Source organism: Mytilus californianus, unplaced genomic scaffold (assembly GCF_021869535.1).
Source record: "Mytilus californianus isolate M0D057914Y unplaced genomic scaffold, xbMytCali1.0.p SCAF_9, whole genome shotgun sequence".
NCBI classification, from domain to species: domain Eukaryota; kingdom Metazoa; phylum Mollusca; class Bivalvia; order Mytilida; family Mytilidae; genus Mytilus; species Mytilus californianus.
In genome coordinates, this window is record NW_026262745.1 from 4197198 (window position 1) to 4422636 (window position 225439).

Consider the following 225439-nt stretch of genomic DNA (forward strand, 5'->3'; position numbering starts at 1 on the left):
TTTACGATAAATCCTCATCAGATTTTGTTACGTGCAACGAGAAACAACAAACTTCATTTGAGAGTACTTGCAGCTACTGCAAGCTAGTTCAAGAGCCAATAAAAGTGTGCTGCTAGTAACGTGAAGTCAAACGGATGGAATATGTTTCATATGTTTCGTTTCATATGAATAAATACTAATTTTAAGCAGCAGAATTGGAATGAAATCCACATATGAAGTAAACATAGAACTGGCAGTTGTACACATATATATATACACGTTCAATATCGCAGAAATTATGAATTTTAATTATTATAAGGAAATAATAACGATTTATAAATTGATAGGCTATGATTGAATGAATTTTGACTTCCTGTAAAATAAGTGTACATGGCAAATATATTGGCATTATTTCCTTATTATCTGCTTGGGGATGGCTTTACAGTGTATGTTTTTTCTCTTGGTATTATTTCTACACGTACATAAAAATTATTCAATGACTTGTAGCAGACTAAAAAGGTATGTTTTAATTGTTTGTTGTAAACACACCATGCCATGTAAGTGTGGATGAACAAGAAGAGGACAAGAAGGAAATGTGTCAACTGTTAGTGATTTTGACATTTAAAAAAAAACATGAAATTGGATGCTACTTTGAATTACTAATTCCTTTATTAAAAGAATTTTAGAAATAATACCAATTTATTTTCTTGATTTAAGTATTTCTAGGTGTTACATGCAGTTGAGAAATGAATTGTAATGAATTTATTTTAGATTTTATTGATAATATTTTTGTTAAATCCCGAAAAAAGAAATATGGACAAATTACTGATGGAGAATTACTTATCTTTAAACGCTTCTTTGATCTGTGAAAGAACAAAATGACAATATCAAATAGAAATGTTAGATAAATGTTTATAATTGATAATTGAGAGTCAACAGTCTAGTGTTGAGACATCCAAATTTGGGATCAAAATTGAAAAACAAAAAAATGAAATCCAATTATTGATCTACTCGGCACACCGCTAGACTCAAGCTAGCAGCCACTCGCTAGCAGCTACTCCGCTAGCAGCCAGTTGTCAGATGTCTATAAACCCAAAACTTACTAAAACGTTTTTATTTTATATAACCACTACAATATCTGTTTTATCTTGAATTTAGAAGTCGAAAACACTATTCAAAAATTTTGAAATTTCATTTCCTGTTCAATATTTTAAAAACAATAGTATGTGCTTTTAACATCATGCATATGCTGCATGCTTTAAGACTTCAACTGTCAACACTAAAAAAAATAAAATTATTTAAATGTTGGCAAATTTTTCTTGTTACATGGAATCGATTTTTCCATCAGAATATTAGTGCGATATTGTGTGAAATAGCTTTCTATATTCTCGGCATCCTGTAAAATAGTTCCTTAAAAGTAACAATATTTCTACGCTACAAGAATACAAATTTGCGTTCGTACTTAAATAATTTCATGTCAGAAAAATCAGTTTTCGCTAATTATTCTCTTTCTGTAACAGTGGGTTTCGATTAGTTTTTTATGACACGCAGGGTTTATTTTCAGTAATCAAAGTATGGTGTGCAAGGACATTACTAATTAGCTATTTTACCAATTTGAAATAAACACCGTGCTATACCCCACCTGGATTTTTTAGTCAAGCATGCCTATGGGTCCCAACTTTCATTTGCACCTAGTATGGAAAAAGTATTGCCGTAGGAAAATTTTTATTAACTTTGAAAGTTAGGGTGGGGTAGGGTGTCGGACCCCAACTTTGGACCAATTTAAAAAAAAATCCGTGTTTTACCCCACCTGGATTTTTTAGTCAAGCATGCCTAAGGGTCCCAATTTTCATTTGCACCTAGTGTGGAAAAAATTATTGCCGTAGAAATTTTCTTATTAACTTTGAAAGATAGGGTGGGGTAGGGTGTCGGACCCCAATTTCGGACCAAATTTAAAAAAAATCCGTGCAATACCCCACTTGGATTTTTTAGTCAAGCATGCCTATTGGTCCCAACTTTCATTTGCATCTAGTGTGGAACAAACTATTGCAGTAGACATTTTTTTTATTAACTTTGAAAGATAGGGTGGGGTAGGGTGTCGGACCCCAACTTCGGACCAATTTTTTTAAAAAATCCGTGCTATACCCCACCTGGATTTTTTAGTCAAGCATGCCTAAGGGTCCCAACTTTCTTTTGCACCTAGTGTAGAAAAAGTATTGCCGTCGGAGAATTTTTATTAACTTTGAAAATTAGGGTGGGGTAGGGTGTCGGACCCCAACTTTGGACCAATTTAAAAAAAAAATCCGTGCTATACCCCACCTGGATTTTTTAGTCAAGCATGCCTAAGGGTCCCAACTTTCATTTGCACATAGTATGGAAAAAAGTATTGCCGTAGGAAAATTTTTATTAACTTTGAAAGTTAGGGTGGGGTAGGGTGTCAGACCCCAACTTTGGACCAATTTTTTAAATAAATTCTTGCTATACCCCACCTGGATTTTTTAGTCAAGCATGCCTATGGGTCCCAACTTTCATTCGCACTTAGTGTGGAAAAAATTATTGCCGTAGAAATTTGTTTATTAACTTTGAAAGATAGGGTGGGGTGGGGTGTCGGACCCCAACTTCGGACCAATTTTTAAAAAAATCCGTGCTATACCCCACCTGGTTTTTTTTAGTCAAGCATGCCTATGGGTCCCAACTTTCATTTGCACCTAGTATGGAAAAAAGTATTGCCGTAGGAAAATTTTTATTAACTTTGAAAGTTAGGGTGGGGTAGGGTGTCGGACCCCAACTTCGGACCAATTTTTAAAAAATCCGTGCTATACCCACCTGGATTTTTAAGTCAAGCATGCCTATGGATCCCAACTATCATTTGCACCTAGTAAGGAAAAAATTATTGCCGTAAAATTTTTTTTATTAACTTTGAAAGTTAGGGTGGGGTAGGGTGTCGGACCCCAACTTCGGACCAATTTTTTAAAAAATCCGTGCTATACCCCACCTGTTTTTTTTTAGTCAAGCATGCCTATGGGTCCCAACTGTCATTTGCACCTAGTATGGAAAAAAGTATTGCCGTAGGAAAATTTTTATTAACTTTGAAAGTTAGGGTGGGGTAGGGTGTCGGACCCCAACTTCGGACCAATTTTTAAAAAATCCGTGCTATACCCACCTGGATTTTTTAGTCAAGCATGCCTATGGATCCCAACTATCATTTGCACCTAGTAAGGAAAAAATTATTGCCGTAGAATTTTTTTATTAACTTTGAAAGTTAGGGTGGGGTAGGGTGTTGGACCCCAACTTCGGACCAATTTTAAAAAAAAATCCGTGCTATACCCCACCTGGATTTTTTAGTCAAGCATGCCTAAGGGTCCCAACTTTCTTTTGCACCTAGTGTGGAAAAAAGTATTGCCGTAAGAGAATTTATATTAACTTTGAAAGTTAGGGTGGGGTAGGGTGTCGGACCCCAACTTTGGACCAATTTTTAAAAACAATCCGTGCTATACCCCACCTGGATGTTTTAGTCAAGCATGCCTTTGGGTCCCAACTTTCATTTGCACTTAGTGTGGAAAAAATTATTGCCGTAGAACTTTTTTTATTAACTTTGAAAATTAGGGTGGGGTAGGGTGTCGGACCCAAACTTTTGACCTATTTAAAAAAAAAAAATCCGTGCTATACCCCACCTGGATATTTTAGTCAAGCATGCCTATGGGTCCTCACTTTCATTTACACTAAGTGTGGAAAAAATTATTGCCGTAGACATTTTTTTATTAACTTTGAAAGTTAGGGTGGGGTAGGGTGTCGGACCCCAACTTCGGACCAATTTTAAAAAAAATCCGTGCTATACCCCACCTGGATTTTTTAGTCAAGCATGCCTATGGGTCCCAACTTTCATTTGCACCTAGTGTGGAAAAAATTATTGCCGTAGAAATTTTTTTAATAACTTTGAAAGTTAGGGTGGGGTAGGGTGTCGGACCCCAACTTTTGACCAATTTAAAAAAAAATCCGTGCTATACCCCACCTGGATTTTTTAGTAAACCATGCTTAAGGGTCCCAACTTTCATTTCCACCTAGTATGGAAAAAAGTATTGCCGTAGGAAAATTTTTATTGACTTTGAAAGTTAGGGTGGGGTAGGGTGCCGGGTCCCAACTTTTGACCAATTTAAAAAAAAAAATCCGTGCTATACCCCACCTGGATTTTTTAGTCAAGCATGCCTATGGGTCCCAACTTTCATTTGCATCTAGTGTGGAACAAATTATTGCAGTAGACATTTTTTTTATTAACTTTGAAAGATAGGGTGGGGTAGGGTGTCGGACCCCAACTTCGGACCAATTTTTTTTAAAAAACCGTGCTATACCCCACCAGGATTTTTAAGTAAACCATGCTTACGGGTCCCAACTTTCATTTGCACCTAGTATGGAAAAAAGTATTGCCGTAGGAAAATTTTTATTAATTTTGAAAGTTAGGGCAGGGTAGGGTGTCGGACCCCAACTCCGGACCAATTTTTTAAAAACTCCGTTCTATACCCCACCTGAATTTTTTAGTCAAGCATGCCTATGGGTCCCAACTTTCATTTGCACCTAGTATGGAAAAAAGTATTGCCGTAGGAGAATTTTTATTAACTTTGAAAGTTAGGGTGGGGTAGGGTGTCTGACCCCAACTTCGGACCAATTTTTAAAAAAATCCGTGCTATACCCCACCTGAATTTTTTAGTCAAGCATGCCTATTGGTCCCAACTTTCATTTGCACTTAGTGTGGAAAAAATTATTGCCGTAAACATCTTTTTATTAACTTTGAAAGTTAGGGTGGGGTAGGGTGTTGGACCCCAACTTCGGACCAATTTTTAAAAAAAAATCCGTGCTATACCCCACCTGGAATTTTTAGTAAAGCTTGCCTAAGGGTCCCAACTTTCTTTTGCACCTAGTGTGGAAAAAAGTATTGTCGTAAGAGAATTTATATTAACTTTGAAAGTTAGGGTGGGGTAGGGTGTCGGACCCCAACTTTGGACCAATTTTTAAAAACAATCCGTGCTATACCCCACCTGGATGTTTTAGTCAAGCATGTCTATGGGTCCCAACTTTCATTTGCACTTAGTGTGGAAAAAATTATTGAGGTAGAACTTTTTTTATTAACTTTGAAAATTAGGGTGGGGTAGGGTGTCGGACCCCAAATTTTGACCTATTTTTAAAAAAAAAATCCGTGCTAAACCCCACCTGGATATTTTAGTCAAGCATGCCTACGGGTCCTCACTTTCATTTACACTAAGTGTGGAAAAAATTATTGCCGTAGTGATGTTTATATTAACTTTGAAAGTTAGGGTGGGGTAGGGTGTCGGACCCCAACTTCGGACCAATTTTTAAAAAAATCCGTGCTATACCCCACCTGGATTTTTTAATCAAGCATGCCTATTGGTCCTAACTTTCATTTGCACCTAGTGTGGAAAAAAATTATTGCCGTAGACATTTTTTTATTAACTTTGAAAGTTAGGGTGGGGTAGGATGTCGGACCCCAACTTCGGACCAATTTTTAAAAAAAATCCGTGCTACACCCCACCTGGATTTTTTAGTCAAGCATGCCTATAGCTAAGGGTCCCAACTTTCTTTTGCACCTAGTGAGGAAAAAGTATTGCCGTCGGAGAATTTTTATTAACTTTGAAAATTAGGGTGGGGTAGGGTGTCGGACCCCAACTTTTGACCTATTTTAAAAAAAAAATCCGTGCTATACCCCACCTGGATTTTTTAATCAAGCATGCCTATGGGTCCTAACTTTCATTTGCACCTAGTGTGGAAAAAATAATTGCCGTAGACATTTTTTTATTAACTTTGAAAGTTAGGGTGGGGTAGGGTGTCGGACTCCAACTTTTGACCAAATTAAAAAACAAATCTGTGCTATACCCCACCTGGATTTTTTAGTCAAGCATGCTTAAGGGTCCTAACTTTCATTTGCACCTAGTATGGAAAAAAGTATTGCCGTAGGAAAATTTTTATTAATTTTGAAAGTTAGGGTGGGGTAGGGTGTCGGACCCCAACTCCGGACCAATCTTTTAAAAAATCCGTGCTACACCCCACTTGGATTTTTTAGTCAAGCATGCCTATGGGTCCCAACTTTCATTTGTACCTAGTATGGAAAAAATTATTGCTGTAGGAAAATTTTTATTAACTTTGAAAGTTAGGGTGAGGTAGGGTGTCGGACCCCAACTTCGGAGAAATTTTTTAAAAAAATCCGTGCTATACCCCACCTGGATTTTTTAGTCAAGCATGCCTATGGGTCCCAACTTTCATTTGCACCTAGTAAGGAAAAAAGTATTCCCTTAGGAAAATTTTTATTAACTTTGAAAGTTAGGGTGGGGTAGGGTGTCGGACCCCAACTTCGGACCAATTTTTAAAAAATCCGTGCTATACCCACCTGGATTTTTAAGTCAAGCATGCCTATGGGTCCCAACTATCATTTGCACCTAGTAAGGAAAAAATTATTGCCGTAGAAATTTTTTATTAACTTTGAAAGTTAGCGTGGGGTAGGGTGTTGGACCCCAAATTCGGACCAATTTTAAAAAAAAATCCGTGCTATACCCTACCTGGATTTTGTAGTCAAGCATGCCTAAGGGTCCCAACTTTCTTTTGCACCTAATGTGGAAAAAAGTATTTCCGTAGGAGAATTTATATAAACTTTGAAAGTTAGGGTGGGGTAGGGTGTCGGACCCCAAATTTGGACCAATTTTTAAAAACAATCCGTGCTATACCCCACCTGGATGTTTTTATCAAGCATGCCTATGGGTCCTCACTTTCATTTACACTAAGTGTGGAAAAAATTACTGCCGTAGACATTTTTTTATTAACTTTGAAAATTAGGGTGGGGTAGGGTGTCGGACCCCAACTTCGGACCAATTTTTTAAAAACTCCGTTCTATACCCCACCTGAATTTTTTAGTCAAGCATGCCTATGGGTCCCAACTTTCATTTGCACCTAGTATGGAAAAAAGTATTGCCGTAGGAGAATTTTTATTAACTTTGAAAGTTAGGGTGGGGTAGGGTGTCTGACCCCAACTTCGGACCAATTTTTTAAAAAATCCGTGCTATACCCCACCTGAATTTTTTAGTCAAGCATGCCTATTGGTCCCAACTTTCATTTGCACTTAGTGTGGAAAAAATTATTGCCGTAAACATCTTTTTATTAACTTTGAAAGTTAGGGTGGGGTAGGGTGTTGGACCCCAACTTCGGACCAATTTTTAAAAAAAATCCGTGCTATACCCCACCTGGAATTTTTAGTAAAGCTTGCCTAAGGGTCCCAACTTTCTTTTGCACCTAGTGTGGAAAAAAGTATTGTCGTAAGAGAATTTATATTAACTTTGAAAGTTAGGGTGGGGTAGGGTGTCGGACCCCAACTTTGGACCAATTTTTAAAAACAATCCGTGCTATACCCCACCTGGATGTTTTAGTCAAGCATGTCTATGGGTCCCAACTTTCATTTGCACTTAGTGTGGAAAAAATTATTGAGGTAGAACTTTTTTTATTAACTTTGAAAATTAGGGTGGGGTAGGGTGTCGGACCCCAAATTTTGACCTATTTTAAAAAAAAAAATCCGTGCTAAACCCCACCTGGATATTTTAGTCAAGCATGCCTACGGGTCCTCACTTTCATTTACACTAAGTGTGGAAAAAATTATTGCCGTAGTGATGTTTATATTAACTTTGAAAGTTAGGGTGGGGTAGGGTGTCGGACCCCAACTTCGGACCAATTTTTAAAAAAATCCGTGCTATACCCCACCTGGATTTTTTAATCAAGCATGCCTATTGGTCCTAACTTTCATTTGCACCTAGTGTGGAAAAAAATTATTGCCGTAGACATTTTTTTATTAACTTTGAAAGTTAGGGTGGGGTAGGATGTCGGACCCAAACTTCGGACCAATTTTTTGAAAAAAATCCGTGCTACACCCCACCTGGATTTTTTAGTCAAGCATGCCTATAGCTAAGGGTCCCAACTTTCTTTTGCACCTAGTGAGGAAAAAGTATTGCCGTCGGAGAATTTTTATTAACTTTGAAAATTAGGGTGGGGTAGGGTGTCGGACCCCAACTTTTGACCTATTTTAAAAAAAAAATCCGTGCTATACCCCACCTGGATTTTTTAATCAAGCATGCCTATGGGTCCTAACTTTCATTTGCACCTAGTGTGGAAAAAATAATTGCCGTAGACATTTTTTTATTAACTTTGAAAGTTAGGGTGGGGTAGGGTGTCGGACTCCAACTTTTGACCAAATTAAAAAACAAATCTGTGCTATACCCCACCTGGATTTTTTAGTCAAGCATGCTTAAGGGTCCTAACTTTCATTTGCACCTAGTATGGAAAAAAGTATTGCCGTAGGAAAATTTTTATTAATTTTGAAAGTTAGGGTGGGGTAGGGTGTCGGACCCCAACTTCGGACCAATTTTTAAAAAAAATCCGTGCTATACCCCACCTGGATTTTTTAGTCAAGCATGCCTATGGGTCCCAACTTTCATTTGCACCTAGTGTGGAAAAAATTATTGCCGTAGAAATTTTTTTAATAACTTTGAAAGTTAGGGTGGGGTAGGGTGTCGGACCCCAACTTTTGACCAATTTAAAAAAAAATCCGTGCTATACCCCACCTGGATTTTTTAGTAAACCATGCTTAAGGGTCCCAACTTTCATTTCCACCTAGTATGGAAAAAAGTATTGCCGTAGGAAAATTTTTATTGACTTTGAAAGTTAGGGTGGGGTAGGGTGCCGGGTCCCAACTTTTGACCAATTTAAAAAAAAAAATCCGTGCTATACCCCACCTGGATTTTTTAGTCAAGCATGCCTATGGGTCCCAACTTTCATTTGCATCTAGTGTGGAACAAATTATTGCAGTAGACATTTTTGTTATTAACTTTGAAAGATAGGGTGGGGTAGGGTGTCGGACCCCAACTTCGGACCAATTTTTAAAAAAAATCCGTGCTATACCCCACCTGGATTTTTTAGTCAAGCATGCCTAAGGGTCGCAACTTTCTTTTCCATCTAGTATGGAAAAAAGTATTGCCATAGGACAATTTTTTTTAACTTTGAAAGTTAGGGTGGGGTAAGGTGTCGGATCCCAACTTTGGACCAATTTTTAAAAAATTCGTGCTATATCCCACCTGGTTTTTTTAATCAAGCATGCCTATGGGTCCTAACTTTCATTTGCAACTAGTGTTGAAAAAATTATTGCCGTAGACATTTTTTTAAGTTTGAAAGTTAAGGTGGGGTAGGGTGTCGGACCCCAACTTTTGACCAAATTAAAAAAAAAAATCCGTGCTATACCCCACCTGGATTTTTTAGTCAAGCATGCCTAAGTGTCCTAACTTTCATTTGCACCTAGTGTGGAAAAAAGTATTGCCGTAGGAAATGTTTTATTAACTTTGAAAGTTAGGGTGGGGAAGGGTGTCGGACCCCAACTTCGGACCAATTTTTAAAAAAATCCGTGCTATACCCCACCTGGATATTTTAGTCAAGCATGCCTATGGTTCCCAACTGTCATTGCACCTAGTGTGGTAAAAATTATTGCCGTTGATATTTTTTGATTAACTTTGAAAGTAAGGGTGGGGTAGGATGTCGGACACCAACTTCGGACCAATTTTTAAAAAAAATCCGTGCTACACCCCACCAGGATTTTTTAGTCAAGCATGCCTATAGCTAAGGGTCCCAACTTTCTTTTGCACCTAGTGAGGAAAAAGTATTGCCGTCGGAGAATTTTTATTAACTTTGAAAATTAGGGTGGGGTAGGGTGTCGGACCCCAACTTTTGACCTATTTTAAAAAAAAAATACGTGCTATACCCCACCTGGATTTTTTAATCAAGCATGCCTATGGGTCCTAACTTTCATTTGCACCTAGTGTGGAAAAAATAATTGCCGTAGACATTTTTTTATTAACTTTGAAAGTTAGGGTGGGGTAGGGTGTTGGACCCCAAATTCGGACCAATTTTAAAAAAAAATCCGTGCTATACCCTACCTGGATTTTGTAGTCATGCATGCCTAAGGGTCCCAACTTTCTTTTGCACCTAGTGTGGAAAAAAGTATTTCCGTAAGAGAATTTATATAAACTTTGAAAGATAGGGTGGGGTAGGGTGTCGGACCCCAAATTTGGACCAATTTTTAAAAACAATCCGTGCTATACCCCACCTGGGTGTTTTTATCAAGCATGCCTATGGGTCCTCACTTTCATTTACACTAAGTGTGGAAAAAATTACTGCCGTAGACATTTTTTTATTAACTTTGAAAATTAGGGTGGGGTAGGGTGTCGGACCCCAACTTCGGACCAATTTTTAAAAAAAATCCGTGCTATACCCCACCTGGATTTTTTAGTCAAGCATGCCTAAGGGTCCCAACTTTCTTTTCCATCTAGTATGGAAAAAAGTATTGCCATAGGACAATTTTTTTTAACTTTGAAAGTTAGGGTGGGGTAAGGTGTCGGATCCCAACTTTGGACCAATTTTGAAAAAAAATCCGTGCTATACCCCACCTGGATTTTTTAGTCAAGCATGCCTATGGGTCCCAACTTTCATTTGCACTTAGTGTGGAAAAAATTATTGCCGTAAACATTTTTTTATTAACTTTGAAAGTTAGGTTGGGTAGGGTGCCGGACTCCAACTTTTGACCAATTTTTAAAAAATCCGTGCTATACCCACCAGGATTGTTTAGGTCAAGCATGCCTATGGGTCCCAACTATCATTTGCACCTAGTAAGGAAAAAATTATTGCCGTAGAAATTTTTTTATTAACTTTGAAAGTTAGGGTGGGGTAGGGTGTTGGACCCCAACTTCGGACCAATTTCTAAAAAAAATGAGTGCTATACCCCACCTGGATTTTTTAGTCAAGCATGCCTATGGGTCCCAACTTTCATTTGCACTTAGTGTGGAAAAAATTATTGCCGTAGAACTTTTTTTATTAACTTTGAAAATTAGGGTGGGGTAGGGTGTCGGACCCCAACTTTTGACCAATTTTTAAAAAATCCGTGCTATACCCACCAGGATTGTTTAGGTCAAGCATGCCTATGGGTCCCAACTATCATTTGCACCTAGTAAGGAAAAAATTATTGCCGTAGAAATTTTTTTATTAACTTTGAAAGTTAGGGTGGGGTAGGGTGTTGGACCCCAACTTCGGACCAATTTTTAAAAAAAATGAGTGCTATACCCCACCTGGATATTTTGGTCAAGCAGGCCTATGGGTCCTCACTTTCATTTACACTTAGTGTGGAAAAATTTATTGCCGTAGACATTTTTTTATTAACTTTGAAAGTTAGTGTGGTGTAGGGTGTCGGACCCCAACTTCGGACCAATTTTTAAAAAAAATCCGTGCTATACCCCACCTGGATTTTTTAGTCAAGCATGCCTAAGGGTCCCAACTTTCTTTTCCATCTAGTATGGAAAAAAGTATTGCCATAGGACAATTTTTTTTAACTTTGAAAGTTAGGGTGGGGTAAGGTGTCGGATCCCAACTTTGGACCAATTTTGAAAAAAAAATCCGTGCTATACCCCACCTGGATTTTTTAGTCAAGCATGCCTATGGGTCCCAACTTTCATTTGCACTTAGTGTGGAAAAAATTATTGCCGTAGAACTTTTTTTATTAACTTTGAAAATTAGGGTGGGGTAGGGTGTCGGACCCCAACTTTTGACCAATTTTTAAAAAATCCGTGCTATACCCACCAGGATTGTTTAGGTCAAGCATGCCTATGGGTCCCAACTATCATTTGCACCTAGTAAGGAAAAAATTATTGCCGTAGAAATTTTTTTATTAACTTTGAAAGTTAGGGTGGGGTAGGGTGTTGGACCCCAACTTCGGACCAATTTTTAAAAAAAATGAGTGCTATACCCCACCTGGATATTTTGGTCAAGCAGGCCTATGGGTCCTCACTTTCATTTACACTTAGTGTGGAAAAATTTATTGCCGTAGACATTTTTTTATTAACTTTGAAAGTTAGTGTGGTGTAGGGTGTCGGACCCCAACTTCGGACCAATTTTTAAAAAAAATCCGTGCTATACCCCACCTGGATTTTTTAGTCAAGCATGCCTAAGGGTCCCAACTTTCTTTTCCATCTAGTATGGAAAAAAGTATTGCCATAGGACAATTTTTTTTAACTTTGAAAGTTAGGGTGGGGTAAGGTGTCGGATCCCAACTTTGGACCAATTTTGAAAAAAAATCCGTGCTATACCCCACCTGGATCTTTTAGTCAAGCATGCCTATGGGTCCCAACTTTCATTTGCACTTAGTGTGGAAAAAATTATTGCCGTAGAACTTTTTTTATTAACTTTGAAAATTAGGGTGGGGTAGGGTGTCGGACCCCAACTTTTGACCAATTTTTAAAAAATCCGTGCTATACCCACCAGGATTGTTTAGGTCAAGCATGCCTATGGGTCCCAACTATCATTTGCACCTAGTAAGGAAAAAATTATTGCCGTAGAAATTTTTTTATTAACTTTGAAAGTTAGGGTGGGGTAGGGTGTTGGACCCCAACTTCGGACCAATTTTTAAAAAAAATGAGTGCTATACCCCACCTGGATATTTTGGTCAAGCAGGCCTATGGGTCCTCACTTTCATTTACACTTAGTGTGGAAAAATTTATTGCCGTAGACATTTTTTTATTAACTTTGAAAGTTAGTGTGGTGTAGGGTGTCGGACCCCAACTTCGGACCAATTTTTAAAAAAAATCCGTGCTATACCCCACCTGGATTTTTTAGTCAAGCATGCCTAAGGGTCCCAACTTTCTTTTCCATCTAGTATGGAAAAAAGTATTGCCATAGGACAATTTTTTTTAACTTTGAAAGTTAGGGTGGGGTAAGGTGTCGGATCCCAACTTTGGACCAATTTTGAAAAAAAATCCGTGCTATACCCCACCTGGATTTTTTAGTCAAGCATGCCTATGGGTCCCAACTTTCATTTGCACTTAGTGTGGAAAAAATTATTGCCGTAAACATTTTTTTATTAACTTTGAAAGTTAGGTTGGGTAGGGTGCCGGAATCCAACTTTTGACCAATTTTTAAAAAATCCGTGCTATACCCACCAGGATTGTTTAGGTCAAGCATGCCTATGGGTCCCAACTATCATTTGCACCTAGTAAGGAAAAAATTATTGCCGTAGAAATTTTTTTATTAACTTTGAAAGTTAGGGTGGGGTAGGGTGTTGGACCCCAACTTCGGACCAATTTCTAAAAAAAATGAGTGCTATACCCCACCTGGATTTTTTAGTCAAGCATGCCTATGGGTCCCAACTTTCATTTGCACTTAGTGTGGACAAAATTATTGCCGTAGAACTTTTTTTATTAACTTTGAAAATTAGGGTGGGGTAGGGTGTTTGACCCCAACTTTTGACCAATTTTTAAAAAATCCGTGCTATACCCACCAGGATTGTTTAGGTCAAGCATGCCTATGGGTCCCAACTATCATTTGCACCTAGTAAGGAAAAAATTATTGCCGTAGAAATTTTTTTATTAACTTTGAAAGTTAGGGTGGGGTAGGGTGTTGGACCCCAACTTCGGACCAATTTTTAAAAAAAATGAGTGCTATACCCCACCTGGATATTTTGGTCAAGCAGGCCTATGGGTCCTCACTTTCATTTACACTTAGTGTGGAAAAATTTATTGCCGTAGACATTTTTTTATTAACTTTGAAAGTTAGTGTGGTGTAGGGTGTCGGACCCCAACTTTGGACCAATTTTTAAAATAATCCGTGCTATACCCCAAATGGATTTTTTAGTCAAGCATGCCTAAGGGTCCCAACTTTCTTTTGCACCTAGTGTAGAAAAAAGAATTGCCGTAGGAGAATTTTTATTAACTTTGAAAGTTAGGGTGGGGTAGGGTGTCGGACCCCAACTTTGGACCATTTTAAAAAAAAAATCCGTACTATACCCCACCTGGATGTTATAGTCAAGCATGCCTAAGGGTCCCAACTTTCATTTGCTACTAGTATGGAAAAAAATATTGCCGTAGGAAACTTTTTATTAACTTTGAAAGCTACGGTGGGGTAGGGTGTCGGACCCAAACTTTGGTCCAATTTAAAAAAAAAAATCCGTGTTATACCCAACCTGGAATTTTTACTCAAGCATCCCTATGGGTCCCTCCTTTCATTTGCACCTAGTGTGGAAAAATATTGCCGTAGAAATTCTTTTATTAACTTTGAAAGTTAGGATGGGGTAGGGTGTCGGACCCCAACTTTTGACCAATTTAAGAAAAAAAATCCGAGCTAAACCCCCACCTGGATTTTTTAGTCAAGCATGCCAAAGGGTCCCAACTTTCATTTGCACCTAGTGTGGAAAACATTATTGCCGTAGGGGATTTTTTATTAACTTTGAAAGTTAGGGTGGGGTAGGGTGTCGGACCCCAACTTTGGACCAATCTTTTTTAAAATCCGTGCTATACCCCACCTGGATTTTTTAGTCAAGCATCTCTAAGGGTCCCAACTTTTATTTGCATCTAGTATGGAAAAAAGTGTTGCCGTAGGAAAATGTTTATTAACTTTGAAAGTTAGGGTGGGGTAGGGTGTCGGACCCCAACTTCAGAACAATTTTAAAAACAATCCGTGCTAAACCCCACCTGGATTTTTTAGTCAAGCATGCCTAAGGGTCCCAAATTTCAATAGCACCTAGTATGAAAAAAAGTATTGCCGTAGGAAAATTTTTATTAGCTTTGAAAGTTAGGGTGGGGCAAGATATCTGACCCCAACTTCGGACCAATTTAAAAAAAAATCCGTGCTATACCCCACCTGGATTTTATAGTCAAGCATGCCTATGGGTCCCAACTATCATTTGCACCTAGTGTGGAAAAAAGTAGTGCCGTAGGAGAATTTTTATTAACTTTGAAAGTTAGGGTTGGGTAGGGTGTCGGATCCCAACTTTGGACCATTTTTTTTTAAAAATCCGTGCTATATCCCACCAGGATTTTTTAATCAAGCATGCCTATGGGTCCCTCCTTTCATTTGCACTTAGTGTGGAAAAAAGCATTGCCATAGAATTTTTTTTATTAACTTTGAAAGTTAGGGTGGGGTAGGGTGTCGGACCCCAACGTTTGACCAATTTAAAAAAAAATCCGTGCTATACCCCACCTGGATTTTATAGTCAAGCATGCCTATGGGTCCCAACTATCATTTGCACCTAGTGTGGAAAAAAGTAGTGCCGTAGGAGAATTTTTATTAACTTTGAAATTTAGGGTTGGGTAGGGTGTCGGATCCCAACTTTGGACCATTTTTTTTTAAAAATCCGTGCTATATCCCACCAGGATTTTTTAATCAAGCATGCCTATGGGTCCCTCCTTTCATTTGCACTTAGTGTGGAAAAAAGCATTGCCATAGAAATTTTTTTATTAACTTTGAAAGTTAGGGTGGGGTAGGGTGTCGGACCCCAACGTTTGACCAATTTAAAAAAAAATCCGTGCTATACCCCACCTGGATTTTATAGTCAAGCATGCCTATGGGTCCCAACTTTCATTTACACCTAGTGTGGAAAAAAGTAGTGCCGTAGGAGAATTTTTATTAACTTTGAAAGTTAGGGTTGGGTAGGGTGTCGGATCCCAACTTTGGACCATTTTTTTTTTAAATCTCTGCTATATCCCACCAGGATTTTTTAATCAAGCATGCCTATGGATCCCTCCTTTCATTTCCACTTAGTGTGGAAAAAATTATTGCCATAGAAATTTTTTTATTAACTTTGAAAGTTAGGGTGGGGTAGGGTGTCGGACCCCAACTTTTGACCAATTTTTAAAAAAAATTCGTGCTATACCCCACCTGGATTTTTTTAGTCAAGCATGCCTAAGGGTCCCTAATTTCAATAGCACCTAGTATGAAAAAAAGTATTGCCGTTGGAAAATTTTTATTAACTTTGAAAGTTAGGGTGGGGCAAGATATCGGACCCCAACTTCGGACCAATTTAAAAAAAAACCGTGCTATACACCACCTGGATTTTATAGTCAAGCATGCCTATGGGTCCAAACTATCATTTGCACCTAGTGTGGAAAAAAATATTGCCGTACGAGAATTTATATTAACTTTGAAAGTCAGGGTTGGGTAGGGTGTCGGATCCCAACTTTGGACCATTTTTTTTTTAAAATCCGTGCTATATCCCACCAGGATTTTTTAATCAAGCATGCCTATGGGTCCCTCCTTTCATTTGCACTTAGTGTGGAAAAAAGTATTGCCGTAGGAGAATTTTTATTAACTTTGAAAGTTAGGGTTGGGTAGGGTGTCGGATCCCAACTTTGGACCATTTTTTTTTTAAATCCGTGCTATATTCCACCAGGATTTTTTAATCAAGCATGCCTATGGGTCCCTCCTTTCATTTGCACTTAGTGTGGAAAAAATTATTGCCATAGATTTTTTTTTATTAACATTGAAAGTTAGGGTGGGGTAGGGTGTCGGACCCCAACTTTTGACCAATTTTAAAACAAAATTCGTGCTATACCCAACCTGGATTTTTTCAGTCAAGCATGCCTAAGGGTTCCAAATTTCAATAGCACCTAGTATGAAAAAAAGTATTGCCGTAGGAAAATTTTTATTAACTTTGAAAGTTAGGGTGGGGCAAGATATCGGACCCCAACTTCGGACCAATTTAAAAAAAAAAATCCGTGCTATACCCCACATGGATTTTATAGTCAAGCATGCCTATGGGTCCCAACTATCATTTGCACCTAGTGTTGAAAAAAGTCTTGCCGTAGGAGATTTTTTATTAAATTTGAAAGTTAGGGTTGGGTAGGGTGTCGGATCCCAACTTTGGACCATTTTTTTTTTAAAAATCTGTGCTATATCCCACCAGGATTTTTTAATCAAGCATGCCTATGGGACCCTCCTTTCATTTACACTTAGTGTGGAAAAAATTATTGCCATAGAAATTTTTTTATTAACTTTGAAAGTTAGGGTGGGGTAGGGTGTCGGACCCCAACTTTTGACCAATTTTAAAAACAAATTCGTGCTATACCCCACCTGGATTTTTTTAGTCAAGCATGCCTAAGGGTCCCTAATTTCAATAGCACCTAGTATGAAAAAAAGTATTGCCGTTGGAAAATTTTATTAACTTTGAAAGTTAGGGTGGGGCAAGATATCGGACCCCAACTTCGGACCAATTTAAAAAAAAACCGTGCTATACCCCACCTGGATTTTATAGTCAAGCATGCCTATGGGTCCCAACTATCATTTGCACCTAGTGTGGAAAAAAGTCTTGCCGTAGGAGATTTTTTAATAAATTTGAAAGTTAGGGTTGGGTAGGGTGTCGGATCCCAACTTTGGACCATTTTTTTTTTAAATCCGTGCTATATCCCACCAGGATTTTCTAATCAAGCATGCCTATGGGTCCCTCCTTTCATTTGCACTTAGTGTGGAAAAAATTTTTGCCATAGAATTTTTTTTATTAACTTTGAAAGTTAGGGTGGGGTAGTGTGTCGGACCCCAACTTTTGACCAATTTAAAAAAAAAATCGTGCTATACCCCACCTGGATTTTTTAGTCAAGCATGCCTAAGGGTCCCAAATTTCAATAGCACCTAGTATGAAAAAAGTATTGCCGTAGGAACATTTTTATTAGCTTTGTAAGTTAGGGTGGGGCAAGATATCGGACCCCAACTTCGGACCAATTTAAAAAAAAATCCGTGCTATACCCCACCTGGATTTTATAGTCAAGCATGCTTATGGGTCCCAACTATCATTTGCACCTAGTGTGGAAAACAGTTTTGCCGTAGGAGAATTTTTATTAACTTTGAAAGTTAGGGTTGGGTAGGGTGTCGGATCCCAACTTTGGACCATTTTTTTTTTAAAATCCGTGCAATATCCCACCAGGATTTTTTAATCAAGCATGCCTATGGGTCCCTCCTTTCATTTGCACTTAGTGTGGAAAAAAGCATTGCCATAGAAATTTTTTTATTAACTTTGAAAGTTAGGGTGGGGTAGGGTGTCGGACCCCAACTTCGGACCAATTTTTAAAAAAATCCGTGCTCTACCCCACCTGGATTTTTCAGTCAAGCATGCCGAAGGGTCCCAACTTTTATTTGCACCTAGTATGAAAAACAAATTGCCGTAGGAAAATTTATATTAACTTTGAAAGTTAGGGTGGGGTAGGGTGTCGGACCCCAACTTTGGACAAATTTTTAAAATCAAATCCGTGCTATACCCCAAATGGATTTTTTACTCAAGCATGCCTAAGGGTCCCTCCTTTCATTTGCACCTAGTGTTGAAAAAAGTATTGCCGTAGGAGAATTTTTATTAACTTTGAAAGTTAGGGTGGGGTAGGGTGTCGAACCGCAACTTTGGACCAATTTTTTTAAAAAAATCTGTGCTATACCCCACCTGGATTTTTTAGTCAAGCATGCCTAAGGGTCCCAACTTTCATTTGCACCTAGTGTGGAAAAAAGTATTGCCGTAGGAGAATTTTTATTAACTTTGAAAGTTAGGGTGGGGTAGGGTGTCGGACCCCAACTATGGACCAATTTTTTTAAAAAAATCCGTGCTATACCCCACCTGGATTTTTTAGTCATACATGCCTATAGGTCCCAACTTTCATTTGCACTCAGTGTGGAAAAAATTATTGCCGTAGAAATTTTTTTTATTAACTTTGAAAGTTAGGGTGGGGTAGAGTGTCGGACCCCAAATTCGGACCAATTTTAAAAAAAATCCGTGCTATTCCCCACCTGGATTTTTTAGTCAAGCATGCCTAAGGGTCCCAACTTTCATTTGCAACTAGTGTGGAAAAAAGTATTGCCGTAGGAGAATTTTTATTAACTTTGAAAGTTAGGGTGGGGTAGGGTGTCTGACCCCAACTTTGGACCAATTTTTAAAAAAAATCTGTGCTATACCTCACCTGGATTTTTTAATCAAGCATGCCTATGGGTATCTCCTTTCATTTGCACTTAGTGTGGAAACAATTATTCCCGTAGAAATTTTTTCATTAACTTTGAAAGTTAGGGTGGGGTAGGGTGTCGGAACCCAACTTTTGACCAATTTTTTAAAAAAATCCGTGCTATACCCCACCTGGTTTTTTAGTCAAGCATGCCTAAGGGTCCCAACTTTCATTTGCACCTAGTGTGGAAAAAAGTTTTGCCGTAGGAAAATTTTTTTAACTTTAAAAGTTAGGGTGGGGTAGGGTGTCGGACCCCAACTTTGGACCAATTTAAAAAAAATCCGTGCTATACCCCACCTGGATTTTTTAGTCAAGCATGCCTATGGGTCCCAACTTTCATTTGCACTTAGTGTGGAAAAAACTATTGCCATAGAAATCTTTTTATTAACTTTGAAAGTTAGGGTGGGGTAGGGTGTCGGATCCCAACTTTTGACCAATTTTTTTTTAAAAATCCTTGTTATACCCAACCTGGATTTTTAATTCAAGCATGCTTAGGGTCCCAAATTTCATTTGCACCTAGTATGAAAAAAAGTATTGCCGTAGGAAATTTTTTATTAACTTTGAAAGTTAGGGTGGGGTAGGGTGTCGGACCCCAGCTTCGGACCAATTTTTAAAAAAATCCGTGCTATACCCAACCTGGATTTATAGTCAAGCATGCGTATCGGTCCCAACTATCATTTGCACCTAGTGTGGAAAAAATTATTGCCATAGAAATTTTTTTATTAACTTTGAAAGTAAGGGTGGGGTAGGGTGTCGGATCCCAACTTTTGACCAATTTTAAAAAAAGATTCGTGCTATACCCCACCTGGATTTTTAAGTCAAGCATGGTTTAGGGTCCCAAATTTCAATAGCACCTAGTATGAAAAAAAGTATTGCCGTAGGAAAATTTTTATAAACTGAAAGTTAGGATGCGGTAGGGTGTCGGACCCCAACTTCGGACCAATTTTTAAAAACAATCCGTGCTATTCTCCACCTTGATTTTTTAGTCAAGCATACCTATGGGTCCTAACTTTCATTTGCACCTAGTATGAAAAAATGTATTGCTCTAGGAACATTTTTATAAACTTTGAAAGTTAGGGTGGGGTAGTGTGTCGGACCCCAACTTCGGACCAATTTTTAAAAAAAATCCGTGCTATACCCCACCTGGATTTATAGTCAAGCATGCCTATTGGTCCCAACTATTATTTGCACCTAGTGTGGAAAAAATTATTTCCGTAGAATTTTTTTTACTAACTTTGAAAGTTAGGGTGGGGTAGGGTGTCGGATCCCAACTTTGGACCAATTTTAAAAAAAAAATCCGTCCTATACCCCACCTGTATTTTTTAGTCAAGCATGCCTATGGGTCCCAACTTTCATTTGCATCTAGTGTGAAAAAAAGTTTTGCCGTAGGAAAATTTTTATTAACTTTGAAAGTTAGGTTGGGGTAAGGTATCGGACCCCAACTTCGGACCAATTTTTTAAAAAATCCGTGCTATACCCCACCTGGATTTTATAGTCAAGCATGCCTATGGATCCCAACTATCATTTGTACCTTGTGTGGAAAAAAATTTTGTCGTAGAAATGTTTTTATTAACTTTGAAAGTTAGGGTGGGGTAGGGTGTCGGACCCCAACTTTGGACCAATTTTCAAAAAAAAATCCGTGCTATTCTCCACCTGGATTTTTTAGTCAAGCATACCTATGGGTCCTAACTTTCATTTGCACCTAGTATGAAAAAAATTATTGCCCTAGGAAAATTTTTATTAACTTTGAAAGTTAGGGTGGGGTAGGGTGTCGGACCCCAACTTTTGACCAATTTTTAAAATAAAATCGTGCTATACCCCACCTGGATTTTTTAGTCAAGCATGCCTATGGGTCGCAACTTCCATTTGCACCTAGTGTGGAAAAAAGTATTGCCGTAGGAGAATTTTTTATTAACTTTCAAAGTTAGGTTGGGGTAGGGTGTCGGACCCCAACTTCGGACCAATTTTTTTAAAAAATCCGTGCTATACCCCACCTGGAGTTTTTACTCAAGAATTCCTATGGGTCCCAACTTTCATTTGCACTTAGTATGGAAAAATTATTGCCGTAAATTTTTTTTTATTAACTTTGAAAGTTAGGGTGGGGTAGGGTGTCGGACCCCAAATTTTGACCAATTTTTTAAAAAATCCGTGCTATACCCCACCTGGATTTTATAGTCAAGCATGCCTATGGGTCCTAACTATCATTTGCACTTAGTGTTGAAAAATTATTGCCGTAGAAATTTTTTTATTAACTTTGAAAGTTAGGGTGGGGTAGGGTGTCGAACCCCAACTTCGGACCAATTTTTAGAAAAAAAAACCGGGCTATACCCCACCTGGATTTTTTAGTCAAGCATGCCGAAGGGTCTTAACTTTTATTTGCACCTAGTATGAAAAAAAATTGCAGTAGGAAAATTTATATTAGCTTTGTAAGTTAGGGTGGGGCAAGATATCGGAACCCAACTTCGGACCAATTTAAAAAAAAATCCGTGCTATACCCCACCTGGATTTTATAGTCAAGCATGCCTATGGGTCCCAACTATCATTTGCACCTAGTGTGGAAAAAAGTATTGCCGTAGGAGAATTTTTATTAACTTTGAAAATTAGGGTGGGGTAGGGTGTCGAACCCCAACTTTGGACCAATTTTTTTTTTTAAATCTGTGATAAACCCCACCTGGATTTTTTAGTCAAGCATGCCTAAGGGTCCCAACTTTCATTTGCACCTAGTGTGGAAAAAAGTATTGCCGTAGGAGAATTTTTATTAACTTTGAAAGTTAGGGTGGGGTAGGGTGTCGGACCGCAACTATGGACCAATTTTTTAAAAAAAATCCGTGCTATACCCCACCTGGATTTTTTAGTCAAGCATGGTTTAGGGTCCCAAATTTCAATAGCACCTAATATGAAAAAAAGTATTGCCGTAGGAAAATTTTTATAAACTTTGAAAGTTAGGATGCGGTAGGGTGTCGGACCCCAACTTCGGACCAATTTTTAAATACAATCCGTGCTATTCTGCACTTGGATTTTTTAGTCAAGCATACCTATGGGTCCTAACTTTCATTTGCACTTAGTATGAAAAAAAGTATTGCCCTAGGAAAATTTTTATAAACTTTGAAAATTAGGGTGGGGTAGTGTGTCGGACCCCAACTTTTTACCAATTTTTAAAAAAAATTCGTGCTATACCCCACCTGGATTTTTTAGTCAAGCATGCCTAAGAGTCCCAAATTTCATTTGCATCTAGTATGAAAAAAAGTATTGCCGTAGGAAAATTTTAATAACTTTGAAAGTTAGGGTTGGGTAGGGTGTCGGACCCCAACTTTGGACCAATTTTTAAAAAAAAATCCGTGCTATACCCCACCTGGATTTTTTAGTCAAGCATACCTATGGGTCCTAACTTTCATTTGCACCTAGTATGAAAAAAAGTATTGCCCTAGGAAAATTTTTACGAACTTTGAAAGTTAGGGTGGGGTAGTGTGTCGGACCCCAACTTCGGACCAATTTTTAAAAAAAATCCGTGCTATACCCCACCTGGATTTATAGTCAAGCATGCCTATTGGTCCCAACTATCATTTGCACCTAGTGTGGAAAAAATTATTTCCGTTGAAATTTTTTTATTAACTTTGAAAGTTAGGGTGGGGTAGGGTGTCGGACCCCAACTTTTGACCAATTTTTAAAAAAAAATCGTGCTATACCCCACCTGGATTTTTTAGTCAAGCATGCCTAAGGGTCCCAAATTTCAATAGCACCTAGTATGAAAAAAAGTATCGCCGTAGGAAATTTTTTATTAACTTTGAAAGTTAAAGTGGGGTAAGGTATCGGACCCCAACTTCGGACCAATTTTTAAAAAAAATCCGTGGTATACCCCACCTGGATTTTATAGTCAAGCATGCCTATGGGTCCCAACTATCATTTGCACCTAGTGTGGAAAAAATTGTTGTCGTAGAAATGTTTTTATTAACTTTGAAAGTTAGGGTGGGGTAGGGTGTCGGACCCCAACTTTGGACCAATTTTTAAAAAATATCCGTGATATTCTCCATCTGGATTTTTTAGTCAAGCATACCTATGGGTCCTAACTTTCATTTGCACCTAGTATAAAAAAAAGTATTGCCCTAGGAAAATTTTTATAAACTTTGAAAGTTAGGGTGGGGTAGGGTGTCGGACCCCAACTTTTGACCAATTTTTAAAAAAAATTCGTGCTATACCCCACCTGGATTTTTTAGTCAAGCATGCCTAAGGGTCCCAAATTTCAATAGCACCTAGTATGAAAAAAAGTATTGCCGTAGGAAATTTTTTATTAACTTTGAAAGTTAGGGTGGGGTAAGGTATCGGACCCCAACTTCGGACCAATTTTTAAAAAAATCCGTGGTATACCCCACCTGGATTTTTTAGTCAAGCACGCCTAAGGGTCCCAACTTTTTTTAGCACCTAGTGTGGAAAAAATTGTTGTCGTAGAAATGTTTTTATTAACTTTGAAAGTTAGGGTGGGGTAGGGTGTCGGACCCCAACTTTGGACCAATTTTTAAAAAATATCCGTGCTATTCTTCAGCTGGATTTTTTAGTCAAGCATACCTATGGGTCCTAACTTTCATTTGCACCTAGTATGAAAAAAAGTATTGCCCTACGAAAATTTTTATAAACTTTGAAAGTTAGGGTGGGGTAGGGTGTCGGAACCCAACTTTTGACCAATTTTTAAAAAAAATTCGTGCTGTACCCCACCTGGATTTTTTTATCAAGCATGCCTAAGAGTCCCAAATTTCATTTGCATCTAGTATGAAAAAAAGTATTGCCGTAGGACAATTTTAATAACTTTGAAAGTTAGGGTGGGGTAGGGTGTCGGACCCCAACTTTTGACCAATTTAAAAAAAAAATCCGTGCTATACCCCACCTGGATTTTTTAGTCAAGCACGCCTAAGGGTACCAACTTTTATTTGCACCTAGTGTGGAAAAAAGTATTGCCGTAGGAGAATTTTTATTAACTTTGAAAGTTAGGGTGGGGCAGGGTGTCGGACCCCAACTTCGGACCAATTTTTAAAAAAAATCCGTGCTATACCCCACCTGGAGTTTTTACTCAAGAATGCCTATGGGTCCCAACTTTCATTTGCACTTAGTATGGAAAAAATTATTGCCGTCAATTTTTTTTTATTAACTTTGAAAGTTAGAGTGGGGTAGGGTGCCGGACCCCAACTTTTGACCAATTTTTAAGAAAATCCGTGCTATACCCCACCTGGATTTTATAGTCAAGCATGCCTATGGGTCCTAACTATCATTTGCACCTAGTGTGGAAAAATTATTGCCGTAGACATTTTTTTATTAACTTTGAAAGTTAGGGTGGGGTAGGGTGTCGGACCCCAACTTCGGACCAATTTTTAGAAAAAAAAACCGGGCTATACCCCACTTGGATTTTTTAGTCAAGCATGCCTAAGGGTCCCAAATTTCATTTGCACCTAGTGTGGAAAAAAGTATTGCCGTAGGAGAATTTTTATTAACTTTGAAAGTTAGGGTGGGGTAGGGTGTCGGACCCCAACTTCGGACCAATTTTTAAAAAAAATCCGTGCTATACCCCACCTGGAGTTTTTACTCAAGAATGCCTATGGGTCCCAACTTTCATTTGCACTTAGTATGGAAAAAATTATTGCCGTAAATTTTTTTTTATTAACTTTGAAAGTTAGGGTGGGGTAGGGTGTCGGACCCCAACTTTTGACCAATTTTTAAGAAAATCCGTGCTATACCCCACCTGGATTTTATAGTCAAGCATGCCTATGGGTCCTAACTATCATTTGCACCTAGTGTGGAAAAATTATTGCCGTAGACATTTTTTTATTAACTTTGAAAGTTAGGGTGGGGTAGGGTGTCGGACCCCAACTTCGGACCAATTTTTAGAAAAAAAACCGGGCTATACCCCACCTGGATTTTTTAGTCAAGCATGCTTAAGGGTCCCAAATTTCATTTGCACCTAGTATGAAAAAAAGTATTGCCATAGGAGAATTTTTATTAACTTTGAAAGTTAGGGTGGGGTAGGGTGTCAAACCCCAACTTCGGACCAATTTTTAAAAAAAATCCGTGCTATACCCCACCTGGATTTTTTAGTCAAGCATGCCTATGGGTCCAACTTTCATTTGCACTTAGTGTGGAAAAAATTATTGCCTTAAACATTTTTTTATTTAACTTTGAAAGTTAGGGTGGGGTAGGGTGTCGGATCCCAACTTTGAACCATTTTTCTTTAAAAATCCGTGCTATATCCCATCAGGATTTTTTTTATCAAGCATGCCTATGGGTCCAAACTTTCATTTGCACTTAGTGTGGAAAAAATTATTGCCATAGAAATTTGTTTATTAACTTTGAAAGTTAGGGTGGAGTAGGGTGTCGGACCCCAACTTTTGACCAATTTTTAAAAAAAAAATCGTGCTATACCCCACCTGGATATTTTAGTCAATCATGCCTAAGGGTCCCAACTTTCAATAGCACCTAGTATGAAAAAAAGTATTGCCGTAGGAAAATTTTTATTAACTTTGAAAGTTAGGGTGGGGTAGGGTGTCGGACCCCAACTTCGGACCAATTTTTAAAAAAATCCGTGCTATACCCCACCTGGATTTTATAGTCAAGCATGCCTATGGGTCCCAACTATCATTTGCATCTAGTGTGGAAAAAATTGTTGTCGTAGAAATGTTATTATTAACTTTGAAAGTTAGGGTGGGGTAGGGTGTCGGACCCCAACTTTGGACCAATTTTTAAATAAAATCCGTGCTATTCTCCACCTGGATTTTTTAGTCAAGCATACCTATGGGTCATAACTTTCATTTGCACCTAGTATGAAAAAAAGTATTGCCATAGGAGAATTTTTATTTATTTTGAAAGTTAGGGTGGGGTAGGGTGTCAAACCCCAACTTCGGACCAATTTTTAAAAAAAAATGCGTGCTATACCCCACCTGGATTTTTTAGTCAAGCATGCCTATGGGTCCCAACTTTCATTTGCACTTAGTGTGGAAAAAAATATTGCCGTAAACATTTTTTTTATTAACTTTGAAAGTTAGGGTGGGGTAGGATGTCGGACCCCAACTTTTGACCAATTTTTTTTTAAAAATCCGTGCTATACCCCACCTGTATTTTTTAGTCAAGCATGCCTAAGGGTCCCAACTTTGATTTGCACCTAGTGTGAAAGAAAGTATTGCCGTAGGAAAATTTTTATTAACTTTAATATTTAGGGTGGGGTAGGGTGTCTCTCCCCAACTTTGGACCAACTCATATTTAACCAATACAAATTTGTCTACAAGCTTTTTTGTTAATAATGTTAATCAAAAAGTCACTTCATCAAAAGGTTGACCATCTGATAGCATTTTTAAAACATACAAAAAAACATGTTCATACAGAAAGTGTTTAGAGAAATTTCTCTTGACCCGGAATTGTGTAAAGTAAAACACAATTCGGAGAAATGGGAGTAACATAACTATAAAAGAGATAGTGACAGACGAAAGGAAGAGCACATTTTGAATCCTCCCGATGATTTCCAATTTAGGGCTTTCTACATCAAAGGAGTTAAAGTAGACATGACTATCAAGCTAACGTGAATACGCGACTATCTAACCAGCACCAAATGCTAAAGGCGAAAATCTAATGCGCTACTTCCAGTAGAAGGCTTTTCATGATATTGGACTGGATTGGATATTATTCAATACTCCTGATCATCATTCTACTCTTTACACTCTTTTTCATCTGACACTTCCTAGTCCTCTCCATTCGACTTCATTCGACTCATACCTGTCATTTGTAGTGTCAAGCACGGCGGCAATATACACCAGAAACTCATTTTCAGTATATTCAATTCTCCAGTCTAGTATAAAAACACCTTCCTGAAGACGCGAGGTATATATCCGGTAGTAGTTCTATGTTACTGTGGTTGCGTAAATCTTCTGCTGTCAAATCACGACTCCACTCAAGAGCTTGTTAAAGGGTCAAAAGGAGCTCGAAGATTTCATATTGATATCCATCTGCATATCCATGTGCATATCTATATAGTTTATAAAAACTTTGCACAGCCATAAGATCTAGGTGTTTCAAACTTATATACCAGGTAGTAGTTCGATGTTACTGTGGTTGCATAAATATACTGCTGTCAAATCACGATTCCACTCAAGAGCTTGTTAAAGGGTCAACAGAAATTATTAATTTGGTGCTGTCTTAGGGTTAGATAACAGTCGATCACCAATCCGCTATTGCGTGATGCCGAATCAATTGATATAGCTTATAACATATTATATAGGAGTAACACGACGGGTGTCACATGTGGAACAGGATCTGTTTTTCCCTTCCGAAGCACCTGAGATCGCCCCGGTTTTGATGGGTTCCTTTTGCTCAGTCTTAGGTTTTCTATGTTGTGTTTTGTGTACTCGTCATGTCTTTTTGTCATGTTTTGTTTTTCGACTTGTGAGTTTAAATATCCCTTTGGTATCTTTCGCTTATCGCTTAATCACTTCCAAAGTGAGCAGACCCTAACCTTGCAAAGAGAATACTGTAATAAAAAGATGACTGAGAATGTAACGGTGCCGGATTAAGGAACCTACCAAGATCTTCAAAACCATTTGAGATCAAGGAAAGTTCCATTTTTAGTGTACAGAAAATTTTCCCTTGAACCGAAATTTTACAATGTAAAACACAATTCGAAGAAATGGTAGGAACACAACCATAAGGGAAATAGTGAACAGGCGAAAGTAAGAGTGTATTGTGATTCATCTGAATGATTTCCAACTTAGGGCTCGCTATATCAAAGGAGTTACATTAGAAACGACTACCCAGCTAACATGAATACGCGACTACCTACCCAGTCTCAATGCTAAAATTGTAATGCGTTACTTGCAGTAGAAATTTTTTTTATGATACTGGACTGCGATAAAACTCTGATTGCAAAATATAAGCTGGAAAATTTAGACACACACTTCAATTTGCGAAGACTACATGTATGATATTGGAGAATGGTCATCCAATCTTACTGGCCTTTACTGTGTCGAAATTAAAATACCTTGGCTGAAGAAAAGATAAATGTACCATCTTTGGTGTTCGATGAATTAATGATTCGCAAAGAATATAGAACACGCGACAGATTGCCTGGATTGATCAATGGTGGACCCAGAAAGTAAAAAGTAGAAAGACTACCTCAAACCCCAATACGGAACTCGAGCCACAATCTGCCTCAAACACAATACTAACAGTCTCGTTTGCAATGTTCAGGCCTCAGACATTTACAAATACATATAAAAAATGTGCATCAGTGGCACGATATCTTCAATTAAGGTCAACAAGAAAGTTCTTGGAATCTTTAATGGGCCGGATGGCCAAACTAAGACATTCTCCACGTTGCACCAGGTACCAGAGACAAAAGTAGACATTGCCTCTTTAATGGCCATTAGCACTTATGCCCTAGATCCGTACGAATTTGTGACCATTGTGTGAGGGGTGCTTGGTGTGTCACATAGTCTAACTGGCTAAACTTAGACTTCTCCACGTTGGACATGGTACCAGAGGTAGAGGGAGACATTGTATTTGAATGGTCTTTAGCACTTATATATACTCTAGACCCGTTGCTTATTCTCCTCCGATATCTCTTTGGACATTCGATATGCATCTTTCTGGTTCATCCACAAAGATCTTGTCCACATCTTCCCTCTCATTCTGCATTGTACAATTTGTATAACAAAGGGGTTTTTCTAGTTAACACCCTGTCGACAAAGCACTTAATGATATAGCAGATTCTGGACGGTGTGTGCTTTCCTGGTAGGGTTTGGGGTGTCTGGTTTGCAGTTATTCATTCGGCACCAGCGACTCATTATTTTTTCGGCCGAGATCTCTTTCTCTTCCTTGATTTTGTTTACAAGTCTTGAATTTTTTTCATTACGATCCGTCACAATTTCTGCGTACACTACGAAATAATGGAACCTTCATTGATCTCATATGGTTTTTAAAATCTTGGCAGGACCTTTGATCCGGCATCTTTACATTCGCAGTTATCTTCTTATTACCATACTCTTTTTGCTGGGATTGGGTCACTTTGGAAGTGATTAAAAGAGAGGCGAAAGATACCAAAGGGATATTTAAACTCACAAGTCGAAAACAAACTGACCATGCCGTGGGAAAAAACAAAGCATGACGAAAAAATCAACAAATACACAAAACAATGTGTCAATCCGTCTTTCTCTATCTTCAAAAAGTCCACATTCAGTTTTCTTTTCTCGGTGTCCGAAATCGTCAGTGGGTCTTTTTCTTTTCCTAGCCATTCACGTTGACGAATATATTTGGATTGTTTTTCTCAAACTTAATAATGTTCTTCAAATTCACTGAGAAATCAATCCTTCAAACGTTAACTCGTATCCCACCGCTGGTACTTGGTCACCCGGTCAGCACTTTTAAGGTCTACACATTCGTGGTGTATTGACGCCAAAACCGCTGACTTAAAATATTGCTCGTCCTGGTTCTTCAAATCCATGATGGCTTTATTGTCTGCCAGCCACTTATTTAAGACCTAGTATTGAGATCCTGCAATCGATCTATATTTGCCGATATCAGATTTTATACTTATCACCCCTTTCAGTGCCTTACCACTTTTATCCTATGTCCAACTTGCAAATTTCTCCCCAAAGCTATTACTAGTATACATCTTTTTCAACATATCTTCAAAACGTTGGTCGCCTTTGTGAATACTTTGTCCCGCAATGAATGTTTACTAAGCTTTTTCTTTTTCCTTCTTAACACCAACCATCTTTTCAATCATACAATGTAAAATCACATTTATTTTTGCGCGTTATCGTTTAAACCAATTTATAATTTCCATTCTTTTTAAACGGATGGTACTTTGAAATGTTTATGGATCCATCTAGACTGTGAGTTTAATTGTCCTTGGGGCAAATAACCCATCCAAGGCTTTTTCCTAGGGTTGACTACTTTGATTTTCTCTTTCGATCGTTCCTTGTTTATACTGGTTTTTGTCCACAACACTTTTTAACAAAGCAGTCTTTTTCATTCCACTAACACCTTTCATTCTCTGTTTCCGTGTCCATCTTTAAAGTTCCTTGTATGTCTTTTCCTTACCGTCAGCTTTATGTCCTTTTTGTTTTGAATCGGTTCAATTATATGAGTTTTTCTTATCTTTGAATTTTTTCAAGCAGTTGATTCCTTCCAATAACTGTTTTACTGTTTCATCAGCCAACATCCTTCTATTTGTTAATGTCATGTCGTTATTGTATATCTTTTTATCATCCTTCTAAACAATAGTATTATCATTTAAAGTTTTTATACCAGCTCCGGTTCTAGTTACTTATCAACATACAGGGAAAATATTTTTTTTTTATTTAGGGTGTATTTGTAAACCCTTACTTTTAACATAAGTTCCCACCAATTTATTTTCTTTTTTTTAGTCTCGTGAAAGCCCAGACTTTATTAATTTCCAGTTCTTCTATTCGTAAGAATTAAAAATTTTACTCTGTCAAAATTTTACATCCACTTCTGTAATTTCTGTGTGATTTCAAATTTTCACATTTTCTGGTATTTTTTTTTCCATTTTACAGCTTCATTCAGATCATCTGTGTGAATACAATCTCCCTCACTTCCATTTTATTTGTTGATGCCATGTCTTGATTGTGTTTCTCATTTTTATCATTCTCATCCAAGTCCGATTGTTCTCTCGAACTGGACAAATATTTGTAAGGATTAAGGGTTAAAGTTTATGGTCTATATTTTTAAAAACCAGGTCTATGTTTTTGTGCAGCCAAACTGTCAATTCTATACTACTGGCCTGTTTCTGGAACAAAAGACCCTGGGGAAAAACCCACCATAGATCTCACCACAGATTCAATATTAAGGTCTGATAATACTCACCTCCTTTTACACGGTCTAAATCTAATTCGAAAAAAATCCCAACTGAAGTACTTTGATCAGGACTACATGCATATGACAGAGAGACTGAGGATTTATCTTCATAGAAACCAGGTATATCCTGAATTGTACATGCATCACTTTTCTACAAGCCAATTTTCAACCCACGTTTAAATAAAATACCAATATTCCGAAGGTAACTAGTACTAAAAATAACACCTGGTTTTCTGGAAATCTGAAATAAGTATACTATGGAGCGAATCAATCCACATTTTTTTATGCAAACTCATGGACAAGTAAATATTGGCTCAACATTGTCTAAATATATTTATCTTTCATCTTCAGTTTCATTTCTGCAATGTTGGTTAGTTTAAGTAAACAATGGTATCAAAAGCACTATTTAAAGTCATGGAAGGGCTAGTTTTACATATGTTCTAAACTGGAGTGAGTGAATTGGTGATCTGACACCTAAAGGCAATGACTTCAGGTTTCCTGGACCAAAAGGTCAAGGTATGAGGACTCACGGAAGGTCTATATTATATGTTGAATATGGGGGCTGATAAAACTGATCCCTTAGCTACTCTAAATTTAACTCCATACGTCAATGCTTTTATCCGCACTAGTAAACAAATTAAACGATTGACCTGCGGTTTCCTGAGTCAAATTGCCATGTTTGAGACAACTCTTGCAAGGTTTACACCACATATCATGTATCGAGGTCTGACATTACTAACCTTTGTGGGTTGACATGAACTATCATTGATAATTATGATCATAATTATAAATTAACTGTTTATAAAACTTAAAATTCTTCTATATTCTAAGGATTTTCTACCCAAAAAATAGACTACCTTAACTGTATTTGCAAAACCTTTCGGAATTTTTTGGTCCTCAATACTCTTCAACTTTGTGCTTTATTTTGCATTTTTTAACTATTTGATTTTGAGTCTTTTGTAGACGAAACGCGCGTCTGGCGTACAAAATTTTAATCATGGTATATGTGATAAGTTTCTTTACACGACCTGAATTCAATATGTAAAAAAATTCCTACGTCAATAATTTTATTTGCACAAGGTGCATATGAAAGGCAGAGATCAAATGTTTAGTGAACTAAAAGGCCCAGTCGGGACAACTCAAGGAAGGTCTACAGCATTGGTTCTAAATCGTGAACTAATTGACCCCATACTTACCCTAATCTTTAAATCGATACTACAAGACTTTTTATCCACAAAAGGTACAAATAAAAGCTATTGGCCTATAGTTTTCTAGATCAAATGGTCTAGTGGGATATTGGTTTACCGCCCTAGATGCAAGTGAAAGGCAGTGGTCTATGGGTTATTTATTCAAGAAGCCCAGATAAGATACCTCACAAAATGTTTAATCCATATATATAATATATTGAACATAGAACATCGGAATTACATAACCGACCCTATCAATCCTATTTCTATTCGTTAAAAAATCTATATGACAATGCTTTGATCTGCACTCTGTACAAATGCAAGCCAGAAGCCCAATATTTCCTGGATCAATAGCCTTAAGTGTTACAATTCACAGTAGGTCTTTACCATGGGTCCAATATCGGGGTAAGACTTATCCAACCTAAATCTAACCCTTAAACAAACCTTATGGCCATACTTGTATCTGATCTGCACAAAGTATAAATGCAAACGAGCGGCATAAGGTTTCCTGGACAAAAGGCCCAGGTAAGAAAACTCACCGAAGGTCTTCACCGCAGGCCCAATATCGGGGTCTTACATTACTGCTCGCCCTAAATTTAATAAAGATCGCACTAGATTCTAATCAAAGGTGGTAAACTGACGGAAGGTCTACATCATACATAAGCCCAGTTGGTACAACTCAAAGATGTCCAACATCGGGGTCTGGCATTACTGAAAACCTGCACTCGGCCTAAATTTAAATCGTAAACTGTGTTCCCTATAGCAATTTTTTTCCACTATGTACAAATAAAAGACAGTGACCTAATGAGGTCCTTTATCGGGGTTTGACCATGTGCCATCTTCCCGCGTCCTGCATTTAATTCGTATAAAATTCTCTACGGCAATTCTTTATCTGCACAAGGCCAAACTCTTCCATGACGAAAAAACCGAGGTATTACAACAAACGTAAAGTTTCCTTTATAGTTTAATGTCTGACATAAAAAAACCTATACATCCTAAATTTACCTCGTAAAAATAGGTTACAGTCCTTAATAGTCGGGTAGTACAACCGACGTAAGGTCTTCTACATAGTTAAATGTCTGACATAAATTACCCCCCTAGCCACCCTAAAATTACCTCTTAAAATAGGTCACAGTCCTTAATGGTCGGGTTGCAACTGTTTTGACTAAATTTTGCTGAAAAATGAGTTAGTTCCCAATATCTTGAAAATTGAAAGAAAAATCTCCAAACAATTCAGTAATAGCTTCAACATATGTGCAATTGTTCTGCGAGTATTCAAGGAACTAGCTCGAAAACTGTAGGAGTTAATCTCACAAAACTTATACCCTCTTTCATAAATTTTGCTGAAAAATGAATAAGTTCCCAAGTTTGGAAAAATGGGGAAAAATCCCCAAATTATTCCATGAAAGCAGGTGCACAACTTTAACATATGTACAATTTCCAGTGAAGGTTCTGTGATCTGGGTTGAAAACTGTAGCAGGAGTTGATTACACAAAACTTGTACCTTCTTTCAAACATTTTACTGAAAAGTGACTAAGTTTAAAAGTCTAGAATGAAAGTTGAATAGCTCTTCAACTGTTTCGATTTTTATACATCCTTGGCTTTCAAATAATCGGCTTTGAGCGTTCCTGATGAAGGTTAATCCAGAAAAGCGCTTCGGACGCATGAAATTTATAATGTGTTGTTTTCATTTTTGGAAAAAAAATCACTCAAAAAATTAAATCACAGGACAATGTTGAACGTGAACAACTTAAATATATGTTCAATCTTTCTGTAAACGGTCTGCCAGGATCAGGGTTAAAAACTGTATTAGGTTTTGATTACACAAAATTTGTACCATCTTTCATTAATTTTGCTCAAAAATTACTTAATGAAAAAGTTCCTAAGTCTGGAAAAATGAACCGGCTGGCCAAACTAAGACATTCTCCACGTAATCCATAATACCAGAGATAGGGTTAGCTATTGCTTCTAAAAATTAAAATGACCAATAGCACTTATGCACTAGACCCGTACGAATTTGTAACCATAGTGTGAGGAGTACCTGGTGTGTCACATAGTCCGAATAACTATTGCCGACTGACCAAACTAAGACATTCTTCACTCTGACCATGCTACCAAAGGTAGAGAGGTATAGGTAGACATGGCCTCTTAAATTGCCCTTTGCACTTATGCCCTAGACCCGTATGAGTTTGTCAGCATATTAGAGTGAGCCGGCTGGCAAAACTAAACGATTCTCCACGTTGGGCATGGTACCAGAAGTAGAAGCAGACATTGCCTCTTAAATGGCTAATAGCACTTATGCCCTAGACCCGAATGATTTTGTCAGCCTAGGGTTAAGAGGGGGATACCTGTTACAGGGGCGGATCGAAGATTTTGGAAAGGGGGGCGTAATAATAAAGTTGGCCGATCGGAGCGAGGCGAAAAGTTTTTTGGACCTTTTTTTGGCTAAAAAACATAAAATAAGTGTAAAATGCATTTTATAGTTAAAGAGTAGGGTTTGGACATTTTTGGTGCCGTATTCTCTCCATTAATTGTCTATTATAAAATGATTGGATGGATCCAAAGCTATGTACTAATTAATATATTTGATGTGGGATTTGTCAGTAAAAAATGGACATGGAAAATTCTCGTTTGTTGTATGCTTAGTTAGCGTAACCTCACAGATTTCTTGTTGTAAACAAGATGTACGGCTACTCAATGAAATTTTAAAATACGACCGACACGAAGAAAGACAAACCAGCAATTTTTATCCAAATGGTTGGTTGAAATGTTTCAACCAACAAGGAAAGTGAGGGGTTCCAAATCAACCAAAGGCTACGAATGAGTCGGAAATGACAATGAAGTTGTGAATGACGGTCGACACATGGAGACAATGATATAGGCCACACCCAGCAGGCAGGTTGCAGTCGGGCCTTGAAAAAAGTATTCAGTATATCAGTTCGGCAAAACAGACATTTCGGTCAGATATGTGATTCACATGCAACCCCCCCAAAAAAAAATTACGCCCGTTTTTTCTTCATCATGTTCATTTAATGCTAAATAATTTTGTTGAAAAATATTTTTTCTAATAGCAAAAAAGTGGACAAGATTATTGTTTTCAATACAGATACGGCCAGAAGTTTTGTTTAAGGCAAAAATCAGGCTCAGAATTTGTTCTCTAAAATATCTCAGACTGACCCTCAAATCAAATGGTCCGTACCTTAGACTTTAAATCTATATTTACTTCCTCACTCATTTCTAAGTTTTTTTGGGTGAAAATGAAAGAAGAGAGGTGAAATAAACTTTTGGATGTTGTATTTTAACTGACTTTGATATGGAAAGAGTGATTAGGCCAGGTGCAAATAGGTCATATTTACTGTTTTCGGAACATCTCTTGACTTATCCATAGGGGTATGGATGTGTTTTGGCTAAATTTGTAAGAGTGATTGGAACAATCTTTCTGAATGTTTAATATATTTTTGGACTAGTACTGTACTTTACACACACAAAATATTGGACAAAAATGATCGGTGAATTTTTTTTTAATGAGACAAAACGTTATAAAGAACTAATAGAGGAATTTAATTGTGGTCTGTGGCCTAAGAGGTGCATTTCAGGAAATATTGAATTTGTACTTGGTCAACTTCCCTTAATGATCTATTAGTATTAATTTGTCAAACTATATGAGAATAAAAATGATTTACACTTTTATTTGATAGAAATTTTGTTAAAAAGTGACATTTCAGCTTAAATGCCCAAAATTAACTTTTTTCAGTTGTTTCAATATTTTTACAAAAGAAGCATACTTACTTTCTCTCTGACAGGTTTTTCTGATTTTCTATTTGTGTTTGTGGTATTAAATTCAGATGTTGTACTAATATTTGAACTCTGAACACAAAAAAAAAGGAGATAAAATCAGAATAAGAGTGCAAAAGGTGCTCTTTTAATGGTCTTAGTCTAACGGTCAGTATAAAGCAAGTGAAAATGAGGTTCTATGCACATACAAGTTGAATTTCTGTCAGAAGATTTCACTGAGTCTGTATCAAAAGCACTTATTACTGGTTGTTTTACATGTCTGTTTCACAGACTACCTTTATTTTCATCTGTTTGATGGCTAGTGGTTAAAATATTGGCCTTTTGAGGCTGAAATTTCATGCCAGTTTTTAAAAGTAGAGTGAATAAACTTTGCATCAGACCATACTGTCTACATATATAGTTGAAAGCAATAGTCTTGTTACATCCAGGCTCCATGTTTTATCATATCTAAGAAAGGATTTGAGCAAAAAGAAGCACATCTCCATCTCCCATATCATTTATATGTTTTTTAATATGCAAATGTGGGGAACGGCCTAAATTGACAACCTGTTTTTTTTTTATGCTTGACATTGTTGAAGACCATTTTATCCACATGTGTTATGCTATTTGAAACTTATATTTCCATTAAAAGAACATTTATAAATTACCAACTTCAGAAAATTGTGGTTAGTGAAAAATATTACATTTCATATAAGGCTTCACTTCATTTGAAAACCTCTATTTTTTGGCACAGGCTCATATAAAATAAACTTCTAGCCATTTTATATAAGTCTGTACATGATGTATGCTATCTGTTGCTTTTAATAGGTGATAACTTATACATAGAGACATGAAAAAGTGCAAGTTTTTGTATCTTTGGGTTTTTAAAAGCTCAAATTTGATAGTTGAAATTGTTCTTATTCAACGCCACAATTCAGCACCCATAGTTCAGATATAAAAAATGCCACATTTTTTATAATTGGTATCATATGGCTTTGAAACTTTGTAAACTGTTTCATAATACACAAAGCTTAAATCTTGCCAAGTTTTATGAGAATTGGTCAAGTTTTAGACCCCTCACATGTGCATTTCAGGAAATATTGAATTTGCACTTGGGCAACTTCCCTTAATGATCTATTGGTATTAATTTGTCAAACTACATGAGAATAAATGATATACACTTTTATTTGATGGAAATTTTGTTAAAAAGTGACATTTCAGCTTAAATGCCCAAAATTAACTTTTTTCAGTTGTTTCAATATTTTTACAAAAGAAGTATGCTTACTTTCTCTCTGACAGGTTTTTCTGATTTTCTATTTGTGTTTGTGGTATTTAATTTAGATGTTGTACTAATTTTTGAACTCTGAACACAAAAACAGGAGATAAAATCAGAATAAGAGTGCAAAAGGTGCTGTTTTAATGGGCTTAGTCTAACGGTCAGTATAAAGCAAGTGAATATGAGGTTCTATGCACATACAAGTTGAATTTCTGTTAGAAGATTTCACTGAGTCTGTATCAAAAGCACTTATTACTGGTTGTTTTACATGTCTGTTTCACAAACTACCTTTATTTTCTTCTGTTTGATGGCTAGTAATTAAAATATTGGCCTTTTGAGGCTGAAATTTCATGCCAGTTTTTAAAAGTAGAGTGAAAAAACTTTGCATCAGACCATACTGTCTACATATATAGTTGAAAGCAATAGTCTTGTTACATCCAGGCTCCATGTTTTATCATATCTAAGAAAAGATTTGAGCAAAAAGAAGCATATCTCCATCTCCGATATCATTTATATGTTTTTTAATATGCAAATGTGTGGAACGGCCTATATTGACAACCTGTTTTTTTTAAGCTTGACATTGTTGAAGACCATTTTATCCACATGTGTTATGCTATTTGAAAATTATATTTCCATTTAAAGTACATTTATAACATGTAAAAGGTTTATTTATAACTAAACAACTTCAGAAAATTTTGGTTAGTGAAAAATATTACATTTCATATAAGGCTTCACTTCATTTGAAAACCTCTATTTTTTGGCACAGGCTCATAAAAAAATTAACTTCTAGCCATTTTTTATAAGTCTGATACATGATGTATGCTATCTGTTGCTTTTAATAGGTGATAACTTATACATAGAGACATTAAAAAGTGCAAGTTTTTGTATCTTTGGGTTTTTAATAGCTCAAATTTGATAGTTGAAATTGTTCTAATTCAACGCCACAATTCAGCACCCATAGTTCAGATATAAAAAATGCCACATTTTTTATAATTGGTATCATATGGCTTTGAAATTTTGTAAACTGTTTCATAATACACTAAGCTTAAATCATGCCAAGTTTTATGAGAATTGGTCAAGTTTTAGACCCCTCATAGGTGCATTTCAGGAAATATTGAATTTGCACTTGGGCAACTTCCCTTAATGATCTATTGGCATTAATTTGTCAAACTACATGAGAAGAAATGATATACACTTTTATTTGATAGAAATTTTGTTAAAAAGTGACATTTCAGCTTAAATGCCCAAAATTAACTTTTTTCAGTTGTTTCAATATATTTACAAAAGAAGCATACTTACTTTCTCTCTGACAGGTTTTTCTGATTTTCTAGTTGTGTTTGTGGTATTAAATTCAGATGTTGTACTAATTTTTGAACTCTGAACACAAAAAAAGGAGATAAATCAGAATAAGAGTGCAAAAGGTGCTGTTTTAATGGTCTTAGTCTAACGGTCAGTATAAAGCAAGTGAAAATGAGGTTCTATGCACATACAAAATGAATTTCTGTTAGAAGATTTCACTGAGTCTGTATCAAAAGCACTTATTACTGGTTGTTTTACATGTCTGTTTCACAGACTACCTTTATTTTCATCTGTTTGATGGCTAGTGGTTAAAATATTGGCCTTTTGAGGCTGAAATTTCATGCCAGTTTTTAAAAGTAGAGTGAATAAACTTTGCATCAGACCATACTGTCTACATATATAGTTGAAAGCAATAGTCTTGTTACATCCAGGCTCCATGTTTTATCATATCTAAGAAAAGATTTGAGCAAAAAGAAGCATATCTCCATCTCCCATATCATTTATATGTTTTTTAATATGCAAATGTGGGGAACGGCCTAAATTGACAACCTGTTTTTTTTAAGCTTGACATTGTTGAAGACCATTTTATCCAAATGTGTTATGTATGCTATTTGAAACTTATATTTCCATTTAAAGTACATTTATAACATATAAAAGGTTTATTTATAACTTAACAACTTCAGAAAATTGTGGTTAGTTAAAAATATTACATTTCATATAAGGCTTCACTTCATTTGAAAACCTCTATTTTTTGGCACAGGCTCATATAAAATTTACTTCTAGCCATTTTTTATAAGTCTGATACATGATGTATGTTATCTGTTGCTTTTCAGCACCCATAGTTCAGATATAAAAAATGCCACATTTTTTATAATTGGTATCATATGGCTTTGAAACTTTGTAAACTGTTTCATAATGCACTAAGCTTAAATCATGCCAAGTTTTATGAGAATTGGTCAAGTTTTAGACCCCTTATAGGCTCAAGACCACAATTAGTGACCCCTCTTTGTCCACGAATATAGTTCCTTTTAATGAGAGTGTATTTTTTCTTAATTTTTTTTCTTTCCCTTCCTCACTCATTTCTTAGTTTTTTTGGGTGGAAATGAAAGAAGAGAGGTGAAATAAACTTTTGGATGTTGAATTTTAACTGACTTTGATATAGAAAGAGTGATTAGGCCAGGTGCAAATAGGTCATATTTACAGTTGTCGGAACATCTCTTGACTTATCCATAGGGGTATGGATGTGTTTTGGCTAAATTTGTAAGAGTGATTGGAACAATCTTTCTGAATGTTTAATATATTCTTGGACTAGTACTGTACTTTACACACACAAAATATTGGACAAAAATGATCGGTGAATTTTTTTTTAATGAGACAAAACGTTATAAAGAACTAATAGAGGAATTTAATTGTGGTCTGTGGCCTAAGAGGTGCATTTCAGGAAATATTGAATTTGTACTTGGTCAACTTCCCTTAATGATCTATTAGTATTAATTTGTCAAACTATATGAGAATAAAAATGATTTACACTTTTATTTGATAGAAATTTTGTTAAAAAGTGACATTTCAGCTTAAATGCCCAAAATTAACTTTTTTCAGTTGTTTCAATATTTTTACAAAAGAAGCATACTTACTTTCTCTCTGACAGGTTTTTCTGATTTTCTATTTGTGTTTGTGGTATTAAATTCAGATGTTGTACTAATATTTGAACTCTGAACACAAAAAAAAAAGGAGATAAAATCAGAATAAGAGTGCAAAAGGTGCTCTTTTAATGGTCTTAGTCTAACGGTCAGTATAAAGCAAGTGAAAATGAGGTTCTATGCACATACAAGTTGAATTTCTGTCAGAAGATTTCACTGAGTCTGTATCAAAAGCACTTATTACTGGTTGTTTTACATGTCTGTTTCACAGACTACCTTTATTTTCATCTGTTTGATGGCTAGTGGTTAAAATATTGGCCTTTTGAGGCTGAAATTTCATGCCAGTTTTTAAAAGTAGAGTGAATAAACTTTGCATCAGACCATACTGTCTACATATATAGTTGAAAGCAATAGTCTTGTTACATCCAGGCTCCATGTTTTATCATATCTAAGAAAGGATTTGAGCAAAAAGAAGCACATCTCCATCTCCCATATCATTTATATGTTTTTTAATATGCAAATGTGGGGAACGGCCTAAATTGACAACCTGTTTTTTTTTTATGCTTGACATTGTTGAAGACCATTTTATCCACATGTGTTATGCTATTTGAAACTTATATTTCCATTAAAAGAACATTTATAAATTACCAACTTCAGAAAATTGTGGTTAGTGAAAAATATTACATTTCATATAAGGCTTCACTTCATTTGAAAACCTCTATTTTTTGGCACAGGCTCATATAAAATAAACTTCTAGCCATTTTATATAAGTCTGTACATGATGTATGCTATCTGTTGCTTTTAATAGGTGATAACTTATACATAGAGACATGAAAAAGTGCAAGTTTTTGTATCTTTGGGTTTTTAAAAGCTCAAATTTGATAGTTGAAATTGTTCTTATTCAACGCCACAATTCAGCACCCATAGTTCAGATATAAAAAATGCCACATTTTTTATAATTGGTATCATATGGCTTTGAAACTTTGTAAACTGTTTCATAATACACAAAGCTTAAATCTTGCCAAGTTTTATGAGAATTGGTCAAGTTTTAGACCCCTCACATGTGCATTTCAGGAAATATTGAATTTGCACTTGGGCAACTTCCCTTAATGATCTATTGGTATTAATTTGTCAAACTACATGAGAATAAATGATATACACTTTTATTTGATGGAAATTTTGTTAAAAAGTGACATTTCAGCTTAAATGCCCAAAATTAACTTTTTTCAGTTGTTTCAATATTTTTACAAAAGAAGTATGCTTACTTTCTCTCTGACAGGTTTTTCTGATTTTCTATTTGTGTTTGTGGTATTTAATTTAGATGTTGTACTAATTTTTGAACTCTGAACACAAAAACAGGAGATAAAATCAGAATAAGAGTGCAAAAGGTGCTGTTTTAATGGGCTTAGTCTAACGGTCAGTATAAAGCAAGTGAATATGAGGTTCTATGCACATACAAGTTGAATTTCTGTTAGAAGATTTCACTGAGTCTGTATCAAAAGCACTTATTACTGGTTGTTTTACATGTCTGTTTCACAAACTACCTTTATTTTCTTCTGTTTGATGGCTAGTAATTAAAATATTGGCCTTTTGAGGCTGAAATTTCATGCCAGTTTTTAAAAGTAGAGTGAAAAAACTTTGCATCAGACCATACTGTCTACATATATAGTTGAAAGCAATAGTCTTGTTACATCCAGGCTCCATGTTTTATCATATCTAAGAAAAGATTTGAGCAAAAAGAAGCATATCTCTATCTCCGATATCATTTATATGTTTTTTAATATGCAAATGTGTGGAACGGCCTATATTGACAACCTGTTTTTTTTAAGCTTGACATTGTTGAAGACCATTTTATCCACATGTGTTATGCTATTTGAAAATTATATTTCCATTTAAAGTACATTTATAACATGTAAAAGGTTTATTTATAACTAAACAACTTCAGAAAATTTTGGTTAGTGAAAAATATTACATTTCATATAAGGCTTCACTTCATTTGAAAACCTCTATTTTTTGGCACAGGCTCATAAAAAAATTAACTTCTAGCCATTTTTTATAAGTCTGATACATGATGTATGCTATCTGTTGCTTTTAATAGGTGATAACTTATACATAGAGACATTAAAAAGTGCAAGTTTTTGTATCTTTGGGTTTTTAATAGCTCAAATTTGATAGTTGAAATTGTTCTAATTCAACGCCACAATTCAGCACCCATAGTTCAGATATAAAAAATGCCACATTTTTTATAATTGGTATCATATGGCTTTGAAATTTTGTAAACTGTTTCATAATACACTAAGCTTAAATCATGCCAAGTTTTATGAGAATTGGTCAAGTTTTAGACCCCTCATAGGTGCATTTCAGGAAATATTGAATTTGCACTTGGGCAACTTCCCTTAATGATCTATTGGCATTAATTTGTCAAACTACATGAGAAGAAATGATATACACTTTTATTTGATAGAAATTTTGTTAAAAAGTGACATTTCAGCTTAAATGCCCAAAATTAACTTTTTTCAGTTGTTTCAATATATTTACAAAAGAAGCATACTTACTTTCTCTCTGACAGGTTTTTCTGATTTTCTAGTTGTGTTTGTGGTATTAAATTCAGATGTTGTACTAATTTTTGAACTCTGAACACAAAAAAAGGAGATAAATCAGAATAAGAGTGCAAAAGGTGCTGTTTTAATGGTCTTAGTCTAACGGTCAGTATAAAGCAAGTGAAAATGAGGTTCTATGCACATACAAAATGAATTTCTGTTAGAAGATTTCACTGAGTCTGTATCAAAAGCACTTATTACTGGTTGTTTTACATGTCTGTTTCACAGACTACCTTTATTTTCATCTGTTTGATGGCTAGTGGTTAAAATATTGGCCTTTTGAGGCTGAAATTTCATGCCAGTTTTTAAAAGTAGAGTGAATAAACTTTGCATCAGACCATACTGTCTACATATATAGTTGAAAGCAATAGTCTTGTTACATCCAGGCTCCATGTTTTATCATATCTAAGAAAAGATTTGAGCAAAAAGAAGCATATCTCCATCTCCCATATCATTTATATGTTTTTTAATATGCAAATGTGGGGAACGGCCTAAATTGACAACCTGTTTTTTTTAAGCTTGACATTGTTGAAGACCATTTTATCCAAATGTGTTATGTATGCTATTTGAAACTTATATTTCCATTTAAAGTACATTTATAACATATAAAAGGTTTATTTATAACTTAACAACTTCAGAAAATTGTGGTTAGTTAAAAATATTACATTTCATATAAGGCTTCACTTCATTTGAAAACCTCTATTTTTTGGCACAGGCTCATATAAAATTTACTTCTAGCCATTTTTTATAAGTCTGATACATGATGTATGTTATCTGTTGCTTTTCAGCACCCATAGTTCAGATATAAAAAATGCCACATTTTTTATAATTGGTATCATATGGCTTTGAAACTTTGTAAACTGTTTCATAATGCACTAAGCTTAAATCATGCCAAGTTTTATGAGAATTGGTCAAGTTTTAGACCCCTAATAGGCTCAAGACCACAATTAGTGACCCCTCTTTGTCCACGAATATAGTTCCTTTTAATGAGAGTGTATTTTTTCTTAATTTTTTTTCTTTCCCTTCCTCACTCATTTCTTAGTTTTTTTGGGTGGAAATGAAAGAAGAGAGGTGAAATAAACTTTTGGATGTTGAATTTTAACTGACTTTGATATAGAAAGAGTGATTAGGCCAGGTGCAAATAGGTCATATTTACAGTTGTCGGAACATCTCTTGACTTGTCCATAGGGGTATGGATGCGTTTTGGCTAAATTTGTAAGAGTGATTGGAACAATCTTTCTGAATGTTGGATATATTTTTGGACTAGTACTGTACTTTACACACACAAAATAATGGACAAAAATGATCGGTGCATTTTTTTTATGAGACAAAACGTTATAAAGAACTAATAGAGGAATTTAATTGCGGTCTGTAGCTAGTAAGCGGCCGACTGTTATCGCCGGCTAGCTTCACAATAGTCATTCATGTGTACCGGTTTCTATGCAGCATTTTTTCTGATTTTCGATTTTGTAAACAATAATTCTTTTTTTTTTTTTTGTAGAATATTCAATTAATCCTGTATTCGACCAGATCGGTTATGTTCAGTTCTCACTTCGTCTAGGCCAGCTTTTTTATTTCAATACTTATTTTCAGTTCTAACTCGCTAAAATTCCCCAACCGAATTAAAATTAATAGTAGTCCCTTCATTTTTTCTGATAATATTTAGATATAAAAAGATGTGGTATGAGTGCCAATGAGACAACTCTCCATCAAAGTCACAATTTGTAAAAGTAAACCATTATAGGTAAAAGTACGGCCTTCAACATGGAGCCTTGGCTCACACCGAACAGCAAGTTATAAAGGGCCCCAAAAATGACTAGTGTAAAACCATTCAAACAGGAAAACCAACGGTCTAATCTATATAAAAAACGAGAAACACTTAAGAACCACATCAACAAACGACAATCACTGAACATCAGGTTCCTGACTTAGGACAAGTGCAAACAAATGCAGCGGGTTTAAACGTTTTAATAGGCTCCACCCTTCACCCTACCTGGAACAATAGTGTAACATCACAACACAGAAAGACACACTATAAAATATCAATTGAAATGGCTTAAATCAATCAAAAGACATATTAACAAAACCAAGTGAACATACACTGAACGAATAAATTTGATCTATGATACAATGTAAATACAAAATTAATAAAACAAGGGGGTTAGATGTAAAACAATATCAAAAAGACAAAGATAACCTTGGACAAAATGCCGCCAAACAAAATAACGTACACAGGTAAATACAAATAATTGTGTTGTAAGGTATACATGGAGTACGGAAATAATTTTTACAAAATAGATAATTTTGTTGTTCCTAGTACGAGAACAAAAGTGAAAATTTATCGTCATACTAAACACTTATCAAAGGTGGTATATATTAAAAATAATGAGACTAGATATAACACTGAATAAGTAAACATTAAATAACATAAATACATTACAAGTTGTATCAACAGGTCAAATTAACACGAAAGTACGATTTGAGAGTACTCACAGTAACTGAAAGCTAGTTAAAAGCCAAAAACAATTAATAAAAAAAAATCATGGATTAGAGACTACAGTCAACTAATACACATCCATGGGATTAATGTTTTAACGTCATGGACAGTCAAAGAAGACATGACTTGTGCAATGCAGATAGTATCGACAGGCAAAAGGATAGTTAAGGAGTTAAACTGTTAATAAATATGTATAATTTAATATATAGATACAGACCTTCTAAAATTCAAACTGACCACACGCACGATACACGCACGGTGAATGCACGATACACGATACACGCACGATGAGCGATGAGCGTTACACGGAGGATTAACGAAAAATGAATGATGAATGATGAACGCACGATACACGCACGATGCACGATGAATGATGAACACACGATACACGCACGGTGAATGATTCATTGACGAATGAACGATAAGCGCTTAATACACGGTTCTCAAAGCCATTTTATTTGGAATTGCATTTAAAATTGATGTATGATAATGAAAATCTATAAGGGTATACAAATTTTAGATATCTCGCTTTCTGTGTTGATTGGTCGACAGTTTTACTAAACACTCCATGTATTAAATAAATTAATTGTCGTATAGTATTTCCAATATCAATGAGTGTTGTCAAATTATAAAACTCATCGATTTTATAATTCTACTTTATATAAATAATTTATAAATTGCTACGTTTTAAAGAGTGACGATTCCAGTCATTTTTAAAAAGAGGGTTCTCAACCCAGGATAAAAGGGGTGGTTTTAACCATATGTCCCCATTCAAATGCATTGCCGGTGACCCCCCCCCCCCCCCCCCCCTTCTTTTTATCTGCCTAAATTTGTAACCTTAACTAATTAATTATCATATGTTTACGTTCCGAAATTTAGGAAGTATTTGTATGTTTCGAAGTTTAGTATGATGTCCATTATCACTGAACTAAAATTCATTTTTGTTTAGGGACCAGCTGAAAAACGCCTTCGGTGCGGGATTTTCTACCCATTGGTGGCCTTCGACTGTTTTCTGCCTGTACGTCTAAACACTGCTAAGGACTTATAATATGCCACTAAGGACTAGAAAGGACGTGTTACTTGTACTCTGTTTTCATACTATGGTAGAGATAGATAGATTTTTATTACATAAATTCCAATTTTTAAAGAAAAAGAATCACCATTAAATGAGTAGTTGAACAATATTTGGAACGTGCCGGTTTTTCCTTGATATTGCCGAAAATCAGTGATCTGACTGACACGAGCGAACTTACATAACAACTGATTGAACAATCATAATCTCTTTTTTTTTTTACTTAAGTTACAATGTTCCTTATATTATCAGAATCGTATGAGTTATTTTAGAGTAAAATATATAATTTGTCAGAAAAACCTGATTCGTACAAATTAATTAGAAATAGCTAAGAAAATGAAATTTACCAAATAATGAGAAAATTTAAACATTTGTAATACCAAATACTTCATAATATACTTCTGAAACGACTTTTCGTCCTGAATATGCATGAAATTTTTGCCACTGGACGTTTAAACAACCACTGAATAATCAATCAATCAAATTTTGCTCTCAGTAAAAATGAATTAAACAATATAAGCCACAATTGTATCCATCACTTGGTGTCTGTTGTTTGTTTGTACAGTAAACATACTGAATCTTTTTATATTCCTTATAAAATTTCAAGTATGTAATAAAATTCATACATATTTTCAAACATCCCGGCACTTCAAATTTCTAGGAGCTGAGATTCCCGGGGTTTTACCTGAAACTCTTTGGAAAATGCAATTTTTAATTCCAATTCCAATTCCAAACTGTAAAAGATATCCCAAGGTTTTTTAAAATGCATTTCTAATTTGATAAAGAGATTTGAAAAAAAAACGATCTCAATGGTATTTGAAATTATTCAGTGCAATCATTTTGTGTCCGCCGTTGTCTTTCATACATATCAATTGGTGGATCCACTGTTTGCTGTTCGTTATCTGTTGTTTATGGCAGTCAGGCCTCGCGATCGGTCTCCAAATTTATGCCCCCACTTAGGTAAATTAATGATCATTTACAAGGGGGAGGGGGGCTTTTTTCTCGGGACAAACATTATTTTCCTTCCTTAAAAACAAATATTTTTATTCTAATATATCTAAATATCTGGGTTATTTTCTTATCCAAATAATTATTTTTTCATTTTTTAAGGAAAAAGTGTTATCAGTTATGGCCCCCTCATTTAAGACATGAATTTTTGCTTGATACTGTATGAAGATTATTCGTTGCAACTTTTATGAAGAAATTACCGACTTTTTTTTAACTAGATAAATATACAACAAAAATACCGTTTTTTCTTCTTGTTTCAATTTCTTTTCACAAAAATTAAATATTAACAAAGAATTGTTACACAAATGTAGAGCCCAATTTTATAACGAAGATATTCCTAATCTCTTTACCGAAATCCGCATATCTTTTGAAACAAAAAAGTTAAGAATGTATGTTCAAAGGACAAAAATGTCCAAGAAACCGAAATGTTATAAGTAAAAAAATTTAATGTCGAATAATTCAAACCCATTTGTCTTTTAAATTTAGCACATGAAGATATAATCTTTATTACATATACATGTACAAATTGATTTTGTAAAAATTAGCTAGTATATATGTGAACTTTTGTAAAAAAACAATCACTGTGGTTCTAAAACTGTATCACATGCCCATAATTGTCCTAAAGCTAAATGTCATCGTCAGATTATGAGGGTCTGAATAGGGATTCATTATTTCTGTATTCTATCATTTTAGGCAATTTTTTCTAATCGTTATACCTTTTGTCGATCATTCTTTATTCCATATATTCTAGTACCTCATCATTTTCTTTTCTATATATTTGTGTGGTTATTTTTTGTATTCTTTATTTTTTGGTCAATAATTTTCTATTCTATAAACCCCCATCCACACCCTCATGTATAATGGAAGACGATAAACATTTTAGTATACATACCACCCGTTGTCACTTTCACCTGACATACAAACCACAAATTGTTATTTTTACCTGGACACGGGACTTATATAATTACGTAATAATAACGGATATATTAAATTCAGTAGAATATAACCTGTATCAACGCACTGGCTTGTTAAATGAATATTGATCTGACAACTGTTTATCATATTTTTAGTTATTTTAAAATTGAGAATGGAAATGATGAATATGTCAAAGAGACAACAACCCGAAAAGAGCAGATGACAGCCGAAGGCCACCATATTTGATAAGGTTTTAGTTTCTAATGAGACAGTAACCATCGTATTTTCAGAAAATCTCTAAACGGATAATGAGAGTTTAGCGACCTTGACTGGCTATACAGCCCAAGCACGGTCGGTCTCTAAAAGTTGCCGAATTTAAAGCCTATATCAAGAGATAGGCTTTACCTAGCTTTAGGTGTTTAAAAAATATCCATTTAAGACAGCATTTTGTCGAAGAGAACAATTACACAAAGTGCAACATGCGAGAAGAGGTTTCATTTCCCTTATTTATTTTTTATTGAAGTGAGTAATCTTTTGAGATTACTTCACGGAAATATATTTTAAATGAAAAGGTGCAACTGGATGCATCCCTAAAAAACAAATTTAGATATATATATATTACCTGAAGATCTGTAAAAGCAGTGAAAGCGCTAGTAAAAGTGATGAATTGAAACCGTTATTATCTTTTATTAATTTTCTTATATGTCACCAGCATACGGATTCTACTTAACTTTTCTTTATATATATATATATATATAATTTAAATTTGTTTGTTATATATATATATATATAAAATGACGGATATTCGTCAATCAGACAGCAATCCAAAATAAACACGAGTAAGTTACCTGACATCTAGAATAAGAGGTTTAAGCATACCCCGCGCTGGTCAACTTTCTAAGTTGTGGGTAAAATTCAATATACATGTAGGACTGTGAAACGGGAAATGTACGAAAGATTTGTTTTTACGTACGATGAAGTGTCATTCCCTCAATACATACGGGTCCACCGTGAAACTATACTTATGATTATATAACGGTAAATGATGATCTCATTAGAGGAACAAATTAAGTAAAGATACATGTTGAAGCAAGAATAATTTCCACATGCAAAACATCAAATAGGACGATCTCTAAATTAGTACGCGGCAACTTTAACTATTACATTCATAGACAATAACACTAGTAAATGCTTTATATACTGACATTGAAACAAATATACTGCTCATAATAGTTGCACATCTGTAGACTTTAATCTAGGTATCCCGCGTTATATAAACCATCGCAAACCATCGAACAGCTCATCGCACTTCGGCGCAGACCAGCGCACTTCACGCGTGGCCATCAAACTTTATGATCTCCATTGCACCTCCGAGTCATACACACATATATATTCCGACCTTCTTTATTTCAAAGATACATGTATCTTGCCACAAAAAAAAAGCCCAAATACATGTATATAACAGAATTGATGTTACGAAAACCACTGAACTACGTGCTTTTGACTTTGGACAGACACATAAATACACAGAATGTTGTGAATGTGTATAGGCCCTTTATTGGTCATATAGCTCTACACTCCTATCTATTTTATACATTCTTTGGCTTTCAAATATTTAGCATTGAGCGTTCCTAGTGAAAGTAAATCCAGAAACGCGTTATAGATGCATGGAATGTGTTGTTTTGTGAGGGGATCAAAACGTAGGGATCGATGTAAATGTCTGTTTTATATGTGCAATAATATCGGCCTTCTAACTTTAGTGAAACTCTGCAGTTGTTCAGTGACGGATCCAGGGGGAGGGTTCAGGGGGTTGGAACCCCCCTTTTTTTGGACGATCAATGCATTTGAATGGGGACATATAGTTGGAACCCCCCCCCCCCCCCTTTGTTTGCCCTGGGTTGGGAACCCCCCTTTTTAAAATGTCTGGATCCGCCCCTGTTGTTTCATGTATTTGATATGCAAATTATCACAACACTAAAAGGATAAGATGGATGAATTAATAGTTGATCGTTTAACGTCCAGTGGCATATATTATAGATTCATTATTAGGGGGAGTACAATAATTATGATATAATGATGAACATTGGCAATCATACCACAACTTCTTTTTTATAAGAACGTACATGTGTAGATTTTCGTCTTTTACTGTAAACGACAGTGTCCCCGGGAGTCAAAGCCGAAATCAAACTTGTGTAAATTTCTGAAACATACATTTCATTATTTAACCCAATGTAAAGCAAAACAAATGATACCGTTTTGAGCTATAAAACCAAGGCAACCCTTTATACTAGTCAAAAGTTGCTGGATCGTGATAGATGCATACGAAACTTCAATTAATTGTTCGTTTTTTTCAATCTTTTATATCTGATAAAGATGAACACAAAATCTATCGGATAAAAACTACCGATTTTTCTATAAGATAAAATTTATCCTTATTGGATTCAAATTTGTCATATGGATTCATAAAGGACAAAAAAATGTCCTCAGTAACGGAATAAAAAATACACCCATGGTAAAATAATCCGTCATTCTTTAATACAAAGTACTATTGTGAATTATTTTTTCGGATATTAATCTTTTAGACATAAATTAAAAACGGTGTCCTTGATATGCAACCATGAACACAATGAAAAGTGAATCTGTGAAAGTGTTCCATGTTTATTCCATTTAGATAAAGACTTGTTATGATAATACAATATATTTAACTATTTTATCAAAAAATTTAAATAAAAAAGAATATCTTAAACTCGTAAACACAATTTCAAGTTTAAAAAGTTCCTCAATTTAAAATCCTTCTTAAGGAATACGGGATATATTTGCGTGATCTTATACTTGTTTAATTAAAAAAATGCCTTCAAATACATATGTTTATTTGTATTCAATTTTCCACAAAACATATTTAGCTTATTTTAAATGAACAGAGAATAAAAACACTGTTGAAGAGAAAATACATATTCGTGTTAAATTCGCCTCAGTTTAATTTGTTAATTCAAGTTTGACATCTAAAATCTTAATCCGCAATCCACATTTACCCGACAATCTTGTATATTGTATTTTCTCAATGGAATAACCTTACCTGCACGTGACCATCAGAAACGAAGACAAAAATTATATTTTTAATGGTATTTATCAAAACTTAAATGTTTGAATATTTAGTAGAATATGAATTTGCCAAATAAGCGAAGAATTATAATCTTGCATTGTTCAACATTGGAGAAATGACTCAAGTTGAACATTAATCATGTTAATACTGATTCAATATTTTATTATAGTCTCACCACATACAAACATAAAATGAGAATCACAGAAATAAACATAAAACATTAAAACATTTGCATTGTATGTACCAATCTTAAAAAGAATAATGAGAGACTTTTAAGACACAATATATTTACTCATTTCATTTAAAATTTACAGTGTCCACCTGCACTATATGAAAATAAAACATTTTTTCTTTGAGAACTAGGAAATAAAATGTCGTTTCTTTTCAATGAAATATTGTTGATGTTTTTAGCAACTATAGCAGCAACATTGCCGTTATTAAAAAAAAATATAAATTTTTCGCTATCTGATAATAAAAGGTTAAAATGTTCATTAAAATGTTTAGCTTAATGTATCATAATTTGTCTAAAATCTACATATAATGGGCATTTTAAAATGACATGAAGTTCATCTTCAATAGTAGAGCTACAACACATGTCATCTCGTGGACTTCTTTCCTTTCATACTTTCCAGTTTCTATTTTTAGTGGAGCTACCCCACATCTAATTTTTGCTAAAGCACTGGTGTTTTTAATTGGCGGAATATTTTCTAACAAATAACAGTTGGCCAACAGTATATTTTTAAGCCCATTTCGCTCAGTTGAATAGAAATTCCAATTTTAACTGTTCTGTCGTAGAAATGTCATCGTGTTATTGTTTATACGTAGAACATGTATCATTATATTAAAATGTGTCAGTCCCAGCCAAGATTCACTGAATAACCAGGAAATGTTTACAGATGATAAATAAATTTTACAAAAAAATTCATGAATCTGTATGAACGTTATGTACGATGAAGTTAATTAAGTGTTCACAAGAAAGTAAAATTGAGAATGGAAATGGGGAATGTGTCAAAGAGACAACAACCCGACCATAGAACAGACAACAGCAGAAGGTCACCAACAGGTCTTCAATGCAGCGAGAAATTCCCGCACCCGGAGGCGTCCTTCAGCTGGCCCCTAAACAAATATATATACTAGTTCAGTGATAATGAACGCCATACTAAACTCCAAATTGTACACAAGACACTAAAATAAAAATAATACAAGACTAACAAAGGCTAGAGGCTCCTGACTTGGGACAGGCGCAAAAATGCGGCGGGGTTAAAGTATGAATGTAAATTTTATTTAAAGTCGGAACATATATATACACTTTAACCGTGAGATAAAATAAAAGCTTTGATGAGCTCTATAACCGACTATCATATAAAAACCGCAATGAATGAACGTTACCCGATTAGAGATGAACGTTTGACAAATGCACGTTATCTGATGTACACAGTTATACACGATTGACGAACGCACGATACACGGTTAAGAATGAATGATTGATGAACGCACGATACACGCACGATACACGCACCATACACGATTAAGAATACACGATGCACGCACGTTACACGAAAAATACACGGAACGATGAATGATGAGCGCACGATTGGTACACGCACGATACACGCACGCAACACGCACGATACACGCACGCAACACGCACGATACACGATGAACGCACGGAATAATGGTCAGTTTGAATTTTAGAAGGTCTGTAAGAGTAATCTCTATATAGAAAATGAACGTGGATGTGCATTTATACATCCCAAAAACCGTTTGAAATGAATACAAGTTTAGTTATGTATTAATTTGCTGATGACGAAATCGATATTTGTCATGTTTGTAACTAACTATATTAATGAATTTTTTTTCTATGATTACAGCATTGAAAGCATTCTGAGTTCTATTTTTTTCGAAGTTCATAGATATTCATAATGAATCTCATGAAATAGGCATAAAATGAAACTGAAAATAGCTTAACTATATATAATTTCTGCAACTGTATGTTACATGATCATTAATAGTCAATAAATAAATGCTTCACACCTTATGATAAAAGTATTTGTTGTTTTACGCATCAAAGAAGACTTAATATTTTAATTATTCTAAAGTAGTAAGTTTTAAAGGGAGGTAAACTATATTGTTTCAAAGATTTTTAACAAAAGTTTTATTCCACATTTTCATGTTTTTTTGGAGGAAATTGTTAAAGAAAAATGCTTCTTAACATTGTGTTTTAAAAACGTATTTCCTTATTACTCCATTCTTGAAGTGTTTTATATATTTTTTTATTTATTTCTCACCCTTTCAACGTGCAGCGAAGTGTGATGATAACATATACAAATATCTTTTAATTCTTGGTCAAGAAATGAAAATGTAAAAGTCAGTGGCGGAATCAGATTAGGCGTGGAGGGCGTACGCCACTCTCCCCTTTCAACGGAAAATGTCTTCTTTTTTTGGCATTAAATCGTCCAACAATTTTTTGAATCCCTTCGATCGGCAGTATATACAGTCCGCCAAAAGTTAAGCACCACCTATTTTTATTGCATCGAATTTTTTTTTCATTTAAAAAAATCAGTTAATCCTCGAAAAAGAGAAAATATTCATGTAGCAATTTTGCTAACATATACCATAAACAAACCGTAGACTTAAGTTTGTTCGCGTATGCAGGTTCTATGCATTTGAAATTTGAGTGAAAATTACACAAATCAGAAACGGAATTTAAATTTCACTGTGATTTTATTTTTTTACAACAATTAATCACCCAATATCATTGAAAGTCTCTACAAATAATCTTTGGTATGTTCGGCAAATTTAAATGTCAATATTTGAGTCAATAGGATGTGTAACACCCTCTCTTCCGGTACAGTTCCATAACACGGAGTCTCATACTCTGTACAAGACTTCTGAACTTAAGTTGAACAAATTTATTCCATTCAGCAACAATTGCGCTTCTTAAATCGCTAAGATTTTGCAAAGGTGGATCTCTGCGATTGAGATTTCTGCCAATGGCATCCCAGACATGTTCGATGGGGTTCATGTCTGGAGACATGGAAGGCCAAAAGAAAGTGTCAATGGCTTCTTGCTCTTTGTACTCTTTGTACTCGGTTACAATCCTTGCCCTGTGTGGTCTAGCATTGTCGTACATGCACAAGGGTCTTGAAGCAAGTGAAGGATTATCAAAATGAGGGACTACAATGCTTCTAAGCACAAAATCCCTGTATGTCTGTCCGTTCATGTTACCCTGCAGAATATGCATACCCACCTTACAGCAGTATGAGAAGAAACCCCATAATGTAACACCACCAGCAACGTATGCAGTCGTTGGGCAAATGTTGTTTTGGTCATTAGCAGTTTTATTTCCATGACAAACTCGTATTCTGCCGTCTATTGGTCGTAACAGAAACTGACTCTCATTTGACCAATGAACATTTAGCCAGCTTCTCATGTTCCATTAGCCCTTTGAAACCTGATTATACGGTGCCTGGCTGTTAGGGCAGGTCTCTTGACAACTCGACGTGCTCTTAGGTAGCCTCTATGAAGTCAACGGACCAAAGTTCGAACACTAACATGACCACCTTGACGTCAGTGGTGTCTAAGTTGTGGGGCATGAGTAAACGGGTTGGCTTTAGCACAACCAATAAGGAGTCTGTCATCACGATCGGTAGTTAAACGGGGTCTTCCAGACCTTGGTCTATCATTTACAGTTCCTGTGTCAACATGACGTTGTAAAAATCTGACAATGACGGTGTGTTTAACATTGAAATGGTTACCTATGCAACTAGTACTCTTACTGGTATTTGACAAGTCAATTGCTTGTCAAAGTTCAGTCACATATAACTTACCCCTTGCCATATTGCACAGTGACTTGGTGAAGGTCAAATTTCACCTGTACGCGGGACAGTAGGAAGATGGTTTAAAGGCATCGAAACAGTGTATTCGAAAAAGTGCAGATGACCTTTAATAAAAACTTGCTTGGCATGTTTATCGGAGTTCATTTTTTTTTTTCGTAATGAATTTTCTTAGTGTATGTTATAGGCAATTCATAACACCAAACATAAATATTTTTTTCGCAATAGTTAAAAGAATATTGCCAGTTATATTTAGGTGGTGCTTAACTTTTGGCGGACTGTATATATCGTTTTGGCAATTACTCCCCCCCCCCCCCCTCCCCCCCTTTTTTTTTGTACCTTGAACATTTCTGGATCCACCACTTAAATTCTTGTATAGCGTCTTCGATTGTTAGATTAAAATCGTTATATATAGTACAAAAACATTTGAGTCTTATGCAACTTTTGGGTTTAAAGACATATCTGAAAACTGGCTGCTAGCGGAGTGGCTGCTAGCTTAAGCCTAGCCGGCACACCATAGATGATGGGTGTGTTTGACTACCTTGTCTGGCTATAAAGCGCACCAATGGTGTTTCTAGCATTGCTTTTAATTAAAATAAAAACATTTTGAATGTCTTTTTACTTTTTTTAACATGCTTATTGGTTGGGTGTTTGGTTGCATAACGTCAAGTGACAAATTCTAAATATAGATTGGTTGGTAGGTAGGTTTATTGATAGATTGAAATTTTTCATACTGACAAATATGACGAATTTCAATGTATTGCCTTGTTCTGTTTGCTTGATTGAACGATATATGAGGCCCCTCATAGGGGTGTCCAAGTAATCACATAATCACAAATTTTTTGCCAATATAATCACATAATCATTAATTATTTTTTTAAACAAGATAATCAAATAATCAAAAATACAGTCCTAGATTATCAAATAATCAAATAATCATGAAATATTTGGTCTGGTAATCAAATAATCACTATAAAAACGGCCAAGTTATCACATAATCAGAATCCCCATGAGGAGGCTCATATATTGATTGAAAGTTTCTTAAGGTAAAGACACACATATTTCATATTAAAATTAACTCATTGATTGAATGTTACTGTGACATCTAGTGACTAATATTTAAAGCAAATTATTTACTCATAAAATGATCAATGCATTCTCTTCTAAATTAAGAGGGAGACCGGGAACATATTCCTAGATGAAAAAATACACGGGTTCTGTTCCTAGGAACAAGCGGAACAAAAAGGTAGGCCCCAGATCTCATTAAATACACGTTTTCGGGTCAATGCAACATGTTTATTTGTATCCAAATCATTATGTTTCTAGGAACATGCAGGATTTAACACCCCTCTCCTTTTCCCCTTCCAAAAAATATCCTTTCATTTTCCTATATAAATTTCAATGAAAATATGCAAGGATTCACATCCCCTAAATATATCACTGAATCTTCCTTTTCTGGGTCTCCCCAGAGTTTATGTTTCATTTATTTGTTGTGTGTTCAATTTATTTCATTATAAATTAAGTCCGACCTGTGTCAAATTTTTTGTTTTTTAGTTGTTTAACTTTTCTATGTGAATCTGAAAATTCTATCGTATTTTCTTTTTCGTTTTTGCCGAGAGACCCGAAATGGTGTATTAAATCTAGGAAATGGTCTCCATCCTGTCTTTTTTCGTAGTAGGGTTTGGGCATTTGGCCCGGTTTTTTAGTACAGAATGTTCTTTAAATATTCGTCCCTGGACGTAAAAAAACAATCAATGAATGAATTAGTCAATATGAAATATTTGTCTCTTTATGTTATGCAAATTTTTAATCAATCAATCAATCAATCAAATAAACAATCAAACAATCAAGCAATACACCAACATGTACCGACCTCCTAACAATCCTTCGAAGAACTTGTCACTTGATATTATGAAAATAGTTTTCCCACCAATCAATCAAGCAATTCAATCAAAAAGCATGTTTAATTTACAAAATACGGAATCATTTTAATAAAAATGTGTTTGCTTAAAAAGTTATTTGCTAAAACTGTTATTTGCTAAAATAGTTATTTCATATATCGTGTTATGTTAATAAAACTATTCATGTACCCAGTTAATCAATCAGTAAGTTCATACTTTTGAGATGATCCTTTATACAAAGATCTGAACTCTAAACTCTCCACTCTCAAATGTCAATTGTAAACATTTATTTAACATATCGAACACTATGCTATAGAGAGGCGAACGATACTAACGGGTCAGGGACATTCAAAAGTCGTAAACAAACTGACAACGCCATGGCAAAAAAAAAGACCAAAAGACAAGCAACAATATACAAACCAGAACATAGAAAACTAATTAAAAGACTTAGCAACACAAACCCCATCAAAAACCGTTGGTGATCTCAGGTGCTACGGAAGGGTAAGAATATCTTACTGCACATGTAGCACCCGTCATGTTGCTCATGTTATTCGTATGGCAAAATTCTAGGTATTTTATTAATATGATTTGCACCCCGTGACGGACCTTTTGATTAAATTACTTCCCTTAGTTGTAGATTGAAAATATGATTTATATCACATTTCCTAATTGTAATCCAGTCTGTTGTCGTTTTTCATCTGAAACTAACGTGTCTTTAAAAACTTTCTTTGGCGGATATTTACAAACTATGTTGTTTAATTCTAAGGAAAAATGCTCAAAATTTGACTATTTACGTGCTGGGAAGGATGAAATCATCATGTTTTACTTTACCTGAAAATTCAACCTGTATGATGTTTCCCTATATGCTGAAAAATCATGACCAATCTCTTCTTGTATCTTGATTTCTATTTTGAATCTTGCTTTTTTACGATTTTCCGTTAATTTATATAGCAATTATACTACTGTTACGGTTCTGATTTTTAAACTGAAAAGGCCGAAAGTTTTCAAAGTAGACAATGTTCATTTGTACGCGAACAGAAGACAAAAAACATGTACAATTCACCTACATGCGGACAAATTGTTGATGCGACTTCGGAATTGACATATTTGCATTTTTATTTTATGGCATATATTATTCTATTGAAATGGCTGTCCTCATGATAGGCACATGACCGCTATGCAAATTCGCAGTGTACCCCTAATTTTGCCATATGTACAAACCTGGAGATAAGTCTAATTCGGTAGGTCAACCATTAGGGGGAAAGGAGGGCGGGATTAATGTGGTAAGACGATTGAAACATATCCGTCGTCATCTGTGAAACAGATATTCCGTAACGGTCAACCAACTCGTGATGGCGTTCATGAAATTTTCGAAAATACATATAAAGAATACAAAAAATAGGAAAGAATTTTTAAAGAAAACTTGAACATAAAATTTAAAAACACTCTTAGTTTTATATATATTTAAATTTAAATACCTAGATAGCAAAAAATTTAAAATGTTTAAATGTAAATTGCTCCATTTTATCCTTCCATGTAAAGAATTATTAGTTAAGTGGAAAGTATTAGAAACCAGTTAATGCAAATTCTGCAAAGAAATTGAAAATTATAAAAAAAAAATCATAACATGTCCTTATAATACTAAATACTGGCAAGAAATATACAAACTCATACTTTATCTTCAAATAGACAGACACATTCTAAGACTTGAAAATTTTAGTAACTGGCTAAAAAATATCAGATATAAAATATTTTGATATAAACAACCTTATAACAGTTATATCTTCTCTATATATTAGGCATATTTTATTTTAAACAAAAATGAAAAACAAAGATATATTCAAAATTTTCAAAACGGAAAAAACGAAATCATAAAATTAAATGTGACCAGAAATATTGAAACCGAAAAAATTGTTATTAAAAACATCAACATATTGTAACTTGTAAGTGATATTTGTAGTGTTTGTTTGACAAACCAACACATGCTACTTTCCTTCCTTGTATAAATAAAAGACCACGAGGTGCCAAAAATGCATTGCTGAAAACATAACCTATTGATTCGCAATTAACATAATTATACACACTTACCTTTATATTTATTTCCACTAGCATGGTCAAACAATCAAGTTTGAAACAAATTACCAGAAAAGAATAATTAAATTCCAGTTACACAGGTATCCTGTGAGAAAAGTAAACACACATAATAACCATAAAACGTTACGGTGTAGATCCGTTATTTTTTCCGATTTGTAAGTAGACATAAATTCGTATGAATCAAACGTTAATCATCGTTTTTACCTGTATAAGAATGATTGTTTGTGGATTGAATCAGTTAATCAAATGATTTACCTTTGTTTCACTTTCAATGTTGACATTCTTTTCCTTTAAATAACCAAACACGCACAATGCATGCGTTATCCTTATATAGCTAAGGGGTTAAATTAAAGTTCACATGAATACGGATTCAATGAGGTCGAAAAATTCACTTGCAAGTGAATAATTCATCATCAACATTTCTTAGCTTCATTTGAACAATACTGGCTGCAAAAATGAATTGGTATTTCACCATTTAACTTTCATTAATGATTGAACAAAATAAATCAGACTTAAGATTTTTGTATATGTCTCGTAGCTAGTGCCCCTTTAAAGTAAAATATTTAGGAAGCTGTAAAAATTATAAACTTTTGTTGAACAGATAGGGGCTTTTAATTGGTGATCTTATCATAATGAATCAGAATTTAAAAATCGTGGAACTGATCACTTAAACTCTTACCGTGAACACTGATCATTTATTGACAAAAAAAATATTATTGCGTTCAGCTCGCAATAATGTCCAAAATATACACTGACGCTAGTTTTTATGAACGAATAGGCAAAATATGGGTAAGTTTCTGGATTTAAAGTGACTTTACGGTCATATTATGTACACAATCCCAAACATTCTTCAGCAGGTCTGAAATATTTTGTGAATGTTCTCTATGAAACCAACAGTTGAATATAACTTTATGGGCATAACAATATTCGGAAGGAAAAGATGCATATGATGAGGGGGGTCCTATGTATGAACACGATGATATGTAAATACTTACGTTTAAAGTTTGCCTCGAGGCGAACAATAATAATTTGACGGGCGCCGTTTGCCGCGAAACTGATCACGATGAAGTCACGTGTTTCGCGACCGTGAATCAATTTATATTAATTTTATGTTTATATATATTATGTATTATGTTCAAGAGTAATGATACTGAACTAGTATATATATTTGTTTAGGGGCCAGCTGAAGGACGCCTCCGGGTGCGGGAATTTCTCGCTGCATTGAAGACCTGTTGGTGACCTTCTGCTGTTGTCTGTTCTATGGTCGGGTTGTTGTCTCTTTGACACATTCCCCATTTCCATTCTCAATTTTATATAATACTAACATTTATATTTTTATTATTAGATATTCTCCCTGGATTTCTAATAATCTGATACACAGCGAAACTTAGCCCAATGCTGTAAGCTAAGTAAATTGTTAAACAGCATATAGTACAATAAAGATTATTTAATTGTGTTAAAAAAAAAATTAAAAAAAAAACATTTTCAGTAAATCAGAAGACGAGTTACATCCAAAATTAAATTATTTTCTGATAAAGCCTACTTTGTTGTATTTAAGGCCTACTTCGATTCGTCCAACTCGGGTTAGTAGAGTCTGTCGAGTTTACTCGACTGACAATCGAACCCCCCGAGTTTGACCTTTTGAACCAACCCGAGTTAACTCGACATTAACCCTGGGTTTGGGCAGGTTTAGTAGAGTTTCAAAATGGCGTCAAGCAGCTCCAGCAAAGAAAAGTATGATACAAAATAACTGACATTTGACAAAATACAGCCGAAGAAAGGGGCTGACAAGGGGAATTTATTTTTTTCTGTATTTTGGCATCAACAAATATTGTTCATGTGTATATGAACTGTCGGTGATGTTTATAAATAGAACAGAAATTAATTTCGACATGCTCAGAGTTGCACGTTTTTTATTACAAAAATACATTCACTTTACCATATCAATGTCAATTATGCATGTTATGTAGGATTTCTGGGCGTACATGAACACGGGAGTGTTTGATACATCAGCGCATCACACTGAAGGGGGTATAGTAATTTTCTCCATCTGACTGTCTGTCGTCCGTCGCTCGGTAACCCATTAATACACCTAGTCCGTTTATCAGAAAGCTTTAAGGGAACTAACCATTCATCTTTTTTTGGAAGGGGGGGCATGTTTTTTTTTTCTCAGAACGATTTTTATTTCACAAATTTTTTCAGAAACAAACTATTTTTTCCAATAGCATACAGGATGAGGACTTTTTCTTTCTGAAACATAATGTATTTTATTCTTATGTTCAATAGAAACAATTTTTTTTCACTTCCCTTATGAAACAAATATCTTCCATTTTGATAGTCACCTCGATGGAAGAGTTTTGACCGTCGATTTGGAAAGGTTGCACACATGCGCATTAGCACTGATCTTTTAACTCGAGTCAACCCGAGTTAGACGAATCGAAGTAGCCTAAATCTTCTAAATTTCTTTCCAGTTGCCGTTTTCAATGTGTTAATCTATTAACTAAATTTCTTGTCTGTGTTCCCAAATTTATAGATCAATCAAGTTGTCTCATATAGTCTCGCTCTGATTTGTCATGTGCGTTAACTTGTTTATTATATTTATATCTTCTGTTTGCAATACTGAAAACTATTAACGTTTCCCAGCATTTTTTATCCAACCATGGCTTGTTTACCTTTTTATCGCTTTATTTGTTGAGCCCAATGAGCCCATATTATATGTCCAAAATGTAACCTCAACTTTTTCGACTGATTCTAGAATAATAGAGTATATTCTTTCAACAATTCTGATTATAACTTCTCTAGATAATCTAGGTAACATTATTGTTTCTAATATGCTCAATTCAATTGTGTTAATCCATCTTTTTTATGAGACAAAATAACGAACATAAGTACATCAACTTAATTGTAATTATAAAATAAATTAAATAAAAGTCATTCATATGTAAATATTGAAAGGGAATTTGTACCAGTTTAAATATTAACGAACTTAAGAAATAATGTGTCCATTTAATTCTTTTACGATTATGATTACGTATTATGATTTTATTTAAAGCTGTATTAAACATCACTATGTGAACGCTTTTAACAAGTCATTCGATGAAATTTATATTTTGTGCAAATCAAGTTTCGCTTTTGTATCGAACGGTTTTCATTTTTTTTTTCAAATAGAGATGTTGTTTGCGTTAGACAACTATCTTTCATGAGTATCAGAAAAAAAAATTAAATACATGCAGCAACATGTTGTCAATTGTGTATGTTTACCTCTACTGAAGTAAAGTGATTTACTAGGATATCAAGGAAAAACAAGACTTTGTGGTTCTGTCTGATGGACTATCTATAAACTAAAACAATAAAAAAAAGAAAACGCAATTTCCTCGGGACAATCACACAATAAAGAAAATCAATTTATTGTCATATTTTGTTTCTTTCAGTTTTGAGAGCATTGGAGGAACACAATATGTGATACAATATTATTGCTGTAATAATGCCATTAACAGCAATGGAAAGTGTAAACGTAAGTAAGGCAGCTAAATGTATAGTTTGAAATCTTAATAATCTTTAAATCAAAATAATTTCTTTGAATTTAACAAATCATTTTCATAAATCAACAAAACTCTTAAAAATCAAAACAAAGATAAAATGCACTGTAAACCTCAGTTCCTTGGAGAATATAATGGTTGCCATCACGACTTGGTTGACTGTAATGGAATATCTTTTTCACAGATGACGACGAATATGTCCAAATGTCATTACCGGAATACCGTCCTCTTTTCCTCGAATGTGAACTTCCAAATAAGACTTATTACCGTGTTTGAATTTACATCAGAACACAACGGGCTACACATGTGCAGCAGGATCTGCTTACTCTTCCTATTCACCTAAGATCACCATTGATTTTTTGAAGGGGTTCATGTTGTTCATTCGTTTGTTTCCTATATCGTGTTTTGTAGACCGTTGTTTTTTTTTTTTCAAATTGTCGTTTTTCGATTTTAGCCATGGCATCTGTTAAGCAGATCCTGCTCCTTTCGTGTTGCCCTTGTAGGAACAAACCAGTGATAAGTCTATTTCGGCTGGACATATTCGAGGAAAAGAGGATGGAATTGTGGTTACGAGCATATTCGTCGTCATTTGTGAAACAGATATTTCATAACTGTCAACCAACTTGTCAATAAAATTTTCAAAGAGATGACTTCATCTTCACCCTTTGGACCTCTTATTTCGATATCATCCTTGTAGGCAGCAACCCACGATATAGGAAATCATGATAGGATGGCATGGGTCTGGATATCGTATAAACTGTGAGATATATACTCATATGCTGGCGATGCTGAAATGTTGCTACATAAAAATGGAAGGTTCACGATTGGCAAGCTGAAATCATCTTTTTGACGTAAATTTATGTTCTCAATCGACCTTGGTTATCAATTTCTAGATATAAGTCAAGGTACATGTACATGATGTATGAGGCAAGAATTTAATTACAAGTTTTAAAATTTCTTCGGAGAAATCGATGTTTTTAAATTGATTATGAGTTATTATTATTTTATCATAACACTATAATTATTACTATATTTAATCAAATTATTTGCTAAATTATAACGTAATTGTGTCAATATCATAATTATCATAATATGAATCATGCTCAAACAAAACCTTATCAACTGAGCAGCTGCTAGTCAGCAACAAACAGTTCAAATAACACCGTAGATCTTCCACTAACCTTTAGACAGCTACCGTAATTTAACAACAAGCAATTGACGACGTCACGTTGAGAAGCCGCTTTTAAAATTCCTCCACTATACTGAATGCATCTGGAGAAAGACACCGACACTAGGACTTGCGACCGCTAACAAAGATAACGAAGGACAACACACACAACATCTATATACAGATCCATGATACAGTAGACCCAAGAAGCACGTCAACCATGCACACCAACACATCTGCGTCCTGGTAGGACCCTTTTTGTGCCAGAAACTTAATATAAACCCGGCCAACATTAAAGCCAACCAGACATAGCAGCTGGAGATACCAAACAACTCTGTTGAAGAAATACGAAAACATTAACAACAGACTGTAAACATTACAAGACCGATTTCTATCAGGAGAATCTACCGTCCAAGGTTACTAAAAAAAAAGCACCCTGGCCTGTTTGTATAATTACAGACTTTAAATAAAGCTTAAGATTAATACCTCCGCCACTTGGAAATTCGACAGACGTTGACCAATCGTATGTTTTAACTTTGGTAAATAGACGATAAAATGTGTCGTTTATACTGTCAGAATTCTTGTATTTATTTGTTACGCGTATGTGTATTTAGATATTCTTTTTGTTAATAATGTGTATATCAGTTTCGTTTACCTTATGACTGATTTATATTTCTGCTTCATGGTATTCATGTATAACAATACTTGACGTTAAATAAATGACGTATATACATAGCTTGATAATACTATTACAGTCAGTTTATAATCAGTAATAGAATTAGTCGTGTACATATATATTTTTTCCTGTATATAACTTATGTTTGTAAATTTAAAGATTTTAAAATGCATTTTCTGAATTAGTTTTTATTAATGATAGTATGTATATATAAACATAAGAAGATGTGGTATGATTGCCAATAAGACAACTCTCCACAAGAGAACGAATGACGTAGAAGTTAGTTAACAATGTAGGTCATCGTGCAACTTTCAACAATGAACAAAACCCTTACCACATAGTAAGTTATAAAAGACCCCCAAAAAGACAAACGTACAACAATTCAAACGAGAAAACTAACAGCCTGATTTATGTACAGAACAACAAACGAAAAAAAAAAAGATATACAGCAACAAACGACAACCACAAATTTACAGGATGCTGACTTGGGACATGCACTTACAGAATGTTGCGGGGTTACACATGTTCCCTGGCGCCAAACGCTCCTCCTTACCTACACCGCCCCTAGTCTGTCTTAACCCTTCGTTATAAATCACTGTTGACGTCAGTATATTCGTGCTCTATGATAATACAACATTTTGTTTCAAATTTTGACTTTTTTTCTTACTTCAGGTCATTTGTTATTGTGCTTATCACAAATAGAAAGCACACATAATTGCCTATGTTACAGAATATTTAAGATTAACTTGCAATTTGAGAATTATATCAACGTCTTACCAAATAATTTGATTATATGTGTAAACTGCAAATTTAAATGTGGTAGTCACAGATTACCAGTTGAGACGGGAAGATAGCGAGGCATGTCTCGAAACGACAGAATTTGTCATTTTGCAATCGATGACGTTTATTGTGATATTATGACTTGTAAATCTTTGGATCTAGATAGAAATATATTTTGTCAGAATATTGCCTCACTTACAAATGTAGCTGTTTATTGTTTACTCAAACAATACTATCATTTTACTAAAAAAGTTCATCAATCAAATACATTTGAAAGTCAATCCTACAAATTAAAATTTGTTATGTTGTGTATATGAAAACATTAATTTATACTGAATGCAATGTAAATACATATTATTCACGTTTCTCGAAAAAGAAACATTTACCTGTATACAATAATATAAAATTTCAGAGAAACGTGAAAATGTTAGTAATAGTAAAAGTTCAATGATAAGTTGATATTGATATTAAAAGACCTTCGAACAAAAAGCGATGTTGAGATCCCCGAGCCCGAAGGACGAGGTGATTTGAACAGCCCTTTTTGTGAGAAGGTCTTTTAATGTCAATATTAACTTAATCATTGAACATTTACTAACTTACAAACCGTACAAAAACATAAGAAAAGTACGCCAAAAACACTTCCAGAAACCTAATTGGACGAGTCTAAATTTATTCAACTTAAAAGATAGTTAAACAGTACTCAGACTGATGTATACAAATAACAGTAACCTAATTGCATTGAAAACGGACTGATTAAATGCCAGTGCATCATTTAATTATTTAATTATTATAAATTTTGTAGCCTTAAAATAACAACATAGGATTGTTTTTTATCAAATTAAGTAGTAAATCTATATTTTTGAATTCCAACTTTTCGAAATAACGATTTTTATTTTATAAATGAGTAAATCAAAACCCTATACAGACCTCATTTACAACTGACCAATAAATGTTCTGCACAAGAACTTCTTCCTATATATATTTGATGTTTTTAATCTGTCAGCAATCATGAAATAGATTCGTCAAGACAAGACCTTATGAAAACAGTAAGTAAACTCTTCAAACAATTAGTTATTTAAACAGCTTGTTTCTCAACTTCTAATCGAACAGACCTAGATGCATAAGGTCCTTCACAATATTCAGGTAAATGTTCATTTTGGTTTTGATTCTGTAATTTTCCTTCACTACGTAACATACAAATGCAAAATAATTAGTGTTGTCTGTTCAGTCCAATTTTATTAATAAATCTTGTTTTGTTAAGATTGTTTTAAATTAAAAAAACTATGCCTGTAAACTTCAATCAATAAAATCATATCTAAATAGCCTAAATGTAACATCTTTAGAATCAAGTTATGTAGGTTTGAGTGGCTCGATCAAAACGTGTATAGATGAAATATTTTCGCAAGGTTGATAGTCATTCTTAAATTGAAATGTACTATATGAAAACAAACTTTTATTTTAGTCGTCCGCCATTCCCTCTACACGTCTAAATGAAGCATAAACCCCTTGAAAAAAAAAAACCAAAAAAACACGTTAACCTTCTTAGTTTTATAATTGCCTGACATAATTGTATATTATAAATCGTAATAAAACAGAAGCAGAAGATAAGAACCATAGTAAAAAAAAATATTAAAAACAAAAATATTAGTGTTCAGTCATGAAGTAAATGGCAATGAAATATTAAAAAAAAAGCATAAAGCATTTTGCACTATAATATTGAGTAATTTAAATGAAAATGTTACATTATGGCATTGTACAAGATCTTATCTTGGTGTACTATGTACATGGAACAATTTATGAAGTTATTTGATTGTTGTTTGATTAACGTCCTGTGGCAAATATTTCATGCATATTAATGACGAGAACACTTAAATTTTAAATACAATAGATAGGTCTTGCAATAGGAGGTGGACAGTGAGGTTTGACGTAAAACTTTGAATACCACTTGAAAATGAGGGTATAATTGATAAGGACAGAAATTTAGCATTGGAACAGCTGGCCACATCCGGACCTTTCAAATAATTGGTGCAAGAGTTTTTAATTTGCAGAGAGCGTTGATCCATGGAATCTACTCCGAAGTCGGCCATCGATATTTACGTGTAGTTTCAAATATCATTTAACGTATCTAATTTAGGTTGGATACTTTTAGCTCGCTTTAGTAACTGAGAATTCTGTGAAACTGTATTGTTTATTGTACTTGAGTTTTTGGTATGATATTCTATACTAATGACCTTCTGTTTGGTCTCATGGGAGCGTGTTCGCCTCGAGAGCGGAAAGTCGTTGGTTCGAACCCCGACCGGTTCAAACAAAGACGTTAAAATTTGTTTTTGCTCTTTCAACCCTTAATACGCGGCATTTAAGAGTACGAGCAAAGACTGGTCGGCTCAGAGTCAGAAATGTGTCCGTGTAGAGTGACTTTTCTTCCTGCGAACTGTTACCTTGTGAACTTATACGTTAAAATCCGGCTTAGCGTGTCGGTCTAGTACAAAGCAGGGTGAATATTCATATTATATTTACATTTTGTCGTCCTGAATATGCATTTAATTTGCCGCTTGACGTTAAACAGCCATCCACTATCATCATTTATCTTACCGTTACTATATAGTGAAGTGTTTTTCGTCTACTTGTTATGTCACCCGATCGACATTGTCGGGTGACATATTGCTTTTCCTCTGTTTCTTTTTCCCTATTATTATGTCACCCGATCGACAATGTCGAGTGACATATTGCTTTTCCTCCGTTTCTTTTTATTATGTCACCCGTACGACAATGTCGGGTGACATATTGCTTTTCCTCCGTTTCTTTATTATGGCACCTTAACGGAGTTGGGGTGACATATTGTTATTCTACGTTTCTTTTTTTTTTTCTTCTTATTATTATTATGGCACCTGCAACGGAGTTGGGGTGACATATTGTTATTGTTCCGTTCTTTTTTTCTTATTATAGCACCCTCAACGGAGTTGGGGTGACATATTGTTGTTCTACGTTTCTTTTTTTCTTTTTATGGCACCCTCAACGGAGTTGGGGTGACATATTGTTATTCTACATTTCTTTTTTTCTTCCACTTTTTTTGTCCAGCTTATATCACGGAATTTTATGAACCAATGTTAATGGAACTATACCATAATGTTAACCAGCATGTGCAGATTTGCAATCGGGGTATAGCGTTTTCAAGATGGCCGCCGTTACCATGGAAACAGCAAAAATGTCCAAAATTTCAAAATGCTCCAAACTTAATGAAACTTTACAACAATGTTAATTGGCATGTGTAGATGTGCTCTTTGACTTTGGAATTTTCAAAATGGCTGCCGTTACCCTGACAAGAGGATGAGGGTGCCATCCGGTATTGGTCACAATTACAAGTCTAGTTTTTATGGCACCCTCAACGGAGTTGGGGTGACATATTGTTATTGTTCCGTTCTTTTTTTCTTCTTTTTATTTTTCTTCTTCCACACTTTTTGTCCACGCTATTTCTCGGAATTGGATGGAACAATCTTGATGGAACTATGCTATAATGTTGACCACCATGTGAAGTTGTGCAGTGGACTTTGGAATGTGCATGATGGCCACCGTTATCATGGAAACTAAAAAAATGTAAAACAAAATCAAAATTCTAAATCTTTCATTATAAGACCTAACTGGATGAAACTTTATGATAATGTTACCTGGTATGCCTAGATGTGCAGACATTATTTAGAAATTCCAAAATGGCTGCCATTGTCATGGAAACAGGGCGAAAGTTTAACATTGATCCTATGGGAAAACACATTAAAGCTGCATTTTCTTAAATTATAATATTAAATCAAACCCAATAAAAATGTATGTATATGTAACATGGCATGTGCCAATGTGGCATCTGTCTTTGGAATTCTGGAAATGGTCACCGTTACCATGGAAACAGCAAAAATTTTCAAAAATTGCAAAATGCTCCAAACTTTCTGAAACTTTACAATTATGTTGATAGGCATGTGCTGTATTGATATTTGATTTGAAATTTCAAAATTACAAAATGGCTGCAGTTTAGTGGCAATGTGGGAAGGGTGCCATCCGCTATTGCTTGCAATGGCAAATCTAGTTTTTATTATGTCACCCGATCGACAATGTCGGGTGACACATTGGTTTTCCTCTGTTTCTTTTTTTTTCTATGGCACCCTCAACGGAGTTGGGGTGACGTATTGTTATTCTACGTTTCTTTTTTTCCTTTTTATTATTCTTCCACACATTTTTGTCCGCACTAGTTCTCGGAATTTAATGGACCAATGTTGATGGAACTCTACTATAATGGGGACCCCCTTGTGAAGTTGTGCACCTGATTTTGGAATGGTTCAAAATGGCCACCGTTTCCATGGAAACCATTTAAATGTAAAAAAATTCAAAAATCCAAATCTTTTATTATAAGACCTTACTGGATGAAACTTTATGAAAATGTTAGTTCGTATGCCTAGATGATTTTTCAGTATTTAGAAATTCCAAAATGGCCGCAATTGTCATGGAAACTGGGCAAAAGTTTAACATTGGCCCTATGGGAAAACACATTAAAGCTGCTTTTTCTTAAAGAATGTGTAGTAGAGAATTGATAAGAAGTTGTGGATTCGTAAACGATAATCAACGAGCGACTTTAGTCGCAAGTTGATTATCGTTTCCGAATTCACAACTTCTTATCAATTCTCTAGCTTAACCCATTTCTATTAAAACGACTGTCGGTGCTACGTTTTGACAATGAATCAACGATATTTCATAAAAATAATTTCGTATTTTGTCTTTTTTATTCTATAATAGCTGGAAATGATTATATCCACACGGTTCGCATGTATATTTAGACATTTGAGAAGTTAACATAAGTTTAAAATAACTTAAATGGGGTGTTAGCTCCCCTTTTTAACACCAGATTTTATTTTTGTATATACATATTTCATTTAATGTTTAATCATTACAAATTATTGAAATTGAATAGATTTTGGTATATTTAATTTATTCAAAAAGACATATATTAATATACAGAATTTATTTAGCTTGTTTTGAAAAGTTAAAAAATTTTAATTACCAAAAATTAGAACCTTCAAAATTTATATATACAATATGTAGCAACATGTATTGGTTTATTGAAGACTAATAACAGTCTCCGGGACAAGTTTGCACTTCCGCTGAGTGCAAAAGTTGGCACCTTAATTTTTGGAGTTAAGTCAAAATGAAGTTGATAACTTGGTTGGTATTGGTTCCCTGATATTTGTCCTAAAATTTTTTGTCTCTAGCACCACTGTTGAAAAAGTTATGCCCCTTTTTTCAACAATTTCCTCAGAGGAAAAGTAGTTTTCCTCAAGGGAAATCAAATTTCCCTAAAGGAAAAAGATTTTTCCTTAAGGGAAATTGTATTTTCCTCAAGGGAAAAAGATTTCCCTTAGGGAATTTGCTGCATTAATATTTCCTTTGAGGAAATTCTATTTCCTCTGAGGAAATTTGCAGCTTCAGATTTTCCTTTGAGGAAATTCTATTTCCTCTGAGGAAATTTGCGGCTTCAAATTTTCCTCTCAGGAAATACTTTTTCCTCTGAGGAAATTTGCAGCTTTAAATTTTCCTTTGAGGAAATACTTTTTCCTGTGAGGAACTTTTGTCAACTGCAATTTCCTTTGAGGAAATTTTTAACAAACACTTTTCCTTGAGGGAAAATTCAATACCACAAATTTCCTCTAAGGAAAACACTGTTCTCCAAATTTCCTCTATGGAAATGTCTGTACATCAACTTTCCCTGTAGGAAATGTTTTCCCCTTTTTTTACTCATTATAAATTTCTTCACTATACAAACAGTATGAACATAATGTTTACAAGACTTAATAAATGATACAAATGATATTTAAAACTTTAATAAATTTTTGACTCAAAATTATCATGACATACAAAAACAATACAGTGAGTCTGACTGTTTAGGTCAAGGTATTGTACATACTTTATATGACTTTAACTTTGATTTATAAAATATTTTTTAAGCAAAGTATTCTGTTTTCTTTGTTATTGTTTCAATGGTATACATTAATAAGCAACCAATTTGAATGTCATACCATTTGTGGTGTTCTTAAGAATGCGCTCATATTTGCAAATTAAATAATAAAATAAACACTTTTCTTGTACATTTTAATTTTCCTCTGTTTCAGCTGCTGTGTACAGTTATTCAATCCACTACGTAAAAGTTCAATGCATAATTTATTCCATTCACTAAACAATTTCCTTCAATTCTTAGAGAAAACATTTTTGCAATTTGTTCTTCGAAGATCTTCTTCAGTATATTTGATATGAGGGAGCGAAGTAAATGAGTGGATAAAGCTGGTGTTCCTTTCAACAACGAAATACTATTTTGTTCTTCATTTCTCCCTTCTTTCGAGGAATATATATAATATGTTGTTGCATTTATACAATTGTGTTTTTCTGCATCTATGATAGAACTCCATTTTGTTTATAGCCATTATCATGTGATTATGATGAAATTTCCTATTTCTTTTTTGCAGGAAAGCACACATTCCATTTCACATTAATCCAATTAGCGCACCATGTAGATAGATATCAACTTTTAGTTTCCTCTTCAGTATTGACCTATTGATCATGAAAACCAAGATGTCTGATCACCTATAAATGCACAAAATAAACAAATAAAATGTTATAAATGGAGAGAGAAACAGCAATAAAAAAGCTTATTTTGTCATGTTTATGAACATTTTAAGAATATTTCCTTTCTTACATGTCTTACTTGTGAGTTCTCTTAATTCCGTGCTTTTTGTCTATGGGTTTTTATATTAGTTGATTTTGTGCATTTTATCAATCTTTCGAGTTGAGACAATTGCAACAGTTAATTTACAGTTTGTTCTTTATATGTTGAGCTGTTAAACCACTGTCCAAAGTTAAGGTAGGGTTGAGTGCTCACAAACCTGATTTTGTTATTACATGTATTAGTTTTTATTGATTTTTAACTAGCTGTCAGTAACTGTGAGTACTAACAGATCTTTGTGTCTTTTCGAATAAGGGAAACATATAAATTTCCTGCTTAGTTGGGACTGTTTATTTTTTTGCAGGAAATCTACCGGTATGTCATTTGCTGTCTGGTGAAGATTTGTCTTATTGGCAATAATGCCACATCTTCTTATTTTTATATAACCTTGCCATATTCTGATTGTGTCTGTCCCAAGTTCGGAGCCTGTAGTTTATTCTTACACTAAAATTTAGTGGTTGTTGTTGTTTCATATCTGTCATGTTTATTTTTTTTAATTTGTTTTGTTATAACTAGGCAATTAGTTCTACAGTTGGGATTATTTCAATTTTTCATCTGAGGGCCTTTTATAGCTGACTACTTTGACAATAGGGTAGGGATTTTCTCATTATTGAAGGCCGTCACTGGCCTATAATTGCTTTCTTAGAGCCATGATCAATAGTTTTCATATTTAATATACCACATCTTTTTATTTTTATAATAATCATGATACATGTAATCATCTTTCAAGGGCAATAACTTTTATAAAAGCAGCCTTATGAGTCTTATCCAGCATCACTGATGAGTGTTTTGTAGACGAAACGCGCGTCTGGCGTTTATACAAAATTTAATCCTGGTATCATTGATGAGTTTACTTACCATTTAGGTTTTGTTGACTTCTGCAAATTTTAAATTGCCTATCATTTCTGCTGTTTATAATTTCTCTGTATCTTCTATAGTTCTTGTCCTACACATAAAAAGAGTAAAAATTATTATTTAATGACATCTTGCATCAATAATTATTTTGCTGTTTAATGTATATATCAATGCATGTTTAATAAAAAGCTGTACCATGAGTGCTTGATAAGCTTGTTGCCCTTTTAGCTTGGGTTTATGCTTTAAATGAATTTTAATGATCAACTACATTATAGAAAAACTGTGAGCACTGCGCAACTAAGACCCCCCTGAAAAAACAAAACTACCGGCTCTAAAGAGCCTGTGTCGCTCACCTGACTATTTGGGTTTTTGAAATCATATAAAAAAGATAAAAATCACAAGAAATGATTGTAACAGGATGCTGTTACGAAGTCTCCCAAAGGAAGCTCCCATAATTTGTAATTCCCAGGGTCGCCTGACATTGGACAAAGTCCAGTGAAAATTGGTTTGGTTCAGTAAAGTTATATGCATTAGTGATGCCTGGGGACTAATCCTGTGTATCATTCAAATCATCTTGGCATGACAAACCAGAATATTTATGGTTTAGGGGTGGGGATCTCGACCATTTACAAGATACTAGAACATTGGGGGTGGGGGGAACCCCTGGGGACTGACCCTATACATCATTCAAATGTTCGAGACATGACAAACAGGAATATATATGGTTTATGGGTGGGGATCTCGACCATTTACAAGATATTAGAACATTGGGGGTGGGGGAACCCCTGGGGACTGACCGTATACGTCATTCAAATGTTCGAGACATGATTAACAGGAATATGTATGGTTTAGGGGTGGGGATGACCCCTGGGGACTAACCCTGTATATCATTTAAACCATCTTAGCATGACAAACCAGAATATATATGGTTTAGGGGTGGGGATCTTGACAACTTAGAAGATATTAGAACATTCTTAAATAGCAGGGGGTAGGGGTGACCACTGGGGACTAACCCTGTATATCATTTGATGTGCTTTATCATGACAAACCAGAATATATATGGTTTAGGGGTGGGGATCTCGACCATTTACAAGATATTAGAACTTTCTCAAATGGCAGGGGGTCGGGATGACCCCTTGGGACTAACCCTGTATATCATTCAAACCATCTTAGCATGACAAACCAGAATATATATGGTTTAGGGGTGGGGATCTCGACCATTTACAAGATACTAGAACTTTCTTAAATGGCAGGGGGTGGGGGTGACCCCTGGGGACTAACCCTGTATTTCATTTAATATGCTTTATCATTTAGAACATTTTCAATTAAAATGATTGTATCTATCACAAACGGTTTTCAATTTGAAAATTTAAAAAAATAAAATCCCATAGGGTTCTATAGTAAAACCCTCCTTTTTGCCCCTCAAAGTACCCCTTTATAAACCCCATTGCACAAACAAAACCCTGATTGCACCACTAGACATGTTAGTCTAACATATTGTGAAACCCTAAGTTAATCTGACAAGCGGTTTTGGAGAACGGGTGCGGACAAGTTCAAATTTAAAAGCGACGGAAGAAGAAGAAGAAGAATAATAATAATAAGAACTGAGCAAAACCAATAAGTCTCCCCAAACTTCGTTTGGGAGACTTAATAACAGATACTTTAATAATGATTGAGGCCATATTTGGTTTAATATTGTCCTACTCTGCTGGCGGCCATCTTAGATGATGGATCGGCTACAGAGTAACAGCACTTGGTCAACACCCCATAAGGAACATTCATGCTATGTTTGGTTTCATTCCATTCAGTGGTTCTCTAAAAGAAGACATTTGTATGTATTTCCTATAGGGTCCTATCTTAAACTAAGTCCCCCACTGCCGGCCATCTTGGATGATAGATCGGCAACAAAGTAACAGCACCTCATAAGGAACATTCATGCCATGTTTGATTCCATTCCATTCAGTGGTTCTCTAGAAGAAGTTCAAAATGTAAAGAGTTAACAACGGCGACGGACAACAACGGATGCCAAGTAATGAGAAAAGCTCAGTTGGCCTTTCGAGCCAGGTGAGCTAAAAAAGGACATGCACACAGAGTGGTATTCATTGAAACAAAACATGTAAATAATTTGGCTTCATTTAGGGATATCGCAAGTGTATATAAGTTTAAGGCCGTGATTTTTGAACAAATACAATTCTAAAACCCTGAAAACCTTCCAAAGTGTGAAAATGGACAATTTTAAACAATTTTCCAACAACTAAACTTCCATAACTCTGCATCTTATATAAAAATAAATAGGGGATGATACTCCGGTTTGCATATCATATAAAGTTATAAAGGAAGATAACTGAAGGACGGTAAAATTTATACTACTAAAATTTGAACTTGATCTGATTTTGTGGTAAAAATTATTGCGTTAAAGTTTAATAAAATTTGGTTGAGGCAAACTTAATTTAGAGGACGGAAACGAAAAATTGTTAATTTTTTCCATTTGTAAAGGACATAACTCTAGAACAGTAAAAGTGACACCACCAAAATTCAAACTGTTTTTTGTGGTAATAAGCATTGTGTGCAAATTTCATAACATTTGGTTGAGGCAAACTAAAGTTAAAGTTAGAGAGCGGGAAACAAAAAAATCAGCAATTTTTCCATTTGTAAAGGGGCATAACTCTAGAACGGTAACACTGACACCACCAAAATTCACACTTGATCTGAGTATTGTGGTAATAAGCTTTTGTAAAAGTTTTATAACATTTGGTTGAGGCAAACTAAATTAGAGAACAAAAACCAATGACTTTGGGACAGACTGACAGACGGTCAAGGGTTGTTGACCCACTATGGGTCATAAAAATGAAAAGGGAGTTTATGTCAATATATAAAATCAATTCACCAAAGTTTCATAAAAATTGGTGAAAGCATTCTTGAGACTATCCAAAGTCCCAATATACAACAAAAACTTAAATCAGAATTTTTTAAAAATTGAAAGGGAAATTATCATGATTAGGTTAATTGGCAATATTAATAAATGCATGCAATAATTTCTGAAATTTACAGTATATAGGCTTTTAACCCCACCATATATATTGCACCTGTCCCAAGTCAGGAGCCTATGGCATTTGTCAGTTTTGTATGATTTTTAATTTTAGTTTCTTTTATCATGTTTATATATTTTGGAGTTTAGTATGACGTCCATTTTCACTGAACTAGTATATATTTTTGTTTAGGAGCCAGCTGAAGCACGCCTCAGGTTGTGGGATTTTCTCGCTGCATTGAAGTCACATTGGTGACCTTCGACTGTTATCTACTCTTTGGGCAAGTTGTTGTCTCTCTGACACATTCCCCATTTCTATTTTCAATTTTATTTTAAATTCTATTATAAATGTTAGGCTTCTTGTTGATTTGTTTTACATTTGTCATTTCGAGGCCTTTTATTATATTTACAGCTTTCTATATGCATAGGTGCTTGAGGACATGATCCTGTTTTGAGCCCCTCATAGTCCCTCCCCCTTATTATCATAAATCTTAGATTTTTCAATATATATCACTTATTTGTACCATATATATACTAATATACCATATTTTTACTCTTAATATGCATGTTTACTATCAACGTGATCTTGACTCATGTCCTCAAGCACCTATGTCTATAAGGTGTGAATTTTGCTCATTGTTGATGGTCGTACGGTTATCTATAGCTCAGCGAAGCAACACCACAACTGTTCCCAAGTTTGTGAAGTCAGAGGACTATATTCATCTTTCCGACTTTCAGATATCATTTGTTGATTTTTCATGAATATGTGCCATTCCAATATGAAATAGCTATATCATGTATATATTAAAAAAAACCTTTAAACTAGGATACTCATTTGGGGAACTAATGATTTGTTGGGTTTTCCCTAGTCCAAATAATTATGACGTCTGGCAAGGCTTTTTTAATTTTTTTTCTGGGACGCCTAAATAGCTTTGCAAGACGTCATAATTATTTGGACTAGGTTTTCCCCACCATCGACATCGTCCTGTGGAAGAAACGAGTTTGGCGCATTAACAAAAAGATCATGTCTGTAGTGACAAGTTAGTGTGTGTGCTTACCAATATTTGAATTTTATGAGCCTTCTTTTCGAATATTTTTTTTCATTTTTTGGTTCAATACTGACGTCGAGTGCTGTTGTAGTTGCATGCTGTTTATTTTTTACAAAAGCGATCAAGTAATGCAGGGGAAGGAAACTTACTTAAAAGACCAAAATGAGCCGCAACTAATAGGTACATACATATTTTACTATGCAGTCAGTATCCCGATATACATGTATATACTCTTAGACTCATTTCACAGAAAAATCGTACAAGTGAAATAACGCGTTAGTCATGAACATTTTAGATCACTTAAAATTTAGATTTTATAACTTAAATTACGAAAGATGATAATTTGTCAAATGAGCACCTGTAACCAGGTGCTGCATTTTTTAGCACGCGTCAAAAAACAGTTAAAAGTGCCGGGATCTGACAGCTTTCAAGAACTATTTCTGTTACTGTGAGTTTATTATATATTTATCACAAAAAGCTAATGCTGATTTCTTTTCTTTTAATATGAAGCCCCCACCCCTCCTCCACTGAGCTTATCTGATTAATTTACGATCACTCTGAGTAAAGAAAGTTAGTCACAATTGCTTATATCAAGTATTTTAAATTCTGGTTTATAGTTGTCTCATCACCAATCATACTACATCTCCTTATTTTTTTTTTACAATAAAGCTATATTTAGATGCGGTATAGTGATGAATGTGTAAACATGCAGCATGCTTGTAAATAATTGTTAAAATACAGCACAAAAGATGCATAATATATAAAACTCGAGTCAACGCCATGTCAAAAACTAAAATAAAACAAAATAACCCGACCAAACGACAAATAGTCTATAAAAACAACTATAGCATACCAAAATATATAATTTGTAAAGACTTGCATGCAACTAGGCCTATACAGTAGCTCTATGTTCTTATAGATCTCATAACATTACGATTAACAGTCAGATTATGTGTATGTAAGTTTATTAGAAAATTCAACGAGACACGTCCTAATCAGGTAAAATCCAAAATAACAATTTACAAATTGAGATCTACTGCCTGTTGTATATTGCCAAACGAATAGATATGTTTGGTACGGGATGGCGGCTTCGAAGCGGAGACAAAAAGACCAAGAAAAATGAAAGTGTAGAATTTTGTTGTTGAGAATTTTTTTTTAAAGAACTAGATTCATATCTCAGAATTTGAATATAGCATCTCGTTTTCTTTAGATAAATTGTTAGCTATTACTGGCTATAATAAGTACCCCCTTATAAGTATTCGCAAAACATGAAGTTAATGATCAATGAATATGAAAACACTTTATAAAGTATTAATATTGGTAAACGGACAGCAAGTCATAGGACTATTATAGTTCGAATAAATTAGTTTACAATAACTGTTGAAAGGTTATGAGAGAAAAATCTGGATGAATTTATTTTTATTAGAATGATTTATTTTACAGTAAAGGCTTCATATTTTTAATCAGTTATTTGTAAAAGAAAGGTGACATGTTTAACACCATGGAGGCAGTAAATTAACAAACTACTATGATGGATTTTTTTCTTTGCAATCATTGATCATTATTAATATTTAAGAATAACTTTTGTTTACAAATTCGTTTTAATAAATAATGGTTCAGGAATTAAAACTTTTTGAAAATTAGTCTGTTAGTTTCCAAAGAAAAAAATATCTTAAAAACTGAACTGTGAGTTTTCAATCGTTACGTTTTATTACACTTTTTTAGTGTTAATCTCAGCAAAGATAAATTTGGTGATAAAAATCGATTTGTTGTTCTTTCGTAAAATTCAATATTGATCCTTCAAGGGACAAGTGAACGTGGGAGATATTCATTCCCGACTGTAAAATATTGAGTTTTTGGTTGATTAATGTCGGGTGTGTCTGACGTACCGAATAATATATGATAGGTACATGTAGGTCTTGTAATGAGACCGCCCGTGATACGGTTGGAAAATTTCGACTGCCAATGAAAAAGGAGGGACAGAAAATTGGCCTAATACCAGGCTACTTACAGTCCACTCGAAGAGTTGTTGCAAGGATTTAACGTCCCCATTCGGACGTGGTTTGGCGCAGCCCAATGGACGTTCCACTATCATTACTGCTAAGGATTTATTGCCGGTCAGAAGAAGACCTGTAACGACGCTATTTCTATAGTTACTCTAGTTCGCTAACGAATTCGCTTCTTGTTCCATTGAATATAAAGGAAAGAGTATATATTTTTTTCTTGAACTACTATAAATAAAGTAGTTCATTTTAAAATGTATTCTTTAAAGGTTAAGAAAACAATAAGTTAAAATGGCTGGTACATACATAGCTGCATGGCTAATACCAAAAAGGTATAGCCAATTTCCCGTTTATTTTTTTCGTTGTTTGGTTCACATGTTCAAATTTTATAAATTGATAAATTTAATAATTTATTGATAATCTAAATCCTTGTTAATATATTTACTTCGGTAGAAAAGAAAGTTCTCATCTGGACTTTAATCTGCATATCTATCATCTATTTTGGGATTGAAAAAAAATATCTTTTAAAAAATGCGGTTTCGAGCCTATTTCTTCATTTTAATTTGGTTACACGTTCAGCAATAACTGATACAAATATGATATATTACCAATGATAAGGCCATATATTTGAAGCTGTTCAAAATTTTGTACATTATAGGTACGTGTATCAGATCGGACATTTTTTTTAATTGTTCTATATAAACTGAGACTACTATAACACAGTGTTATAGTAGTCTCAGATATAAATAATCTTACTATAAGTTATCTCAGGTCTAAACAAAATGTTACTATGAGTGTTCTAATGAGTTTTGTTTGATATTTTTTTGTTTAATTCAGTTAAAAGTTGTTGTTTTTTTACACGAGAAGGTCTACTAAAAAGTTTATGATGATCCCTTTTTTTCGGCATAACAAACGGATACTCTTTAATGTACACTAGGTGGACTTTGACACATTCCCCATTTCCATTCTCAATTTTATTTCCTCTGTTCAGATTAAGGCAGTGCACGCGGTACGTCTAAAAACCGCTCAGGACCTCCTGAGTGCACGCAGAACATAAAAAGTGCACTCAGGACATGTAATAGATGTTTTAGTGTGCGTTAAGGGTATGCATTCGATAGATAATTTAATTTTTGATCTTATAATTTTTGTTTTCATAAAATCAATTCAATATTTGAGAATTTATTTGAATTTTTATCGGCACGCGCCGTATTTTGGGATATGCATGACCGATGGTCATATTCAATACCAATTATCATGTTGATTAGGCCGTTTGATCTTTAATAATTAGGAGTGTCACTGTGATTAGTGATGGTAATAAACACATACAAGTAAACTTGGCAAACAAAAAAGTTTTCTTTTGAAAAATGATAAACATACTGAATTGCAAAAATGTTAGATAAACTTTTCGTTTTGTTTGTAATTATTGAAGCCAATTGAGAAATCTTCACAAAGTCGGGAAATTTTCAATTCAATTTATTTCATTTGAAAATGTTAAAAAAATATCGATAAAATGTATTGCCAAATGTGGCGTCCTTGGGGATCAAAACCCCGTTTTAACAGCGTTTGTCTACTTTGTCTATTGCCGAACATTCTAAAACATAATGAAACTTGTCGCCAATACCACCGGAATTACATAAAGTACAAATAAAATTGTCTCTCTGATTATTTTGCCATCTACCAATTTCAATAGAAATTTTTGTGTTCAAAGATCTAAATCTTAGTTAGACTGTTTTTGCATAGTCTTTAATCGTTCCCCCCCCTAAATTTCTTGTAACCCCTGATAGTTTTGAACATTATTAATAGACAGCTTACATATGCAAAAAAAAACCAAAACTCATTCTTGTCCAGTAATACATTTCTTGAACTTGCTGTACTTATCAAAATACTATTTTCATATGATCAAATCTCATATAGTAAGAGCCCCCAAGGGTGACTGGCGAATAGAAGTATGGTCACCATTGGTCTTCCTCCGACCGGCAGTAAAACCCTTGCTAAAGTGGGGCGTCCGTTTGGCTGTGAGGGATGTACAAATTTGCAGCCACGTCCGGTCAGAATGGGGACGTTAAATCCAATGCCTCGTGTAAAGAGAGTGCCACGCTCTTTGCACGTTAAGAACCCATGTAACAACTCTTTGAGGGGTCCGTAGGTGACCTGTTGCAAGGCTAAATTTCTGTCCCCCTCCAATATAACCTCATTTCTTGTGGCAGTCTAAATTTCTCCGACCTTAATCCCGGACGCCCCTATTACAGAACCTACCTATTGTTAATTTGTTCTCGTCCTGAATATGCATGAAATATTTGCCACTGGACGTTAAGCAACCAACAATCAATCAATCATATAGTAAGATTTTATTTCTTATTAAAATTGTACTTGTCCAGTATTGCAAGCCTTGGATGAATTTAAATTAATTCTGAAATATTAATTTATCTCCGTTTTCCTCTCAGTTACTGTCAATTATCATATTTAGGTATTTTTCTAATAATCAAAATTGAGTTTTTGAATCACACTCCGAGCAGTGTGATACGAGACATATGTCTTCATGCAAGAATATATAACAGGTCACGGTCATAAGAGAAATTGTATTAAAATGCATTGAAAGGGAGCTTTTATTGTTTTCTTCATAATCGTAAAAATGCACTACGCATAAAGTAAATTTAATACATGTAACATGAAACAATTCCGAAACAAGTTAAATGTTTAATTCAATTTTATTCAAAACACTGTTCTAATAACACGATAATTATAAGCAATCAGGATAATCCAATCAATTTTGTTGATTGGATAATCAAGGCTGAGTAGTTGTGTAATCAATGACACGTGCCATTATCTTATAAAAATAAACGTTAAAAATAATAAATATCTCTCGAAGTTTGTTTTCAAAATTTACCAAAATTTACCACTAAAATAAACAGATTGCAACGAATACATATATCCGTCATGTGTGCACATACGATAACTATAAAGAGTCCTGGGTGCACGTTTAAGTCCTGAGTGCAATCAGGAGGTCCTGAGCAGTGTTTAGACGTACCCCAGTGCACGTCTTTCATTTAAAAGATTAAATCTTAGTTTTGCAACAGACGACGGCACATCGGGGATTGACTTACCATTTTATAATTTGTAACAATTATGATTAACCATATATTTATGAGTTATAACAAAATTATTTTTTGTACATCTTTATTTAAGATGATCGAGATTTGAGAATGATATGAAAATAATAAAATATATATTACAAAAAAAAGTTCTCAGAGGTCTAGTTATATAGTATGAAATATATCCACTGGAAATAAGCCCTTTAAAACACAAATCCCCGTTTACTCATTGCGAAGTTTATTTGTTAGTGTTTTTTTTAGTCTTTTTTTAATGATTTTATTATATTATCTTTTTTGTGAAAATTTTGAGTGGTTGAACATTAATGGACACCGATGCTTCAAAGAAAATTTGTTTAATGTCATCTGTTGCAATATATACTAAGTATTACACGTGGACAGGATGTTCCCCAGAAAATTAAGGTATTCAAAATAAGTTATACACACCCCAAGGGTACACGCCACTGTCATATGGAAAATTACTGGGTCAACAGTAAACTGGTAATCAGCCATGCAACTAATCAGTTGACTGACCATGCCACTACAATTTAAAAAGTTTGTCGTTAGATCAAAATGAAATATTTATTTTTATTCAAAATTGAAGAACTAAAAGGATTTATCATAATTATGAAGGGAAATAATTCAACAAAATCGGATTATTTCCCAAAAGATTATATTTTTTTTTTATTTTTTTCCGGGGAAAATAGAAAACTTTATATATAAAGGATCCCATCAAGGATTTTATAGAAATCCTTGGTCTCATGAAATGGATCTCACACATGCATAATTAAAATTTAAACATTTATTGATTCTATGATTTCTTGAGAAATCAGGAGCGAAATATAACAAATATTTAGTTTTGATATTAAATTAAATTTACCTTTCCTCGCTATAATTCATTTGACATAACATTGAGGGATTTATGGGTTTGTCCGCATTGGCGGATCCAGGGGGGGGGGGGGGGGGGGGGGGGGGGTTCCGGGGGTTGGAACCCCCCTTTTTTTTGACGATCAATGCATTTGAATGGGGACATATAGTTGGACCCCCCCTTTTATCCTGGGTTAGGAACCGCCCCCCCCCCCCCCCCCCTCCCTTTTATAAATGGCTGGATCCGCCCCTGGTCCGTACATGCAACGTATTTGTCATTAGTATTTCACATGACTTATTGTTTTCGCGCTTCGCCTCATTATTTAGACTGTTTCAGACAAGATGATGAAAATAACGTGCAAGGCACTTTTTTCGATCATCGTGAAGTGCACTCTCCCCCTCTTCAAGAATTGTATAAATCCTCGTCCTTTTTAAAATTACCACACTCTTTGTGATTACCGTTATGCAATTATGCTAACAGTAACCCGGGACTTGATTAAAATGTAATATCAGGGGCGATTCCAGCCAGGATAAAGGGGGTCCAAATATGGTAAACGGACAGAAAGTCACAGGACAAAAAGTCACAGGACATAAAGTCACAAATTTGATAGGACAAAAAGTCACAGGACAAAGTCACAAATAATTTGTTGACAATTGTTTGAATATATAAAAGAAAGATCTTGAAATATTTTCTGTTTTTTTTACATATGTTCATTTTTAAGTTTAGGAAATTGTTCATAAGCCTTGATAAATGAAAATTTATTAAATTTTAATCATGCTAAGGATATATTTCTTGGCACAATGAAGCCATTTAAGTACCAAGCCACTTTGACATTTTTTTTCATAACAATTATTTGATCATATTGATATTTATTGAATACATTTTAATTACAAAGTTGCTTCATATATAATAGTTCAAGAAAAAACAAAAAAAATAATTTTTGAATTAGGGTTTTCTTGTTTAAAGAAATGTAATCTTGAAACTGAATTGTGACTTTTTGTCCTGTGACTTTTTGTCCGTGACTTTTTGTCCTGTGACTTTCTGTCCTACATTCTCCAAATATATGTCTCCATTAAATGCATTGATCGTTCACAAAAAGGGAAGTCAAACCCCCGGATCCCATCCCCCTTCGATCCGCAAATGATTGTGAATATAAATATAATTGTTACTTTTAAAAAAGTCATAGACTAGTACTAGCTCCGAGCACCTGTTTTGGGATATATACAGCTAATTAACCGTAAATAACTGCGAGATAATGAATAACAAGTTGGTAATTGTCTATTCTCTGCTAATTAATGTACCTGCAATTCACCCGACACTAATAATATTACCTCAAAGTTAGAGGTTCTCCGTTACTGGGAACTTCATATCGGATCCGATCAATTTATTGGTTCCATTCCCCCTAGTATTAATGATCCATTTGCAGTGACGATGACAATAATAGGTATACTCATTACTGTTGATTTTGCATGATAACATACATGTTATGTTAACTCACTTCTCCTTCCTACGGCGTCAGAGAGAGAAAAAAAAGCCTTGCAATGCGTCATAATTGTTTGGACTACTTCCATATGACTTTAATTAAAAAAACAAAGAATAATTTATTTCACTGATTGAGATTGGCCTGACGAGACATTTCAGCATGTGAAATCTTAATTGCTAGTCCAAGTACACAGTTTAATATCATCCATTGATTTTCATTTTTTACAAAAAGATTCCCTAGTGTGGACCATGTATTACAAACAAATGGAATTTTTTAACGACCTTGACTGGTATTACTTCAAAATTTATTTATTTATATTTGATATTTTAGGGAGCTACCATTTGATTTTTATGGGGGGGCTAGGATGAAATTTGAAAAAAAATAGGCAGGACAGGAATTTTGAGTAAAAAAAAAGGCAGGATGAGACACTTGCAAAAAAAAAAGTCAGGATGACAATTTAAGTAAAACAAAAGTCAGGATAAACTTTAAAAAAAAAGGCAGGACCGAATAGAGTGAAAAATAAAAAGGCAGGATTGAGATTACAACTAAAAAAAAAGGCAGGACAAAATTTTTCATCCTAGCTCCCCCATAAAAATCAAATGGTAGCTCCCTTATGATTGACAGATAGATTCAGCTTTGAGAAAGTGCATCATAAATTTTGTAAAACTGTTCTTGGAATTAAAAAAACCTCATGTAATATAGCTGCAAAGTCTGAGTTAGGACGATTTCCGCTTGACTCCTTTATTAAAACTCAAGTTTTATTATATTTTTGTAGAATAAACTGCCATGAAATAAACCCTCTTGTTAAAGAAGCTTTTGCAGTAAATAAGTCTATGTCTGAAGATGGAATATATACTTGGTATACTTTTGCCAAGCATATTTTTAAAGAATTTGATATTGATGAAGAATAATATGTTGATTTTGATAAACCTTTTAAACTAATAAAAAATTCACTCAAAAAAACTTTTAAACATATTGTGAAGGAAAAGTATAATAACATCACTCTTGAAAAACTTTCAAATACTGATAACAGTTCAAAACTTTATCTTTAAAGTAAACTTAAAAATGAAATTAAATTGGAGGACTACTTGCACAATCTAAACAATTTTAAAAGTCGTCAACTTTTAACAAAATTACATGTAAGTGATCATAATTTGGAAATTGAATTAGGACGTTAAAAAAAAATTCAAAGAGAACACAGACTCGGCAAAGTTTGTAAAATTTCAGATGATGAGGAACACTTTTTCCTTCATTGCCAAATTAACAGTAATGTAAGACATTCCCTTATAAATGCAATTAAAACCCATTATCCTAATTTTAACCAGCTTGACTCAAACTCTAGACTTCAAACTATTCTAGATCCCAATAAAGATATTTTGTCTAGCATGTCTAGTGTTGTAGACTATATAAAGCAATCTATGGAATTGCGAAAATAAGGTCCACATTGGTCAATTATTATATATATATATATATATATATATATATATATATATATATTATTAATATCAACTTGACTTGTTTAAAACATTTATCATGTATTATGTTTCTTGTCACTTGTGTATACAATGTACTATGTTTGCATTTTAACCCGCCAGGGTTTCATGTTTTGCAATAAAGTTATTCATATATTTTTTATACATAAAAAGTAAGTACAATGAAGTAGGGGGATGAAATTATTTTATTTTAGTTTGAGAATCACTCATACTTCTTGTATGATGTCACCTTAGCCTACAAATTACCAACGCTTATGTGTATGCCTTTTCATATATATGTAAAAATGTGTTACTGCCTATATTGACCTTAAATGTTATTCAGTCTTGCATGGCCTAATCATGCTAATGGGACCTTGTTCTACTCATGTGGTATGCTATAAGCAGATAAGTAACTTTTTTACCTTTTGAAATACAAATAACTTTTTAAATATACATGAAGAATTTTTATATTATATTAGCCTCCTCCCCTCCCCCCCCCCCCCCCCCCCCCCCCCCCTTAATTTGAAATCTTTATTTTCAGGCATAGGCTCATATAAATTCGACTTTTGAAGAATTGAAATAAATCTGAGACAGCAAATGAGTATTCAGCTGCTTTACATTAAAATACATCATGTACATAAATGTGACATACACAATATTATATATAAATTATTTAAAGTTATAAAGACATTTAAAAAGCAATTTTTTGCAATATTTAAATTTATATGTAGGCCCAAATCTTGATAGTTAAACTTTAACTTTAAACGTTAAAAAATTAACACCCAAAGTTCATACATAAGAATGAACTTATAGTCTTTAATGTATATATGCTATTGCCATGAAACTAGGTAAACTGTCTTGTAATTCCCTAATCTTAGTTCATGCCAAGTTTGATTAAAATTAGTTTTTCTACTCTATTAGGTCTCTAGTGTGGATAGTGTATAACTTGCAAATTATTTTCATACTCCTTCCAAATTTATTGCTTTAAATATTACGGATGAAATTACATTGTAAAAAAATGTGGCAATTTTTTTTAGGTTAAGGATGTTCGCTCCTCTTGATTTTGAATTTTTACCAGATATTCGGAATCCTCTGGTTTTATCCATGCAGTGCCATTAAAAATTTTTGGCCGCAAACCCCTACTTTTCTTTTCATATTTTTATTACATAGTTTAAAAAGCCATATTTGAAAATCTTATAAAATCCTTGTTATTTTTCCATAGCTTTTGAAAGAAAAAGGTGCCAGTGTTAAGATCTAGAGAGAATCACTTCCCGCCAAATTTTTAATGGCTTATATTTTAAAAACGAGCACACGGACTCTTCATTTTTTCAGTTTTTTTAGTTCCTTTATTCATATACTTTCAATTTATAACAGTCTTTTAAAAAGCTTGTTATTTTGAAACAGAGTAGTGAACCTCCTTAAGAAGTGATTTGGTATAGTTTGAAAAGGTCGAATATTAGTATGTCTGAAGTTGTCAAACTAAATTATAAACCCTTTAAACATAAAATTGTCCATATTTTGAGAGATAGCTTATAGATTTTTCTATTATGTTAATATGTCCTGTCCCAAAAGTAGTACACTACACTGTAAAAATCTTTTTTGGATAGAGCCAGCGCAATTTTTTAAATTTGCTTTTTTAGCTCATCGTTCCGAAGGAACAGTGAGATTTTGCCATCACTTGGTGTCCGTCGTCGTATGTCGTTGTCTGTCGTCAACCGTTGGCGTCCGTCGGGTGTAAACTATTTCAAACATCCTCTCCTCTGCAACTACAGAACCAATTCCTACCAAACTTAAGCTGAATGATCCTTAGGGTATCTACAATAAAGTTTGTGTTTTGTTTTTTTGTTTCGTCAAAAAACATGGTTGTCATGGCTAAATAAGAACATAGGGGTAAATGCAGTTTTTGGCTTTTATCTCAAAACCCAATGCATTTAGAGCAAATCTGACACAGAGTTAATTGTTCATTAGGTGTTCAAAGTTCTATCAGCCCTGAAATTTTCTGATGAATCTAATAACCCATAGTCATGATTGTTGGGTTGCTGTCACTAAATTGGTAATTTCAAGGAAAATTTGCAGTTTTTGGTTATTATCTTGAATATTATTAATGATAAAGATAAACTGTAAACAGCAAAAATGTTCAGCAAAGTAAGATCTACAAATAAGTTTCTATAACCAAAATTGTCAATGGATCCCTCAAGGAGTTATTGCACTTTAAAGACAATTTTACACAATTTGTTTATCATGTTTTCTAACTTTTAAAAAATCTTCTCTTCTGAAACTACTGAACCAATTCCAACCAAACCTAGGCTGAATGATCCTTAGGGTATTTAGAATAAAGCTTGTGTTTTATATTCTGTTTCATCAATAAACATGGCTGCCATGTCTAAAAATAGAACATAGGGGTAAAATGCAGTTTTTGGCTTATATCTCAAACACTAAAGCATTTAGAGCAAATCTTATGTGAGGTAAAATTGTTCATTATGTCAGCCATTAAATTTTCAGATGAATCTAACAATCCATTATTTGGTTGCTGCCACTAGATTGGTAATTTTAAGGAAACGTTGCAGTTTTTATACGACCTCAAAAAAATTTTGCGGTCAAAATATTGGTATGACATTGGTGTCGTTGTCGTCGGCCGAAGACACATTGTTTTCGCACTCTAACTTTAGTTTAAGTGAATGGATCTCTATGAAATTTTACCTTAAGGTTCAATACCACAAAAGGAAGGTACCAACAGTTAAGGAATTAGGGGCCAAAAAGGGGCCAAAAATAAGCATTTTTGTAACTTCCAGACATAACTTGTGTGTTAGTGTATGGATCTCTCTGACATTGTACCACAAGGTTCCATATCACAAAGGGAATGCTGGGATGGATTTTGGGGGTAATTGCCTCAAAATTTTAGGAATTGGGGGCAAAAAACAAGCATTTTTCTAGTTTCATGACAAAAACTTGTGTGTAAGTGTATGGATCTTTCTGAAATTGTACTACAAGGTTCCATATCACAAAGGGAAAGCTGGAATTGATTTTGGGGGTACCCGGTAATTGCATAAAATGTTTAGGAATAAGGCTCCAAAAATAAGCATTTTTCTAGTTTCCAGACAATAACTTGTGTTCAAGTGTATGGATCTCACTGAAATTGTACTGCAAGGTACCATACCACAAAGGGAAGGCTGTGATTGATTTTGGGGGTAATTGCCTCAAAATTTTAGGAATTAGGGGCAAAAAACAAGCATTTTTCTAGTTTTAGGACAATGACTTGTGTGTAAGTGTATGGATCTTTATGAAATTGTACTACAAGGTTCCATATCACAAAGGGAAAGCTGGGATTGAGTTTTAGGGTAATTGCCCTAAACGTTTAGGAATTTGGGGCCAAAAAACAAGCATTTTTCCAGTTTCCAGACAATAACTTGTGTTCAAGTGTATGGATCTCTCTGAAATTGTACTGTAAGGTACCATACCACATAGGGAAGGCTGGGATTGAGTTTGGGGGTGATGAATCATAAGGGGGTTCAAAAAATTTGGGGGGGATTTTTTTTTCCTTTTGTTTTCTTTAAAATTTTCCATTTTAAATTGGTTATTTCTGATTTATATATAAAAGCAAATAATAATGATATGGTTTGAATAGGTAAATTAGAAATTTTTAAGTTCTTAGACCACATTCATTTTGTGAGCCTCTTGTTTTAATTGCTTCTGTAAGTAATATATTATTTTGAAATTTTGACGATAGACACATACATATTATACCGTTAGCAATATTTCAGAGTTTAATGTTGTCAAGCACACAAATCATAGAAGAATAGTTAATCACGTCATTGTTGTCCATTGAAAAATTAGTATGAACATGATGAAAAAGTACGGGAATGTTTGTTTGTTAAACTATTGACCGTGGTTATGTCTTTGAAACTGTTGACTGGCAAATAGTCTGTGAAATGAAATAGCACAAATATTTCATTCCTTTTTTATATCATGGTATATAGAAAAACACATACTGATGTATAATAATAGTTATAGTCATTAAATTAAAGTTTTTACCTTTTTTAAGTTTAGGGCAAGAAATATAGAAGATAAAGAAAAATATAAACAATTACAACTGTACAGTAGAAATGATCGGCAAAACAAGATAAACAGAAGACAACAAGGCCTAAATGGTAAGACCACTTCTATATAATAAAAGTGATTGCCCTTGAATGATGACTATTATAAAAACAAGAAGATGTGGTATGGTAAATGAGTTATCTATCCACCAGAGTTCATTGAAGTGGATGCAAGCAATTAAAGATCAATGACGGCCTTCGATAATGAGAAAACCCATACCTTATAAGTCAGCCAATAAAGACCCCAACATGAAAAGATTTAAACAATCCAAATTAGTTCAAAGCCAATAACAATTAATAAAAAAATCATGTCTGTGAGCACTCCGCCTAACCATAATCTAGGACAGTGGTTCAAATAGCACAACATATAAACAAACTGTAAAAACTGTTGCAAGTGGCTCAACTCATTATCACTGCAAGGCACTAAAACGACTGATATTTATAAGTCGTGGACACAAAGCACTGAAATAACAGAACTCATAATAATGATTAGTAAGAATATCAAATTTAAGTTTCTCAAAATGTTCATATTAAACATGATAAAATAAGCTTATTTCATATTGCTGTTTTTTTCTCAATTTATATTTTGTGTATTTATAGGTGAGACTTCTTGGTTTTCATGATCATCAACAGGTCAATACAGAAGAGGAAACTTAAGGTTATTACTTTTCTACATTGTGTGCTAATTGGATTAATGTGAAATGAAATGTGTGCTTACCTGGAAAAAGAAAATAGGAAATTTCTACAAATTGGCTGTAAACAAAATGGAGTACAATCATAGATGCACAAGAACACAATTGTGTAATTGCAACAACCTACATATTCACTGAAGGATTATGGAGAAATGTAGAAAAAGATTGAATAATTGTACGCAGCAGCTTAAACAGAAGAAAAGTTAAATTAACATGAAAAGTGGTTATTTTATTTATAAATCTGCAAATATGAGCACAATATTAATAACATCACAAATAGTATTATATTCATAGCGTTTTGCTTATTATTGTATTGTCTCAAACAGCTAGCCTATTGTTTTTGTATGTCATGTTACTCATCAGTGAACATTTTATTAAAGTTTTAATTATCTTTTGTATCAATTATTCAGTCTCGGGAAAAATTATATTCATACTGTTTTTACTGTTATAAAATTTTCATAGAGGAAATTAAATAACAGAAATTTCCATAGAGGAAATTTGGAGAACAATGTTTTCCTTAGAGGAAATTTGTGGTCTTGAATTTTTCCTCAAGGAAAAGTGTTTGTCAAAAATTTCCTCACAGGAAATTGCTGTTGACAAAATTTCCTCACAGGAAAAAGTATTTCCTCAAAGGAAAATTTGAAGCTGCAAATTTCCTCACAGGAAAAAGTATTTCCTCAGAGGAAATTTGAAGCCTCAAATTTCCTCAGAGGAAATAGAATTTCCTCAAAGGAAAATTTGAAGCCGCAAATTTCCTCAGAGGAAATAGAATTTCCTCAAAGGAAATATTAATGCAGCAAATTCCCTAAGGGAAATCTTTTTCCCTTGAGGAAAATACAATTTCCCTTGAGGAAAAATCTTTTTCCTTTAGGGAAATTTGATTTCCCTTGAGGAAAACTACTTTTCCTCTGAGGAAATTGTTGAAAAAAGGGGCATAACTTTTTCAACAGTGGTGCTAGAGACAAAAAATTTTAGGACAAATATCAGGGAACCAATACCAACCAAGTTATCAACTTCATTTTGACTTAACTCCAAAAATTAAGGTGACAACTTTTGCACTCAGCGGAAGTGCAAACTTGTCCCGGAGACTGTTTAATCACTGTTAAGCCGTTCTTAGTAAAAAAAATATTGATAGCGTAGATGCCATAAATCTGCTATTTCATAATGCTCAAATTCATATTGCTTTCCTAAAGTATTAAAATTATGTGCTTACGATTATAGGTTGCAATTCTGTAAATACAGACAATGCAATTTCCCATAGGAACTCCCTTTGCGGCTAAAACTGTGACACTTTTACTATGAAGTTTCGTGAAAAATAATATCCCAGAACGGAAAGTTTATATGCACTACTATTTTATTCAAAGGTCAAAATATAGGGCTGTGCGGCATATTTTCAACATTTATATGCCCTGAACTTCTAAGAGTTTAAACTTATACTAAAATTCTATACTACCCTTACCTCCATTTTTGGACCTCCTAAGAATTAAAATTTAGCCGCTACCATGTTTATCTATACTGGTTACATTCCCAAGTGATGTCTCTATGAGATGAAACACAGAGATCATCAATGGGAACCAGTACGTTAACAAATTAACATACCTATGAATATTAAATATCTCCCCAAAAGAGGCGTGGTTCGAGAAACAGCTGTATTTACAAAGTGCAACCTATACAAACATTTATTCAAATAGAAAACTCTCTAAAAACACTTTTTCTCACAACAATACTTATTTATCAGAATTATAGCCTTAAAGAAATCACTGCATATACTCTAAGTCTCCTTTTACAGTACATTTTATACCCCTACCCCTGTTTCAATTTTTTAAAGATTTTGAAAACAAGACTCTAATTATTGCCAGCTTACCCTATGTGCATGTTTTCTGACATGAACTGTCTAAAACTTGTTTGAAACTATTCTGATAACAAATAAAATGATAAAATGATTTATTTTCTGATTTTTTTACATCTGATTTTTGCATAACTTCCTAGCACAGTTATTGTTTACTTTATAAAAGACCTTTAAAATAAAAAAAATCATAGCATTTACAAGATAAAATGAAAGCATTTTAGAATACTATAAATGTTTTGTTTAGTAGTTAAGCATTCCAACATTCAAGATTATACAAAGTATCCAATCCTGCCTGTGTCTCCAGTCCACATCTTACTGTATGCCTATTTGTCAATGAAAGTTCACAATTTCTGCCTCAAATGGTCAGTTTAGAATTCTTGTCACAACAGTATCATCCCTAACCATATATTTAACATAAGTTAGTTAATATATGTCCTAGGAGTGTTTAAATAAAGGCATATTTGCAAAAGTTGTATTTATGAAGATATCAGTCTGGTGCATAAATTCACTAAAAGTTTGATTGAAATGACTGCTTACATCTGATTTTTGCATAACTTCCTAGCACAGTTATTGTTTACTTTATAAAAGACCTTTAAAATAAAAAAAATCATAGCATTTACAAGTTAAATTATCTGTTTTATGACTCAGGGGTAGGCATTTTCCTCTGTTTTTTGCCCCTGGGGCCTCACATTTCCTAATTTTTTTCCCTGTTTCTAGCAATGTGAAATATTTACTACATATTTAGGATAGAACACACTATTGTAAGTTTTACTGAGGTCTTTTTGTAATTCTAGCTTGTACTTTTTTATGCCGCAGTCACAAAAAAGCACATTTAGGCGTTACGGCTTACTTTTGGGTTATCGACAGGACAAAAACACCCCACCAGAAATATTTAAGAAGGATCAATGAGTTGCAATTACTGCGAAGAGTAAATATAAGCACTTCTAAACAATTTAAATTACAAATAGGCATATATTATGAATTTATTTTGAATTCAGGGCTTTAAGTAAACCATGCATACTTTAAACTGTGAATTTATGCTGAGTCATCATAGTTAAGGCCCAGGATTTTCTCAATCTTCATGAAATATTTATAAAACTTCATATTTGAGTTAAATTCTTTAAAATCTCTGAGATAAACCAGATTTTGTGAAATTCTGTATGTTCTATTTTTTAACCCTATATAGGTTGCAATTCTGTAAATACAGACAATGCAATTTCCCATAGGAACTCCCTTTGCGGCTAAAACTGTGACACTTTTACTATGAAGTTTCGTGAAAAATAATATCCCAGAACGGAAAGTTTATATGCACTACTATTTTATTCAAAGGTCAAAATATAGGGCTGTGCGGCATATTTTCAACATTTATATGCCCTGAACTTCTAAGAGTTTAAACTTATACTAAAATTCTATACTACCCTTACCTCCATTTTTGGACCTCCTAAGAATTAAAATTTAGCCGCTACCATGTTTATCTATACTGGTTACATTCCCAAGTGATGTCTCTATGAGATGAAACACAGAGATCATCAATGGGAACCAGTACGTTAACAAATTAACATACCTATGAATATTAAATATCTCCCCAAAAGAGGCGTGGTTCGAGAAACAGCTGTATTTACAAAGTGCAACCTATACAAACATTTATTCAAATAGAAAACTCTCTAAAAACACTTTTTCTCACAACAATACTTATTTATCAGAATTATAGCCTTAAAGAAATCACTGCATATACTCTAAGTCTCCTTTTACAGTACATTTTATACCCCTACCCCTGTTTCAATTTTTTAAAGATTTTGAAAACAAGACTCTAATTATTGCCAGCTTACCCTATGTGCATGTTTTCTGACATGAACTGTCTAAAACTTGTTTGAAACTATTCTGATAACAAATAAAATGATAAAATGATTTATTTTCTGATTTTTTTACATCTGATTTTTGCATAACTTCCTAGCACAGTTATTGTTTACTTTATAAAAGACCTTTAAAATAAAAAAAATCATAGCATTTACAAGATAAAATGAAAGCATTTTAGAATACTATAAATGTTTTGTTTAGTAGTTAAGCATTCCAACATTCAAGATTATACAAAGTATCCAATCCTGCCTGTGTCTCCAGTCCACATCTTACTGTATGCCTATTTGTCAATGAAAGTTCACAATTTCTGCCTCAAATGGTCAGTTTAGAATTCTTGTCACAACAGTATCATCCCTAACCATATATTTAACATAAGTTAGTTAATATATGTCCTAGGAGTGTTTAAATAAAGGCATATTTGCAAAAGTTGTATTTATGAAGATATCAGTCTGGTGCATAAATTCACTAAAAGTTTGATTGAAATGACTGCTTACATCTGATTTTTGCATAACTTCCTAGCACAGTTATTGTTTACTTTATAAAAGACCTTTAAAATAAAAAAAATCATAGCATTTACAAGTTAAATTATCTGTTTTATGACTCAGGGGTAGGCATTTTCCTCTGTTTTTTGCCCCTGGGGCCTCACATTTCCTAATTTTTTTCCCTGTTTCTAGCAATGTGAAATATTTACTACATATTTAGGATAGAACACACTATTGTAAGTTTTACTGAGGTCTTTTTGTAATTCTAGCTTGTACTTTTTTATGCCGCAGTCACAAAAAAGCACATTTAGGCGTTACGGCTTACTTTTGGGTTATCGACAGGACAAAAACACCCCACCAGAAATATTTAAGAAGGATCAATGAGTTGCAATTACTGCGAAGAGTAAATATAAGCACTTCTAAACAATTTAAATTACAAATAGGCATATATTATGAATTTATTTTGAATTCAGGGCTTTAAGTAAACCATGCATACTTTAAACTGTGAATTTATGCTGAGTCATCATAGTTAAGGCCCAGGATTTTCTCAATCTTCATGAAATATTTATAAAACTTCATATTTGAGTTAAATTCTTTAAAATCTCTGAGATAAACCAGATTTTGTGAAATTCTGTATGTTCTATTTTTTAACCCTATATAGGTTGCAATTCTGTAAATACAGACAATGCAATTTCCCATAGGAACTCCCTTTGCGGCTAAAACTGTGACACTTTTACTATGAAGTTTCGTGAAAAATAATATCCCAGAACGGAAAGTTTATATGCACTACTATTTTATTCAAAGGTCAAAATATAGGGCTGTGCGGCATATTTTCAACATTTATATGCCCTGAACTTCTAAGAGTTTAAACTTATACTAAAATTCTATACTACCCTTACCTCCATTTTTGGACCTCCTAAGAATTAAAATTTAGCCGCTACCATGTTTATCTATACTGGTTACATTCCCAAGTGATGTCTCTATGAGATGAAACACAGAGATCATCAATGGGAACCAGTACGTTAACAAATTAACATACCTATGAATATTAAATATCTCCCCAAAAGAGGCGTGGTTCGAGAAACAGCTGTATTTACAAAGTGCAACCTATACAAACATTTATTCAAATAGAAAACTCTCTAAAAACACTTTTTCTCACAACAATACTTATTTATCAGAATTATAGCCTTAAAGAAATCACTGCATATACTCTAAGTCTCCTTTTACAGTACATTTTATACCCCTACCCCTGTTTCAATTTTTTAAAGATTTTGAAAACAAGACTCTAATTATTGCCAGCTTACCCTATGTGCATGTTTTCTGACATGAACTGTCTAAAACTTGTTTGAAACTATTCTGATAACAAATAAAATGATAAAATGATTTATTTTCTGATTTTTTTACATCTGATTTTTGCATAACTTCCTAGCACAGTTATTGTTTACTTTATAAAAGACCTTTAAAATAAAAAAAATCATAGCATTTACAAGATAAAATGAAAGCATTTTAGAATACTATAAATGTTTTGTTTAGTAGTTAAGCATTCCAACATTCAAGATTATACAAAGTATCCAATCCTGCCTGTGTCTCCAGTCCACATCTTACTGTATGCCTATTTGTCAATGAAAGTTCACAATTTCTGCCTCAAATGGTCAGTTTAGAATTCTTGTCACAACAGTATCATCCCTAACCATATATTTAACATAAGTTAGTTAATATATGTCCTAGGAGTGTTTAAATAAAGGCATATTTGCAAAAGTTGTATTTATGAAGATATCAGTCTGGTGCATAAATTCACTAAAAGTTTGATTGAAATGACTGCTTACATCTGATTTTTGCATAACTTCCTAGCACAGTTATTGTTTACTTTATAAAAGACCTTTAAAATAAAAAAAATCATAGCATTTACAAGTTAAATTATCTGTTTTATGACTCAGGGGTAGGCATTTTCCTCTGTTTTTTGCCCCTGGGGCCTCACATTTCCTAATTTTTTTCCCTGTTTCTAGCAATGTGAAATATTTACTACATATTTAGGATAGAACACACTATTGTAAGTTTTACTGAGGTCTTTTTGTAATTCTAGCTTGTACTTTTTTATGCCGCAGTCACAAAAAAGCACATTTAGGCGTTACGGCTTACTTTTGGGTTATCGACAGGACAAAAACACCCCACCAGAAATATTTAAGAAGGATCAATGAGTTGCAATTACTGCGAAGAGTAAATATAAGCACTTCTAAACAATTTAAATTACAAATAGGCATATATTATGAATTTATTTTGAATTCAGGGCTTTAAGTAAACCATGCATACTTTAAACTGTGAATTTATGCTGAGTCATCATAGTTAAGGCCCAGGATTTTCTCAATCTTCATGAAATATTTATAAAACTTCATATTTGAGTTAAATTCTTTAAAATCTCTGAGATAAACCAGATTTTGTGAAATTCTGTATGTTCTATTTTTTAACCCTATATAGGTTGCAATTCTGTAAATACAGACAATGCAATTTCCCATAGGAACTCCCTTTGCGGCTAAAACTGTGACACTTTTACTATGAATTTTCGTGAAAAATAATATCCCAGAACGGAAAGTTTATATGCACTACTATTTTATTCAAAGGTCAAAATATAGGGCTGTGCGGCATATTTTCAACATTTATATGCCCTGAACTTCTAAGAGTTTAAACTTATACTAAAATTCTATACTACCCTTACCTCCATTTTTGGACCTCCTAAGAATTAAAATTTAGCCGCTACCATGTTTATCTATACTGGTTACATTCCCAAGTGATGTCTCTATGAGATGAAACACAGAGATCATCAATGGGAACCAGTACGTTAACAAATTAACATACCTATGAATATTAAATATCTCCCCAAAAGAGGCGTGGTTCGAGAAACAGCTGTATTTACAAAGTGCAACCTATACAAACATTTATTCAAATAGAAAACTCTCTAAAAACACTTTTTCTCACAACAATACTTATTTATCAGAATTATAGCCTTAAAGAAATCACTGCATATACTCTAAGTCTCCTTTTACAGTACATTTTATACCCCTACCCCTGTTTCAATTTTTTAAAGATTTTGAAAACAAGACTCTAATTATTGCCAGCTTACCCTATGTGCATGTTTTCTGACATGAACTGTCTAAAACTTGTTTGAAACTATTCTGATAACAAATAAAATGATAAAATGATTTATTTTCTGATTTTTTTACATCTGATTTTTGCATAACTTCCTAGCACAGTTATTGTTTACTTTATAAAAGACCTTTAAAATAAAAAAAATCATAGCATTTACAAGATAAAATGAAAGCATTTTAGAATACTATAAATGTTTTGTTTAGTAGTTAAGCATTCCAACATTCAAGATTATACAAAGTATCCAATCCTGCCTGTGTCTCCAGTCCACATCTTACTGTATGCCTATTTGTCAATGAAAGTTCACAATTTCTGCCTCAAATGGTCAGTTTAGAATTCTTGTCACAACAGTATCATCCCTAACCATATATTTAACATAAGTTAGTTAATATATGTCCTAGGAGTGTTTAAATAAAGGCATATTTGCAAAAGTTGTATTTATGAAGATATCAGTCTGGTGCATAAATTCACTAAAAGTTTGATTGAAATGACTGCTTACATCTGATTTTTGCATAACTTCCTAGCACAGTTATTGTTTACTTTATAAAAGACCTTTAAAATAAAAAAAATCATAGCATTTACAAGTTAAATTATCTGTTTTATGACTCAGGGGTAGGCATTTTCCTCTGTTTTTTGCCCCTGGGGCCTCACATTTCCTAATTTTTTTCCCTGTTTCTAGCAATGTGAAATATTTACTACATATTTAGGATAGAACACACTATTGTAAGTTTTACTGAGGTCTTTTTGTAATTCTAGCTTGTACTTTTTTATGCCGCAGTCACAAAAAAGCACATTTAGGCGTTACGGCTTACTTTTGGGTTATCGACAGGACAAAAACACCCCACCAGAAATATTTAAGAAGGATCAATGAGTTGCAATTACTGCGAAGAGTAAATATAAGCACTTCTAAACAATTTAAATTACAAATAGGCATATATTATGAATTTATTTTGAATTCAGGGCTTTAAGTAAACCATGCATACTTTAAACTGTGAATTTATGCTGAGTCATCATAGTTAAGGCCCAGGATTTTCTCAATCTTCATGAAATATTTATAAAACTTCATATTTGAGTTAAATTCTTTAAAATCTCTGAGATAAACCAGATTTTGTGAAATTCTGTATGTTCTATTTTTTAACCCTATATAGGTTGCAATTCTGTAAATACAGACAATGCAATTTCCCATAGGAACTCCCTTTGCGGCTAAAACTGTGACACTTTTACTATGAAGTTTCGTGAAAAATAATATCCCAGAACGGAAAGTTTATATGCACTACTATTTTATTCAAAGGTCAAAATATAGGGCTGTGCGGCATATTTTCAACATTTATATGCCCTGAACTTCTAAGAGTTTAAACTTATACTAAAATTCTATACTACCCTTACCTCCATTTTTGGACCTCCTAAGAATTAAAATTTAGCCGCTACCATGTTTATCTATACTGGTTACATTCCCAAGTGATGTCTCTATGAGATGAAACACAGAGATCATCAATGGGAACCAGTACGTTAACAAATTAACATACCTATGAATATTAAATATCTCCCCAAAAGAGGCGTGGTTCGAGAAACAGCTGTATTTACAAAGTGAAACCTATAATTGAACAATTATATTTAAATCTGTTTAAACTGTTTCTGTTTCATTAAGTTAAGATTATTTTAACGTTATTACATTTGGCATATATCGTTCACCGGTCAATAAACTAGTTTTATCTGTGGTACGCATTCTGAATCCCCATCAGAACTGCTCTTGCTACGGATGTACAATGAATAATTATGTTGATTTCATAAACTTACCATCACGCTGTTGATAGCCGTGATCGTCTAGTCGTTGGTAACGAATGTCATAACGGTGATATTAACAGTGCAAAGTTCGAGCCTTGTATCAGGAATGAAATTTTTTCATTGTAATTTTTTTCTCGACAAAAATATTATTTTAATTTTAGAGGTATTATATACTTCATTTTCATTTAAAGGCGATGGTTTTGTTTCTGGTTTTACAGTCAAAGAAGTCGTTTTACGGTCGTAGCTTATATATCACACTTTATTCAAATTAGAGTCCGTTCAATGTTGACGTGATATAAATAAATTTGAAAAGAACATGAACAAATGCAGACATAGTATATATATATTTTATAAGATAACAAAAGCGAATTATCTCTGACATAGAAATACAGTTTATTGACATGTATTGACAGTTGTTCGCTTTAAGTGTGTTATTTAAATGTTGATTTATGTCAGCACTCGTGGTATAGTGGTATCATGCATAGACTGAAGACTCTACTGATTATGAAGAAAATACGCGCGAGTTCGAACCCTTCATCTGCCACTCGTTTTTGAGAGGATAACAAATCGTAAGTTAAAAGTTTAAAGTTATAAAATAAGTTATAAAATAAGTTATCTTAAGTTAACGAAGTGGTCAGTGGATTCTTGAAAAATAATCCACTGTAAGAACAATAGAATGACGTCAGAGAAATGGGTTAAAATATTAAACCCAATGATACTTTATGGGTATGTAACATGTAAAGGGTCAAAGTGGTATTTGTCTTTGGAATTTGGAAAATGGCTACCGTTACCATGGAAACTACAAAATTTCAAAATGCACCAAACTTTATGAAACTACAGAAATATTAACTGGCATGTGCAGAGTTGATATATGATTTTGGAATTTTCAAAATGGCCGCCGTTACCATGGAAACACCCAAAATGTCAAAATTTTTCGAAATGCTTCAAACTCTCTGAAAATTTACAGTAATGGTAACTGGCATGTGTAGATGCGATGTTCGACTTTTGGATTTTCAAAATGGCTGCCGTTACCCTGGCAATGAGGGGACGAGGGTGCCATCCGTTATTGCTCGCTATCACAAATCTAGTTATGTCACCCGATCGACAATGTCGGGTGACATATTGCTTTTCCTCTGTTTCTTTTTCTGTATTATTATTATTATTATTATACTTCCACCTAATTTTGTCCGGGAGTTTTCTCAGAGACAATAGAACCAATCTAAATGCTTGTTCACTATAACAAGGAACACCAACTTTTGCGTTGCAGTGGAACTTTGGCACTATAAAATGGCTACCGTTACCATGGAAACCGAAAGATAGTGAAAAAATAAAATTTTAGAGTTTGGTGAATTATTTGAGAATGCATAAACTTAAAATCATTAGATTTTAATACAATGTAGGTGTCCACTATATACTGGTTTTGGATGATTATGGCAATCAATAATATAGCTTTTCCTCTCTAAAAATGGTAGGTCAAATCCATTGAATGTTGATTGTATGTTTCCTTCCATGTACCAATGTGGCATCTGTCATTACAATTTTGGAAATGGTCTCTGTTACCATGGAAACCAGCAAAAATATCAAAAATTTCAAAATGCTCCAAATTTAATGAAACTTAATATAAAAGTTCACTGGCAAGTATAAATGAGACTTCTGACTTTGGAATTTCCATAAATGGCCGCTGTTGCCATGGAAACAGCAAAAATGTGTAAAAATTTCAAAATGCTCCAAATGTTCTGAAAATTTACAGAACGATGTATAGCAATGCATATATGTGCATTCACTGTTTAAAAAATTTGAAATGGCTGCAGCTTTGTGGCAATGGGGGGAGGATAACATCCGCTATTGCTTGCAATGGCAAATCTAGTCATTTTATATTCTTCCACACATTTTGTCCATGCTATTTCTCGGAATTAGATGGACCAATGATGATGGAACTAAACCATAATGCGGACCAATCTTTGGAGTTGTGCAAGAGACATTGGAATGGTTCAAAATGGCCGCCGTTACCATGGAAACAGAGGAAATGTTCAAAAATATCAAAATTCTAATTCCTTCGTTATCATAGCCAACCGAATGAAACTTTATGCAAATGTTTTCAGTGGTGCCCCGAGGTACCAACAGTACTTAGAAGTTCAAAAATGGCTGTCATTGCCATGGAAACGGAGGAAAAGTTTAACATTGACCCTATGGGAGAAAACATAAAAGTACCTAGTTTTATACTATAACGATATGCGTCAAAATAACTAAGAGAAAAGAGAACATAGCTATAAAAAATCAGACCTGAGTTTTTCGGATTTACCGTTATTTTTTTTCATTCACGATTTTCGGATACTATGTTGATAGATAAATCCAGTAAACCTGGTTAGCAGCATCCAAAGTATATACTTTGCAGGGTGTTTACATAAAACAGGATCTGATGGTAGGGCGAAATTTATCTTACATTCTTCTGGATTTATAGATTGTTCATTGTTGAGTCCTTAGCCTTTGTAGCCGCGGACAAAATTGATACCGTTTCCTTTAAATAATTTCCGAATTGTTTCTTCACTATACCTAGTGTTGTGTATTGTGGGCTGTGAAAAGAAAATGTCAACATCTAAGAGTAAATGGAAGGCTATATTGTTGAACAGGTGTCTCGGTTTATTCAAGCAATTATGGTAGAGTTTTATAAGCTGCATGTCCTGATTTTTCGTCCAAAACTCGTTTCCTTGTTCTAAATTTTGAAGTTCCATTGTTGTTGGCTGATTGAGTGATAAGTATGGTATCTATGTCACTAGATGTATAATGTCAGGGAGAATAATAACACATGTTTTTTTTTAAAAAAAGTCGAGTTTATTAGCTGGGTATAATACCAGAAAGCATGGTATTCACAAAAGAATTATATCATACTGGAAATCTAATTTATTTCTGATTATTTTTCTATGCAATCCCTATAATATGTTTAAAAATTACATCCACCAGTATCGATTCTTTGAAAGTTACGGCTGGGACTATTATACTATAATATATTATGTCCCAGGTTACGGACATCATATTAAACTTACGTATTTCCCTATTGGTATAATGAATATAATTGGTATTGTTAGTATATAGGAGAGAAGTTTCTTACCGACGCCAGGTAGCTCCTTCTTGGGCTGTGTGTAACTTAAGTTACTCACAGTCGTTTAAGCACAGTGATTATGTACCCTATTTTATTTGGATGTAACAGGAACTACAATTTTCTTATTTGGTATGACCATTCATCTTTTAAAAGGAGGCATTATTTAGTAAATTGGTTTTTCTTCTTCCAAAAAATCTTTAAAAAAGTTGTTTTAAAATAGAAACTGTGAAAAATGTTTGAACTGTTGAAATGAAGTAAGAAATAAAATAAAACGACAAAATTCTGAACTTTTAAATAAATTTGAAACACTTTTTTTGTCTCTGAACATAACCAAGCCTCTTAACACACATGCGTAATGCATTATCATGCTATTTAAATAACACATGAATAATGTAACACATGCAAAAATGAGCCTCCTCATGGGGTTTTTGATTATGTGATTACTTGACCGTTTTTATAGTGATTATTTGATTACCAGACCAAATATTTCATAATTATTTGATTATTTGATTATCTTGTTTAAAAAATAATTAATGATTCTGTGATTATATTGGCAAAACAATTGTGATTATGTGATTACTTGGACACCCCCTTGAGGGGCCTCAAAAATAAGACCTTAAAAGTTTAATGTTTTAATTAGGTGTACATATGTATATATATATAAGTATATATTTTTAATAAGTTGCTACTTTAAACAGGACAGGACCAACAGGACCAGTCACCAAAATGGGTATAACATAGATATAGGAAGATGTTTGGGAAATGAGATTTTGTATTTCATATACTTAACAAAATAAATATGGAATTGTTAACCTTAAACTCATATATACATGTTATCAGACAAATTAAATGAGTTTTATGTTTGTACCTAGAACCTGATGAAGTTTTTCTAAAAAGGGGGGAACTGTTCAAGTGTTGACAAATTATGATCAAGACGTATCGACCAATAAAATATATTGCCTTATACAGTAGGTGTTCTCATTTACAATGAGGCTATTTAAATTCTTGCTAACAAATTCAACAATCATACTTTTTGGCACCAATATTTAGAAATCGTTCGGCAAACATCATTCATGTTTTAACCCATGGAAGTTTTCAGTCGCCGATATTTTCTGGAGCTACGAGTATTTCTGAATGTCTTTTCCTAGTTTTACATGGTATATTCGTAATGGCTGGCTATCCTTCTGTGTTCTGACCTTAAACCGAAAAATTGTAAGCATGATTGTAACCTGGTGGTAAAATTATGAATGCAATTTTGCAAATTATGATATATTCATTATGTTGTAGCATGTCCAGAAGGTTATACTACGGATGAAAAGACAGAAAGTTGTTTTCCATGTACGAAAAATCAATACGGCGAAAATTGTGGATATAGATGTTACTGCTCAGGAAATGAACGGTAGTACAATGCAAGAGAAAATTAAATAATATATTCAAATATTATATAAAAACAAGATGTGATATGATTGCCAATGCGACAACTCTTCACCAGATCGATAGAGACCAAATGACGTAGAATGCTAACAACTGTATGGCATTGTATGGTCTTCAATGTCTTTATATTATGTTCAGTATTTATCATTAAAAAAGATCATTGTGCCTATTGGTACGTGATAAGATAATATTATTAAATTTTATCTAGCAAGGCTCGCAGGTTACTCGTATCTAGCCATTTCAAATTATAAAGTATACTATTTTTACCGTAAATTATTCGATGACTTGTATTTCTATAAAAGAAAATTCCACTGTGATTATATACATTTCCTTTGCAAGTCCTTCAGAAATATTCATTAAAATATGTTCAATGATTGATATTTTAACTGGTTACGATCAGTTCCAGTGTCTACAAATCCTTAAATACAACAATATAGCCTTACTTACCCCCTTTTAAGACTAGATACAATCATCATTTAGTGCTGTTACACATCATTCACTTGAAATTGCATTCCCGAATTGAGCGGACGCACCCAGAAACTGTGGTATTAATGAATTTACGGGTTTTTGATTGATTATTGTTTTCTTTACGTCCAGTTGCAAATATTGATTTTAGGACGAAAACGAATTAACAATAAATAAAAAACGGTAGGTCCTGCAATGTGGGGTCGAACGGGATGACATCCTAAGAACTCTCAAAACGTACTTCAATGCAGTTTTCATAAGGCACCAGCCATTTGTCTTTCTATGGGGGAAACACATATTTTTCGACTTTTTGTCAACAAAAAACAAACCAAAATAAAAAAAAAATTAAACATACAGGAATAAGAATTTTTTAGAAACTCATGTAAAATTAATTGTATCCCCAAATTTGCAATTTATTTTTGAAGGTCTATTCTGAAGCATTTGTTTTTCAAATCAATATATTCAATCCAATATAAAACGCCCGCCTCCAACCAACCAACCAACCAAAGATGAATAGCGTCTAACTGCTCTAGAGTTTTCTATTCAATTGAATGTAATATAAAAAAAAAAGAAAATGTGATATGATTGCCAATGAGACAACTCTCCACAAGGAGCCAAATAACACAGAAATTGACAACTATAGGTCACCGTACGGCCTTCAACAATTAGTTAAACCCATACGGCATAGTCAGATATGAAAGGCCCCGAAATGACATAAAACAATTCAAACGAGAAAACTAACGTCCTGATTTATGTAAAAATAATGAACGAAAAACAAATATGATATACAGCAACAAACGACAACCACTGAATTACAGGCTCCTGACTTGGGACAGGCACATACAGAATGTGGCGGGGTTAAAATAGTTTAAAGGCACATTTACATTAGTCTTACATATAGTTAACTCGTATAAACAAATCATCGCATGCAACGTAATTAAAACTGGTGTACACAAATTTATGTTAAAACTGTGTTTATTACATGAAACTAATTGCAAACATGTTTACAATACGTGACGTTTGGTGGGAACACGGCATTAGTTTGTTATATATATGTTGTGTCGATACTTGGGGTGTTTTTGTATCGTCTTCTGTTTTTATAGTTGGACCTTAAATATAATGGACACAAATTCAGGCTAGATCTTTATTCTTGTTATCAAGTGACCAAGTGAAATTTAATTACAGTTGTACATAAATGCGATATCAAATAAACAACATACATTCATATACTGAATTTTAAATACAAGTTCTGTAGATTTCAAACTCATCTATTAACAAGGGAACTAACTCACATTTATGAATTCTTTAAAAACATATAAAAATAAATTCAAAAGTCAACATTGGATTGTTCCTGCCTTTTTACCAAACTAAATATTTTATTTTAAATGTATAACAATGAACACCATAAGAACTATACCTCATCCTCATTTATCATCTCAACATTTCAAGCTCAAATTGAACTGGCAGTACATTTTATTATTCATATTAAATAAGGACTTCTATTGTAAAATGAGTGATTAGACTTTAAAGACATAATTATTGAAAGACTTCCAATCAATATATTTATACTTATATCTTAGCAACTAAAAGTGATAAACCTGATTTTAATAATCAAGATGTACCGTTGACATAAACATTTTCTCCTATCGACCAAACCTATCTATTTTCGCCATCCCAAAACTTACAGCTTATTGTTCAGTTTCCTGAATATCTTAGAGTTGAACTTATCTATAAATATCATTTTAAATATTCCTTAGATTCCTATTATTTCTGAAATTGTATTATTCACACGAGCATCTTTCTAAACAATATCAAATTATGTCTCTTTAATATAATAAAAATAAAACCAATAGCTGCTCACACATGCAATCTTTACGGAACTTATCATATGCCTGATTTCTTAATTAATTTACTTAATATTCAACAAACCGACAATCCTTACAATTTGTAGATAAACTTGTGTTAAACGAATAAGTTCTTTTATCTTCAATTTGAACAATGTTATATTTTATATTTAAAATAAATCTGTTAAATTATTATTCATACTTATTTGTTTCAAACATGTATACTTTACATACCTTAAATATAATGGACACAAATTCAGGCTAGATCTTTATTCTTGTTATCAAGTGACCAAGTGAAGTTTTAATATCAAAATTTATCCCTTAAAACCTTTTCCTCACGTGGTCACGCCAAGATCAGCCTAAAATTGCTTGCCCAATCAAAAGTTAATTTATTCCCCAATTTACAACTAATTTGAGTTACTCCTCCCTCCCACTATTTTACAATAGACAATTATTTTTTTATAAAATAATCGCTTTGCCTTCGGCGGGACGCTATCCCAATTGATAATGATTTATTGTCTAAAATGTGCCCCTTCTCATAATTACTTAAGCTTAATTTATTTCAGGGGGATTAACATGTCACAATCTTTTTGATAATGTTTTATAAAATTTCCTGTTACATAATATTGTGTTGTAACTTTGTTTAAGACTTTTTAAACCAATATAATTTAGTTTCTTGAAAATATGAACCTTTCTATTTTAAATTATGATTCTAACTTTCTTTGTAAATTCAACAAATCTTTACTTTATTTCTTTAATATTCTTTCATTTATTAAATATTCTTCTATTCTATTTTGAATGAATATTTACTACGTCACAAATACCCTGTCGGACAAAAAAACTTTGGTCCCTCAAAGTTAATTGTATCCTAAAAATATTATCAAAAACACTGTCGATATAAAAATAACAAAAAATAACATATATACATGTACATCAATTTTTATGTATTTTACATTTTTAACCTGGATTCATTTTCAATCATGGTTTTTTGTATTTGTTTTACCCATGATTGAATCAATTGTTCTGATGGATGAACACCATCCACCAGTTTAGCATATGCATATCTTTTCTTTGATCCAGTAGACTTGTGGACATATGCTTGTATTAATGGAGTAGCCCATTCAGATGTTTCATTGTGTCTTATAATATATAAATTTATTTGATGAACAGCCCAATTTAAGCTGTCTTGCATTTTCGTATAGTTTTCTGTATGAAGAAGGAATTTTGTTTTTTTCATATCAAATCTCTGACAGTTCCATTTTTCAATATTCATTGTTGTAATTGGAACATAAATGACATAGCAATTTATTTTACTTAATCTTTGTGTAATAGTTTCTAAAGTATGTTTAATTTCCATAACTTTGTCACAATTTGGGTCAAAATACACTTCTTCATATGCTTTCTTGTAGTCTTTGTCTTTTATACAAATGTCGGGAATTCCTGCCATAATATAAACTAATTTTTTTTCTTTTATATTTTTCAATTTTTGAAATGCAATTTCACAAAGATCGAAAAGTTTGGCCCCTGGTTTTACAAAAAATTCTTTGCATTTAATTTCTTGCTTGATTCCACGTCCTCTACTGGATGAAAAGAAGTAGCTATGGTTAAATATCTATAACAAAATAATACAAAATATGAGTAATATTTCTCATTCATGCAATAATACAAACATAATATATCATATACTTTCAATTAATACATTTTCACAAATAAAACATATTTACATTTTTGTTAACAAGTAAAAAAACAGAATACGAGATAATTTTTGTATAAAGGTAACGAGGTCGCGCAATATACGGAAAAATACATTATATTCGGTTATTTCTTGTAACATCTATCCATGAATCAGTATCTACACATTTAATTTTTCCACATGGAACACTGATATAGTTGAATGTTCAATCCTTCTATGTTGAATTTTCCTTTGAACACATATTGAAGTTGTGTTGGTATTCCTCGCAGTATTTCGATATCACTTTGTTCCTTTGAATTCTTCAGTTTATCGCATATCCAATGATTCTTATGTTACTTAATCCAGTGCCATTTTTCGCAATCTTAACCATACTATGTTATGTTATATTAGACAAGATAGAAAATACTCATGGTCAGGCAATTATTGACAAAACTCAAGGCTCGTTTATAACTTTGTACATATTATTATGTTTTAATAAAATATAGACAAAAAATGGTTGTTTCAAAATCTGTTTTAAACGTAAAGCTTCCCAAAAAGAAATTTTAATGTTTTTAGGACCTACTATAGATTTTTGTGTTAAAGTGTTTGTTATTATAAAATCATCCCAATTAATATGTAAACTAGGTCTAAAGATTCCAGAAACACTGAGACTTTTAACTTCTGGTGGCATTGAAAAAGTCCAGTATGATGGACATAGTGGCAATTTGCATAGGGGAAGAGTTAAGCAGTTTGATCCTGTGGTTATTTCTAATGAAATAAATGTATGTTGTGAACTTTTTCTCTTTTTGTATAACATAAGGAAAACCACAATGACAATCAAAATACCAATTATGGCCACCAGAATATGATTGAACTTTAGTTCTTTAAAAAGATTTGATGTAATTGGGTTTGATGTGGTTGTTTGAATGTTTTTATAAATAAATGATGGGGCAGTCATAGATTTTACATGGCAAGATCCTTGAAGTATTATAAGAGCGGTTGTTAGTATTTTTATTTTAAAGAATGCCCATATAGCAAAAATAATTGATATGGATGCTAATACTGTTCCTATCATGCCTAAAATACCATTTAAATCAGGCCAATTATCTTTAACATTTATGATTCCTTCTAGGAGAGGCTCAGCCAAATTATGAAAAACCATACCTTCTTGTTTTGTAGCTTCAGCCATCTTTGTGAGGCTTAAATGATCTCTTTTATCATTTGACAAAAATGTTGAAAAGGAATGATTATACATTTTAAAGTTTGGAATTGCAATATTTGGTAAAGTACTAAAAGTAGAATTTGGTTGAATATCTTTTAATTGTTCCGCATTAAAAAATTGTTGTAATAAAGCAAGATTTATTGGATAAATAGTAGTAATATTATTTGATGTTTTACAATTTGTAAAAGATGGTGGAATATACAAATTTGTGGTTAAAATAGAACACCTGCATGGGATTTGAATTATACAAAAATCACAACCTTGTTTTATTATTTGTTTTCCATTACAATCCATATTTAATTGTGTAGTTTTATAGATTACGACAGACGATTGTGTTAAAGCAACAATTTTTGGTTTTATAACATCATGTAAGAATCGGAAATCACAGAACTGGTTAACTTTCTCTTTCTGATTATTATATATTGACATTAAACATGAACTTTTACTAGTTGAAAAGGATTTCGTAAACTGGCAATGGAAGTTATCATCATATTTGGTACATTTTTCTAATTCTTGGTCTGACAATTTTATATAATACTGTTTATCTTTGGTAATAGCTACATATTGAGGTGTATTTAACAATTGGGTAGCATGAGTTGTTGAATTATGTGGAAATGGTAATGACGTTACTTTATATAAGTCAAGTTTTGACATCTTATATGCTAAAGGTATGTTTAACATCACAAATATATCCGATTTGTGTTTTGAAAATACAAAATATTTGGTATCATAATAAAAATTTTGACTGGTTTGTGAAATATAAAATCCTGGGTATTTTGTATTTAATACCTGTTGGATCCTATTTATTGTGCTAGTTATAGTTGAAGGTTTTATTAGTAAGGGAGACAATTTTCCCTGAACTAAATCAAAAATTCCCAATTTCAATTGTTCTAGTTGTTGATTAATTTTTGAAGATAATGAAAATGATTCTATTATCTTTGCTTGAAGATGTAGAAATAAATTTTCTGCATCTCTGACATGGTCTAATACTGATTTTTGCATCATATTAATTTCATTATGATTGTCTGATATTTGTGTAACTAGGTTTGAAATTCTTTTATCCACAGATGCCATATATGAAGATTCATGTTGATCATGTTGAGCCATTGTATTTGTTAACTTTAATGTTCTAGTAGTTAAGGCATTTATGTGCCTTGCCAATAAGTTTACATCGTCCATAGTTGCTGTGTTAAACAGAGTTTTTGATAATTGCCCCACGAAAGATAAAATTGCTCTTTTAGATTTTCTTCTACCTTTGACTAGTGTTGGTTTTCCAAAATGAATTCTACCTTGTTTTTCAAATATAATGCCATAATTTAGTTTAAGGATTTGTTTGTGAGTAGACTTTGCTTCACTTAACTGAATGAATGCTGCTAACATGATGAATATCCAAAACAAAATGGCAATTGGGCTGATCAAAGCAGACACCTGTCTTTTTATCTACAACGAGAGAATTTTTGTCTGTTAGATCCAAGATACATACATTAGAAATCGTACGTTTTTCTTATGTATTAGCACTAATTTATCTTTTTAGTTTTACCTAAATTGATTTATTCTTATGATTCTAACAAAGAAAGTTCAATTATTGCTCATGTTTTGATAATTTTGTTTTGTTTGCCGTAATGAAATTTATCATGTATTTGGTCACTCTACAAATCATACTTTTTCATTTTCTCTTTATTTTATCATTATATTCCCTCATTATTTTACTATGCGCATAGTTTTGGGGTAACATTTTTTTTATTTCCTTTTATACTTTTGACATTGCTCATTATTGAATATCTTTTTGCTTGACTATATAGGATTAATTTTTTTTTTTTTTTCTCCTAATTTTTATAGCTCAAGCTTAAAACTTAATCTTTATTCTATATATTTTCTCATTTAATCTTTATTTTGCTTTTGAAAACATGTTGTATGTTTTCTTTTTCTTATTTTACCATCTTTGGTATGTTTATTGTGAAAATCAACCAACAAACCTTCACCAATGTCTTTTTCAGGTATCCAGGTTGTTTTTTTATATCCAACCCATTTGACCCTGTAAAAATTTTGCCCATTTTGTCTTTTTTTTGCTAATAGTTTTTCAGCTTCAAATTGATTATCATCAATTGTCTCATCATTCTCTTGATTATCATTATTATCATTTTCTTGAATATCATTATTATCATTTTCTTGAATATCATTATTATCATTTTCTTGAATATCATTATTATCATTTTCTTGAATATGTTCTTCATTGTTTTGCTGTCCGTCATCTATATTGTCAGTCTGTTGTTCATCTACTTGTCTATCTATTTGGGGTTGCCTATGGTCCCTAGGATCCTCATATATTTTTATCCTATTTGCATGAATTCTTGACTTTATTAATTTATGATCACTTAACCTCCTCAATTTATAAGTGTTTTCATTGGCATGGTTAATGTAAAAAGGACCTACCCATTTTTCATGGAGCTTAGGCGCTGAACCTTTTGGTACTTTCATGCACTGCATTAAAACTCGGTCTCCTACCTGAAATTTTGGTTTTGCTGCCTTCTTGTCATAGTATGTCTTAGTTTTCTCTTGACTTTTACTTACATTATTCTTGGCAATTGTTTGTACTGCTTTTAAGTGGTCTATCAAATCATTAATATGTTCTCTTACTGACCTACCTATGTTTTCTTTCGGCTTAACTGAGATATCAAATGGTATGTTCATTTCTTTACCGAAAACCATATGGAATGGGGAGTAACCTGTTGACTCTGTATTTGGTGACATCCGTAAAGCCATCATAACACTAGGAATAAGCTCTGGCCAATTCATTTGGTCTTTAGTACAGTATGTACGTAAGGTCTGAGCTATTGTACTATTCATTCTTTCACACGTTGTATTTGATTGTGGGTGATATGAACTGGTTGTGTGACGTGTAACATGGAAAAGTTCACTTAAAGCCTGTATGAGCTTTGAGCAGAAATTTTGACCTCTATCAGATACCAAAGTTTTAGGACTTCCGAACCGAGTAAATACCTCTTTGTACAAAATATTGGCAATTTCCTTAGCTTCTTGTGTTCTCAGTGGGAATGCTTCAGCCCATCGTGAGAAACTGTCAACCACTAGTAATACATGTTGATACTTATCTTTACTTGTGGGAAATCCTGATAAAATATCCATGTGCCATCTTTCAAATGTTTCTGCAACTGGCAGAGGCATTAATGGTGCTGGTCGTTTATTTGTTGGTCTTTTTGCTCTCTGACATGCATCACAAGAAATGACATAGTTGTAAACATTTTGATACATACCGGACCAGTAGTATTTTTGCTGTAAAGCTGCATATGTTCTACGAAAACCTTTATGACCTCCACCAGCTCTACAATCATGGTATGCTTCTAAAGCTTCTTGTCTCATAATTTTTGGAAGTACAATTTGTTCTATCATCACTTCTGACCTAGGTACTCCTTTTGTTCTAGGTAGGTATTGATGTATTAACTCACCTTCTGTACCAAATCTGTACAGGTCTTTTTCATATGTTATACTTTTTGCCTTTTTATCATTTTCAGGTAATATGTTTTTCTCTAGAAAGGTTATTAAGTCTGACAATTCTGTACATTGTCTTTGTAGCTTTGCTATCTCTGACATGTCATTCAATCTTACCTGAGTGTCTTCTGTATCATTAATGGCAGCAATGCATGGATTTTGAATATCATATTCAAATGTGATTTCTGTTAACATACTTGCATCTTCTGGTTCATTTGTTTCTACACTTTTTATTTTAACTTGGTTAATATCTACCTTTTCGGGGGTGGGTGGGTAGGGGATTCTTGAGATTGCATCTGCATTTTTGTTATTTTTACCTTCTTTGAAGATTATATCAAAGGTGAAATTCTGTAACTCTAACGCCCATCTTCCTAATTTTGCATTTGTATCTTTAACCTTATTTAGCCATAATAAAGCTTTATGGTCAGTGAAAACAGTGAATTTGTCATGGGATAAGTAAACCCTATTGTGTTTGATGCCTTCTAACACAGCCAAACATTCTTTTTCACTAACAGTCCATTTCTTTTCTTCCTTTTTCAGAGCCTGACCACCAAAAGATATTACTCTTTCCCTATTCTGGTCATCTTTTTGACCAAGTATATACCCTATAGCTTGACCTGATGCATCTGTAGTTAGAATAAAAGGTTTTGACATGTCTGGGAATGCCAAAATTGGTGCTGATATTAGTTTTGATTTTAATAATTCAAATGCTTCTTGGCATCTCTCTGTCCATTTGAATTCACTTTCCTTTTGTAGTAGGGAATTTAATGGAATTGTTATTTTTGCATAGCCTTCCACAAATTTTCTGTAATAGTTACATAAGCCTAGAAATTGTCGTACCTCATGCTGGTTTTTAGGAGCTGGGTGATTTTTGACAATATGAATCTTTTCAGGATCTGTTTGAACCCCTTCTTTTGTCAAAATATGGCCTAAGTAGTTTACTTGTTTAACTCCAAAGTGACATTTGCTTGGCTTTAGTTTAAGGTTAGCTTTTTTTAGTCTGTCAAAAACTTGATCTAAATGATGCATATGATCTTCTAAATTTTTACTAAATACCAGAATATCATCTATGTAAGCCAATACATTTTTCCAGTTTAGACCTTGTAATACTTGACTTATAACTCGTGAAAAAGTAATACTGCTGTTTCTCAGACCAAATGGCATTCTTGTCCATTCATATATTCCTGAATGGGTTACAAAAGCAGCTTTTTCCCGTGATTCTTTGTGGAGTGGGACTTGCCAATATCCCTGACAAAGATCGAGACTAGTAAATATAGTGGCTCGTGCTTCCCCAATAGCGTCAAAAACGTCATTTAAGCTTGCTAAAGGCCAGCATTCTACAGATGTTTTAGAATTTAGCTTGCGATAGTCTACACAAAATCTAAAGGACTTATCTTTTTTCTGACAGAGCACCACTGGGCTGTTGTATGGGGAAGTGGATGGTTCAATAATTTTGTTCTCTAACATTTTGTCAATTTGCTTTTCTATTTCAGCTTTGACCTTGGGCGTTGCTCTGTATGGGGGTACTCTAATAGGAATGTTGTCAGTTGTTTCAATTTTATGTTCCCCTATATTACATTTCCCCAATTCAGATAAGTCAGCTGCAAACACATCTCTATTTACATTTAAAAATTTCAGAAATTTTTGTTTCTGATCAATTGTCATGTCTGATGAGTCAAGGTCAAAATCAATTTTACTTTTAGTTCTTTTACTTTTTTCCCTCTTCATTTTTGAACTATTTATATTTGCTACTCTTTTGTTTTTTTGTTTTTCACTTTCATCATCATTCATGTTTTGAATACTGTCTTCAACCACTGGCATCACATTTGCTATTATGCTAAATTTAGGTATTGTGACTGCCATATCAGTAGGGTTAATAATTTGAAGTTTTGAACCTGATTTAGAAACTTTTACTAAACAAGAGGCTCCTATCAGTTCATATTTATTTAGTAAAGGTAGTGGTTCTAATAACACTACATCATTCAAAAAAATATCTGAAATTTTTACTGAAACATTTGTCATACTATTAGCAGGCACCTTGAATCTTTTAGAAGTTCTTGCTTTTCCAGATTTTGTACTAAGGAGGGAGACTTGTAGTGACCCTTCATGTAAATATAGTGTACGGGAGGGATAATGGATATTACATTTATTCTGTAATAAAAATTCATCACCTAAAATTACAGGATATTGTAAATCTTGAAGTAGATGAAATTTATGTTTAATGACAAGTCCTTGAAATTTAAGTGGGAGTGTAACTTTACCCAGTACTTTGTGTTCTTCACCTCCTACTCCATAAATATTCATAAAATTTGTTTTCTCAAGCTCTATTTTACTATGATTCAACTTATCTATCAAGTTTTCTGAGACACATGAGATAGATGCACCTGTATCAACAAGTCCTATTGTTTTAACACCATAAATTTCTATTGTAATTTTATTTTTATCCATGGGGGTAATTAAGTTAACTCTTGGAGACTTGCCCCTTTGCCCATTTTTAGACATTCGCCTAAAAATAGGCTCGCGTCCCTAATGCCTAATAATTTCGCCTCTTATGTTTCTAATACTATGACATTGCCTTGAGTAGTGTCCAACTCTTTCACATTTATAACATGTTTTGTTTCTTGCATCGCAAGTTTCCCTTTTGCCTGAACATGACATATTGCCACATGCTGTGCATGTGTTGGTCTTATTATATGAGTTCCTGGCATTTGTATTGTAAGCTGGTCTGGCTTGTTGAAAATTTGAATTTTTTTGAAAATTTCTTTGACCATTAAAGTTTCTGCCAGGAGCATTATTATTTTGCCAATTTGGCTTGTTTTGGTAATTTTGATTGGCCTTGCCAAAGTTAGCCTTTAGTTCTTGGTTCTCAATATTTAAATTTTCTACCTTGTCAGATAATAATTTAATTGTATCACTTAACGATTTAAAGTCATTTTGTGAAATGGCATTGACTGAAATTTGCTGGCTAAAGTTTGATGCTAAGCATTTTTCTGCAATGACGGCGGCTTCTCTTAATTCAGCCATGTTTTTCGGATTTTGCTGTATTATAGATTGTTGTAGTGCCTGTTTAAACCCTTTTCTTGCTATTTTTAGAACTAAGCATTCTGGGATGCGTTGACTTGTAGCTTTTAGAGTAAGTCTGTCTAAAAATTCATGTACACTCTCATTTGTCGCTTGTGTTGTCAAAATATCTTCATCATCTGATGTTGTAAATCTTACTTCTAGCAGTTTAATGATTGATGCTAGATTTGTTTTTGCTGAATCTGGCAAACTTTGAAACCAAATTTTTGCGGGACCAGATAGATAAAATGTTAACGCATTTATGGCGTTTTTGTCTGTTAAGTTTTGTAGTTTTGTCCATGACGAAAATTGGGAAATCCATGATGATGGTTTTGAAGATCCGTCATAAGTTGACGGTTGAAGTAGTGCAGTTGCGTTAAAAATAAATGGTTGTACCTGTTGAACTTCTGGAGTTTGTTCTTGTTGTTGCATATTGGTCGCTGCTCCACCTTCTGTTTGTAATGTTATCGGTGTGCCACTTTCTGAATGAAATTCTGCTGTTGTACTCAGACTTGTACCTGTTGTTGTTCCCACAGTTTCTGTTCTTTGTTGCGTTGTTTCAATAGTTGTATTAATACTTTCTGCTCTTTGTTCTTCTGATTCTGTACCTCTGTTTGCTGATCGCAAGTTTCTATTCACTGGGGTGCTTGGCATTTCTGATGTAAGGTACCGTTTTCTTTTCACTCTCCTCTACCAAATCTGTTGTGTCGATACTTGGGGTGTTTTTTGTATCGTCTTCTGTTTTTATAGTTGGACCTTAAATATAATGGACACAAATTCAGGCTAGATCTTTATTCTTGTTATCAAGTGACCAAGTGAAATTTAATTACAGTTGTACATAAATGCGATATCAAATAAACAACATACATTCATATACTGAATTTTAAATACAAGTTCTGTAGATTTCAAACTCATCTATTAACAAGGGAACTAACTCACATTTATGAATTCTTTAAAAACATATAAAAATAAATTCAAAAGTCAACATTGGATTGTTCCTGCCTTTTTACCAAACTAAATATTTTATTTTAAATGTATAACAATGAACACCATAAGAACTATACCTCATCCTCATTTATCATCTCAACATTTCAAGCTCAAATTGAACTGGCAGTACATTTTATTATTCATATTAAATAAGGACTTCAATTGTAAAATGAGTGATTAGACTTTAAAGACATAATTATTGAAAGACTTCCAATCAATATATTTATACTTATATCTTAGCAACTAAAAGTGATAAACCTGATTTTAATAATCAAGATGTACCGTTGACATAAACATTTTCTCCTATCGACCAAACCTATCTATTTTCGCCATCCCAAAACTTACAGCTTATTGTTCAGTTTCCTGAATATCTTAGAGTTGAACTTATCTATAAATATCATTTTAAATATTCCTTAGATTCCTATTATTTCTGAAATTGTATTATTCACACGAGCATCTTTCTAAACAATATCAAATTATGTCCCTTTAATATAATAAAAATAAAACCAATAGCTGCTCACACATGCAATCTTTACGGAACTTATCATATGCCTGATTTCTTAATTAATTTACTTAATATTCAACAAACCGACAATCCTTACAATTTGTAGATAAACTTGTGTTAAACGAATAAGTTCTTTTATCTTCAATTTGAACAATGTTATATTTTATATTTAAAATAAATCTGTTAAATTATTATTCATACTTATTTGTTTCAAACATGTATACTTTACATACCTTAAATATAATGGACACAAATTCAGGCTAGATCTTTATTCTTGTTATCAAGTGACCAAGTGAAGTTTTAATATCAAAATTTATCCCTTAAAACCTTTTCCTCACGTGGTCACGCCAAGATCAGCCTAAAATTGCTTGCCCAATCAAAAGTTAATTTATTCCCCAATTTACAACTAATTTGAGTTACTCCTCCCTCCCACTATTTTACAATAGACAATTATTTTTTTATAAAATAATCGCTTTGCCTTCGGCGGGACGCTATCCCAATTGATAATGATTTATTGTCTAAAATGTGCCCCTTCTCATAATTACTTAAGCTTAATTTATTTCAGGGGGATTAACATGTCACAATCTTTTTGATAATGTTTTATAAAATTTCCTGTTACATAATATTGTGTTGTAACTTTGTTTAAGACTTTTTAAACCAATATAATTTAGTTTCTTGAAAATATGAACCTTTCTATTTTAAATTATGATTCTAACTTTCTTTGTAAATTCAACAAATCTTTACTTTATTTCTTTAATATTCTTTCATTTATTAAATATTCTTCTATTCTATTTTGAATGAATATTTACTACGTCACAAATACTTTACACATATAAGTGTACAGTTGGTACGCTCCTTATGACTTACAAGTGATGCCAATGGTCGATCTTATTTTCTGTCACGTAATACGTAATAGGGGTTTATTCTGTTTAATTCAATGGAATAACGATACACGTGATACAGTCCAAATCACAAAATGGTCAATTATTTTAAATAAATGCCTCAATGTCCGGTTGCTAGTTCGCCTCAATTTAACCACTGTATTCAACGACACGTATTGCGATACATGATATGTTTGGCCGTTTATATATCTTATATGAATCTTGGTTTTATTGTGCGTGTTTGTACCTCAAAGTTTCATTTTAGGTGTGTTTTTTGTTCATATTGCTTTGATTAGTCTCATTTCCTCTTCACGAAATAGTGCATATGTATTTTGTATAGTGTATCGAGTCTACTGATTTAAAATAGCTCAAAATGTATTTTATGGATACTACATGTTTTAGTTACTCTCATCTTGTAAGCCAGACAATTATAATTTTTATAACCAAAGATTTTATTCAATTATTCAACAGAAAATCTATTGTTACATGTTCGCTGTAACAAACTGTAAGTTAATGCTGTTACTGATTAACGTCTTGTATGTAAGTATGAGCTGAATATTTCATATGAAAAACGAGAAATGAGAACACAACGAACAACACAATAGTCCAAGGAAAGTCTGATGGTCAACATACGGTTTATTAATATGCAATATAGGTGTTGATTATATACTATAGAATAACTTTTTATCTCTAGAATACAACAGAGTTTCATGGAATATATTTTGTAGTTGTGACAATGTAATTGGATGTGTAGCAACCACCACTGATGGCAAAACATGTAAGTACAGCTAGTAATTCAAGTCAAGTTATATAAATGAAGAGTTGTAATTAAAATTTTATTATTAATTAAAACACTAATTGGTTTTGATGTATTATCGGTACTTTACCCACGTTGTTTATCTGGACCATGCTGTTATATTTTAATTATCGTATTATTATTATTAGAATTGACAGATCATGAGTGATGAAACAAAACAATTTCATTTATGACATTAGATTCGCAAAAATCACTGCTGTTGATGTGTCATTGTTGCAATTTTATTATAAGATAAGATAAGATATTTTATTTCCAATTATGGGCCCCAAAGGGCATAAACATTACAACATCAATAATTTTTTCATAATACAATACAAACAATGAGATAAAAAAAAAAAAAAAAGTTAAACGAGAACTATTTAAGTTCTTAAAGAATACGTAGATAAAGAATCTATAGTATGTTTTTTTTTTTAATACTAATGCATTTTATTGCAAGTGTGGTTGATATAGATAACAAACAAGCAGCCCAAAAAGAAAAAAAGAAAAATAGATATCCACATATGTATAGTACACAAAAAGTTGGATCAATTAAATATATAATAATTAGCCAAAAAGAAAGTAGAAATTAAACATGTCCATGACTCATCCTGTGTCAGCAGCAAATAGGAAAGCATTATGGTTTCCTAAAGGCAGCTGACACCAGGGGGCGATACCTTATGGGCCATAGGCATGTAAAATGTGTGTAAATGTCTCTTTCCTACCTGTATCAAAAGCAAACAAGGAAGCATCATAGGTAACTTGAATGCAGTTGATACCAGGGGACGATGCCTCAAGGATATAAGAGAACATTTGAATAAATAATATATCTTAACAATTATTTTGTTTTTTAATCGGCTAGTATGTTTGTGATATTCAGATGAATATAATTTTCTATGTCCAATCAAATGTATATACACACATAGATTTCCTTTAACTAATCTTCACTAAGGAAGATGTTTGTATATAAAATTACATATTATTTTAAGTAACTCAACATTTTCTACACTAAATAACCAGATAATTTTGCTTTGACTGTTCATATGATTAAAATAAGAATTATATTGTGCAATACTAGCTAACATACAATTTCTATCATCCTCAAATTTGTTACAATCAAATAGAAAATGAGCCTCATCTTCGACAGTATTGGAAGAACATTTATTACATATTCTGTTAATTCGGGGAATACCCTGATATCTACCTAATTCTATTTGTAATCTATGAGAAGATACACGTAATTTAGTAAAACTTCTTCTAAGTTCAAAATTCTTGATCAATGTTAGATATTTTTCAAAACCAAAATTTGTTTTATATAAAAGGTAGGTTTTCAGTTTACTGTCTGAAAATTTATCTATTTGTTTTTTCCAACAGCTAATAAACAATATTGATAGCTTGGTTTGTATATATTTCTTAAATTTGTATAAGGATTCACAAAATGGAGCATTTATGGCATTTGTATAGTCAATACCAAGTATTTTAAAAACAACATTTATTGAACCATACCATGATGTTATATTCATGTGATGTAGTGTCTTTGATTGTGTATATGCCTCTTTTAATAGAGGAAAATTATTACCTAAATTCTCTAATCTATACCAGTGCAATAACATTCCTTTTATAATATTAAAATATATTGGAAATCTTCCAAGTTCAGATAACATATTATATATTTCCTAAATAATGATCAATGTGAGAATTCATATTGCATAAACTGGTATATACTGTACAAGTGTCAACTCAAATATTATAAATAATTTATCTTCATAGGTTGAAAAAATACATTTAAATCAGTTGTTCGGTGCTTACATGATTTAATACATACTTTTCTATAATTCCAAGTTGATATTTAGAAATTGTTTAAAGGTTAATATGACTGTTCTTTTTAAGTTCCTTTGGTTTTTTTAATCTCCTCAATTATTCAAATATTTGTACATCTCCACCTCTAATATTTTAGGTTTACCGTTCCTGACGATATTAAATTAAGAAAAGCGCGTCAACGTTATATTTCCATTTTCCTTTTTCTATCAATGGGTCGATACAGGCCTTCCTAATAATCTCCGATTAAAAATTAATAAATCATTAGGAATTTCAGGTTTCAAATTTCTCAGTTAAAGTTTGATTTAGGTTGGTTTTGCTTTTATGCTAAGATAAAATATTGTTGCACGTATCTCCACAAATATTAAAGTTTTTACATTTTAAACCTTTCCTGTGATAATTCGCATGTTCTTTGACATAACCCTGGTTCATCAACTTTCTGCCCAGACACTGGTGACGTTTTATAAAGTCTGAGTAGCAGCTGCAAGCTTTTGAATACCAAATGAGTTGGGAAATGTATATGTCATATGCAGATAAAGTTGGTATATTACTACTAAGGTGAGGGACATTGATAATTTCAAAATTAAAATCGTCTCGTTTGTCACATCTTCGCTAGCCAAGGGTTACGATCCACTTCCCTCCTCTCCACCCTTGGCAGATTAAGCCAACATTTGTAATAACAATGTTGCGCCATCTATCGGTAGATTAAAGTCACGCCCATTCCGAATACATTATTCTTGACCAATGGTAGCACTTGAACTCTTCAATTTGGAGGTAAAAACACGGTAGCGTCTAGATTCTACACACTTGGTAAAGCAGGAAACGAAAATATACGTTGACATTCATGCATTTGTGCAAGAAACATACACAGGAACTTCTATTAGTTGATTAAAAACATTCAAATTGTCACTAAATATAGTCGTATGTTTAGGGATGTAAAGACTTGTTGCACAATAAGCACGTGGCAATTGTTTACATACACTTTCTACATTTACACATGATCATGTTATAGGCGCTTTTTGATTGGATGCAGCGAGTTTCGACTGCAACCAATGAAAATCATTACCTTGTGTCTCCGAAATTCTATCTAAATCTGCCAAGGGTGGAGAGGAGGGAAGTGGATCGTAACCCCTGGCTAGCGAAGATGCGTTTGTTATAACTTCTGGTACTGAGATGACAGTTTATTTCAAATTCGAGGTATTAGTATAAAAATGAAGCGGAGGAAGCCGTATCTGCTATTTATTTAATTACTAGTTCTGGAGGATATATTTATTTTTTAAGTGTCTGAAGGAACTCCAACTCATATGAAAGTAAGAAGAGATCGGCAAGGAGAGGCGCACAGATCGTTCCCATAGGAATGCCAACTATTTCTGGAAAAAGTCTACAAATTCAACAAATATGTTGTCAATAAGAAACTCATGCATAATTTTATTAGTGTTTAGGGGTTGATGCATGCATAGCAAAAGACGCTTATCCTGTCAACGCACCAGGTCTCGCTGCTTTTTTGCGCCCATTCGTTTCCCTCAGTTTCTGTTTGTTGCATGGATACGTCTTCTGAATTCATTTGTGGGATATAAACTTCAGTAAACTACCATTGCCTCAATTCATATATACTGTTTTGGTGTTAAAATTACGTACATTTTGTATATAAAATTATGTGTTTTAATATACATTTGCGTTATTGAATATTTTACTATTTAAATCCAGCATAGAATATACATCATCATACACTTTCAATAGTAATGAAATAACATTGTAGTTAAATTCAAGAATTCAATAACAAAATTTATTTTGTTTTATTCATTTACCAAATTATAGATATGAAAATTGAAATGACCTAAAAAAAAATGTACATTTGCTGGTGTTAATTAATTTCCACAACAAATCAATACATGAAACACTTGATATGTGACACATTGTCCTCTGGCCGGTTTTTCCAACATATTCAATTGACTATCTGACAGGAAGAGCAATTATTTGGTCCCTTAAATTTCACAAATAGTTAAGTTATGTTAATTTAATTGATAATTGAACTGGTTAGCATAATCTTTATAGTTTAGTGCAGATATGACTAGTGTGATGTCATAATAACATTATAAACATCTTGAAATTTCCATATTTGACCTAAAACGGCAATTGTCGACCTTAATCTTTGTCAAAATATATATGAGCTTTTAACAATCCAAGATCTTGGTTTAATAATCCGTAACCTCGGTTTCTAATCCGTGATCTCGGATTACTTATCCGTTATCTCGGTTTTCAAGACGTGATCATATGTCATGTTTGTTGTGGATCGATATGCATCTGTGATATAATTTATTTCCTGTTAACCTCGATCAACAAATAATTTATTCATGAACATAATTTTTAATATAAAAAAGCATACTAGATATATAGACACACCAAAGAAATCTAAAACAGTTACATTTCATACCGATATAACATGTTACTTTTATTATTCTTCCCTTAGTTTATTTATTTTGTATTTACATTGTATAATAGGTCAAATTTATTTGTTCAGTGTATGTTCACTGGTGTTAATATGTCCTTTGATTGAGTTAAGCTATTTCAGTTGATATTTTATAGTGTGTCTTTCTATGTTGTGATGTTCCACTATTGTTTCAGAAAAAGGGTGAAGGTTTGGTACCATTAAAACGTTTAAACCCGCTGCATTTGTTTGCACCTGTCCTGAGTCAGGAATCTGATGTTCAGTAGTTGTCGTTTGTTGATGTGGTTCATAAGTGTTTCTCGTTTCTCGTTTTTATATAGATTAGACCGTTGGTTTTCCCGTTTGAATGGTTTTACACTACTAATTTTTGGGGCCCTTTATAGCTTACTGTTCGGTGTGAGCCAAGGCTCCGAGTTGAAGACCGTATTTTGACCTATAATGGTTTACTTTTATAAATTTTGACTTGGATGGAGAGTTGTGTCATTGGCACTCATACCACATCTTCTTATATCTAATAAGTGACAATGTAATAACAATGAAAATCAAACGTCTCTAGTAAAACCAGGTTCTTATATTGGTAAAATGCAACATTTTCTTATTTTGAAATCACCTGCATTGTATTCAAATAACATTCACTACAAATTCATTAGTTTATGAAATGACCAACAGGCTAAACTCTGTATGAAAATGTCTGGATTAGTAGATTCTAAATGTTCTACATTTTGTTTGTAGTCAAAAATGTATTTTCTGAGCCGTGAACTTCCAAGCGTTCATTTTAATATGTGAGACAAATAAGGGAAAGTATGGTCTGTATCAAACTTTTTAAAAACTATTGTTTGTATTAAAATTCAAAAATTCAAGGAGAAAATTTATTTTGTGTTATTTGTATTTTTAATGATTTGACAATATATATATATATATATATATATATATATATATATATATATATATATATATATATATAGAAATAACCTATAAATAAATGTATATTTGCTGGTGTTGATAAACTTCCACAACGAATCAATACAGGGAATACTTGATAAGTCACACATTGTCCCCTGCCTGTTGTTGCCATCATATTCAATCGCTGAACCAATATAAAAATAATGGAACATCCTTTTCTCTACTTTAGGATTTTAAATACTCGACTTTTGGCGATCCTGATGAAGGTAAATCCCGAAAAGCACTTCAGACGCATGCAGTTTATATAGTGTTGTTTTAATGTTTTAAAGCACTGGATCGAAACCGCTGCTGGTAGGCTATCAGTCACTGAGGGTATCATCATCTCAGTATTCAGTACTTCGGTACGGAAATGATTTATAACAAACCTCTCTTAAATTGTCCGTTTATAAAGATAGAAATTATTAAGAAACTAATATTTCGACTCCCTCAGGCAAAGTTGACCTTTGATTTATTAGGCAATAACGTTTTTGTCTTTTTTTTTGTCATATATCTCTTCAACTGTTTCTTTTTTATTTTTCACATCAGTGGCTTTCAAATATTTAACTTTTATCGTTCCTGGTGGAGGTAGCTAAATCCAAAAAGCCCTCCGAACGCATGAAATTCATAGTGTTGTTTTCATATATTTGCAAGGAGCACGTCCCTGTTAATGAAGTCTGTACAGTGTGAACATGCACGAGCAAAACGTATTAATTGACAAATGTTGACGCCATACTATTTGGCAGAGGGCATGTTACTACTGAGAAATGGATGGGATGTTGACAATGGGAAAATTGAAACTATCACGTTTGTCTACGATACTAGTTTAAAGTCGTCTATTTGTGTAAATATCGCGGAATATTTCCTCTTGCAATAGTATCAAAATAGCATTGGACTTGTATTCTCTTTCCCCTTGTATTCTTCAATCTATTATGTAAAACAGAATTGACGAATAAGTTAAACATTGTTTTTTTTTAGCAATAATGGCCAACATAGATACAAGAAAGAGATACCGCAAATCATACTTTGTTATAAGAACTGGTATTCAACTAAATAAAAGTAACCGTGAAATTAAGCCTGTATTTTATTATTGTGGTGCCTGGTCTGGTCAAATATATCATGCAAGAATGAGAATGAACTGTAGCGGACTCAACAAACACTTTTTAGACAGAAACTTGATACAATCCCCAAAGTTTGTTTGTGGAGACACAGAAACAACGGAACACTATTTATTAAAATGCAAAATATTCAATGTACCTCGTCAAAGACACATACACAACCTACAAGTTCCTTTCAGAATTTCCACTAATGTCTTTCTTTTTGGCTCCGATAGACTAACAGTAGATCAAAATACACTTATATTCAAAGCTGTGCGCAACTTTATTATTAGTAGCAATCGATTTACATCCACAATCTAATAATTCTATTTATCCACTTCTCCCTTCAAAGAAATAGTGTCCCTTTCTTTAATAACACTCTCATTTTTCTAAACACGTACATATTCATTTTCTATTCAGCATGTAAACATAATTTGAAATTCGTAGTTTTAATTTTGAATTTAGGGAGACGGATTTATATAAGAGCACTGCTCTTGTTTCTTAATCCCAATTATTGAATCACTGGTATATTTCGTATTATTGTCTTTACTCTTGTAGTTATACATAACGATTTCTTTAATAAAATATGTTTACATTAATTCAACCACACAAATTATCTCATTAAGAAGCTGGACTCTTTAGTTGACACCGTATTCTAGACACATGAGAATGTGTTTTTCTACATACAATCGGTATTCATATGGGAACCAAGAGAGCTCCTATTCTTGCCGACTTGTTCTTTTACGATACCTTATACGAGAGCTTCACACGAGGAACGAAAACAATCTGCCATTATTCTTTAACTTCAAGTTCCGCTATCTAAGTGAGTTTGTAAAATTAAACTATTTAAAGTTTGGTGACTATGTCATGTCTGTTGAACACATCATTTTCATCTTTTCATCAAACATGGGATAAGGGAGGCCACAGACAAGTATAGTATGTCACATATCTACTGTCCATGTCTATGTAGTAACATTCCACAGCGACCCCTGCATATAGAATGTATCTCACAGTTGATACAATATTCATATCTTGCGTTTACTATCTTGATTTCTTAGAAAGATTATTTCTGCTTACAAAGAAGCCATTGAACCAAACATTACAAGTGGTAAAGATGAAAACATCACGTGTTGATATTTGTTTATCCAAATCACTAGCAACACTAACTTCACATCTCTACTCTTTTTGATTCAATGCTTATCCCAAGGGTTATATTTAATTTTGTATAATCTTTTAATAAATATTCATATGTGTGGATTACATATGTTGGATCTCTAGGTCACTAATAACAATTAACCTTAATTTTAGCACACAAGATAGATCGGTGATTAATGCCTCTTCAGTGATACTAGAGTGCACGTGTTGGAAAATCCAATGTAATACAAACTATCAAGAGTTGATATAACTATAAAGTACCACAAGCGTCAAATTGGGATTGATTTACTTTTTAATAACAACAAATTTCAATAAAACAATATTCCTAATATCTTATCTACTTGTCTAGTGGTAGAAATAAGAATAGAATGTACATCCGAGGGCATTTGGACGATTAATGTCTCTTCAATGATGTTCGAAGCCAGCATATAATAAAAAAATAGTTCAGCTTATAAAGAGTATTGATATTTAGTTTTTTTTAAGATGTCTTGAAAATCATGATAAATTATTCGGAACAATCTGTACGTTACTAAAAATCAATAATATCTATGAAAGTATTAGTTAAAAACTGAACTCACTATATTTTTCGATAGAGTTCTTTTTGCTGTCTTTAGTTTTCTATGTTGTGAAGACTGTTGTTTGTTTTTTTTTTTGTCTTTTTGATATGGCGTTGTCAGTTTGTCTTCAAGTCATGAGTTTGAATATCAGTTTGTTTGTTATCTTTAGCATCTCTTGTAGTAGCATAATAATGCATTCTTTTAGCGATTTTTTCTTGTAAAATGGGAAATCCCTTTATCGATCGTGCCTTACACACGCGGCATACGTCTGGTACGTAAATAATTATAAGGTCAGTGTATCTATACTACTTAAGGAGGAGACCGATCTCATTGAGCCGCAACTCCTTTGAAATCATACAAAGTCGGAAATATTTGTGATATGACGTATACATGTAGTGTTTTGTACTTCCTAAATTTGTCTTTGAAACAATCTTTTTTCCACAGAAAAGACCAATTTTTGAGAAAATATCCAAATTCGGAGATCGTTATTGATCCGTCTCTTATACGCTTTCGCGCATGCTCAGTCGACGTACTGTTCCGGATTGAATCCGATACCGATACCAATTGTATATGTCACATGTTACCTAATCTGTACGTTCCGCCTCTATCAGGTACACCACCAAACGGTGTATTTGGGATTTACTATATACACGGGTCATAATCACACCCGGACTTTGTCATTATCCAGGGATTGACACTACTAAATACTAAATTCAATCATTGTCACATGTAGTTTCCGGTTGTATTAAAAAAACAACCAGGAAGGGTTGAAACAGAAAGATTTGAAAGCAGAGAAAACTGTGCACCCTATAATCAGCATGACTTTATCAGGTTTCAATACTAACACTAAAAATCCAGGCTAAACATAAGGCGTGAGCACTTTTCAATTAGTTTCTTTAACACGAAGAATCGAAGAATTCAACTTTATATATAACTAATTATAGGACAATTGTGCATGTGGATTAAAAATTACCTTTTGTTTTCCACATAATCAATATTACCAATAATTAACAAGTTCCAGGTCGACTGGTTCAAATAGAGAGATTTTGAAACCAGAGAAAACTGTGCCCCTTGTAAACAGCTTGGCATTATTAGATGCCAAAACGAAAACTTAAAATCCGGGCTAAAATGAAGCGTAGGTACTATGAATCAGTCACGACCGCGCGATGTCGCGGGTGTGTTCTAGTATGTATAATACTTTGCCGGACGTCTAATAAATTTCACATACAGTCTTCCGATTTTATAAGTACATCATTTAAGAAAAGCATGAATGAGGTTTTGGAGAAAAGAAGTTTAAACGTATTATCATGTCATAATTTAAGTGCATCTTCTTATTACTTTGGAACACAGTGTATAGTTTTTCAACGTTAAACGAAAAGCATTTTTTCTAATATTTGAAATTCTTTTTGTTGAAAAACGGTTCAAATCAACTGTGCTGTATTCTAAAAATAGGCTTTGACCCAAGTTTAAGTATTCACACATTCAATAAGGAAGTATTTGAAGTATGACGCATTGCTCCTTAACAATAATCAATATCATTTACTAAATATACAAAAAAAATCAAGTACCGATTTGTGATAAAAAGATAAAAGCACAACATAAAAACAATTTAAATATTTCAAACGCAATAGGTTACATACAATATAGTTTTAGTTGGAAAATGTAACACCCTATGCAATGTGTAATGACCTTCTATTGACCAGAAAAAAATAAGCTAAAATCGATATATGCTATTCATGCTATTGGTCATGTTATGAAAATTGTTGCTTTACATTTTCATATGATACATTTAATTGATTCAATTTTTATTTTGATATTTTGCTTGCATAACTACATGTACATATAGATAATCATACCATTGTTTTCAAATCAATTTTATTTTGTGTAACAATAAATGATGTAGACAATAACGAACCAAAGTCTTAACTATCATTATCATGATAGTAAGAATAAAGCAAAAGAGTAATCATAATCGGAAGTAAAATTAGACACTCAACACTATTGCCAATTTGAAAGATTTATTGGTTGATTGATTAGTGTTAACGCCAATTTCAACACCTTGTACTATTTCGTTAAAAAGATATGACAAAAAACTCAGATAATACATAAGTGCAATCGCCTGTGTTCGTCAAATTACGTCTTATTTCCTTATATAGAACTTAAAAAATATCAGATTTCAATAACATTGTACCATTCAAAAGTTTTTATTATAAAGATATGCATTATACGTTATACCGGTACTAGTATACGAAAAAGATAAAATTCAAATTGCACTTGAACGACTCTAATTTGGAGAGAACATGGCTGAGTCATATTTAGGCACACATCGACCACAGATTTTTAAATTTCAACGATTTCAACTTCCCAATTATCAATTTCCCATTTCTCAGCAGTAACATACCCTCTGCCCCTTCGTATGGTGTTTACATATCTCAGTTGATACGTTATGCTCGTGCATGTTCAAACTATACGGACTTCATATACAGGAGTGTGCTCCTTACGCAGAAACTGCTCCAACAAAGTTATGAGGAGGAAAGATTAAAAATGACACTCCGTAAATTTTATGGACACCATCACGAATTGGTTGATCCATACGATGTGTCTTTGTCCAGACTAAAGTAAGGTCATTTTTACCACGTCTTAGATCGTGATTTGCCATTACGTCATCTGATCTTTTAAGTACCGAACGTGACCTATTCCTGATTGTGACAGTTTTGCTTAGTGTGAATTTGCATTGCTAAAAGACGTGTCACGGTATTTTGCTATCCAGAATTCATGTATTTAGTTTTGTTGTGACACGTTTAGCCAACATTTCCTTTGTTCTGAGTGCGCTACAATTTCCAATACAAGAACACTTGTGAAGGGGTGGAGTTATATAACTGTCAATAACTGTCTGTCAGTTACAGAACAGTTACAAATTATCTAGTTTTATGGCTCCATCCCTTCAGTTATTACATACGTTCGATATATATATCACAAGACAAATATTTGTTCAAGACAAGAATTTCCGGATCACCATAAAATACGAAAACTTAACCATTTGAAACACTCGTCAAGAGCCCAGCGATAAGTCAAAATGTTTTACTACAAATAAAATGGCACAAGAGAAGACTTCCCTGATAGCTTATTCATGAATCCGTGTTAAACCTCGATTAAAATAACTTCATAAAAAGAAAATAATGATTATTTTATAGAATTTATTTTAATTTGGTTCGTTTCCATGTTTAAGCATGAAAGTAAACATTGCATCCGTGAAAAGTTTGACCACTGTTGGAATTTTCACACCTTTTGTCCGAAATATCCTCTTCCATTCCGTCAGTACGAAGTTTTTTTGTGGAGCTACAGATGACTCGGCAGAATCATCAATGCTTGAACTACTGCATGGAGGGTCTAAAATTCTAATGCGTCAAGGTGGACTTTAAAGAAATCAGCGATACAAATCGATGGATTTTAGGAAAGCAAAAAACCTGCTTTAATAAAGACAAAATAAAATAATGAGATTTAATAAGAAACAAGGAGGATTTTCAGAGTTTGTTTCGCACTTTAACAGTATTTCAAATGTTTCGTTTAAGTCAGTTGACTGGCGAATGAAAATGAAATACCCAGACAAGATAATAATAAGCAAGCATGGTTTCAAATAGATCCGATTTAAAATGTAGGAGTTGCGCTCACAGCAATTTTGTCACAAAGGATCAACAGTTTTAAGTAATAAAGGTTATTAACTCCTTAAAAATAGTCTGGTCAACTGCCGAAACGGTATGCGCATCTTTATACATGTATAATAATACACAAGCATGAAAATTTCAAGGATATTTGATTTAAAATGCAAGAAGAGTTTTGCCAGAACAATTTTGTGACAAATGATGAAAAAGTATGTCATCAAGTGACTCCTTCAAATATAGTCTGATTAAATTCCCGCAACGATATGCACATTTCCACCAGGTAATAACAACATGTAAAGGTTTTCGAAAGATACCAGATGGGGTCGCGCTATAGACAGACAAACGGACGGACAGACGGACAAGACAAGACTTTTAAAAGAAAAAACAAGTGAATTATAAAAGTTATTCAAATGTTTTGGCGGCATACTTAACAGAAACCTTCATTTTAAAACTGAGTATATTTTTACAAAAAATAAAGTTGAGAAAATGATGAAAAAAAAAATTATGCTACAATTTTACTTCATATTGACAGGGTTATTTGTACAATTCCAATGTATGTGTGTTTCTTGTTTCTTTTTTTTTTTTGTTAGTCGATTTATTTTATGCACAGCGTTGTGATGAAATTTTAATGATATAAAATTCTGTCAAACTATTGATGAAATAACATAATATTACCTGGTTTGCAGTAGTGTTTACTATTCTTATTGGTGATATTCATGTGTACCCCTTTGAAGGTTTGTGATTGTCTTCCAATAAACTGCACAAATGGTGTACCATTTTCATCCCCAACAACAAATTGGCTGCATTGTAGGTCATGGTGTTCATCGCATGCACGCAGTTCAAATAGTTTGGCGGAATAAAAAAACATGGTTCGTTGAAGCATTTCTGCCGACTCCTTCCAGAACACCTTTTCTCTCCACATCGATTCTTCCTGTTCTTGGGTTATTGGTTCTGCTTGTTTAATCTCGCATCCGATTCCCTTTTCTATCAGCTTCTTCATACGAGCATCCAGAACCTTTCGAAATTTACAGAAGTTAAGATTCTGCTCATCTAAGAAATTTTTATCGTTCACGTCAGCATCTCTAAGATATCTGAGCAATCCACATGTAATGAGATATAGAGACTTTGGTGGGTACTCCACTCCGTCCTTTCTACGTGCCTCGACGATAAAACGTTGCAGCCAGAAATCCATGTCCTCTGAATTCATATTTAGAAGCTCTGGCACCACCCCTTCTCTACTTAAACGCCATTTCTCAAAAACGTTGAACGCCCATTTTGTGTTATTTTTAGTGTTCTGATTCTCAGTTTCTTCTTCTGAAACTGGCGCCCCGAATCTTTTATTTTGACCAAGCTCACTATCCACAACGAATTCCCCATAGCTATCGGTTTCCAAATCATTACTGTTATCTGAAAAATAATTGAAGTAAAATATATCTATTTTGCTTACATTTAGATTTTTTTTAAATATTTCAAAGACTCTTCAATCACTTTACACTAGATTGGTCCACGTCGTTTTTCTCGACTATTATACCACAAGTCAGCGTACAATGTAAATGTGTGCATGTGCCTTCTGACAACGCGGATTCAAGAATTTACAAAAATAAGCAAGAAATCGGTTTAGACAACCTTTGTCCTTTTAAAACCATAACATTTCTTAATGGCCAAACGATATGAATTTTCTCGCGGTTCTTTACGGTTCAACTTGACCCATTGTAGGGTGTGCTTGATTGGTTTATATATTACAACTTTAATTAAATGAAATATCAAACAATTCGTTTTATATAATTTTTTTAAAGTGTTTCAGTCGACCTCAGTGGAAACCCATTCTAAAAAAATGAATATTAATCTCTCGTAACTATTCAGACAATTTAAATTAAAAATTGTGAAGTTAATGATAATAGCTGTGTCCTGTCAACCTCAAGATTTTCAGAAATGAAGGATAAAAAACAAAAACTGGCCTTTTGTGAATTGCATGTTGAATTTGTGATGGATTCCAACTTTAAAATCGGGTTTGTTTTCTTGACATTTTTTTAAAATCAGGGTAGCAGGACATATAGCTCTCATCATAAACTTCATAATTTACTGTTGAAATGGTCTGAACAGTTATCAGATTATTCACTTATTTTTTAATGAACAATGCAAACAAAACTTTTCAAGTTAAGGGGTAATTTACAATATAGAAAAAAATAATTTAACCAATCAAAACACACCCTACAATGGGTTATGATAAACCATAAATACCATCAATTAATTTGTAACAATAATATGTGTAATATTTATAACGTGAGTGGCATGAGTCGCGTGGACCTCATTTTTCTCCCAAGGTACACAATAAAGAAATCATGAACTCACTAAAATGGCATTTGAAGGTTGATGGTATATTTTTTTTTAACAAAACCAGTTTCCACAAATTCATATTTATCAAAAAACAAAGATGTTTTAGATTTCTTCTATTTACCATTATTAAAAAAATAGTAAGGGGGCACTGCATGCTACCTCGCCTTTTTAAAAATATCTGATGCATGAATGAATAACAGCAATTAAAGCGCTGTTCCAGTGCTGTATATTAAATTTTGTCTCATTTGCTACTATATATCTCCTTTTATGTACAGCTTAAACATAAGACAATAGGACGACAACAGCAGCAGTCATTTGATAAGAAATCATGATTTGGCAAAGTCTAAAACCTGAAAAAGTTATGCCTTAGTTGATTACGTTTCCAGGGAATAAAATAAGTATATATATGCTTACTAAATTACAACATAAAACTTGTCTAAACATAATGCGTAAAAATGAAAATCCCACCAATATTCAGTTGCGGATCCAGGCAGGGGGGATCCCGGGGATTGGAACCCCCTTTATTTTTGACAACTTATCCTTTTGTATGTTACATATGGTTGGACCCCCCCCCCCCTTTTTTATAGTGTTTGAACCCCCTTTTAAAAATGGCTGGATCTGCCCCCGATGTTTGAATTGCATACGATAATATCGAGGGATACTTGCGAAAATTACGAATCACAACAGCTAAAATCCACACAATCGAACTAGAGCTGCCATTAAAGAATACTACAGACTGTGACGGAAACTTTCAGCAGATAACCAAAATGTGTGAATATTGCAACATTGACCGAGGAATGCGTGTTTAATCTCCACAGCTGTGTTTTAATCAAAGTGATAGAGTTCTCCAAGGTATAATACAGTGACGAGCTGCGCAATAGGTAGACAATGGGTATTGTTCAACAATACAATAGGAACTCTACTAGGAATATCCAATAGGAAATTTAACTCTAGATCTCTGTCAGTTCAATACCAGTTTATCAACCAGGAGTTTAAAACACAAATTCCTGTCAATGTTGCAATATTCATTGAGCAATTGGGAGTCAGTTTATTTGCTGTAAAAAATTTTTACGAAGTCAAGAACGGAAATAGTAAAAAAAAAAAGAAAGACACGAAAATCTAACTTAAGCTGTATTTTGTCTCAAATTTCAAAAGATTCCATATTAATCCCGATAACTAAAACGTTAAAAAAATATGACGGCATGCGCATGTATCGAACTTGTTCCGTTTTCCAATCCTCCTGAAACGGATATTATTTTATTACATAAAGTCGGCCATGTTCTACAACTTATCAATCAAACGCACCCTAGAGGCTGTGTAAAAAACCGCATGTGATTGAACGTAAATATTTTTTAATAAAGGCAAAAATAAAACAAAAGTTGGATGTTTATTCCTCGAAAAAAAAGCTTTTTGTCAGCTGAACTTAATTATTAACTTTTCGAAAAAATACTTATTCGATGAAAAATATTTCGAAAAACCCGCCACATTTGTTTCGAAATGATTTTTTGTTTCCATAATAAAATTCTGAACTTTTGTTTCACATGCTTTAATTGCATTATCCGTAAATATGATTTCAGTGTACAACTGCAGTAACTCCCAGTATATAAAATTCAAAAGTATGATTTGTGACTCAGACCGTTCCCAGTCGACGACTTGTGGCTTTTAAAAAGCTCCGCCAATTAAAATCGTGTTTTTGGGGGGCGAAAATTATAAAGTGACCAAATTTATAGATTTTCATCCACCTTCTGTCGAAAAATAGGAGCGGGTGGGACGATTATTTTATTTTGTATTTTTTACCTAGACATATATTTTAAAAAATAGAAGTTTTCCTCAAAAATGCAAAAAAGTGGTGATTCTGATAATTTTTTGGTGAACATTTTATGGGGTGGGAGGGGATAAAATTGTTATCTTAATTTTATTTGGCCTAAAAAATGACCCATATTTTGACCTGATCTATCCGATTTTTCAAATTTATAATTGTATATACTTATAAAATATTTTAAAGATGGAGTGTCTGATTCTAGTAACTATTGGGCGCAATTGGTTTTCTGCCTTAGTGCTCCTATGCCGTGGCGGATCCAGGGGGAGGGGAGCGTAGAGGCCGTACACCCCCCTTTGATCGCCAAAAAAAATTAATTATATCATGTTTTTCACGATTTATATGATTTTTTCATCATAAAATCGTCCAAAACGTTTTTCGCATCGCTCCGCTCAGCGATATATAATCCGTTTTATTGAATTACGCCCCCCTTTTAAAAAACATGGAATCGCCCCTGCTATGGAAACAGTTAAACGCAAGTTCTGAAGTGCATAAAAAGTTTTACAGCACCAGAAAGGGGGCCTTTTATTGTACTTAACAAATTTATTCTGCAAACTTTAAAATATATATATATTGTGACACACAAATCAAAGGTAGAGTTCATGTGGGCAATGATAACAAAATCTAACCACTCGAACGCACCCTCGTCACCCTAAATTCGTTCAGGAAAAATAAGTCTTAAAACGGATATTCCTTTAATTTCTACATAGGTAAATTTGAATTGTTAGGTTAATATTGATTAACTGGCGACATGAAACCATAATTTGTAACAATAAAATATTGTAATATGCCACGTCAAGCGGTGTGTTCGTTTGGTTAGAATGATAAAATTACTGCCGGTGTTGCTATTTTTTGGTTTTTGCTTTTTAAAATTGAACAAAACTACTGAAAATAATTGACGGGCGTTATATACCAGAATTGGGCAGTGGAAACTTATGGCGATATTACCTTGCTGGTAGTTTTGCAATGTCTGAGTCAACGTTAGGTTTTGCAACCCTTCAAATGCAAGATATTCATTTTCCACATTCTGGCAATTTTGTGACAAAGTTAAGTCATCTACATCGTCAACCATATCGACATCCAAAAAGTCAATTTCTGCTACATTCATTCCGCAATCTGCTGGCTCTTCCATCTTCAAGTTAAATGTCCGCATCAGCTTGCCATGTGGTCACTTAAAAATTTTTCGCCCCAAAAAACAAGATTTTCATTTGCGGAGCTTTTTAAAAGCCACGTGTCGTAGATCTAGAAAAACTCGGGCCGACTCGGAACGGTCCGAGTCACAAATCATTTGTTGTATTCTTAAACGTATCATAATTTTTGTATCTGATTTACAAGTGGAGCGTGGAGTTAACTTGTCGCTACGCCACAAGTTAACTCCAACCTCCACTTGTAAATCAGATACCACAAGTTAACTCCACCCTCCACTTGTAAATCAGATACAAAAATTATGGTACGTTTAAGAATACAACAAATAATACATGTTATATTTGTTATTGTCAAATGTCTTATCGTTTGTAGTTGTAATTCTTACTTTTTCTGTTCTATTCGTGTGTGAGGGTAAAGATAATTTATCACCCAGTTCATTTATAAGATTTTAGTTTGGGTCAACTAAACTTACACTATGTATTTGGTTTTCAGTTTGATTTAGAAGAAATACCGACATAGCTAGATAATACAATTAATTATCTAATTACTAACACAATTTTATATTAAAAGTATTGTAATTTTCATTGTTATTAAACATATGTAATATCAGTATTACAAACCTAATCTTGAACTCTATCCAATTTTTTGTGCGTCGATCTATTCAGCTGACATATAATTCGTTGTTCGGCTGTGCTGTTTTTATGTGCTGATCTAGGTTGTTTTACGTATACGTTTTTATTCTGTAGTTAGTCACCACTTCCGTGTTAACATGTATATCAATTATATGGTCTTTTTTATATTTTATAAATTTACTGTTTGCAAAAAGATGAATTATTCTAAATACTAAATATTTTCTTATCCCAGGCAGATAACCTAGCCGTATTTGGCACAATTTTTTGGAATTTTAGGTCATCAATGCTCTTCATCTTTAGGCCTGGATCCTTTGATAACTATTAGCTTGTCGTAATGTTCTATTGTATTGTTTATTTGTGTGTTTCTCTATCCTGTATGTTCTTCCATTTATTTGTATTGTAGTCCTGTCATGTAATGTTCTCATTTTAGTGTTATACTTAACATTGCCATTAAAGCGGAAGGTTTGGCTAGCCACAAAACCAGGTTCAACCCACCATTTTTTCTTAAAATGTCCTGTAATAAGTCAGGAAAATGGCTATTGTTATCTTATAGTTCGTTTCTGTGTGTGTGTTGCATTTTAGTGTTTCTGTTGTGTCTTTGTTCTCCTCTTATTTTTGATGTGTTTCCCTCAGTTTTAGTTTGTAACCCGGATTTGTTTTTTCTCAATCGATTTATGAATTTCGAACAGCGGTATACTACTGTTGCCTTTATTTAAAGTGTTTCTTGAACTTTTTGCTATGATGAATTCATGTGCAAACGCCAGAAACGTCTTGATTAATATTCTTAACTGAAAAAAAAATATCAATTGAAAGCGTGGTTCCGATTTAGGATAATGGCCGATTGCATGGGATATAAGTTTATTCAAGGCAAAGTATTGAATATAAATGAGCGTTAGATTTTGATTTGATGAAATTATATATGCATTTAAAACTAGTTGATCTGCTTCTGGATATTAAAAAAGAGAGGTATGTATCTATTATACTTTTAGAGATGCAGTCAATTAAAACATTGTGAAATTGGTTTATAAATTTAAGGATTTTACGAAAAAACGGAGAAAAGGATGCATTGTTTTTTTTAATTTAAATTGAATTTTCTAAATAGTTTGACAACTTTTGGTGTATTGAACAATTATACAGCAGTCAACATAGTGTTATAATCTTAATCACTATAAAAACAAACAAATATGTCAACAAAGAAGTATAAACATATATCTTTAAAAAAATAAGAAGATGTGGTATGATTGCCAATGAGACAACTCTACACACTATAGGTCATCGTACGGCTTTCAACAATGAACAAAGCCCATACCGCATAGTTGTATATATTTTATTGCTCTTTGAGAGTGTATCTATTGGATTTGGATTGTCGAAATATCATCCGGTTTATTCTATTTCTAGGTTTGCAGTTTCAAATATATTGAGAATTCCTTGAACATAGGTAGATGGTTTTGTGAATTTATTTTCATTTTATAAAAGCAGTGTAAAGGTTTTTTACTATTCGAATCAGTATACATGTGCGTATATTATTCATATATTTTTTTTTTGTAGCAAAGGAAACTGTCCCCTTAGGACAAGGGATAAATCGATATGATGGTAAGTGTATATGTAGGTATTTGAACAATGAAAACATAATGAGAGGTTCTAATGAGTTATTTGCAATCCTATAAAAACCAACATTCTTTTTTATTGTCTTATGAATATAGTAAGAAACAGTCCGAAAATCGTTTATAAGGTTTTTAATCATTGATTAAACGTAAAACATACTAACGAAATGCTGACCTAAAGCAAAAAAAAAAAACACAAATGAAAAATTTGAAAACGAAATTATTTAATTTAATAACTTATTGATACTTGTAACACTTCAAACTTTTCTGATTCTATGGTTAATAACGGGCCATATACCTTTATAAAGATAATTGTCTCTTTCACTTGATTAAAAAAGTAAGGATTCACTACATGACAAATAAATCATTCAAACAATAGATGCTGTAAAACACCTATATTATAGAATTGTGAATCTTTTCTTTTAAAGGTTCTTCACAGAGCAATTCTGTCGTGGTATACATGTCATGTATTGCCACCATTGGGTCCACGGTTATAATCATTATAGCACTGTGGAGAAATCAGGATTGGATCAAAAAGAGGCTTAACGACAGAAAACTCAAATTCCCAAGATTACAAAAAGGGTCTTTTACTATAAATGGGAGGAACCAGAAAGATGAGCCTACTACCAGGAAGAGCGAGCACGTATATGATGATATTAATGAAAAATACATGATCAAGGATTTTTAGACGTAGATTTCAGACAAAAATCAAACATTCAAACTTATATGAGAAAGAAACAAACATTGTAATATTTTCCGTTTTCGTTTGTAACAATTATTTACCAAATATCAGTAAATATTAATTTTAACCAAATCAAATACAAACCATGTTGATAGTTTTCTTGTTTGGTTGGTTTATCATTAAAGTACATGTATATGCAGGTCATCTTTTATGTAAAATTATTTTTTATGAAAATGAAATGTGTACTGAAAACGGTAATAAAGATATATACCAATGTATCGTATTGTAGATCTGCATCATTATATGCATTTCTATTCTATTTTGGATCCCTTATATTTTTTAATCAATGATTTTATGAACATACATTTCGTCTCATCTCTACAAATAATCCATACCTCAATTATTCTTCGATTTTCTTAATAAATGACATATACATTCAATTTGGTACAATACTTGCGTTTATAGTGTAGCGGCTACAAGTATATTTCAGACGAATTGTGCACATCCTGCTACAAGCATGAAATTTGGCATAGACCTTCCTCAACTATTACTCTTTTATTTCAGATAGGGAGGCATTTGAAAAAAATGTCTCACTTCCGGTAAAATCCAAAATGGCGGCAATCATACCTAAATCAGCCCAATATCGATGGCTAGTATGTGAAAAGGTGTTATTATCATGCTACTATCATAATATTTGGTACAAACCTTTGTTATGTACTACTTTTGGATATATTATATAGATTAGATGTCTTCAAAAACCCTACATCCAGTAAAATCCAACATGGCGAACATTGTACTAAAATAAGCTTATTTTTTAGGGAGGGTAATTGAAATGTGTTTTAACGTATTGCTACTATCATTACATTGTGCAGGAACCTTTCTATGGTGCTTCTCATGGATACAATGTATAAGAAGACATATGTCTTTAAAACCCTTACTTCCGGTAATATCCAAAATGTTGGACATAGAAATATCAAATTTTTACTTTAATATTCAACTTTTTGAAAATGTAAAGAAAAATTTTTTTTTTGTGCTGGTCTTTAAACTTTTGGCTTTAAGTTATCCTCAAAACCACTAATTCTATTCTGTTGTAAATGTTTAAATACAAAGTTAAAACTTCCGGTAAAAAAAATATCATAGATGAGTCCTCAATCCATATCTTCGATGTAGAGTTTTGGATAGATTGATTAAAACAAAATAAAATCACTAATAAAAGTACTAAAACATTTTTTAAATTACTACTATTTGGCCAAAAATACATGTTTTTTCACAGTCACCACCACATGCACATAAAGCAGTGCACGGGAGACCCGATTTTCCACATTAACAACGACCACGGCATCCTTTCTTACATCCACAATGTACAAGCTTCTGACAAAATGATGAGGCCTCAGAAAGAGTTTTTTTTTAAAGTGATCCTCTTTGTCCCTTCGCCATCCATTAGCGCCTGGACTAGGTAGCATAAGAGCCAATTCCAAGCTCGTCCCCCTTAACACCTGCCTTAGTATATTGCACGTTTAACATGCTGGAAAAGACTGGACGAAGTTGAGGGAAAAGCCTCAAATAGCCTTCCCTTTTGCGCAAATAGTTATTTTCTTGCTTCGTTAACCATGTTAACCCCATCTGATAAGTTTGTGCGATCTTACAGTTAAACCCCGGTGATTTAGGCTGATCAATCATCATTCCTTATGTTAAAGTCACATCTTCAAATGCCATCAATGTCTCCCACGCAGTCTTTTTTTTCCTTTTCAAGCGAACATAGAACCGTATCACAACCGGTTAAGGCATGGATCACAATAAGTCTGTGTGATCACTCATTGCCTAGTGCATTTGAAAGGTCATTGATAGATATTTATCCAAAGCGTTTTGCCCTCCCAAACACAATCCATAGTTCGTCTACCCCTATGTCACGGAAAAGCGAAATAGAAATGACAGCATCATCAGTAACAACTATTCGAATCATGACTCGTTTGAGTTCGTGTTTCACTGCATCAGACACATGCACCATGATTCTAATGTCAGCCTCTTAATGCAAACATGGTGCTAAACTTGAAATACTTCACGTGGTGGATAAGATAGAATATCCTGAGCATTTGTTGCTACAACTACCATACGCATCCAAGACTTCATCCACTCCTGTAACAGTGTTAAGGTATTTTTTTAGGTAAGGACATAATACCCTATCAGCATACTCGTTATGAAACACCTTGAAACTGTAACAACAGTGGATGTAGTCTCGGATGCGTACATAGACAATACCGATAGTTTACAGGCTGCTACAAGAAGCAAGAGCTACATTTAGGGGAAAGGGAATACACAGGCGAATCCAGGGTCAAAACAAATTCCTCAAAATTGGCAAAGTTTTCTGAGAGATGACGACAATAAGAAAGAACTTTATAGTTTTTATTCACAGCAGATTGCTCAATAGATTTTGAGGAAAAGGTAGTTGTAGCAACAAATACTGAGGATGTTCTGTGTTATCCCCCACATGATGATGTTTCCAGTTTAGCACCATGTTCACATGAAGAGGCTGACACTAGAATCAAGATGCATGTGTCTGATGCAGTGAAACACAGACTTTACTGAGTCATGACTCGAACAGTCGATACTGATGTTGTTGTCATTGCTGTTTCGCTATTCCGTGACATAGGAGCAGACGAACTTTGGCTTGCATTTGGAAGTGGGAAAAGCTTTAGATATATATCTATCCATGACCTTTCAAATGCACTAGGCATTGAGAGATTCCACGTTTGCTGGGAAAGGAACTGCGTTGGTGACATGGATGGCGTTTGAAGATGTGACTTTATCATTTAGAATGATGATTGATCAGCCAACATCAACAGATATGGATTTGATAATGTCATTGATAAAACGATACGTGGTTTTGTTGTAAGATCGAACAAATTTTTCAGATGGGATTAACGAAGCAAGAAAACATGTGTTTTTGGAAGAGGAAAGACTTATTGAGGTTATTCCCACGACTCGGTCTAGTCTTTTTCAGCATGTAAAACGTACAATATACCATGGCGGGTGTGAATGAGTAACAAGCTTTGAATTGGTTCCAATGCGAACTAGTCCAGACGCTTATGAATGGCGAAGGGAAAAATATAATCCATGGGAACCCTTTTGGAGAACTCTTTGTGAGGCCTCTTCATCTTATCAGGAGCTTGTACATTGGATGTAAAATACAATATAACGGTCTTTGTAAATGTGGAAAATCAGCTCTCCGATTGTGAATAAACATGTATTTGCGGCCATAAATTAGTAATTCAAAAGATGTTTTAGTACTTAAGTGATTTTATTTTGTTTTAATCAATCTATCCAAAACTCTACATCGAAGATATGGATTGAGGACTCATCTTTGAAATTTACGCCATATTGTTTTTTTTTACCTGAAGTGTTAACTTTTTGTATTTAAACATTTTCAGTTGAATAGAATTAGTAGTTTTGAGGATAACTTAAAGCCAAAAATTAAATGACCAGCACAAAAAAAACATTTTCTTTACATTTTGAAAAAAATTTAATATCTAAATAAAAATTTGATATTTCTATGTCCGCCATATTAGATATCACCGGAAGTAGGGGTTTTAAAGACATATGTCTTATACATTGTATCCATGAGAAGCACTAAAGAAAGGTTCCTGCACAATATAATGATAGAAGCAATACTTTAAAACTCATTTCAATTACCCTCCCTAAAAATAAGCTTCTTTTAGAACAATGTCCGCCATGTTCGATTTTACCGGAAATAGGGTTTTTGAAGACATCTAATCTATATAATATATCCAAAAGTAGTACATAACAAAGGTTTGTACCAAATATTATGATGATAGTACCTTGATAATAACACCTTTTCACATACTAGCCATCGATATTGGGCTGTTTTAAGTATGATGTCCGCCATTTTGGATTTTACCGGAAGTCAAATGCCTCCCTATCTGATATAAAAGAGTAATAGTTGAGGAAGGTCTATGCTAAATTTCATGCTTGTAGCAGGATGTGCACAATTTTTCAGAAAGCTGCCGTACTATTAAAGTCAAAAGTAAAATACACCATGGGTGAATTGGGAATGAATTAATACTGTTGGAAGTAAATTTGTACCATGTACCAAGTCAGGAATATGACAGTTGTTTTCCATTCGTTTGATGTGTTTGAGCTTTCGATTTTGCCATTTGATAAGGAACTTTTCGATTTGAATTTTCCTTGGAGTTCGTTATTTTTGTTGTTTTACTTTTTTTTACCAAATTGTAGAAGATGAGGAAACTGAACGATATCAATAATTTAAATATAAAAATTTGAAGAAACGGTTTAATTGCCAATGAGACAACTCTTCACAAGAGACTAAAATGACACAGAAATTACCAACTATAGGTCACCGTAATGCCTTCAACATGGAGCAAAACCCATACCACATAGACATCTATGAAAGGCCCCGAAATGACAAATGTAAAACAATTTAAACAAGAAAATTAACAGCCTAATTTATGTACAAAATAATGAACGTAAAACACATATGATACACAGAAACAAAGGACAACCACTGAATTACAGGCTTCTGACTTGGGACGGGCACATACAGAATGTGACGTGGTTAAACATGTCAGCGGGCGCCCAACCCTCCCTTAATCCTTGGAAGTGGTGCAACAGAACAATACAAGAACTGTACAAAACAATAAATAAACAACACATATGACCAACAGCAACAAACAACAACCACTCAATTACATGCTCCTGACTTGGGACAGGCACATATATTATATAATGTTGCGGGATTCAACATGTTTGTGAGAGCTCTACTCTCCCGTTACCTGGGACTGTGGTGTAACAGAACAACATAAGAACAAACTATAAAAATCAGTGGAAAAAGGGTTAACTAATCAGATGGATACAAACAATAATGTATGTAAAAAAAATACAGAGTGGACGTTGCAGGGTACTTATACATCGCAGTTACTGACAGCTAGTTCAAAGCCAATAACAACTAATAAAAAACTCATGCATCTAAGACTAAAATATCAATCAGTACACATTCACCATCCAATGGATTAAGTGTAAAGACGTCATTACCAGACAGAGAAAAACATATCCAAGATACAGGTATCGGCATATTGTAGAGACATGAATGCGCATATGTATATAAAATAATATTTAGTTTGATTTTAATTTACTGATAACAAAATCAATATTAATACCAATAAAAACAATATTCAAAGATCTAATTACAGTGTTGAATTAGTAACCTTTTAGAATAAGGATCGACAAGTTAAACGGATTGTATCTAAATTTCCGGGCTCGGTTAACTACATCTCTGTAAAGATAAAGATGTGCTTTCCCGTTTGAAATAAGTTTTCTACAAGTACAACCAAACTTCAAAACCAAATCATCATATCTATTGAAGAATTTAGTAAAGGGTTTATGTAATTTGTGATAACGAAATCCCTGACTTAATAATTAACCAGTAATAAATAGATTACGTTTATTGAAATCCTAAACGTCACAACAGATACGGGCATAGCGAACGAGTTGCGATATATTAACACCGTAAGATGGTGCCAAAGGAACATCACCGTCCAGAAAAGGAAAATTAACAAAAGGGAACGAAAAATTGTCCCTTTTGTCGTAAATTTTAGTGTAGAGTTTCCCTGTGTAAAACTGAAATAAGTTAATCTAGGAAATGGCAGTTATTTCTGTTTAAAATGTAAAACAAAAGTTTGTTTTACTTGCAACTATTTCTATCGCTTCACGAACTTTAAAAATTATGTAAAATTGTAAACAACTTACTTTCGGTCAACCACTTTTTTTTATACACTACCACATTGTATTCTTATCGTACATTGCAGTGTCCTGATGACGCCACAAACGATTCAAATTTAAAAAAAAATAGTCTTATAGCGGTTAATTCAGTGTTAATTTCTTTGCATAATTAAAATTAAAAAAATCATTGTCTAACGATGTCTTCTACGTTTTTGATATAGGCAAATCAGTTTTTGATTACGACTTGGCTCAAAGTTAATTTTGCCAGAAAATATGTGAAAAATAGCTATTTTAAGTTGAATATGAATTCCCTTTACATGTTATTGACGTCAGAGTGACATCAAAACTGTTTTTTGTGTGCTTATCAGTTCAAATTATATTATCTAATTCATTTTGTTCATATAACTAGCATAAGTTTAAAAAGAACATAATTGCTGTTTCGGGGGTTAGAAAATGGCTCTTATCATACGTACTGTTTTTCTATGCAAATTGTGTGTATAATTTAATGCCTTATTAATAAGATTAATAGCTCATGGTTACAAAAACAGGATCTGCTAGACATTCCACATGAGATCACCCCGGTTTGAGGATGTGTTCTTCTTGCTCAATCTTTAGTTTTCTATGCTGTGTTTTGTATACTGTTGTTTGTCTTTTTTGTCTTTATCTTTTTTGTCATGGCGTTGTTGTTTTATTTTCGACTTATGAGTTTGAATGTCGCTTTGGTATCCTTCGCCTATCTTTTGTTTGTCTATTGGTAGTTTTTCTTCTTCTTTTTTGCCATGGCATTATCAGTTCGTTTTCAACGGTATTATGATGTTTGTCATAGTCTACCTGTATTGCAGAGGAATATATTTAGACAAATAACAATCTTAAGGCTGTACAAATGTATGGGAGTTTAAGCAAAAAAGGATAGATTTTTTTCATACTTTGTCAAAATGTAGTATTTATTGTGATATGCTCAAAACCATAATAAAAATATGTCATCGAGCTTTTTTTTTGCAAGCTTCAGGTTGTTAAATAATGACGAATTTTGTATGATTTTAACCTAGATAGAGCATTACAATAAGAATGGAAGGTAAACTAACTATGAATGATAGAATTTTGAAATAAATATAAGACAGCTCTTATATAATGCTTTATAGATATCAAAAGAAATTAGTGGTTCAATGTACGTTTATTCTCTAATAAAATAAAATAGAACAAAATTCCTAATGATTCCTTCAAAAATCATACTTCTTCCAAGTAACATCCCCCTTCAAAAATATGAAGTCTAAAAAAAATTCAAATCTAGCCAAAATATTCTACTTTTGTAAAAACATGAGTGATACTAACTTAAGACTATATTGATTTTTTCATTAAAATTAAAATTGGTATAAGTGAGTTGCATTCCTGCATCGAAATTTGCTGACCTAATTAAAATTCTAAACCAATTGTGTTCTGCTATTTTACAATCCAGGATGGAAGAAGACACCGATACCACCTTAAATAACGTTTCCGTATCAAATGAATGAAAACACGTTTTCATATGTCAGAAAAGTCTGATCATGCAATGTTGTCACAGTTCACTAAAGCCATGTAATGTAATTCGTTCTAAATATGTTTTATATATAGTTTACATTGGCACTAATATCGATTTTGTCATCAGCAAATTAAAACATAACTAAATTTGTATTCTTTTCAAACGGGATGTATAAAGACACACCCACGTTCGATTTGATCTATAAAGAGGTTAAACTCCTAACTATCCTACTGTCTGTCGATAAATTTATTTTTGGCATTGCACTAGTCATGTCTTCTTTGACTGTCCATGACGTTAAAATACTTAATCCATGGAATGTGTTTTAGTTGATTTTAGTCTCTGATGCATGATTTTTTATTATTAATTGTTTTGGCTTTTAACTAGCTGTCAGTAACTGCGAGTACTCTCAAATCGTACTTTCTTGTTTATTTGACCTGTTGATACTAATTGTAATGCTTTTTTGTTATTTAATGTTATTCAGGGTTATATCTGGTCTATATACCAGCTTTTATAAGTGTTTGGTATTACTATAAATTTTCACTTCGTACTATGAACATCATTATTTTATTTATTTTGTAAAAATATTTCCTTTCTCTTTGGAACTGTATACGTATACCCAACAACAAAATTATTTTCATTTACCTGTGTTTAAAGTTATTGCAAACGGCTGATATTTTTGTTCGAGCAGATTGTTTTTCTTTAATTGTTGAACATTTCATACCGATATAACATGTTACTTTTATTATTCTTCCCTTAGTTTATTTATTTTGTATTTACATTGTATCATAGGTCAAATTTATTTGTTCAGTGTATGTTCAATGGTGTTAATAAGACATAAGACATAAAGCTTTATTTAGAGTCGGTATGTGCAAATACAAGTATAAAACATAAGCTCTGAAGAGCTTTTAAAACCGACAGAGCAACAAATAAAACAAAACATACATATCAAGTCATGCACACATAAATTAAACATATAAAGCAAGAGTTCATATCAGTATATAAACATGCAGCACAAAAGTTCTTAAAAGCATCTTACAAGTTAAACACACACTGACACATGCACTTGTGAGATAAAAGCACAAAAGCAAAAACAAAATGGTTTGCACATTAAAAGCACATATAGATTAGTTAGTTACTAAAACTAGCACAAAGCAGCAGAAGCACTATAGTAAAGATAATAAAATAAAATTGCCATGCTGAAAATAAAGCATTAAACCAAAAATAATGAACAGAAATTAACTGGTTTTGCAGGCAAAACATTGGCATGAGCTGCCAGACCAAGAATTTATCAAGTTCTGGAATTGATTTAAAGATGATTGCTTATATATACGTAGCACATCTGACAGTTCATTCCAAGGGCTTAGCACCTGCATACCTTAAAGATTGTAGGCCGTATGCAGTTGTTCTTACATGTGGTAGGTCGGCTGTATTCTGGTATCTGAAAGAGTAAGTGTTTTCCATTTAAGTGTATTAAATCATGGAGATAAACAGGACAATCTTTATTAATAATTTTGAAAACTTCAATAGCCAATGATCGCATTCTTCTTATTTTTAAAGATGGTAATTTTGATTTGCAGAGTAGATCTTCATAACTTGCTGAATAGTCTTCATAGATAAACCTTAGTGCTCTCTCTTGAATTTTCTCTATCTTTTTTGTATTAACCTCCCACAAACGTGCCAAACTAGTGGGCAGTAATTAAAGTTGGACATTATGAAAGAATAATATATTGTTAATTTTCCGAGTTTAGTCAGGTGTTTTCCTATTCTTTTTAATACATTTAACTGTTTGGATGCTTTTTTACATATTATAGAGACATGTCCTTTGATTGAGTTAAGCTATTTCAGTTGATTTTTTATAGTGTGTCTTTCTATGTTGTGATGTTACACTATTGTTTCAGAAAAAGGGTGAAGGTTTGGTACCATTAAAACGTTTAAACCCGCTGCATTTGTTTGCACCTGTCCTAAGTCAGGAATCTGATGTTCAGTAGTTGTCGTTTGTTGATGTGGTTCATAAGTGTTTCGCGTTTCTCGTTTTTTATATAGATTAGACCGTTGGTTTTCCCGTTTGAATGGTTTTACACTAGTAATTTTGGGGGCCCTATATAGCTTACTGTTCGGTGTGAGCCAAGGCTCCGTGTTGAAGACCGTTCTGTGACCTATAATGGTTTACTTTTATAAATTTTGACTTGGATGGAGAGTTGTCTCATTGGCACTCAAACCACATCTTCTTATATCTATTTACCAAATTTGTCGGTCCGTGTATATTTGGATCCATTAATTTTGATTTATAAAAAACCAAAAAACGAAAGACTAATTAGGGAACGACCATTTAACTTAAAAAAAAGGGGGGTGTATTATGGTTTTTTCTTAAAAAATTTTCTGACTCCCAAATTGATGAAAAAAAATTCTGTTCAAGTACAAAAAACAAATATTCTGAATGCAGATTTTCCCCATACTTTTAATATAGTGTTAAATTTTGAACAAAATAATTTGATTGATAGCATTGAAAAACTAAATAAAATAAATTTCTGACTCAGACAAAAAAAAAACTATACACCCTTTATTTTAGGATAGTTCTTGTTGTTAATAAGAACAGGAAGAATAGAGACCTATAAACAATTAACTAAATCAGTGGTTTTCGTTTCACTTTGTTACATAGTAGTTTTGGGACATGTGAGGTTGAAGGCATACATATAATTTAGAAATGCGAATATTTCAGTGAAAATAGTAATTTGCTTCCTAATTTTACAGATACGTAAATAAGTTTAGTCAGTGAGTAAAGTTGCGTAAAGACACAAATATGGCGTTCGTTTGTCAGAAACAAATCATGGGGGAGGAGGTGGGTGGTGGATCATTAGTGTACGACGGATTAACTCTACGTATCGACAGAACACTTAAGTTAAAGGATATTTCATGGCGCTGTACCGTAAATAAGTGCAAAGGTAGTTCACCAGATTTCCTCCGTCTTTAGGCATCACTTCCGTCTGCAGAATATAGGCGTACTACGAACGGCCCGGAATCATGCCATGCGCATTTTATTCAACAAATCCATGTAGTTTTTGTGTTTTGTGTTTCCTGAAAACAGTGGGCTTGAAATTTTCAGCACGTTACAAAATGTTAAATCGGTATTCTAATCTTGAAATTTTCTATGTTTTTACATTTGTTCTGTATATATTTTCAGGAGTAATGGATTTGCATAATAAACTAACATAAACCCTTCAAAATAAAAGTTGAATAAATAAATGAATGATTATAATCTACATGTATTTACCTGTAAAATGAATGTTCGCAAATGTAACCAAAGACTGCGCGCAAATGTAATGCACCGCACCTCACAAAAGTTTCACGACTTTATCAATGGGAAAATTTAAAGCAAGGCAATCTAAGTAAGTAAGCAAGTAATTAAATTGTTTTATATGTGTAAAGCGACGTATATATTTATATGCAAAATATAATCCGACATGAAAATTATGCACCCGACACAAAGGCTGAATAAGTCACTTTTGTCTTTCAATTCATTTAAATGATTTCATATATACTGCGTGTTTATTGTCAATAATAATTCGAGAGAAAGATAATAGATTTATTTTTTTTAAATAGGTACTTGTTAATTCCAAAAATTTCCTGTTTACAATTTCCTCAGTTGCACAGGAAGCAGACTAAGGATCCCCGTTTACAATACACCTTATCGCTATTTAGTCAATCCGGAAAAAAACAGTCATTTAGACAACTTCCTGTTTGGGTCAACAGACCTTGAACAGGTAAACAACAAAGTTCATCAGTAACGAGCTGAGCGAGGGAAAAATTTAGAAAGCGATCAATAAGAAACTTTGATAAATTATGATCCACTTTTTCGAAACTCAAATTATAGTCAAAAAATATTTTGTTTGAAGTATTTACGATGTTTTAAACAGATCTCATTAAAAAGTATCATGCATGGTGCATTTTTAAACAGGGCCCCAGATAGCTTCAACTGGATGAAAAAGTTGTGTAATTTTAGAACTTATCCGGAATGGAATAAATAGCAATTAGGTGTATTAAACCAACTGCCCGGGAAGCAGGAGGCTAAAAAATCTACTTTGTTCTTTTGGATACAACAATTTCAGTATTTATTACCAGAAAAAATAGTGTAATTATTTATAATAATAATAATAAGTATTCTTTTATATGACAATAAATGAAAAAGAACATCTTTCTAGAATGTAAATACTAAATAATACAACATTATAACATAATCGAGTGCACCTCGGAACAATGGATTACCTAATACAAATTAAAGAGACATAAAAGGCAGACCACATAACATCGTGACTGTTCTCTCCTTTACGGTTTGTTATTATCATATATAATTAATTAATGTGTTTATTTTTCCTTTGTCTATTGTATTATTAGATAAATAGCTGGGTACAGATTTCAGATTGGTTATCATGTATGATTTCCAAAGATTCAAAATATCTGTAGATGACATTTTTGTCCCATCATATTTAATTTTGTTTCTTATTTTCCACAAGGACCATTTTGTCAAAAATAAAAAAGAGATTTACAAGTAAGTTTTGGTTCAATTGACCACTGTTATCTCCCAAAAGCATAAAGTCTTCTAGATTTTAATTTAAACGATTTAATTTAATTGAACATTCCATAACATGAAAATATCTTTGATTTTACTAATGATTATTTTGGTTGTACTGCAATCGAAAAATAAATGTTGCAAATTTTAATTTTTTTACCGTTTGGCAAATATGACATTTTCCGTTTGACAATCTCATTTTTAAGCCTACTTTCAGTGTATATAATATTGTGAATGCATTTCCATTGGAATTCTTTTATTTTATTGCCAATGTTAGTTTTTTTTTTCAGATTTACCCATACTATTTTCCAATTAAAATCGTGCCCTAAAATTTCTTGCCATTTATTTTGACATTTTGGAACTATATCTTTATTAATTATGTCTCGAATATATTTGAGTTTCAATTCTTTAGGCTTGATTTTTTTGTCGTTTCTATCTAATATGAACATTTCATCAGAAAGTTTCAATTCTATGTTTGTTTTTTCATTAATATTTTTACCAGTTTCTAACATTTGTATGAAATCGATTGGTATCGAACTTTTAACTCGTGAAAATTCGGATACACAGTTTCTTTTATCCGCAAGTCGTAAAATTTGTTGGTTTCTTCATTCCATATATCTTTGATATGTTTCATGTTAGTTTTAAGAAAGGAAGAAAAAAGAAGCACCTCTGTCTTTGTTTTTGGATTATCGCCAGTCTTTAGAAAATAGGACCATGTATAGATCATTTTCTGATAAAATGAAAGGAATATCTTTAAGATTTAGTCCGGTAAAGTTTGAGCACTTACATAAAAGATATTGATCATTATACTTGTTATCAAATTGTCGAAGTCAATACTTGCCAATCGCATTCCAGCTTTCTCACGGTTCATGAAGTATGCGATAAAGAGACTTTATTTGTTTACTTCTAATGAATAAATAGATGCTTATCATTCCCATTCCACCCTTTGTTATATCAAGACAACAAACCTGTCTTTCTATTTGGTTAACTTTCCCATCCCAGATAGAAATTTAAGAATGAGAGTTGGTTAAAATTCAGATCTCGTTCTTTTGAAGTATTTGAAAATGTTTGCTGAATTAAACGGCTCTTTTCTACGGAAAAATGACGTTGCTAAAAAGAGAGGCGAAAGATACCAGAGGGACATTCAAACTCATATGTCGAAAATAAACAGACAACGCCATGGCTAAAACATAAATACCAATATACAGACAATAGTACACAAAACACAACATAGAAAACTAAAGACTGAGCAACACGAACCCCACTAAAAACTGGGGGTGATCTCAGGTGCTCCGGAAGGGTGGGCAGATCCTGCTCCACATGTGGCACCCGTCGTGTTGCTCATGTTATTATAAACCCGGTAATTATTTAAGTATTTAGCTATTTTCCTTGGATGGCTCACCGTTACAAATGTCAATTTACCCTGTTTATCTAGCTGCATATAGTCAGGCAACACTAATGTCTCTACTATCGTAATTGTGTGACATATTGAGTGAAAATATCTTTAATGTCACTACACCAATTGTGTGTGCATCGTTCGTAACCCATATTTAACACCACTTTCGTCAGTCGATCGTCTTCAAACGTTTATATTCAAGAGCAATTGATGTTAACCTAATGCCGAAACTGACTTGGTATCCACCCAGTATCTCTAAACAGTGCTAAAATGGGGCAAATCTGTGTACGTCTAAATATAAACATAACACATAGCCAAAAAGGTGATAAAGTCATTGTTACTCCGAGAAAACATTGTCAACCGAAGCTATGTGTTATCTAATTCATTATACCGAATGTTGTGTTATTACTGTCTATCAATTACAAATTCAGAGTAATAAACCGTAGGGTGAATCTTATAAAATAGTGGAGATACAACTCGATAAAATATTTTTCTTTGAACTAACTAGATGAATTAGCCAAAGGAAATGTGGAGATTATATCGTATTATAGTTGTATGTATTGGGAGATAGACCATTGCACATGGTTATAAAAAAAATATAGATATCTCCATTTTTACCAAAACTGATATAAGAAGATGTGGTATGAGTGCCAATGAGACAACTCTCTATCCAAGTCACAATTTGTAAAAAGTAAACAATTATAGGTCAAAGTACGGCCGGCCACACGGCGCCTTGGCTCACACGAAACAACAAGCTATAAAGGGCCCCAAAATGATGCATATAACACTAAAAGATTCACAAAACGATTAACTATGACATCATGAACATATTAACCATTCGTTTTTAATAAAGAGCTTAATTGATGGTGCGTCTCCGTGGTGGGTAATAGTATAGAGTATAACATTTAGCCATGGGATAATATATAAATAACACATAGCTGAGAGGGTGATACAGCAGATTGTTACCCCGAGAAAACATGCTTTTTCGAGGGGTACCAATCTGCTCTATCACCCTCTCAGTTGTGTGTTATTGAATTTATTATACTGAATGTTCAATCATTATTGTTTTTTATTGTTGAATTTTAAATTGAAAGAACTCAACTATGAAGTCATGTACACAACAACGTAACAGTTATTAGAAAAAAACAACAGAAGTGAAGCAAGACAATTATTTTGTTTAATTTCTATAAAAAAAGTTCTTCTGAGGCCAAAACGTAGACCTTGAGCATTGTCTTTAATTTGTTGATGTAAATTCAATTCATTGTCCTTTAATTTATTGATTTTTGATTGATCTACACGAGAGGGTGACATTCAAAAAATTGTCTCCCGCTGAGCCATGGGATAGAGTAAATACTCACCCTATTATTATCCAATCAAAATATCGCATTTTAACATGAAGTATAATTAATTGTATTGGCACATGTTTTGTGGTGAAGATTATTAGTAAGCCTCTTCAAGTCTTACACACTATATTATGTCTCCTTTATTTATAGTTTTTGGTAAAAAATCAGATTAACCCATACTCGAAAAGATTTTTGTCTCATATGATCATCTTTGATATAATATAATATAGATATGACAAAGTATTTTTGGGTAAGACTGACACTTGTGTTCGAATAGACTGGAATGTGTTAATTTTAATGTCTGATTTGTTAATGTGTTGTGAACATGTGGAATTATTATTTGAGGGGGTATAACAATTGTTTAGCATTCATTTTTACCAGTAACAGTTAGTCACAGTTTTTGATCAATTGTTAGCAATTGCAACATGGATATATCATGTGTTGTCAGAACATCACAATTTTTAATTACACCATCCGAAATACAAATATCTTAAATCATAGGGCCCATACAGGGCATTTTAAATAATATTAATCAGTTAAGATCAAATAATAATAGCAAAAATTAAAAAAAAATATACAAGCCTGAAACATTGAATAGTTTTGATTTTAAATAACTTAAAAAAACCAACAACAACAACAAAAACAACATCAAATACACAGTCAACTAAAAGGAGGAAGAGTGCATCAGTTGTATGGAGAAGAATAACTCTTACTAATTTTAATTATCTGAACCTAAAAAAAAATGTTTCTCTACATGTAACAAATATAGCAAAACAACGATTTCTGGCGCAGATTGAAATATTGCACGCCAGACGTACGTTGCGTCTACAAAAGACTCATCAGGCAAGCTCCAATAAAAAAAATTAAAAAGACCAAAGAAAGTACGAAGGTGAAGAGCATTGAGGACCCAAAATTCCTTAAAGTTTTGCCAAATACATCTAAGGTAATCTATTCCTGGGGTAGAATATCCTTAGTATTTTGAACATTACAAAGTTTTGTAAACAGTTAATTTATAATTATAACTATATCAATGATAATTCGTGTCAACACAGAAGTGCTGACTACAGGGCTGGTGAAACCCTCGAGAGAAAAACTCCACAAACAGTGGCATCGACCCAGTGGTGCCTAATAAACTCATCTAATTTACCTATCCCATTTTTAAAATATCTAAACAAAATCTATGATGAGTTTATTTGATAAGCTACTAGGTACAAATTTTAGTAAACTGCATCAGAAGAAAATTGCTGATCACCGTGAATCTATAGTCTATATCAAATTTTTACTTTTTTTATTCTGCTGTTCAAGGGGAAGGATTTATCAATCAACTGTAAGAACAAGTATTCTGTAAAGGACATTGTCTTTCAAAAAATTTTCCTCATCTTTGATAAAATTGCATGTATTTAGGCATATCTAAAACGGGTGAACTTCTTTGCTGACGTTAAGCGAAAGAAAAATGGATAAACATTTTCATTAAAGATCAGTAACTCATATAAGAGGTCTTCGGACGACTTCACCCATATACATTTATTTGTAGATCTTGTCTTAATGGTCAATTTTGCTCATTAAAGTTTCTATATAATTATTATTTATTATACTATTGAAGATAATAGGCGAAAACGCCTAAAAGTGGCAAAAATCTTCATTAAAGAACAATAACTCCTATAAGTGGTCGTCTAACAATTTTTGCCATGATTAATTTATTTGTAGATACGGTCGTGGTGATCATTTTTGTTATTTAAAGTTTCGCTATTTCTCATACAGTTTTCAAGATAAAAGGCAAATATGAAAAAAATGGTCAAATTAGTCATTTTAGGGCATGCCTTAACGTCGTCACTATTTGGCTAAAAAACATGATGCACTGTTCCGAAACTTTGAAAGTAATGTATGCCATTATAAGTCTTTTGACGCGTCTATTTTAAATTAAATTTACGACTAAAAGTCACACGACGTCGTGTATTTCAAAAGTTCAATTTGTTTCAAAATAACATATTGACAAACTACATGTATTTGCTGTTATCTTACCTCCTATACATTTCTAGGAATATGATGGTTTAAAAACTACTGCGTGGAGACCGTGTATATTTCATATTGGATTAGTAGGCGTGGTCTATTTCAATACACGGTTAGAAGTGGTGTAACGTCCCTTTAAAATTAAAAAAAAAAAACACAGTGTTGAGGAAAAATCTGAAAGGTTTCAACAGACGAAGAAATTGATGATGAACGGTTGAAATAAATTCATAAAGCACATTAAAAGCTAACAAGTTGTTATTGTTTGGATTTGTTTTTGTATAGACCATTGGAAGTCGGTTCTTAATATTGAAGACCTTATCACTTTGATAGGCCACTAGTCTTACTACCTCATGTTAAGATTGTCGGTAATAAAAATTCGCTTTTACCCCATATGGAATTTACTGACCCCATATATATCGTATTAGGTCAGTAGCACACTATGAAACTAATAGTATTGTTAAAAAGATCTTACATTCATCTTGTATGAGGCTAAGTATATATAACAGCTATATATCTTATTGATTCAATTAAACTATCAATATGCAATATGATTGAGACAATACTTTCAGTCAAGAGTAGCCACTACTGAACGACATTTAAAGGTAAACTTAATTCTGGCGAATGTCAAATCAGTGATTAGTTTTACTATGAAAAGAACTGTTACGACGTATTAATGTTTCATACAAGCTTTTTGGTTAGGAATTTTTTGATAATTTTTCACCGTCACTATAAGACTTAATTTCTTTAACAATCCGTCAAAGTTAAATAAGCGAACTCTCTAAATGTGGCATTGTAATGTTCATGTCAGGATCTTCTTCAAACGTTGTATCTTATCATGCTTATTGTACCGTAGTTTTCTCTCGTTCTAGATTTTTTTAGATGGTGGATCTTTAATAGATGGTGAGAAATGTCGGGACGATATTTGTTGGTCTTCGTCAAATTTACTACATGGGGGACGATTTTGAGCTTGACATATATTATAAACATGTTTTTGTTTAGTTAAAAACGTATGCTGACATTTAGGAGTCTATTGACGTTTGTTCGACTTGTAACGACATTCACGAAGGCATGACTTAGGTGTGATTAGTGTGATGTATATGATTTTATGTTAGGGAAGGGGCACACAATTATTATGATAATGCCATACAGACAACACAGTCGTTATTGTTTTTTCATTGACGTATACATCACATCTCCTTTAATCATAAACAGTCCCTAAGTTCATCTTCATCTGTCCATTTTTTTTTTTCTTTTCAGGGTTTCAAAATAAAGAACATTTTATTTATATTGGATGTTCCGGTATTCTTGCAATTATAGTTTTCCTCTTGACAACATATATCTTTTATAAAAAGAAAAGACAAAAAACTGCATTAAACAATGCAAAATCAAAAGATCGAGATGAGGACGGTGATCAGAAACAAAATATTGTTCACTGGAAAAATAACGAAAAGAGCACGAGTGAAAATATATATGACGAAATTGATGACAGTTTGCTATGTGGTATACAAATTCCTTCAAATGATGGAAACGATTTGGATTATACTGAAGATGATGAAAACAGTAACTCAATCAAAGAAGAGGTAAACGAAGGTTACCTGAACCCGTATCAACCAATCATATCAACAGAGGTAGAAGTTCATCAATATAACACAACGAAAAACGAGGAGGACAACTCAACTTATTCAGATGAAAATCCGAGGGATTCAGGATATCTCCATCCGTACCAACCACTTGTCGTGACATCTACTGATGCTAAACATGAGTATACTGGAACAAAACTTTTAAAGACCGATTTGAAAGAAATTAAGAAAAAAAGAAGAACAGGAAGACCGTGATGAATGAGGGAAAAGTGTACGTTTAATGTAGTATTGGTTACTTTCGCCATCTAGGATTATAAAATAGCAAAACATAATAGGTCTAGTTGTTCAATCAAGTCAGCAAAATTTAATGCAGAAATATGCAATTAAGTTATGTAAATTTTCATTTAAATGAACAAAAATTAGTGATTTTAACTTACAATAACTTATACTTTTACAAAGGGAGATTATTTTTCCAGGTTTTCATTTTTTTTTTAAATTAAAGTATCAAGGGGAGTTAACTCAGAAATAGTATTATTTCTTAAGGAAATAACGTACGATGACCCCATTGTTTTCTTTAGATATTCTGAAAGCAATTTGTAAGAGCTATATTCTTGTATTTTATTCCACCATGTATCATTTAGTTTACACTGTATTCACATTATGATGATTTTCCCTTAATAACATATACAACTTGCGTCCTGTTGTCCATGTTCATGTGCAAATAAGTAAATTTTGTCAATGTTGTTTAACATGTTTAAGTCGTATGCTTTTATTTTATAAAGACAAATGTATTCTGTGTGAAATTTTATCATTCTTTTTAGTTATATGTATATAATTCAAAAAGAACATCTGTCAAACTATTTCAAAACATTCTTCCAAATATATTATCTGTTCAATACCATATTGTCGTTCAAACATTTTGATAATTGTTCAGACTATGACTGTATGTTTGATGTTATTTGTTGCAGTTAACTGCAGAATTTTTAAGTTAGAACGTAATAATTGTAACAAATGTTTTGAGATATTGGATCTGGATGAAAGTATTATTTTATGTAAATATAGAAACACTACCCACAGACTCTTATTCAAACTGAGGAAGTAGAATAAGGTTGATAGAAATGATAAAAAAAAGTCATCTTTGCAATCTTGGTAGCATTTGAGACGAATTTCATTATCTGCTAGAATTCTCTTTTTTTATATTTTTTTTATTCTACGAATTTAGGAAATTATACTATCATGATACATACTATTTGGCTCGCGTTAATATATTGAAGTTTAAAAACAAACTGTGTCAAAGCTAAAATGATTCTGTAAGTTCGTAAAATGTGTAAACAAACCACTGGGTCTTTCTTGCTAAATTGTATATTGTTTTGAAACCACTGTATTGTATATACATGTGTGTAAATACATGCATATGTCTGTACAAATTTTTGACCTTCTTTGTACATATGTATCTGCATTGGCTATGAGAATACAAAAAGATATTGATATTATTGTCGTTTATATAATTGTGTTTTGTCGCGCAGATATTATAGAAGGATGTAGTCATTATAAATGAGTTAAAGTTCAAAGCACATTGCGTGATTGAAACATCATCAACAATATCAACTGACTGTTTTTTTATAAAGTTGTTGCCTTTTAAGAATTAATTTATGAATTAACGTTTAATAATTTAAAATCGCATTTAAAAAAAATAGATTTAATACTCAATTGATATTTGGTGATGACAGCCTAAGTGAAATCATTTTGATCCAGAGACGACCAAGTGAGGATTTTATGTAATCCAATGATTTTATCATGGCATGAAATAAAAAAGAAAAAAACATTTTATTGACATAACGTCCACTGTAGCACACTCTTAACTGAGAGAAAAAAGAAAGCATGTAGACTTTCACCAAATCTGGTTTATCTTCAGAGATTTTAATGAAATTAACTCAAACATTAAGTTTTAAAAATATTTCATAAAGATCAGAAAATTCCAAGCCTTAACTATGACTCAGCATTTGTCAGTTTACAGTATGCATAGTTTACCTTAACATAAAAATAAGAAGATGTAGTATGATAGCAATGAGAAAATTCCCAACCAGAGACCAAACGACATAGAAGTTAACAACTATAGGTCGTCGTACGGCTTTAACAACTAGCGAAACCCATACCGCATAGTCAGCTATAAAAGGCTCCGAAATTACAAATGTAAAAAAGGCAACAGTAGTCTACTGCTAGTCAAAAGTCATAAATCGATTGAGAGAAAACAAATCCGTCTTACAAACTAAACCCGAGGGAAAGGGAAACACGTCAACTCTAAGAGGAAAACAACGGAACAACAGAAACACTGAAGTGTAACAACAACAAACGTCGACATACATAGAAACAAACTATTTGATTACAACTGCCATATTTCTGACTTGGTACAAGATATTTTAAAAAAAATTATGGGTTGAACCTGGTTTTATGGCTAGCCAAACCTCCCGCTTATATGGCAATGTTGAAAAATATCGCCAAAATAACAACACTACGTGACAGAAATACAGTACAAACAAACGCAAGAACACCAAGCATAGAGAAACGCATAAATAATTAATATAATAGTACATTAGTAACATGTAAACCGCAGAATAACAACGAACAGTAAAACAGTTCAAACGAGAAAACTTATGCCTGATTTATGTTCACAATAATGAACGAAAAATTAATATGGGGTACAGAGAAACGTATAAAAAAATAATATAATAGTACATTAGTAACATGTAAACCGCAGAATAACAACAAACAGTAAAACAGTTCAAACGAGAAAACGTATGCCTGATTTATGTTCACAATAATGAACGAAAAATTAATATGGGGTACAGAAACAAACGACAATAACTGAATTACAGGCTCCCGACTTTGGACAGGCACATACATAATATGGCGGGGTTAACATGTTTGCGGGCGCCCAACCACCCCCTTAACCCGGGACAGGGGTGTAACAGCACAGCACAGCATATGAATAAACTATAAAAATCAGTTGTAAAGGTCTTCACTCATCAGATCAATACAAAGTAGAACAACACGTAATAAAAACACAGACCTGATGTAGCAGGGTATTTATACATCCCACAGCAAAAGACAAAAAGTATAGATCTTAGAGTACTGCGGAATTACTGCCAGCTAGTTCAAAGCGCCAATAACAACAAGTAAAATAATAATGTATCTTAGACTAATGTATCAATTAGTACAATCAGTACAATCAGCAAACATCCAATATCCAATGAATTTAGTGTAAAGATGTCATTCCGATTTGGAGAAAAACATGACCTTGTGCAATACCAAAATACAGGAATCGACAGATTGTAGAATCGTGAATGTGCATATATAAATTATATAAGTATAGAAAACTATTACTTTTACCAATAAAAACAATATTTAAAGATATAATTAGAGTGTTCAATTGGTAACCTTATAAAATAAGTTTATTTAAAAGGATCGGTTAGTTTTTCCTGGCTCGGTAAACAACATCTCCGAATAGATTAGGATATGCTTTCCCGTATGAAATAAATTTCTACAGGTACAGCTAAACTTACAAACCAAAGGTTGATGTCTATTGAAGAATTTGGTAAAGGTTTTAAGTAATTTGTGATAACGAAATCCTTGACCTAATTACTTACCAGTAATACATAGTTTACGTTTATTGAAAATAAAATGTAATAAAAGAAATCAAATCAAATAAAAAGGTAATTATATGACTCTTTTCCGCTGAGTTTGTTAAACTTACGTTGTCAATTTCTTCATAAATGATGAAACATAGAATTTGAATATCAAATAGCACAAATGCAGTTTAAGATGTTGATAGAGCAATTTAAAATCAATTAGAACCACTAGCTAAATACATAAAACATACAAAATAACCACTGACAAAATTATCCTCATGTACAGAAACATTAACTCTTCCCATGGTAATATTAGGGTTCGACATTCCTAACCTTCCAACTCATCTATATCAACATGATCAATAAATTAACAAAACGGGAAGCGGAAAGTGCAATTCAAAAGCAGTTCAGAAGAAGTGTTTAACTCTATAAAATTGGTATTTATAACAGACGACCGAAAAATACCTATTAGAGAAACAATATCGTATTGTAAAGTTTGAAGGAAAAGTAATGTTACTGACAGCGAACCTAAATCATGTATTCTGTTAAAATGAAAAAAAAAAAAATATCAGACACAGAGAATGCTCGCAGAATTTGAAATTAAACTAAATTTACTTATCCCGGATGAAGAAATACTGTTTTATCGACCACTGTTCTTCCAGGTAGTTACTATTCAGTTACGTTATGAGCAGTATTGAATTTGTTTAACTGCGGTATATATTCTGCATTAATGGTACAATTTTGTTGTCACAATTCTTAGATCAAACCACTGTTTATCGAAATATAGAATGTCATCAAAATTGATGGTAGTGTTTTACGGTTTGTAAGGTCACACAAATATTTATGGCAATACTATCAGATATACTTAAGGGAGCATGCGATGAAAATTACATCTTTCCGACAACAATTAATTAACAAACCTAAGGAATACTAGTTATTCATGGCGTTAAAGGTAAACAGGTTAAGAGAAAAAGTAGCTTGTACCTTACATTTTAAAATGGTGCGTAAAAATTTATTATGATTTTCCATCTGAAAAGTCTGCAAACAAAGTAAAATGCACATTATAGAATTATAAACAACGATACATTTTAGAAAGTTTGATGGCTCTGGTGTGAAAGGAAGTGATGACTGCACAATATGGGTACTCTACACTGATTTTTTTTTGTGTTTGCGAGTTCAGTGCTGATTGGTAGTTAACTTCCGTTTTAATTTGAGAAAGTACAGGAATATGCCATTTATAACAAAGTATGACTACATTAGTTATGATAAAAACCGTTCATAAAGGATTTGAAAAAGTTTTCTTTTCTCACTCATTATACCTTTGATTCTTATAGATGAAGAATGTATACAACTACCACGAGTTTAAAATATTTATATTACATGTACTTCTTCTTTTTCGCCAAAGGAATTAAGAATAAAACTCTGTTTACCTATTATAGCTAAGTATTAACATAAACTATTAATATAAGTTGACATTCAATCCTATTCTATCATCTTCATATTTACTCCACATTGTAATGTTTTAACAAGTTTATTATCTCATTGTCCTTTTTCTGTAAAGCAAATTTAATAGGCGTCATCTTAAACTTGTCACACACATTTACAGATGCACCATTTTGAAGCAATAGTTCAGTAACATCTTCATGGACTGCTGATAAAGACTTGAATAGAGGTGTCTGACCTAAGTTCTCCACCATATTAACAGATGCCTGACTTTCAAGTAACAATTTCGTAAGACCAACATTTCCAGCCTGAGCAGTCAAATGAAGAGGTGTTATGCCATCTTTATCAGCTTGATTTATATTTGCACCTTCTGTTATCAAAATTTTAGCCATTACTCTATTATCCTCTTTGCATGCTAAAAACAGTGGTGTCCATCCATCTTTATCCGTTTCATTTACATGTGCACCGTGTGTCAAGTGCAGTTGAAAGGTATCTACATTGTCCTCGCGACAAGCAATATACAGAGGAGTTAAACCCTCTTTCTCTTTTTTATTTATATCTGTTCCATATCGCATAAGTATTGTTATCAAGCCTGCATGACCTTGTTCACAACAAATATGGAGAGGTGTCCTACCATATTTTTCTGTTTCATCAACTGAAACACCATGTTTGCATAATTCTTCAACTATATTTTCATTTCCAGATAAGCAGGCGTAATGGAAACGAGTTGTTGATTCTTTGTCTTTGGCTCTTGAATCCGCTCCATGTACCAAAAGGAGGGAAGCAACGCCTTGAAAACCATGTTCACATGCCACATGAAGTGGTGTCTTATTATATATATTTGTGCAGTTAACATTTGCCTTGTATTCTAACAACATATTGGTGATATTTTGATGGCCATTATTACAAGCAATATGAAGTGGTGTATTTCCATATTTAGTATAGAGAGAAACGTCTGCATTTTTTCTAGCAACATTTTAACAATAAGCTCATGGCCCTTTCTACAAGCCCAGTGGAGTGGGGTAGATTCCTGTGAATCACGTTGATTTATGTCAACACCAAGTAACAGCTCGGTTATTTCACTACTTCCTACTTCACAGCAACAATGTATTGGACGCTTTCCTTCTTCATTGTCTATTAATATGTTAGCATTATATTTCAAAAGTAACTCAGCAACCTCTTTCTGTTTTTTCTCGCAAGCTAAAAGTATCGGAGTTCGACCTTTATTGTTAGCAAGATTGACATCAGCATTATTTTTAAGTAACAATTCAACTACTTCAGCAGATCCTTTCAATGTAGCTAAATGTAAAGGAGTATGTCCAGCTTTATCCTTTATATTAACCTTTGCATTTCTATTCAACAACAATTCAGCCAGGCTCCTATTTCCATTTCTACAAACTACATGTAATGGCGTTTTCAGATCTTTTTGTCTTTGTTTTAAAGTAGCTTTTTTCGACAAAAGCACAGCTACTGTATCTTAATGACCACCAGCGCAGGCTAAATCTAAAGGTGTATTTCCATTTTTATCCGTTTTGTCAATAAATGCTCCTTTCTCTAGTAAAAGCTGTGCTGTATGACTATGTCCCTTGAGACAAGCGAAATGCAACGGAATCTGACCAGACCTATTGTCTTTGTTAACCAACGATTTGTCTAAATCTAAGAAATGTGTAAGGTAGTCGTCATAACCTTCTAAGGATACAGCATGCACAACTGTTGAACCATCATCAGAGTTCTTTAAATCATTCCATTTTAACATGGTTTTCATATACGAAGTAAAGGCTTTTCTGAATTGAGGAAAGGCATTCTGCATATCCGTTATGACATCCCAGAACAACCCTTGTTTGATATCAATTACGATTCGGTCAAAGTATGCTTTTTCTAATATGCCTGGAACCACAATTGTCAACTTATGATGATGTCCACTCAGAGACAGAAACTGAACTCTATCCTTTAGAAACGATGTCTTACCATATTTCAGTAAACTTCGTAGGATATGTTGACTCAAGACATGTGCAATTATATACAATAAAGTTTCGTTCATAAAGGAATACCCATATTCCGTTTCGATGCAATAAGATCCAACTAAGGCAATTAGACAAAAGATTAATGACTGTTTTGATGGTATTTGGGTATAACCAATTTCATTTGCCAAACATTGAATAAGTTCATCAAAATTTCTATCTTGACTCCGATTATCGTTTTCATGGATAAGTTTTTCATTTTTTACATTTTGTTCAAAATCACCATTAGTGCTAATGAAAAGTAATACAAATCTTTTGTTTTATTGCATTTTTCGATCTCTGCGGCCACATAACTATATGGTGTTGAAAACTATTCTACGACATTTTCTTTTGTATCGGATGAATAATCTGTGCACAGTGTAGAAAAGAAGCTTAATTTCATAATGACTTCATTGCCTAATTTGTCTATTATCTCTGCGCTTAAATATGGTTTTCCTATTGTCTGTCGATTGCTTTCGGTTAGCTTCAAGTCTTCTCCGAGAAGGCTGTGATGAACAAAAGCTGACTTCACTGTTACAATATCAACTGAATTATAAATATAAGACCTACAATTTGCTAGTATTTTAAAATCCTTATTTCTATCCTTTAGCGTAAGAACCAAATTACCTTTCTTAGTCCACCACATAGTTTTATAAGCATGTACATTATACTTTCCAAATATATCGTCAATGATAAATATCTGTTTCTTATCTTTAGATGCATATTTGACTATGTCATTTGGGTTTGTAACAATCAATAGTTCGAATTCTTCGGTTTCCTCTAGAGTTAATGCTATGTGAAATGCCAGAAACGACTTTCCACATCCTTGTGGTCCTGAAACCAGGATACACTGATCTTTCTTCATGCTCTCCAATATCATTTTGGATGACTTGGTTTCAATAAATCGATGCAAACGTTCTTTCCACTGCTTCTTTTCATAATTCTGTAGTTCTAAAACACATAATGATATTCAGTTAAGCAATTATACCGTATGTTTTAGAGTTTTACGCTTACTTGTGACACAAAACGTTTTCAGGTCTAGGTACATGTACAGTTAATTAGCTATGTCACAGATTTTGGTAAAATTTGCATGTATTTGTAACTTGAACTTGTTGAACTATAATTAAAAATCGATAAATCTTGCATATATCTCTTTCATATTTTTTTTAAATATTACTTAAAGAAATCTAACATTTAGTTAGTGTTGGAATCCATCTGTTACCTAGTTGCTAGTGCAAAATTGTTTTGTAAAAGTACAATTTTTCAAAATTTGACACTTCATTGCGAATTTTACTTATGATAAGAATGATGTTCACAACATTTCCAGTGGGTACAATATTTAGTATTTAAATGGTTTTCAAAAACATCAATCACTTAACATTACTTTTCAACTAAAATGCACTTTAAGTCTACAGAAAACTTTTTTGAATGCTTTAACAACATTGAAATTGAAAGTCTCATAATATTCTTAATCTATATGATGACCTATGCAGGTATACTGGCAGAAATATGTAATGCTTACACGTTGTTTTCAGAATTGATGACTAATAGCGGTACGAGGGCCATTGCTTTAAAATGTTTAAACTACCTGATTTTCTTATAGAGATGGACACAATTTATACTAAAAGTCATACCGAAGAAGATCACACAAGAATGTTCGGTAAAATCAAAACTATGGTTTTCAATATAGGTCAGTATCACTAATGCGCCTCAAAGTGAGGTACTCAAATATAATTTTTTAACAAGAAGCTCCATGCAGCGAGATAAGACACGTTGCTATTTTTAGCAATTGACTGAGCCTATTTGTTTTGTATTGATTCAGTGTAAAAACTATAGAGTTATTTAATTTTTACAAGGTACTGAATTTCTAGAGAAGGTTTTGTGTGAAAATAGGGATGATTCACCTCCGGAAACCGCATTTAAAGGGGCTTTTAAGGTTATGCGTCAACGAACGATATCAGACGACGACAGATGCAAAGTGATTGTAGTATAATCAGACAAACCGAATACGTACAATGTGTGAGAAGCAAAATCTATAATATTTCGTATACTATGCTTTACCTTTGATGTTTTCTGGAATTGGATTATCAAGCCTATTCTTTTATTCTAAGTTTTCTCGCATTACATCTTCCATTTTTATATGTCCATGTACGCTGCCTGAAACGGGGAAGGTAATGTGAATCTTCAAATGAAAACATCATATTTATCAAGTGAGGGATACACTATATAACCATTACAAAGTACTTTCTAAGTAATCATAAAATTGAGAATGGAAATTTTTTTTGGGAATTTGTCAAAGAGACAACAACCCGACCAAAGAACAGAAAACACCCCAAGGCCACTAATTGGTCTTCAACACAGCGAGAAGATCTCGCACTTGTAGGCGGACTTCAGCTGACCCCTGAACACAAATGTGTACTAGTTCAGTGAAAATGGACGTCACACTAAACTCCAAAACATATAAATGAACTAAAATAAAAAAATACACACAAGACTAACAAAGGCAAGAGGCTCCTGACTTGGGACAGGCGCAAAAATGCGGCGGGGTTAAACATGTTTAGTGAGATCTCAACCCTCCCCTTTATATCTAGCCAATGTAGGATAAAAAAAAAAACAACAATACGCACAGTAAAACTCGGCTTGAAAGAAGTCCAATTCCGATGTCAGAGTAAGTAACAAAAGAAACTACGCAAAATGACAATGATACATAATTTAACATAGGACTACTAGTAGTTACTGACATGCAAGTTGCAGACATCAATTAAACTGATTAAAAGATTGTGTCTTCATCATATGAAAATCAAGTTCAATCCCTCCCGTTAGGGCTTTGGTATCATACTATCATACAATATATGAAAAGAACATAATCGGTATCATGCCAACAACCGGTTTTCGAATACATGTGTTTACTTTCAATGTAAAGACCCTATGAGTGAATCAATATTAATTCCTAAATATGCCATCTTTAATGACCTGATAACAGAATTGCAACTATATCCATTCTGAATAAGTATTTTTAAAGGTCCGTTTAGTTTGGAGGTGAATGACGACATTTTTGTGCGTTGTATAGAATATTACCATAAACGATTGGAAGTGAAATACCAGAATAGATGTCCGTGGTCATGTCTGTGTAAGTAATTTCTTTACAAAACTCGCACATACATTTATCATTTGCCATGACATGAAAACAGAAAACTTCTGTACGTATAAATTTCCATTAATTTCTAGAAAAATAAAAGCTTTTTTCTCGGAAGACTGTTTATCACCATCTGAATTGAAAAGTCATGATCTAGTACACGACAAAGAATTAAGACACTAGTTAGTTTTCTACAAAAGTAACATTGTCTGTTAATTCGATAAAAAGTTCATGCTCTATCTTATTAAAGTTATTTGTTTAATAAAAGTAATCAAATACAGAAACTTTAATTTTTCTTACAATTATTCTAAATCGGAAATAATTTTTTTTATGAGATATTTAAATCCTTCAAGGCGGTAACAATTGAAAATGGTGATTTACTAACATTTTGCATACAAAAAACTAATCGTTGTCAGAGATATATTCGTTTAAACCATTATAATGATCTATCCTTATATTCTCCAAAAGGTAGCGACACTGGATATATTTTAAACATATTATAAAAACTTTAAACATACATCCAATTACAGCTGCTTAAAGAAGTTTGTTTCTCTACAATTGACTAGTATTTTAATTTGTTTAGAATGTTTGAATTTTAGTAAAGAATATATTCCTTTTTCTTGTATACTAACTTACCAGACCTGTCCAAGAATAGCGCACTCATCATAAAAGCTGCAAATAAGACATATTAAAAAGCTGGTACATGTAAATCATGTAATCAAAGTTCAGTGTCTGTCAAATGTATCTTATTAGACGACGTCTGCAAAATCGCTGCCATGTTAATTGACGAATTTAGCTATCCTTCCAAAACTCGCATTGTTAATATATATAAATTATGTACTATTTTTCGTATCTGATAATACAAGAGTTGGGTAGTTAGGAGTAAATCCAGACTATTCCAGAAATTATACAAATAGTTCTCATGACATTGCACACAGTTGAAGACATATGTTCCAGATAGATTGGCGAATGAAATTTCCAAGAGTAATATTCAAACCACTGTAAAACATTTATTAATGCATACTCAGTTTGAACTCCACCACTTACTATTAACGGAAGTTGACTTAAAGTCCATGTGTTATCTGCTTGATATTACTACGATAATGAGCACTGTTTGATAAGCTCCAATATATAATAAGGAAACCATATATATTTGAAGACAAAATCCCTATGTTGGATATCGTTAGTAAGACGAACATCTTACATTTGTTGCTAGTGTTTTGACAAACAGTCGTCAAAAGAGTAAGGAAAAAGTTATTTTGTTATATCAATCTTTTCAGATAATTTTTAGACATATGCAAATTGAAAATAGTTTATTACATTGTATCAAAACATTTCGATCGCAATTCGTTTGGAATTGTTCAATCACTTCATAACGTTTAGCTGGTGTCATTTTCCGCCTATTAACTTAGTAATGAGGAAAAGTTACATTTGGGGGCTAATTTGGCTCTGTGAATGCCCCAAAAATAAAACAGTGTATCGTACCAGTTCTGATTTAAATCAAAATTCGTTAGCAATAAAAGAGAAATAGAAAGAGCCTGTGTTTCTCACCGTGATCTAGGTACATGTTCAACGATGGCAATTCTTCAACATTTAAGATTAGAATATAAAGCATGACAAATATAATATTTTGTTGTTCTTGTATAGCTGGCCACATTTTCTTTTTCGGTTTCTTTCTATCTATAAAAGTTTTTACCAAAAATGCAAAATTGGTAAACATCTTCATTTAAAGCAATGACTCCTATAAGTCATATCACAATATTGGTCATCCAGACTTATTCGTAGATCTCGTCTTGTCTACGTTTTTTCTATATCTATTACAGTTTTCATCAAATGTGCATAATGGGTAAAAATCATTAAAGGAGTCAAGCACAAATTTTTGCTATTTTGACACATTTGTAGATATTGTCCTGATGATCATTTTATCTGTGTGCAGTTTTATTTTATCTACTTCATTTCTGGCCAAAAGTTCAAAACTTGGTAAAGGTATCATTTAGGGCAAAAACTGCTGCATGTTTAAGATATCCACCGACGAGTTTGAGAGTAACCCCATTGTAGGTTCACTTTGATTCAAAAACCGTAACAGCGGCATTATAACTTTTGACAGAAGAAAACAAAAATACTGTAAATATGCACATCTTTAATATATGCATCAACACTCAGCATAATATAACTTCTAGCTAGAAACTGCGTGTGGTGTTATCCGGACAGATGATACATTCCACATAAGTAAACCGTAAAAGCATCCTGCTAGTATTTGTTGAGCTGTCAATAACATATGATACTGTTGAGCATGAAAACTTTTAATATATGATTAGGTTGCAACACTATCGAACAGTCAGCAATCAAGATATATGATGTGTAAAAAATAGTTCAGCTTATGTTGTCGTGTTAAACATAAGAATACAAAAGTGATAAATGATATTCAAAATGAAGGTCCGAACTCTTAATTTTCAAGCGGGTCTTCAATGCAGCGAGAAATTCCCGCACCCGGAGGCGTCCTTCAGCTGGCCCCTAAACAAATATATATACTAGTTCAGTGATACTGGACGCCATACTAAACTCCAAATTGTACACAAGAAACTGAAATTAAAAATAATACAAGACTGACAAAGGCTAGAGGCTCCTGACTTGGGACAGGCGCAAAAATGCGGCGGGGTTAAAAATGTTTATGAGATCTCAACCCTCCCCTATACCTCTAGCCAATGTAGAAAAGTAAACGCATAACAATACGCACATTAAAATTCAGTTCAAGAGAAGTCCGAGTCTGATGTCAGAAGATGTAACCAAAGAAAATAAACAAAATGACAATAATACATAAATAACAACAGACTACTAGCAGTTAACTGACATGCCAGCTCCAGACTTCAATTAAACTGATTGTAAGATTATGTCTTCATCATATGAATATCAGGCACAATCCTTCCCGTTAGGGGTTTAGTATCATACCATCATAACATATATGAGAAGAACATAACCCGTGTCATGCCAACAACTGGTTTTTAAATAAATGTGTTTGGTGCCGATGCAAAGACCCTATAAGTGAATCAATATTAACGCCAAAATATGCAATCTTTAATGACCTGACAACAGTATCGTAACTATATCCCTTCTTAATAAGTCTATTTAAAGGTTTTGTTAGCTTCAGAGGTGAATACTGACATTTTTGTGTTTTATGAAGAATATTTCCATAAAAAATTGGATGTGATATACCTGAACGTATAAGAAGTCTGCATGTTGAGCTATATTTACGAATGATGTCCTTATACCGATGATAAAATTTAGTAAATGTTTTGACTAGTTTGTGATATCGAAAACCCTGGTGTAATAATTTTTCAGTAATACATAAATTTCTCTCGTTAAAATCTAAAACATTGTTACATACACGAGCGAATCGTACAAGTTGAGATATATAAACACCGTAGGATGGTGACAAGGGAACGTCACCATCTAAAAATGGATAATTAACGATAGGAAATGAAAAATCATCTCTTTTATCATATATTTTAGTATTAAGCTTTCCGTTAATGATATAGATATCAAGATCGAGGAAAGGGCGGTGGTCATTGTTAGTATTAGCTTTATTTAAAGTAAGTTCAACAGGATAAATTTCTTTGGTATACATACTGAAGTCGTCATTATTGAGAGCCAAAATATCATCCAAATATCTAAAAGTATTATTAAATTTGTGTATCAGATGTTGTTTCGATTGGTCTTTGCTGATTTTTGTCATAAATTGTAACTCATAGCAATACAAAAAAAGGTCCGCAATAAGTGGTGCACAGTTAGTCCTCATTGGAATTCCGATAACCTGACGATATACGGAATCTCCAAAGCGAACAAAAATGTTATCTAGTAAAAATTCAAGGGCATATATAGTATCAAAGCATGTCCAATTGATATAGTTTTTTTGTTTATTGCTACTAAAAAATGACCTTAAAGAGTTTGAACATATATATTCACATTCTGACTTTTTAAATGCCCATTTAATTAGGTGTGTGAATTTTTTCTTAATGAGAATGTGAGGCAATGTGGTATATAGGGTAGAAAAATCAAAACTTTGAACAGATTCAAAATCACCAATATATGCATGCAATTTATCAAGTACTTCCAACGAGTTCTTGACACTCCAAAAGTAATTAATTCCACTATTTTCGAAGGCCTTATTTGAACAATTTATTATCAGGTTTTTGATTGTACCAAGTGTACTGGTAAGAAGAATAGACAATTTAGTAGTGGAACAATGGCTTGAAGACGAAATGAATCTATATTTGTAAGGTGTTTTGTGTAGCTTCGGAAGCCAATACATAATTGGGACTTTCATTGTATTTGGTGCTGCTTGTAAAGCGGTAGCTAAAAGTTTATGTTTGTTACAGATGTCGTTTTCTGAAAATGAAGTCAGTTGGAAGGTTGGTGAATTGGTGATTTCTTTTTTCAGAACCTCAATGTAAAATTTACGTCAAACAATAATAATATTATTAGCAGCTTTATCGGCCGGGACAAAAACAAATTCCTTGGCTAGTTCTTTTAGTTTATGTTTGATACGAGAAACAGGTTTATTGTGGTTATTGTTAAGAGTAAAATGTTCTTTAAAATGTTGAATACGTATATCAACTATGTTCATTACTGATTTAAAAAAAGAGTCCAAAGATTTTTTGTCAGCTTTTTCCCGTTTTATCCATTTCAAACAGTAAGTATGGAGTGAGTCGTGGATGATATTACGACATTCATTCCAATTAATAATTGACGGGGGACGATATTTAGGGCCTTTACTGAGGAATGATTTTAACTCTCGGTCTTGAACGATGTTAAGATCTCCTGTTATAACATGGGAAATGGGTCCATATGCATATATGTAGAAATAAAATTTTAAACACAAAAAAAACCCTTCTACACTAATACTTTAAAGGACATATAAACATATATGAGGAAAGGGTTCTTACTGGTACAAGTTCAAAAAGTTTTATGTGCGCAATCATGAGTGGTTGTGTCACCTGTTATATTTTTCATTTGTCTCAGACACAATCCCGAATTTTCCTTGTTTTTGAGATCACTGAATGTCACTTATCCCATGATTTTATTTTCTATGATTAATAAGATTTAATTCTTCACCGACTGAACAATAAATAAATAAATAAAAATATTGAGAAAAAATGAAGAAACATTCAAAACTTATGTTTTTAACAGTCGCTGTGTTGGGGTCTTCTAACGGGCAATATACACTCAAATCGTGTCTAAACCATACTTTATTGGCGTGATCGGCTAGAAACTAGTTTTATTAGGTAACTATTGTTACAAGAAGTATTTGCGACATGACTAGATCGATTAAAGTGTCGAATTGCACATCTCAATGCTCTTATTTTGAAACGTGCAACCGATGAAAATATTGCCATGTGAATTCTGATTTGGACGCAGACGGTTCCGTGCTTGACGTGGGTTTTATGAAAATATTTTTTCTCTGCAGACCATTTACATCACGCGGGGATCCAACTATCTGTATATTGACTAGATATATACAAATACAAGCAAGAAAAAAAAGTAACTGAAATCATTTTTCAGAATTTGTGTGATATGTTAATGAACAGTTACAATTTTGAACATTTTGTATGGACGATATACAGCTATTCTTCTCTTAGGAGATAAACATTTAAAACATGGAAACTTGTTTGGGTTGTGATTCCGAGGGTTTATGCACATAAAACTGTACGGATATATAGATATGGTATGTATTTATATTTTGTATACATTTGAATGCATTGTACACATTTCTTCAAAAATCAAGAGACACTGAGAAGTCCTCTTGTCGTTAATTATTATCTCAGAATAAACATAAATTTCAATACGATATATTTACCTCGTGCGGACAAAATCGCAGCCACAACTAATACAGTAAAGAGAGTTTTATATTCCTTTGACGAATTGTATGCTGAAAAAAATGTGGACAATGTTATAATTCGCTTAAAGCCTTCAAAACTTCTACCTAGTTACTATGTTTGCAATCATTTTTCCTATGATTTCAGTAAATATAATGTGATAAATTTGATTCCAGAAGTTTGTTTAGAATATTAACTTGTATCAGTAATTGTACTCTCTTTTTCAGAGATTATCTGACATCCAATACTTTATTTTTAACATGAAAATGCATCATCTTTAAATATCGTGTAAGTTTTGCTTTCGAAGTAAAACTGTCTGTGTCTTAATTGAATATGCTACTGAATTGGATAGGTTGACATAGAGATCATGATAGATATAAATACCTGTATTATCTGTCTCTTTGCCATCTGGAATGAATGATGTAGTCGGTATACTTCCTTTGTCACTGTCAAAATAGCATAACAAACTTTCATATTAACAGCAATTGCGTAATTGGCAGATGTAATTTGATGGCTTGAAACTTAACAAGAAACACTAATAAAAATAACATGCCATGCATATTCAGTAATTTGATTAACACAATGTTTTTTTTTCGTGAAATTAAAAAAGTTAACAAAACATTATAAATATTATATGCTTATCAAAACCGTTGTTCATTTGAATACAAAAAGTTATACGTACATACACAAGAAACATGTTTTTTTTACTGATCTCATTTCATATATCAATTGCAAGGAAATCTAAATCGAAACGCATATATGCAAGCTGTAAAAAGCTATAAAATGTTCTATATGCAAGCTGTAAAAAGATATGAAATGTTCTATATGCAGCTGCTACTGGAATGGCACATGTATTACTATTCAAAAATTTAGTTTCTCTTTATATTAATTTAATTTATTTCTCAATCAATCCTCGTTATCGATTTCTAGCCTAATGTCAAATTATGCTGTATCTGCTATATCCATCATTTTAGGGTGAATTGGATAGACGTGATCGTCTCAGTCATGCACGAACTTAACCTTTCAGGATGATCCTAGGTTTTTTTTATCTTCTTGAAAAAACATGTATGTGAAATATTGAATAGTATGAGTGGGTCCTGTAAGAATGAAGACTGCCTAATAAACACGTAATGTAGATGGTTTTCAATAAAAGTGGAGCCTCTTTTATAATTTGATTGCGAAAAATATGGAAGAAATTTAAAAAAAAAAAAAGGGTTTTGCAGATCATTGGGCAAAGCTATCAAGTGGTTTTGTTTGTTAGGACACTAGTTGAATTTGAGTGCATTCATTTATAGAGAGAGAGGTTTATATCATGATATATCTATTTCTACATTAAACTGTCAAAACCCGATTCCTGTATTAAACACTTTATACAATGTGATATTGTTGGATTTCATTTTAAGAGATCCCTGCCTAATTGTCATTGAAGCAAAGGTTTGCTAGTGAAAACGATCATAGTATACAAGACGTGAATAACATGAATAACATTGTGTGACCGATTACCAATATGTGTTCATATTTGGAGGGTACTTCATAGTTTTAAGCTTTTAAAACTAGTCCAACACACACTAAATATGTAAAAACTAAAATGCTACTATAAGTTGTTTTTTCTACCTGCGATTATTTACGCCTGTGTCTTACCTAAACAACATGGGGAGAATGACTTTGAATTGTACGGATGATATAAGATTCCTGATTGTTAAAGATGTTTAGTTTAAAATACAGCAGCTATTAACATGTGTATGTATGATCAATATATAGTCGCATAACATGTCTTTCTCTCTCCCTTTAGTAATATTTCATTTTTAAGGAGATATTTTGACTTAGTTTGTCTTTTAAAAAACAGTATTCTATATCTGGCCTTTTTTCGTAAAAAGAAAGAAAATTAAAAAATAATAATTACAAACGACAAGGTGCATTTTGAACTAGTTAGGGTCCTATTGTATGTACAGAGGTATTGTAAAATGATTCAATATTGGTGAAAATTTTTAATAACTGACGATTTTATTCTGAAAAACTGTTAAACAGAAATACAGGAGACTAGCTATGTAAAAAGTAAAAGTATATTGAGTTGGTCATTCAAAATAAGAGATTTAAGTAATGATGGCTTAAGTAATGTATGGTTGACACAAGATGTTCTAAATGAAGATGTTTTATAGCGTGTAACTGATAGATATGTAACTGATGCAATGTCATTTTTGAGGATTCTCCTAAATGTCAGTTTCACAAATACATACATGTATAAGAAATTCAAATATGCAGCTTAATCTTAGTAGGCCTATAAAGTTTTGATTTAAACCGTTACTTAGAAAGAATCGTTAACATGTACATAATTTAAACATTAAAATAGAAGGTTCAAAATTTAAACAGAAACGCTTGAATATGTAATATGCGCAACTGTATTATGAAGAGGGTTAATATTATTTTATTTTAGAATGTATAAAATATGAAGATATCCATATGGGTCAATATGCGCAATTGATTTCCCATAGGCGGTAATGGTAACGTTTTCCTCTATATCTCAGTCCATATCGTAAACTTGGATAGGTTTGGTGGCTCTTTTCGAAGCTGGGACATTTTCACATATGTGGTTAAATTTTCGTGGCACGAAGTGCAATTCTTTTTTCCGTAAATTAGCATACCCCCAAAATCCTTTCGTGATGCGGCTCCTCGTGGTAAAAAAAAGCCCTTTTGTCACACAATAAGTTCTTTGAAAATTTAATAGTTTGAATATATTTAATAACTCCATAGAATTTATACATTTATTCTATGGTCCTTTACTATCCAAATCAACACAAATGGTTAAGCTTCTTAGAAATAGAAACATGTCCAATACCACTACACAGAGATTTTTTGTTTACGCACAACTTTTGAGTTCCTCAATTTGAGGCGCATAAGAATATTGACCTATATGAAGCATATAAAGCATTATTACTGGAGAAATCCATCAGTATTTAAACGTATACAATTGTGATCTGTTCGTAATATAAATTAACGTAATAATATCAGAAATTGTTAACATATTTCCAAAAGATTTCGTAATTGTTGAATGTGTATATCATGCTTCATATAAAAAGAAGAAGATGTGGTATGATTGACAATGAGACAACTCTCCACATGACTGTTAATCATATTTTTTAATATTATTCTCGTAGATTGTTAAGTTGTATCAGTTAATATAATGTTCTTAGATTGTATTAAATTTTGTTAATTAATAGCATGCTATTACTATTAGATATTGTACTATGTGATGCTAATTATAATCATGATAATATCTAATATAACATTATATCTATTGTAATTAAAACCTATCATATGTATTGCTTTTGGAATATATAAAGTATATACTATATAAGTTCAGGCTTGTTTGTTAAATAAATAGTCTGTCCTCATCCATACCATTTTCGATATTCCACTGTTCAAAGTAAAATATGCATGTTATATATTACGAGCTTAGTCTTTGGTTTAATGTACTAGTACATTTTTTGTCGATTACAGGGGTCATTTTGTATTGATGACACATGCTACAGGTTGTAAAAATGAAACATTGTGTGTGGATTATACAAAGAAAAAGCATCATTATTTGAATAGACAATAAACTTAATGATAAAATAAGAGAAGAGAGCTATAATTATAAAATCTAGACCTTTTGTGTTCTTCTATTTTACAATCCAAGATGGCGGTGGACTCCGATACTACCTCAACATAATGTTAATTAAGTAAACATAAATGTGCAAAGCGTATAGCTTCATGCATTATGACTAGCCGTAACTCACCCATTATAATGTATCAAAGTACAAATAAACTTTCCTGTCCACACTGTTTTATTTATACATTCGTAATCTGAAATACATATAGAATAAATGGAGAATTTGTCTATGGGTCACAGATGCCCCCGCTTGTAAATATGCATGAGTCAATGTACTAATTGTATAATTCATGAACGGTAAAAGTGAAGCCACCCAATTTCGATCTTGATCTGTGTTTTGTGGTAATAAGCATTGTGTATAAGTTTTATAATATTTAATTGAGGCAAACTACATGTACAGTTAGAAAACGGAAACGTAAATTCAGCATTTTTTTGTTTATAAAGGGGCATAACTCATGAACGGTAAAAGTGACGCCACCCAATTTCGAATTTGATTTCTGCTTTGTGATAATAAGCATTGTGTATAAGTTTTATAACATTTATTTGAGGCAAACTTAAGTTAGAGAACGGAAACCAATTTTGTGCACGTTCGTGACGGACGCCTTATTATTTCATGTACATCTTCAATTATATTTAACTTTTCCAATCTAATCAATATGCGTGAACATAAGATCTACAGTATTCATAAAAGATTCACAAGACATTTATTGGCTTGAAAACAAGCTTACATAATAAATAAAAGTTTGAGCATGAGAAAAAGTGAAAACGATAAATTTCCTGAACAAAATAAATATTTCCAAATCTTAAGTCACAGTTACCAAGCTCATCATATTAAAAGCAAAACATAAAACTTAAACATAACAGAACACTGAAGGGTAAAGATTGCATTCATTTTGCAGTAAGAACTTAATATTGCATGATATTAAGCATTGGAAGGTAATACTAGAAAATGGAGATATGTCTTGAACATTAATAACTATCTAACCAGCTCAATCAGGGTTCTATTTGCATGAATGCAATCATTATCTAAAAGACACAAATGACCGATGATAATTACCAGGCGTCATGATAAAATCAAGAGGACATGGTTTTTTGTAACACGAACAGTCTTCCTTTGAAGGTGCACAGTAGCAACTTTGTTTGGCATTATTATAAAAGCATAACTCCTTGTGTAGTCACAGCGACATTGTCTGTCAGAATCAGCTGTTCCATCAGTATGGATAACTTGTCCTTCTTCACTACAATATGTCTTTTCAAAGATACAAGATGACATTTCATTCGTAGAAAAGGAAAATGGCTGATATCTGGTACCTTCACAATCCCTTCGATCAAGATCGCCAACCAAAACTAGTTTGTGTCCTATCATAAAGAAACAAAAATAAATTTACTCTAATACTAGTAACATTTTTCATGGTCTACATTTACTTAATTTTATTATATTTTTACCCCCTTATATGCGGTTTGTGTCATTAGGGCACTGCGCAGTTGACATGTTTCGAACGTTACCTTTTTTGTTATTAGATGACGGAACGCTAACCTTAAAGTGGCTTGATTTTATGAACAATTAAGAAAGTACGTCATAGTAGAATCACACATTACCTTTCTACACTAAGTTTCCAGATTATATAAACTGGTTCATTTATAAGAAGAATTAACATTCTTTTGGAAGGCTTGAATAATTTCGCAGTTTTAGTGGCCATATAAGTGGCTATCATAACACCTCCTCCTTTCAAAACGTAATCAAAGCGCGAAAGCGCTGTAAAGGCAGTTAATTACAGGTTGTGTGTAATTTTAGTCCAGTTATATCATTATCTTGCATAGTACATTGTACTTATGAGAGGTGGCTTACAGTATTTAAGATTTAGAGTTCTCTAATGATTTTGAACAAGTTTAATGAATGTCATATTCTGAGCACTATATGAAGGTGATTGTTCTAACTTGTTTATGAACTAGTGCATTATGTCCAGTTTGTACCCTGTTTATAGTCAAATACTGTTTAATATAGTTGGGCATTTTCTTTTTAGGAATAAATACCAGGTATCAACTGTATTTTATGCAACTTTGCAAATGTTGTTTGTTATTTTGGCATGGTTGCATTGATGATAAAAGATATTGTGGCATAATTATAAAATACACTTTATATGGATAATATGTTATATTAATTTTATTTGTAAACTATGGTAACAGGGTTCTCACTAAGGATTTTTGAAGGCGAGTCCAGGGACTCGTCATTTTTGGCCATGGTGAGTCCAATAGTAAGAAGAAGATATTTTATTGCAATATAATTTATTATTTTAGTCTCCATGACCTAATAGAGCAATGAAATGAAATTAAATTCAGATTACTTTTAAACTGTTTGTATAATTTGATGATATGTGTGTTCAGTTTAAAAAAAATATTTCAATCTTGATGCATCTTTGGACTCACCAGTTTTAAAAATGGTGAGTCCAGACAGATTTTCATGAGTCCAAGACTCATGGACTCGCCTTAGTGAGAACCCTGGGTAACATAGTCATCTCAAGATATCTATTTTAATCTTAAATGCAATGTAAATTTAACAATGGGGTACACATTGTCTTTCTTTACTTCAGAAAATAAATTTGAACCTTGGTGATAATCACCATTTATATATATGATTTTCTTTATCTCACCATGGTAAGCACTTTTCATGCTTTAAAGACACAAAAGAACTTTTCCTTATAAATATAAATGGACTATTCTTTATTATTGATTATATTAGCATATTCAATGACGTCCATCCTATGAAAAGTAATTCATAATGATTGCTTAGTCACTGTATTGTGTGTATTGCAAGAACATCAAGTCGCATTTTTTTGCCTCTGGCCTTTGTTAGTCTTGTATGTTTTTTAATTTTAGTTCATTTATATGTTTTGGAGTTTAGTGTGACGTCCATTTCCACTGAACTAGTACACATTTTAATTAGGGGCCAGCTGTGGATCACCTCTGGGTGAGGGATTTTCTCGCTGCGTTGAAGACCAGTTGGTGGCCTTCGGCTGTTGTCTGCTCTTTGGTCCGGTTGTTGTCTCTTTGACACATTCCCCATTTCCATTCTCAATTTTATCAAGTAACATAATGTTAAATTTACATTGCAACATGTCAGCTCTTTCGATGACAATACTTTGTCTAGAAACTATAACTCCAGGCAAAATTATTTCCAAGTAGAAAGTAATTTATGAATGAAAAAAAGGAGTTCTTAATTAAGAAAAAAATGACATCTCAAAGACTTGTTGTTTGGTCACTGTCATAATAGTTGTCTCATTAGCATTTTAACCACCTCTCCATATCTGTAAGACAATTGAAGAAAATGATTCAACACAAAAACAAAACTTAATTGTAAGATCTCTGAAATTCTCTACACGGTACGAGTTCTTCTCATTGTTGGAGATTGTACGGTTACAATAACACCTGTAACTGTTTAAACCCATTTCTTATGCACTTTGGTTTGATAAACTCACTGAATATCATACCACATCTCCTTATTTTATATTCATTACAATTTACATGTACATGTAATTGTAAATATATATATCAGAACAAAATTCATTGTGTCACTTTCATTTATGCATCCTTTGGCACAATACAAGTTCTAAAATTACACAACATATAACAACTAAATTTTATTTCAGATGAAAGTTTTGTTTAAGTTTCATTCATAGTATTTGTTATAATTTTGTATGTTTTGCCAAGTCCAATAATTCGCTCCATATGCATGCGTTTATTGGAGACTTTTCTATCCCGTATAAGAGTTTTCAAACTAATTCTGTTTCACTTTTTGAAAAAAGTTGGAATATTGACGGCAACATCAATTTTAGCAAACAAATCTTGCACATTAAAACCTTTATCTGCCATCACACTGTCACCTGGATCACATAATTGAACTATTCTACATCGTTCAACTATTTGACGGTCACTGGTACAACCAGCATACATGTATGCATTAGAGACATAGTTGACTAAACCACCAGGTGTCGAACATACAAGTATTTTCAGTGTTTCTGTCTTTATATGATGAAAAGGTTGCTCTAGGAGCTATAGGTTTTTTTCACGGGACATTCTGTGCTGTCAATAATAATCCTAGGTGTAGGAAACTTTAATTTGAAGCCAGATGGCAAAAAATACCTGACTAAACCACTATATGGCCAAGTGTTAGCCTCTCACCACTATTTAGACATAAAAACAATCCATGTATACACAAAATATTCCTAACACTAGATTCAGATATTGAAAACAATCTAGACAGTTCAAAGTTGGTTGTATAATGCCTCAACTTCATCAAAGTCGTAAAAAAACTGATTTTCAACTGACACGCTATCAATTTGAAAATACATGTATCTCAAAAAATGTGCTGCTGGACCAAGCGTGGTCAAAACAAATAAAAATTTAGTATATGACTCTAAACCGGTATGAAAATGCATGGCTGTGTCATTATTTGCGAAATCTTCTGCTGAAAACAAAGGCATTGATGGTGTTTGCGTAATTCCATCCGTGAAGCTCAACATTAGCTCGGCAGTTGGTGGTGGACAGTCATAAATCCTTTCTGCAGTATGAATGACTTCTTCAGAAAAACCAACTTCACAATCAAAACTTTCCTCTAGATTTCTACTACAATATTCATCGAGTTTAGTTCTTTTGTTTTCACGGGAAACCGCCCTGATTTTTCTTTTTGCAGACGATTCAGTCTCTTGCTTGGTCCAGGAAAATAGGCTGGGAATGGCAGTAGACATAAGTCTCTGTATGGTGGGTTTGCTCCCTGAAAAGGTTATAAAACATTATTTTTTTGAAAATTAAATGAACTTCCATTAGCAATATATATACTTTGTACTACCTGGCAAAGTATTAACTAGATTTTTTCATTACAATGTTGATAAAACTATGTTTGCCTGATTCAATGTATGTTAACTAAATCCAAAGGACAAACAATGAAAGACTTATGCAACACAATTACCTAAATAACTAAAATATAGATGAGAGCATGTCATTCTTTTGTTCCTGTTAACATTGTCATTGATATTTTTCAAGAAAGCCTATGAGGCATAGCTTATGCATTCCTGTCATTACTAATTACTGCTAAAATAATTCTCAGTATGTTATACCTCTTGTGTGAAATCATTATAATTGTAGCATTCACCAAAAAATCTTAAACAGATCACATTGAATCGTAATCCAAAAAATTATGGCGTCTTGAATTAACCACCCCCTTTTATTCTAAAACGGTAATTGCAGTTGTAAACAGACTTTGGTTTATTCGCATGGCGATTATATATATAACTGTATGTTTTTCAAAAGAAAATAAAGTTTTACCATGAATATTTTCCTGCACGTAGTCGTTTTCAGTAAAATGTGTCTTGCAAACAACAGCTGATTGAGATGGACTCCACGATTTCATCGTGTTCTCGTCCAATCTGCGTATGGGCCATGGCGTTGATCCAACTTTTCCTTCATTTTAAGTCATTTGGAAATGCATGTCCTCCTCTTAAATAACATCCAGGTACACAACAACAAGTACTAGGCATCGTTAATTAAAAATGTGATTGCAAATTTGCACAGTGCAGAAACCGGAACTTAAGGAACAGGATCGGCTACCACGGCGCCACCTATTCAGGAACGATAATATGCTACTTTATATAACGATAACGTCATCCATACGGCTTCACGTGCATAAACAGAAATGCGCTTTAAATTTTATAATATGCAATATAATTCATGTTCAGTCGACCTTTAATTGTTATATCAACGACTGAAATGATTTAAAAACATCTAGATTGCAGATAACACTCGAAATTAACCAGACCTCTTTCCACACGGAATTCAAATAATTCTAGTTTGTCAATCGGTTGACTGCTTATAATGCAAAATACAATTATATCAAAAGTTTTTAAAATTAATAAAACACAATGATCGTTTCTTTATTTCCCAATGTAAATGAAATGAAACAAAAAACATTTTATATCAGAAAAAAGAGGAGAAAATTAAATATTTCCGGATCTACTTGTGGTCCCACGTAGATATGTCGGATATCGCGGAAGGAAAGATTAACACGGCAACCAGAAAGGCATTAAAGCACTGCCTTTAAAAACGAGTTTGCTATATTAGACATTCGAAAAACCTTACATTAAAACTCTTTAGAGATCGAGTATAGCTTAAGGATTAATAAACAAAGAGAAGAAGGTTAATCAAGTAACTTTTTTGGTGTCTTGAATCCTAAGGTAACGCAAACAGTATGTTGATCAAAATTACAAATATCCTCCTTCTGCATGTTCATAAGACTTTAGTCTGACGGACATCAGTGTTTACATTTTTGAATCATGTTTAACATAATTACAAATTGAAAATTAAAAAAATAAGGTAAAATAGCCTCAATTTGAGATACTAGTATATGCAAATCAAACTCATATTCAGGACTAGAACATGTTAATGTAATATGAATATTAACCCTACTTCGTACTAGACCGACCCACTGAGCTGGATTTTTCACGTGCTAGTTCACAAGTTCACAGTTCGCAGGAAGACATGTCACCCTATCCGTACACATTATTCCGAGCTGATCAGTCTTTGTTCTAACTCCTTAATGCCGCGTGCTTAGCGGAGAAGCAGCAAATGACAATTTTAAAGTCTTTGGTTTGACACGACCTAGGTTCGAATCCACGAACTCCCTCAATCGAGGCAAAGACGCTATCAATTAATATTTACATTTACGTCAAGGATTTACATAAAAGATATGTTGCTCCAAGATGTATTTTATAAAGATAGTGTGTGTGCAGTTTATCTTTTTGTGTACGGCATGGAATATTATTGAACAATCCCCTGCATTGTTCGTTCGATGCTTAATTCGCATATAGACAAGTTTAAAAACAAATAAAAGCTACATAAACAATATAGCAGTTAAAAGGTCTGGTCTATTAATTACTTTGTAAGCTGTTTTACATTGTAGATAGAGAAAGAATGATCAGCGAGAAATAGAATATAAGTTATGAATAAATCCTAGTCTATAATGTTGGAGAGTGGCCATTAAGAAGATTCAAGTTGATTCAGGTGAGGGGCACAGGCTCTTCAAAGCCTCTTGTTCAAAGTAAAATTTGTAAAATCATATGAAGATTAAATTTAACCTATTACATATGTCAGTCACTTTTCACTGCTGATAAAAATGATGCATAACTATGTTGTTTATATACAAGAAGGGTTGACCATTTTTAATATAAGACCGCAAACAATATTGCTATTACGTCGTCGTTTTCCTAAGACATGTGGTTTCGGGACAATAACTTTAGTTTAAGTGTTTGGATCTCTATGAAATTTAATCAAAAGGTTCAATACCAGAAAAGGAAGGTTGGGATTGCTGTTGGGGGTGATTGTCCCATTCGTTAAGGAATTAAGGACCAAAAAGGGAACCAAAACAAGCATTTTTCTAGTTTCAGGACAATAACTTATTATTATAAGTATTTTGATTGCTCTGAAATTTTACCACAAGGTTCAACACCACAAAGAGAAGGTTTGGATTCATTTTGGGGGTAATTGCCCAAACCATTCAGAAATTAGGGACCAAAAAGGGGCCAAAACAAGCATTTTTCTAGTTTTCAGACAATAACTTGATTTTAAGAGTATGGATTTTTCTTAAATTGTACCACATTTTACAAAATGAAAATTTCTTCAAATATAATTTTTCCTCTGAAGATTTAAGAAATTATCAATTTCCTCCCCCCCCCCCCCCCAAAAAAATTGCGGGTCACAATTAATTATGCTAAGCGCAGCAGCACAGTGTATTGCACAATTAACAGCAAGAAATCTTCAATTGAATATAAATTCAAATCGTATAACCTATTTCAAGTTCCTTAACTACATTTATTCTGTGTCAGACTGTATCAGGCTAGAATATGGAGTCCATTGTTGCCCCCAACTGTTCAGAGTTGGACCTCTGTGGTCGTATCCAGCTGTGCTCGCCGAAGCAGTTTTGTTATACATGTTTTGAAATTAAGTGAAATTTTAAAGTATGTGTCCAGTATCTCGAAGATTTATATAAACATACAGTGACAAAATTCGCCAGTTTTCTTGGTCAGTATTATAGATTAGAAAATCCTCCTAAAAATAAATTCTACTAGTATCTTGATTGGTCATACGTCTAACAGAAAATAAAGTCAATAAATTAACATTTTTTTTATATTAAATACACCTTTTGAACTCACGGGTATGTAAGAAAAAAAACTTAATGTCTATAACAATATGGAAGAATTTTTTGAATGGCAATAAACCAATGAAACTTGAGCACTTATGATGCACGTTGTTTTCATAAGTCTAACATACTACATGTATTTAACTAAATGATATTTAGAAAAAAACATATACTAGACAGCAATCAAACAATAAAACGTAATTTGATGATAGTAGGATTAAATTGTGTTTGGTCAAGTTCTTATTTTGTACTTAATGTTCTGATTTTTCAGATTTGTTGCCAAAGTTAAGTCATGACAGCGACAAAAGAACCATATTCCAATACTGAAATAGACTGAATGCTGAAGAGTGTTACATAACTGCATGATTCATATTCTCTAGAATTAACAAGGATCTGCACAATCCATTGAATGCCAAGTCAAATAAATGGAGGCATGCATATGTGACTAAATCAATGATGATGATGTGACACATGATATTAAAATTTTCACCAGTTTTAAATTACGAAGTAGATGCTATCTAAGGTTAAACATGTGTAGAAATTGCCAATGAACATGAAGATTTAGAAACATGTGATACATTGTATTAATGCATGTACTTAAAATATAGAGGGAAGTTAATCAAATATATATATGCATTCTGACTATATATGTACAGCATGTTTCCAATTAATTTGTTTTCCGAAATAATTTACATAAATATAGTGATTCAGGGAAGATATACATATACATTATAGCGATTGAAGACTGAGATTAAGGATGAAACAGAGATCAAATTCAAATTCAGGATCCGGGTATTATTGATGTAGATGACTTATAAAAAACATTATACATGTATGTGTCTTTATGCTGCAGAGTTCATTGTTTTTTGGCCAACGAAAGCTAATTTGAATATTGTCAGACGAACTTCTTAGATTAAGCCTATATAATCATGATAATAAACCTAATATTTTTAATACAAATTATGAATTTATTTGTCTATTTGTTAAAAATAATAAATGTGGAATGTGTCCATGGGACACAGATGATGCCCCCGCTTGCATATCATATAAAATTATAAACGGACATAACTGAAGAACGTTAAAAGTGACCCTTCCCAAATTTGAACTTGATCTGAGTTTTGTGGTAAAAAGTATTGTGTATAAGTTTCATAAATTTGGTTGAGGCAAACTTATTTAGAGAACGGAAACGAAAAATTCGGCAATTTTTTCCATTTGTAAAGGGGCATAACTTTATAACGGTTAAAGTGGCACCACCATAATTCAAACTTGATCAGGACTGTATTTTGTGGTAATAAGCATTGTGTATAAGTTTCATAACATTTAGTTGAGGCAAACTAAAGTTAGAGAACGGTAACCAACTTTGGAACGGACGGACGGACGTACAGACGGACAAGGGTAAAACTTAATGCCCCCTTCGCTACGGCGGGGGCATACAAATAAACTATCACATGGCAATGTATTTATTGTAAAATTCTAACTATATGTGACTATTGTCTTTTTTATTTGTAAATCTCCTGTTTCATCATGTAAGTTAACTACGTGTACATTGTAGGTCTAGATGCAGAGTACAATTTGCAATTGTTTTTACTGAATGATATTTGTGTCAAGGTTTATCTGGATAGGTGGTATCATGTTTTAGTTTCAGATTTGTCTCAATGTTTAACATCCGCTTATATAAAATAAGGAGATGTGATGTGTTTGCCATGAGACAAAATTCCAACATTGTTCAAATTAACCATTCTTGGCACAAGGTCATTTATGAACTATTTGGTATTTAGTACTTTTCAACTTCTTATTAGTCCCCTATCGACAAAGTCGAAGGGGACTTTAGGTTCCACTCAGTCGGGTTAATCAGTTTTCCACACTTTTTAGAGTACCTGGCACACAGGGCCATGTGAGCTTTTTTCATCACTTGGCGTCCAACGTCCGTTGTTAACTTTTACAAAAATCTTCTTCTCTGAAACTACTGAGACAAATTTAACCAAACTTGGTTACAATCATCATTAGGGTGCTTAGTTTTAAAAAATGTGTCCAATGACCCCGCCTGCCAACCAACATGGCCGACATGGCTAAAAATAGAACATAGGGGTAAAATGCAGTTTTTTGCTTATATCTCTAAAACTAAAGCATTTAGAGCAAATTTGACATGTTCATCGGGTTAAAAGCTATCTGCCCTGAAATTTTCAGAAAAATCGGACAACATATTGTTGGTAATTTTAAGGAAATTTTGCAGTTTTTGGTTATTATCTTGAATATTATTATAAATAGAGATAAACTGTGAACAGCAATAATGCTCAGCAAAGTAGGATCTACAAGTAAGTCAACATGACCAAAATGGTCAATTGACCCCATAAGGAGTTATTGCCCTTTAAAGTCAGTTTTTAACAATTTTTTGTAAATTTTTGTAATCTTTTACAAAAGTCTTCTCCTCTGAAACAACTGAGACAAATTTAACCAAACTTGGCCACAATTATCATTAGGGTATCTAGTTTGAAAAATGTGTCCGATATATAATTTGACCAAACATGGGATCCAGAATCAACAGAAGTTGAAAGATCTGATGTCGGGTTTCAAAGATATTGACCACAAACAAAATCTCATCTATTCAAGGATATTGTGACCTTCACCTACTTACTTGGAACTTTATATGTGTGTTCTTTTCATTTCAAAGCTTCATTTTCCTGCTTATTTAAAAATAGTATGATAGCCAATGAGACAACTATATATATGTCCACCAAAGACTACTAGTAAGTGGCATAGATATCCTCTATTGGTCACAGCACAACCTTCAAAGATGAGCAAACTTGATACCGCATAGTAAGCTTCATAAGGTCCCTATAATCAAATATAAAATAAGACCACGAAAATGAGTGCACAAACTGAAATGTCTGGCCTGCTTTACTGAGCATGATTGTCTTATGTAAAAGGTCTTGAAGATACAGGTTTTGCTACAAGAACATGTATCATATAAACTAATCAGGTAACTTGATTTTTTACATGAAATTATGTTGAAGTCTGGTAAACCATGTTTGACAAACATGCTGACTTTTCACGGAACCCATTATTAGTGCACATGCTAAAATGTCTTGCCTGCTTGACTGACCATTGTTTTTATGTTGAAAGTGTTAAAGATTATGGTTTTACTACAAGTATCACATCACTAGAACATTTTTAAATATCAGTAACAATGAGGTCATGGTCAGATAAATTTCTCCAAAAGACTGTACCCCTTACAATCATTCGATACACCAAATATAGTTGACCTATATATTGGTGATGGTAACTGATCAAAACCCAAAAACTCAACATTGATCAATGAACCATGAATTTGAGGTCAAGGTTAGATGAAACCTGCCAGAATGACATGTAACCCTAACACTAAATATATTTAACCTCCTATTTAATTATCTGAGAAACTGACCTAATCATGTATATGTAACTTTAACCTTGGTCCCGATGAAATGAGGTCGAGGTCAGGCGAATGCTGTCTGACAGACATGTACACCTTGCAAGGATTCAAGTCACTTCAACCTATATACCAAACAAAGTTATCATATTCCTCATAGTATCTGAGAAGTTTCCATGACAACAAAATATTTGTTTTCAAGCCTACTGAGCAATAAAAAGGAGGTCAAGGACAATAAACATATGACAGACGAACATTTTGTAGCTTGAGGTATCAGCATACAAGGTATGAAACATAAATGTCTTCTACCTTCTGAAAAAAAGCTTTATACAAAAAGCTTACACTGCGGACACCACAAATAGTAATCATTACATCTTGCATACAGCAACTTTCTGCTTAGGCGACAACAATCACATGAAGAACAGGAACCAAATCCATCAAATGACAGGCTCCCGACTTTATACAAGCATAATCATACAGAATTTGACCGAGTTTTATTACTCAACCCTCTTGCTAAACTTAATTGGACAGTGAAGACACAACACAACATGAGAACAAAATAAACTGTTGAATAGAGCTTGGCCTATGATCATCAGATTGATACAGAGTATACGTAACAAAGTGACATGACGTATCAATCTGAGATTCTCAATTACCGCTCTATCAAACCTTGACTTTGACCTACCCACTTCAAAATCAGATGGGATGTTGGTCATATCAAAGGCCAATACCAGTGGCAGATCCAGTAATTTTCATAAGTGGGGGCCCACTGACTGCATAAGAGGGGGCCCGCTACAGTCATTCTTCAGTGATTCCCTATATAATCAACCAAATTTTTCCCAGAATGTCTGATTTGGTAGATGCAGATTTAGAGGATGGCCCAGGGTTCCCGGCCTCCCTCTAAATCTGCATCTACCAAATCAGACATTCACAAGGCAAGGCCTTTAAAACCAGATTTTTGATAAATTAATTAAAGTTCAGACTATCAGCGAAACATGTTTAACCCTGCCACATTTTTGCGCCTGAGCCTCTGCCCCCCCCCCCCCCCCCCCCCCCCCCCCCCCCCCCCTGGTTCAAATTTCAGTCCCTCAATAGCTGTGGTGACCTTGACCTATGTACACTAAAACGATTGCATCTTCATCTGATAATCATGATAATACAGCATTATATCATACTATGTTTTGAAGGGATATCGTAAATGACTCCAAAGAATTTGTTCTGGAACCTAAGATGAGTTGATCTTGCAGCTCACCTTATGACTAAAAAATCTAACAAATTAAGTAGTAAATGTTCAATATGGTTATGTTTTTATTTAAATTCATTTCAAACAATGAAATGTTAGGCGTAAATATACATTCCTTAAAAAAATTGATTTAACCTTTATTTTTTGGAAAATAGAAACAGATTGAGGTTTGTGGAATTCATGCATCTGATGTAATATTTTCCACCATATATGTACCACTTATAAGCTAGGCTCAAGCTAGCAGCCACTCGCTAGCAGCCACTCCGCTAGCAGCCAGTTTTCAGATATGTCTATAAACCCAAAAGTTGCATAAGACTCAAATGTTTTTCTGTACTATATATAACGCTTTTCAGTTTAACAATCGAAGACACTATGAATGCGTTTTAGGGGTGGATCCAAGAATTTTGAAGGGGGAACAGGGAGAGGGGGGAGGGGGGTAATTTCCAAAAACGATATTATACAATTATAGCCTTTGTATGAGGTCGATACGAGGTTATATCGACCTAATAGACTAATAGAAGCATATTGACTGAGGACGAAGTCCGAGGTCGATATGCTTCTCTGGGTCGATATAACATCGTATTGACCTCAACCAAAGGCTACAATTGTTATATTATTAATCAACAACTATAGCATGAACAATGTAAAATTGGGGATTTCTAGAATCTATTTTTAGTAACATGCTGTATGCCCTGTGCAATATGCTGTTTTTGACCTACGAAAAGCTAAACACAACAGTATTGGCGTGCAAACTGAGCAAATACAAATGTACATGTGATCAAGTTTTAACGAATCACAAATCCTTAAAAATATTCGATTAATAATATGTATATATATATACCGCCGAATGAAAGGATACAAAAAATTGTTGGACGATTTTATGCAAAAAATAAGAAGATATTTTTCCGTTGGAAGAGGAGGGTGGCGTACGCCCTCCACGCCTAATCTGAATCCGCAACTGACTTTTACATTTTCATTTCTTGATCAAGAATTAAAAGACATTTGTATAACTTTTATCAGCACACCGCGCTGCACGCGTTGAAAGGGTGAGACATAGATAAAAAAATATATATATATAGTACACTGCAAGAGTGGAGAAATAAGGAAATACTTTTTTTAAAACACAATGTTAAGCAGTATTTTTTTTAACAATTTAAATTGTAACCCTCAAAAGCATGGAAATGTGGAATACAAGTTTTGTTAAAAATCTTTAAAAAATATGATTTACCTCCCTTTAAAACTTACTACTTTAGAATAATTAAAATATTAAGTCTTCTTTGATGCGTAAAACAGCAAATACTTGTATCATAAGGTGTCAAGCGTTTATTCATTAAATATTAATGATCATGTAACAAACAGCTACAGCAATTATATATAATTAAGCTAATTTCAGTTTTATTTTATGCCTATTTCATGAGACTCATTGTGAATATTCATGAAGTTCGAATAACTTTTTACAGCTTCGGAAACACAGTTAGCATTTATCCACAAATGGTATCAGAAGGAAGGGACTACTTTTTATTTTTAATTCGGTTGGTGAATTCTAGCTAGTTAGAACTGAATTTAAGCAATGAAATGAATAAGCTGTCATAGACTAAGTGAGAACTAAACATAACCCATCTTAAGCTTGTCGAAAACAGGATGAAATGAATATTCTATCCAAAATAAAGAATTATTGTGTACGAAATCGAAAGTAAATTTTCGTGCGGCTTTGCCGGCCCCAAAAATGACTATTGTGAAGCTAGCCGGCGATAACAGTCGGCAACTTTCTATCCAATCTGCAATAATATTCATGAGCCTGCGATAATATTCATGAGATGACCTGGGTTCGATTAAGCGTTGTAAGGAAATATCGTTTATTAGGATAAAATCATGTTTGCTGTTTATATTTGATATTGCTATAAATAACAATAAAATCTGAACACTATGGGTGTCTTCTTCGAGGTCTGCGTTTACTTGATCAATTATAAAAGGGGAACGCTTACGGAGAACCGATAATTAAAAATATTTTTTCGGTAAATTATATAAAATGCCAATTGAAACATCAATGAATAGCCTTTTATATAAAAACATTAAGCTGAACCATAAATAAAATCTACAGATGCTTCTCGGTAAAGACACGTTCCATATAGACTAACAAAATGGTTGTTATCAAATTCTCTTACATGCCGACGTGACATTTTTTACTGGTTTTAAATCACTTTCATAATTATACAGTACTATTAGAAACAATCGTTTTCGACCATATTTAACAGCTCAGACTAAAAGATAAGACCAGGTACCCCTACCCTATGCTGACAAACTGGTACGGATTTAGGGCATAGGTTCTATGAGCCACTTTAGAGGCAACAACTGGTACCAACGTGAATAACATCTAGGTTTGGCCAGCCGACAGAAGTGAAGTTTGACTATGTGACATATCAGGATACAAGGAACCCCCCTCCCCCCGACCCCAACCACACATGCAAACAAACTCGTACGGGTCTAAAGCAACACACCCTTCGTTTAATAGTGACAAGCTCGTATGGGTCAAGGGCATAAGTGCTCAGAGCCATGTTAGAGGCAATGTCTTCATCTTCTTCTTGATTCATGGCCAACGTGGTGAATCTCTTAGTGTGGCCAGCCGGCAATAGTTAAGTCGAACTATGTGACATTCCCGGTACCCCGACTCCCTCGCCCTATGCTGACACAATTAGTTTGACTTGCCAGCAGTAGTTAAGTGAGAGTATGACGTACTAGGTACCCCCACCCCATCCTTTGCCCAATGCTGACAAGGTCTTAAGGGTCAAGGGCATAAGTCATAATGGCCATTTTAGAGGCAATGTCTTCTTCTAATTCTTGTATCATGTCCAACTTGAATAATATCTTGGTTTGGCCAGCCGACAGTAGTGAAGTTGGACTATGTGACATATCAGGATACAAGCCCCGCCCCACCCGACGCCACCACACATGCTAACAAATACGTACGGGTCTAAATTAAAGCATACGTGCTATGGGCCATTTTAAAGTTGGACGATGAGAGGTTCCCCTAACCCAATACTAAAAACTCGTACGGCACTAGGCCATCAGTGATATAGGCCATTTTAGAGGCAATGCATACATCTACTTCTGATATCATGGTCGACGTGAATAATCTTTTAGTTTGACCAGCCGGCAATAGTTAAATTGGATTATATTACATATTAGGTGCCCCTTTTTATCCAATGATGACGAACTCGTACGAGTCTACGACATAAGTACTATGATGCATTTCAGAGGCAATATCTACCTCTACCTCTGGTACCATGGCCAACGTGAAGAATGTCAGTTTGATCAGCCGGCAATAGTTAAGTTGGACAATAAGACATACCAGGTCCCCCTAACGCTATGCTGAAAACTCGGTACGGCTCTAGGCCATAAGTGCTATAGGCCATTTTTGAGGCCATTCATACCTCTACTTCTGGTATCATGGTCAACGTGAATAATCTTTGAGTTTGACCTGCCGGTAATAGTTAAATTGGACTATGTTACATATTAGGTGCCCCCTTTTTATCCCATGCGGACGAACTCGTACGAGTCTACGACATTAGTACTATGATTCATTTCAGAGGCAATATCTACCACTACCTCTGGTATCATGGCCAATATGGAGAATATCTTAGTTTGGCCAGACTATGTGACATTCCAGGTACAACCCACCCTTCGCCCAATATTGACAAGCTCGTATGGGTCAAGGGCATAAGCGCTCAGAGCCATGTTATAGGCAATGTCTTCTTCTTCCTCCTGTATCATGGCCAACGTGGTGAATCTCTTAGTGTGGCCAGCCGGCAATAGTAAAGTCGGACTATGTGACATACCCGGTACCCCGACTCCCTCGCCCTATGCTGACACAATTAGTTGGGCTTACCGGTAATAGTTAAGTGAGAGTATAACATACCAGGAACCCCCGACCCATCCTTCACCGAATGCTGAAAAGGTCTTACGGGTCAAGGGCATAAGTCATAATGGCCATTATAGAGGCAATTTCTTCTTCTACCTCTTGTTTCATGGCCAACGCGAATAATATATAGGTTTGACCACCCGACAGTAGTGAAGTTGGACTATGTGACATATCAGGATACAAGCCCCGCCCCACCCGACGCCACCACACATGCTAACAAATACGTACGGGTCTAAATTAAAGCATACGTGCTATGGGCCATTTTAAAGTTGGACGATGAGAGGTTCCCCTAACCCAATACTAAAAACTCGTACGGCACTAGGCCATCAGTGATATAGGCCATTTTAGAGGCAATGCATACATCTACTTCTGATATCATGGTCGACGTGAATAATCTTTTAGTTTGACCAGCCGGCAATAGTTAAATTGGATTATATTACATATTAGGTGCCCCTTTTTATCCAATGATGACGAACTCGTACGAGTCTACGACATAAGTACTATGATGCATTTCAGAGGCAATATCTACCTCTACCTCTGGTACCATGGCCAACGTGAAGAATGTCAGTTTGATCAGCCGGCAATAGTTAAGTTGGACAATAAGACATACCAGGTCCCCCTAACGCTATGCTGAAAACTCGGTACGGCTCTAGGCCATAAGTGCTATAGGCCATTTTTGAGGCCATTCATACCTCTACTTCTGGTATCATGGTCAACGTGAATAATCTTTGAGTTTGACCTGCCGGTAATAGTTAAATTGGACTATGTTACATATTAGGTGCCCCCTTTTTATCCCATGCGGACGAACTCGTACGAGTCTACGACATTAGTACTATGATTCATTTCAGAGGCAATATCTACCACTACCTCTGGTATCATGGCCAATATGGAGAATATCTTAGTTTGGCCAGACTATGTGACATTCCAGGTACAACCCACCCTTCGCCCAATATTGACAAGCTCGTATGGGTCAAGGGCATAAGCGCTCAGAGCCATGTTATAGGCAATGTCTTCTTCTTCCTCCTGTATCATGGCCAACGTGGTGAATCTCTTAGTGTGGCCAGCCGGCAATAGTAAAGTCGGACTATGTGACATACCCGGTACCCCGACTCCCTCGCCCTATGCTGACACAATTAGTTGGGCTTACCGGTAATAGTTAAGTGAGAGTATAACATACCAGGAACCCCCGACCCATCCTTCACCGAATGCTGAAAAGGTCTTACGGGTCAAGGGCATAAGTCATAATGGCCATTATAGAGGCAATTTCTTCTTCTACCTCTTGTTTCATGGCCAACGCGAATAATATATAGGTTTGACCACCCGACAGTAGTGAAGTTAGACTATGTGAAATACCAGGTATACCTCATTTAACCCTATGCTGACAATAGCTACAGATCTAGGGCATAATTGTTAAGTTCTATTTTAGAGGTAATGTCTGTCTCTACTTCTGGTATCATGGCCCAAAGTTGATAACCTTTAAGTTTGGGCAGCCGGCTCACTTAAATATGCTGACAAACTTATAATTGTCTAGGGCATAAGTGCTCAGAGCCATTTAAGATGCAATGCGTATCTATACCTGTGGTACCATGGCTAACGTGGAGAATTTCTTAGTTTGGCAAGCCGGCAATTGTTAAGTGAACTATGTAATAAACCAGGATACAACGACCCCCCTTCCCACCCACCACCCCAACCCCAAAATGCTGACAAGCTCGCACGGGTCTAGGGCATAAGTACTAGTGCTCTGAGCGACTTTAGAGGCAATGTCTTCTTCTACCTCTGGTAATATGGCAAACATTGAGATCTCTTAGTTTGGCCAACAGATAATAGTAAAGTTCACAATGAGACATACCAGGTACCCCAAACCCTATGCTGAAAACTCGTAAGCGTACGGGTCTAGAGCATCAATGCTACGAGCCCCTTTAGAGGCAATGTATACCTCCACCTCTGGTATCATGGTTGACGTGAACAATCTCTTAGTTTGATAGTTAAATTGAACTATGTGATATTCCAGGTTCTCCCCATTTTACTCTATGCTGACAAACTCGAACAGGTCTAGGACATGAGTTCAACAAGCCATTTAAGAAGTAATATCTACCACTACCTATGGTACCATGGCTATCTTGGAGAATCTCTGTTTGGCCAGGCGGCAATAGTTAAGTCTGACTATGAGAAATAACAAGTTCGCAAGTTAACATACCAGATACACCCCATCACCCTTCACCCCATGCGGACAAGCTCGTATGGGTCAAGGGCATAAGTGCTCAGGGCCATTTTAGAGGCAATATCTTCTTCTACCTCTTGTATCATGGTAACTGTGGAGAATCTCTTAGTATACCCAGCCGGTAATAGTTAAGTCGGAATATGTGAAATGCAAGAACCCCAAACACCCTATTCTGACAAACTTATACGGGTCTAGGGCATAAGTGCTAAGAGCCATTTTAGAGGCAATATCTACCTCTTCCTTTGGTGCAATGGCTAACGTGGATAATCCCTTAGTTTGGCTAGCAGGCTATAGTTAAGTCACACTATGTGACATACTAGGTACAACGCCTCCCCCTGTTCATCAAATTCTGCCAAGCTCGTTTAGGTCGATGGCATAAGTGCTAAAGGCTCTACCTTTTGTACCATGGAAAACATGTTAAATCTTTTAGTTTGGCCATCCGGCAATAGTTAAGTCGGACTATGTTACACACCAAGTTCCCCCACCCGATGCTTACAAACTCGTACGGGTCAAGGGCATAAGTGGTAAAGGACAATTTAGAGGCAATGTCTTCTACCTCTTGTATCACGGCCAACGTGGATAATCTCTTAGTTTGGCCAACCGGCAATAGCTAAGTTAGACTATGTGACATACCAGCTACCCCTCACCCTTTGCTGACAAACTTGTATGGGTCTAGGGCATAAGTGTTATAGACAATTTTTGAGGCAATGTCACCATCTACCTCTGGTAGTATTGATTTTAGAGAATAAAGTATTGTATGGTACCATGGCCAACGTGGAGTATCTTTTAGATTGGCCATTGGTCAATAGTTAAATCGGACAATGAGATATAACAAGTTCTCCCCATCCGATGCTGACAAACTCATACAGGTTAGGGCATTAGTGCTCAGAACCATTTTAGAGGCAATGTCTACCTATATCTCTAGTACCATAGTCAACGCGGAGAATTTCTTCTTTTGGCCAGCTGGCAATAGTTAAGTTGGTCTGTGTGATATATGGCAGGTAACCCCCGCGACCCCCACCCCCTCCCCTTTTCAAGATATGCTTGCAAATTGTACGGTGATAGTGCTTCAGTGCTATGAGCCATTTAATAGGCACTGTCTTCTTTTTCCTCTGATATCATGGCCAACGAAGTGAATCTCTTAGTTTGGCCACCCGGCAATAGTTTACTCGGAATATGTGACATACATGGTACCCTAATTCACCCCATCCCTCACCTTATGCTGACAGGCTCGTTTGGGTTATTATTTAGGGGCGTAAGTGCTAAAAGCCAATTTAGAGGCAATTTCTACTTCTACGTCTGGTTCCATTGCCAACGTGTCTTGGCCAGCCCGAAATAGTTAAGTTTGACTACTTGACATACCAGTATCTCCCTCATAACCATATGCTGACAAAATCATTCGGGTCTAGGGCATAAGTACTATTGGCCATATTAGAGGCAATGTATGACTCTACCTCTAGTACCATGGCCAAAGTGGAGAATCTTTTATTTTTGCCAGCTGGCTCACTCTTGTTTGCTGACAAACTCATACGGGTCTAAGACATAAGTGCGAAGGGCCATTTTAGAGGCAATGTCTACCTGTACCTCTAGTACTTAGGCCAACTTGGAGAATTTCTTAGTTTGGTCGGCCGTCGATAGTCAAGACGGACTATGTGTTATATAGCAGGTACCCCCGCTTTTTCACCATATGCTGATAAAAGTGTACGGATATAGGGCATCAGTGCTATGAGCCTTTTTTTGAGGCAATGTCTGTTTCTACCTCTGGTATCATTACCAACTTAGAGAATATCATAGTTTGGCCAGCCGGTCATAGACAAGTCGGACTATGTGACATACCAGGTACACCCAACCCTATGCTGACAAGTTTGTACGGGTCTAGGGCATAAGTGCTATAGACCATCTAAGAAGCAATGTCACCATTTGCCTCTTGTAGTATTGAATTTTAGACAAAACAGTATTGAATGATACAATGGCCAACGTGGAGAATCTTTTAGTTTCGCCTTCTTGCAATACTTAAGTTAGACTATGTGACATTCCTTGTACCTCCCTTTTACCTGATGCTGACAAACTCGTATGGGTCTAGGGAATAATTGCTTAAGGGCATTTTAGAGGCAATGTCTACCTATACCTCTTCCACTTCCTTTGGTAGCATGGCCAACGTGGTGAATCTCTTAGTTTGGCATACTGAAAATAGTTATTTTTAACTATGTGACATATTAGGTACCCACAGCCCTATGCTGACAAACTCGTACGGGGCTAGATCATACGTGCTAAAGAAGATTTTAGAGGCAATGTTTAATTCTACCTCTGCTACCATTGCCAACGTGAAGAATGTCTAAGTTTGGCCAGTCGCAATAGTTATTTGGAATATGTGACACACCAGGTACTCCTCACCCTATAGTGACAAATTCGTACGGGTCTAGGGCAGAAGTTCTATTGGCCATTTTCATGATTTTAGAGGCAATGCCTACCTCTATCTCTGGTACCATGGGAAACGTGGAGAATGTCTTAGATTGGTCAGCCAGCTAATTTTTTCCAGACTTGGGAACTTAGTAATTTTCCAGCAAATTGAAAGAGGGTACAATTTTTGTGTAATTACCTCGTCCTACAGTTATCAAGCTAGTCTCCTGAAACTTTGCAGGACGTTTGTACATATATTGAAGCTGTTATTGAATTGTTTGGGGATTTTATTCTCATTTTTTAAGACATTGGAAATCATTCATTTTTCAGCAACATTTTGTCAAAAAATTGCAACCCGACCATTAAGGACTATGACCTGTTTTTACGAGGTAAATTTAGGGTGGTTAGGGGGTTATTTATGTCAGACATTGACCTATGTAGAATACTTTCCGTTGGTTGTACCACCAGTGATTTTTCGTCAAGGAAGCCTTTGGCCTCGTGCAGATAATGAATTGCCGTAGAGAAATAAAAGGGAAGAGGCACAATGTCAGATCCCGATATAGGACCTCATTAGGTCACTGACTTTTTTTGTACATAGAGCGAAACAAGAATTGCTATAGGGAACGATTTAAATTTAGGCCAAGTGCAGATTGTCTGTAATGTCAGACCCCGATATTGGACATTCCTGGATTGTCTCAACTAGGCCTATGTATTGTGTAGACCTTCCGTGAGTTGTTTGGACATTTTGATCCAGGAAATAAAAGTTCACTGCCTTTGATTGGAATCTAGTGCATATAAAATAATATCAAAGAGGTTTTTTCCGAATTAAATTTAGGGCGAGTGACGGGGTCAGTAATGTAAGACCCCGATATTGGGCATGTGGTGAAGACCTTCGGTGAGTTTTCTTACCTGGGCCTTTGTCCAGGAAACCTTAGGCCTCTCGTTTGCATTTATACCTTGTGGAGATCAAATAAAAGTATTGTCATAAGGATTTGTTTATGAGTTAGATTTAGGTTGGATAAGTCATACCTTGATATTGGACCCATGGTATAGACCTTCTGTGAATTGTCACCCTTGAGCCTTTTGGTCCAGGAAATATAGGGCTATTTGATTGTATTTGAACATTATAGTGCAGATAAAAGCATTGCCGTATTGATTCTTCTTTTACGAATGGAAATATGGTTGATAGGGTCAGTTATGTACTTCCGATATTCTATGTTCTATATATTATATATGGTTTAGACATTCCGTGAAGTATCCTATCTGGGCTTCTTATTTAAATAATTCATAAACCACTGCCTTTCATTTGAATCTAGGGCGTAAGAGGTATCCCACTAGACAATTTGATCTAGAAAACTATAGGCTTCTAGCTTTTATTTGTACCTTTTGTGAATAAAAACCCTTTTAGGATCGATTTTTTTTTTGGGGGGGGGGGGGGGTTGAAATTAGGGTAGGTATGGGGACCAATGCTGTAGACCTTCCTTGAGTTGTCTCGCCTGGGCCTTTTAGTCCAATAAATATTTGGCCTCTGTCTTTCATATGCGCCTAGTGCAAATAAAATTATCGACGTAGGAATCTTTTCACAGATTAAATTCAGGCTGTGAAAAGAAAATTATCATAGATACCATGATTAAAATTGTGTACGCCAGACCCGCGTTTCGTCTACAAAAGACTCGTTATTGACGTTCAAAATCAAAAAGTTTAAAATGGTAAATTAAAGTACAAAGTTGAAGAGCATTGAGGACCAAACAATTCCGAAAGGTTTTGCAATTACAGCTAATTTATAAGGTAGCCTATTCCTGAGGTAGAAAGTCCTTTTTTTATAAAAGTTTAAAGTTGTGTTAATTTATGATTATGACCATAATTATCAATGATAATTCATATCGATCCACAGAGGTCAGTAACGTCAGAACTCGATAACAGAAATGTGTTGTAGACCTTCCAAGAGTTGTGTCAAAATGTGCAATTTGACTCAAGAAACCGTAGTCACTGGTTTGATTTTGTTACTAGTGTGGATAAAAGCATTGACGTATGGATTTAGAGTAGTTTAGGGGTCTGTTATATCAGACCCCCATATTCAACATATAAGGTAGTCCTTGCGTGAGTCTAGGAAACCTGAAGTCATTGCCTTTAGGTGTCAGACCTAAAATTCACTCACTACAATCTAGAACGTAAAAGTAGCATTTCTGGACTAAAAATAGTGCTTTTGATGTCATTGCTTACTTAAACTGACCAAAACAATTGCAGAAATGAAACTGTTGATGAAAGAAAAATATATATTGAGCCAAAATTTACTTGTCCATAAGTTTGCATTAAAAATTGAGGATTAATGCGCTCCATAGTATACTTATTCAAGATTTCCAGAAAACCAGGGGTTATTGACAGTAGTAGTTACCTTCGGAACGTTGGTATTTTACTACAAGACTTTTAAGAGAGGCGAAAGGGACATTCAAACTCATAAGTCAAAATAAACTGACAACGCAATGGATAAAAAAGAAAAAGACAAACAGAAAACAACAGTACACAAAACACAACATAGAAAACTTAGGACTAACCAACACGAACCCCACCAAAAACTGGGGGTGATCTCAGGAGCTCCGGAAGGGTAAGCAGATACTGCTCCATATGTGGCACCCGTCGTGTTGCTCATGTTGGTACCCAGTAATAAGTCTAATTCGGTAGGTCATATTCGGGGAAAGAGAGGACGGGATTGTAGTTACGACAATCGGAACATATCCGTTATCGGTTATCATCTGTGAATCGGTTATTTCATAACGGTCAACCAACACGTGATGGCGTCCGTAAAATTTACGAAGGGATGACTTCAACTTCACCACTTGGAACTCTTGGTTTAGAAATTTCCTTGTGAGCAGCAACCCTCTATCAAGGAAATCATGACAGGAAATACAAGCCCTTGAATATCGTATCAACTTGGAGATATATACTCCGTATGCAGGCGCTGCTGGATGATTTGAACATGGGTTGAAAATTAGCATGTAAAAAGGTGATACATGTACAATCAAGATATAACTGGTTTCCATGAAGTTAATCTTAAGGTAAAATATTTCGAAAGCTGTGGAAATGGAAAAAATAGGTTGAATAGGTGGGGATTTTGAATTGGTGGTCTGACATCTTTAATTTGCATCATGTGCGAATCAAAATAATGTCGTAAGAATCTTTTTAATTAAGTGATGGTAAGGGGTCAGTAATATCAGACCCCGATTTGTAGCCTATGATGTGGATCTTCTGTTAGTAAACACATCTTGGCCTTTTGGTCGGTAAAACCTTATAGTCTATCTGTCATATGCTATAGTCAGGATAAAAGTACTGCAGTTGGGATCTTTTTCGAATTAGATTTAGACCATAGGAAGGAGGTAAGTATTATCAGACCTCGATATTGGATCTGTGGTGAGATCTATCGTTTTTCCCTCTGGGTATTTTGTTCCGGAAAACATTTGGCCAGTACTATATAATTGACAGTGTGGCTGCACAAAAACATAGCACTGGGTTTTAAAATATAAACCCGAAACATTAACCCTTAAACATTACAAATAATAGTCTAGTTCGAAAGAACAATTGACCTGGCATGAGAATGATAAAAATGAGATATACAATAAAGACATGGCATTAAAAAATAAAATGGAAAGTGAGAGAGATTGTATTTACACAGATGATCTGAATGAAAACAAATCATTAAGCTATAAAATGGAAAAAAAATACCAGAAAATGTGATATTTTTAAAATCACAGAAATTACAAAATTGGATATAAAATTCTGACAGAGTAAAACTTTTAATTCTTAGGAATAGAAGAACTGAAAATTAATACAGTCTGGGCTTTCACTAGACTAGAAAAAAAGAAAATGAATCGGTGAGAACCTATGTTAAAAGTAACGGTTTACAAATAAACCTTAAATCATATTAAGCTTATTTTCCCTTCTTGTTGATAAGTAACTAGTATCTGGGTAGGTATAAAAAAGATTATTAAATAAACTTTGAAATGATAAAAACAATTGTTTAGAAAGATGATAAAAAGATATACAATGACGAAATGGCATTAACAAAAAGAAGGATGTTGGATGTTGAAATAGTAAAACAGTTATTGCAAGGAATCATCTGCTTGAAAAAATTAAAAGATTAGAAAAAGCTCATATAATTGAACTGATTCAAACAAAACGGACAAAAAGGAAAGGTAAGGAAAATACATACAGGGAACCTTAAAGGTGGACCCGGAAACCGAGAATGAAGGGTGTTAGTGGAATGAAAAAGACTGATTTGTTAAAAAGTGTTGTGAAAAACCAGTAGAAACAAGGAACAATCGTAAGAGAAGTAGAAAACCCTAGGAAAAAACCTTGGATGGGTTATTTGCCTCAAGGACAGTCTAGATGGATTATGTGATTTTATATTGTATGATTGAAAAGATAGTTGGTGATAAGAAGGAAGAAGAAGAAGCTTAATAATTATGCATTGCTGGACAAAGTATTCCAGAGGCGACCAACTTTGAAGATATGTTGAAAACGATGTATAATAGCTTTGGAGAGAAATTTGCAAGTTGGACATAGGATAAAAGTGATGAGGCACTGAAAGAGGTGATTAGTATAAAATTTGATATCGGCAAATATAGACCCATTGCCGGGTCTCAATACTAGGTCTTACATAATTGGCTGGCAAACAATAAAGCGATCATGGATGTGAAGAACCAGGACGAGCAATGTTTTGGCATCAATACACCACGAATGGTAGACCTTAAAAGTCAAGGCCGGGTGAACAAGTACCAGCGATGGGAGATGAGTTTTGAAAGGATTGATTTCCCAGTGAATCTCAAGAACATTACCAAGTTTGAGAAAAACAATCCAAATATATTTATCAACTTGAATGGTTTAGAAAAGAAAAGGATCTACCTACTGATGATATCGGACACTGCGAAAAGAGAACTGAATGTGGACTTGTTGACGATTGAAAAAGACGGATTGACACATTGCTTTGTGTACTTGTTTATTTTTTCGTCGTGCTTTGTTTTTTGCCATGGCATTGACATTTTGTTTTCGACTTGTGAGTTTAAATGTCTCTTTAGTATCTTTCGCCTCTCTTTTAATCACTCCCAAAAGTGACCCTATCCCAACAAAAAGAGAAAGATAATAACAAGATAACTGTGAATGTAAAGATGCCGGGCTTAACAATATCATAAAAACCACATGAGATCAATGAAGGTTCCAGAATTTGTCTGCTTTCCTGAGTGTCATGAAAATAGCGCAAACTACGTTCCTCTTTTATTGTACTTTCGTTTGTCGACGTCGGTACGTCAATGACGTCGGCTTGGGCAGAAGTCGAAATAAGATGTTATCAAATGGTAAACTTGAACGACTGTATATTTTACATGTCTCCTATCGCCACTGCATTTTGGTGCCGTGATTGTTGGAAATAAAGGATTCGAAGTTGAAAGCAGTACGGGTAGGACACAGAGGACAACTGATACGGTAACTAAAGAAATTCGAGGGTTTGAAAAGAATTCGGACTTAGACAAAGACGAAGTGAAACTTATAGCGGATGCCATTGAACAGAAACAGAGGACTATCGTGGAATTAAATGAAAAGATACTGGATTCAACGTCGGAGGAGGATGTAACGGAGGAAATACAAGAGTCTGATGAGTATATGTTTAATCAAGAGTCCAAGCTTCGAAAAATTCGAAAAAAACTGTCACACACTGATTCCCTGTCTCAAAATGTAAGAGTCGAATCAACGTCTTTAGATCCAAATGCAAACAGTTTTACGCCAACTTACCCGACGAATTCATCGCTTACCAATGACAATGTCATAAACAGCAATGGAAATGGAATAAATGTACAACAAACACATTTTGATGATTTCCGCTCCATGCTAAATACCCATCGTGACTTGCAGTCTACAAGTAATTTGAACAACCAAGGCTTTTCTTCGGTATCAAATAGCAGTCAAAACCACAGATAATCGAAACTAGATTTACCGCACTTTGATGGAGACATTTTACAAAGGCAAATCTTTTAAGATTTGTATAAATCAGCTATCCATTACAACAGTAATTTGACCGAGATACAGACATTTAGTTACCAGAAGGCCCAACTTCATGGTCACGTCGCCCAAACAATTGAAGGTTTCGCACTGACAAATGCAAATTAAACCACAGCCATTAATTTACTCAAAGAGAGTTTTGAACAGCCCCATAAGATAATTCAAACCTACATGATAGCGTTAATGGAAATGCCGATTCCTAGCAACAGTTCACAAAGCCCGACAAGTTATGGAGACAATCTTGAAGCGTATGTTCGGGGGCTAGAATATAAAGACCAGACACAAAAGATGTACGGATCCCTGTACATGGAAAACTTCCACCTGAAATTCGCAAAAATATCGCACGAGAACATGGCAACGACAATATTTCTTTGATTGAATTACACAAATTGATTGTAAAAGAAATCAGCATTCTAGAAGTAGGCCAGACTACAGATTACAGAGTTAATAGCATGACAGCTACTTGTTTTGCTGGAGCGAAGTCGAGACAACAATCTTATTATGACCATAAACAGACAAAAATGCCAAAGGAGACACATGTTTGCGTATTTTGTGACGGAACACACCATTTTAATGATTCTAATGATTGTATAAAGGTAAAAGACCCCAGCGCCAGAGTTGCCGTATACGTAAGAAGCTATGTTTTAATTGCCTTGGATCGCTTCTCGCCAAAGAATGTAATTCACAGAATAAATGCCGAAAATGCAGCAAGAAGCATACAATCCTGTGTGAAGGTCGATTCGTAGCTGGACAGAAGTCACAGTCAGTAAAGACGGAAGGTCTAAACGGAGAGAAAGCCGTACCAGTTGTAATGCACACGTCATCTAAAGTTAAACTATACTCGAATGTTTTGTTGAAAACCGCAATAGCACCAGTAGACTTTGAACACAATTACGCAGAAACAAACATTTTATTTCACGAGGGTGCTCATCGTTTCTTCATAACTGAGAGTTTAGCCAGGAAAGTGAATGTTAACGCCACAGGAAAAGAAACAGTTCAACTTGCTGCATTTGGAGATGTGAGTAACAATGTACGTCAACTTGAATCTGCAACCATTGATATACAGACCGACTCTGGAGAGAATATACCAATTCACGCACTGATTGTTCCAACCATATACGTTCCTATCAGACCAACATGACACGAAACATGAGAAATCAGCCGTATTTGAGAAGCCTTAAATTTGCGTATTCACTGACTTCACATGAACAGTTTGAAATTTCGTTGCTGATAGGAGCAGACTTTTACTGTAAGATAGTATAGGATAAGGTGATACGAGGTGATTGACTCGCATTTGGAGATGTGAGTAACAATGTACGTCAACTTGAATCTGCAACCATTGATATACAGACCGACTCTGGAGAGAATATACCAATTCACGCACTGATTGTTCCAACCATATACGTTCCTATCAGACCAACATGATACGAAACGTGAGAAATCAGCCGTATTTGAGAAGTCTTAAATTTGCGTATTCACTGACTTCACATGAACAGTTTGAAATTTCGTAGCTGATAGGAGCAGACTTTTACTGTAAGATAGTATGGGATAAGGTGATACGAGGTGATTGACTCACAGCAGTTAGCACCAAAATTTGCTTTTCATTGTAAGGACCAGTTAGCGATAACAGGACTTCATCAATTTCTCCCGTCCTTTTGAACATCATCAAGTCATCATATGGAGGAGAAAAGAATTAAAAACAGACTTAAATGATTTAAAAACGAACAGTACCAGGCCAAATTGCCATGGAAACATGAACACCTTCACTTGCCATCAAACTTTTATATCGCTAAATCGGGAACAGAGAGCCCAATCAGAAGATTTGTCGGGAACTAGAGTTACTACACAGATATGAGGATATTATTAAAGAGCAGGAGAAAAGAGGATTCATCGAAAAGGTAAATTAAGACACAATTCCAGTCAAAACTCATTACATTCCACACCATGCTGTAAGAAAGGACTCAGCTACCACACCCATTAGAATAGTATACGATTGAATCTGCTAACAATCGCAAAACCATGCCAGCTTAAAAGACTGTTTAATGCAGATACCACCAGTACTTAATGATCTAACAAAAATTCTGATGAGATTTCGACTCAACAAAATTGGAGTGAAGACAGATATTGAAAACGCCTTTCTACATGTTGGCCTAGACAACAGTGACAGAGATGTAACACGCTTCATATAGATCTGAATAATCAAACTAGCCAGCTGACTACTTACAGGTTTAAATCTGTATTATTTGGCACCAAATGCTCTCCATTTATCTTAAATGCAGCATTACTGAAGCACTTAGATGAATACAAAACGGAAACTGCGTTTACCATGAAGAAGGATTTGTATGTTGATAATATTTTGTCAAGCCTTGAGATGAAAGCTCTTAAATACTTCCGTGAAGCAAGATCGTTAATGTCAGAAGCTGGGTTTAATCTTCGCTCGTGGACATCAAGTAGTAACCATCTCCCGAAAACTTGCACAAGCTGAAAATGTACTGGACAAAGACACCAAAACGAAAATACTTGGACTACGTTGGGATACAACAACAGACAAACTAGTCCGGAAGTAAAATTGAACCAGGAAATCGGGAATATCACAAAGCGGGAGATTCTTAGCCAATCTTCAGGGATTTAAGATCCGTTAAGTCCTATTACTGTGTGAGCCAAAGATTTATAGAGACAGAAAATGGACTGGGACAAACCTCTACCGTCGGAACTACAACATCTATGGATAAAACTTGCTAAATATTTAAAAATCAATCACAACAACTGCAGAACTGAGACACAATTTCACAAGCTCGTCAGTCAACATGGACCACAATGAACTACATGTTTTCGTCGATGCAAGTATGGAGCAGTAGCATATATTGGTAATGAAAGTAATTTAGCAGTAGTAATGGCAAAGAATCGTGTAGCACCACTAAAGAAGTTGACTCTTCCACAACTAGAACTAATGGAAGCACTTATCGGCGCTCGCCTCGCTAGCCACATCAGGACTACCCTACCTAGCAACAAAGTGGTATTTTGGTAAGACAGCCAAATTGTTCTACACTGGTTGAATACGTCGAGACAGTTAAAACGATTCGTTCAGAAAAGAATTGATGAGATAAAAAAATTTGACTGCACAGGATGAATGGAGATATTGTCCAACTAAAGAGAATCCAGCAGACTTACTGACTCGAGGACTGACTGCGGAACAGTTTTTATAGAACACACTCTTGTTTAACGGACCCGAATGGCTAACAGATGAGAAAAAAAATGCCCGACATGGAACTCACAAGTAGTACCGTATAATCATCCTTCGTAGAACACGACAACAAGGACAACACACCAACAAAAGAAAGGAACAGTCTAAAGGAAACAGGAATTGATATTATTATGAACATTACTCGGTACACCACCTTATACAAAACGATCCGAGTGACCGCCTTTATTCTGAGATTTATAGACAACTGTAAAATTCAAAAATCACAGAGAAAAACCAACCAGCTGCTTGATACTAGTGAACTACAACAACTTGAAGTCACATACCATCAAAAGATTGTCACTCGTGAAACAGGTAAGATTATTTTTTTATTTGAATGGAACTATTCGTTGCGGTAGGAGGATTCACAACGAACCACTGACAGAGACTGCTAGATTCCCTTATTTATAGACCTATTATTTACCTATAGATCCCCCACTTACTCCATTGGTTGTACTGGATGTACATGAAACATTGAAACATTCTGGAGTACTAGCTACAGTAACTCAGATAAGACAAACATATTGGGATCCATGCATTCGCCAGTACGCGGAGGAGGCTCTACACAAACGTATAACTTCCCGAAAAATTAGCGGGAAACCACACAGAGAAACTGACCCGCCACCATTGCCGAAAATCAGATTGACAGAAGCTGGAGTACGAGCGAATGAAAGAATTCACAAGTTGATACACGGACAATAATTTTTTAAATTCATTGAAATCTAATATTGACAGTTTAAAGTTAATTTCACTTTCTGCCGTAACCATGGACATGTTTTGAGAATTATTTGATTTAAAGTCATTAATTGGTAACTGGAATTTTTTTTTATATAATTGTATTTATTTTCCTTGCGTGCCCGGATAATGTCGCGAAAAAATAGCGCGAACTACGTTCCTCTTTTATTGTACTTTCGTTTGTCGACGTCAGTACGTCGTCTTTGGCGGAAGTCAAAATAAGATGTTATTAAATGGTTGACTTGAACGGCTGTATATTTTATATGTCTTCATCGCCACTACACTGAAGACGTCAAGTCAAAAAAATGTGAGGGATCGAAGAGAAATCAAGCCAAAGATTTTGTAAAATAAATCAATGAACAGAAAGAGATCTCAGCCGCAGAAATCATGAGTCACTGGTGCCGAATGAATGACTGCTAACCAGACACCAACCCTACCAGAAGCACACACCGCTCGGAATTTGCTATATCATTAAGTGCTATGACGACAGGGTGTTAACTAGAGAACCACTTTGTTATACACATTGTACAATGCAGTGGCCAAGATCTCTGTGAATAAACGTGAATAAGATTTTTGAGCGCAGTACCAGAAAGATAAATATAAAACATCCAATGATATATCGAAGGAGAATAAGCAACGGGTCTAGAGTATAAGTGCTAAAGTCCATTTAGAGGTAATGTCTTCCTCTACCTCTGGTACTATGGCCAACAAGGAGAATATCTAAGTTTGGACAATCGGCAATAGTTATTGGACTACTAGTATGTGACACACCAGGTACCCCTCACACTTATGTGACAAGTTCGTACGGGTCTAGTGCATAAGTGCTATTCCATTTTAGAGGCAATATCTACCTTTATCTCTGGTACAATGGGCAACGTGGAGAATATCTTAGATTGGCCAGCCGGCTCGTTAAAGATTCCAAGAACTTTCTTGTTGACCTTAGTCTAAACTTTGGATTTATGGTCAGTCGGGTAATTGGAGATCTCGTACCACTGAGCACATGTTTATATATGTATTTGTAAATGTCTGTGGTCTGAATATTGCAAACGAGACTTAGTATTGTGTGTGAAACAGATCGTGGCTCGCGTTCCGTATTTGGTTTTTAGGTAGTCTTATTCATAATCAGTCATCAGTGTTTTTAGCAGGTCCAAAATCTCCAAACGTAGTTAGATTGGTTTGTCAAATACCAGCTTGGTTCGTGTCCTGTGGATTACAGCCAATAAATCATTAAATATAGTCCGTTTCTTGAATTTGGGGATGATTGCTAGTTATAAAGCTTTCGTGTTGTTACGGATACCAACACGGTTCCGGATATTTTCAATGCTTTTGCAAACACTTTCATCATCCTATTGAATTCTTTTTTAAATGTTGCCATATGTTCGGCTCGGAGTTTCGTTTTCTTGACAATGTAAGGTTTCAACCATGGGCTTTGGTTGAACATGATAACTTTATGTAGATTCCTAAGTTTCAACCCCGTGGCCAGATATCTCTTTAAGTGCACATGATGCATCACATATGTTGTCTTGTTCTGAAGATTAGCTACTGGTTTTTGATTTGACTCCGTTCATTTACAAAGATTGTGGAGCCAGTGGACAATCATTATGTAACCCTTCTTTTGCTATCATATCTCCATCGATTTCCTTAACAGGAAACGTGATGTCACAATCAATTACCTTTTACTTTCTGGGAATACCATTGATTAATCAAGGCAGTCTGTTGCGTGATATATATTCTTTGCGAAAAATTAATCCATCGAACACAAAAAATGGTACATTTATCCAAACCTCAGCCGAGGTATGTAGTTTTTCGACAAAGTTAAAGCCAGTTAAATTTAGTGACCATTCTTCGTGTAAATCTCATACATGTGTTCTTGGAAAATTAAAGTGTGTGTCTAATTTTTCCAGCTTATATTTTGCAATCCGAGTTTTACCGCAGTCCAGTATCATAAGAAAACCCCTTCTACTGCAAGTAACGCAATACACATTTATCATTGAGGCTGGCTAGGTAGTCACGTATTCATGTTTACTGGGTAGTCGTGTCTACTGTAATTCGTTTTATATAGCAAGACCCAAGTTGGAATTCATCCGGATCAAGGGAAAATTTCTCTAAACACTTTCCGTACACTATGATTTGAACTTTCATTTATCTCATATGGTTTATAAAATCTTGGTAGGTTCCTTGATCCGGTACTGTTACATTCGCAGTCATCTTTTTTTATTACAGTATTCTCTTTGCTAGGTTAGGGTCTGCTAACTTTGTGATTAAAAGAGAGGCGAAAGATGCCAAAAGGATATTTTTAAAGGGTAAGCAAATCCTGCTCCACATGTGACACCCGTCGTGTTACTCCTATAAAATATGTTCATTAACTATATCGAAATGAAAAGATCATTTATGAGCTTGTTGAAAGCATGTTCTCGATGGGCAAAAAAAACCCCAAATACCTCGACAGGGTGATTGTTCAATTGAAACATACGACTGAATCTGAGCGATCACGTAAAACCGACGATGACAAAAAAGTGGTTAACCTCATCAAAATCCTTTTTCCCATTCTAGGTACAAACGAAAGTTTGGGAACTAAGGTCTGCTTGAGAAAGAACATCCAGGGTGTAGTATCTCTTAAATTTTTTTGAATAGGTTCAAAATTGGGGTCCGACCCCCTACTCCACCCTAACTTTAAAAGTTAATAAAAAATTTCCTACGGCAATCATTTTTTCCACACTAGGTGCAAATGAAAGTTGGGACCCTTGGGCATGCTTGACTAAAAAATCCAGGTGGGGTAAAGCACGGATTTTTTTTAAAATTGGTCCAAAGTTGGGGTCCGACACCCTACCCTACACTAACTTTCAAAGTTAATAAAAATTTTCCTACGGCAATACTTTTTTCCACACTAGGTGCAAATGAAAGTTGGGACCCTTAGGCATGCTTGACTAAAATTTCCAGGTGGGGTATAGCACGGATTTTTTTTAAAATTGGTCCAAAGTTGGGGTCCGACACCCTACCCTACCCTAACTTTCAAAGTTAATAAAAATGTTCCTACGGCAATACTTTTTTCCACACTAGGTGCAAATGAAAGTTGGGACCCTTAGGCATGCTTGACTAAAATTTACAGGTGGGGTAAAGCACGGATTTTTTAAAAAATTGGTCCAAAATTGGGGTCCGACACCCTACCCTACCCTAACTTTCAAAGTTAATAAAAATGTTCCTACGGCAATACTTTTTTCCACACTAGGTGCAAATGAAAGTTGGGACACTTAGGCATGCTTGACTAAAATTTCCAGGTGGGGTATAGCACGGATTGTTTTTTAAATTGGTCCAAAGTTGGGGTCCGACACCCTACCCTACCCTAACTTTCAAAGTTAATAAAAATGTTCCTACGGCAATACTTTTTTCCACACTAGGTGCAAATGAAAGTTGGGACCCTTAGGCATGCTTGACTAAAATTTCCAGGTGGGGTATAGCAAGGATTTTTTTTTTAAATTGGTAATATAGCTAATTAGTGATGTCTCTGCACACCATACTTTGATTACTTAAAATAATCCCTGTGTATCATCAAAACTAAGCGAAACCCATTGTTATAGAAAGAGAATGATTAGCTAAAACAGATTTGGCTGACATGAAAGTATTAAAGTACGAACGCAACTTTGAATTCTTGTAGCGTAGAAATATTGTTACTTTTTAGGAACTATTTTACAGGATGCCGAGAATATGGAAAGCTATTTCATACAATATCGACCAAATTTTTCTGTTGGAAAAGTCGATACAATGAAACAAGAAAATTTGGCCATATTCAAACAGTTGAAGTTTTAAAGCGTGCAGCACGATGGTGAAAGCACAAAATATTGTTTTTAAAATATTGAAGAGGAAATGAAATTTCAAAATTCATTGAATTATGTTTTCGACTGCTAAATTCACGTTAAAAAAGATATTGTTGTGGTTATATAAAATAAAAACGTTTTAGTAAGTTTGAATCTTATGCAACTTTTGGGTTAATAGACATATCTGAAAACTGGCTGCTAGCGGAGTGGCTGCTAGCGAGTGGCTGCTAGCTTGAGTCTAGCCACTTATAACAGGTGACATTCCTCTTCTTATCTGCATCTAAAACGCAGTAAAAATATATATATTACAGAAAAATCATTTTCATTCCTCATACATTGTATCTGTAAAACATAATCTAAATAATGAAATCTGAAACTCCAATCTTTGTTTCAAGTTGAGTTTTTTCACGAAGACAAACTTTTCCTTATCAACAGAGCCTTGCATACTATGTTTATAGTGTAAAATAAACTGTAGACACAAAGATATGTCTTGCCTTGATGTATAATACATGTATGCAAATATTAATGGCCATATATAATTTAACATGTATAGTATACAAATAATTCAAAGTCAATAAACTATGACTGAGGGGGCAGAGCCAAATTAATCAATGGAAATGAGAAATGCCAATACTAATACAAATGCATCCCAAAACCAATTGACTTATCATATTTAGTGTTTCCTTTTAAACTAACATAAACACAAACTTTAACATGTTAACTATGCAAAGGATTCAAAGTCAATGAACGATGATGATATAATCTCCATGGAAGCATGGGAAATGAGACATGCAAATGCCAATACAACTGCATACTAATTATCATTGGTTAAATTACCAGTTTTTGGTTCATCTTACACTGAATTATCACTTAATCACAAATTTAACATGTTAACTATCTTAATCATAGACCATGACTGAGGGAGCAGGCCCAAAAAATATACCTGGAAATGAGCTGTGCCAATGCTTATTTATAACTGTCTACCAAGTACCATTGACCTTCCACTATTGCTTTCCTTTGAACTGACCTTATCACAAACTAAAACTGTGTTGAAGCTGCGTTGGTTCCACCCCTACCATAAAAAATGTTATGGCTTGGTCTTGCTTTTTTCACTTTGTCAGGGCTATGAGAAAACAAGAGGCTCTCAAGAGCCTGAATCGCTCACCTGTTATTTGTTTGCTTAAATCTTTCATCAATGATTATTTTTGCTTTTCAATATATATTAATGAGTGGCTTAAAAATGCCATTTAAATATTCATTGTATCTGTATTTTCTTCAAAAGCAAATAAATGCATTTTACCAATATGTTCCATTTTAGCCATAGTGTCTATGTCTCTTGACGTACAAGGAAATAAAATACACAATTTATACTAGATTCATTTGAAAAGATTTTTAAAGTTAAAAAATATAAACAACTTGTGGATAATTGTCCTTAAAGGGCAATAACTCCTTAAGGGGTCAATTGACAATTTTGGTCATCAAACTTTTTTGTAGATCTTACTTTGCTGAACATTTTTGCTGTTTACAGTTTATCTTTATCTTCAATAATATTCAAGATAATAACCAAAAACTGCAAAATTTCCTTAAAATAATTAATTCAGGGGCAGCAACCCAAAAATGGGTTGTTCGGTTTGTCTGAAAATCAGGGCTGATAGATCTTGACCTTTTGAACAATTTTACCGCATGTCAGATATGTTCTAAATGCTTTAGTTTCTGAGATATAAGCCAAAAACTGCATTTGACCCCTATGTTGTTCTATTTTTCGCCATAACGGCCATGTTTGTTGATGGATCAAAAATTCGGATACAATTCATAAACTAGATTCCTAAAGGAACATTCATTTAATGTTAAGAAGTATGAGGCACAATAGTTTCAGAGGAGAAGATTTTTAAATGTTAGCAAACTTGATGAACAAATTGTGTAAAATTGTCTTTATAGGGCATAAACTCCTTAAGGGGTCAATTGACAATTTTGGTCGTTTAACTTTTTTGTAGATCTTACTTTGCTGAACATTATTGCTGTTTACAGTTTATATCTATCTATAATAATATTCAAGATAAAAACAAAAAACTGCAAAATTTCCATAAAACTACCAATTGAGTGGCAGCAACCCAACAATGGCTTGTAGGATTCGACTGAAAATTTCAGGGCTGATAGATTTTGACCAATTGAACAATTATACTCCATGTCAGATTTAGTTTTTATACGACCACAAAAAAAATTTTGGGATCGTATAATGGTATGATGTTGTCATCGTCTGCGTCGTCTGCGTCGTCGTCCGAAGACGCAATGGTTTCCGGACAATAACTTTAGTTTAAGTGAATGGATCTCTATCAAATTTTTTTAAGAAAGTTCAATACCATAAAGGGAAGGTTGGGATTGATTTTTGGGATGATGGTCCCAACCGTTAAGGAATTGGAGGCCAAAAACAAGCATTTTTCTAGTTTCAGGATAATAACTTGTGTATATGTATTTCGATTGCTCTGAAATTGTTCCACAATGTTTAATACCAAAAGTAGAAGGTTATGATTCATTTTAGGGTTTATGGGGCCAACAGTTTAGGAATTGAGGGCCAAAAAGGGGCCAAAAACAACAATTTTTGTAGTTTCCGGACAATAACTTGTGTGTAAGGGTATGGATCTCTCTGATATTGTAATATTAGGTTCCATATCACAAAGGGAAGGCTGGGATTGAGTTTGGGGGTAATTGCCTCAAACATGTAGGAATTAGGGGCCAAAAAAGGACCAAAAACATGCATTTTTCTAGTTTCCAAACAATAACTTTTGTTAGATGTGTATGGATCTCTCTGAAATTGTACTACAAAATTTCATACTACAAAGGAAAGGCTGGGATTGAGTTTTGGGGTTGTTGCTCCAAGGGGGGTTTCAAAAAGGGGTGGGGGCGGGGTTTCCCCAATTTTTTCAGGGTATTCATACATTTTTTTCAAAGTTTTTCAAATTTCAAATTTTTGAAAAGTATCAAGAAAAATTTTCAATTGCACAGTAATGCGCAATAGATTTGTAAGATCTTTAACCACATTTGTTTTGTGTCAGAAACCTATATTATGTCAAAAATTTGATCACAATCCAAATTCAGACAGTATCAAGCTTGAATATTGTGTCCAAATTTGCCCCAACTGTTCAGGGTTCGACCTCTGCGGTCGTATCCGGCTGCGCTCAGCGAAGCATTTTATTGAGATATAAGCCAAAAAACTGCATTTGACCCCTATGCTCTATTGTTAGCCATGGCGGCCATGTTTGTCGATGGATCAAAACTTCGGATGCAATTTATAAACTAGATACACTAAGGAACATTTAGTTAAAGTTTGAAGGTATTTGGCCCAGTAGTTTCAGAGGAGAAGATTTTTGTAATAGTTGACGACGACGGGACGCCAAGTGATGGCATAAGCTCACATGAGCTAAAAAAGCATGCCCAAGTCCAACTTTGTTGAGTAGAGAGACAAATGATACATGAAGGTCACGGAGTTTGATTGTGAAGAATGATACATATTGTATGGATTTTACAGAGAATAAATGGGAAGAATTGAGATTAGAAATTAACTAGTTTGATGGGTTCTTGTCCAGTTTTATGTGCATACCCTATAACAGGAACCATATCTTTATAAATGTTGTTCCTTAATATGGAAAATTGGGCATTAAAGAATGAATTTTAAGTTGTTTTTGCTACATTTTAATTCACAACTGTATGTGCACACTGCAGACAATTTAAAGCTTGGAATTTTGTTAACATGATAAGGCCAAATAAAAATATATGTGTGGTTCCAGTTACCCTACCTACCCTACTATTTAGTCTTAATAATAGCCTTCCCTACAGACTTTTTTTGTCATTTTTCACTGAGCACTGTTAAAGTCAGAATGTTGCTCCCATAGACTCAATATGAAAAAACAAGATAAAATTAAAAAAAATCCCTACCTACATGTACCTATCCTATTTTTTTTTAGATGTAACTGGAACCCCACATACTGCATGTATTTTATTTTACCTTATATAAGACACCTGTCAATATATGTCTCTGGAGTAGCTATTAGGGACCCCTGTAATCCCATCAAATATAAGATACATATTATGTACATGCACTATAAACAAACAGACAGACAGACAGACAGACAGACAGACAGACAGACAGACAAACAGACAGATTGCAACAGACAGACAGACAGATTGCAAACCTAAAGTCTGCCCATTCCCTGGATCTGCCTGAACTCTAGTCCGAGATTACTTTAACATACAACGGCTTTTTTTTTTGCCAGTCAAACTGTGGCCGTGGGACAACAGCTGTTATGCCAGACAAACTGAGGCCGTGTGTCTGGTAAAACAGCCGTTGGACGTCAAAATAATCTCGGACTTACTTAAACCCTCCCCCTTTTCTCCGTTTTTTTAAGTTATGTTCATATTTTTAGCACTAATACCTTCGCAAAATATAGTGTACAATATATTTTAACATCTTTCTCTTAATACTGAAAGCTACATTACAATAATATATACCTGAAAATGACCAGTGGCTGAGAGGTGGAAGGTCGATCTGCAATGTCTGCCATGATTGATAGCCATGGTCTGAAGTAAATCCAATGTGCAAATCCTTTTCTGAAGAGCTCCGTTCCGCCTCTGCATTCTAAGTTGATTTGATATTAATTATACTGCACTTTTAGTTTGAGTTTAACATTAAATAATGTACAGCATCAAAGGCCGCTTTATTGCAGATGTTTATTCTTTTGGTTAGAGGCTTCCCGCCTGAAGATTTTTTGTTGAGAATTGATAAAATCTTCAAAATAGTCGGCCCGCCTCAAGCTTTTGGTTTAGAGGATTCCCGCCCGATTATTTTTGATTGGCTAGTAATAATCTTTCGGCCTTGCTTTTGGTTTACAGGATTCCCGCCCGATTTTTTTTTGATTGGCTAGAAATAATCTTTCGGCCTTGTGTAAAAAAAAGCGGGTTTTGTCTTGAAATAATCTGTCGGCCTTGTGTAAAAAAGCGGGGTTTGTGTGATAATAATCTGTCGGCCTTGTGTAAAAAAAAGCGGGTTTTGTGTTGAAATAATCTCTCGGCCTTGTGTAAAAAGGCGGGATTTGTGTAATAATAATCTCGGCCTTGTGTAAAAAAAAACGGGTTTTGTGATGAAATATTCTTTCGGCCTTGTGTAAAAAGGCGGGTTTTGTGTAATAATAATCTGTCGGCCTTGTGAAAAAAATTCTGCGGCCGCCGCAAAAAGAATCGAGAAAAATGAATTTGCGGGCGGTAATAATAATAATTTGCGGGCGGGAATGATAATAATCTGCGGGCGGGATTGATAAAAATCTTCGGGAGGGAATAATGATAATTTGTGGGCGGGAATTTGAAGGCCGCCGAATAATTATTTTTAATGCATTTCTTATGGGAAAAATAAAAAAATAATCCGGAGGTTCACTGCGGCTATCCATAGTAATACAATTATAAAAAGGAAATAATGAACAATTGTAAGCCATTTTATTGAATTGATCGTCTTCAATGTCACTGGCCCAAGAATTAAACTTGAATGGCCAATTTAACCATTTAATATAAAATATTGTTTATAGGACCCTCTTCCTTTGGTTTTTAACACTTTTTTTCAATTTTCCACAATGCATTGCCTTTGGTGCGTATTGGTTGGGTGTTCACATTGGTAGTAGAATCTAGCTATTCCCTCTCTCTTTGATGCGATAAAAAGGTGTCATATTTCTCCAAAACCTTCCTGATATCGTAAATACCTCACCAGTCCATTTTTCGTCATATTCACGTCCTGTAATAGAGTCCGTTCAGGATGGAGGTCGGCAAATATAGATCGCCACAGGAAAATGAGGGTTTATTGGATAGGGACAGACATTTGGCAATCAACGAACCACTCAAAGAGTTGTTGTAAAGGTTGCAGAGAGCATGGCACTCTCTCTACACGACCCATTCTGACTGGACGAGGCTGCGTACTTGTATTTTGCTCAAAATTGATTGTTGCACGTTAACTTTCAAAATTGAAAATAACAAATACGGAACTATCCCTTATTTCAAAAATCGAATATCCCGTTTCCTTTTATTCGCTTTTTAAAATTAGTAGTAATCATAAAGTCGACAATTAATTTCAGCATATTGATCATTTAATTAGAGAATCAAAGTGTATCAAAATCAGGTCTTACTAATTATTTTTTAGACTTTAAGAAACATATTTCTCTTTTTCACCCTGTAGATTAAACAAAATAGGGGTTAAAGATGACAGAGGGACATTCAAACCCATATGTCGAAAATAAACAGACAACGTCATGGCTAAAAAAGAAAAAAAGATCAATAGACAAATAATAGTACACAAAACACAACATAGAAAAATAAATACTGAGCAACACGAACCCCACCAAAAACTGGGGGTGATCTCAGGTGCTTCGGAACGGTAAGCAGATTCTGCTCCACATGTGGCACCCGTCGCGTAGGTCACAAGTTAGCCTCTTGTTTTTTAATTTTTATTATATTTAGTTTTTCAGAAAATATTGTTTTCGTTTTGATTTTGTTTTGGTAAATTTCATTTCGTCTCCTTCCATTCTTATTCCGTTTCGCACTTGTAACAGGTATCAACTTTTAAGTCCTTTCCCCCTTTCCGATATTTTAATCAAAAATAAAAAATTCAAACTTTAAAAAAGCGAAATGATCAAGACTGTACGTTAAGGTTAGCATCTTTAACGTTTGCTTAAATATCTAAACAATTAAATTTTAAAACGAAGTTTATAATTTTTAAATCTTAATTATTAAAATTTAAATAAAAAAAAAAATAACAAATTTGTAATTTTGATATTTTAAAACTTTGATCAAAAATCCAAAAAACTAAAATTTGAAATTTTGAATTGAGAAGTGTTACACGGACCTGGTATCCCTTGCATACATTCAACATGTGGTTTAACAGTCCTTTATATTTCGTCGTAGACTGGCTGCCAACGTCTGTATAGCCATATTATTCTCTGTACAGTGGGTTGAATAAACCGTGAATTCTGAAGGAGTTGTTTAAAAAATATGTTTTCCGCAAGACATAGGCCCACTCACCGTCATCGTAAATTTATGTTTGAACACAAATTGTACTGTATCCCCCTTCCACTGCTGCTGCTGCTGCGGCGGCGGCGGTAGTGTTTTTTCCTTCTGCGACGGAGGCGGCGGCGGTGGTAGTGTTTCTTCCTTCTGCGACGGAGGCGGCGGCGGTGGTAGTGTTTCTTCTTTCTGCGACGGCGGCGGTGGTAGTGTTTCTTCCTTCTGCGGCGGCGGCGGATGGAATTTATCTTCCATCGGCGGCGGCGGATACGCATGAATGCTCTGAGGGTATGGTCGAGTAATTCCATGTTTGTTCCTATAGTGTTGCATCATAACGTCTTTTCTTGGAAATCCTAAGTAACACACGGAGCAGATTTTATCACTCATTGGTTTTCCTTGACGAATACTTGTTAGATAAGAATGTGTTGAAGTATCAATGTATATATTGAATTAAAAGGCAGTTTACAACGCCAAAAGCACAACGTTGGACAAATATGCAATCACTCAATCATATCCGCAGAGCATTCATTCATCGCCGTCTCCATTGCAGACCATAACACTGCCACCGCCGCCAATTCACAATTGTTCTATATATTACTTCTTCTGCGGCGACGGCAGTAATAGGGTCTGCAATGGAGACAGAAGGAAGCCATCATAGAAATGTATCAGTATTAAATCAAAATCTTTACTTCAGTAAAGATCCTACACAGAGAAGAAATTGTCATTACTTGGTTTTATTTAACAATCCAGTAGATAAACAACAGATAATGACGTTAGGCAGACATATGTATTCGGGAAAAGTACCATATACGTTTTAGAAAAATTTGACAAATCAACTAGTGAACCATTTGGATATCTTCTTCTGGATTTAAAAACAACTACAACAGAATCGAATCGACTTCTTTCTAACGTATTACGACAACCATCTACAAAGAACAATTACTTCATTCCTACTTCAAATGTTATTAAAACAGACCACTATTTAGTCTGAAGATGGAAATATAGACGAAAATGAAGGATACAAAACCATATTAAATACAGCTATTGATACGACCAAAGATATTTGGGATAAAAAATATGACATGACGATGCCGTTCAACAATGCAATAGTAAAATAATCCCTCTTGTTCAAATTCGTTTTTTTTAACGTTATATTGATCTGTTAAAACTGATAGTACCCCTGGAGGAAAGTAATGTGCACTCTGATATTGTTCGAAAAATTCAGGACATGAATGAAAGCGATAAAAATTACGGAACTGCAAAATCAGCGTGTTCTCAGGAAAAATCGACACCAATTTAATGAATTATTCGATGAGGATTACTTTGAAATGAATAGTGAAAATGATGATAACGACGACGATGACGAGGATGGTGACGCGGACGAAACTGAGGAAGAGGATGATTAATGTATATAAAATACTATATAATACTTACTCCATTATACCATCATTTATACTTGTATTGCCAACATGTCTGCATGGGAGAAATATCTAAAGGACATTTACTTTAATCCGTCAAATCCGGCTAGTTCCATCTGGATCAGACAAACATAATAATTATGTGAAAAAAAAGAGTGGAAATACAAACTTAGTAAATATAAGATACGAAAATGGTTACAAAATCGGGAACCATACAGTTTACAACGACCATTAAGAAGACCAAGGAATAGAGCAGAAAATATAGTTGCCGGTATAGATAATCAATGGTCTGCCGATCTCATGGATATGATTAAATTTGTAAAATACATCAAAGAATATAGATACGTTTTGGTAGTCATTGATGTATTTTCTAAGTATGTATGGCTACGTAAATTAAAAGATAAAAAGGGCGAATCCGTGGCATCTTCATTCCAAGATATATTCAAGGATGGAAGAGTTCCAAATAAAATTAAAAACCAATTGTTCAGAGAACAATTGAAGGTCTTTCCACCAGTAAGGATCTATTTTGATATGAAAATATTAAAATTTGGTTTTAAATGTCAATTTCAGTGTCAAATGACAGCTTATTGAACGCTGATTCCAAAAATATATGGTTTCTATACAAAAAGATATAAATAAGGGAGATAATTTTTTACTTCCGGTTTAAAAGATGTTATTTCTGGTATTGTTTGATAGTTTACTTGACACTGATTCCAAAAATATATAGTTCTATATACTTTTACATTAATTCAGTACAAAAAATAGCTACTTCCGGTTTACAAAAGGTCACTTCCGGTTGGCTTTTTCAAGGTCACATTGCTTGCAACCTAATGCAAAAAGTCCCATGTCTTTATCATGTATACATATGAGGTAAAAGCAAAGGTCAAAATCTAGAACGTTAAATTTACCTATGACCTTGAGCTCAATTTGAATGTCATCAACCAAGGACCTCAAATCAAAACACTCTAGGCCTCTACTTTATATTGTTAATGAGTTATATTACCATACAACTATTATTAGATATAAAAGGGGGAAAACTCGCATCAAATGTCTACGTACCATTTCAACTAAAATTTACGTGTTACGACATGGCGCAATTAACAATTGTGTGAAAATATTTTGTCGATATCTTATACCAAGGACCTCAAAATCAAAATCAAAAGACCCTAGGCCTCTATCACATATGGTTTTCCAGTTAAAAATACATTTCACTTATATCAAATACAAAAGGGGAAATAACTCTTATATGGAATCTCTATACGGCTTCGGTCATAATAAAACAGAACATCCTGAGGATATAACGAGCAATTTGGAAAAATAAATTTGTTGCTTTCTTATACGGTTGCGAAGCCTTAGAGATAACAAGAAAAGCAGTGTTCGGGAAGATAACTCTTATATGGGAAAGTATTCCGTTAAACGGTGTCAGTTTCAAAAGCGTATAAACTGTTCGATATCATATTTCAAATATCTAAGCGACATCTTGCGAAACAAAAAAACAGCGAAGGAACAAAATTAGGCGGAAGAAGAAAAAAAATAACAATCAGAAGAAAACCAATAGGTCTTTTCACGGAAAAGTGGAAAGACCTAAAAATAATAATAATCAGATGAAAACCAATAGGTCTTTCAAAGCAATTGTAAACGGTCTTTCCCCCTTCTGAAACATGATTGATTGATATGTGTGTTTGTTTGTTTGTTTCTTTCTTTCTTTCTTTCTTTAAAGGGTTCATATTAGTGTGTTGATTAAGTTTCTATATTTAGTTAGTTGGAAAGTTTTTATTCTATTTCAGGTCCCGCGCGCGTATTTGTTGTAAAACCCCCAAAATACTACGCGTATCATTTCGACAAATACTCTCGACTTAAATAATGTCGTGACTAACATTTTGCTCACATTTTTTTAAAATTTTACCCCTAACTTTTTTCTGAGTAAAAGCAATTTGAAGTGAATGTCAAAATTTAGAACACGACCTTGACCTTTGACCTTGACCTAATTGTCTAAGTTGGGACCCAAGGACCTTCAATAAAGCGACTCTAGGTTTATACGGCTTACGGTTTATGAGTTTATATGCATATCACTTATAGCAAATGCATAAGGGGAAATAACTCTCATATGGAGACTCCGGAGTACTTTGGTGCAAATCGACTCATCATCTTGAAGATATAGCAAGCACTTTGGTTAAATAAATTTGTCGTAATCTTTTACGGTTGCGAAGGAGTAGTGGACACAATAAAAACAGTGTTCGGGGAGATAACTCTTACAACGTAAAGTGTACGGTTTAACAGGGTCAGTTTCAAAAGCGCAATAACTGTTCGATATCATATGCGAAAAATCTAAGCGACATCTTGCGAAACCACAATACTACGCAAGAACAAAATGTGGCGGAAGAAAAAAATAAAATCTCAGAACAAAACCAATAGGTCTTTCCACGAAAAAGTGGAAAGACCTAAAAATAGAACGTCTTTGACCTTGACCCCAATTTAAAGGTCATGAAACAAGGGCCTCAAATCAAAAGTCCCTAGGTCTCAATTATATAAGATGAATGAGTTATATCACCATACATGTAATTTTGAATATAAAAGGGGAGAAAACTCCCATTAAATGTCTCCGTACCCTTTCAACTCAAATTTACGTGTTACAACATGTCGCAACTAACAATTCTGTAAAAGTATTTTGTCGATATCTTATAATATTTCTGAAAATTAGTGATAACAAGCCAAAATCAGAATTTTTAACATGACCTTGACCTTAGACCTTGACCTCATTTTCATTTTTATGGACAAAAGACCTCAAATAAAAAAAACCTAGGCCTCTATCACTTATGGTTTTCCAGTTACAAATACATTTCACTTATATCAATACAAAAGGGGAAATAACTATCATATGGAGTCTTCGTAAAGCTTCGGTCTAAATAAAACCTAACATCCTGAGGATATAACGAGCAATTTGGAAAAATAAATTTGTCGCTTTCTTTTACGGTTGCGGAGGAGATCTCATAACAAGAAAAACAGTGTTTGGGGAGATAACTCTTACAAAGAAAAGTGTTCGGTTAAACAGGGTCATTTTAAAAAGCGTATAGACTGTATGATATCATATACCAAAAAACTAAGCGACATCTTTTGAAACAAAAATACACCGCAAGAAAAAAATTAGGCGGAAGAAAAAAAAAATAATCAGAAGAAAACCAATAGGTCTTTCCACGGAAAAGTGGAAAGACCTAATAATAACGGGTGTGGGACAGGAATTCAAGACTAAAACAGTACAGGCAGTTTTTAAACATGAAGGAATAACTAACTTTTATGCCTTTAATGAGATAAAGGCATCCGTGTCCGAGTGTGTTATAAAAACTATTGAAGCCAAAATATATCGCTACTTGTCCTACAAACAGTCTTACAGATTTATTAAAACAAGAGAAAACAACCTATGGACAAGTAATATGAAGAAATGAATCTTAAATCTGGGCTTCTCGTATTTAACATCTTTTCATGTACCTATTAAACCTATGCTTGCTAAGATAAAACAACGAATTCATGACCAAATTTTTCAGGAACAGAATTCATATATTACGGAATCACCAAAATTATCATTTTTCGACATTATTGTTTTTCAAATAAACGTGCACACTATGTTGATTAATTGAATATGTTGAAAGATAGGGCACCTTTGGCAAAACTTAGGCTAAGCGCACACAATTTTGAAATTGAAAGAGGCAGGTACCTGCGAGTTAACAGAGAAGAAAGGTTGTGCAAATTATGTCATTATAATAAAATATCTTGCACTGTACAAAAAATGAATCACAAAGAAATGTACTTATATCAAAATTGTCCAATTCTAAAAGTTATGACAAACAATGCAAAACTGAGGATAAATATATCAATAGCAAGTGTAGAAAAACACTTAGATTAATATCATATTTTATTAATCAATCAATTGAAATAAGTAAAAATGTCCTGACAAATGAGTAATATGAACATTATGAAGCTATAACATACATATTCTACATTAACCTATGTATATATATCTCAACTTATTCGATTGGCTCGTGTATGTAACAACGTATTTGATTTCAACGAAAGAAATCTCTGTATTACTGAAAAATTATTACACCAGGGTTTTCGATATCACAAACTAGTCAAAACATTTACTAAATTTTATCATCGGTACAAGGACATCATTCGTAAATATAAATCAACATGCAGACATCTTATACGTTCGGGTATTTCACATCCAATATTTTATGGTAATATTCTTTACAAAGCACAAAAATGTCGGCATTCACCTCAAAAGCTAACCAAACCTTTAAACAGACTTATTCGGAAAGGATATAGTTACGATACTGTTGTCAAGTCATTAAGGATTGCATATTTTGGTATTAATAGTGATTCACTCATAGGGTCTTTGCATCGGAAATAAACACATTTATTCTAAAACCAGTTATTTGCATGATACGGGTTATGTTCTTCTCATATATTTTATGATGGTATGTTACTAAACACCTTACGGGAGGGATTGTACTTGATTTTCATATGATGAAGGCATAATCTTTCAATCAGTTTAATTGAGGTCTGATGCTGGCATGTCAGTAACTGCTAGTAGTCCTTTGTTCATTTATGTATCATTGTCATTTTGCTTAGTTTCTTTTGTTACCTTTTCTGACATCGGACTCGGACTTCTTTTGAACTGAGTTTTACTGTGTGTATTGCTATGTGTTTCTTTATTCTACATTGGCTAGAGGTATAGGGGGAGGGTTGAGATCTCACAAGACATGTTTAACCCCGCCGCATTTTTGCGCCTGTCCCAAGTCAGGAGCCTCTGGCCTTTGTTAGTCTTGTATGTTTTTTTAATTTTAGTTCATTTATATGTTTTGGAGTTTAGTGTGACGTCCATTTTCACTGAACTAGTGCACAATTTTATTTAGGGGCCAGCTGAGGACCACCTCCAGGTGTGGGATTTTCTCGCTGCGTTGAAGACCCATTGATGG

At 33.9% G+C, this 225439-nt stretch overlaps 3 protein-coding genes and 3 long non-coding RNA genes across 7 annotated transcripts; 2 read left to right on the forward strand and 4 right to left on the reverse strand.

Moving 5' to 3' along the window:
* The first annotated feature begins 396 nt into the window (after positions 1–396).
* LOC127714727 (uncharacterized) lies at positions 397–139168 on the forward strand. The gene is made up of 6 exons (XM_052220781.1): positions 397–498; positions 62290–62372; positions 103913–104024; positions 118931–118980; positions 138155–138199; positions 138639–139168. Exons 1-6 carry the CDS (start codon positions 413–415, stop codon positions 138896–138898), a joined length of 636 nt encoding a protein of 211 aa, XP_052076741.1. The 5' UTR covers positions 397–412; the 3' UTR covers positions 138899–139168.
* LOC127714732 (uncharacterized) lies at positions 70867–76897 on the reverse strand. Its single transcript, XR_007987912.1, has 3 exons — positions 76720–76897; positions 72637–72724; positions 70867–71639 (listed from the first exon to the last, which is right to left on the reverse strand). It is a non-coding gene; the product is annotated as an uncharacterized LOC127714732 (long non-coding RNA).
* LOC127714729 (uncharacterized) lies at positions 89167–90802 on the forward strand. The gene is made up of 2 exons (XR_007987910.1): positions 89167–89773; positions 90320–90802. It is a non-coding gene; the product is annotated as an uncharacterized LOC127714729 (long non-coding RNA).
* Positions 105655–118138, reverse strand: LOC127714723 (uncharacterized). Of its 2 annotated transcripts, XM_052220776.1 has the most exons (3): positions 117162–118138; positions 116226–116585; positions 105655–110702 (listed from the first exon to the last, which is right to left on the reverse strand). In XM_052220776.1, the coding sequence occupies exons 2-3, from the start codon at positions 116481–116483 to the stop codon at positions 108495–108497; spliced, it is 2466 nt and encodes an 821-aa protein (XP_052076736.1). In that variant the 5' UTR covers positions 116484–116585; positions 117162–118138; the 3' UTR covers positions 105655–108494. The 2 variants fall into 2 exon arrangements, with proteins under 2 accessions (XP_052076736.1, XP_052076737.1); XM_052220777.1 differs by lacking the exon at positions 105655–110702 and having other exon boundaries at positions 114995–116585.
* Positions 139169–161799: 22631 nt separating the features above from the next.
* LOC127715758 (ankyrin-1-like) lies at positions 161800–164779 on the reverse strand. Its single transcript, XM_052221907.1, has 3 exons — positions 164761–164779; positions 163139–163603; positions 161800–163094 (listed from the first exon to the last, which is right to left on the reverse strand). Exons 1-3 carry the CDS (start codon positions 164777–164779, stop codon positions 162193–162195), a joined length of 1386 nt encoding a protein of 461 aa, XP_052077867.1. The 3' UTR covers positions 161800–162192.
* Positions 164780–212250: 47471 nt separating this feature from the next.
* On the reverse strand, positions 212251–216665 carry LOC127714734 (uncharacterized). The gene is made up of 3 exons (XR_007987914.1): positions 216514–216665; positions 212951–213079; positions 212251–212287 (listed from the first exon to the last, which is right to left on the reverse strand). It is a non-coding gene; the product is annotated as an uncharacterized LOC127714734 (long non-coding RNA).
* Positions 216666–225439: the final 8774 nt, after the last annotated feature.

Coding starts and splice junctions, on each gene's coding strand:
- LOC127714727 (XM_052220781.1), top strand. CDS start 413: ATGGCTTTACAGTGTATGTTTTTTCTCTTGGTATTATTTCTACACGTA. Junction 118,981..138,154: donor CACCACTGATGGCAAAACAT/GTAAGTACAGCT, acceptor TTTTTTTTGTAG/CAAAGGAAACTGTCCCCTTA. Junction 138,200..138,638: donor AGGGATAAATCGATATGATG/GTAAGTGTATAT, acceptor TTTCTTTTAAAG/GTTCTTCACAGAGCAATTCT.
- LOC127714723 (XM_052220776.1), bottom strand. CDS start 116,483: ATGCCAAGCACCCCAGTGAATAGAAACTTGCGATCAGCAAACAGAGGT. Junction 110,703..116,225: donor AAACTCCAGAAGTTCAACAG/GTACAACCATTT, acceptor CTCTCGTTGTAG/ATAAAAAGACAGGTGTCTGC.
- LOC127715758 (XM_052221907.1), bottom strand. Junction 163,095..163,138: donor TACCCCACTCCACTGGGCTT/GTAGAAAGGGCC, acceptor TTGCTAGAAAAA/ATGCAGACGTTTCTCTCTAT.